Raw genomic sequence first — 288,358 nt, 5'->3', positions numbered from 1 at the left:
CAGCGTCTGTGAAATCTAGTGCACACTTGATAGAGTTGTTAGTAATTATCTTCCCCTTGCTGACAATTTCATAACTCTTTTTTATGTATTCCTCTAGGAGGCGCCAGAGGCGCTCCACCATTTTGTTCCAGTGTGCCCTGTCACAGTGTGCCAAAAGAGCTTGGCTGTTTGCGATACGCAAGTGATTAGCAGAGCGTGCCGCACCGGTTTTCCTGAGGCGTCAATACGCTTTGACTCCTCATCTGCATATATGCATCATCAGTTAATTGGGAATTTGCCCTTTTCCTAGAATTGGCTACTACTAAGGAGTGTGGTGTTAACTGCCATCTTATATATATAGGGTCAGATGGTGCTGCCTTATATTTTTTGTCAACCCTTGATGTGATGATGCATGCTTTAACAGGGCCTTTACAAATATTCTTAGCATGACGTAGGACTCCTTTGAGCATAGGTGAATACTGAGATCCTCGTTAAGTAGTAGTGAAGGTCAGAAAAAAGGAAGTCATCCTCCATAGGGTGATTATGCAGTGGAACCTGGTGGTATGCTGCAGGCCTGCCTATTAAGTCCTGATATGCTTGTCAGGAAAAAATCCTTTAAGCAGTGCAAATCATTTAATTACCACATCTGCAACAAAAGGGAGTACAAAAAGGTTTATTGTACATGCCAGGCTAGTTCAGCTGGGAGAGTGATGTGCTATGAGAGAAGCACAAGTCAGTCTCAACTTACATACACTTCGAGTCTACTCTTATAATGCTAATTTTGGCTTAGATACATATTTAATACAATTTTCACAATAGAAAAAGCTTTCTGCTTTTCCGTTATGTCCCACCCAGATTACATACATTTATTTCAAGAACAGTTCTATCCTGTGTTCGTGACTTCTCACACCAAACTTACAGACTACAATGGAAACATTCTTGCTGCTCTGAAGTTCCTGTTAAATATTCTAGTCAGGACGTTTCTCAGCCCAAATACAATGGAAAAACACTTAAACCAGACCGCATTTAGACCTTTTTTTTTAAAGCAGGCTGTAGGTTATTTCCAAATACAACTGTGCAACTTAACATGCAAGTTTAAACAGCATTATACTGTGTTTCTGTCTTTACATAATATTTCACAGTATGTGGGCAAGTGACAGAATAATTAGGGCCTAAATCTAAATTAGGGTTTTGATTCTTTTCATTCCCCTCTCTAGTCGATTCTTCGACTACTTCCTCACTACCCCTGTGCATTTCTTCCAATTCTGTATTTTGCAACTCTTTATTTCTTATTATAGGGAACATACCTCCTACTTTAGCTGTAACCCTCTTGCAACATGCTAAGATAACCTGAAATACTAGGCACATCAATAGCAACAGAACTATTATAGGCAATAAGGCCTTAGACAACCCCGACATCCAGGACAGCACCCAATCAAACCAACCAGTGAACCACTCATCTGAAGCACCCCCCTCTTTCTTCATCTGTGTATGCAAATTATGCAAAGTCAATATGGCCTGAGTTAGATTTCCTTCATCTTCATCATTCGCCGGTATGAAAGTAAAGCATACTGAATTAAGGTTTTTACATACTCCTCCTTTGATTGCTGTCATTAAGTTCAAAACATATCTGTTTTCCATCACCATAAGTCTGATTGAACGCAGCTCTTCTTTAATTGCATTAAAGCCATCTTCAGTAGCATTTATGGCTTTCATTAACTCCCACCGGGTGAGCAGTTGCTATTGCTTGAAACATAGGTATCAGACTTCCAAAAAATGTTAGGGCGTCATTCAACAACCTATACTCTTTGGGCACATCCTGCTACACTGAAGTTCCAAAGTACTCACCCATCCTTTTTCTCTGTGATGATGCAGCAAAGTTGACGCTTTACTCATGGAATGCAAATGCAAATCTTTTATTTCTTTTACTGGTATTACCATAGATGGAGTATGCAAAGTCATCAGAGATCAGATTCCGCTCCAGTCGGGGGGTAATTGAGTGTATATTCGAGCTCCACACTGCCAGAAAAAATCCATAAGGCTGGAGGTACCGCTCTGCATATCGGCATTGTAAATAGATGAAGTGCAATTCAGATTCCGTCCCACTTTAACAATCCCATTTCCCTAAAAGCAAAGAGAAAATCTGATTAGTTTCACAGCCAGCTTAGGATGACATTTAGTTCCAGCCCATGCATTTCTCTGTATGTTTTCACCCCATACTTTCTGACATGATGCTTTTATATAATCAAATCTCAAATGATTTTTTGTTTCTGTGCCATTCCATAAAGATATGGCCCTATATGAAAACCTGGCTCCAGTTAACCATTTATTATTGGCAAATACTGATGCTTCAATACTTAATATGTGAGCAATCTGGGGGCAGTGGTTTGGCAGAATAATTATTACAGGTGGATGGTGGATTAGATCTCCCTAGGATACCTTGTTCCAATACTGCTTCCTCCCAATTTGCATAACTATATTTATGTCCTGCTCCCTTCATTCTGGATATCTCTTTCATTATCTCGGTTTTATCTGTCTGTCAAAATTTGCAAAATTTCAGGGGTTGTATCAAATCTGGTTGTATTAACTCTGGCAGTCATAGGACTAACATGCATTGGCAGTAACTGTGCTTTTATCCTACACAAGAAAAGATGCAATAAACACTTTTTCATATTAACAGGCACCTCTTTAGGATACACTAAAGGTGGTGTTTCTATGGCATGGGGAATAAGAGAACATACATAACAACTATCATTTTGTGTATTGGTACCTATATCATGCATGCTTTTGTGCCACAAATGATCAAGTAAAGAATCATGCAAAGGATGTATATCTGTTTCATTGAAAACAGCTCTACAAAAGTGTAATATTCCTTTCCTATGAGTGGGATCTTTTGCATCTACATAACACATAATACAATAGCAAATTATCAGAGTAATAATCATAACCACTGAACTCATTATTATACTATGAAAAATATCATTAAACTGTCTCTTCATTGTACCTTTGTTCTTGGACCATTGCCTCCTCCCTTCTCTGCGGGAGCGAGGCCAAAAATGGAATGATGTCCGTTACGTGCACCCAGTTCCGCATCCCCTCCACTTTGACTGCTTTTGGCATGCTCTGTGTTACTTGGTAGGGGCCTAGAAACTTGGGGTCTTTCCAAGTTCTCACGAAGTTGCGCACGAAGACCCAGGAACCGATGCTGATGGCTGTAGACAAGGGCAGGGGTGGTGCAGTACTGTCAGCCTGTTGCAGCCGAACCTGTTTAGAATAAACCTGTAAAGCATTTGTTAAGGCAGACATGTATGGATTAATTTCTTGCCAAACACTTTCTGATGCAGACTTAGTATCAGAACGAATCATTTGATTTTGTTTAAAGGAAAAATTAGAATGCCTACCTGTTACGACTTGGTGATGGGTTAAATGATGATCCTTTGAAGGGGCATTTCTCAATGCATACAGAGCAAGGGGAAGGCAGTAAAGCCAATTCTTTTACAGTGTCTCACAAATTTGCGACACTTTGCTTTTCAATAAGCCATTCATTCTCTCAACAATTCCATTACTCTCTGGGTGGTAAACTGAGGTAAACTGGTGTTCCACTCCTAATAGTTTAGTAATTTGCTGAAATACTGTGTTAGCCAAGTGTTTGCCAGTATCGCTGAAATCCCCCACCTAGGTATGAGCTCTCTCACAAGGAATTTGGCTGCCTGATCAGCATCATACCTGGAGCAGGGTCCTGCTTCAATCCATTGTGAAAATGGACACACCACTAATGACAAATCCCTATATCCATTATATTTTTGTATCATATCTATGTGTAACTCTATGAAAGGGCCTAATGGTCTTGGAATGGAGGATGAAGGCATTTTTGGTGACCTCTTATTAGAGTACTGATAACACACATGACATGAAGCTAGAAATACATCAACTAATGGTCCTAGATTAAAGATAAACCAGCTTTTAATTAATTCATCCATCATTACTCTTTTAGAATTGTGTGTTGGTAAATGAAGTTGTCGAAGGGCTGTTATAAGTAGAGATTGAGGCATTATAACTTTACCTGAAGTTGCTGCTCTATAAAGAAGATCTGGAAATCCAGTCACTCCACCCCCCCCCCCTTGATTTCCAGAGATCTTTCTCATGTTGTGGTGCTGCATTTTGAATGTCTAATAATGCCTCTGTAGAAATATTCTCATAGTGTTGTATCTCAACCTCATCATCTGCATCTAAAGTGTGCATACTGCATGTTTTGATTGCATATAAACTAGCTTCCTTTGCTGCTGTATCAGCAGCTTCATTTCCCTTAGACACCAAATCTGTTCCTTTTGTGTGTGCCTGGCACTTAACCACTGCTACTTGATATGGTATTTGCAATGCAGCAATAAGGTCAGCTAAAAGATGTTGGTTTGCTACTGGTGTCCCATCAGATTTAAGAAATCCTCGCCTTTCCCATCTTTTCATCTCTGAGTGAACTGTGGAAGCTACATATGCTGAATCAGTGTATATTGTTATTGGCTGACCCTGATAAGCCTGTAGGGCCGTTATTAATGCTTTTAATTCAGCCAGTTGGGCTGAGTCTTGGGATGGCAAGGGTAAGAGGTGCAATGTGTGTAAGGTATAATCAGTAGGTGTACCAATAGCCTCAACAACAGCTGCACCTGTGTGTCTTTTACCTGTCTCCTCGTCTATCCATGAGGAACCATCAATAAGCAATTGTCGGCCATCAAACAAGGGGCCCTCGTGCCAAGTGATCGTCCTCGTCCAATGTTACACTACAGTCATGATCAGTGGGCTCTAGTGGGTGCACTGAAAAAGCTGCAGGATTGACTGAGTGTACTCGTACAATGCAAATAGAAAGGTTGGACAGTATTACTTCATAACCTTTCGCTCTTTGAGTGGTCAATATACTTTTACTTATCTGCAGCACAGCAAAAGGAGATTGCTCAACATACAATGTTACAGGGCATCCTGCTGTAATAGTACTACTCTTTTCTACTGCAAAAACTGCTGCTGCAAGCGCTCGCTCACAAGGAAAGTGACCTTTCATTACTGGATCCAATAGTCCACTAAAATAGGCGATGGGTTTGTGACCCATCGGGTATTTTGTGAGTAAGGACTGATTTCATGGAATCCTTTGTGGCAGCAGAAAACAGAAACAAGCATTGGCATAGCCAATAGGTCTTGCCTTTGGGACCTTATAAGTATTCAGCCATGCAGCACATTATCCCCACTCACATGCTCTAACACATAGCAGACTGGGACCAGTAGGGCCAATCTTATAAGAAGAAAAGTGAATAGACCAGGACTAACTGCTCTTGTTGGTTATAAATAACAAAACTGGAAGAAGCACATCATCAGGCATGGGTCAACTCAAAATCTAAGCAGTCTTCTAAAACTGTCAACAACCACAGACACTAATTGCCCTGTTGCTGCTAGTAAGGGGCAAAGATGTTTGAAGGGTGGTTAAATAGCAATTGTAGTGTCAGTAGATGAAGGTTCTCAGGCTAATCCAGGTTGTCATATCCCTAGAGAAGGTAGCATTCTAAGCCCTAGCTGGTTTGCAGCTGAGTCCATAGATGCAGCACAGTATAGCGCTACCCTGGAGAACATATCATGCACATACTCAAAAGAGAGCGTGTGTCAATCTAATGAACACATATGGCACTTGTGCGTGTGCGTTTGTGTGGAAATATTTCACATCTCCGGTGGTGGGATTGTAGGACGAATTGCAGGGCTGCTTTTTTCAGTGAAGGAGGAAGTCTCCCTCAACCTGGTAGAGAGCTTTATCTAATGCCCAGACTGGACTTTCATTTGTTGTATTTTCAGCTATGAGGCATGTCTGTGGCCTGCTCTGGTTTAAAATCTTGCTGCCAACTCCAATTCCGAGGAGAAGTGTACGCAATTTCTGTTGAAAAGTGGCGCCACCCTTTAAATCGGCTGCTCTGTGCTGTGGGCTGAGAGAAGAGTTGGATGTGCTGAGCAGGGAGTGAGGAGAGAGTGCTTCCAAGCGGCCAGAGAGACCGGGACTGGCCAGAAACATACCTGTTCTTGCAAGAGACTGACAAGAAAATTTCAGCAGAAAATCGATTTGCGTAAAATGTGTATTACATTACTACAGTCAGCAGTCACAACATTTTAATGCCTTACAAAAGTGCCTGGATAATTATTTATTTATACTAAAAATGGGCTCTTCTTGCATTAAACCAGCTAAAAAAAAACGTATCTGATTACATCGACCATATCTGGGATAACAGCGTGCCCCTGTGTAACAGGCGCCATGGAAACCAGAAGGGCACGTTTCACCTACTTTGATATCCCGTGCCAATAACCAGCGAATGAAAATAAGAGGTTAATTCGAGTGGAAACTCTATTGTGCACAGACGTTTGTGCAGCTGAAACTACATCCTGAGCAGCGTGTTCTAAGAGGAGCACGATAGGCTTCTAAGCCCAACGGGACTTTAAGGAGAGCGAGTAAGGAGGCCTGCAATTCAGAATACCCTTTCTGCACAAATATAGCACCTGGAGACCATTAGACAAAGCAGAAGGAGTGATACAAGTATAAAGGATTGATGAGCGCGTTTGGAGCATTTGAAGGATTGTATTTTACTTCAGTTGCTAATATAGCATACACTAGCTAAGCCAGTGAGTCTTAACAGAAGGATCTTCAACATAAAGCGCTTTTCTTAGGGCAGTTTATTTGATGGGCTCAGTTTCAGAGTGAATTTTAAAATAAAGTGTTCATGGGGAGCATGGAACACGGAAATTGGGACAGTACTAGCCAGCACCCAGCACAGATTAGTTTTACATGTTTGGGTCCAGCAAAACTATTTTATGGTCGTGGCGAAGGCAGGAATTGAACCCAGGTCCCCAAATTCCAATGCCAGTGACCTATTTATTCTGAAAGTTTGGTACAAGTTTTAATAATGTTAAATCACAGTAGAGGTTTATAATATTGAAGTGTATTAAAGTATAAACATGTAGGGTTCCGTTTGTGAATAAGCCTCTGTGGAGAGACAAGCATTTGCAGAGTTGTGCGATCATCGCACTACTGGAGCAGTTTGTGGGGGCTGGAGCTCTGCACTGAGGCGCGTGTGGGGGCGGCTCATGCAACACGACTGCTGGTGGTGCTAATAGGGCCGGACTGCAGCGGAAGATCGGCCCTGGCAAGAATGTTCAAATCAGACCTGAGAAGTAGAGCACTGCAGGCAGTGAGAAGAGGTCTCAGTCAGAGCAGCAGGGAGAAAGTGAATGCGAACGCGCTATAAACAGCACGCGTGACTTAGTCGACGAGGTGAGCCCGCAAGTGGCGCGCGCGCGCTTGGGAGAGCAGTCTGCTCATTTTCAAGCATTGCACTCGTGCTTGTGGCACGCCACTGCTCGCTCCCGCAAGGTGGATGCCGCCACAAGCACGAGTGTGTGCTTGAAAATGAGCAGAGCGACGGCTAAAGGCCCTTCTATTCAGCGCATGCGTGCTGCGTAGGCGAGACCTAAACATCTCTTTGTATAGTCTGGATTTGCTAGCACTGGGGCTGAAGCAATTGCTTCTTTCAATGTCTGAAATGCACTTACACTGTCATCACTCCACAGTATGCTTGTGTTGTCAGGTTTAGCTTGCTTCATTGTAAATAATAGTGGTTGTATGATGGTAGCATAATCAGATACCCACTGATGTACAAAATTACAAATGCCTAGAAATTTCTGCATGTCTTTTACTGTCTTGGGCTGAGGCTGATCACGTATAGTTTGTATTCTAGAACCTGCTATCCTTTTGCCTTCTGCAGATAACACTTGGCCCAAATACAGCACTTCTTTTTGCACAAACTGTATTTTTTTCCTGTTCACTTTTTTTCCCTTAGTAGCAAGTAGCGTTAGGAGATAGACAGTGTCCAAAACACATTCAGATTCTGTTTTACTACATATTAATAAATCATCCACATATTGCAAGACTGGGCTATCTGACTGGGAATTTAACAAATCATCTCTCAATACTCTATTAAACACAGATGGAGACTCACAATAGCCTTGTGGGAGTCTAGAGTACTGGATTTGTTCACCATCAAATAATGACTGTCAGGATGTAAAGGTATGCTAAAAAAAAGCATTCTTTAAATCCACCACAGAAAACCATTTGCTGTCACATGGTATATTAGTCAATATCACAGATGGGTCTGGCACTATGGGGTACTCTGCTAATACTATGGCATTAAGGGGACGAACATCCTGAACCATCCTCCAAGTATTACCTGTAGATTTCCTTTACAGGATAAATTGCGGTGTTACAAGGTGATGGACAGGAATACAGGACTCCCTGATCCTTCAGTCTTTGCATTGTCCCTCTAATACTTTATTTTGCTTCTTTAGACAGTGGATACTGTTTTACACGTGGCAATTGTGCACCTGGCTTCAACTTTATCTTAAATGGTTCTGTAGATAGTATCAGTCCTACCTCATCTGGAGCTGATGTCCAGAGACTAGGTGGGACTGCTGCGAATGCTTCAATATCATTGGAGGGGGATGGCACAACTGGTAATGTGGTCTGTGCACGGTAAACACGCACTAACAAGGGTGCAGTGTGTGTATAAACTATCTCAGTCCTGGTGGGATCGTCTGAAAAGCGTTCTGAATCAGAAATGTCCCGTGGTCTCAGACTAGGCATAAGAAAAATCAGGACCTTCCAAATTCCTCCATCATTATCTGATGCCACCCGAGCGCCCCACCTACTGGATATTTCCATGCACTCAAGATAAAGGGTATTCACCTGTGCCAGTTCATCACCACCAGCTTGTCTCCTGAAAATGTGTCTTGATGGTAATTCCATCCATCTCCCTAACAGTATTTCCTCTGTCTTCAGAACCGCAAGTACTGCATCTGCTAGCAATTTATAATGCACTGGCTCTGCTCTTCCAACCACATTTTCCTCTGGTATTCTTAGCAGATGTATCCCACATTTCACTTGCACTGGTATTTCACGTCATGGACCCATCAGAGGAAAACCTTATTGCCATGTTTAATTTAGACATGACATCCCTTCCTAATAAATTTGCTGGTGAATTTGGAGAATAAAGGAGACGCTCCTGCATTCGCACTCCTGCCACCTCTATGGGCACATGTGTTGTGTAAGAAATGCGCTGTACTTCACCAGAGAAGCCCTGCGTATCCATGGTGGCAGAGGACAATGGACATTTCCTTCTGAGAGGCAAGATTTTGTTGCCTCTGTATCAACCCAAAAAGCATACCTCCTTCCCATTATAATCATTTCTACCATTGGTTCTTCCTCTGGGTCTAGAGTCCTAGCTAACACAGAACTATTGGGATTCCCTGGTGCTTCCCATCAGGCTGTATGATAAAAGGGGTTTCCGCCTTGAACAATCACTACCCCTTGTCCTTGATTCCCTGTGCTCACCAATGCAGTAATCTGCACCTGATGCTGGCCTCCTGTCTGCACCACAACAGGTGCTGTTGCCCCTTGAACAGGTACATTAGCAAATTGCTGTTGTGGCATATAAACCTGTAGTAGTGGAGTTATTTGTTGTTGATGCTCGGAGGCATACTGATAAGGGCCATATTGAGGTGCTGGCCCTGACGTGTTCACATTTTGTCTTCCCCTTCCTCTCCCTATTCCTATCACTCCCTAAACTTCATCACTCTTCTTAAAGCGGCGTTCAGCAATAAAATGTCCAACATTACCGCAGTAATGGCATTTAAAATGTCTTCTTCCTTGCATCTGTCTCCCCTCTCTTTGACCCCTTCCTTGCTCCCGGTTTGCAAAAGGAACCTGCACAGTCATTTCTTTTCCTGTCTTTTCCTTCTCATTTTTCTGTATTTTTTGTGTCACCAGTTTGGCTTGGACTCTGTCACTTTGGTCTTTATTTCTCCTCTCCTTCCTTTTTTCTACAAAAACGTATAATATGTGCTTGTATTTCTGCCCAGGGTTTTACATCTAAGGCCATAACCTGATCTAAATGCTCTTGTATGTCTCCTGGTAGCTCCTGTTTTAAAACACTGTAGAATAATGTACAACTACCTCCCATGTCTATAGGTCCTACATCTACTTCCCAATTTGTCTTCATCATTATTATGTAGTCTGCACAGGAATGTCCTGGGGACATAGTTTGTGTAATCAATGCCCCAATATCTGGTTGGTCTGGGTACCTATTCTTTAATTTAGTCCACACCCTAGAGCACACAACTCCAAAAGCAGACCCATCATGTTTTCCTTTAGTAATTGTTACTCCTTGTATCCCTGCACTTCTCATTATACTGTCCACCTCATCCCCCACTATGGAGCTCAAAAGGCTCTTTACATCCCCAAGAGCTAAAGGTATCCCAGATGTTGCATTTTCAAATGCTTTTAACCATTTCCCTGCTCCTTCATGTAATGGAGGCAGGCCTTTTTTTTTTTTAGATTTTATTTATCCATGTGTTGCCATGGAACATAGACAGGCTGTGCTCTGTGTGTCTTATACACCAGTGGCATCTGCATTACAGCGGTATTCCTGTCACCATGTCCCTCATAAGGTATGTCAGACCTTAAAACATATTTCTTTCACACACACAGACTTTGTTGCATGTAATCATAGTCTCACTCCCGGGTCCCCATAACCTTGAAAAATACATAAATCAGCCATATTTATCAATTCAGGGCCAAAGGATCCTTCTCTTGGCCACACTTTCATCTATGGCACCATACCTGCTGTTCATCCTGCTAGGTTATTATTAAAGGGACAGCATTATACCAACTATTTTCTCCTTTTGCTACTATTTCATTGGGTGTCAAGTCACTGTTTCCTTTCCTTTCTTTTCTCTGTATACAACTTGTCATTCCCGGCATATTTCGTACATGAAGGGATCTTACTATAGCCGGAGGGGAACTTTGTCCTAACTCTATCATACCCTCTGCTCGAAATGGACACCCAGACCTTGTTGTACTACTGGGAAACACCTGCTCTCCTCCTATTTGTTCTCTAAAGGCACTTTGTTCCTCTAATCTTCTTCTATTTATTTCAGTATTTCTGTTCTCAGCCTCTTGCCACAATTCCATGCGTTTCCGGTCAAGAACCCTTCTAATTTCACTCTCCACTGAGTATATTTCTTCCTCTTCAATCATATCCTTTCTGGTCACATTCTTGAATTCTAGATCATATCCTATGTCCCTTACAACTGGCTTTTCATCTAGTTTAAATGGTATGGAATTACATATATTTGAACAGTCATCAGCAATAAGGCTTAATCTCTTAATTGTATTCTGTGTTCCCTTTATACTGGTAGTCATGTCACAATAACCCTTATCCTCTTCCTGATGTATTTTTGATTGTGCCCCTAAATCAAACTTCACCTGTGGGGTGCTAGTATAGTATCCATTTCCCTCACTTGAGTTGTGAGGAATGTTGCTAGCCCATTCTAATAGGTCTTTTGACTTTTGTTCCAGCAATTTTCCATTACCGTCTTGTCTTAATTTTACTGAAATGTCTCATAAGGACACTGTTCCCTCATATACTTTTTCAGGTTTAAGAAATCCTTATTAATTGTTTGAGCAAGATCATCAACCCCCGTTTTTAATAAAGTCATCAACCTTTGGTGTAACTTTGTTTATATCAGTCAGGGGGATTAATATTGGATCTTTATAGCCTAAAGCTGGAACATCAGTGTCCACTGAGTCTATTGAGGTAGTGGATTCCTTATCTTCCACTGACAATGATGGATACATACCCTGTCGGCATAAGGGCTCTTTATTTAATCTCAGAATATGTTGGGGGTAGTGCTGTGGCTTCTACATGGGAATCCTGACTGAATATCTACCACATGTCCAATGATGCTAATCTTTTTGTTCTCTTATCTCCTTTATTTGCTCCTAAGATATATGATATTACATGGGCTATCACTGTATTATCAAAAGAGCCATCTGGTGTCCATGGAACATGGGAAGTCTTTGTGCCTTCTGCCCGTTCCAGACATTGTATTTTTATTCTAACAGAGTCTTCTGGAACTCTGGAAATCATATGGCCTAAAGGAGTCCATTTCTCTACCCTGCCTCCCCTGCGAAGATTTCTTAAAGAAAGGCATGTCCTCAAAATGTTCCTTTTAATCTACCAAAAACTTTTACTATTCTTAAAGGCTCCTGTCCTAATGGAGTTAACACAAAAAAACACAGTTGGTACCTCTGATAATGCAAGAGAACTCACATAACATATTAATACAAAATGTCAACTTTTTCTCTTTCTCTGTCGTTTTCCTAATTCAAACTGTCAGGATAAACGTCTTATATAATTCATATTTCTCTAATAATTCCCCAAGGGAAAGAAAAACAGTCTGTCAAGTCTAACAAAATAAACATCTATTTCTCTGACGATTCCTAAACAAAAGGTCTGTCTGGATCAACAAAACACGTTTAATTCTCTCCCTTCCTTTCTGATGATTCCTAAACAAAGGTCTGCCAGGAATAACTAAATACACATCTCCGTTTGTAACGGTTGTGGATCAATACAAAAGGATTAGACGATCACCCTTTTTTCCTACCTTATCTGGCTGCTGCAGACGTCCCCCAGACCGGTACCCCTGTCGTCCAAAAAACAAATCTTTCGTCTCAACGGGCATCGGTCGTCCTCCTCAAATTGTGCACGGCTAAATTAGTTGTCCGAAGGGGGGAACCTCCCCAGCAGCAGGCCGGAGCAAGGGGATCTCCTGGCTGGCTCGCCACGATCTCGGGAAAAAATCCTTTAAGCAGTGCAAATCATTTAATCACCACATCTGCAACAAAAGGGAGTTCAAAAAGGTTTATTTACATGCCAGGCTAGTTCAGCTGGGAGAGCGATGTGCTATGAGAGAAGCACAAGTCAGTCTCAACTTACATACACTTCGAGTCTACTCTTATAATACTAACTTTGGCCTAGATCCATATTTAATACAATGTTCACAATAGAAAAAGCTTCCTGCTTTTCCGTTATGTCCCACCTAGATTACATACATTTATTTCAAGAACAGCTCTTTCCTGTGTTCGTGACTTTTCACGCCAAACTTACAGACTACAATAGAAACATTCTTGCTGCTCTGAATTTCCTGTTAAATATTCTAGACAGGACATTTCTCAGGCCGAATATAATGGGAAGGAAAAAACACTTAAACCAGACCACATTTAGACCTTTTTTTAAAAGCAGGCTGTAGGTTATTTCCAGATCAATTGCGCAACTTAACATGCACGTTTAAACAGCGTTATACTGTTTTTCTGTCCTTACATAATATTTCACAGTTTGTGTGCAAGTGACAGGTAAAACAGAATAATTAGGGCCTAAATCTAAATTAGGGTTTTGATTCCTTTCATGCTGAAACATCATCTGATTAGATGAGCGTTAAGGATAAAGGTCTGCATCTGTGTCCCCTTGTGGCTCTATATCATAGGTGTCCCATGGGTCCCCGGGGTATATATCCTCTCCTTTATTATCATTGTCATCTCATATGGGTGAATGTGGCGAGAAATCGCCCTCTTCAGATTGATGTGGTGAAGCAGGTGATGGAGTGGATGCGGGGGTGGTATTGGTGGAATTAGAGAGGTAGGTACAGGAATCTACTGGCAATGTACTTTTTCTTCTTTTTAGGATTAGGAACTGGAGACTCAATAGCCTCTTCAAAAGATAATGGTCTCTTTGAGGGTTGAGGTATTGCAGGTTGAAGAATAATCTATTTAGTTCCGGGCTGAATTTGTAAAGTTTTTGCCTTGGATTCAGCCATTCTTGCATGGTTTTGAGAATGGGCTCTGGTGGAGTATTCGGATCGAAGGTATAGCATTTTGATGCCGGGACATGTTTCGTTTTTGGCGCTGGTGTGGTAGGAGTAGAGTCAGTGTGCACTTTATTTTTCAGAACCGAACCTACGGTCCGATGTGTCGGTGCGGAGTACGATTTGGTGGAGGCCCCTGCTGTAGGCCGGTGTTTCAGAGCCAAGCCTGAGGGCAGAGCGTCTGAGTCTGTACTTTTGAGAAGTGGCAGCCCATGAGCAGTTTTATTGGTCGAAGACAATTTTTTGGACTTTGAATCGGGGACAGGTGTACTTCCAGTCCGATGCCTCTCAGAAAACTGCAGGATGACTGGATGTTGCTTGGCCTACGACTCACACTCGGTCTTATGGATGGAGAAGGATTCCTCTTGGGCTGCTGAGGCGTTCTCTTCTTCATCATCCTTTAAACCAAATATATCGGGTTTGTTGTCCGTTTGTCTGCGCTGCATTTCTAATTGCCGTGTGCGTCGACCCCAAAAGGTTTTCTGAGATCAGAACGATCTTCAGGGCTCACAAGTATCTTCTCGATGTTAAGGCCACAGACATAAATTACAGACCAAATGGAGGTTGGTGTGATGGAATTTAGAATGGCAATTGGGACAGAAACAGAACAGAGTGCGTTCCATCAGCAGCTCCTTTTTCGGATAGAGCTGTTAAAGTAGAAATGGCCCAACGTGCGAGGCCAGTAGACCATGGATGCGAGTCCAAGAACCCGATGTGAAAATGTGTTCTTTTTCTCGGAACACAAGGATTACGTGATCGAAACAATACTGTCAAGAAAGGAATCAACTGGTGAACCGAAGGGAGCCCGAAAGGACCTTGAACCGGAGCGTGAGAGAGTATACCTGAATCCGTAAGCAGAAAGAAACAATCTAAAAAGAGTCACACAGCCTTGTGACTCGCGAAACTTCTTCGAATAAAAACAAAATGTAATCATCCAAACCCAACACTAGATGGCGGACGTATGCAAAGCATGTGTATTTACAGCCACAAATGCCTTGAACATATAAGAATTTTAGCCCCGTTAAGCCGACCTTGGTATGGTGTATCTTTTTGGCTCATTCCCAGGTTTACAAGTTCTGGTAAATCTGGGAATGCATTAAAAACATGACAATTGTGTGGGAACATACATACAACACCTCCCTGGCGCAGAGTAAGGTAACAGCGATTTGTCCTGCATTGCTTTACTCAAGATTTATGAAGCCACTCAACCATGCAAGGTGGCCTTGTGTGGCATCATTAGTCTCATTTTTGACTTGTGTTGCTCTTGCATCACGTTGCGTATTGCAAGAGTGACGCAACTGGGCTCATAAATATGGACATTAGAATGTCATCTTGAGTTTGATTTTGTCCAAATCTCCTGCGCCTGTCTGAGGACTGGAGACCCTGGGACCTGGACAGGGGTTGGTGAGGGCTTAGAGTGTGCCAACAAAACATATATGTCCTCATTCTCCAGAACTTTGATGGGAAAATATGTCTCACAGAGAAAGTGGTAGGACCTGGCCAGGTATGTAGGCTTCTTGGCGTCTGTATCTGCACCTGGATCAGTGTCTAGGTTCCCCTAGTGTAGTTACTTGCAAAAAGGGGGCTTTAATCCAGGGGGAAAATCAACATTTTCAAACGTCCCTGCCGGAGCGGCCAAAATTGGTTCAAGGTTCTAGAAAGCTGGTAAAAACAGGAAATGCATACATTTTAACTGTACCAACCAGTATTGACGATAGCACCCAGTACTAAATCTATTTTAACTAAATGTGACAGCTTCTACTGTGCCAAGAACTAGGGGCTCTTTCGATACCATCCATTGTTGGACATTGAGAACGGTTTCTCAGTGTGTTCAGACAAATTTTACTCCAGAGAGAATTCACCATATACCAAGAGTCAAGCCTTGAAGATCTGTCTGCTGCATGCTATGGACTGCTTGAAGCTTTTTTGAACAGATGGAAATACACTATGAATATTAATGGTGTAATAATGAGTTGTTCTATAGGTTGACGTTATTTTTCATTTTTCCGCTGTTTCAGTTAGCGATGATTGCCTTTATGCACAATCGCCAAGAGCATGATTATCAAGTCTTTCGAATGAATGTTAACAAGAGGGACTGATGGGTCGCAGCTGCTTTAAATAATGTATTTTTCAGTTTTTTTTTACTCTCCTTTAAATATTGTCAAGCGTGGTGCACTTCTGCTCTAGTTTGCTTCCATCACGAGAATACTTCAAGGATATTTCAAGCATTTCAAAATGCACATTTTACGTATTAATAGTATAACACCACGTTCACCTCTATCTTTTATTACTTCAACCATTTAATACTAGTTGCACTTATTTTTATATCCTAATTTCTTCAATATATTTTCACCCATAAGGGTCCACGTCAGGTTGATATAGTAAAATAAGCATAATGATTAGGTCAATGAGAGACAGAAGTGCAGTCTCTTAATATCCAATTTCCAAGTGGAATAGGCCGTCCTTGATGTTAGTTGCTGCTTTGCCTGAGTTAGGCTTAAGGACCCAGTTATTCTGCAATTATTATATCTCTAAGCAACATTGGCACAATATACTTTGCATCTTTGATGCCGATGATTCACAACGATATAGTAGTGTAAGCTTCTTTAATGGTTCAAAAACAACTGCAGCAAATGTTATTCTCAGGCAATTGCAGCCGACACGTTTTGCATGAGTCAATTTATCCTTATGGGAAGTTAGATCATTATACGAATTCGAGATTAAAAACCACAAAGGTATGCTGGATATAGAAGACGCCCATAGAATTGAGCGTTCTCATCCAGTGAAGATAGCAGTGGAGAAAAAAAAAAAAGTTTATACTGGCATGGAACATGAATTATTGGCCTCAATTTTCTTAATTTAACCCTACCTTTAATAGACCTCCCTTTTTTATGGAAGGTCAGGAGATGGCCAACAGAAAGCAAAGAGGAAGGAGAAACGACCAGAAAGGCACAGGGGAATAACACATACTTCAAATGGACACCAGGGGCAAAGGGAAGACACAGGGACAGAATTCACTAGGAACATACTGGTCAACCTTTTCAGCAACTTATGCCATTAAAAGAACACAGGCTAAACAAAGGTCTGGGATTTGTACCAACTGCCATAAACACAGTAGACTTGATGTCATTGCTTGCAGATCCACCTCCTGTCACAAACTGCGTGTGTAGTCATCCACCAATGGGAGGTCAAGCCGGGGGCTCAAAGCACAACCCATGCGTCTACGTCCTTGGCAGACGTCATCGGATCCTGCCTACAATTAAGTGATCAATGTATCCCAAACTGCTATATTTTTTGCTTGTCTGGCCTGTCAGCACACACTGTGATTGATAGATGGCTCCACCAATGCAGACTTTTTCAAATCTATTAAACATTGTGTCACTAACAGTGGCTCTGGGCGCCTTCAGGACATCACAATGTGGCATTTGTAAAATACTAGTGCAAGGTTGACCAACCTATACTCCAGTTAATTCATTTTAGACCTGGACCTCCACCACAAGAGGCAGGGACAAGAATCTGGGCACATGTCTCTTCCCTCCAGATCAGACGACGTCAACAGTACCTCAAGCCAAGCCTCCACTGTCTCAGGGTACTCACACATCATGTGCCTCAGGAGCACCAAACCTGGGGCAGTGAGAGGATGCGTTTGGGAACATGCATCCAATGCACTTCAGGGAGAGGTAAGTTTGTTGCAAGTAATTGAACTGAATACATTTGAACTTGAAGTTGAGTGAGACATGCTTGTTATATGCCTTGGTCACAACCATTGTTTGTCTGAGATCACACAATTTTAAGATCTCGATCCTTTATCCCAGACGTCTTTGAAGAGATGCAATAGCTACGACTGGAGGGCGGTTGTGACAGCTTTAAGCCTGCTGCCATGCTTCACGGGAGTGCAGTCCATGCACCAGCACATGTATGCCATAAACTGATCTGGCCCAATACTGACTCCCTCAACCATATTTGGCAACACACACTGTATATATGGTTCATACATATGCCCTTCTTGGGAAATGCCAGCCTGAGCACTTGGTTGCCTGTCGAATGTTGCAGTCTACTTACATTCTGGCAGCACCCACAGCGGTAATTGTGCAACATACGGTCAGGTACCGCCTTTTGGCTGTACATATCTACCCCAGCAGTCCTTGGCAACTCTATGCAGCCTGGTCGTCCCTGGTGTCAGCAGCCCAGACAAGACCAACCATTCAAGGAGCCGGCTATGTCCTAAGTTGTGTACCAAAGCCTTCCCCTCTGGGCTATTACCACCATCAGCCAATCATGGGACACTGGATGTGCACTGCTGCATAACACCACTCATAGTTCGGACCACCCAGGCCACACTCTTCCATGGCAAGTGGCATCTTGTAAAGCACTACTTGTTTCAGCTTCCCGCCCCAAATGAGGTCTGAGAGCACAGTATACAATTCCACGAAGAAGGGCTTTTAAGCACCACAGGCATGACCAAGTACAGCAATAGTGGGAGAATCAACATTTTAGCTATAGCCACTAAGCCTGATGGGGATAACAGAAGAGTGCATCAAAAAGCCATTGACTCACCAGATCATCCTCCGTATGGTACACATTCAGCCTTAGATATTTTAAGTTATCTACTTCCCACACATGAGGGCCACCCTCCCTAGTGTCAGATGCTTTTTATGGGGAAATAAGCAGGATTTGGCCCAATTTATCTTTAGCCCAGAGGGCATGATCTGCCTGCTCAGTCATTAACTTGGCGAGGGACTGTCGGGGATTGTGGAAATACACTAGGACACAGTCCACATACAAGGAGATCACATGCCACTCTTCTGCAGAGTGAATCCTCAATTTCGGCCCTTTTTTGTGCAACAGACAACCAAAGGTTCCATTGCCACGGCGAATATAATGGGAGAAAGCAGGCAACCCAGCTGTGTGCCGCGGACGATCTTGAATCCCTTAGAGACAACCTGACCAATTCACACTGTGGCCAGAGGCCTTGTATACAAGAGCTGAACGCACTGCAGAATCTCAGTCCCCAGACTCATCCTCTTAAGTACCATATGGAGGTAGGGCCAGCCAAGCATATCAAATGCCTTTTCAATATCCAAAGGTGCTGCTAATGCAGTCTCCCCTTCCACTTCGTCTGTGTCCATCAGGGCGAATAGTCTTCTGACATTCATAAAGGTGTTGCAGGTAGGAATAAATCAATTTTGATCTGTACGGATCACCGTCAATAATAGTTGCAGGAGTCTGTTGGCCAGAGTACGACTCTGGATTTTCTAGTCCCGATTTAGGAAGTATAGGGGTTGGTAGGAACATACATCTAAAGGATCCTTCACCTGCCTGGGCAACACAAAAATCAGTGCATCCCTCATGTACAATAGAATTCCCCAACTCAGCTGCCCCCGCATAGAGCGGCTGAAATGTAGACATTAAGGCGAGGCCAGGAACGCTCTGTATACTACATAGAATTCCACCTGAAGCGTGTCCATGCCATGTCTTGTTCAGTGCCATATGCATGATGGCTGTGTGCACATCTTCACTATATAATTGAACCCTCCACCTTTTCATTAATTTTCTAATTTCTGGACCAGTGAGGTGTCTCCTGCAGACAAGCAAAATATATATGGCTCTGTTTCAAATAGTTTGTATCCCATATCTTTTTCAGGGGGTGGCTCTCCCCCAGACATTCCAAGTTAGGAAATTGCATTGCTCAGCCATGGGTCAACCAGTATCCAACCAGATCAAAAGTGTAATTTGTGATACTCTGAAGAAAATGAGAGATAAATGTGAAAATGTAGTGGGCAATTAGATGATTAAGACTGGTAAGTAGAATTGATGCACATGAGGGAGGAGGCAATAAAATCCAGGCTGAAGCTTATCCAGTTTAAAATCCTTCACCAGGCTTACTACGATTGGGCACTCCTGCACAGAATTGGCAGAGCAATATCTCCCGGATTGCCTGCAATGTAAGAGGCAGAGAGAGGACTTCCTCCATACCCTTTGGACCTGGCCGGCCACATAACCATATTGGCAAAAAATACTGCATGAGCTGGGTAAGATTGTACGGGCATCTCTGCCTGTTGAACCCAAATATATCCTCCTTGGTATGCCGACTGATATCCCACGTGCAAAGCTACTCTTCTGAAGCATGGTGGTAGCAGAGAGAGACTTAGAAGGAGGAAAATGCCCCTGAGGATTGTTTTTATGCAGGAAGGTGCTCCTTCTTGCACAAAAACAATCCTGTCTACAATGCAGGTATGCTCGTCCCATGGCGCGAGGGTTCCTGTGTTGGTGTTAGGCAGTCAGAAGGGCGCCAGCACAAGAAAAGAACAGGAATGTGCCGTATAATGTTAAATCTGTCCCTTATTTTCTAAGATACCCTCAGTTTCCCTTCTTGTATAAAGATTTTCATATAGATGTTCTATCACCGTCCAAAAGAAAATCTTTAATTAACTAGACAGCATTGGGAAGTACCATCAAGTTATACCAGTTTGTTGCATACAAAAGTTGATAACCTGCAGTGACTTTCCTTTAATATGGTCTAGTTGTTCCAACGATGTAAACGTAAGTATGTTACAAAACCCAAGCAAGCTCGTTGAATGTACTCCAATCAAGGGACACTGAGGTTGCTTGGATATGGCCTAGTTGCTCCAAGGATAGACACTCATTGACGTCACTACATCTGTATGTTCTCTGAGCATGAAGGCCAAACAGGTGATGTAATCCTTGTCATTTTAAATGACTGCCCACTGCCATAGGCCCAAACAAGACAAGCGGCGACCAACAGACAGGTGTAGCTGCACATAGCACGTTTTACTAAGAAATGCCTGACTATTCACACATTTGTTACAGTTGTGGTCCCCTACTCTATCTCTTGGCAGCATTCACCATAGAGACTGCTTTAGGAATCTTTTATGGTCTGGACCCTAATCACTCATGATCTTTTGGTCCAGCGTATATAGGTCTTTAATATGCAAGATTGTCCGATTTCAATAACCATTCAATTGCCCCCCCCAAATTTTGGGGAATTGACAGGCTCATCAAATTGCTGTGGCCACCTGTCTCTAGTTATTATCTTTCTGTAATGGCAACTTTGGTGGACACTATATACCTGAGCTTGGGCACCTTGACACAAGGGTCCTTTTTTAAAATAATAACATACAATTATAAGTTACATTTCAGTAAAGTTAAAGTGATAATGGTCCCCAGATTTACCCTCCTGACTTTGAATACATTATCAACTATTATTTTGATATGTATATTTATAATCTTTTTTTTTTTTTAACTTAAGCCATATTTTGAGCATTGTATTGCCTAAGTCTGGGTGCTATGCTAGCAAATTACAAAAAGAGAGGTCAAATACATATAATTATGAAGAATATTTTTTATTTATTTATTTTTATTTGAAAAGTTTTATATAGCGCTGGCTAGCCCGGCATATCAGAGCGCTTTACATGAGTTACAGCGGGGAGGGGGAGGGAGGGAATACACAACAGCAAAAACAAGGAAAACAATGTCAGATGTCAAGCTGGGTAGGTGACGGCCAAGAGGGTGAAACCAGGGCCAGACTCCTCTTTAGCTGCATGTGACAGCTCCATCGGGCATCGGCCGAGGTTGCTCGTGCATCAAGGTGAGTACAAGCAGTTATGAGGCCCATGGGGCGTCGTCAAAGGTCCAACAGAAGTTCAGAGGAACGTTATTTATGAGTTATATATAGTGCTGGCTAGACCCGTAAGTATCAGAGCACTTTACATTAGGCTACACAATGTTACAGAGAATGAAAACAAATAAACATTACGTCAGAAATTAAGCAACAAATTGGGAGAGGAAAGAAGGGTGAGACAAATAGAGAGGAGGGGGAAGTGTGAAGGGGGAGGATAAGGGAAAAGACGGCAGGAGAGATGGAAAGACGGCAGGAGAGACGAAAGGAAGTCTGCCCAAAGACCGACTGGATAGGTGACGTCTGAGGAGAATATACCTATTCCTTTCTGCAACTAACGATCCCTTTCGGACTGGAACAGCACCTACAAGGTACTGCATTAGCAAGTGCTGTACTCCATCTCCCAGTTTAACCACTAAAAAGTGAGAGCTAAATGGTTTAAGTGAGCATCAGATAGCAGTGTGTCACCTTTAGTGTGACCACACGAGAAGGGTGTTTTAATGGCAACTGAAATTAGATGTTTGTGACCAAACGTGGGTTAGGCGACTACCCAGGATGAGTATAACTTTATTTATGCTTTACTCAAACAAAATAGTTTGGTTATAGAAGAGAAAATAAAGTCACAGTCTGGTCCTTAATAGCGTCTTCTTCTCTTTTCCAGGTCCTCCGGAGTTCCGACCCCCCAGTACCCTCAATAGAAGTAAAGAAACCGATAAGTATTTATAATTATTTATGTTATCTTAATATGAGTGGATTAGTAAGGTGTTCTTTTTCTCTGCCTTTTGATGTAGAGTGCTTGTTATTAAAAGAAAGAATAAGGTTTATACTAAAAAGTTGATAGCTCAAAACAAGTGTTGAATGCACCTGCAGTCAAACGTTTAACTCATTAGAATTCTCGGTTCCTGAACTCCTACTTATCGTTTTTTGTTGTAGTTTTTTTTACCTTTACTTAGGTTCTTCCTCTCTCTTTTCCCTTGTTTGTAATATTTTTCCTCCCTCCCACCTCCTTTTCCGTTTTCTACACCTGTTTCCCCCCTGTACTCTACCGATTCTTTAAAGCTCCTTTGGTCCCTATCCAGGAACCGTACACCCACCTGGTGAAGCCAAGTCCCTCCTGGGACGCGGTGGGGTTCCAGAGACAGCAGACGGGTAGGAGACTCCACTCCTGCCAGTGCTTTTCACTCCTCACCTGGGACGTCAGCTTCCACAGGAACTGGCTCGTTGGTTTGTTCCGCTGCTCCTCTGGCTCCTCCGTTTTCTTCTCGTTGCCCTCTGTGGAGATGCGTTTTTAGGTCTCGGCTAGCGTTGCTGCGCACAGGCGCAGCTCGCTCGGCGAGATTTAATGATTTTGAGGAGTTTTGGTAAAGGGCTTTAAGCTCCGCCCCTCTTTTCCATTGGCTGGCATCACCGTTTATGCTAAATGGTGGCCAGCTAATGGAAAAGAGCTTTTTATGACGCGTACTTTTGGTTTTTTCAGACGGCCCACTTGAACGAGCTCGCCTGCTTCCCTTCTGCCGTGAAAGGTTTCTTATCTTTATGGGGCCATGTGTTTAAACACATGGCCCCATAAAGACAAGAGATGGAGGCTTGTTTTACCTGTGTCCCCCCTCACGCAGTCAGTGATTTTTCGCCAACCCTTAACCCCCCCACTCCCGTTCGTGCTTTTTTTCACGCCCGAACTTGCATTTTTAATGCAATACCTCTCGCGTAAATGTGAGTGGTATTGCATTGCAAATGCTTGTTTTAAAATAGTGCACAGGCTTCCCAGAAGTGACATCCTTGGGTGCACCTAAAAAAAAAAACCTTGGTTGCTCTGGAAGTCTTGTTATGGCCAAGCCGTTCTTCTGTGTACTTTTATTTGAATAGTTACACTTTCTATCTCTGTTCTATTTTTAAGTCCGACACACACGTGGATCCTCATTCAAGCACTGCATAATACGTTTGCAGGGTTAAGAGGCTGGCTGTGGCAATTTCGCTGTGCTTGCATCACAGCATGGTAAACAAACTTTTACAATCAGTGTTGAGCCCCGTGACTGCCGGACGGACCTGGACCCAATCCCAAGGACCACGGCTGCTGTGGAGCTCAGAACACGTGTAGCCATAGGACGTTTGTCGCGGGAGTCGCTGTGACCACTAGGCGGTCCATAACTGAAATGCCACTCTGCTCGCCTCAAAAAGTAAGTGTGCCGGTGCCCTGAATTGTGTATATTTTATCAATCTACTCTCCGCTAATAAAAATGTTTGGCTTATAATAATTTATGAAAGATAGGTTGTAGCATGGTCATCAGCTGCCTGCCCTATGTGTTACAGCTGAAGTTCACACACGGTCTCAGTCTAGTAGTCTGTGGTGTACAGTTACTTTTCAGGAGCTGCACGACATAGTTGAAGTCGCACTTACTACCAGTCGGCAGGGGTGGGGGGATGTTAACCCAACGCTCTGGGTATAATGATTTTAGCCATCAGTAAGTCCAGTCAAGGAGTACCTTTTTAAATAATTGCTGCCGGCTTTGGTAGTTCAATGTCGCTCATAAGTACACTGAAAACCTGGCAACAATGAGGGTTTAATGTTACAGGTTTTCCTCGTCTTCATTGCTTGATTTTGCTTGCAGGAAAGTGTCAGTTATAGTCCCCGAATATCACTCATAATTACACTAACATTACGGAAATGTCATACATAAGCACTCTGAACCCTTGGTAGCTATGCACTGAGAGGGTTCATTACTGCAGGTGGCAGGCTGAGGGTTAAAGTGCTTCTTTAGAAGAACTATAAAGAAAGGCACTGGAGAAATACGCTTTTCACATTTATTTAGAGGGAAATGGAATTGGCTCCGTAGCACTCTGATGGGAAGAGCCAGAATAGCAACGATTCAAATTGACACCCTTTTTATTGTCAGCATTACACTGTGCTGAAACTGACAGCTTATTAAACGAGGGTTGCTTCTCTGTAGTATTCGATAAATTGAATAACTCAGCAGAACAACAGACCTCTCTAGGGGAGCCCCATGCCACTGTACAAGCACACATTTGTTCTGTTGTACAGTTTGTTCCGCAAGTCCAGGCCTCACCTGTTTCTTTCAGTTAAGCAGGGCTATAACGGCTGTGCCAAAACAGAAACTAAAAATAATTCTGACCTTGCAACACATGCATACACGCCTTACTGCGCATGTTTTACATTCGAACTCTGCATGGTTTTTTAATGAATCGAAGGGACTGCCTCGTCGCTGTTTATAGTGTTGTTTGTATGTGTTTCTTTGTATATTTCAGGAAGTTCATGTAGTGAGTGGTGTCTGTTTCTATTGTATTTATGTTTTTGTTTGTGTGTGAAGAGCCTCTTCGTGTTTCCTTGCGGAATTCTCTTTATTTTGTGTGTCTGTGACTTAATAGTACATTTCAGTATGTCCGCGTTGCAGTCCATGTTTTTTTTATGTGTTTGTGTGAGATTCTGGACTTTTTGAGTTGTGTGCGTTAATCTGATGTTTTTGTGTTTTCTTGAATGTGTATCATTCTACGTTTGCATGTTTGTGCTTTTCTGTTTTGTGTGTGAACGTGTTTGCCCCTTTGCGCACAGCTGTCACTTTATAAAATAATACATGCTGGTGCCCAAAACTTTGTTCAAAGCCAGCAGACTGCACCCACGAATGTCATCATTGCCAGATAGCAAGAATGTGTCTGGATTCCACCACATGCGTCATTCTTCCACCGCCAGGCATTCTGCCCCTTTATTTTACACCTGTTTTTAGGTCTCGCCTAGCTATTGCGTTTACGCAATCGCTATGCGAGACTCTAGTGAGAGGGGCATTTCAAAGTGCTCCCAAAAGTGGATTGCATGGCGAGCACACGCACAATCACGTGCATCGTGCCGCCATGCAATCCGTTTGGGGAAGCGCTTCAGCCCACTGGCGCGTGCACGTGTAGCCACAGCCTTGGCATCATACTTCAAAGGGTCCGCTCCCCCGCCTGGAATGCGCTCCCCCGCTCCCGCCACAGCATGCCGAGAGATTGTTTCCTCATGGCGCCTCTCACAACTGTCCCTCCCCCACCACAGGGCTAGTTTCCAACTTGTTGCGTTTGGTGGTGAGCAGAGTGTGATGAGCAGATGTACCACCTTAAGCACTCTCGTCCATTAACTGGACACGGGCAGAAATGCTTGTTTCTTTATTTTTATTTTTTTTATAAGTTAAGCACTGAACCAGAGAGCGACCTGTTGGCCATTTTCCATCTCAGATTGCTAGTTTCCACCCACCCTTAGGGTTTTGTTTCGCTTTTTTAACTTAATTTTTCCAAAATCCTTGTTGACAATGGAAACTTTTTACTGTGCTTTTCGTACTTAGTTGGCGCTGTTGCATGTGTCACGACAGCTTTGATTGGCAAGGGGCGTGCCCTATCTTTTAGCGTCAGATGACTCCATCCGATGGGTTCGCGTCACTGCAGCAGAGGTGGGCAAAATCCTGGGTGGGTGCCTATGGACTCTGCTCTGCTGAAGCGAAATTAGTACTTCCCAGGCCCTGAGTGGTGGCAGGAGTGCACAGGGCCTTCCCAGTGCACAGCATGGCCAGTAGAGAAGTGATGTCACTCACTAGTGGGACAAAGATTTTACCTCACAGGTCAGTCATTCCTTCACTCTGCGCCTGCCCCTAGGCTCTTCCCAAATGCAGAACTCGCTGCCTAGGTTTCAACGGTATGTGACTGAAGCAAGTAAACATTGACCTCCTGCAGCCCAAGAGGTTCCTTAAACATGGTGTTGTCATCTTCAAACTTCTCACATGGAATACCCAGGTTATACTCGGAAGTACTAAAAAAAGCATTTGCAATGCAGTAGTTCTCGTATTACTGAAAGTTTAAGCTATTGGCATTACATTGTTATTAGCAACGCCAATAGCACAAACTTTCAGTAATGCGAGACCTTTTGCATTGCAAATGCTTGTTTTTTATTTTAGGTCGAGACTAGCAGCGCGCATGCGTTCCTCTGCAAGGCAAGGTGCTTCTCTGGTCCCAGTGGTAATTAGTCATTCTTAGTTCTCTAGCCAGTGCTGTTAGTTGCTTTTCTGGTCACAGTGGTAATTCCTCATTCTTAGTCCGCGCTGCTCTGGCGAAGGTCTGTTGTAGTCGGCACAAAGATGTCCCCCCCCCCAGTCAGCTATTCTGCCTATGCGAACTGTTGAAGAGCAAGAAACCGGACGGGTTCCTATAAAAAGTGCAGCAGCATCTTGAGGTGAAATATGCCTAGCATCACCCATACAGAACGAACTGCGTTACGGGACAAATAGTTTTTTACTGATCCTGGGTAACTTCACCAATGAAATTACACCATCTAAAATATTGTATTAATAAGGATAGCAAAGGTGCTATATTTGATCGATGTATTTTCTGAAACTGCTTTTAACATACCAGATATTACATGATTTGTTCACTATGTGGTTTCCTCACACATCCCCTTATATTTTGGTTAAAACATCTTGCATCTGTGAATGCCTGTTTAGCAGAGAGCTGCCAGCTTCTTCAGTGACACTATAGTTAATTTGAAGCCAGTCACTTCTGCTCATATAGATCTCAATACTCAAATTGCGATGCTAATATTTGCGTGCACGTTTTGTTTATTGGACTATACCACAATTCCCAAACACATTTCGTTGCAGAATCTGCTATAGCTGTCAAGTTCCAGATTGCCCAGCTCTCCCGTGTTGCTGCATTGCTCTCTCCTGCTTTTGCCTCGTTTTTAGCTGCACTACCAATTTCACCTTTCTCGTGCCCTCTCGCACACTCTTTCACACACACTTTCTCTTTCTCAGACACCACACTTTCCCAAACAGACCAATATATGAACTACTTCTTAAGTTGTTTATCAAACACATTCTCATGCACACGTTTTCTCTCAAACGGACGCACCCAATTTATACTCACACACACACATTTCTCTTGCACATGCTTTCAGACACCCCTCTCTTCTCTCACAGTTTCACCCTCACAGTTTCACCCTCACACGCACACACTCTCGCTAAAGCTCTCTCACGCACACTCTCAGCTTGCCCTATCTGATACATTCCATCACCGGTGACCCTCGACATTTTGAACAGGTAAGATAAAATACCTTTTTCATTCTTCATTCTCCCCTTAAATATGGTGCTTTAAGCAACCCCCAACTTTAGGAAGAACTCCATGTTAAAGAACAGTAGATGTTGCAGTGTCCAGTATAATGTACTGCATGGCTAAATAGTTATAAGGTCCCAAAGTCGAGACCAATTGCATTGCAAATGCTTTTTTTCCCTTTTTGATAGGCGTTCTCAGAGACGCCCTTCTTTTCCGTCTTCTTCTACCAGGTCGTGTGGAGAGACACGACTCCTCCCCTCTGCCTGACTTCCGGGACATGTAACAAAGAAGGGTACAAAGTTCCTCATGTACAGTGACGGAGAAGAGCAGGTAAGAGAATATCTCAGCTGGTTAATGCTAAGAAAGACCAACCAGAAGAAAGCAAGGGAAATTCCTTTAATTTGAACTAGTGCTCTCACACACCCAGCAAGCTAGGTGTCATGCTTCATCATATGAGCACTGCCCCTCGTCAAGTCGGCGCTGCAATCCTTGACGGGCTCCCGAAACCGGGGCTCTTTGTCGAAGATCTTTTGTTCCTGCCGAAGGTGCTTGGGGGTGAGGGGCCTAGTGGGAGTTGATGGGACCCAACTGTACCTCCACGAATGACTACAAACTAGAAGCCTCCTCTTTAGCCAACAACCTAAAGACAAGAGGCTACCCACAGAAGGTGATACAAAACTCAATGAAGAGAGCCTTAAATAGTCCTAGGGAGGCACTATTAGAAGTACATCAGAAACAACCTGAGGACATCATCACGTGTGTAACTTCGTTTACACCCAATTCCACGTCCACCAAAAAGATTATCTTGAAACATTGGGGCATTTTAAACACAGGCGACCTGCAGATACCTGCACCTAGGTTTGCCTATACCAGAACCAGTAGCCTGAGAGATATCTTGATCCAAACAAGACCCAAGAAGCACACTACCCCATCACAAACCACCCTGTGGGGCCTTCCACCGGTCAAAGGACACTTCCCCTGTGGTACATGTACAGTGTGTAAATTTACAACAGCCACTAAAGAAATTGCGTTAAGACCCAATTTTAAGTGGAACATACAAAAACACACTAATTGTAACACTAAACAGTGTATTTACCTGATTACTTGCCCCTGTGATCTACAGTACATAGGGATGACCATGCGTCCAGTTAAAATTCGCATAACTGAACACAGGAGTAACATACGTTGCCAACGAACAACTACAAGACTGTACAGACATTTCATGGAGACACAACATACTTCTGATTCATTACATTGGGTCATATTAGAATCCCATGCCCAGATATCTAAATCCTCCCTATTCAGACTCGAACAGAGATGGGTACATAGATTATCTAGTCATATCGAGGGCCTCAATGATGACATACCCTGGAGCACCCTATCTTAAACTGGGAACTGGATGCTCTAATTTCCTGATCCTACTCCACTCTGAACTCTGGCCCATTTTGTTGAATAGTTCATGAAATTAACTTTCTTTTGGGCAGGATACGAGGTTCCTTTTTGGTCCCTGTGTTCCCCTATTGCTTTATATGAACACACTGAGTACAGGACCACTCTTCCAATCTTGTTTCATATATTAATGGACCAGTCCACGTATTGTGTGATTACTGACACACCATCCATACACCTGGCCCTCAGGAAGTTGAACTATAATAGGACCACAACATTGGCACTCATATTATATGTCCATGTTGGAGAAACACACAGATTTACATGACATAGCCCTCAAGCTAATTGCTATCTCTACGTCATCAATAATGAGCTACATTTTTCCTGATCGATATACGACTGTTATGAATTTCACATGTGAAAATTGTGTTTCACATCTGACGCCATTCGGGAGTGATACATTCACCTGAGGCAGTATATACTGCACGTATATCACTATTGAAACGCCCCTTCGCCGGTTATGAGCGCTCCCGTCATAACCATTACTCTGGTCTCTCTCCCTCTAATCCTTGAGCCAGTAGCTTCACGTACCGCTTTATGCTTGGCTAATCCATTAGCGAGACACATCATCTGTCCTAGAGACGACGTCATGAGGTTGCTTAGCAACAACGACGCTTCTCTGTGCCTGGGATCAGTCACTTGTCCGGTCTCCTTTTACGTAACACGTCACACTATGGTGGGTCACGTACTATTTTACATCTCGTAATTCAACAGCGAGACACTTCATTTGGCCCAGAGACAACGTCACGAGGTTGCTTAGCAACTATAACGCTCCTCCAGGCCTGGGACCAATCATAGGAATGTATTTCCCTGAACGCATCTCGTCACGACACGCTACGCACTCGATGACGTACCCGGAAACGATGCATATCTTCTCACACTCCCCTTCGGAACCTACCACCCCGGTTCCTGGCGGTTTGGGTAGGTCGCTTTCCTGTACGTGGATTCACGTCGGTGAGTACAGATTTTGATTTTTCAAATTGTATTGTCCTCCTACACTCGAGGAGCCACATCTGCCTATTGTCCACCGGAACCCTCCGGGTCTATTCCTACGGACTCGTTGTACCGAGGCCAGCACTTTCTGACTCGACCTTTGTGTCCGTTACGGATGGATCGGTTCGGGGTCTGGTAACTGCGGCTCTGCCTGGCTGCCTTCTCGCACCTACACCTCATATTTGGTGAATCCGTCTTTTAAAATATACTTCTTTAAACATACAGATACTAATAAGATGGTGTTCTGGCAACTTTTTGTCCCCTTTAGGACCCAATTGGGTTCCTTTTTAACCGCCAGCACCGTTGCTAACAACAGTAGCAACCCTTGTAGGTGAGTCCCCTTTTCTTTCCGTAGAATTCTTTGGATATTAATCTATCCTCCCTACCCCGCACTCCCGAATGGCGTTCGAGACACCACTATATAATGATATTGCGTGTTGCACGCCCGAGCACGGTGATCACTTTTGACACAATATTCATAGCTATGTACAGTATGAAGATCTATTTTTATTTGTTATAAAGAGTTTCTTTTTTCCCCAACAGGAACAAACCATAAGAAGTGGTATGTAGAAATCACCTTACCACATATATTTTTGTAGACAGTATTATTTTGATCCTGATGAATTGCCCTGATCCTCCTGACTCCTGCGGCAAGAAACATGTTGATCATATAGAGTAGAGCTCTTGCCTAGATACCTAATTCCTAGCATTTAGCCACTCTACACATTTTTAACAGGGCAGTTGACCTTTGGAATAAAGTTGAAGTAGGACCAACTGACCCCTTTTAAATTTCACTTCTCTGCTACATCAACTCCCACTAGGCCCCTCACCCCCAAGCACCTTCGGCAGGAACAAAAGATCCCCGACAAAGAGCCCCGGTTTCGGGAGCCCGTCAAGGATTGCAGCGCCGACTTGACGAGGGGCAGTGCTCATATGATGAAGCATGACACCTAGCTTGCTGGGTGTGTGAGAGCACTAGTTCAAATTAAAGGAATTTCCCTTGCTTTCTTCTGGTTGGCCTTTCTTAGCATTAACCAGCTGAGATATTCTCTTACCTGCTCTTCTCCGTCACTGTACATGAGGAACTTTGTACCCTTCTTTGTTACTAGTCATATGGGGTATGTACACTGGACCTCTCTAAACAACAACACCCCTAGTCCCTACCTTTGATATATGACTTCCGGGACATGCAAGGAAGAATGAGCCGGCCTCGGTCTCCAGTACATTGGACTCATCAGGTTGGTGACAATGTGTTAATATGGACTTTTATATTCTAGATTGACATAATACTAGTCTTGTTTATGTGGTTTCCTCCCTAAGGAATCAGGACTCACACCAACTTCCAACAGATAAGATGTTTTTCCGATTCTGACTTAGATTTTCCAAACATTAGTCTTTTCCAAAAACTTTAAAAAATCTATTTTAAAAGTGCATAGTTAAAACTGCTACACTTTCCTACAGTACGTCATTTAAATAGAGAGAACTATAAAAGAAAATTATACTCTTAACGAATCAAACAACATTGTTGGAGATCATAAATACTCCACCTTTTTCAGGGATTTCAAACGATAAAAGGATGAATACATATGTATGAAAACAGCAATGTAGAAGTGAGTTCCCACTGAGCATGAAGTAAGTTCTAAAGAGCCAGTACTTATTTAGTTTGTCTCTTTGGCTGTGTTCTGAACATTTGACTGCACTCAATTTGCGGTCTTAAGTGAGAACAAGGTGGTCCATCATGCTTTGACCTTGGGTTCACTATCACAGCGATTTTGAGGTTTGCTCCATGATGGCCTTTACCCATGTGTTGGATGTTGTTAAAAACTTGGCCATCCATACATTTAGTTGGGTGTGCTTGGGATAAGTGATGTGATGAGAGCTTGTCTGCATGTTTGCATCATGGCTTGCTTCAAGACACCTCCTAGCATCTCTCTTTGTTCAGGCAGAATGACGGGGCAACAGCAGAGGATATGCATCATAGATGCTTTCCCCGAGCCACACAATAGTTTTTAGCCAGGTGGACATCGAGACCAGTGTTGGTTGAACACTTAGCCGGAGTCGCATAAACTTTAGCTTTATATGCTGCACAAAACCCTGGTCAAAATAGGGTTGGGGTTTAAGAGACCTGTAGGTATTAATAACTTGCCAGGCATGAGTCCTATTGATCAAAGTTGTTTCATCCTCTTGCAAACAGAGGAATTTGGTTATGATGTTGAGTTTTTTTTTTTTTTAATTAGTAACACCTGGGTATTCCACAAATTGGAGAATTGCATCGGTTGTTGTGCTTCTTCTGTTAACGTGCAGCTGAATATGGACCAAGAGTCCTGTTTATTTATTTCCAGACATATAGCATGCTTAAATCCATGATACATCTTGAGGAAAGAGTTTTTTAATGGCCAAGATTGTTTTTATCAGCTCAAACTCGAAACGCAGTTGAGCCTGTGAGGTGTCATTTGAAAGCTTATACCCTGTCCAGTAGTCTTTAGTCAGTTATAGATCTAACAGCCTGGGCCCCTTTCCCAGTAATATATTGCAGCCATACGTGACCTTTAGTAGAAATGTTGCTGCTATGGCTTTCTGCAGGGGTCCTAAAATGAGGTCTTGCAAAGATCTTGAGAGGGTGGGGGGGGCGCCAGGTGGCACACGACCAAGATGGCCGCACGCCTGTGAGGCTCTTGCTACTTGGCGGCATCATCCTTCAGTTATCAGTCATTCACGCAATATCATCGCAGAAAATGCCTGCTGATTGTTTATCGACCTGCCCCACAGCTCCGGTTTGAGGTTTTGCGGCTGCAGACACTACAGGGCACTTCTGCGTCGCTCTGCGCTGTGAGAGCGGGTCGGACATGGAACATCGCTGGAATCGGACCCGGCTGCTGCTGCCACGTGAGTCCCGGGGATTCCATGAGGTCCCTGGGCCTTGGTCGGCACGCACGCTTACTTGCGACATCTTGGACTTTCTGGCCTTAGTGAATCTGGACGTGTTGTCTCTCGCCTACACCCTCATACCGTGAATCTGATGCGGTAAGGTTAAATTCTACTTTAAAAAAAGAAACTGTTGGCATGTTGTGTCCCGTGCGGCCGGGCCACTTCCTATGCTCGCACCACCTTCGCAAAAAGCGGGAGAATCCCTGCCCCTCATAGAACTTTGCACAACTGTTTTTTCTGCAGCAACCTACCCACTCCTCGATGGGCAATCGCTTATCTCTGCCAACACCTGCCTCTTCTTCACGGAGGTCGTGCCTGGAGTCCGCTACATGGATCCAGAGGTGTGCTAAGTTGGGGCACTAGCGCCGGAGTTGCCACCCGGGAAGGATCCCAACATCTGTTGGGAATAACTTCACAGGCACGTACCCTCTGGCTTCCTCCCCCTGCGTGGAGTTGGACGTAGGGAGCGAATATCTTTGCAGCTGGAATTTAGCGCGGACGAAGAACAACCACAAATGCCACCGTCCACCCAAGAAGATGACATCAAAAGTTTACATCTGGCAATGAAACAATGTCTCACGGACATTTCATGCAAGATGGATTCCATGAAAATTCGCATGGATTTCATAGTCCAAAAGGTAGACAAGCACGATGGGCAGCTTAAAGAGGCGGATCTCGGACAATGAGGATGCTACAACACAAGTATGGCAACAGGTGGCACAAATGGACAAACTACTCAAAGTCATTGCTGCCAAAAATAAGGATCTCGAGGCAGGCAGCCGTCGAAACAACATTTGCGTCATCGGGATCCCTGAGGGCACCAACATTGGGCGAATGGAAGATTTTGTCGAACACCTGCTGCGGGATACCTTTGGTGCTGAGGCCTTTTCCTCTCAACTGATAGTAGAGAGGGCGCATCGATCATTAGGCCCAAACCACCCCCCAACCCCCCGGAAGCACTTCGCGCCCTATCATGGCCTGCCTCGATTGCGACACAGCATTAAAGATGGCTAGAGAGAAGAAGACACTCCGTTGCGAAGGAAACAACTTCACCATTTACCCGGACTTCACGACCGCGGTTCAGGAGGCGAGACGTAAATTTATACAGGCCAAACAAAAGCTGCGGAAGACGGAAATAGAATACCCGCTTATGTACCCAGCACACCTGCGGGTTACCTATCAGTGTAAGCAACACATCTTCACAAACCCGCAACAAGTGGATGATTTTCTTAAAAGCGTCAAGAAGAATTCACCATACCGGGAATCCGCAGAACGCTGCTCCAGATCTGCATCCCCTTCAGCAGACTGAACCTCACGTTTAAGGACTTCAACACTGGAGACAATTCCTCGTCACTCTGTCCTTTGTGTGCACCGCATCACTGATTTGTGTGGGACTTAGAGGTGATGTATGGATGCGGGCTGCTTCTAGTGAAAGGAACATGCCATGCCTCCCTGCTGTTTTGTCGTTTGAGCCGATGTCAAGAGACAGATAAGTGATAAGTGATGCACACTTACATTTAATTTGCTTTAGTTGACAGGCATGTTATTGTTTCCCCCTACCGTTTTTCTTTGTTGGGTTATTTGATTTGGACTGTAATGTCAAAGGTTAATAGGGAGGTGGGTGGGCAACAAAATGCCGGCACGATTGGGGTGCTGTTGTGGGTGGGGAAGGGATGGGTAAGGGTAATTCACGTTTATACCATTGTTATTTTACATAAGGTAGTCATGCGAACGCACATTGAGCAACAAATCCACAACTCTTAGTCCGAAATGCATAATGATAAACACAATCTGATCTTTTATGAACCCGCACAGTGAGGGACTTAAGTTAAATCTCCTTACTTGGAATGTCAGGGGATTGGGTAACCCCCAGAAGCGTAGGCAAATACTCACATACCTCGATAGACACCACGTTCACATTGTCATGCTGCAAGAGACACACTTTGATCTGCACCGCACTCCCAGGTTCGCCTGTAAATGGGCAGCGGTCTGAATCTTCTCATCATACTCTACCTATTCTAGAGGCAAAGAGATTCTTATAAAAAAAAACACCAAAAAAACCACCCCTTTCATGGGTGGAACATATCATGATTCAATAGGTAGGAGCTGTATTATTTGGGGAACATTGGCCACACAGTCTGTAGCACTAGTGTGTAGCTATGGACCGAACGTGGATGATCCAGACTATTTTACCACACTATGGGGGTAAATTCTGCAGATAAGCTAATGTCATCTGGGGGGGGAACTTTAACACAACACTGTGCCCGCTGTTGACAGATCTAATCCGCTCCCTCATCACTACACCAAAGCACAGGGTTTGTTTGCTAGTTTGGTCCCTGCTCACGGAATGACGGATGCATGGAGGCATGTTCACCCTAACAGGAGAGAGGGCACACACTACACAGCAGTGCACTTTGCGTGGGCTCGTTTAGATTACTGGGCTGTATTCTGAGGTGTTGCTCCATGGATAAATACTGTTGACCATTTAGCCAGAACCTATTCGGATCATGCCCCAGTCCTTATGACGATCTCACTTCCCAATTCGCTCGCCACCCCCAGATGCTGGATATTCATGCCGGAGGCTCTGCTAGATACTGCATTCAGAGCTGAACTTGGTGAAGAAATCAGACATTTGCCAGAGAAATTCAGGTTCTGTCACGCATGTCAGCACAGTTTGGGAAGCCTTCAAAGTGACGATGAGGGGGTCTTGCATATCCAAAAGCTTCGGAGTCTTAAGAGACATTCATCGCAGTCGGCAGATGCTTGAGGTAGACCTAAAGCAGTTAGAATGTGGCCTGTGGCAGAACAACTCCGGGTCACAACAGGCAACATTTAGAGAAAAACTCTCTGAATATAAATAAAGACACTGCTGTGTGCGAAACTCGGTTCCTGGGACAATACTTTACAGCGCGTAGGAGCAGGGAGGGAGAGAGGCCAGGCAGAGCTTTGGCAATGGAAATTCGTCAGCCCCGCTTCCCTAATTACATCCTGGAAATTGTAGATAGTGATGGCGCTCGGCACAGAGACAGTCTTGCTATCCTTAAGGTCTTCACGAAGTTCTATACAGACTTATATAGTACTCGTAGCATCAAACCTCCTGACCTATCCGCTTACCTCAAAGACATAGCCCTTGGCTGGCTGGCGAATGCCCAGAGAGAATTTCTGGCAGCACCACTGGAAAGCGATGAAATACAGGCTGCAATAATTCAGATGCAATCGGGGAAAGCACCGGGATCCGACGGCCTCCCCATCGATTTCTATAAAACCTATATTGATCAACTGCTCCCAATACTAAAATCAGTCTACGAAGAGTCTCAGAAACTGGAGATTCTTCCCGGTTCGATGAGGGAGGCCCTCATTACCTCGCTTCTAAAACCTGGTCTCATATCGTCCCCTTTCTTTAATAAGCACCGATGCAAAAATATTCGCTAAAGTACTTGCTAATAGACTCAGCCTCCTAATGGAGAAGTTAGTTCTTCCGGATCAGGCCGGTTTTATTCCTGGTAGGGCGACGTCTTATAATCTCCGCACTCTCTTCTCTATCTTGCAAAACGTGGATCCGCAGCTGGCATTAGTGGTGGTCGTTTTAGACGCCACTAAGGCCTTTGATTCAGTTGAATGGGACTACCTATTTGTCATTCTCTAATGTACATCTCTAATACACCGCTCCGGTAGCCAAGATTCTAATTAATGGACATACTTTCGCCTCCTTCTCCATCAGGGTTGCCCACTCTTCCCACTTCTCTTCCACTTCTCTTTGCGCTAGCAATAGAGCTTCTTGTGGCCAAAATTAGGCAGCACCATCAGGACAAGGTTTTATGCTGCTTCCTCCGCCCAATACTTATTTCCCTCTATGCTGATGATGTTACCCTATATGTCAGAGAACAACTTCAAAACCTCAACCCACTGCTCCGAGAATTTGTGCGATTCGGCGGTCTCTCCGGCATTAATATTAATTGGGTGAAATCACAGTTTTCCCCTCTCGCTACTTCAGTGACAGAGTTCACCCCTGATTTTCCCATCGAATGGTGCAATTCAGAAGGAAATACTTAGGAATACACATCACAGCTGACCATGAAGAACTGATGCGGCTCAACTACGATAGAGCTATGGATAATATAATATGTAGTATTACAAGGTGGATTGCTCTCCCGCTTTCCATGGCGGGACGCACCTCTCTCATAAAAATGGTCATCCTCCCCGAGTTACTATACCTTTTTCTAAATATTCTGTATAATCCTGGCAGGTATTTTTTCTCCACACTTCGCTTGGAGTTGACACGACGTACATGGGGTGAAATGGGAAACACTCACTAGACCTTATCCCCAGGGAGGGTTGGACATCCCTAATTTTGAACTATATTACCTATGTGCTCAGGCTCATTATGAACATTATTGGTTTGACCCCCCCTAGGTAAACACCTCACGTGGCCACTGAGCATTGGCTAGCGGATCCTGTTCCACTGGATGGTGCCATAATGACCACATGTATCCCCGGGCGGCTAACTCAACATTGGTTGATTGCACGGTGAGAGCATGGCAACACATTGCTAGATACCTACAAGTCTCCATGCTATACTCCCCTCTGCTTCCACTTGTCTATCATCCCAAAATGCCGGTCTTACAGGAAGAGGCCTTTAATACTTAAGCTGAATACGACATGACAAGTTGGGGAGACCTTTATTTAAATGGAAAATTCTGCATGCTCCAACAACTCTTTTCAAAGTAACCCCCCTCCCCCATGGCTACCTTCCTTTAAATCAGACTGAGACAAGGCGTCAAAGAGTATACCCCCTCATATCCACTGGAACCTCAAGAGGTCGCCCCATTGCGCACAATACTATGCATAGTCACGTCCTTACAGTTCGTTTCTACACTATATCACTGCCTATACCTCAGTCCGGTCCTGCCCCCATGCACCGCTAGAGACAGGTTGGCTGAGGAAATGGGACACAATATTACTAATAGGCAATGGGCGTATTGCTGCACTCAAACGAAACAGGTCTCTTCTAGTAGCCGCTTACGCATTACTCATTATATAGGTCTACACCGCACATACTACACCCGGTCAAAATGTGTAGATATAAACGGCGTGATTGCGACACTATCGACAGGTGCGGTGTGGGGGCGGCAGACTTCCTGCACTTGGCCTGGGAATGTCATGCTGTCCACATTTACTGGTGTCAAGTGATTACAGCGTTGAACAGATGACTTCTCTGAAGCTTTAGCTATCTACCATGCTGACCCTTCTAGGCTACATGAAAAATCTAGTCGCAGCACAATGCAAATTTGTCTCATTTGGTCTCCTATTAGCTAAAAGAGGAATAGCATGTAGATGGAGGCGAGGCAGGGCACCCACATTTAAGGAGTGGATTAAAGACATGCTATTCTGGCAGGAACATACACATATGCTGAACTCCTTCCCCTCACTTTGCATCCTCGTGATATTTGGGCTCCTCTACAGGCATATCTCCTGGAACACCCGGCTCCTGCTGCCGACAGTCCACGTGACTACTGCAGTTGATCATAATACTTGCTTACAGCCCCCTCTCTCTGAAGCATACACATTCTACACCACTACCTCGTACTATGTCCGCTCAGATAGAGTCTTGAACAACCTCTGTGTCTTTGCTGCTTATGGTTATTAGGTAAACAATGCCTACTGAGTTGTATGTAGTCCTGGGCACTGCTATGTAGCTCTATGCTATCAAATTCTAATGTCAAGCATGTTTCTACCCTTCACTATACATGTACTGCTGGTTATATGTTCCAAAACCTCAATAAAAAAAATTAAAAAAAGATCTTGAAAGGGTGGTAAAACCTGCCAAGAGAGGAGCGGTTTTGCATTTCATTTCATTGTACGATGAAGGTGCCCCTGGAATCGAATAATACCTTCACAACTTTGGTTTTTGTGGGATTGATTTCCAATTTGATTCAGCATGAAGGCAGAGAGGACCTCTAAGAATTGTTGCAGCCCAACAGGGTAATGCTCATAAAGAGCAGGTCATCGGCATACAAGACGTGAGTGAGGGCATGGTGCCCATGTTTTGGCGCATGGGCATTCGGTATGTCTAAACATTTAGATAGGCTTGAGATATAGATGTTGACTAGCAGGGGCACAAGAACCCAACCCCGTTTCAAGCCGACGTAGTGTATTTTTGGGAGAGCTTGGTGCTGTCTCCGATCTTCACTCAAAGCCATGTTTTGAAATTCAATAACTGAATGGCTTTCATAAGTTTTGATAGAATTCCAGCGTTTGCTGATTTCTGCCAAAGTAAATATCGGGAGACACCTGCAGCCTTAGAGTCTATAAAACTGGCATATAGGGTCGTTTTTGTGCAAAAGGCTTTTTCAATGCATATTGCAAGGGCAGTTGGGGTTGATGACTTGCCCTGGAATGCACAGAATCAAGTTTAATTACAAGAAAAGAGTTCCAGGCTGCCTTACCATTCAAAGCGATATTGTAATATCAAACCGGAATAGTGCTTAGAATCTATCAAGCAGAGCGAGCAGACGATAGTTGGCTGGGTTGCTCCTATAGCCTCTTTTAAAGCTTAGGGGTTATATTTAACACATTTTCAGGCAACGTAGCAAGCCACGTTGCTGTGCTGCATGAAACGGAGAGGGCAGGAAAGCCCTGTATTTAACATTATATGGCTCATCCCTGCTCTCTGCCTGCCCTGGCACACAAACTGCTTCCTACCACTAATGCAGACACCCCTGCACCATGGTGCAAGATTATTTTTGTGCAGGGACAACTTCCTGTACAAAAACAATCATCAGAGGAATTTTCTGCGTGTGCTGCACAAAGCAGCACACATAGAAAGAGGGAAAAACAAGGAGAAATACAGTTATTTCTCCTCATAACGTCTCCCCTGGGAAGGCATAGCTTTTGACACATTCCCAGGTATGCCAATAAAGGTAGATCTAGTAATGCGCAAAAATGTGAGGGAACACCCACGCTCCACCCATGGAACGCCTCCCTGGGGCAGATTAACACAAGGCAGCGATTTGCTATGTCTTGCGTTACTCCACATTTACCAAGCCACGGATGGTCACGCAAGGTGACCTTGCGTGGCCTGGAAAATATCATTCTAGGTTTTGCATTGTCCCTGTGACCCCTTACGAGGTGCAAGGGCGACGCAACCAGATGAAATTTAGGCCTGGATGTATTAAGGAGAAACATCAGGAGTGTGGAACAACCTGCTGTAGGCTAACTGCGCTATACAGGATATTGCGTTTTTCCGCCCAGAATTTGATGTTGGACCTAAAAGGAACTGATGGTAAACCGTTCATGCCAGGGGTCCCATCTGCTCTACTCTTCTTTATCTGGTTTCTGTGGGGGAATACCTTTTGATCTACTAACCCATGATTACCGCTGTATTCCAACTGCCCAGTCAAGATTGAGATTTCCATCATTTAGGTTTTGCTGGATGTGTGTGGTCAGTTGGTTTTCACATCCACCTGATCGTCTTTGCATCCACTTAAGCTGACTGGAAGCATTTTTCTAGCATCTAGTGAGATGTTTGTACACTTGTGCTCTCAGTTTTTTGGAGAGGTCGGCTGATGTGATGAAGTAATGATTAATCACATTGTCTATCCAGAACTCCTCAGCTACATTTGCCTTGTAAGAAACTGTTGGATTCTTGTCAATTTCTAGGTCTAGGGTCTAGACAGTGCATGCGCTGTTTCAAAGACATATTGTATATACTTTATGGGCTTCAGCCCACCAATAGTCTTCCCATTTGCTGGCTCCATCGTTGCTCTCCTATTCTTTCTCCCTATTTTCCATGGCATGCCTGCATCATTCCTCTTCCTATGTTTAGTCCTCCCCGAAAGCAGGGACCAATTACTAAAATTCATCCCCTGCTCTTATTTTGAAAATGTTTTTGGAATTCGTTTTTTCTTTTTTGAAGAGCACTTCACATGACCGGTTGTGTTTTCACTGGCTTTGACCTCCGATAAACAGGCCTGTAAATCTGTTTTTTATCTCGCTGCTGAGAGAAAATGTCAGACGCGGTTTCCCGAGAGTGCCTTTTCGATCTCTGACATCAAAGTGATTGCTTAAATTTTAGTGTCACCGGCACACGGGTTGCATGACTGCTTAGTTTACATTCTTTGAGCAACCCGGAAATCTCCTACCACTGCCCTTCTTGTCTAAACTCGTCAATCTTTTCGTGCACTGCTTTGCTCCTGGGTTACCTACTACTGGTTGATTTCAGTTTCTTCGCATTACAGAGCAGATGTTCTGAATTGCTAACTTGTAAAGAAAACTTAAGTACTTTTTAATAGAGGATCAGCAACTTTATTTTCTTATTATTTGGGGTATCAGTATTGTTATATTAACCCCACCCCACCGCTGCGAGTGTTGCGTCCATGGGTTTGAACAGAAGTACATGGTGGGTACCAAAATCCAGAACTGGGGATTTTGCGAAGTGGGCTTACCCTGCCGTGTTAAGCGCATAATCTGTTCATTCACAGCTGAGATATGCACTTGATGCTGTTCCATCGATTCGATGAAATAGTAAGTGGTTTGGGTTTGTTGTTTTTCTGTTGCCTGTTACTTTTCAAAAGCACAAACTTCGTGACGGCCCAGAGAGAAGCCGCCTTGCATACAAATAAGCCCCTTAACCCACCAAGGCTGTCGTTGTTTGCAACTCTTCCCTTTTACTTCGCTGTTTACCTCTCCTCCATCTCCCTCCCACCTCCTGTTCTCTCCAGGCAGCTTCATCGTATCTGCCACACCTAGATGTTACTTTGCATATGCTGCTGTGCGCATGGTTCTGCTTTTTGTAGTGTGCAGTTCTTGTTTATTATTTTTTAACAGTATATGCAGAGCTGAACTGTGTTGAGATGTTGCTGATAAGCCATCACTGCTGGAGGATCCGGGAGAGGCAGACTGTTTGTCCAAGAACCAAAGCCACGATGTATAATGCTGTAATGATTTAAGACTCAGAAGGAGAAACAAAATAACCTCAGCGTTCTTTATCAAACAATCCGTGACAAATGCGAGATCATGCTTTTTAATATTTAATTATCGGGACTATTATTTATTTATGAAAAACCGTTCCCCTACTTTTTATAAAAAGATAACCTCCCGGGACTGTTAATTCATATTGTTTCAATGCTTCAGCTAAGCTGTCATTCAGGAAGTCTCCTGTGCTGTGAAACCGAAGCCAGGCTAAACAAGCCTTCCTGCCAGGGTGCCTGCAAACCTAAAAGAAATGCAAAGGTGCTCAACAAGTTAATCTGCAAATGTAAAAGGTAATCGGTAAGGATTGCTTGGGAGCCGGTACTGGCTTTAATTGATCTATGCACTTGAAGATTTGTGGTGACACTGATGTATTCATTTTGAGTGGTTGTACAAAGAGTTAACAATTCAGCTGTGAAGTGTGTACTTTTAATAATTGTATTTATATAGCGTTTACTAACCCTGAAGCATTGCAAGGGACAGTTATGTAAAATAAATGCATTATGTACAGGCCGTGTATTACTAAAATATATATTTTGGAAGCAGCATTTTACCTTACACCTTTATGTGTATTTTGTAGCAGTCTATCCTAAACTATGTGTAATGCATGTTCACAGTTCTTTCTGTCACAGTTTGTGACCTTGCAGTACTAAAAATACACAAGTCACTATTTTCCACTTCACCAAGATTTAATTCCTTAACTCTCTGGTTACACACAGACGTATAAGGGGCATTAACTAATAGAAGTTTTATAATGTCTTATAGTGCATTTCCTACAGTAAAACGTTTAGAACTGTATTTTTCATTTAGGCTCTGCATTATTTTACATGTAGCTACCTAATGTGAAACACCTAAAAAAAAACCTTATAGGATATGTTGTTTTATAAGCCACACATGTCATCCCTCCCACATTGCTTCCAGCATCACAGTTCCCATACTTTTTTAATGCACTTCAACTGCTGTTTAAGAGTTGGCATTCTGAGGCCAGTAACTGGTCACATAGCCAGAAGTACGGTGCTCCTAAAATGATAGCCACAGAGAGAAGCTTCCATGGCCAAGTTTATACCGTCTTTACATTTTTCTTCTTGGGGTGTTTTATTGCTAGATTTTCAATGTAGTTTTCTTTTCCGCTCAATAGTTCATTATTCATTTTGTTACCACGTTTCCCTCTGTTATCACAACAACCGTTCTATATGTCCAGTAGTTCACTATGGCATATCATTTTCCAATGATTGATTTTCACCTGAGCACTTCACTTCTGTACTGTACTCCTTTCATCTCGTTTTGTCTTAAAATTTGAATTTCGATCTAAAAATAAACTACAAAATCAAAGAGGGATCATTCTTTCACACTGAAATACGGCTTCATTTGTCAACAGCTCTCCAATGGTTATAAAACCCGGAAGCAGTTTAGTAAAACCCAAACTATGCTGTGTGTGCTCAAAATATAATAAACACCGTTGACCGTGTCAAAAAACACATACATCACAATTCAGTGCAATGCACGTGCGTTATTGATTTTTAGATCTGATTTCTATCCAGAATTAGTGTGAAACAGAAAGAAAGTGTGCCCCTGATAGTTCTGTCACTTGACTGTATTGTTTAGTAGACTTGCCCCTAATTATAGTGCCATACACAAACGCATTAACATTGACAACGCCTATAGCTCTTGGATTGCTGAGACCGATTGGCTTTGCCATTGCTGGTTCTAGTTATTCTCCAGAAAGATATGCTTTTTCCAGTTTTGCTGGTGTGGAGCATTTTTGCCCGAAATGTATCCATGTGATCTTTTTTCGTGTGCCATACTGCCCTTTAATATTCTGAAGAGATACGAGATGTTTGTCCAGGCTGGGGACTGTCCCATGGAAGTTATCCATTTAATATGAGCAGGCCTGATGCTGTCAATAGGGGAACAAGGTGAATACCTTGGGAGTCTCTTCATCTTGAGGTCATGGAAACCGGAGACGGAATATTCCGCACTTCATTTTGAGCTATTTAAGTTTTCATTTGTCAAACACAGATGAAACAAGGTTAAGTTAAAATCCCCTGTAATTATCACGTAATATGTTTTGTGGGCATTCATCGTGCTATTGGGGACAGTTTCCAGTTTCGTTATGACTGCCAATTTTTCCCTGAATACGGGATTGGTGTAAACATTAAATAAGATAAATGACAGCATGGATCCACTTTTTCAGTTTTCAATCTTGACGACCTGGAGTAAATTAACTCCTCTACCTTTATTTTTAGCTATGCTGAAATATGTATCATGAAGCCGTCTTTTGGCCGGCCCTTATGGCTTGCTCTCAGGGCTATCTTGTTGTATTCCAGGTACACCATCAGGTCTTCTAGGAGGAGGATGTGAAATTTCCTCAGGTGCTCGACTGTTTCTGGGTCGGAGACCTTTTTTTTCGATGCCCGAGATGGTCTGAAAACAGATGTATATTGGAGCTGGGGGGTCACTTATAGCAGTAACATTTGATGCCTGGTTTATCGAGGCAAAGATCTAATGTTGCCTACGCATGAGATCTTATTTTCTGCCAGGGCTGAGGTGAGCCAGGACCAGTCTACTTTACCGCAGGTGGTCGTACTGCGCGGCCCTTCCACATTGGCACTGATCATCCCGGACTGTTCTGATTTGTTCTCTTTGACTTGTGTTCATTATGCCAATGGGCTTCCTGAAAATTGAGAACCGAGAATAAATTGGAATCTTCCTTTCGTCCTCTATGTCTTGTATTGTTGTTCTCTGTATTCTATGGTTGCCTGGGAGGGAATGTCGTATAGGTAGTAATGGTTGTTGCAAATGCTGCTAGGAGAAATGGACATTGCTGCTCTTGGTAGGGTGAGATTTTGATTCCCCAGTAACAATGTTTCTTTCCAAATACTTTTTGAACGAGTTCAGATGTTGCAAGAGATATCACGGTGGTGTCTGTAACTTGTGCTCCTCTTAATTTAAGCTCAACTTGCAGAGGTTCCTGGCTCGTTGCGTCTTATTTTGAGTTCTTGGTCAAGATCAGGCCTTACCTTGGGAGGGTACCCTTTGTTAAGGCCTCCACTGTCCCTCTGCTAGGCCATAATTATCTGGCCGCACTGTAGTACTTATTAGCCAAGTTACATGGGAGTAGCTGCACAAGCAACTATAGACCGCAAACTGGCACAATGGAACCCCTGGTTGTAGGTCCACACTCCTTGCTCTGCTGCTACCGACCTTGGTTTTGTTCCACCCCAAAACTCTCCAGGCCCGCTGTGTATCCTACCACAAGTGTTCTCCCCTGGTACCAACATCGTGGAATAAGGTGTCAGTGTCCAGCCCGGCGTGCCTGCTGGAAGGGAGTGGGAAGAGGGATCAGAGGCTTGGTTGTCTTGCCAGAGCACCTCGACTGCCAAACTGGCTTTAGGGGCTTAATAGTGGCTTGGCGGATGCCAGATTTCACTCTTCTCTTTGGGTTGCTGAGACAGGTGCAACGTATGGGGCAGGGCAGCAGGTGAGTGGGAGGAGAGCAAGCCACACTGGCTCTTAGACCAGCCGCATGGCACTCAACCCCTTCGCTCGGTGCCTATTGCACCAGGCTCTCTACTGAACTCGCCTCTTGTGACCTAAAGGCAGTGGCGACCACTCTTGTCCCAGATTCTTCTCTTGTGCCGCTCAAGGGCTCTGGCTTCAGGAACACTGGAGTCGCTCTCACCTGCTTGGAAATCCTCCTCCCTTCTGGATTGCCTCTGGATTGCAGTTAGACCCGCTATCTCATAAGGCCTGGAAAGAGTTGGTCGATTTTCTTGTTCCATCTCTCATAGATATCTGTAATTAGTCTTTAGAGTCTAGCATTAAACCACTTGCCTGGAAAAAAAGCCTTGGTATTTTCCATGTTAAAAATAAAATAAAAACAAAAGCCCACATACCCTATCGACCTACTTCCCAACTGCCCTTTCCAGCTAAGATTATGGTGAGATATGTTAACAAAAAGCTATCAGATTATTTGGAGACATATTCCTTCTTAGATGAGGCCCAAGCAAGATTTAGATCAGCTCTTGAAACGGATTCAGCGTTGGTCTCTGCCGTGGATGACTTGAGAAAGGAAGTTGATAAGGGTCATGTGGGACCGTGGTGCTGGTAGATCTATCAGCCTCCTTTGACACTGTGAATCATAAGATCTTATTTTCTAGGTTACCAGAGAAAGGAGTGTGTGGCAGGTCCATTGATTGGTTCAAATCATATCTGAAGGATAGATCCCAAGTCATACATCTGTCCCCTTTTGGATCAACCTTTAAGTTTAGTTTGCAGATTTATGTATTGCAGCTTATCACCCGTGAGGGTATCCAGGCACCATCCACGGGCAGATTAAGTGATTTGTCCAGAATCCCAGGATGTTGCTGCTGACGCCTAGACTCGAACCCAGATTGCCAGCTCCCAAGTTGGCAGCTCTGGCTGCTGCGTCACATCCTCTCAAGTCAGTTGACCATGGGGTCCCTCAGGGCTCAACTTTTTGGGCCAACACTGTTTAATGTATACTTGCGCCCTCTGGGCTCACCTATTAGATCTTCCAACATTAACTTTAAAAATTATACTGATGACTGTTTATTTTGATGTTAGACCACTACCAACAACAATCTTTGAACTCAATTTGTGGCCTTGGTCTGACTGCATAGCACCACTGACCATCTCATCAGTGCCAAATTTGGGTGTACATTTCGACAGTTACTTCTCTCTCGGCAGTTGTCAATAAGCTTCCTTCCACCTGTTTCACATGAATTAGACAACCTCATAATATCTTGCCTTACCCGCCAGGTTCATAACGCCAGTTAGGGGTTGAGTGCCATCTTGAGCTGCCTTGATTATTGCAACGCCTTATTTCCAGGAGCACCAGTTTATTTACTTAGGAGCACATTTATACAATTTTCAAGCAGTGCAACGCATCAAGTCACCTTGCTGCGCTCCATGAAAATGGCAGGGCATGGAGTAAGGGGGCCTGCATTATAGCCAGGATTGTTTTTGTGCAGGAAGAGACACCTTCATGCACAAACAATCCTCTGGGGCATTCTCCTCTTTCTACACGAATTGCAGAATGCAGCAAACACAGAAATAGGGGAAAAACTGGAAGAAGTAAAGATGTTTCTCCTAGTCACACCTCACATGGGGAGGAATAGCACTTTTATGCATTGCCAGATCTGGCAGTGATGGTAAATCTGAGAATTCTCCAAAATCCATGGCTGGACGCGTGGGAACATCCAGGGGCAGCTGGCAAGGTTAGGGGTAGCGCGGGGGGTGGGGGATATGAGGGGGAGGAAGAAAGGGAATGTTAAAAAAACAAACAAAAAAAACCCAAAAAACTTACCTTATCACCTCGTACATCTCTGCTCCATTTCTTCTCCGTGGACTCGGGCCGGAACAGCAACCAGGGAGCACACCCAGGCTACCTGCACCAATCACAATGCTGCAATGCAGCGTTGAGATTGGTCTTTAGCGCTGTGATTAGGCGCCCCGCCAGCATATTGCAGCCTCACACCGCTGTGCCACCTCCACGTGTTTGCGGCGGTGCAATGGCCATCCGACCGCCAAAGTTGTAATGCGGCGATGGCTGAACCATTACCACCGAAACCCTCGAGTCTTTCGGTCCTCGGACCACCAGACTCGTAAACAGTCCCTTGGAGTTGTCTATAAATTTACATGCAAAACATCTGAGTAGAGCGACCAGAGCCATCCATTACAGATGATGTAGGCAATGTGTATGAATGCCAGCCATCCCCAAAAGAATAAAAGCAGGATGTCTATTGAAGGCAGTAAGAAGACAGCCAGATCCAGTTACCTTTATGTTTGTCAGTCTTGGTCCGTAGACTCGTTCCTTCCAGCCTAGTGGCAGGACCAGAAACATTTTCATTGGCTATTTTAATGCTGAGTTTTTTAAACAGTTACCACGCAGGCATTCGTATGTCATGTGTTGCATACACACATTCCTACGCTTATGAGCACTCAAAACCATTTGCATCAGTTTTAAAAAGGAGCATATTAGTATGTGTCCAATGGTAAAGAGGTCTGAGAGAGAGCATTGATAATGGAAAACAGCCTACAGACAAACCTTCCAATTAAAAGTTCCTTGTTAACTCTGTGGTAAGATACCTGGGTTGGAATCAATGATTCTGAATGGTATTTCACCATAAATTAACAAATACTAGCAGATAAACTCCACAAAATAGGGAATAACCTGGATCTAGTATTAATGTGTCATTTGCACAGGTTTTTCTCGTTTCTAGGGAGTTTAAAGTTCTCATGTCCAACCTATTCAGAACTGGGGGCTAGTGTGGGCTAAGGCTGTAGATGCGTGATAAGGGGGCTGTATGTGGCCAAATCAGGCTTTGGCTGTAGCACTGTCTGCTGCCATGTGAGGCTGGTGGCCGGTCTGTGCCTCTGCCAACAGCATCTGCGTTACTGGATGCAGGTCCACACCCTCTAAAAAGCAAGCCAGTGTTTCAAGACAATTTGTGGTCCAGAAACCGTGAAACAGATGCCCGAGCGGTGTCCTGCTGGGTATACCACTCTGGGAAACCAGTAATGGGATCTTATTAGTAAAAGTCACCATCCTACTGGAATGTTTTGTTTTTCTAACTAGTTGGCAGGTTCCACAGCATCTGGAAACGAGAAGTGGTGGTGCGGGGTAGGGGGAAGGCAGCAGAAAAAGCAGCATAAGCTAAAAAAAAAAAAAAAAGCTTTCAAATAACTTTCTTTACAGATTTTATGTTGCTCAATGAAGAAGCCTGAAGAGCGTAGTGTGTTGGCAAAATGTTTTCAAGGTAGCTCATCTGCCTGCCTAGCATGCATCCTATGTAGGTAGAAGTCTGATGAATGACTAACGCCTTGGCAGTGTGGGCCCTAATACTGGAGGGCCGGGTTGCTCTCAGAATGTAGCAATGGGCAATGCACAATATTATCCAGTTACGGCCATGCAGCCGCTTGTTCACTGTAGTTGTTCCCAAAGATCACAAATAGTTGGTGTAGCAAACGCCTAATCATAGCTCGGCACAGATGGAGGTGCGGGGCACACTTCACAGTTTATACAGAATCTCCTCACTCAAGAATACAGTAAGACATAGTAAAGTTTGAATAATAACCTCCTTATTCAGATCTCCTATAGCATTCTTGGAAATTAAGGTGAGTGATGGCAGAAAATGCCATCTTCCTAAGGAGCATCCTGAAGGGTTCTGAGGTGCAAAAGGCTTGGCGTGCCCCTCAGTGTGTGGCAAACATTCAAGACACTATTAAGGTAGTTTTAGGTTTCAAGATGCCAATGTCTTGAAAGACGTGTGCCAAGTGGCAGCAGTTGACTATACCAGAGGTAACATTCACGTCAGGGCCATCAGTTTGCTCTTTGTGGCTTCTTTAACCATGGTGGAGGATTACTGATGCATGCTCCCATGGCCAAGCAACAAGACGTGCACACTGATGGTTTTCTCTAAAGCCATATGACAGAAACAGGGCCAATCGTTTTTCAACTGGGTTCTAGTTGAAGATTCTCTCGCTGCCGCCAGAACCTCATGCTCCTGAGGTGTGGCATTCATGTTGAAAAAAAACTCTTCAAGAAGCCATGCGCCCAATCTGAGCAATGGCAGCAAGGAGTGTAGCACTCTCCAACCCTCTACGGATTCTAGGTCTCTGTTCTAAGTAAGGCTGACCTGGTCTTACTGTAGAAGTTCGAGTACATTATAGTATGGACCCTAGTCTTTCTCTGACCATCTGGAGAGCTCTCGAATCAGAGAGTTTGGGAAATGCAGAGAAAAAAACACTGATGCCAAGCCTATCATCAAGCTACCCCCTAGGTAAACAGTTTCTCTGTCCATCCAAGTAGCAAGCTGCTTGCACCTGGGTGTTGAGGTTGGTCGCATCTGTGTCTACGGAGGTTAATCCCCTAGGCAGCACACGCCAGAATTGTTAAACACTGCAACATGAGAGATTGCCAGGCTCATAGCTTGTTGGAGAGCTTAATCGCAGAGAGCTACAGACATCTGGCAGAGCTGTAGGGACCGGGTGACCCGTTGTTTCTGGATTGAAAAGACAGGATTGGTGTTACTTGTGAGGGCCACCACCACCCTGAAGCTCTGAAGTGGTAGTAAAGCCTACAAATGCAACACCAACAAGACTACTTTCAGCTCGAACACATTTATTTGAATCAATATATCTGATTTGTCTCATAAGGCAGCATTTATTAACCTTCTGAGGAGCCCCCACTGATTCACTACTAGATTCCGAGAACCCCAAGCCAGTTGTATGACTTGAACCTTAAAACAATACACAGAAAATATATTTAAAAAAATAAACACACACCATCAGCGGTGGGTAAGCCACAGAAAGCTTGAGCAAGGCGAGCCAGAAATCTGGCTCCACTTTAGGTCCTCTCGAAACCTCGAGTCCAAATCGAGCAGAGTTTTCACAGGGGCCAAAGTGGCCTTGCGGCTTTAGCTGTGGATATCGGTCATAGAGAACAGAGTTCAAACCCTTACTTCAACTCAGACTCTCACTATGCCATAACAATAAAATGCATTTTGCAGTCTGTCTCTCTTGTGAAGAGCACTTCTGTCCTTAAGCAAGGGGTGTGCTGTATAAAACTGCACTAAATAAAGTGTGGATTTTGCCGGTCACCCATATTCTAATCTCATCCGGCAAGAATTGCAGACAAAGCATTAACCTTTGATTTAAACAAGATATGCAAGCTAGTGGTCAACTTGTAGTGTGATCAATCTCAGCTTCCATGCTTGACTAAATTCTGTGATCCTAGGCAAATACTTCATTTAACCAAACCTCCTTTTTGTTCATCAACACATAAGAGAGCTCCTCCAAATACCTGTGTTCCGGATGTGCCTTGTACAAAATCCTATCATTTTTAATTTAATAGTCATAATGTTGCTTCAGCTATAAGAATCTAGCAAACAAAGGGTACACATAACTGACCTGCCTCTTAGTTTCTAATAGCATTATCATCAGGGTTGGGGCAGGAATGTTAAAAACGTTCACCTTTAATACTTCTATCTAATGTCCTACGGTGTAACACTACCGAATGTTAAAGACATTCGCTTTTTGAATTTTAGAAACACATTATCGTACTCTAAAATGATATTTCTAGCATTATTCACAAGCCGTTTCTTTTCAGGGCTTGGCTTGTGCAGGGACTCTTAGAGCTACAGCCCACCCTCAGCTCGGCTCTTCCTGTTAATCTGTTGGCTCGCCCACCTCTGTTCAGAACTGGATACAAATTCCAACACTTGGATCCCTCTCAGTCTTTGAAGAATTCAAGTTGTGGTTCCACCAGCACCACAGCTGGAAAAACACAGTTTTAAAATGTTTCCAAAACACTTAGGTGGCGTCACCTATGATTGTCGTAAGCTTCGACTTTCTTCTGTTCCTATGAGTCTTCCTCCTCTCTCCCCCCCCCCCCCCAAGAGAGCAGCTTCTTGAGGCTGGATGCGGTGTGCTGTAATTCACACAGCACAGCCAAAAGTAACTATTCTATCCTGGACGCCATCTTGTGTCCTCTCCCACATTTCTGTATAGTTGACTCGTGATTTTATTGTTGGTGCTAATAAATCTGTTTTGTTTACGTTTAGATCTTATGTTTTCTCTGCTTTTTTTGATTCTTCAAAGCTGTGGATTCACCAGCACCCGCAGGCTCCTACACTACTCATGTCATAGCCCAAAGGCTGACCAGGTAAGTCACGTAAGCTACAGTATGCCTCCCTACTGCCTGAGTTCAAGGGGCAATAAATCATGCCAAGTGCTTATAATTGTGCCAAAGCACGGGCGGTGATGGGGGGCCTAGATGGGAGCAGGAAGCTCTAGCTTATTCACACAATGGCTATCGATCGGTACTCAGTGAGGACGTGGAACGTCAATGGACTAGGAAATAGAATCAAAAGGGGGTTAGTTTAGAAATATATTAAAAGACTTAAACCGGACATCATACTATTACAGGAAACTCATTTCATGGGGCCACACTGCGCTTTCCTGGGTAGGGGGCAATACATTACCTTGGCACACGCGGGATTCACTAGAGGGTCGAGGGGCAGTAGCGATTAGCGTCAGGAGGTCACCCCCCTTCCGGGTCACTTGACAGTGGGAGGACCAGGGTACTTGGAATCACAAATATTGGCTAATTGTCTGTGTTTATGCATCCCTACGTCTCCAGCAGCCTACGCTGGATAAACTGTCCGACCTGCTGCAGTCTGGCCCCGCGACACATCTCATAGGAGGCAACTTCAATGATGTGAGCGATCCCCCCTTGGATCGTACACTGATGCGACCGAAGCAACAGGAAGCCACCACATTGGCTAAGTTCCAGGCAGCCCTCTGGCTCACTGACCTTTGGAGGCGCCATCATTCATCCACATGTGCATACTCCTACTTTACTGGGGCCCACAGGGTGTTTTCTAGGTTAAACTATCTTTTTGCCCCAGCTGGTGAGATCGTCTAGGTCGAGTAGACGAACTACTTAGCCAGGGGAATCTCAGATCATTCACCGCTGAAACTGCGGGTGGGGGGGAAAGACGGAGAAGTCAGGGCACGACATGGAGGCTAAACTCTTGGGCACTGAGGGATGAAACAGTTGCTACAGAAATTGGGGTAGACACTGACCTCTATTTTAAAGAAAATGAGGGCTCCTTGCAATCGGCAGTCACTCTCTGGGAAGCTTTTAAGACCGGGATACGTATTGGAGCCCAAAATATTATAGCTAACAAAAAAAGACGGGAACTTCAGGAGACATTGGTGCTGGAAAGCAGGCTGATAGAACTTGAAAAAGGGAGTGGCCCTCCCTTGAATGCACATACCCTCCGTCAAAGAGATATTACTAAACTCGAATACCAAGGGCTCTTTACAAAAGAGACTCGGGCGCATCAACTCACAGTCCAACATAGACTGTATGAGACTGGAGACCGAGCGGGTAAATTGTTAGCGTGGTTGGGCAGGAAGGAGCAAGAGTCAAGGTGGGTCTCGTCTATCAAAGAACAGGGCAGTATTTATACCGCGCATCAGGACATTGTGGAGGGATTTGCTCGATACTACTCAAAGCTTTATGCAGCCCAGACACAAGCCACTGAGATACAAATAGCTCAATACCTTGAGAAGGTTGAGCTCCCCAGTTTGGCCCCCGATGACAGGGATAGGCTCGATGAGGATTTCACTCTGGCAGAGGTCACGGAGGCCATTGGTCGATTAAAAGCGGGGAAAACCTTGGGTCCTACTGGCCTTCCGGGGGAATTTTTTAAAGCATATAGTTCCCTGCTGGCTCTGCACTTACTTAAGCTGTTTCTGGCCTCTAAAGAGGAAGGGGTACTCCCGGCAGATCTTAGACTAGCGACGGTGGTGGTGATTCCTCAAGAGGGGAAACCACCAGATGATTGTGGAAAATATGGGCCCCATAGATTAAATATTATGGTCTGGAGGTAGAGGGAGACGAGGAGGGCGGGACTCCGTCGTCCAAAAGACCCGGGGCAGAGCCTTGACCGATGTACTGTTTGTTCCAAGTATGTGTAACCATGAGAACTGTATTACTGCCTCTGACTTCACTTTGCGCCTAGTCCGCTCGCACTTATGTCTAGCTTCAACCTATAGAAAGTCACTTTGTTATATGCTTACCCTACATGGCCAATGTGGAATGCTATGCAATGTGTATTGTGTATTCATGCTTTGTTTTAGGTTTTGTTTTATTTGGAAAACGCAATGATAATAAATAAAAAAAAATTATAATTGTGCCACAGACCCCCCTAAGCAAACGTTGCGAACTCCCAGGGATGTGCGGACCACAGGTTAAGAACCTCTGTCATGTCATGTTATGTTAATGTTATGGGGAACTTGTAAAGCGCACAGCTACTCCGGGGAGTGTCCCAGCGCTAAGAGGTCTCCCTTGCATAGAGAGGCAGTAAGCACTCACAATCCTGCACAACTTCATTACTGATGGAACAGCCAGGTCTTAAGTTGGCGTCTAAAGCTAAGGAGCTCACATTCTTGTCTGAGGCAACGAGTTCCATAGACTTCCCACTACCACCTGGAAGGAACGTCCCCCCTTCCTGGTCAGAATGAATTTTGGCACCACTAACAGATGTTGGGTTGATGACCTCAGAGTCCTGGCTGGGATGTAAGGTGTAATTCTCTTTCTGATGTACTGAGCCCCACTGTTATGAAGAGCGTTAAAGGCCAGCACAAAAGACTTAAAATAAATCCTATTTTTCACTGAGAGCCAGTGTAAGGTTTTCAAATGACTCGCCATGTGAGTCCTAGGTCCTACCAAAGAGATCGCTCTGGCCGCTGCATTTTGAACAACCTGTAGGCGGCTCAATAAATAATTTGGGATGCCCAGGTATAATACATTGGCATAATCCAGCCTTGACATAATCAAGGCTTGGACTACCGTCTTACTGTGGGACAGTTGCAGCAGTGGTAAGAAGTTCATCATTTTTAGGAGTCTAAAACATGTGCCGGCCACAGCTTGAACCTGCGACTTCATGGAAAGATCCGAATCAAGCATGACTCCAAGATTTTTCACAGTGGTGTCAGGGCTGGGTGGAGGAGGCTGATCCTGAGGCCACCAATTCCGCGATTCATCATCAGGGGCATGTCCAAAGAACATAATTTCAGTTTTGGCGGAATTGCATGACAGTTGGTTTTGTCGAAACCAATCAAACACTTTAGTCAGACATCGATTTATTAAGTTTTTGTTTAGCAGCTCGTCCTTTTCATATGTAAACAATAGTTGGGAATCATCGGCTTAAATTATAACTTGTGCCCCAAGTTTCTCCGCTAGGGGTGCCAATGGTGCCACATAAATATTAAAAAGAGTTGGACTCAAAACTGAGCCCTGAGGCACGCCAACATTCAGCAATGGAATATCCGCTGAAAAAGGTGGGGACCAGACAGGTGATTTTCTTCTTTTTTGGAAGGCCGTCAGCAATCTAAGGACCGTGCCTCCAAAGCCACAGTCCCTGAGTCTCTGTAAGAGTCGTCTGTGGGACACGGTATCGAAAGCCGCCAAGAGGTCCAGCAGTATTAATACTGCTTTACCTCCTCCATCAAGGGTGGATTTGATACTTTCAGTGACTTCCAATAAGGCCGTTTCAGTACTATAATTTGCTCTAAACCCCGATTGACTGGGATGAAGAGCATTTGTGGCATCAATGAAGTCAGTGATAACCACATTCACATACTTCTCCAACGCCTTGGCAAAGAAAGGAAGCAGTGTTATAGGTCTATAGTTGCTTATTACTGCAAGGTCAGCTAAGGGTTTCTTCAGAAGGGGGAGGATTTTACCCTGTTTCCACTTCGCTGGAACCTTTCCTTCAGACAAGGAAAGGTTCAGGACTTGATTGACAGCTGGATTCAAAACCTCAGCGACAGATGCTACTATTTACACCAGGTAGGTAGGGATCCGAAGGCGACCCAGATTTTAACGCCTTCATGATGGTGAGTGAGGTATCCAGAGAAACAGGAGGAAACTTCAAAAGTATTTCCTCCCTAGAGTATTCTTTAGGGTCTGGCACATCGCCCTGATTCATACAGGTGGGCATATCAAATGTGTCTTGGATGGACTTTATCTTATCAAAGAAAAATTTAGAAACCTGATTCGTCCATTCAAGAGTGAAAAGACTCTGGGTAACATTGGGGGATGCAAAATCCTTCAAAATCTTTTTCAGTTCTCTACTACTGTTTCTGGCTTGATCAATTTGTATAGCCAGGAAGCTTTTTTCTCATCACGCACTTTTAAGTAGTGCGCTTTAAGTGCCTGTTTATAGGTGTCTTTACTTAGTGGGTCAAAACTTTTCCTCCATAAGCGCTCCAGGCATTTACAAGCACTTTTACTTTTTCTCAAAGCCCCGGTAAACCAAGGAGCCGAAGTGTTACCTCATGCAGCCCTACACATCTTTGGAGGAGCAAGATGCAAGGCCCAATTCTGCAGCCAGCTTTCCAGAGCGTGTGTCACATCTTCTAGGGACCCCTCCACAGGAATAGGATGATGGCCTGGTATTTCTGCCAAAGAATCGGGCGTAATTAGTTTAAAGGATCTATATTCTTTTGTTTGACATAAGGCACTGAGTCTTCGACACCCCCCCCCCCCCCCCCCCCCAACCGATCAAGGAGTTTGTGTTGACTGGAAGCAGCAGATGGGAGGGACCAGACGGTCAGAGTTGCAGAGAGTGAATGCTGAACTTGACATGAGCTACCATTCTCAATGCAGTCCAAGAAGTCTCTACAACCCCCAAGCTGACATTGTCTTATTGGTCAGGCAATGTCCCACTGCAAGGTTGTTGGGTATCATCATCCCCTGGACTAGGGAAGGCATTTGCCAAACTGCAGTGCGGAATTAGCCCTATGACCTGAATACTTCTGCATTGGACCAGAGAGGGTTTGGGCAATTCACTATGGACGGATGCTTGCTCATAATCTCTAGTGCCAAGGTTGATGTGGGCTCTGAATTCTCTCTTGATGGGACTGTAACTGAGTAACAATGGACCTTTTGCTGTCAAAGGAAGGCTACTACCATCGCAAGCTTATTTGCCAAGACGCAAAGCACGGAGACCAACTTTATGTTCAAAGAAGCATCCTTGAAAGGGGTCAAAGAAAAGTCCCGAGGGCAGCATGGAGGTAAATCCTGCAGCTGAATCTCCAATGAGTAAGCAGGCAGGGCGTGGCATCACCTGCAGCTACTTCTGGTTTTTAAGGATCAGACAAATCTGATGGATCTGGCGTGGAATTAACCTCCACAGGAGGAACAGCTAAGGGAGAATCTGCTGGTAATAGAGTCCTACAGAGGTAGACTTTCAATAGTGGGGTCAACTCCTGCTAACACCGGATTCTCCAGCATAGCTGATGGCTAAGTATTGTCCCTGGAGGAAGTGGCTTGATAGAGCAGGCACTGAAATCACATCTTTCGTATGATGCACCACCAGTGTCAGAGTGACCTACTTAAAGGACTAGTGTAGGTGGGCTTTCATGGAGGCTTGCCGAGTAGGAACCAGTGCTCCCAGGTACTCCTGCTCCTTTGTCTGCCTCAAGTGCTTTGAAGGCAGGCCGTGCGAGAGAGACAGAGAGAGGGGGGTGAGAGCGAGAGTGAGTGAGAGATGGGGGGGGGGGGAGAGAGAGAGGTGGGGGGAGAGAGAGAAAGGAAAAAAAAGACAACTGGGAAACTTGCCTAATGGCCCTTTCCTTCTCAACATCAACTTGCACTGCACCGGAGCCAGGCTCAAATGCAGAGGAAGAGTCAGTACACGGTCCAATCCTATCAGGTTGGGACTGCAACACCTACCACCCAAAGAAGGAGCTCGGCTTGTCTGCATGTTCATTATCTCCAGACAGGAGAAAGACCTGGGCCCCAAGGCTGCAGAGTGAGAGTTAGATGGATTCCACCTCTCGATGCATGAGACCTGCTGTATTGAACCCTGAAGGAGAGACTGGGCCAGTCCTCCGGTGTAACAGCAGCTTGGGGTCTATGTGCCAAGATGAGGGTCTGGGCACTGCCCATTGGGACAACAGAGCCTCTGTAGCAGGGCATCTAGTTCTTGAAGAATCCTTTGCCTTATAGATGTTTCACCTTTCCCTTGGATCATGACAACTGGCTAGAACAAGTGGCCAGGTACTGATAGACAAAACTATCAAGCACGTACTTTCACCTTCCAGAGTTACATCAATGGCATAGGGCACATGAGGGTGACCTCCCCAAGGCATGGGGCAGCTAGGATGGGTGTTCAGTGCCACACTCTTCCTACTGGTGATGAAATTCAATATCTCTTGAGATCTGTTCCTTACTCTGATCCCAGATCTTACTCTGTTGGCAAGTTAGGTGGTGCCAGACTAACCTCATACCAAAGGCAGATTGCGTGCAGTTATACACTGGATTACTAATCCTAAACCACAAGAAGCTGAGCGTTTATGTGGGTCAGCTACTACAAACAGCCAACACAACAAAATGTTATGGCAAAAATGACAATATACCAGAACTGAAAAGAGGATGAGAAGATGCAGGGCATAAAATAAACCAAAAAAGCCCCCAAAAAGTAGATCTACTTGCTTTCTGACAAGCCTATTCTCTCGCTGAATGGTCCCCTTTGTTCTTTCACTTCCAATTATTTTTGCACGCAAGGAAGGAACTGTCCAGGTGCTTGTTTCACAGAGCGATAATGCAGGAAAACCAATAGACAGTTTGTCATTGCATGAGAATGGTTCAAGCCTAAGACACAGCCTCATCCATCAAGGTGCTGTGTATGGGGTCAAAAGTGAGAAAATCTCACACATTAAAGACACGGACACAAAACACGGTAATTGAAGTAGAACAAGAATTAGCTTCAGGTCTGCTTGGACTATTGGAGAAGCTAAACCCAAGTGCTCAAGTTGTAAATAAAAATTGGAAGTATAACTACTAAAGCTAAGAGGAATAGCTTGGTGATCACTCTAAACAGGCTTCTAAGTTTTAGAGTTGGTGCTTTTTTAAATATGGAACACCATGATGATGGTTCCAACAACCTCAGGCCTAAGTTAACACTGTTTGAATATACCAGCACCATTCCACTCTCACAGTGGACGGTGCTATATGTATTGTCATTTATAACTGCTCTAGTAATGCCTTCATTAATGCAGCTAGAGGAGCTACAAGGAGTCACTAAATTACTAAGGGATCAATTATGACTTTGGCAGTCAAAGTTGTGGTCAGACCACCCGTCAGATTAGGAGTTTCCTCCTGTCTGATTTTTGGCGTTCCCACAACAAGGTCTCTAAAAATGGACACTGCAATGGTAACACCAAAAACAGTTACTGCACGGCCTGGACTGAAATGTCCATGCCATGCAGGAAAATGGGCGCATGCACACAGGGGGTGCACAACATGTCCCCATGTGGAGGAGGCACAGGGGTCCTGAAGGGTCCCCTTTGTTTTCTCTCTGCCACGGTGTTCATGGAGGAGGAACCTCCATGACACCGCTAGCGGAGAGGAAACTCGTAATATGCTTGGCGGGAGTGCAGCAGTCCCGGCAAGTATATTGCAGCATCCTCACCACGCAACACCTAGGAACTGCAGTTCCCTGGAGGCTGCGGCAGGGCCATGGTGGTCCAACCTTTCTAGTAGTAATAGGGGAGTCGGGAGACCGCCACCACCGCAAGTCCATGGACCGTCAGACTCGTAATCAAGGTCTTAGTTACTTCCATAAGCCAAGACACAGAAGGATACCATAACTAAGTGCACCAGTTAGATTTGCAGTAAATGAAGTGGAAAACATGATATTAATCACCCTTTTGAGGGGCAAAAAGTTCTTGGCACACAAACCACCAGGATACCCTTCCAGATGAGTCGTGTGCTATACAAATACAATAACATATAGCTAGTATATACATATCAGTTAATTCTTTAATATGGTCCAATACTGCCATCAAGGGGCTTGGTGACATCGGGCCTCGTGGTTTGTACGTCACCAGACCCTCGAGATGGCAATATAGGACCATATTACAGAGGTTGACCTTTTTTTTTTTTTTTAATATTACAAGTTTATTTGGGATAATTTTCTTGAAAATGTGTTTTTCCCCCAAATTGCATCTAACAATGTGCAATAATTGTCATTTGAATATTTAGATTTACTTTTCCTGAGTAAGCGGTTTGTAAAACAATGGACAATAAGGAAGGTCAGAGGATGTATGCCATTCTTTGCTGCAGGATTATGAATTAACTGCATTTCACACGTTTTGTCAGATAATTTGCGAACATTGTAGATGTCATGAAAATGCTAGTCAAAAATGGCTGTAAATAATACTGCTAAAGACGATGCTACATAATCTGCATTTTTTGCTGCATAATTAAGAAAATTATTCTACAGAATTTAGTCCTTGATATTACATATCCTCGTAGCTCGGACAATGCTAAAGCTGTGCAGAACGGTTTGCGGACTGTCATTAATAGAACGAAATCTGTATTTCACACCATGAAAGGTTTTGATACCACTGCACTTTTTCAATAAATGCATCCAAACGTTTTCACATATGTAGACAGACCTTTTAAAAAACATAATGAAAGATACAAACTCTTTCTTGCCCAGTCCCTTAAAAAACCTTTACTCTCTTTTGAACGTAGTTTTAAAAAACATTTTTACAGCAACTTTCAGAGTCCTAGTTTTGCCTGATTAAAGGTGGCCATGCCTAAACCCATTTTAGATTTCTGTTTCGTGATGCAAGACCAGCTGCATAAAATGTTAAGTTACATGTGCCATACTGCCAGAGTCAATACCCTCAAACAACTTAAGCACGTGGTTCCTGATCCTGAACAAACACACAGCCAGAATACTTTTTGAAAGCATGGCATGCTGGGCAGCAAACCACACCAGTGTGCTGTGCTATGTGTTTATGTTCTTCCCCTTAAAATGTGTTCAGGGTGCATCCACGTCAAATAAATCACAATTTACAATGACTATATCAAATGCAATCAACATGATGCCTAAATCAAACAAGCAACATGAACGCCATGTAAAAATCACACAAAATCAATATCCAGATTAACCCAAAGTTGTGATGTAAGCATATGTTCGGAAAAACCCCCAATATATATGTGTATATATATTCCAGTGTAAAGGTGCAGCTTGAGGAACAAAATCCAGTCCCACGTTTTCTCGTCTCTGATTGTAGCGCCTGATATTGAGGAGGGGAACGGATAGGCCCTTGGTGTGAAATCAGTGCAAGCTTCCGTTCACTGCAATGGCAAAAGTGTGATCGAAAGGAAATGCAGATTTTGGCGGCATTCAGTCAGTGTCCTCTCCGCTGATTGTCACGTGCAATGACAGCAAACTCTGATAACCTACTGGCTTGCTCCAGTCAGTGAAACTACAAATTGTCTAATGCAAGACAGGGTAACCAAAACCAGATAAATGTCCTGTTTTTGAGAGACAGTCAGGTGAGCATGAACATTTATCGCTGTGCTTAGTAGGCTCATGTTCACACCGGCCCTCTCATGACACCTTGGACAGAGTTTAGCTTAAAAGCCGGTCTTGCTGTGCTGCCTGACTTAATTCAGGCAGCACAGCAGCTTTTAATGAGGGGGGAGGGGGGGGGGGGAGTTTAAATCAGAAACCTGCCGAGCCCATCACCTGAGACAAGAATCTCAAAGCTCCCCTAACAACACACCGCAGCATGGCAGAGGAAGCATTTAATTTTCAAGCTACAAAGCTGTGTGTTTCAGTAGCGAGAAAATGAGACTTCCTTGACCATGCTGTGATGTGTTCCATATGGATGTCCAGATGTTTATGTGCAACACCATTGATATAGAAACAGGAGTAAATGTTGACACTGGTCAGTGGTGTCAACATTTAGTCCTATTTCTATGTCCATGGCTGTCCGGGTTTTTTGTTCTGAAAATCTGGTCACCCATATGCAGTGCAAATGCCTCGTGTCGTGATGAAGACGTAGAGCCCCATGGCCTCAGACAAGACTGAACAGCTGATCTCGAACTGAAAGACCTCATAAAACTCAAGCAGATTCGACACATCCCTCATGTCAACGAATCAGGGTCAGATGTAGTGCAATGTACACATTAAGTATCATCTGTAAAGTGGGATGCCATCAATCTGGACAGAGATCCCGCCTCAGAATAACAGTTCCACGACTCAGAAAACTAGACAGTGCTGGTGGAAATAGAAGCTGATGGTACTGCACAGCTTCCTTCATACCTTCTTGAATCTGCCACAGTGAACCATTAGCTGCTGTGACCCAGCAGGTTCATTTGAAAAATACACAGCAAAGAGCATCCATCACACATCTAGTCATTTTTCTCTCTGTTGAGGAGCTCTTTCAGGGGAGAGCTGCCAGAAATCAAGGGAGACAATCTGACAGTCGAGTTCTTCACCACAGGCTGGCTTGCTACTTTTAAGGGGGACTCCACTGGGATAACCCGAGAAGTCTCTATCACTGAATTCCTGCTTGTGTCATTCATTTCGATCACCTCAAAGTCTACTTCATTCCAGTCTCGTGCATCGTCGTCGTCTTCGTGATGCCCTGGCCCCGACAGAAGCGCTTTCCTGTCCTCGCCGTCTCCCATGTGCTTTGCAGTCCTCTCAGGTGTGGTGGTTGCTATTTTGTATGCGACTGGGAATATAATAGTTGAAATCACAGCACATCCTAATATTGTGTACATGAGCACGGGAAGTTCCTCAAATTTGCCTTGTAGAAATCCTACAGTGACAGGAATGCCCATCTCTCCCAAGGATGCACCGATGACGAACAGAGAGGTCGATTTCCCGCCGATAGTGGTGTATTGCTTGGCCCAGGAAATGCCACTGGGGAAGGTGGCGGCCATGGAAGCACCATAAACTGCAGTGCCCGCCCAAAGCACAAAGAGGTTCTGATTGAATAGCACCATAAGAAGGGAGGACGCCGTGCAGCCTATCACGCTGAGGAGAATCATTGTGCCGGGATACATACAAACTGCAAAAATGATGGCAATGCCTCGGACTGCAGCAAAGGCGCCCCAAAAGAGGGAATTCAGCCCCGCTGCTTTTGTCTCCTCCATGTGGACGAAGGTAGTTGCATAAGTATAGACATAAGAACCGTAGGCAACCTCTGCACCTACGTAGAATAAAAAGAAGAGGAACAAGATGAATATGAGAGGGTTGTGGTGCACTGCAGTTTGCTGCTCATCCTCCGATTCGTCCATTTTCTCACGTTTCTGGATACTTCTTAAAAATAAAATAAACAAAACCAAAGATACCAACAAAATGTAAGTGCCTATTACAATATAGGGCAACATGGCAATTGAGATTTCGAGCCCGAACAGCTCCATGTTTCTGTTGTGAAGGAATCCGCTTGTATTCTTGCTTTCACTCTCTTGCAAAGGTATCAGGTCCAGAGCCATCTTGGAAAGCAAAGGGGAGACAACGGCACCCAAAGCAAAACTGAAGTGAAGGGCCTGAATATGGGGCCCAGAATTCTTGCCCCAGGCATCCAATATAACGACGTTTCCACCTGCCAAGAAAAAAAACATTTTCCATTAGTATAACCACCAAGACAGGCACTACTTAAAGTGTTCTAATCAAGCCATCATACTTTGAACCACAAAGTGGCCTATTGTTTTTGGAGGCCAAAAGACACAGACGTGCATCTCTCTATCTGTCCACAGAAAAAGATTTGCAAGTGTGTATTTGCCAACATACATTTTGCTTACTATTTAATCAGTCAGTAGAATAATGTTTAATAAATAGAACATTAGTATGAACTTGAAGTTACTTGCTCAAACAGTAACCTTGAAAGACAGAGTTTCAGGGCAGAGAGGTTGATGGTCAAGAGAAGGGGGTGGACCAAGACCTATAGTTAATTTTAGAGAGGAAAGCATTATCAGGAGGCAGCTGGCAGAGCATTTAATCTATTGAGATGTACTTCCTTGTGTCCTTTTGAGTCCTAACCTTTTCTTTGTGATTACAATAGAATGAATATATCTGAATAGAATTCATACTCCATTGCAATGATAAATCTGCATCATACAGAATAGTTGTGCTACTTGGGCTTTCAAGTGATTTGTTACAAACACACATATGCGTATCAATTGTATCAGTAAGTTCATGGTCCTTATTAAATACATTGATGGGGCATGACATCTAAGTTTTGGAGTACTCCCATTCTGATATCAACATGACGTAAAAAGCTTGTATAACTCAAAGAACATGCCAGCTGTAGTGTGATTTCAGATCCAACTACGCTTCATAATGGTTGGAACCATAATATATAACAGAGCTTCTTTTGAAGTTGTTATTCTATTAGTAATAAACATTGGACTTAATTTCTAGCAAATATATTTCATAGCTGGACAGTTAAATTCACGTTTTAAATCTCTTTTCCACAACTACACAACGGACAGTCATTGTTCTAGATTTGGCCTGCCAAATTCCCCTAAATGATATCAGTAGCAGGTGTCCAATCCACAATAAAAATGGAAACCTCCACATTTTATGATCATAGATCTTTCCGATATACTCTTGAGGTGTTTGGATCTTGCAGATTCACCCTTATAAAAGGCAATCTTTTGCAATGTGTACTGTCTGCTGAAAAACTTGCCTGCACAATCTTTTTCATCTGGATCAATGTTATCTCATTCTGAGAACTCTAGCATAAAATATCACATGAGAAAAAATGTAGTTGTTGAAGAGCATGGGCAAAATAATTCAGGGATCTGAAAAGGACACCAGAGTTTAGTATTAACTTCTCCGTCACTGGGGTGTGCAATGAATCATTTGGAATTATATGGAACATTTGGAACATCAAAAACCCACAAGAACCAGTGGCTGAAATCATAGCGGACGGTCTCTTGCTCCAAATCAACAGCTTCAAATTAGCACAGATTTCGCAACTGAGCCAAGTATTTTCAATACTTAACATTTTAATTTATTTAAAATTATAATCATTTTTGCAACAGCTATGTACTCAGTTGCATATTGAATGGAATCTATGAGCTGTAAATGTACAGTAAATGTAGGATATGTGTTTTACCCAAAGTTTTGGAAAATGCCAGAGAGCCCCCACAATGAGAAAACACTTTTATACTTAATTGTTCTGTGTGTGGAGAATCAGGCACATTTTGTCGCACCTAAATACACATAACTGTAAATAAAGGCTTTCCAAGGACTTCCCACAAGCTTTGAACTAAAAAGGTACATTACGGAGTCTTTAAAAAAAAAGTCAAAATTTTACTCTTTAATGTGTTTATCTTTAGAAAATGATGATCTGAAAGATGACAGAGCGTCAGGTCCCCACTGGAGGCCGACTGCCATAAGACCCAAAACTATCACATCGTCATTGTGTGTGAATTGGCTTGTTATCCAATATGGGAGTACATTTCCTTCAATTCTTGTAAAGAGGGAAATCAAAAATACAGAGAAAAAGATGAGGGCCAAGAGCTGCGCTTTATTTAACACATTGGGTGTTTAAAATTTAGCTGTTAACACCTTTTCAGTCCCCATTAACACTTTGCACCTCGCGTCAGAATGCAGAGTTATCAATAGTTTCAGGAGACTTAGTATATTCAGAGCAGCCAGCTAAACCCACTACCCAATCTAATGCAGAAGAGAAATCTATGAATGCAACAAAAACTTGGGAATTGGGAGAGTGAATTGAACTAACATACAGAGAGAGGACAGCAGCTATATTTTTCAACACTCAATAATTCTGTCTAAAAGTGGTTTGTTCGGGTGAAATGTTCTAGTCCTGAACACACAGTACAAGATGTTGTAAACTACACTTACTAAATATTTTGCCTGCGGAGTCTAGTAAAACAATCAACTGATAGAGCTGGGGAGAAAGTATTGAACTTTTTTTTTTATAGGAACGGACCAAAACATTACACTCCCATACACGAAAGTGGAAACAAACCAACTACACAACAAGATTGAACATAGCGACCAGGCATCCTGGAATTTTGGGGACCGTTCTGGTTTTTTCAGTCTCTGAAAACAATTTAACAAAGATAATACTGTGTAAATGTTGCATTCAGTTACTCGCTAGTGCTTCACTGTCAATGTTTTCTAGGTTGGTGTGTGCTGTCAATGAAGTCATCAGTGCCCATTGAGCACTAAAACATTGTAGTCCTACTTTCATGTTTGTGGAATGTTCCAGTTTATTGTTTTAAAAATCTGGTCACCCTATTAAAACAGGCATTAAAAATGACATAGGTCTCGCAATTGTTTTAGTTGGAGCTATTGGCATTGCAAATGACAATGTCTTTTACCTATGTGTTAACAGGAACATTTTGAGAAACTGGGTGGATACTTAGAGGTAAATTTGCCAGAGAAATTTACAAGATGCTTCCTTAGAAGCTAAAGTAAGAACATACAACAAAGTATTGTGGACAAATGTGGCATACACCATTAGAAAACAGTGTATGAAAACTCTTGGCTGACACAAGCCTTTAATAAGTTGTTGGGCGCAGGACATACATTTTAATATCAGAGGAGTGCTGCATTTGCGAGAGAAAGCTTGCTTGTCCATTTCAGAAGACTAGAAGAGCACCAGAATGTCAGAGAAGACGGAAAGCCCACGGGTTTTAAAATGTTTTCCCAGAGTAATGAGCCGGAGGGTGCTTTATTCTCAACCCACCCTGTTGGGACAGCGTCCAGAAGCAGCTGCATGCTGACACTACACAATGAACATACAGACGTCTTCAGTGTAGTATTAGAACGTGCAGCAGTTAATCAATACACTTCTGCAGAAGCCACAGATATGGTCTCCTAAAAATGAATGCCAGGATATCCATTGAGAGTTATTCAAATGGGGATCGAATTGCAAAAAATAACGTTTTAGAAAATGTTGTCAGTTGGAAAATATACGTAGCTCTGTCTGTTGCTGGTGGAAACCCCCGATAAATTTAAGGAAGGCCTTATCTCACAAATGCAATAAACAACTGCTTGTGTTCTCAGTTCGTCGCTTTCCAGGGCTGGTGCACTTCATCGATCTCCCGAAAACGATTCACACACTGCAGGCCTTCAACAGCATAGTGTGGTTGCTCAGCTTCCTTGCAACCAAAGCCTGGAACAAACTACCCAAATCCCTCAGACAACAAACCCAGGAAAAACCGTTTCGAAAACTGCTAAAGACCTGGATCTTTAATCTCCCGGACGATCACTCCAAAGCTTCCATCTAATCCTCTTGCACTGGCTCACTTAGGTTCCCTAGCGCCAAGATGCTCCCTCCGGAGCGAACGTCGCGCTCTATAAATACCCCACAAATATACAAATATATACAAGATATGAAAGCAGGCGGCAGCTGCGGGAGAGGTGTGACCAATTGTTTACTGCCCTGATGCACAGAAAGGCGAGGAGCCTTGCTGCTCCCTTGTGTCCACTAAAACTTCCACAACAGAGGAGATCCTGACAACATCTATAATGAAGGCCTGGCCTTCGCCTCGATCACGTATGACGCATAAATCCCTAGGCTGCTCAGTGTGCTGCTTGCAATGACAACCACCCCAGTTACCCATCGTTGTGCAAGGATTCTCAGACCCAAACAACATTCAATCATTTTATGGTTTGTTGTTAAAAGGGGAAAGCAATGCAACTCATGAAGGGCTTATTCTGTGTAAATTCACGCGACAGCAATATGGAGCAAGCTGCCGAGCTGCCTACCAGAAAAAAGCTTTCACCAATGCGCAAATGCAGCTGCGTATTTGCAAAAGCCGAATGAAAACAAAAAGTGCTCACAGACCTAATTGAAGGAGACAGTTTCACGCCGCAAGCACATGATCCAGTCCAGATGGGCTGGCCTGGAAGGAGACAGGGCGTTCACCAAGAAGCATCGTTTCCAATCGGAGGCGAGCGTTTAACATAAATAATAACGCCGGCCAATGGGAAGGATGGGCGGGGCTTCAAGTCCCTTTCCGAAGTCTCCTCGACGACAATAGATCTTGCAGAGCGAGCAGCGCATGCGCTGCAAGGCTAGGCGAGACCTAAAACGGAAGTGCAAATCCCGTCATAAGGCACAATTAATGTTCAAGATTGAAACCTGAATCTCATCAAGACTTGCTGTCCCAGAATATTGTGTTGTCTTTATGTAAGAAAGTAAAAGGTCAGATGCAAAAATTTAAAATAAACTTTGTATGACCAAACGTATCCGGTTCCTCAAATTTGACAGGAACATCCTTAACAACATAAACACAAAGTTAAGAACCCGATCCACTCTTTTTCAGGTATGGAGAATGTACTAGTTTTCCGATTTTGTTCCTGTACCTAATGCGATCAGAAGGCAGACATTATACTGTTCCCTTCTCTAGCCAAGTTTTGTAAAGTGACCTACCGCAGATCTTTTACCGTTTAACGTTTGATACAATAATTTAATAATGTTTTTTCTTTATTTATTGATTTTACTTGCTATCAATGGCAATATTTTCCTGTTGCGCACTCACATTGTAGCTTTCTGCCTAAATAAATGTTTTGCCTTTTCTTAATTCCTCGCCTAAAGAAATGTTAACTAAAGAAAACCAACTTGGAGATAGTAAATTAAAAAGTCTGAAAATTAAGCAACAGATGTGAGAAAGTGCCATCTTTCGTGCATGGTATGCCCTCACTTTTTACTGAATTGCTGATGTTCTTTTACTGAGTGTGCCCTGGGCTCCTGCCAATTAGGGGGCCCGGGGCCTGTGTTAACAACTGCATGACAGCATAAACCCAATTGGCATCTCTGGTCACAGGTCAGCCCCTGGTAAATAGTACCATAGGTACCCAGGGCACTGTGACCAGAGAAGGCCCCTAAGGGCTGCAGCCCTTAGAGGCCCTGTCCCCTTACACACACACTGCCTTTGCAGGCTGAGTGTAGAACTAAACAGAGTCGACAGGGCAAACATCCCTGTGTGCCCTGCCCACAACACACACTGCCCTGGCATACATCAGCCACCCCTCTAGCTGGGTGCTCTATGCCACTGGTGTGGGCACAGGTGCATGAGCCCTGTGCCCCTACAGTGCCCAGGTCCATTCCTGGGCACTAAGTGCAGTGCTGCCATTTAAGAGTATATGGTGCTGGGAGATCATCAACACGAACTCCACAGCACCATGATGGCTGCACTGAAGACTGGGAAGTTTGGTATCAAACTTCTCAGCACATTAAACCTGCACTGATGCCAGTGTGAGATTTAATGTACAATGCACGACAGAGGGCATCTTAGAGATGCCCCCTGAACCTAACCTACAATCCACGTCTGGTCTGAGGGGCTGCCTAGGCTGCCACACAGCAGACATATTGCTGAACCCCTGGGTAGAGAGCCAGTCGCTCTGCTGGGCCTTCAACAATGCACATTCTGGGTGAGGTGCTAGGTCTCCTCCCCCAGGATGGGCAGGGGAAGCTTCAAAGGCATTCTGCCTTTGTGGCATTCTGCCTTTGTGAGCTTCTCCAGGCCACTTGTTGTACTCAGCAACTGGCCCCTACCGGTTCTGACCCCCACTCTGGCAGGAAGACTGACCGGAAACCCCAAGGAAGCAAAGCGGGTGTGCCAGCCTCTGCCAACTCCACCCATCAGGTGGGGGAGGCGAGGTGAAGCACATCTCCGGGCTCTTGTCATCTTGAAGATGGGATGCCCTGCCCAATCGGGACTAGGCTCCTGCCCCCCCCTCCCACAGGAGAGTGGCAGGCTAGGGGGTGTAACCATCCCAGGGCAGGGACCCATTGGTCCCTGCCCTTTACCTACCTGTAATGCCCCTAAATCTAGTATTTAGGGGCCCCCTGAACAGTCCTTCCTTAGATTCCGGATTCCGAAACAGCAAAGAAGATCAAGAAGAAAGAAGACCTGCCGTGCAGCTGCTAGCAAGAGGAAGACATCAACTGCTTTGGCCCCAGCCCTACCGGCCTGTCGACCCTCGAACCTGCTAAATCCCGGCATCTCCCGTGGCGAGCAACCTCACAAACCCCAGAGGACCTGGCTACCTTCTGATTCTGAGCATCTGGGACTCCCACGAGCAGTGGCACTGCTCAAAGCAAGTAACTGACCCCTGGCATCAGCCCAGAGCCGCGAACCCTTCACACTCTGCACCTGCCAAGCCTGGCCTGTGCTGGAGTGGATAAAGACCCCGAGGATGTCCCCCCGGCGACTGTGACCTCGAATCCGGCACCCAAGGACCCACCTTGACGCTCCTGACGACGCCTGCAGCCTCAGAACCAGGGACTCCCCCACCCCCAAACCGCGATCAACAGAGGGTAAGATTTCCTGACACAAAAAGGCACCCCTGCACTCACCACCCTGCGGCCCCCGGTGCCCAACTCTTGGGTACCTACCTATCCTCCAACTACCCAACTTACCCCTCGAAATGGTGGTCGCACCTGAACAATCTTCGTCCCCGAGCTTGCAGCCTTTGTTCGTCCTTGAGCTTATCCATTGCAATCCATTGAGCGCCCGACGGCTGAAAAGCACCCTGCACCCAGCCACCTGAGTGCCCATGGCTGTGCAACCTCTACTCCTACCTACTTCCCATTTGCCCTGAGCAAGTTACCAGGAGCCCAGCTCCAACAGCCACGTGGTCTGCCAGCCAGCAGCCACCAACCAAGGCCCCCCTGCCTTCCATAGGATAATATTGGGCCTAACTCACTCTGCATCCAGCTGCTCCTGTGCCACTGATGATGTAACAACTGTACTTACCTGACCCTGGGAGACCCCCGAGTCTATGCCCAGAACCTTAACTCTGCCAGCCGAGTACTTACCCAAAAGCCGATGACTCACTTTTCTTCCATAGGGTAACATTGGCTGGTTTCCTCTGAAATTTCTTCTAAGTGTGGAGTTTCTGAACTTTAAAATATTCACCTAAAATCAACCGAGTAACGAAAACGGAAATAATCACCTGCTATTAGGAGAGATCCCAGTGCTGGATCTTGGTGCCTAGCACTGACCCTGAAAAGTAATCACAACCGTACTAACCACTAACTCAATTTTCTTCCATAGGAAACCATTGACTGTTTTTCCGTGAAATTTCTTCTAAGTGTCGAATTTTGCAAAATTATAAATATTCATTAAAAATCGCCTGTATAGCTTAAACGCAGTCTCTCAACTGCTTACAGGTGGTACACTAGTGCTGGATCCAGGATCCAACACTGACCTAGAAAAAGTAACGATAACCCCATAGGATAACATTGGTGATACTGAAAGTTTCTAAGTGTCAACTTTTAAAATAGCAAAATATTGCTTAAAAATCATAACAGTAACTAAAACGTATTTGCTCACTTGTTTCCAAGAACTGTCCCAGGACTGAATCGAGGATCCAGTCCTGGAGTTAGAAAAGTAATCAAGTGCATTTAACTTAAAATTCCCATTGAGCTCAATGTATTATTGTGTTTGAAATTGTGTTGCCTATTGCAACAAACTGTAACTATTACCTACAAAAGTCAATTGCATATTGGAAAGTATTTAACTAAAGCATCTCATTCTGAGAAAGTATATTTTTGATACCTATTGTTGGTTCTAAAATAAAACCCTATATTTTTATACAAACCATTGGCCTAGAGTTCAGTTCTTGAGTGTGTGAGACCGTTTGCTGACTGAGTGTGTACAACAAATGCTTTACACTGTCCTCTGATACTGCCTTACTGCTCGACCAAGCTACCACTTTGGAGAGTAAGGTTATATCTAACTTTAGCCTCTGCCAAACCTCTGGGGACTGTGGACTCTGTACACACTGTACCTATTGGGGAACAGTATATACAGAGCCACTTTCCTACACAGAGCACAGCACAGTAAACAGTTACAACTGACTATTACGTCAGTAGACAATTTAATCTCCAATTAGCAATCAAAGAACAAGCAATAGGGCGTAGTCTTGACCATAGGTGAATCAATTCTTGATAAGTTGACACGTTGATGAAGCAAACACACAGCCGACACGGGTTTCGTCATTAGATGACTTTCTCAAGGCGGTTTACAAAAATATATGGTGTACAGGTAAAATTTAACACAAACAGGGAAATGTTGTTCAGATTTCCCAGTGTTAACCATAACATGTGACTCATAGTATCTTAAAAGAGTGTCTCATGGTCCATGCACAATAAGATCCAATTAAGAGAAGAAAAGGTGCACGATAAAGACCTGACCCCATTTATAGCCATAAAACACATGCTCTAAATAATCTGTACCAACATTAGTATAAAAATCAATGAAAGTACCACGAAACCTTATACCCCACTTCGCGTTATTAAAGAAAAAACGCCAAAGACCAAGAGGAAAGTGAAATACAGGAAAGGTAAAGAATCTACTTGGGATAATCTTTTCTAACAATTATTTATTACAATTTTGCACTTGAACTGCTTTCCATTGCTAAAAAACAGTCTATACCTGTATTTATTTTTGTGACGCAATGCTAAACTTTGGCAGAGACAATTTCGTACTGCATGGATGATTATGGATTGGAGTAATATCTCTGAACCCCTCTTAAATTTAAGTAAAGGTTGTTCATTTTGATTACGTTTTCTTTATTTGGATACGGATTCTCAGGTAAATGTTGAAAGTATATATTTTTTCTTCCTCTTCTTCCTTCTTTCACTTTATTCTGTTTACCTTTCTTGTATTTCACTTTCCTCTTGGTCTATGGCATTTTTTCTTTTATAACGCGAAATGGGGTATAAGGTTTCGTGGTACTTTCACTGTTTTTTATACTAATGTTGGTACAGATTTTTTGAAGCATGTGTTTTATGGCTATAAATGGGGTCAGGTCTCTATCGTGCACCTTTTCTTCTCTTAATTGGATCTTATTGCGCATGGAACATGAGACACTCTTTTAAGATACTATGAGTCACATGTTATGGTTAACACTGGGAAATCTGAACAATATTTCCCTGTTCGTGTTAAATTTCAGCTGTACACCATATGTTTTTGCTAACAGCCTTGAGAAAGTCGCCTAACGACAAATCACGTGTTGGCTGTGTGCTTGCTTCATCAACGTGTCAACTTATCAAGAATTGATTCACCTATGGTCAAGACTGCGCCCTATTGCTTGTTCTTTCATTACTAATTGTGAGATTAAATGGTCTACTGACGTAACAGTTTACTGTGCTGCTTAATTTTCTAATTTGAGGTTTTGAAGCAAGTTTTCTCCTTATACTGGGTAACACTGTTGGTGGTACAGTGTTTACATTGAGCACACCATTTAGACTGTGTGAGATTATGTTTGCAAACCTAACAGAGGTGCTGGCTTCTTTTCTTTAAACCACTGCCATCATTTGTATATAAAAATTAAAAAAGTCTGTTGTACAATGAAACTCTCATAAAGTACAGAGTTATTTAGTACACTAGAAAACATCTCATGCAGATTCCTCTTATTTGAACCCAATAAATGCTTCTTTTCCAATTTAAACTAAGCACCCTCCCCCGATCTTCTTCTAAGTTACATTCTAAACTAGTCACACGCTTGACCTTAAGGGTGTAGCTTAATACATTATGATAACTTAAATCCGTAAACAAAACCTTTATTTTTATTTTTTCATGAGAGAAAATGGTACAACCATAATTAGAGAATCATTTTATATACAAGACATTTTAACAGAGAATTATTGACCTATTACTGTGTTGATCATGTACCAGGGAACCCCAGGGGAGGTGGTAGGATTCAAAGGCTGAGACGCCTGGAATCCCGATATATCATCGATCTACAAACGAAACACACGTGGGGTCTGAATAGTAGCGAGAAGTTAGCGGTGCATTTGGGTGACTAATAGTTTATCTGCTTTGAGAAATTAAGGTTATCATTTTCCTGTTCTTATAAGTAGCCTCATAATTCAGTTGACGGTATCAAATGAGTCACTATGAGTGTATTCAATCTTTACTGAGAATTTGAATTTTCATCTATGATGTGATAATGAATCGTTTGTAAGCAGAGTCTTATGTGGAGCTACATGCATAACATATGATATTAACATGCCGCCTTAGTAGGCCTTGATTTTAGAATTTGTACACATGTAAAATCCGGATGGGAGCAATACATTAGCTGCCCATTCAGGGCTCCATTGGATACAATGAGATATCCCATTAGCCCATTCAGGGCGGGATGATATAGGAGGATGCGCAATGGAAATGAGAGATGCCGTATAGGTATAATTTCCATGGTGCATTGCGCCCATACAGGGCTTTGTGACAGCAACGCATGATTCATATAATATAGAACATTGGAATCCGCAAGGGCTATGAATCAGTATGCTAAAGCAGGAATTGAGATACTCATTGATTGTACAATGATGGCGGAATTATTGCACTGGCGATATGGGTGATTTCAACATGTTGTCCTTTTACTATGTCTAACCACCGGAAATGCTCTGTGTATGGGACGTATACTTGCATAACTTAATGGCGGCCCCGGCGTTCTGGGTTAACATCGAGAAAGGTGGTTGCCAAAACACTTCTGTCAGCCCGTTGTGAATAAAATTACAGAATTCGCCCCGTGAGTGCAGTCTTCCTTTGGGTACGCTTACCCGGTGGAATTTGGAGCTGAAAATTTGTGCGGGAGCACCCCCGCCCTGGCAGGCACCCATACGCGTTTGCATTGGACTGGCGATTTGGAAGCTGGGAATATATATATATATATATATATATATATATATATATATATATATTCACTGAAAAAACCATAGGTTTCACACGTACAAAACCATTGAAATTCCCCCGTTATAGTTAGTTCAGCTAACTATAACTAAATCACCCGCAATCCACTGGTGATGACGTCACATATTACATCACTCATGACATGGTCAGTGACATCACTCATGACATCATCCATTGAGTATGTGTTTCTGAACAATTTTAATATGTTTCATATATATAGGGAAAGGCCTGTTGAAGAATAAGTGGGTGTACAAGTGTGTAAATGGATGATTTTCTGTGGTGCGTAACTGACTCTATTAAGTGAGTCATTAAATGTATCTTACTGCAGACTAGTGACTAAACTGTGTAAATGTTTGTATGTGTCTGTATGTTGGTGTATAAGTGGCTGCATGGTTTTGTGAATAGCTATATGAGTGTCTATATGAGTTATTGATTGCTTGTCACAGTATCTGTATGGGTTCCTGAGTGTTTGTGTGGGTAGGGTGTGTGTGACTCTATGCATAGATGTGTGAGTGGGTGATTCTATGGGTGCATGGTTTTAAGAGTGCATCTGTGATGGACTGTATGGTTGAGTGAGTGTATGTATGGGTGTGTTAGGGATTGAATGTATATCTCAGTGGTACATTTGTGACTAACTACATATGTGAAAGGCAGTATATATGCGTGTAAGAGTATATAAGTGGGTAGATGTGAGAGTGTGTGATTGTGAGAGTGACTGTATGGATGAGTGTGTGCTTGTATCAATGATTCTATAAGAGCGTAAGAATGTGGTACTATTTTTATGAGTAAGTGAACTTGAGTGTGTATAACCGCATAGGTGAGTAAATGGGAGTGTGATTATTTGCATGACTGACTAGGTGTGAGAGTACCTCTATGGATGATTGGTGGTGTGTGAGTGTCTATATAGGTGTATAAATGCATATGATAGTCTTGTATGGAGTGACTGCAAGTATGAGTGACTGTACAGGTGAATGAGTGGAGGTGTATGTAGACCTAAGAGTTAATAAGTGGGTATGTAGTTATTGGTATTGCAGTATGTATGGTTTTGAGAATGGAACTCTGAAATTTTGAGTCGGTGTATCAAAGGTTATATTAGGGTGTGAGAAGATGTGGTAATTTATCACATGGATGACGTCATCAGTGATGTCATCAGTGATGTCACTGACCATGTCATGAGTGATGTAATATGTGACGTCATCAGCAGTGGATTGCGGGCGCGCGAGTTATAGTTAGCTGAACTAACTATAACGGGGGAATTTCAATGGTTTTTTACGAGTGAAATGTCCAGCTAACTAGAACATGTGTGAAACCTATGGTTTTTTCAGTGAATTTGCAAGGTTTTTTAAATGCTAATTCCTAACTATAACGTGTGTGAAACCTATGGTTTTTCAGTGAATTTGCAAGGTTTTTTAAATGCTAATTCCCAACTATAACGTGTGTGAAACCTATGGTTTTTAAAGTGAATTTGCAAGGTTTTTTAAATGCTCATTTATAAATGTATTATATTTTTTAAATATTTATTTTACAACAAGCTACCTATGTATATAGTTATAGATTGACTTTATCCTGTAATATGGAATGGCTCAGAATTTGGATAAAGTTGAACAGCATAGTTAATATCTTCTATAAACTTATAAACACTTTAAAACATTTTTTTGTTTTTTTAAGGGTTTTTGACCGTGCGCGCATGCGTACGTGCTCCGTGTGCGCATGCGTAGGTGCTCCACGTGCGCATGCGTACGTCGTGCGTGCTCCGTAAGCGCATGCGCGCGTGCTCCGTACGCACATGCGCACGTGCTCCGTACGCACATGCGCACGTGCTCCGTACGCACATGCGCACGTGCTCTGTACGCACATGCGCACGTGCTCTGTACGCACATGCACACGTGCTCTGTACACGCGTGCTCCGTACGCGCATGCGTGCGTGCTCCGTACGCGCACGGCAAGTCATGTGATTTAGAAACAACACTTTACATTGGTTTATAGTAGTTTCAGTTCCAGAAACTTCCAACACCACACCCACTCCCCTCATTATTTCTTCTGATTCCCTGGGAGAAGGAGCTGAGCAGCTTTTCCAGTACTCCAGTACTTGAGAATGGCAGAGCAGCAGTCATCTTCTGGGAGTGAGCAGGAGACCCTTGTGAGAGAGGAAACAAACTCTTTTATCTGGCAATTTTTTAGATTTCCAGAGGGGCAGAAGAAGGTGAATGCTCCAAAAGTCACCTGCACTATTTGTGCTGTTGTCTTATCAAGAGGAGATCCTAAAAAGAAATACTCTTTTAGTATTATCACTATGATCAGGCACGTTAAAGGAGTACATCCTGTGGCTTTTGCTCGAGCTGCTAGAGACAACCCTCCAGCAGCTCAGCCGAGCACATCCGATCCAGCACAGCCGAGAACATCATCGGCAGCTCAGCCGAGCACTTCATCTGCGGCGGCAGCTTCACCTGCTTCTGTTCCTCTGGATATACACCCTCTGTTCAAGAGGGTGCATATACGGTGAAATGCGTGCAATGCTCTTCTCTCTTATGGGGACACCAGCATTCCCCTAATAGAGAGCAAGATACAGCAGCACACATGCGGCACTCCATAATTATTTTCATTCTTTTGTTCCTCTGTTCCTCAATTAACACAACGGCTCTTTTTAGAGCCAGCTAACATCTAAACACTTAAATTTGATTTTTAATTCTATTTTTTTTATTTTTTTTCCGCCGTGCGCACACTGTGAGCGCACCTCGCGACGGTGCGCAGCCCGCGATTTAAAAAAAAAAAAAAAGTTTTTCACCCTTCAGGGTCCTCCTGACAAAAGCTAGGGGGTCAGGAACTCTGTACCCTGCCCCCTTTTCACGTTCTCCACCTTTCTTTTTCACTGTCACACACAAAATGGCGGACAACACTTCCTGATTTCGACCGATTCGAATGTTGACTGACATGTAACCACCAATCACAATTACACTTGCGCACGTTACGGTGCACGCACGGTGCGCGCATATAGATATTTATGTACTTTTAACTGCAATTTTCTCAGGAACTACTGAACAGATTGACATCATATATGCAAAAGGCACATCCCTGACCTGAGGACTACCTCTTTGCCAAATTTCAAGTAATTCTGTTCTGCCGTTCGGGCTGTACCTTCGACTAAAGGTCCTATGGGAAAATGCATGGGGAAAACTCGTTTTGGGACCCCCCTTTTTCTTAGCCCCCCCTTGACGAATCACCCCGAGACTTCCAGGGTAGGAGCTGAGCGGAGCGCCCCATTAGTTTTGAAAATTTCGCAAGGATCCGTCAACCCGCGCCAAAGTTATTCAAAATTGAATTTTCAGATTTCCTATGGAAACACGGTCCTAACTATAACTATCTACTGGCGACCGCCAGTAGATTTTATATATATATATATATATTCACTGAAAAAACCATAGGTTTCACACATGTTATAGTTAGCGGAAATTTTACTGATAAAAAACCAATGAAATTCCCCCGTTATAGTTAGTGCAGGCAACTATAACTCACGCGACCGCAATCCTCTGCTGATGCTAATACTGTATTTAGACACTTATTTGCCCATGTCTTCTTCCATACATTTTTAGCTATACATATATTACAAATATTTTTTTTTCATAAAGACACATATGTCATCAGCAGAAGATTGCGGTCGCGTGAGTTATAGTTGCCTGCACTAACTATAACGGGGGAATTTCATTGGTTTTTTATCAGTAAAATTTCCGCTAACTATAACATGTGTGAAACCTATGGTTTTTTCAGTGAATTTGCAAGGTTTTTTAAATGCTAATTCCGAACTATAACGTGTGTGAAACCTATGGTTTTTTCAGTGAATTTGTACGGTTTTTTAAATGCTAAGTTACTTTACACCATTCGTGGAGTGCGCGCCCACTTAACGCAGTTCGTTCCATGCGCGCACGGTGCGCGCACGCACGCGGTGCGCACCGCGTGCCCACGTTACGCTAGATGGGCCATGTACGCACGATGCGCTTCGCGCACCGTGCGCACATGGAGGACATATGATGCACTTCGTTTTGAAAGGTAATATTTTAATTTTTCGTAATTTTTATAAGCCATGCACAAATGGTGCCCTTCGGGCACCATTTGCACACGGGGTGGACAGAGTGTGGATCATTTTTTTTTTTTTTTCTCTTTTTTTAAATATTATAGTTTATCTCATCTGTTATAAGCCATGCACAATTGGTGGCCTTCGGCCAGCAATTGCACACGGGGTGGGGAGAGTGTGGATAATTTTTTTTTTTATATCATTTTTTACCGTACGCGTACGGTAAGCGTAATCGGCGAAATTAGCGAAAAAAAAAAAATTCCGTTTTTGGCCTTGGGGGATCTTTGGGGACTCCCTCAACATGGCTATGTGTGTGGGAGCTGTCTAAACAGCCCCTTTACATGTTTTTGTGCTTTGTATTTTCATCATCACTCTCAGTGCGAGAGAGAAAATGGCGGCCGCCGCTTCCTGGTTTCGGCCGATTCGAATGTTTACTAAGATCTAAGAGCCAATCAGAATCGCGCTCGTACGCGTACGGTAAGCGTACCGTAAGCGCACCGTAAGCTGGCTCAGATATATATATTGATTTAAAGGCTATTTTCTCAGAATCTACTGAACAGATTTACACCAAACCTACAAAAGGCACTTCCTTGACCTGAGGACTACCTCTCTGCCAAATTTCAAGTAATTCTGTTCAGCCGTTCGGGCTGTAGCCCTGTCTAAAGGTCCTATGGAAAAATGCATGGGAAAAACGCGTTTTGGGACCCCCCTTTTATCTCAGCCCCCGCTTGACGAATCCCCCCCGAGACTTTCAGGGTAGGAGCGGAGCGTAGCGCCCCACCTATTTTGAAAAATTCGCGAGGATTCGTCGACCGGCGCCAAAGTTATTCAAAATAGAATGTTTATATTCACTGAAAAAAACACAGGTCACAGGGACGTTATAGTTAGGAAATAGAATTAAATAAACCTCCGAAATTCACAAAAAAACAAAGGTTACAGGGACGTTCTAGTTAGGTTCAGATTTAAGAAAACCATACAAACCCAGCAGGTATAGTTATCTCAGGTAAAAATACCTTGCGCCCTAAGTTAATTATCATGCGCGCCCATGTCATGCACAGCTTTCTCATCAATAATTTCACTGCAAATGTTTCAGTGATATTATCAACAATGTCACAGAAGATGTCATGAGTAAAGTAATATGTGGGGTAATTAGCAGTGCATGGCAAAAGGCGAAAATTATAGTTACCTTAGGGCACGAGTTATAGTAACTTGAGATAACTAGAAGTTGTGAATTTCTTTGGTTTTGTGTGTGTAAAATCTGAACCCAGCTATAACCTCTCTGTAACTTTTGTTTTTTGGGTGAATTTCTAAGGTTTTTTCAATTCTGTTTATTAACTAGAACGTCCATGAAACATTTGTTTTTTTCAGTGAATTTCTGTGGTTTCTAATGCTATTTCTTATCTATAACATCCCTGTAACCTAGGTGTGTCAGTGCATGTGTGTGGTGAGTTTGTGGATGCATGTGTGAGTGGGTAAAACTTATTTATGATCAACATAAAAAGACCTTGCAAGAAAATGAGATTCAAGTACTTGGTGCCATAATACACTTGATTGCCGACTAGAGGGCAGTGAATCAGTCTCCCCCTTTTTTCCTTTGTTAGACTAAGCAATAACATCTTGACTCTGAAGCCAGACAGCTACCCACTGGAGGGTAGAGACATAAAATGGGTTAGGAAAAATGATTGTAGAAACAAGGACTGTACCAGGAGCAAATATAATCTAGCAAACAGTAAAGCAAGCGTGCCTTCAGAGCCATTGCAATCCATACAAAAGCAACAAAGAAATTCTATAAAAAATACACAGCCCATTGCAAAGCTGGATGAACTAAAACAACAGCTAAATCAATAGTTTTGCCTCATAGTTTTGAAACAGATGGTTTAACAAGCTTTTAAACAATTGATATTGCAGGACAGCACTTTAAGCACTAAATCATATTTTATATTGCACTTGCACCTTACAATAGCAGAGTTACTATGATCAAATGGGACTACATGTCCCAGAAACCATGCATGAAACAAATTATGGAAATAAAAGATGTCCTGCTTGTAAGTGCTGTTCATCCTGTGATCAAGGTCTCAGGATGAGACCGAAATGCGTTGGGACCAATTCCGGGCACAATAAATAATTTTGCAGCAAGAATCCTGAGTGCACATTATCCTTCTTCGCACGGTGTGCGATAACTTGAGTGAACACCTATATACATATACATTTTTATTACATACATACATATACTACATTGTAAAAAAAAAAAAAAAAAAAAAAGCTGCAAGCATGAAGTACCTCCCCTCCCTTACTTCATCTAAAGCTCCAAGTCTGTTAAATCAAATGGAAAAAATTGTAACAATCTTTCTCATGGGCGGAAACATTTAACAAAGGCCTCTTGTGCCGGTAGGGGGCACTGGCTCCATCTCAGTGCTAGTAGATACACCACTATCACATAAATGGAGCATTCAAGCGACAACCCCAGTGCATCATTACCAGGTACCAGTCTATTTTAAGTTCTTGCGTAGGCAGCGCATGCGCTGTCTCTTCGAGACATTTTGGTTACTATTAGAAGAATTGGAGTCCTCCCATTGCTTACCACTGGTGGGCTTCAGAGCCACTTTCAATTGCTAGCTTCCTGTTGGTTGGTTCTGCAATCAGCACTTCTCTCTTCTTGCATGTGACCCTCGCCTGGAGCATGGCCCAAGTCCTTGTGTCCTTACACTGCTTGCAGTTTTGGGATCCATTTTTTTCATTTTGTTGAGCCACTCTACAGAGAGAATCTTTCCTTGCTGGCTTCGTTATTTGCTTGTTGTTTTATGCTGTCCAGCGCGAACTGCGAGTACTCGCTATCAGTGAACAGGCTTTTAAATCTTGTTCTTCTCTGTACATTAAAAGACAGAGGGTCAAATATCAGACTTTGCATTCCGAAGGAATTTGGTGTTCACTTTTCGTTCGTTGACTTCAAAGGGAGACAATTAATGTAAAAATCAATTTTGTTGAGTACCCATGCAAGAGGACAGGCTGTAGGATGTTATCTTTTCTAGCACACAACAAAAATTAACTGCGGTGATATTTCAGAATACATCAGAACAGTAGAAATTAAGCCTTTTTTTATTCTGAAGAGTGGTGTAAACAAATATTTTAATATATTTAAAACAAATCAATACACTTTGTGATGACATTTCCACACAATATCATTTGTGCGCAGTAAAACTGTATGCCTGTGCAAATGTAATTGCTATTTTCAATTGGAAATGTGTAGTGTGTAATGGCAGGGCGCAATCACACCATGCATACTGCACACTACGTCACTCAACTTAACACTACTTCCCCCTACAACACTTCCCCCTACAACACTTCCCCCTACAACACTTCCCCCTACAACACTTCCCCCTACAACACTTCCCCCTACAACACTTCCCCCTACAACACTCTGATCTACTCTAGGCCCTTTCACTGTGTGATGCTACTCCACACCATGCCATTCCACTCCACTGTAAGACACACTAAAACACGGCTCACCACTCTACGCCCCTCCACTCCATTCTACCTCACTCCATTTTACCCTACCCCAACCCAATCTACCCACGCCACCTCACTACAATCTACCTCACTCTTCTCCACTCTACCCCAGTCTTCTCCACTCCAATCCACCCCAGTCTTCTCCACTCCAATCCACCCCAGTCTTCTCCACTCCAATCCACCCCACTCTTCTCCACTCTTCTCCACCCCACTCTTCTCCACTCCAATCCACCCCACTCTTCTCCACTCCAATCCACCCCACTCTTCTCCACTCCAATCCACCCCACTCTTCTCCACTCCACTCCACTCTACCCCACTCTTCTCCACCCCACTCTTCTCCACTCCAATCCACCCCACTCTTCTCCACTCCAATCCACCCCACTCTTCTCCACTCCAATCCACCCCACTCTTCTCCACTCCAATCCACCCCACTCTACCCCACTCTTCTCCACCCCACTCTACCCCACTCTTCTCCACCCCACTCTTCTCCACTCCAATCTACCCCACTCTTCTCCACTCCAATCTACCCCACTCTTCTCCACTCCAATCTACCCCACTCTTCTCCACTCCAATCTACCCCACTCTTCTCCACTCCAATCTACCCCACTCTTCTCCACTCCACCCCACTCTTCTCCACTCCACCCCACTCTTCTCCACTCCACCCCACTCTTCTCCACTCCACCCCACTCTTCTCCACCCCACTCTTCTCCACTCCAATCTACCCCACTCTTCTCTAATCCAATCTACCCCACTCTTCTCCAATCCAATCTACCCCACTCTTCTCCAATCCAATCTACCCCACTCTTCTCCAATCCAATCTACTCCACTCTTCTACACTCCAATCTACCACATTCTATTCCACCCTACCTCGGTCTCCCCACTCCACTCTACCCTACCCTACCCTACTCCAATCCATCCTATCTACCCCACTCCCCTCCCCTCTACTCCACTCCACTCCACTCCAATCCACCCCACCGCCTCTATCCTACTGCAATCCACCCAATCAACTCGACTCTACTACACACCAATCTAGCCCACTCCACTCTACTCCAATCTACCATGCTCCCCTATACCCCAATCTATCCCACTCCAATCTACCACATTCCACTCCAATTGAACCCACTCCACCCCACCCCAATCTAGCCCTATCTACTCCAATCTACCCCACTCCATTCCAATCTATCCTACTCTAATCCACACAATTTACCCAACTCTAAGTACACTGCTCCACTCCAATCTGCCCCACTCCACTCTTCCCAAGTCTACCCCATTCCAGTCTACCCCAATATACCAGACTCCGCTCAACCCCAAGTTATCCCAATCCACACCACTACAATCTACTCACTCTACCCCAATCTACCCGACTACAATGTACCCCACTGCACTTTAAACCAATCTATCCCACTCCACGCTACCCCTAATCGACCCCATTTTACTGTAAGCCAATCTACCCCACTCCATGCTACCCCACTCTACTCTACACTACTCCAAACCAAACTACCCCACTCCACCCTACCCCAGTCTACTCCATTCGACTCTACCCCAATCTACCCCACACCACATCACTAAGGTTTAGCCATGCCGAACAGCAGCCACAATAGTGTACAACATAGCTAAAACACACTGCCAAAGTCAATAGCTCTTGCACAGATGAGACCTATTGACTTCACCAATGCTTGTTTATAAACCCTTCGGCAGAGACGAGGAAATGACATCAACTGTGACAGTACACTACAGCAAACTAGACTGAAAGGTTTTTCAAGTCACCATCCTTCACAATGGGGAGGTGGGCGGGATTGGTGCGGAGTCTGCAGGTAAGAGAGTATCCACCAGAAAGATCATTACGGAAGATAACTAACTTTTTGTTCTGATGGATACTTCTACCTGCAGGTTCCTCACCTGCTGGAATAGATACCAAAGCGGTACCCTCCCAGGTTTTGGGCCTAAAGGAAAGGCAAAAGTAGGTGATCCAGCATTTCTACTGGAGTGAAATGGACACACCTTTTGTAGCAGTCAAGAAGAAATTGACAGCTCTAACCTTTGAATCCAAACAGTAGTGTTTGCCGAATGTGTGAATGGAAGCCCAGGTGACTAGTCAAACAATAGATGTCAACCACTGCAACACCCCCTGGCCAGTGCTGAGGTGAAAAATGTTGCCCTGGTACAATGGGCTCGATTTTCCTGCGGTGGCTCCTTTGTTGCTCAGGTGTAGTGCGTCATTATACACAGGCAAATTCAACAAGAAAGTTTCCTTCTGAAATGTCTTGCCCTTTTTGTTGCCTAGGTTGGGACAAAGAAGTCCTCTGCATGGTTAAAGAATGTGTACCCCTGCCCTGAGTCCCCAAGTGTACTGTTGTCTGGGTCCCTAATGCGAATTGCTTTGTCATAGCCAAACACGGATCATGCATGTGCACTGTGACACAGGCCTGTCCCACAGATTGCAGTCTGGCTGGATGTGGAGGGGCGCCCAAAGCACTATTCTCATTGTGGTGGAAGGCTACCACCTTCACTAGGAGTTAAGCAGCACAAGCACAGTGGTGGCAGCATACTGTGTAGAGATCAATAGTAGTGAACAGAACCAGTTTACAATGTATCACTGGAGTGAAGCCTACAGGCTCCCTCACATTTTTAAAAGTTGAGCTGCTGTGTGACTAAGTCAGCATTGGCCTACATCAGGTAGATGTGGAGTGCTGCACAGTGCAGGAGTAGTAACTGCGCTGGATGTATGTGAGCCTAGGAAAGGGTACGATGATGTACAGGGATGGAGCAGTACAGTTTAGTGCAGTGGGATTCGTGCATGTGCTAAGTGTATGTATACCTGCTAGGAACACAACATGAAAGATATTTTGCTTTGCTTTGCTGTGCAGCGCGTGTGCAACAAAAGCACGTGTTGTATGTATGTGTGCTTGTGCGAAGTACTATACATTAAGGGTGAAGTGTTGTCCGCCATGCACATTGTGAGTGGGTGATAGTGTGTGTGTGTGTTTGCAAATAGCACACCCTGGTACAGTATGGAAAAGATTCAGTGCTGAACAGTGTGTGCAGGCTGAATGTATGTATTGAATATATGTGTAGTTGTAATAGATCAACACATGGAATCAACAGTGCTGAACCGTAAGTGTGCTGTGAATGTGTACTGATCAAGTGTGCCTGAAATGGTACAGTCTGTTTTGGGAAACCCAGGCCAACCTGGTGAAGAACACGAGGAGTAGAGGAATCCTACCCAGTCAGATGTGTGATCTGCTGCATTCCTGTGAGCTGGGTGGGACACGTTAGAGGAAGATTCCCCATTTACATTCCAAAAGGTTGCTCTCCGATTGAGTGATAGATTATGAGGAAAGGTCCTGGACATATCTCAGGAAGTGAGATGGGCTGATAAGGGTATCATGAAGAGCAGGGCTTGGATTAACCTTTCCTTTTGATGCAAATGTCACTGTGGCTGACATACAGGTGTGAACAGTCGCCCCCATGAACTGTGTTGTGGGTCAATCAGCATCGGAGTTCAGCCTGCAATGACAGACTTCCTTTCAAGGGGAAAGAACAAAAAAGGAGAAGTGGACACTTCAAAAGTAGCAGAACCCCACCATAAAACTTCAAAAAGACTCCGACCCTAAATCACATTTGGTGTCTGGAAAAGGACCATAAGAAGGGGAGTCTGAGATCCCAAAATTTGTGAGGAAGGGAAGCGCTGCAAGACTTATGCCTGTGACTAGGACTGGGGGCCAAGGCCTGCTAATCTCCCTACTAGGTAAGAGGGACGCCACCAAGGGAAAACCAGGATCATCTGCCCTGGAGCACCAGAGTCTACCTGCTTGCCAAGACCAGTGTGTCCTGTGAGGAAGCGGAGAGCATTGGAGGTAGCGAGGTCCAGTGAGGAGCCCTACTGAGAGCACAACCTGAACAAGGTGCGAGCAGAACGGCTGTGCACTGATCGAGTCGTTGCCACTGGGAAAAAACGGCCCGGCAGTCCCAATATGCCAGGAGAGGGCAGCCGTTATCCCAGCTGCGTGAAAAGTTCTGTGAAGGAAGTGCCAGGCCCACACCACCAATACTCCGTGGCCAGAAGGGACCACCGTTGAACTTATTTGGGCCAGGAGTGTGAGTTGTGCTCGCCGAAATAGGTGATTTCAGATGCAGGTGGTGTCTCCTTAGTGAGAGTGATTGCACTGGAAGAGTCTGAGCCCAAATGTAATGAAGCAACCCCATAATACCAGGAGGAGTTGCTGGTACCACTATGGCAAAGTAAAATAATTTCTCATCTGCAGGAGGGCAACAAAGTATTCTCGTTCCCATTTAACTTTTCAATTATAATTCCCTTGTAGCTGTATTCACTCTTGATTTCAATTATTTTCATATCACGTCTTTCAAAATAATCCTCAGACTTTGGTTTCTTGTTCATATAAAGTTCTTCTTATTAGGTATCCAATTTACAATAACACAAACAGACCCAGTAAATGTGTTTCCTTCCTTATAGGGACTTCATCAGGGAAATTTTAACTATCATTCTTCTCAAATTTCCATGGTCTCTATTCATTATCCTGATTATATTTCTGGTCTCATACTTTTGAACAGCCTTTCGGCATGTGTTCATTAGCCTAATCTGATCGATCTACTGCTGCCCTTTTGGAAATTGCACTATGGCCAAGTGTGCAGGTCGTAGCCCAGGTGAAGATTACTGCTGTGATAAAGTCAGCCAACTGCACCTGACTACTTACCGGAGGATCACAGGAGAACCCTGAAGACACTCCACCCTCACCGGAACTTTAGTCGGAAGCCAGAGAATAACCCTGCCACCCCCTCCCCTGCCACTCCCCCCCCCACCCCCCCCCCCCCCTCCCCCTTTACGGGAACAGTGATTACCTTTTGTTAGCCAAGCAGGAGCAACTCTGGTCATTGGACAAGTCGGCAGCGCTGCTTGGAGGAGACGGTCTGTGCCTGTCGGATACTTCTGCATGAACTGCATGCAGCCTGCCTTCGCTAAACAGGATCTGGACACGGGGGCGTCCATGGAGAGGGCACTTGTTGCACCGCTGAACACTTCAATACCGCTGGAGCGGGTAAGACCGGAACTGGGCCTGTGGGGGCCCAGGGGGACTCGCGGATCACAGTGCTGCGGCACTATATATATTTTTGACTAATAGCTAAGGAGTCAAAGGGGTAACTCCTAAGTACATACTGCTACTTGGCATTTCCAGGATGCGGCCACCAGTGAATGGAGAATAACCACAAACACATTACAAGGAAGAAGGTGTGTAGGAATCTGGCTCTATATACTACAATAAAAAGAGGTATAGTGTGCAGCGGGTCCAATGGTTACCCAGAGGCTTTACAGAGGCTAAAGTAGATAATACTAATGATCTCTTTTGTGCTAGTGTGGGCGAACAGTTAGGCTTATCAGAGGGCAGTGTTAAGCATTTGTTGTACACAGTGGCAATAAATGAGACACAATCAATGAATAAATCAGAGACCAATTTATAAAAATAATACTTGGTTATATTTATTTTTCAGAACCACAGAACTTCGTCTTAGGTAAATACATTTTGCAATAGAAAAACATTACAATATCAAAAGTGGACACTTAGAGCAATTTTCAGACTTTGAAATGTTCACCTAAACAAGGAAGAAAACATTAGCACATATATAGATAACATAATAGAGCTAATGTCAGTATTGGGGAAGGATCAGTTCAGTACCAACAGTACACCACCAGCGGCACAGGGGCAGCCAGGCGAAAATACGGTGTTGGGGCCCAATACAACTCAATGAAGAATGGGGCAATTGAGAAGCAGCTTGGGGAGCCAGTCTCCGGGGGCTGAAGCAAACACTGGGCAGGGCCCAAAGCAGCACCAACACTACACCACCAGCAGCACAGAGGTGGCCGGGTGCAGGGTGCCAACACAGCGTTGGGACCCAATGATAAGCAATGGAGAAAATGGGCTGCAGGTTCAGTTGCGATGCTCGTAGACGTTGAGACACCAATAGTCGTTTTCAGGAAGGCCCAGGGCAGACGTGTGCAGGGTTGTCTTTTGGCTTCTGTTATGGCTTACCAGAGCAAGTTGTGGTGTGGGGGGGGGGGGGGGGGGAGGATGTCCTCCGTGTAGGGGCTGCAGGCGACAGAGGAGTCCGGGAGTCAACCCACTATTAACTCACTCTCTGGAGCGCTGGGGAACCTAACTGGACTCGGGCCGGGGGCGTAGGGTGCAGAGGTGGAACCGGGAACAGGGTTTCGTGGTTCTTCAGGTCACAGAGTCTTTGCTTGAAGATAGTTGGTTTTGTACAGGTCTACTGTTACCGAGAGATATTGATCTTTGTCGGAGGCCAGCAGTGCTCCCAAGGTTTTGGAGGTTGCTTGGCTGCAGGACAAGTCATCTTTTGGCGCAGGATCGTCGAGGGCTGCAGACAGGCCGATAGGGCTGGGGCCAAGCCGGTAGTTCTATGCAGTCTTCTCTGCTTGTGTGACTCTATAATGTCCGGCTCTTCTTAGGTCATCAGGAAGATCAAGTTCTGGGGGATGCCACCTAATTAATAGATTTAGGGGTGTTACCAGGGAGTGATGGGTAGTGGCCAATGGGCTCCTTACCTGGGGTGTCTGCACCCTCCCTTTTACCTGCCTCCTGTGGGAGGGGAGCAAAAGACACACAATTGATAGACGGAATGCAGAACAAATCAAAACATTCACCCCCAGTAAAGAGATTTGGTTTAAATCCATCATTCTTTTGCTCACCATGCCACTCCAGTTTAGACCTGGCCATATGCAAATCAGTCTGGACTCTGAGCCTCATGGGAACAGTTCAGCCCGAACTGCCAAGCCAGGTCCTCCATGGACCGGAAACAAGCATCCTGGGACCGGTTTTGGGGTTTCACCCCTCTTCAGCCAGGATAGCTTGATTCCAGTGGCACAGTGAGCCCAGGACCCACGTCTGGGCCTACCTGGCGCACTTAGGGTGAGAAAGAAAAAGACACACAATTGATGGACAGAATGTAGAACAAATCAAAACATTCACCCCCAGTCAAGAGATCTGGGTTAAATCCATCCAATATGCCTATGGCTGGGTCCAAAATGGAATGGCTTGGTGAGCAAAAAAAACGATGGATTTAGGCCCAGATCTCTGTACTGGGGTGAATGAACGACATTGTTCTGCATTCTGTCCATCAATTATTCTTTTTGCCTCTGTGGGAGGGGGGACATAGACCTAGCCTAATTGGATACGTCCCACCATCTCCAAGATGGTGGAGACTGAAAAGTGTACTTCACCTCGCCTCCAGCACCCCAGAGGTGGAGTTGGCTAAAAGGGGCACACCTACTACTCTAGCTGAGTTTTCCCTAACAAGAGAGGCTGAGGTAGCATTACAAAAGCGGCAAGGCCTTTGAAGTTCTCCGCCACAAAAGGCTCTTTCTGACCAGGGAGAGGTGTGAACACCTCCACCCAGGAAAGGCTTTGCTCTCGACCTCCGAGCGTGTAGGCACTCACCCCATGAGGTCAGGACATTTAGGCTTAGGCCAGTTGGTGTCCACACTAAGGGTTGGTAGGTTTCGGGGGACTCCTCTAAGGGGTCCTCTGTGTACAATTTTTAATAAATCGGACACTGGAATCCCTGCAGGTCGATTATAACGATAGGTTTGTACCAAACAACCCATACTTCAGTTAGGCTATCATGGAGCTGGGGAACTCGTAATGACTAGTGTCCAGCTCATATACTTACTATGGCTTTCCTGATCACTTACAATATCCAGGAATCGACAAGGATACTGCAGAGGCATATGTGCTTATGCAGATATGCCTTCACAGGAGATATGGTGTACCCTGCCTTAGGGATAAGGCCTGCTAGAGGGTTGTCCTACCTATAGGGCATGGAGTATCTTTGGGCATGACACACAGGGATGTGTGCCATGCCAACCATTCAGTTTTGTCTGCACCAAAACACGCAGGCTACAGTGGCAGTGTGCATGTGCTTGGCGAGGGGTCCCTCAGAGTGGCACAATTCGCGTTGTAGGCCTGAGGGACCCTCTTTAACCACAAGTCCCTACTACAAGAGGTACAGGTATTCACAGATCCCTGAGCTCCTGAATAGGCCATTACAACGGCGAGCATCTTTGTGAAGAAAGTGCCCATTTAAGTCCAGATGGGAGGACTGCAATCTAGTAGTGTGTGGACCTGCTGTGCAAATGAAGGTTGGTATTAGGAAGTACAAGTCCTGCAAGTCGAAAGGCACCATCCAGTCTTCAGCTCGGAGTGCCCGAAGAACCTGAACCAGCATCTTTAACTTTTCTTTGCATCCTCGATCTCAAGAGCCTGAGATCTAGGATTGTTTGAAGACAAAGAACTCTGTCCATCTTGGGAACCAGGAAGTACATAGAGTAGTACCCTTGAACAATTTCTTGCTCTAGAACGAACCCTCCATTCCTCCTGCTGCTGGATCCGCAGATGGTCTTCTAAGTGAAGAGACGGGGAGGTAAAAATCAAGTGAGGGGCAGCCAGTGGAATGGTAGGATATACCCTCTTTCTACAATCTGAAGGACCCATTGGTCTAATGTTAATGCTCTCCAGACTGGAGGATACCAGTCCTCCCACAGGATGCTCTTCGGGTTTCATGGGGAAACTAAAACTGCCTTCCAGGTGGTGCTAAGAGGAGGAGAAGGGTTAGCAGGTCTGACAAACCCTACCTTTTCTTTTGACTCTGTACTGCCATAGCAGTGGTTTCTGTTTCTGACAGTGTGAGAAGCTCATGGACTTGAGCCAGGCATGGCGATGGCTCTCGCAACCGAGAGCTCTAAATGTGCCATCATGAGTCATGTACCTCAAGAACCATGACAAGACACTCTTTAAGGTGATCTGGTAAAGAGGTGACAACCATTGCTGCCATATCCCAAAAAGCAAGCATAGATCTGCCAAGGAGATGGGCAGCATTCAGGGAATGGAGGGCCTGATTACTTAACAGAAACATTTACCTACACCTTCTAACTTTTATTATTTTCTTCAGGAAGGTGATCCAGGAAAGCTGCTGGATTTTCTTTTGTCCTGGAAGATGCCTGCACCACTAGATTTCTGGAGAGGGCTGGACTGTCATGAATAGTGGATCACCTGGAGTTGGCCTTAATCTCCTTGCCACCTTGTGGTTCACTCTTGAGGCCGAGGTGTGCTTCTCACGCACCCCTCACTGGTTTCAATAGTGCCACATTAAAAGGCAGTAGAGGTTCCACAGAAGTGCAGGTAGGTTGAAGAACTTGTGGGAAAGTTTTATATGGATTCTATATTAAGAAGAGGTAATTCCAAAATGTCATCCGCCTTACTAAAGACAATATGAAAAGAGGTCACTTCTGTAGGGGTCAATGTCCAGTGAAGTGTCTAGCCCACCAGTGTTTTGGATTAGGTGGTCTACAATGTCTGAAGAATGGGATGGTAGCAAAGTAGCAGACTCATTGCAGTCACTGTGCCATACAACATCACTTCTGGCATCTTCTTGGGATCCGAATCGGACCCAATTAGGTTGTGCATGGTCTGCCAGTAGTACTGGTGGTTGGAGGCATGTTCCTGTCTGTATCTTTCTCAGTACTTAATTTGAGCCGATGGTTTCCGATGCTCAGCAACGGCACTTATTCATGAACATCGGCGCTTATAGCGCAAACTCGACCCAAAGGTAATGGAGCACGGACACATTAATTTTTGGTAGGCGCAGGAGTTCTGTTTTAGGCAGCGCTTACAGCAGAAATGAGCTGGTGCAAGCTGCCTCCTGACGAGATGCCCAGCACGTTTTTTGTTTACAAATTAACCACTGATCTTTCTTCTTCCAAAATTCTCTAGGCCTCGTTTCTGGACCTCAGTAGAATTTCTGCACAGCAGAGAGCTGGCTGTAGGAGACGACAGAAACGGCTATGGTGTTGGTAGCGATACCCACATCGGAAGCAATGCCAGACCCAGCATCGACACCAGCAAAGTACCTACTAGAGAGGTGCTCAGCACTGCAATGAATGAGGATGGAACCAAAGGTGTTTCTAATAGAACAAAGGTGAGCTTGTGTCATGGGAGGACCCACTGCCAGAACCCCAAGTGGAGCACCTAATGGTCCCATGGGGCTCTTTGCGCACCAGAAGGGGCAGATGCCAAAATATCTCCATCAATGCATGGTGGAAAAGTGCTCAATCTGCCCCCAGAACTAAGGACAGCTCTGTAATAGAGCAAAAGGAAGCAGCGATGGGACCCGTAAAGGCCCTGCAGTTAGCACTGGCAGCACTGCTGGGGAGTGGTTACTCGAAAGAGTTATATTCATCCTCTGAGGACGACTCTACTGGAATCACAGTGGGCGAGGGAGTTTGCACTTGGATCTCAATCAGCTTTGAACGGACCCACCACCAGGTCTTTTATTGTTCTTCAGTTTTACTCTGGAGGACCTGGTGGAAGGCAAAGAAAGAGAGGAGGACGTGGAATGCGAATGACGTTAAAGAGGACAATTGAGGCCCATAAAAAAGTTAGACTGGTGTTCCTGAAATGGCTTTGGCGTTCATACTGGGGCACTGCTCCTGTGACTTTGAGTCGTGCCTTTAACCCTAGCACCAGAGGCAAGTGACAAACATTTGGCCATCACAATCACAATAAGGCTTAAACCCTGACCTCCTTGGAGGGGATACCCTGAGGCACTGAACTGAAATCATTTTAGAGACAATTACCTACGTAGAAACACTGGGATTTGCGAGGACAGATCTGCATTTAAGGGTGCAGAAAAACAGGAAATTACACGATGTGCCGCTGATGGGTGTATTATTGCTCAAGTGACATCACAGTGTAATTGTTTTCGGGTGCTGAGAAGGAGCCAGCCAGCATCCCCCAACCCCCAGTTCGCCCCCACTCCCAGCTCAAGAGAGATATCAAAAGTCTTCAGATCCAGTCTTGCACCTAGGGACATTCAAGCAGGTGAGGAATTTGCAAGTAGAAGTATCCATCGGAAAAACCCTTCTTAAAGCAATGTTAAACAGCACTGCTGCAGCACAGAATTAGAGCATGTACTATGCTAAGCAGTGCTTAAAATAGACCTTGCACACAAAAGAAGGAGAGAGTAAAATATGTAAATCCATTTTAAAGCTACTTCGAATAAGTACTTCAAGCCAAATGCAAGCAGAGGCACTGTAAGGACACTGGGCTACTCCTTAAGCAAACAGGTCTGTTTTTAAATTTTCACATAGGTTGTGAAGTCAGTCAACCAAAAAAACGGACTCATGCCAGTTGGATATTCACAGTGTTTGTAATCCATTGCAAAATCAAATAAAACTATTTGTCCCTTCTGGACACTTCAGGCAACCCCAACAAGGGTACTCACCTCACCTTGCTCTGTTACTTCTCACACCTTTTACAGATTACCAATGCTGCACCAGACAGTCTGACAGGCCTGGTAAAGCTACTGAGCTATCGCTTTCTCCCCCAATGCTGCCTACCTACTCCGAAGGTAAATAGTATTACTTAACTATTTTGTAAATTTAACAATTGTTAACACAGTCTGGGCACTGGTTGCACCTCTATAGTACTAGTTTAACACCCCGATATAGCAATAAGCAACAGAAGGTTTACCAGTCAACCTTTGCAAAGGACCATCTCTACTGCGCAGCCACACAGGTTGCTCCGTTTTTAGTACTTTTTGAACTGTTAGAGCTGGAATCATTTGTTTTTGTTGAAATCTGTAGATTATGCAGAAGATAAGGGATTATGTTTATGTGCTAAATGCAGCAAATCTATAATTATGCAAAAACACTGCAGGCGCACAATTGCATGATTCCAGTGGCCCTGCCTATATGGTTCAGGATGTTATGCCTATTGTGGCAGAGCACATATCTCACCTGGGAAAGTATCCAGGCACTACCTAAGAAGGGGACTGAGTTCACCAACTTTTCAGTCTAGGTAAAGAGCCACATTTTCAGTTTCTTGCAGGATTCAAGAACTGAAGAAGTGGCTATGATGTGTAGGGGGAGGTCTTTCCAGGCCTAGGGTGTTCGTTACAAGAAGATGCAGCTGCCAATCCTGGCTCTACAGATACGAGGAGTGTAGGCGAGCAGGTGGCAAGTCAAACGTATGCTTCTTGTGGGGGTATGGCTGTTGCACGAGGAGCAAGAAGAGTGCATGTTTGTGGACAGGGAGCCAGTGAAGGTCTTTGAGGCATGAAGCGATATGTGTGCAGGGAGGGAACCAGAGTGAAAGTCTGGTCCCCGCGTTTTGTATGACCTGAAGTCTTCTGGTCAGTTGGGCGAAGGTGTCGACAGAGTCTCATGCCGAAACTCAATATGCTGGTGAGGAGGGTAGGGGTGGAAGTTCTGTGTGTGTTTTTTTGGAGCCATCTATAACTTTTCTGAGGAAGTTTAGGGTGAAGAAACAGGATGAGGTGGCAAAGTTGGCCAGGCTGGTTATCGGGAGATGGTTGTCCACTGCTATGCCCAGGTGCTTGGCTTGACTGACCAGGCAGGGTGTTGGTCTTGAGAAAGAGTCTGTGGTGAATTTCGGACATTTGGTCTTCATCCAGCTGGCGGCTTAAGATAAGCATTAAGTGAAGTTGGGTCGAGTTGGGGGGGGCCTCCACCCTTCTGGCATGATTTAGATGTTACTGATCTTGTGGCTGAAATAGTGGGAGACCTGGTTACAGAGGTCCTCAAGATGGGGTGATGACTGTTGATGCAGTGGGTGAGGTGAAATACTCTACGATGGCAAAGATTTCTTTGGAATAGTTTGTGCTGTTTACAATGCCTTCCGTCACTGCTGCCCACTTGGTAGTGGTAGAACCCGAGGACTCACTTGTATGTGCTGATGTGTGATGTCTGTTTCGGATGACGGGCCTGACCCTGGCTCATCGTTAGCAGCATTGGTACTGGTTTGAGCAGAACATGGGGTTGTCCTGGCAGAAGCAGTAGCTTCATAAAACAAAACTGTATGGGCCAATTTAGCGCAATGAGGGCTCCTCGGCAGGGCTCTCTCTTCATCTTCATGAGAAACCTTGGGATCAATGGAATCCGGGGAAAAGCGTAAGCATAGATTCCTGACCATCTAATCGACAACGCATTCCCCGATGATCCCTCCTGTTGATGCTAACTTGCGAAGAATTTGTTCTCCTTTGTTGCAAACCGTTCTAAGTTTGGCTTGCCCCAAATTTGGAATAGGTTGTATAGAATGTTTTGGTTGGGCTCCCACTCGTGGCAAGTCATACAGGTCCTGCTTACTGAGTCTGCAAGGCTGCTGAAAACTCCTGGAACATGCTCTGCTTTGAGCGTTAGATGATGTTGCAGAGCCCAGTTCCAGATTTCCTGTGCTTGATGAGACTGTGCTGGTGAGCGTTTGCATCCCTGCTTGTTGATGTAAAACAGGCTGGTGGTATTGTCTGTAAGAATGAGCACCGATGACTGCGCTACCTTGGGAGGAAAGATCTTAACGCCAAATCAATGGCTTTCAACTCCAGCAGAAGCACAATTTTGTTTCCGCTGGATCCCATTTTTCGCTGATAGTTAGGTCTTGTAGGTGAGTACCCCAACCTTCCAGCAATGCATCTGTTAAGACATATTCAGGAATTTGTGTTAGAAATGATAGACCCTTGGATAGATTTGATATCTGTGCCCACCAAAGCATGGCTCGTGCCATTGTTGGAATTATCTCAATGATGTCCTCGAACGAGCCTTGGGCCTGCAGCCATTACTTATTCAAATCCTCTTGGAGTGGCTCCTTTTGTAGGCAACAGTTAGGAGTGAGATGAGTGCAAGAGGAAAGCATTCCGAGGCGCGATTTGTATTTCCGGACAGAAACAGTATTTGGTGGCCAATCTTTCCGCTAGTTGTTTAAAGTTTATTTATCGGTCTTGCGAGGCCAAAGCTTTGTTATGGACCGTGTCCAAAAATGCTCCTAAAAGTGTTAAGGTTGTTGTCAGATTCAAGTGAGATTTCTGGTCGTTGACTGTGAGACCTAGTCTGTGGAATTGTGTTAGACAGGGTGCTGTGGTCTTTACTGTTTGCTGATGTGTGTGTTCCTTTATCAGCCAGTCGTCCAGGTATGGGAAAACCTGAACTCCACCCTGTCTGAGATAGGCCGCTACTGGAGCTAAGACTTTGGTGAAAATGCGCTGTACTGATTTGAGTCCGAATAGAAGGATTGTGAACTGGTAGTGGGTGCCAGCTGCCTTGAATCGCAGGAACTTGCGGTGCTTTGGGTGGATTGGTACATGGAAGTATGCGTCCTGAAGATCTAAGGCACACACATGATCTTCTGGATTGATTTTTCATTCAGGAATATGTTCAATATGTGGAGGTCTAATATGGAGGGGGCAATCTCCTAACTACTTCCGAATGAGGAAGAAAGGAGAGTAAAACGCCATGCATCTCTGTTCTTTTGGGACTAATTCTTCTGCTCCTTTTCTTATCATGGTGGATATCTGCAGGAGGAGTTGTTTCAGGTATAGATGGGGTGGTTCCTTTGGCGTGGTGTTTGGTGGCATTTTGAATAATTCCAGGGTATGAACCCAGGAGATCACATCGAGCACCCACCTGTCGAATGTTATTAGGGACCACTGGTGGAAATGATGTGAAATTCAACCACCAGTGGGGTGGGCGAGTTTTGTGGGGTAGATGGCATTATGCAGGGGGTCACTGTTTTGTACTGGAATCCCTGCTGCGAGGAGAGAACTTTCCTCTGGTTGAGTGTTTATATGCTGCAGTAATCTTGTAATCCTCTATATTTTCACAGTTCCTGTGAATTACAAGATTGAAGCTGGCACACTGGAAAAGAAACTTCAAGAAAGAGCATACCCTAAACGCATCATTGAAAAAGCGAAGAAAAGATCACGCAATACTCCCAGATCTGCCCTTCTGGAGACAAATGAAAAAGACATTAAGGACCCCATCATTTGTGTCACCACTTACAATACATCATCCAATACCGTTAAAAAGGTCATTAATAAAAAGTGGCAGATTCTCACATCTAACAAACTAAGTTTCGAGAAACCAATGTTCTCTTTTAAGAGGAATAAAAGTCTTAGAGACAGCTTGATACACTCAGACTTAAGGAGGAGTACTCCCAAACAACTTACGTTGTGGCAACAACCGTCTGTTAGTGGTCACTACCCATGCGGAAACTGCGTGGTATGTCCATTTACTAAACACACCAAAGAAATTGAATTGGGCATGCATCATGCATGGGAACAAAGATCCCACACAAATTGTAACAGCGAAAAAGTTATCTACATGATCAAATACCCATGCCAACTGATGTATATCGGGATGACTGGAAGAAAAGTGAAGGTTCGCCTCAGCGAACATAGAAGTACCATTAGAAGAGCCATAAACGCTACTAGATTGACATACCATTTTGTCGAAATGAAGCATACAGATATGGACATACAATGGACTGTCATTAAAAAAATCAAAGGTGAGGGAGATGTGACCAAAAAACTGCTTGAAAGGGAACAACGGTGGGTGTATCGATTGAAAACCCATATCCTTGGACTTATTCCATTCCTTGGAATCAGATTAACAAAAAGAGCTAGAGTATCTATATATCCCTATTGATATATTTGATCATTGGGAAAATATATACATTTCTAGCTTTTCCATTCAAGAGCGGAGATGTATATATAATCAATAAGTCTCTGTAGAAATATAACATTCTATTTTCACCAGTGTTTTTAATTCCACCATTGCCAATTTTGTGGATTACCAATACATACTATATTTTTAAGTTTATTGTTCCACAAGGGTATATACAACTCATTGTATAGCAGGGACATTCTAAATCTAGTACAAATCCGATTAGTTGTGGGTTATCTGAGATGAAATACGTTTTTGAAAATCTCAAGAAGTACACATAATATATGGATTCAACTACATGTCCCATCATCCATCTGAAACAAAAATCAGATACATTCAGCCTCCGTGATTCCAACAAGTAGGTTGAGGTTCTTCCGGGATATGCAAATGCATTTTTCCGTATCGCAATGTGAAAAGATAAACGATCCCCCTGTCGAATTCTCTTTCATTGAAAATCACCTTTGAAAATTGTTTTTATTAAAAGCGTTGGTCTCGTGAACATCTCGCGAGAATTCTAACTAACCCGGAAACGTCCAATGCGAGGTGTGCCTTTCATAACCAGACATACGCGCGAGTCCCAGTGTTCAAGCCGTTGGACTCCGCGCCACCTAGGAACTTCGAGAGGCGAGACCGGTAAATCCGTGAGTACTGCCCCACAAATTATGCGCAAACATTGTTCCGCTTTACGCACAGGCATACGATATTTTTTAGCATGAGATTTACAATGAGCTCTCGCTCTTTTTTTCGTCCCCTCATGTCTGTTTCGGTGTTTGTCTTGTTCACGTGTGTGTAAACAACCCGGAACAATGGCGTTCTTACATTGATGGATGAATATTCATGTACAACCTTATAAAAACACTGATATTAGGGATACGCCCGTGCAGGTGAGAGTCCACACGGACCATTACCATCCTTAAAAATGGGGTACGATCTCTTTTATTAGGGGTCAATTGACTGCTATGTGAATAACTTTATTGTTCAAAATAAGTGATTGGATGTTATTTTAATTTGGAAGAAGAGTGGGTGTGATGCACACAATTTGAAAACTTGATGTTTCCGTCATAATTGGTGTGGTAGACACATGGAATTATGACATGCTGCATACAAACCAATGCGCTTGGTAATAATCCAAGATTTATTTAATAGGAGATTGATATAAGCACGCCTAAGATAATATGCGAGTTAATCTCACATCGTGGCATCGGCTGGTGTCCTAAAATAATGGTACACCAACCTATTTTTTGTTTTTTTCTTCTGTCTTCTTTTTTCTTGTGTTTTTCAGATGGAATAACGCACCTTTAAAATATTAAGGTTACAAAGGAGCAGCTATCTGCCCTTTAATTTAAATAGGATAGTGAAGATCCCAATTCCTACACACACCAGGGGACGACATAGCCCTGAAGAAAGTCCCTGCACCATAATATCTGGGCACACGAGGACTGAAACATGTTGGCCCTAGGGTCCTAGGACCATAATAGTCTATGCGACCCTTCTGTCTGTAATTTAAACGTTCCTGTTGTACCCAAGAATAAAGGGAAACTGGGGTCCAACAGCGAATTTTTAATCTTTATCCCCTGGCCCATTATATGATTTAAGTGCTCCCTGGAACATTGGTCGAGCCCACAGCGACTTATAGGGGTCGCGGTGTCCCGATGATGAAGCATGACACCACTAGGGTGTGTGAGGGAAAATAAATAAAAACATAGGTTTTTCCTGTGTTATTTTCTATTAATAACAGCTTTGCATCTGAACGTTGTAATATCTATCTCCAAAATCATGAGGTGAAGTACTTTAATTGGTAATCGATTCAAAATCAGGAGGGTGTACTTCCTCTTGGCCCTTCCAATATACAAGACCATTTGGTTTTGTATAGTAAGTGTGTTACAAGGTTAGGGATAGGCCAAACAGATTTCTTTGGTGGGCTTTTTAAAATCATAAAGGAAACAATCTGCTTGTTTGGTGAGTATCGGAAGCTTAAACCTCTTGGCTGCCCTTTCCATATAATTATGCAATCAGCCGATATCCTCCGGTGGGGAATCTGTTGGTCCGGGTACTTACTGGAAGGGATGGAGTTCGGATTAGATAGTCCTCCCATTCATTAGGGATTGAGTCAGTGTCTCTTGTTTCCCCTTCCTCTCTCTGTTCGTTCGTGGAAGGTGGTCAACTATGGTAGAAGCCACATGTGGAAGTGGGGTGGCAGGAGCAGTAAGAGTCTTGGGAGTCGTAAAAGAGGAGTTTGAACCGGAGGAGATTGTATTGGCATTGGGGTCTGCGTTGATGGTGCTGTGCTCACCGGTTTAGGGAACCTGCAATAGAGGTCCTGGAGCATATTTTCTAAGTTGCTCGCCAGTATAAATGGAGGTCTCACACAGTCAAAAACAGGAGGTCAGAAGCATAAAGACAGGAAAAAACACGCCAAAGATGCCAGGTCTAACACTCACTAGAGACATAGGCATTTTAATGGAGAGTTATTGTTGCTTAGGTTGACCATTGGATGAGTATTTATTTCTCCTGGTATTACTTAGATTGTTCTCCAGCAGTATAACAACATTCATCATAATATTGCCCGTCACCTTCCTCGTCTTCCTGGCTCTTGGCGTGAAGCTCCTTTGGGCTACGAGCCACTCCAAAAGGGGCCATCTTCATCTGAATCATAATCTTCTAAAAGATGTGTTGCTGGAAGGGGAAAAACTTTACTCAGTGAGTGTGTGCAGTATGAATTTCCATTGGAGACCTATTTCTTGGAGTAACTGAGGACGTAGGCCAAAACAATGTTTTTGTCGACGAGGTGGATTTCAGAAGTAATGACAGCGTTGACCATTCTTTCGTCGACTGTTCCCTCGTCGTCGTATCTCTCGTAGCCGTATTTTTAGTCATAAGTGGTAGCCTCATCAACGCGTCCTTCGTCGACAGGTCCCTCGTCGACGGCTCCATCGTTGACTTGTCCCTCGTCGACAGTAACTCTGTCGATGGTAAGACTCTCGTTGTTGGGATTAAGGAATATGCTGCAAAAGACAGAGATTTGCCGATGGGACAGTCGTTAGCATCTGCCTATGGATTCTCGCCATTATAATAGTTGGGGACGACAACGATGATGATGAAATGATCATGGGCCTAGCAGCTGTAGTGAATGTTGACGCTGTGGTGGTCATCATATACGTCGTCATTGTTGCACAGAAATGGATTTAGAGACCGAGATCTTTGAGAATGATTTTGTAGTCAACAGCAATGATTGCGAGGCCTTCTTAGTATGCGCCTTGAGGGAAGGAGAGGTAGGCTCTAACAAATCTTTAATGAGGAAATATGTCCCTATTTTGAGAATGATGGATGTTACTCATGTGCTTTTAATTGTCCAGAAGAACTATCGTGGGATTTTTTTCATAGCTTTACGAGGTGATGCTGAAGATACATTTTAACTAGAGCTATCCCTTTTCTTGGATGCCAGTCTTTGAAGACTCATTGCTGTCATATTCAGGTACAGAGCATTCCTTAGTTTTAAGCTTCTGGAACCATAGCAAAAGTTTACCTTCCCCGTCCTTTAGCGTTTTCTTGGGAAAAAGTGCTGAAAATTCTGTAATCTCTCACCTTGTGCTCTGGATGGAAGCAATATATGTTCTATATGCATTCTTTAATTGGGTCATCAGAATGGAGCCTCTTTCTCCCACGAGTGTCGCAAGCTCTGAAAAGTCCTTTTTTAGATGGCTGTAACATGATGTCCAGTCAGAGGAAATTATATATGTTATAGTCAGGACCTATTTTCCATAGGAAATCAGCAACATTCTATTTGGAATAACGTTGGCGCCGATTGACGAATCTTCGTGAAATTTTCCAAACGTTTGGCCAGCTCCGGTCCGCTCCTATCCTGAAAATTTCACGGTGATTCGTCAAGCAGGGGCCGAGACAAAAAGGGGGGTCCCAAAATGCATTGGACCTGTTGAAGCAGCTACAGCCCTAACTGCTGAATTTACACCACATTTGGCAAAGAGGTAGTCCTCAGTTCAGACTCGTGCCTTTTGCTTAAATGGCGTAAATCCGTTCAGTAGTTCCTGAGAAAATTAGAGTTAAAAAGATAGAAGAAGCTCAATAACGGATAAAGAACAGCAGGCTGAATTCATGGACGGTCCATAACTCGATGGAGGAAGAGACTAAAGCTTTGCCATTGGAGAACGCATCAATTCTTTCAGAAGGTTCTTTACAGGAGGGCCATCGATTATGGATTGCCAATTTGGATCCCAAAATAACTGAACGACCGGTCACTGCATTTGCCAGCATCTTGATTCTGGGAGCACTGTTGCACGTACGAGGGAGCGGACCGAGCAGCCAGGAGGGGACTACACTTCCCAGGGGGCCCTGTGGCCGCGAGAGGAACCGCGCAATCAGCGCGTCCTCCGGTGCACAAATTACAGAGAGGCATCCCGCGGCGCGGGACGCGCGCGGGCTCGCCCAGGCCAAGAGCGGGCCCGTCCTTGGCCGGAAGAGGCTGGGTTGGGCCCTCCCCATGAGACTTGACGATTGGGAGTAGCTCTTAAGAACGGTCTGGGAGCGTGAGTGCTGTGTTTACAACCCTCAAACCCGCAAAATGTCTAAACGGAAAGGGAGTAGTGTAACATTGAAGCAAAAGGGGGCTGGCCAACAAACACTTCTTACCCCCCCTCAAAGCGTAGTAAGATATCTACACGCTTGGAGGGATGCCAGCAAACTGAAGTAGCCGATCTAGATTTGGATATTGGACATATTAACATGGGTGCTAAAAAGAGAAAGACACTAAGAAAAAAACGGTTCATAAAACTAATATGACAAAAACGCATCATAATGCGGGTAACAACTCTATCATGGCGGTATTGGAGGGTCAGAAAAGGATAATGGAACGCCTAGAGAATATCACGGCCACCCTTCAAACATATTTTATAGACGCTATAGGAGTATTATCTGATAGAGTGGCTGCTATTGAAACCAATACACGAGGTTCTACAGGAAAGTGTACAGAGGCGGTACATAATAATGTAGGGGCCTGCAGGATTGTATCATAAATACTCCCACAAATTTAACTACCACGGTAGGTGTGTCTAGAGACCCTAATAATATATTCCCAGCTCAAACCTTGAGAGGAGAGGGAGAACAAGGCAAGAGTGCTAAGGGACAGAAGGAATCTACCGATAGTACCATAGACACATGTAGGACCCGAGATCATTTTATGAGAGGATAGCTCTGCCTTGATTTACCTCCGGCAGCCGACCCTTACGTGGTCATACTAGCAAATGTCCCAGAATTGGTGCACCCTGTTCATGAAACATGGAGGGAGCTCCGCAATAAAGTGTTGCACTGGCTGGGTAATCGGATCACCCTGTGCGACCCACTATTTAAGCACTTCAAAATGGCCAGACGTGTTCCATGGGTTGGGAAAGGCAGAAAAGAACTAAAGGGGGATTGCATAGTCTTAACTTTTAGTGACCCTAGATTGATAAGGGAGATACTGTACAGGGCAGGGAATAACCGCTGTGTTCATTCAGATATTGTTATATTACCATTAGGATCCTTTTACCCATTAGCCAAGATAGGAACAAATAGTGTTATGATTATCACTGACAATGCACCCTTTGGGGGGAGAGTAACCAGAGACTCTTGTGACGTACAATCAATAACCACAAACTGGCTACATCCAAATCGTTTTGAAGCTCTGTCACGGTTGGACGATCAGGACTGACAGTTTGATATCCAGGAGAGGAAGAAAACCTATGTGAACTGTGTGATGCCAAGAGGGTGGGAGGCTCGCAGGGGTACGAGGGAATCGAACATTGGTAACAGCCTGGTCACTAAAGGGATACCGCTGGTGATTGATAGCAGGCAGTGTGACGATGCTTATACTGATCACCATCTATGTACTACCGATAAAATAGTTAATATTGGTCAGTTAAGAACACCTCAGAGAAATGGATAAAGAAAAAGAGAGGGAGGTGGAGGAAGTAAGTTCCTGTAACATTTTGAGTTGGAATATTGCAGGCTTAGCAGCCAAAGCACATGATCCTGAATGGATACTTTTTGTGGAAAAGTATGATACAATATGTTTTCAAGAAACATGGCTGGAGAGGGAAATTCTTATTCAAGGTTTTAGTACATTTCATACCCCAGCAATTACTACTAATTATGGCCGTAACAAGGGGGGGGGGTTGTGTATTTACATTTCAGTTGAGGCTGGGGCATCTAACGTTAGGATTAAGCACTGTTCTGAGTTTTTTCAGATTTTGAACGCGACGCTAAAGTGGAGTAAGGAGGTGGTTATAGTGAACTTTTATAATAATGTCCCAACAGACCGCAAAGAGACTGTCTTCAGGGAATTAAGTAACATTTTAAAAATTATAGAGGATACCATGACAGGTGATATGCCCCTACTATGGGTAGGGGATTTTAATTGTTCTCTTTGTGTGCATAGAGAACAGGGCATTTGCGGCCTAGGGGAAGACAAAGAGGATAATTCCTCGCACTTAATGCACAACAAAAGCGGGGAGATGTTTAATGATATTACACCAATTCGACCTAGGTTTTGCCAATGAGCTTTGTTCAAATTCTACACCCTTCTGTCCAACTTTCAATGGGAGAGGTTGCAGTTCTACCATTGATTTTGTTGTACTTTCCAAGCGATATGCTTCTAGTATCCTGGAGTGTACAACAGAGGATATCTCCATGAGTGATCACTATCCAATTAGCCTAAAGCTATTTGCTCAGAGAAACTACACAAAAAGTAAGAGCCAGGCACCTCATGACCTTGGGGTGCGATTGGCGACCAAAAATGGTTGTTCCCTAAAATGGGATAGAGTAGAACCTGAAGCATTTTTGCATAGTCTAATTATTAAAACACAGCCTGAATGGGAAATATGCCTTACCCAGGGGAGTGCTGCTGCTGATGTCTATTCTGCCTTCCTAAATATATCAGAGGAAGCCCATGGACTCCTAAGGAGGGGAATCAATTGTGGGAGATCGAAAGTAAAGGGTTGGTTTGATAATGATTGTTCTAGAGCCCATACCCATCTTAAAAGGATCCTGCATGTAGTACCAAAATGCAAGGTGGGCATTAAAAAGGCGAGGATTGCTTATCCCCTAGCCTGGAAAAAGCTTAAAAGCCAGTTAAAGAAAGAAGCTTGGGAACATTTACAACAGGCTTGTCTAAGGAGGGGCAATACTAGTTTTTGGAAAGCTGTAAACGCTCCTTTCTACCAAGATAGAGATGTAGATGTTATAGACGTGGCTATTTCGAGTGAAAGGTGGGTGGAATTTTTTGGGGATCTTTATAAATCTACGGGAGCAGTATCGGATAGCCGAATAGCTGATGTTGAGGGTGTTTTCCCTCTTGGTCTGAACTTTACTTTGGAGGCGGTGACAAGGGCAATTAGGGAGAGTGCGGCAGGGAAGGCACCTGGCCCGGACTGGGTACCTGTGGATGTCTACAGATCAAATATTGACCTGTGGGCACCACCGTTAACGATGGTATTAAACAGTAGTTCTACTTTTAAACTTATTCCTACGTCGTCAGATGCAATAGTGGTACCCATTTTAAAGAAGGGGAACAGGAACAAGCCTAGTTGCTATCGGCCTATTTCACTTCTGGATGCCCTATTGAAAATTGCTGGGAGAATAATCCTTAACAGACTTCAAACCTGGGCTAGTGAGGCAGGATTTTTAACAAACCTACAATATGGTTTTCGCTCAGGCATGGGAACTATGGAGCAGGGATTGAACCTAGCCTTGATCATAGATAAATATACTAAGGCAAAGAGGGGGAAACTTTTTCTTACCTTTGTAGATTTGAGCTCAGCCTTTGATGGAGTGGACCATGGTATGTTGTGGAACACCTTAGAAGATCTTAAGGTGGACCGGGTTTTAATATTGTTCATAAAGGAAATGTACAGGAATGCAGGGGCGAGGGTGCGATATGGGAATACGGGGGAGTGTTCGGCAAATTCCCAATTGTAAAGGGTGTCAGACAGGGGTGCATAGTGGCCCCTTTTCTTTTTACACTTTGGTCATTACCTCATTAGAGATCAAAACGATTACCCGACGATTGGGTGCATCCTCGTTCCTGTTTTACTCTACGCAGATGACGCGGTGATTATGTCAAGGACCCAACTAGGCCTCCAAAAAGCAGTTAATAGTTTTGTTATTTATATGAAATAGAGGGGCCTAAGAGTGAACATAAAAGCATTTACCATGGGTTGTGGTTAAAGTTGAGGTAACACATGTAACATCTTCATTGACAATAGGAAGGTAGAAAACACCGGCACCTTTTGTTATTTAGGCATTACTTTTGACAACAAGGGAACATGGAAATCATCTATTAAGGCCAGAAAATTGAATTTCAGTAGAGCTGTGGGGGCAGTTACTAATTTTGCTAAAAAAATAGGAGGAAGACCTGTTCAAGAACTCTTGGAGGTTTATAAGGCCAAATGTGTTTCCACCGGTTTGTATGGGGCCGGTTTATGGGGCATTGAAGAACCGGATATTATACAAACCTGTGAAAATGGTTTTATCCGCTATCTTCTGGGAGTCCCCGTTTCTTCTGCCACCTATCGTTGCCATCAGGAATTGGGACTCTCTTATATATCGGATACCATTAAGATAGCTCCGCTACTACTGTGGCATAAGGTGTGGGTCACTGATGAGACAGGCTTTAACAGAGATTTAATCTTGCACTGCCTTAAATTGGAGAGAGCTAAAGATATGGCGTGGCTTAATTATATAAAAACAATAACTAACGCCATTGGGCATCCTGCATATTTTACAGACCCAAGTAGCTTGGAGGATATTTCTAGGAAAGACTTGAAAGCACATTGCTTGAAATTACTTGAAGACCAAAGATGGTCCAAAGAGAGGGTAAAACATACTGTAATGGAAAATCATTTGATTTTGAGTGGTCTGGGACTTCAACGATATTTGCTGTCAGTACAAGATAGTTTTAGCCGTATGCTCTTGGCTCGTTTTCGACTTGGCTCTTTCTTCAGAATGGTTTTATTCCCGGTGGTAAATGTTTGGACATCTCATATATCTGTATGCCCCTGTGATGATGGGTCACTACAATCAACAATGCACTGCACTTTATTTTGTAAATATTTCTCCATACCCAGGCAGAGGTACCTTAGACCGATTCTTAAAAGTTGGAATATTAGATATTGCAGTGTAGCATTTCTTAGATTGCAGATGTTGGAAACACCGGCAACTATCCTGGCTGTTACAACTTATTTGAAGGCGAGTATTGGGTCACTGGGTTACAATGTAATCTTCACAATTTTATTATATTTCAATACCTTTTATAAACTTTTTAGCTTGTATTTTTAAATAGAGTCTATGGTATATTATCTATGAATAATTGTGATTAATTGTTCTTCCAATAGTAATATATTTTTGTATTTGATTGCTGACTACATGTTTATGTACACAACTGCTACTATGTACTTTTATCATTTCTTTGGTTATGAAATCGAATAAAGTAAATTTGATTTGAAGATAGATATATCTGGGCGGAGCCTAACCACGCATCTCATCGTGAGATCGGATTGGCTGTCAGTACTTCATCCAAGAAGTGTTGGCAGCCATCTTGGGACCAATACACATGATTGCACCTCATTAAAAAGCATTGCAGTTAATAGAAGGGTTTAAAACTTTATTTACATTATACATCATTTGTTGATGGTACCATACTCATTTTAGGAATTGTGGTGTGTTCTAAGGTGATTTTACCATGTGAAAAATCCTTCTGCTGTGATATCATGAATCATGTTTGAGAGAAAACTATTTTCTCATGCTTTTCCCACAGAGGTTTGGAAGCTGATCTATAAGCTACACTGAGCATATTTTCTGTAAATTCACATTATCTTTCTCAGTCATGTGAGAATGAAGTCTGACATTCTCAGTAAAACATGTACATCCAACAAGGACAGAGACTGTCAGTTGATTCCTTTGTGTTCTACTGCAGCTTCCCAGAGTGTTCTAAAGAACAACTAGAGCCCCCACAGTCCTACTTATGACAAACGTACGACACACCTGAAGCCATCTTGGTTGGAATAAAGTGGTAACTCTTAAAACATTTAATTTAAAAAGGAACAAAATGAGGGGGTTAATTTTGCCATAGAAAGTATGATTGGTGCCGCAGAAAGAAAAATTAGGGCACATTTTGAGTGACTTCTCAAATCCTCTTCAATTTCATTAAAAAATTCTGACATGCAGACTGAAACATGCACTTTTAATACCAGCAGCACACTTCCCTGGTGAGCAGTAGCTTTACTACAGTGATCTAATGAGCAACTAGAGTGCTAACATTCAGAATTTATGGCAAATGTGTGACACATCTGAATGCCTTCTTGATGGAACCAAAGTAAAAAACTGAAAGTATTTCCTACTGAGGAGACTGCAGTAAATTAGGAAATTAGGAAACTTCATAACAAATAAATCTCCCAAGATGGCCACCAGAGACAAAAGAGCCCAAATATCACCCAGATGTAGCCCAAGTATAGCCCAATGACAGAATGTCCCAGAGTGTTCTAACGAACAACTAGAGCGCTAACAGTCTTACTTATGACAAAAGTATGGCACACCTGAAGCCATCTTGATTGGAATAAAGTGGTAACTCTTAAAAGATTTAATTTACAAAGAAACAAAATGAGGGGATTCATTTTGCCATAGAAATTATGATTAGTGCTGCAGAAAGAAAAATTAGGGCACATTATGACTTCTCAAATTCTCTTCTATTACATAAAAAAACTTCTGACATGCAGAATGAAACATGCACTTTGAATACCAGCAGCAGACTTCCCTGGTGAGCAGTAGCTTTACTACAGTGATCTAATGAGCAACTAGAGTGCAAACATTCTGAATTTATGGCAAATGTGTGACACATCTGAATGCCTTCTTGATGGAACCAAAGTAAAAAACTAAAAGTATTTCCTACTGAGGACACTGCAGTAAATGAGGAAATTAGGAAACTTCATAACAAATACATCTCCCAAGATGGCCAAGAGAGACAAAAGAGCCCAAATATCACCCAGATGTAGCCCACATGTAGCGAAATGACAGAAGTGTGCAAAACACTTATTTTTTGTGTATTTGCAGTTTTATATAGTGCAGACTTGTCAGGTATTGGAGTGCTTTACATGAGCATTGGTTACATTACACAAGATCAAATTCATTTTGGTTGTAGACGGGGAGATCAAGTGATTTGACCAGAATCACAGAATGTTGAGCTGAAGCAGAAACTCCAACCTGGTTCCCCAGTTGCAAAGTCTGCAGCTCTGGAAGTAACACCACATCCTCTCCCCTAGGTGCAACATTTAATCAAGTGGTCAACTGGATAAAAAAACAAAGATTACAAATAATTTAAAAGTTCTTTGTCGCTATTTGAAAACTCAGAAAGTATGTCCTCATTTTAGTTTTTTAGAGCACTAACCATAATTTTGATGCAAATAAGACCCTCTCATATAAGTAATTTCTAAAGGAAATGCTCAAGGTATTACAGTTTTGATTACATCAAGAGGACGTCAGGCGTTCCACACTTTTGTAATAAATATAGAATGTTAGCAATCTAGTTGTTCATTGGGATACTGTTGAGAGGCAGAGGCCAGGGGCACGGAATCTGAAAATTGAAGGCAGGTAGGAGGGTGCAGAGGCAACAATTTGACCACACTGGGCAGGCAGGAAGGGCAGTGGCAGCACAACAGACTATGGAGGGCAGTGGAAAGGGGGCAGGGGCAACAAACCAACAATACAGGACTGGCCAGAGAGGCTGTGGAAATATAATAGACGTTGTGGGCAGACGGAAGAGTAGTACAACCATACATGCCAAGAGACCCGTTTCAGCCAGGAAACGTCCAATGTTTTTAAGCTCAAATGGGCTTTATACGATCTGTCTCCTGTCTACAATCTCCTCTTTTTCAATGCAACTCAAAGGGGAAAATCAATACCCCAGTTTTTTTTCAAAATATCCCTCTTACCAAGTTCAAAATGTTCGCAAGTATGGTACATTGGATCATGGTAGGCAGGAGGAATAGGGGAAGGGACATGGACTCTGATAACAGAGGACAGGAGGGACATGGAGAGGTGCACCAAACTGACCCTACAGGGCAGGCATCAGGGTTTGCAGCAGCACAATACACCACACAGGGCATGCGGGACGGGAGTGCAGCACAACAATCCTTAGAAAGCAATAGGGAGGGGACAGGACCATGCACATGGACAACAGAGAACAGAGGGGAAAGAGGCAATGGTAGCTAGCTGACCATAATGGACAGACAGGAGAGAAAGCTGCAGCATAACAGACCATAAAGGGCAGGAGGGACGGATCAGGGGCATTACAATGGACCAGACAAGCCAGGAGGGAGGGAATAGGGGTCTGCACATGGAAACAGAGGGCTGGGGGCAAGGGGGCAGGGCAGGAGCAGCAAGATGACCATGGAGGTCAGGCAGGATGGGCACTAGAAACAAGACACACCATGGAGAGCAACAATGAGACTATGATGGCATACACACAGACCATGGAGGGAAGGTGGGAGGGGGTCAGGGGCAGCTAGTTGACCACACAGGCAAGGTGGGAGGGGCCATGGCAGCACAGAAGATCATGCATGGCAAGCGGGAGGGTTAGTGGCAGCACAATGGCTATGATGGGCAAGAAGGAGAGTGCAGGGGCATGCACAAAGGACCATGGAGGATAGAAGGGAGGGTCAGGACCTGGGCACAGACAAGAGAGTTCAGGGGAAGGGGCCTCACAACAGACCGCGTGGGGCAGGCAGGAGGAGCAGTTGCAGTACAACAGACCAGTGAGGGCAGAAGGGTGTGGCAGTAACATGGACCATGGAGGACAGGAAGAAGGGGAGAGGGGCATGGCATGTGGACAGGCAGGGTGGAGGTGGCAGGGACAGGTTACAGTCATCTGACAATGCTAGGCAGGTGGGAGGGGAGTGGCAGCTCAACAGAACACTCAGAGTAGATAGGAGTGGCAGGTCCATGGAACATGGTGGGCAAAAAGGATGGAACAGGGGCATGCACAAAGACATCGGAGGGGAAGGAGAATAGGGGCAGCAAGCTAAGCACAGAGGCTAAGCAGGAGGTCAATTATGGGCCATAGAATTGGGCAATGGAGGGCAGGAGGAGTAGACTGGTACATCATGCTAAATGGAGGGCAGTGGCAGCACATCAGACCATGCATGGGAGGAGGGAGGAGGCTAGTCCATGGATTCAGACAACAGAGGATAGGGAGGAGGTGGATGGGGCAGCAAGCTAACTGTTCAGAGAAGGTGGGTATTGGGAACTTTATTGTTTTTAAAATGTGTGTCTGTGCGAACTACTTAAAATATGAACAAGTATGCAGCATAATCTCACTTTTATAAAATGAAGAAGAGGACGTTTGTGACTGTGACTCTGGGCTCACTTGGCAGAAACACCCCCTGACCCTCCACCCCCTCCCCGTCGCAAAATGTAATGCCCGTGAAAAGGGTAGGTGGACGCAGTGTTATATAGAACATAGTCCTGAGAGCACGATTGAATATGAAAACTAGATATAGTATATGGTATAAACTATGCACCAAAAAGTGTGATATAAGATGAACCGGGCGTGAAATATAATATGCAATACACTGTATGCAATGACAGATTCATTGGAGTGCGCGAGATAGCACAGGCACTAACGCGTGCTATGCGATATGCGCCTTGGAGTGTAATATGCACAGGGCAGTGTTGTGTAACCTAACTAGTCTCTAAAGTTGTAATATAAAATATGTGCTGGGGAGTGTAACGTTGCATATGCACTGTGACAAAGATATGGATCCCAGATTGTAATATGTATAGCATAGCGCTGTGCGTTATAACATAGGCATCGAGGAAGGCACGTTAGATGGGGCAATACAATCCGTGCGAAGGGAAGTGTGGCATGACATATTCACGGGGTGGTGTTACAGTGCACATGGGCTAGAGAGTGTCACAGAATACGCACTGGCTGGTGGAATACAACACAGAGGTGTGTGGCACTCGGCGGGCACTAGTGGGTGTAACACAGCATTGGGTTAAGCCAGGCGCACGCTGGGACTCAAGTGAGGTTTGTCTCCTTTCCAGAGAGTAAAATAAAAAGTATTAAACATCCGGCGGTGGATGTGTGTTTTATTAACTGTGAGGGGGGTTTCTTGCATAGTTTGGTCGGATTTTTGTCGAATCCCCTTTGAATGGCTTGGTGTGCGTGTGTATTAAATGTGCCCGTCAATAGCTACCCATGTTTGTATAAATAAACAACAAGGGTGTCTACCGGGATTAGGCACGGTAGGGCATCAGACATGTCAGAGCTTCACTAGTGGTGTGAATACATTCCACGTGGATTCATTGTATGCATAGTCGCCTTTTATTGAATATCACGCAAATCGTCATGGTGATAGGTACATACGGTTTGTCCAGCATGTCCTAGGCGTTTCTATAAATATATATTTTTTTAAAATAATAAAAAACAAAGTACGGCCCCGGGGGATGGCCTGAGGAGGGGGGACAACGCAGCCCCCCTCCCAAGGAATTAAAAAAAAAAAAAAATAAATAAAAAAAAAAGGCCATGACACGGGGGTTGGGGTCCCCGGGGCCGATTAAGGCCTTGGGAGGGCCAAATTAATTTTTTTGAACAAAACAAATTAGGGTGCAGGCCCTGGGGGATGGGGTCCCCAGAGCCAATAAATTAGAAAAAGAAGAGGGGCCACACAGCCCTCCTTCTTAAAAAAAATAAATAAATAAAAGACCGGCATCGCGCCGGAGGCCACACCCCTCCTTGCAGCACTCTGCAAACGCGCCCCCTGGCCAGTTGTAAATTGGGGAATTAATTCCCCTCCAATACTGAGGGTCCCTGAGGGCCAACTAGCCCAACGGGTATCTCCAGTATGCGCCAGGGAGCTGCGTTGCAGACAAGTGTTCTGAGGCCACGCCCCGTTTTACACCTCTATGCAACGCAGCTCTGTGGCGCTTACTGGAGGTACCTAGTGGGCTAGTTTGACCCTAGGGACCCTTAGGATTCAAGGGGAGTTAATCTCACAACTTAGAACGGCCACAGGGCGCGTTTACACAGTGGTGAAGGGAGGGGACGGGGCCTGAGGTGACATGTGCAAACACGCCGTGTGGCACGTTTTAAGTTGGGGAAATAATTCCCTTTCAATCCTGAGGGACCCTGGGGGCCAACTAGCCCACCAGGTGCTTCCAGTAAGCGCCACTGCTCTGCGTTGCAGAGAGGTGGTGCAGGCGGTGCCCCTTTTTACACCTCTCTGCAATGGCGCTTACTGGACGTACCTAGTGGGCTATTTTGCCCCTAGGGACCCTCAGGATTCAAGGGGATTTAATCTCCCAACTTAAAACGGCCACAGGGCGTGTTTACACAGTGGGGAAGGGAGGGGACGGGGCCTGAGGTGACGTGTGCAAACACGCCCTGTGGCGCATTTTAAGAGCTAGTTTTAATCCCCTGCCCTATTATATACTAGGGGCTGACAGAGGAGGTCATGCTAATCACAGGGGGACCCCAACGCATAGTGTTCCCTAGCGTATGTAGGGGTTTTCACTGTATTCTGAGTGTCTTTTAACATAGCACTGGCTCTAGGACTGGTTAGTCAGACTCAGTTACCACCAGTATCCGTCTGAAAAAGTTGAGGGTACAGGATTATTTTGCAACAAGGCTTCTTTCTGCTCTTCTGTTTGTTCTTTCTGCACGTTATTCTTCTTCCTGCACGTTTCTTAGTCTTTGAGGACTTCTGTTGCTTCTTTCTGCATTTCTTTTTTTTCCTTTCTGTGCATTTTTTCTTCTTTCTTCACATGTCCTATCTCTGTAGGCATAGTTAGGAATTCGCATTTAAAAAACCTAGGAAATTCACTGAAAAATCCATAGGTTTCAGGGGCGTTATAGTTAGCTGGACTTTGCACTCGTACAAAACCATTGAAATTCCCCAGTTATAGTTAGTTCAGCTAACTATAACTCGCGCGCCCGCAATGCACTGCTGATGACGTCACATATTACATCACTCATGACATGATCAGTGACGTCACTCATGACATCACTGATGACATCATCCTTGTGATAGAGCGGCAGACCTCCTCTCCCCCTAATATAACCTTTGATACACACATTCAAAAATAGAAACTAAAATTTTCAAAACAATGGACATACCAATACCAGTTACAACAACCTATTCAGTAATTCTAAGCTCCACATACACATACACTCATTCACCAACAGTCCTATACAGTCACTCATACATGTACTCACTCATCATATGTACTCATACACCTATACATCCTGTTACACAACGCCAGTCATCCATAGAGTTACTCACACACAGTCACTCATGCTAATAAAGAATCAAACATCCATTTACTTGCATATACAGTTATACACAGACCAACACACTTACTTCTACAGAAACTTACACATACTTAGTCTTTTAAACAATCACTTATAGAAACACATACTTATTCATACAGGAACTCTTTCAATCTCTCACTCTCACATATATACACCAATAGTCACATATACTAGTTTAAAACATATGTAATTACTCATAAAGACACTATTGAGGCAGTCATTCACTCACTAACTAACACACCCATGCACACACTCATCCACCCATACAGTCCTGCACACATGCTGTCTTCAACACATACAGTGAGTCACTCATTCATGCACCTATGCACTACGTAATACCCCCCCACCGAACCATACAGACACTCAGACACTCATACTGATACTCAAAAAACCAACTAATAACCTATATAGACACTCATGTAGCTACTCACCATCCCATGCAGCCACTTATACACAAAGTGAGAGACTGATACAGATATTTACATATTTAAACATTACTCACTAAGCCATGTATTCACTAAGATACACTTAATCAGTCAGTTATACAATCAATTTTTCAAAAACAAATCATCCATTTAGACACTTATATACCCATTTATTCTTCCATCGATCTTGAGATATACATATATAAAACATATGTAATTTTCAGAAAAACACACATTCACTGGATGTCATCAGTGATGTCATGAGTGATGTCACTGACCATGTCATGAGTGATGTAATATGTGACATCATCAGCAGTGCATTGCGGGTGCGCGAGTTATAGTTAGCTGAACTAACTATAACAGGGGAATTTCAATGGTTTTGTATGAGTGAAAAGTCCAGCTAACTAGAACGCCCCTGAAACCTATGGTTTTTTTCAATGAATTTCTAAGGTTTTTTAAATGCTAATTCCTAACTATAACGAGCCTGAAACCTAAGATTTTTTCAGTATATATATATATATATATATATATATATATATATATATATATATATATATATATATAATTCCGAAAAGATATCTTCTTAAGAATTAAGGATTGGAATCTGAGCAATGCTCAGGAAGACTCCCATCCCACGACGTGCGGTAGAAAATCTGAGTGACTCAGCCTTTCTTGGGAGTGTTCTAGATGGTGCCGTTGCCTGAGCAGGTAAAGTTTATAGTCTACTCCTTTTTAAAAAGGTCGCCTGATTGGCTAAAGTTCATAGTTTGGCCCTTTTTTTTTTTTTTTTTAAATGACTTAGATAGGCTATAGAATCAATGGCTCATTTCCATTATGATCGATTATAGTGATACACACTGCTTTATTATTGTACTGTTGGACTCCACTTCAACAAAGTGGAATGATTCAAGCATGTGAATCTATGAAATATACAATACTGGAGAAATAACAAATCCTTGTTAGATGGCCAGCATGCTATTCACTGTACGTTTTTGAACGAAAGGGCATACAAAGCATTTTGATTTCATGAGGAATGAGCATTTGTCCATCTTCCACATGCATTAATTTAAGTATTATTCTAGTTTGCAATCAAACGTTTACAACCAAGCATTAGTAGTTTTTTTCATCCCTATTTAGAGCCAGACCATCATTCGTGATCCAGCTCCCCAACATTTCAATAATCTCATTTAGTTTAAGGATGTCTTCGCTAGGTTGTTACAGAGTGGTATAAGTTATAATTGGTGTAGATGTGGAAGGTGGCTAATTTGAGCATGGTAGAATGATGAGCTAGAACACTACCCGAAAAACTGCCAGTGGTTAGACAAATGGCAAGTATTCCTCCCATAACCTTTTATGTGTTCTTGGGAATAAGAAAATATAAAAACAAAACAAAGAAGTACCCACTCTTTGGCTGTCGTTAATCAAAGATGAACTATGTGCCAAGGATTGGCAGAAACTGTGTGATAAGTTTAAACTGTTGAAGGTAAAATAAACTTTACATAGGATAAAATTTCCTCAAAAACACTAGTTATCAAATTGCCGTATCCCACACTTTAAAGTGGGTTAAATTGTAGCCTATTTCCTATGGGGATGACATTTTATTAGCAAGTTAACCACATCAAAATGATTTAATACAGATGCACTTTACACAGGTTGATCCACACAACTAAGTGGTTTGTCCACTGCCTCGCCATATTCAGAGCAACACCTTCCTCGTTGGTTCTAATGTCTCAGATGTGCAGTAAATCATCACAAATTAACGTTTTTTTATTACTGACAGAATCACTGGTTGCATTACTGCTACTATGCTGCGGTTGTGGCCTGAAAAAAAACCTACATTTCTGCAAGCGGTTATAACATTTGCAGTCTGTCTTTATCTACTGAAAGGTTCCATACACTTTAAACCCAAACAGTGGCCTGCAGCTGAAAGGCACATTAACGACACCTTTCTAAAGCATGCATGAAACAGCATGTACTGTATCCAGAGTGATGGTGCTGTATCATCTGGCAAGACACTGTATAGTGGAATGCCCATATGCATCCAAGACCGTTTCAATTAATTTAGTGAATGCTATAGGGAACAGCGTATGACTCCTGGATCTTTCTGTCAGGAAGAAGATTCATCAATACAGACATCTACATCGCGCCCCCAGTATGTGCCTGAACGTTTCTTTGACTTTTGCTGCAGCTGTGGCCATACTCAACACTGAGTGATACATTAAAGAGGGAGACTGAGATGCACACAAAGGTGAAAAGGAAGAAATAAGTTTGTTTGCAAACCTGTATCTAAGAAGCCCATGGTCAACCCAATAACGGACATCATAGCCGTCAGTTGTAAAGCTTTTGTACACCATGGAATGACATAAAGGCCAAGGGATGTTGTCAGCATTGCCAAACCTACAAGAAAACAAAATCAGTATGTATTAAAACAAAAGCAATTCTACATGTTGGCAATTCGGCAGGATGTTCTTTGTCTTAGCTGACGTTTTTTGGAATGTGTTGTGTCTAAATAATACACAGCTGACACCCAGCATGTATTCAAAACATTAATCTCTATTGAGCACACAACCTGACGTCGATCCTTCACGAGAGCCAGGAGTGAACTGACTCATGGACTTGCAAACAAAAACTTTGTAAGAATTAGAAGAAATCGTAGTCTTAGGAAAGCAAACAAAAACCAATCTGTATAAATAAATTAGAAACAAACAGTTGCTAATAACACATTTAAGGATCAACTGTTAAAAAAATAATCATTTTGAAAAAAGCCCAAACTACTGTAAACCTAGAAGGAAACCTTTATGAGAAGAAGACATGAGCAGCATTCTGGTTCAACCTCCACCAACAAACGTGGCCTTGGGCATGGCGTAACAAAACAAAGAAATTACATGGGGTACCCTGAAGGAAGACAAAGGTTTCAGAGGCTCCCTAAAACTTGGGAACACATTTTCCTTGTTCTGCATATGTCGTCCACAATTGTGAAGATGTTTGGAACAGGTATGAAGGTTGATCTGAGATTGTTGAAGGGATTCTGTTTGGAAACAGAACTACGCCTGGGATCACTGAACATCAGTATGTAGGGACTTGGTCACCATACATCAGTACCTATGGACCCAAATCAGACTAGCTTATAGCGCAATACCTGCCTCTTAACCTTCCCAGAGTGACAGGTAAATTGGCACCCCATAACACAATACTCTATCCCCTCCCAGGGAGCCCTAGTAACCGATCATCACATTTCATTCTCTCCCTCATGCATGTCTAAGATAAACAGAAAAGTGACACAAGGAAAGTTTACAATAGTTATTGAAACTATGGTGCTCTATTATGAAGCAACTGAGCTGCAATTAGAAAACATATACAACTGAGCAGTGTAATTAGCATTACTAATAAACTGTATACAATGAAAAGCACCATCATGGCATAGGATATAGCTGCCTAAGCCTACCCTCACTATGTGAGCACAGTAATATATCCGTGATCTCTGGGATTAGCACCGGCCCCATACCTGGCATTTGCAGTTAGCTGGTCTGCATCGCAGATTGCGCAGTGCTGGGGCACTCGTCTCAAGACCTTTCCACTGCAAGAAATTCTCCAGTTTTCAAAATGGCAAGTCTCGGGTTATAAGATAAGTAGTGCCATGCTAAAACACAACAGCTGTGTCTCTCGGTTAGGTCTTTATGTTAGAATGTGTTAGTGACTGACCACAGAGAAAAACAGGGCACAATGTTGTTCGACCTTGTAAAACAGGGCACAATGTTGTTCGACCTTTTATGAAATGTCCAGAACGAGTCCCAGAAAGAAGTACTGAATAACAGAAACATGTGTAGCTTATTTTTAGAATAATATTGTGGCACAAAACAAACGTGCTGTGTGTAACGTGTACAAAGAAAAGTAGCATCAACGAGTGCAGTTAGGCTAACATGGGGAGAACTGCAGTGGGATCTAAAGGGAACGCCTAACAAGATCCATCCTATTTATATCAAATTTAAATCATTCATGATGTGCACACACAATTAAAACAATATTAATCTCTTTAAGTGTTTGATGTATCATGGGATTGGTACCTTGGCATCACTTTGTAGTCCTCATAGGTTTGTGACTGCAAACAGCTTTGATAGACCTCCAAATGGGATATAGTAAGCAAGTGAATACACCAAGATATCAATTGCATATAATCTCTGGGTGATGATTATGTAGAGTCCCCAACCCGAGGGTTAACTAAGATCAAGCCTTTCAATATGGGGAGACGAAAGTGTTAAGAGTTTACGAGGTGTGCTGTCAAAGCCTTTAAGATGCTGTTCCGTTTCCTCAGATATGGGCTAAGGGCATTCAAAAGCTGCAAGTCCAGTAGTAGATGGTTCTACCACAACATGAAAAGGTATGGTAGCTCAAATTGAAAGAGGACATTTTCTCTTATTTGGGAATTCAAGTCCACGCCCTATTTGGACATTGCAGGAATACTGGTAGGACACATGGGAAGACCAATCATTTGGAGGAGGAAGCCTCACACAGAGTTTGTGTCATGCTTCATCATCTGTAACCTTTCCTCACCCCGGTAAGACAGTGGCACAAGGGCAGACTCGACCTCTTGGACTCAAATGAAGGAGAGAGTTCTTATATAAAGATCTACTGGACAACTCCCAGACAGAGGAGCTGGTCTCCCCTAAATTAGGGTAAGGAATAGTCCAATATTGAAAAAAATGTTTTACAATGCATGTGCTCTGTTTCTGTGCATGTGTGTCCTGTAGCACCGTGCTGTGCAGCGTCACTTGTGTTTCCACACTGAGACAACGGTGTCTCTGCATGCTAGCATCAGGAACTCCAATAGGTATTTTAATATTTATTTTCCAATATCTTTTTTACCTCTATAGGTGTAATGCACCTATACTATGCCCAAGAAGGATTCACCTGGGTTTATGGATTCGCCATATGTTGCATTTGGCAAGAAGGCCAGTCCACTAGGGATCCTTGGCCCTGAAGAATGCCCAATACCTATACAGTCTAACTATAGAGGGCAGAAACATGTTGACTTAGGGAAATGGTTGAGCCATTTCTCTCACTTGCCATCTTGTTGTTTTTAGATATACCGGACGTCCCCAAAATTAAAAATGATCTAGTCTGGTACCCCAAGGTATTTTCTATTTATCTGAATCCTGCTATTTGTCTAGTAGATCTTTATCTATGAACTCCCTCCTTCCTTCGAGTCCATCAGGAAGGTGGAGGGAGGTTGCTGATGATGAAGCATGACACAAACTGTGTGTAAGGCTACCTGTTCCCAAAAAATTGCCTTCCCATATGTCCTGACAGTATTCCTGCAACATTCAAATAGGGCTTGGTCCTAAATTCCCAAATAAAAGAAAGTCCTGTCTCAATTTGCGCTACCCGGCCCTTTTTGTGTTGTAGTATTTGGGATAGGGAGAACGTACGGTGGCCTCACCTCCCCATCTCTATTTGCGTGTTGGAAGCAGATGGTTCTACCTCTGTATCAAGATGGCTGCTGAGCAGGAGCTCCAAACTGAAGACCCTCGTTTAGGATATTTTATCTTTGACTGCACCCTGCCATCCACCCCTCTGCTACATACCATCACAAAGAGGATTTTATCACCACACTTTGTTTCAAGTCTAATTATTCTTACGAGACAGATTTTGCTTTTGTGCACGATCAGAGGTTCCAGGTGGTGTTCCCCCTCATTCTATCAATCAATCATTCAGTCATTTGTAAAGCGCACTACATACCCGCAAGGGTCTCAAGGCGCTGGGGGGGGGGGGGGGGGGGGGGGGGGGGGGGCTACTGATCGAACAGCCAGGTCTTTAGCATCCTCCTGAAGGTCAGCAGGTCTTGGGTCTGTCGTAGGCTCAGGGGAAGGGTGTTCCATGTCTTGGCGACGAGGTGGGAGAAGGATCGCCCGCCGGTGGTTGTTTTTCGGATGCGCGGGACGGTGGCGAGTGAGGTCGGCGGAGCATAGTTGGCGGTTGGGGATGTAGAAGGAGAGCAGTCTGTTGAGGTAGGCTGGGCCAGTCTTGTGGAGTGCCTTGTGTGCATGGATGAGGAGCTTGAAGGATATCCTCTTGCTGACTGGGAGCCAGTGCAGGTCCCTCAGGTGGGGGGTGATGTGGCCATGGCGTGGTATGTTCAGAATCAGTCGTGCCGAGGCGTTTTGGATGCGTTGTAGTCGTTTGATGAGCTTGGTCGGGGCTCCCGCGTATAGGGCATTTCCGTAGTCGAGTCTGCTGCTGACGAGTGCCTGGGTGACCGTCTTTCTTGTATCTGTCGGGATCCATCTGTAGATCTTGCGGAGCATGCGGAGGGTGTTGAAGCAGGAGGAGGAGACGGCTTGGTCATTGAGAGCGTTGAGTCGAGGATGATTCCCAGGCTGCATGCGTGGTCGGTGGGAGTCGGGGCTGCTCCCAGTGCCGTTGGCTACCAGGAGTCGTCCCAGGCTGAAGGGTTGGAGCCGAGGATGAGGACCTCAGTCTTGTTCGGCTTCAGACGGCTGGTCTTCATCCAGTCGGCGACGGCCTTCATTCCTTCGTGGAGGTTGGCTTTGGCGGTGATGGGGTCCTTGGTGAGGGAGAGGATCAGTGGAGTGTCATCGGCATAGGAGATATGTTGAGGTCGTGCTGTCGGGCGACGTGTGAGAGCGGGGCCATGTAAATGTTGAACAGTGTTGGGCTGAGGGAGGACCCCTGGGGTACGCCGCAGATGATTTCGAAGGCTTCGGACCGGAATGGGGGGAGGCGGACGCTCTGGGTTCTGCCGGAGAGGAAGGAGGTGGTCCATTCCAGTGCCTTGTCTCGGATCCCTGCAGCGTGGAGGCGTGCGCGTAGTGTGCGGTGGCAGACGGTGTCGAAGGTGGCGGAGAGGTCTAGGAGGATTAGTGCTTCGGTCTTGCCATTGTCCAGCAGGGTCCTGATGTCGTCGGTGTCAGTGATGAGGGCGGTCTCCGTGCTGTGGTTGCTGTGGAACCCTGACTGGGAAGGGTCCAGGATTCTGTTTTCTTCGAGGTATCGGGTTAGCTGTCTGTTGACGATTTTCTCGATGACCTTGGCAGGGAATGGGAGCAGAGAGATGGACTAAGTTCTTAAGGTCTCTTGGGTCAACCTTGTTTTTTTTCAGTAGGGCGTTGATCTCGGCGTGTTTCCAGCACTCTGGGAAGGTCGCGGTCTCGAGGGAGAGATTGAGGACGTTGCGCAGGTGGGGTGCGATGGAGCTGCTTGCTTTGTTGAAGACGTGGTGCGGGAAGGGATCTGACGGAGAGCCGGAGTGGATTGTGCTCATGGTCTTGATGGTGTCATTGATGCTCACGTTGGTCCAGGTTAGCAGGGGGGGGGTCGTAGTCTATGGTGTGCGGCGGGTCTGTTGTGTTGCTGTCCGTTGGGTCTGTCTGGGTGTTGAAGCCGTCGTGGATGTCTGCTATCTTGCGGTGGAAGAAGGTGGCGAGGGAGTCGCACATGGCTTGTGACGGCGTGATGTCGTTGGTGTTGGAGCTGGGGTTGGAGAATTCCTTCACGATGTTGAGGAGCTCCTTGTTATTGTGTGCGTTGTTGTCGTGGCAGTCTTTGAACGAGGTTCTCTTGGCGGCCCTGATGAGGTGGTGGTGGTTGCGGATGGTGTCCTTGTGTGCTGCGCGGTTGTCCGGAGTTTGTTTGCTGTGCCATTTCTTCTCTAGTTTCCGGCAGGCTTGCTTGGAGGCTAGGAGTTCTGGGGTGAACCAGCTGGTTCTCTTGCTGGTGTCTCTGTGGAGGAGGGGGGGGGGGGTTTCTTCAGCGGGGCGAGGGTGTTGGCACAGTCTTCAATCCAGCATCTAAGGCTGTGGGCAGCGTCGTTAGTGTTGGAGGGTTCGGTGGGTGGGCTGAGCGAGGTTTGCATGTAGTTGGTCTTCAGTGATTTTGCTCTAGCAGCGGCGGGGATCTGTTGGGTGCGTTGGTGTGTGGTGGGTTTCTGTAAGGTGAAGTGGATGCAGCGGTGGTCGGTCCAGAGGAGTTCAGTGGTGTGGCCGACTGACACATTGGATCTACTGCTGCTCCAGATGGACTGACCCGATAGATGCCTCCTGCCTTCCTCTCCTGCTGGGGAGCTACGTGGCACTGCATCGTTGATGCCTGCACAATCGGAAGACTGAGTGTGTTCCTCCTCGATAAACAGATTTTCCAGGAGGATGGTCCCGCTAGGATCTACTGTTGCTTACTGGTGGTTTGACCAGTCTGGGTGCCCTGTCCTTGTGCTGCCTGCCCTCATCTCTTACCAAGGAGCTGCATGTAGCCACATCGCTGAGGCCTGTGGGAGTTGCCCGGAGCCCACAGATTTTCCAGGTGGAATGACCCTATAGGATCTATTGCTGCTTTCAGGCGTTCTGACCCATTCGGGTACTCAGTTCTCTTGCTGAGGAGCTGCATAGCACCGCATAGCTGATGCCTGCGAGAGCTGCCCGGAGTACACAGATGCCTGTTTCCCCTTCATGCTGATGGTCTGTCTGAATGCCACTGTGCGTTTTTGGCCCCCCAGACGAATCTTGCTCCAGTCGTCCATCCTGATTCCTGTGGTGATGGAGATGCGACGCTTCTAGAAAAGGTAATGTGACGGGCCGATCTTTGGATGCAAGATTCTTACGAGGGAGTTCATGATTCGGTGGGTCTCAATCAGATTTGAGGTGGAGGGAGCTTGATGTCAGCTATGACTGCTTTTTTGATTTTTAAGGTTGTTGGGTCCCGGTTGGGTTCTTTGCTGGGCTTGGGCAGACAGTCCATTTTGTGGAACCTCTCCTCGCTCATCTACACGGCGGCCTCCTCCTAAGATGGCGCAGGGGTGTTGAATTTAATAAAATATCTACTTGTCCATGGGGCAGGTTGATTCATAAATCTACTTGTCCTGTAACAAAATTCACTTGTCCCTTTGGTGCCATGTATTGCAGCGACAAATTATAGCAGCAATCTCATTATATAAGAGCTCTGATATAGCCTCCTTGATTATGCCAGGGCTCATACCATAGTAGTGTTTGAATACTCGCAATCCCCTTATGTTGCCACGATTCCGCAGATCTACATATTTGGGCTGAAGGTAGTGGTAAGCAATAGTTCCCGGCTTAGAATGCCCTTTTGAGTCTGTGCAAACCTGCTAACTTGCATGTTTTAAGGGTTTTCAACAACTCTTTTCAATCTTTTCCCATACTGAGAAATGTTGGAAATGTATTCCTGACAATGGCAGACATAAACCTTCTTCCAGAGTTGGGGAAAAAAGTAGTTGGAGGGAAAGTGAACTTCCAAAGACTCAGATTTCTCATGAGCAAATCTACACATGGATATTTGCTCATGCTAAAATGCAGTTCACAAACATTTTCTAGGAGTACTATTTCTTGTCCTACTTCTGTAAATTCTTGGGAATTCACAAAAGCCAAATAGCTGCACTTAATACAAGGACATATACCATGGGTGCACTTTTAAGACTTTCTTTAATAATTGGGCCCCTAATTGTGTCTGGCGTGGACCATGACTTTTTGCATTTATTAAAATTCTGTTTCTCTCTCTGTATTGGCTGGCTTTACTGTGAGTGACAGCATTCTGCTCTTTCCCAAGGAGCATATCGGCACACAAAGTAGTTTTGTTCAGTGCCAGAAATTACTGTGGCAGTGTGTGCTTTTTGAGACCAAAAACTATTTTTGCTATTGCCAATGTTTGTTATAATGGTGAGGGTCTAGCAGCTCCCACACCAATAAGGTTTTACAAAAACCATGCCAAAACAAATCACACATTGACAAAACTAAAAAGCTGACCACCAATTTCAGACCTACTGGCTTTGCCAAGGCTTGTTTATTGTTTTGCATAATCGTATTGAAACTGGTTACACTGATTTTCCAATATAAATATTTTTGGGAAATACTAGCATGAATCAACACATGTTACTAAATGATGCTGCAAAGAAATGGTACCTGAAACTTTACAGTAGTTTAGCTAAATGTTTTTTTCCTGCTTTCATTTTTTTTATGAACATTTTATTTTGAAAGAAAATAATCATCAATCTTGCTTTCAAGCTTCTGCAAATATTTGCATCAAATCAGAGTGCATTATACATAGCCTCACATTGCTAAACTTTGAAAATGTGTGTATACATTTTTATACTGAAACCACTGTCAGTAATGCAGTCAGAGCTTACGACATTTACTTAAAGCGCTCATCCGAATACTAAAGGATTTTAATTAATGAGCCATAAATACAAACAGCATTAACATACAGTCAAAAATATTACCTTAAATGCAGACAGTGCCCTTCCCTGATCCATATCGTGGTACTGCTAACTGGCAGCCAAAGTGTTTGTTCTGCAGGGGGTTGGGAATACTTGTCTCAAGGACAAAATACACATAAAAAGTAGTTGCCCTGGACCCCAAACAATATGTCCTGGGCGTCGGGCTATAGGAATTCCACATTCCTGTGGCGATTCGCACAAAGCGGAAACAGACATAGGACCTTTACCCAGGCTCATTGAAAATGAAGGAGGAATTCTAGGACCTCAGTTTCTAGAGTTTGAAATAGATATAGGTCTTGTTTTACCAAGCATACTGAAACCAAAGAAGGACTCCAGGATCATCATCAATATACTAATTCCGGAGCCTAATGGAGCCGTCATATTTTAATGGTATTAGCGATCACCCCGCATTAACTAGGAATGTTCAGTCTGAATGCGTGCCCCATTCCTCGTTCCAATGGTTTCGGGATAATCATAATTCGGCTGATACAGTGTCCACACTTTTGTTGGCACTTGTTCCCCGTAACATCTCTTACTGTTATCTTTGACAGCTGAACTCCTCTATCCAGAATAACTTCTATACTACATTGAAGTGCATATATTATTCATTTGGATTGCATTAAGGAAAATATTTCTAGTAGATTTGGACAAAACTGTATCAGGCTAATTACATTTCCCCTTTATGTTGCATTGACATGGAACAAGTATAAGACGAGGCAGCCATTTCTAATATCACTCACGATCCTGCTCATCGCTACTCCCATGGCCTATCATGTTCCTACATCACTAGAATTAAAAAGAAAAAGAAAAAAAAAAAAAAAAAAAAAAAATCGAGCTCCCCTTTTTCTCTCCCTTCACCACTAAACCTCCCTCTGAATACACCTGAGATGTGAATATTCCATTAGCACTGGACACTTGCCCTTAACCTGATGCACTTTTCAATAGTTTATTTTCTGGCCTACACTGTCGTACCTGTCGCCACAATGGAGTTAAACATCCTAAATCCTAATGACAGCCTGATGTCACAGGTAGGCCACAAAGAGCTCAAGATTATATGCCCCCCAAACCTTTCAGAAAATGCAGCCAAAAACTTCGAACAAACTACTTAAAAGAAACCTTGAAAAGCTCAGCACTGATGCCTACTTTTGTTCTAATAAAGGTTCTGTGGTTACTGATTTAATTTTCTTCAACAAAAGAGAACAATAGAGGAGAGCCATAGCCTTAATGGTCAGGATTAACACATCTATGAAAACACCTCTGCCCAACTCCCTCACCGATCTTCATGGCCCAAGCCATCATCTCTTTACAACAATGGAAACTTTCTCATTCAATCGTCAGTCATCTATAGATGTTTGATGAAATATTCATGAGGATCAAAAAATGTATTTCGAGAAATCCCACCATCTCATCCAAAAGTATACATTTCCCCTCCTGTTCCTGGACTGAAACACAGTCCACTGGCAATCCCACCTCTACTATGTCACCTACGAATCCTCAGGAGCACTCTTTCTATCCCAATATTGAAACCATTGCCAACAGCTCCAGATCACCCATTCCAAGAGTGGACTCTAGCTCTTCCCTTTCATCCCACCTAGCTGGCATGTCCCAATGCTCTGCTCAATGAAGATCTAACACCCTTAACGTGTGAATGAACAACAGCCTTAGCCCAGAGACAGTCTCACATACTTTGTTACCTCTCTCGTTAACTGGTACATCCTCTCCTTCCTCCTCTGCTTCTCAAGGGCCCCCCGTTCAATCTTGCCGGTCTCCAACTGTGCTTTAGTGACCCCCCCGTTGCCCTTTGCTCCCGGGTGCTGGAACTATTTTGACCCCACCTCCTATTGCCACCCCGAGTAGACCCTCCCTCATCCTTCTATCATCTCCCCTAACACACTCATCACCTCCCTTCATCCTGATGATCTGCGGAACACTCCAAGTCACCAAGAGGGTTGTCTGTTTTCTTCTCCCAGGCCCAATGCCACTCCCACAGGCACGGACCACCTCCCCTCACTGCAGAACAAACTTGCTGATATTAGTCAAGACATTCAGCTACTGAAAATAAATCTACAGAATCCTATTGAAACCACCTCAAAGCCTGAGAAATTTATGAAGCTCAACCTGACCCCTTGGGTTAACAGAGCCTTACACATCCAAAAATCTTAACCCACCCCAACTCAGATGGTTGAAATACTCTGGGCATGGGACTTCTTAAACTCTCCGAATTTCAACTGGAAAACTCAACCCATCTCCAAACCTCAAAGAGTTACTGACCACCTATCTGATGATGAGGACATTCACTCCTCTCTGCTATCGCTTACCTCTACTAATTTGTTATCCGTGCCAATCACTATCCAACCTATTACCTCCAACCCTCTAAGACAACCTATTCGCAACTTCAGAACCGTGAACAAACAAAACCTATTGCAAGTCCCCATAACACACCTTGAATTTTCAGAAACCAAATCTCACCCCAGATCCAAGCTTCTCAATTGCAGACTGGCGGTAAAACACGCAGCAGACATTGCGGCTCTCATCCTCACTCATGACCTTGAACTCCTGATATTAACAGAAATGTGACTGAATGAGACCTCATCACCTATCCTAGACATTCGTGTCCTACCCAAACAGGACATCATCAGACAGGACGGGATGGGAAGAGCTGGGGTGGCTTAGCTTGCATTTGTTGCTCCTATGCTCACCTGAAACTATGCCAATGACATCCTGTGAATATCTAGGTATCGAAATATGGAGCAATGACAGGATGATATCCAAACTCCATACCATATACCACCCCCCTGAGAAATAATCTACCCTTCATTGAACAAAAAAAGGAGACCATCTCTTTCAACACTGGTCTACACATCAACCATATCTCCAACTGGTACTTTAACATATACTGGAATGATTCAAACAACCCTTTAATGAACTCTTTTTAAGGCCTTCCTCACAGACTTCAACCTTGCCCCATCTTGTAATGGACCTACTCATAATAATAAATTATTCACCCTCGACCTAATCATCTTGAAAGTCAATTTCCTTCAACTTTAAATCATAACCCCCTGTAACTGGTCAGATCGTCACCTAATCTTCTTCCTCATCCTGGAAAAAGTGATGACTAGAAAGGGCCAGTCGTTTAAACCAAAATGTGGTCCATAGACTTACGAATTATTAATCTATCAGCATTAACCTCTACCAGCAGCAACATCCCACAACCTCCCACAAACATGACAAATGTGAAGGATCTCAATCATTATTACATCCAATCCATGTCAAACATACCCGATACTTTTGCTCCAAAGCAGTTGAAAAGAATTCAGATCTGACACTCCAAACCCTGGTTCAATGGAAGCCTCAATGAGGAAAGACGTAAATTTAGGCTTGCAGAGATATCTTGCAGAAGCTCTCCCTCTATCGCACACCACAAGCACCTGAGGTCGACAAGAAACTCCTACAACAAACACATCCAAAACTCCAAAGTAGAATACTTCAGGGAGCAATTAGACAATGCCAAAAACCGTCCCAAAGATCAATTCAAATTCATCGAACAACAAGTAATTGTAACCAACATTCGGTAGACACCGGTCTCTTGTCAAGTGGCGATGAGTTCTCTGCCTTTTTCACTGAAAAGACAGAGGATTGAATCTGATTTGCATTGCACCTCACAGCTACGGTTTACTCGGGTCTAGCCCAGTCTCCTACTTGTTCAGCCCCTGGCCAGAAACCCTCACTCTGGCTATACTACTAAAAACAATGCAACCAGGAGCTGCTTCAAAATCTGGGATGAAGTCCCTTTATTCACAATCTAAACTACAATAAAACACTGCAACCACTTCAATGATCCCCTGCCTGCCATGCTCACCAAACGGCATAGCCCTTCCATTCTGCCTCTTTGGTCCAAGATTGGCAACGCCTCTCTCTCTCAGGGCATGTTTCCATATTGCTTAAAGATTAGTAGCTATCCTGGTCCTAGGATGCTTGTTTCCGGTCGAGAGAGGACCTGGCTTGGCAGTTCAGGCTGGACTGTTCCCATAAGGAAAAGGGCCAAGACTGATTTGCATATGGCTGGGTCCAAACTGGAGTGTTATGGTGAGTAAAAGAATGATGGATTAAACCCAGATCCTTGTGACTGGGGGTGAATGTTTGCACTGTCCAGCACTCCGTCCATCAATTGTTTCTTTTGCATATAGCACCAATGCAGGCACATTAGCAAGGATGCCTCTGCTGCATGCAGGATACTTTGTGCAGGAAAGGGCACCTTCCACCACAAAAACAATCCCCCTGAGGCACACTCCTGTATGTGTGCTGCAAAATGCAGCACACATAGAAAGAGGAAGTAACGAGAAGAGATATAAATATCCCTCCTTGTTAAGCCTTCCCTGGTAAGGCATATCACTTTGGCGCCTTCCCAGGTCTACCAGTAATGGTAAATGTGGGAATGCGTAAAAAAACCCATGGGAGTTGCGTGGGAACACCCACAAAAAGCCCATGGAATGCCTTCTGACGGCAGAGTAACATAACACAATGGTTTGCACTACGTTACTCCTGATTTATCAAGCCACTCAGGGCCACGCAAAGTGGCCTTACGTGACTTGATAAATCGTACTTTGGGTTTGCGTCTCTTATGTACAACATTGCATGGTGCAAATGCATAAATATGCCCCTTAATGCTCCATAAACTTAGTTTAGGAGAGACCTCAGATAATCCAAATTTATCAGCGAGGCAGGCAGCCAGGGAAGTATTAATAAGCTAGAGATCCAGTCAAAAAGGCTTATTGTAATGTTTGGGTGAATGAAGCAGCAGATCTAGAGCCAAAAACCATAAGATGGTTTTTTCAAATAGGACAGGGAATGCTATGCCCATCAACAAATGTACATGTGCATTTGGCGCTGGAATGCCACTAAGGGTTCCTTGTTTTATTCAGCATTGGTGTTTGATCAAGCTTCAGTTCTCTAGTACAGAGACAACCTAGTGAAGGAAGGAAGCCTCAAATGCCTGCTTGTATAAAGACAGTACGGCAAAGCGAAGCAGCCCATCAGATTTTATTATGCACTTGTTACAATCCAGATAATGTTAGCGCCTATCACACATTCAGACCGGATAACTATTGGTGCATTCCAGGAGGGAATCGGAAAAAGGAAAGATTAAACTGATGTTAATGAAACTCTCATACTACTTCGGGTACAACCTACTTTATTACAGTGGGAGAGTATGCAAGTCTCTTCAACATGCATGGATTGTGTTTTGCCTGGGGGCCACCTTATGCTATGGGTTGAAAAGCCCTGCAACCCAAAACAGATGAAACCAGATTTTCTTGCTAGTAGTAAAAAGCGCATGCTGCAGCTAACTTTTATAGTTCGATCATCACACATCACTCCATCATCGCATTCAGGGGTTTAGCATGTTGCCATAACAGTCTGTCCCTCATAGATAGTAAAAACCTAAGGTAGACACACACACACACACACATACAGATATCAAAATCAGGCACTTTATGGTTATTTTAATCCCCAATTTTTCCCCTGTCTCCGCAAGTTCTAGCAAGGTAAAAATATTAACAGGAGCACCAATACCAGCCAATATAAAGACACCATGACACCGGATGCAGCCAACTGGGAAACAAACAACAGATCATCATCCAGATAGGAGGACAAGTGTTTGGTTTTCCAAAGAGGAAATAATAGTATGACTGACTTTAAAGTACAAGAAAACAGAACAAACTGTTCAAGCTGAGAAATACTCAACACAATACTTAGATAGCTCCTAAAAAGAAATGAAACTGAAAAGGAGGGTTTTATGAATTACCTTATTATTTGGCGGAAATGATTTGAATTTATTTCATATTTCAAAAATAATTTTGCGCAGAGACATTTCTTTTGTTGCGCTAAGGTCTTATATACAAAATTTTACAAGACATATATTACAATGACACCAAACTGATGATCCCCTGGAAACAAAGAGAAAATATATACAAACATTCATCTAACACTCATGGCCATTATACTCCTGCATACACGGCAAACATACAAAAACTGTCAAGAACTGGGTCCTTGTGGCGACCTTTCTTCCCTTGTACAATTAATTACATCTCAATTCAAATGTCAAAAACATCTCATTATTGCATTGCCCAAATGAATATAACAAATTGTTTTAGACTTCACATGGAGATAGAATTTTTTGAAAGCGGTGCGACACAAGGAAATGAGAACTGGTCGACGCGTTTCGAACCCCAGAATTATGGGTTCTCCTCAGGACCAACCAATTTCTTAGAACATGGAAATCTATCTGCCTGAAATGGATGCGAGTCGTTTCCAATGCAGAGGAACTGGAGAAAGAGAACGTGTCCTCTTTTCCGGCTGCCAATGTTTGAATACTTGTGTATTTAGATCAGTTTCTCAATCAAATTCAAGATGCTTTTCCCGCGCCGGAAGCGGGAGTACATTTTCCATCCGTCCACAACCTTGTCAACCCACGAGTGGGTCGCATCCATTTCAGGCAGATAGATTTCCATGTTCTAAGAAATTGGTTGGTCCTGAGGAGAACCCATAATTCTGGGGTTCGAAACGCGTCGACCAGTTCTCATTTCCTTGTGTCGCACCGCTTTCAAAAAATTCTATCTCCATGTGAAGTCTAAAACAATTTGTTATATTCATTTGGGCAATGCAATAATGAGATGTTTTTGACATTTGAATTGAGATGTAATTAATTGTACAAGGGAAGAAAGGTCGCCACAAGGACCCAGTTCTTGACAGTTTTTGTATGTTTGCCGTGTATGCATGAGTATAATGGCCATGAGTGTTAGATGAATGTTTGTATATATTTTCTCTTTGTTTCCAGGGGATCATCAGTTTGGTGTCATTGTAATATATGTCTTGTAAAATTTTGTATATAAGACCTTAGCGCAACAAAAGAAATGTCTCTGCGCAAAATTATTTTTGAAATATGAAATAAATTCAAATCATTTCCGCCAAATAATAAGGTAATTCATAAAACCCTCCTTTTCAGTTTCATTTCTTTTTAGGAGCTATCTAAGTATTGTGTTGAGTATTTCTCAGCTTGAACAGTTTGTTCTGTTTTCTTGTATTTTCGGCTCAGTTCAGCTGAGTTTTTTGAGCCACAACCCGGTGTTGTTTTCGGACTTTAAAGTACAGCATATGACACAATGTTATCTCTTGGCACGAAGATAAACGAAACATCACCAGAGACGTGAGACAAACAACTGCTAGTAAAAGTTACATCAGTGGGTTTTGGGGAGATCGTAAAAGCGCAGCTTTAGTGATTCTTCTGTTGGTCTAACAGCAGAGCCTTTTTAACATGGTAGTTTGGATGAAGAAAGTCCCACCCGAGTCTGTTTTTTGTTTTGGGATGGTAACTACCCATAAAAGCTCTCATACAAAGGATCATAAGGACTGGTAACTTGTCCCTTTCTTGCAAGGGTATTTTGTGGAGGGATCTCTAAGCCTAGAATACGCCCTCAATTCGATAGGCACCAACATTTGGTTGCAGCTTTCTACAGACACTTTAAATTTTGCAAAAGGTAATGAGAAATACCTGGTCAAGCACTATTGTCATAAACAACTAAAGTTTGATGTTCCTTGATTATCTTACTGGCAAGATCGGCTGAACAGCGTTGAGAAGCTCAAATGAGACTACTATTTTTCAATTGTTCTCAGATCACCTTGTTTAAGTTTGAACTCTGAGGTGCCACTGCATGCTCCCCATCCCTTACAACCCTAGCTCTTCACTTTAGTGAAGGGCGGAGGAATTTAGGATCCAGTGACAAAATCATCATCACGTCTTTTATAAGAGGCAGGTGGAGAGACTCCTGGCACCTTTGAATATTTTCAGAGTGTAGTACCCAAATACCCTTAGGACAGGTGTTCAGATAGCACCCTTCCAACGCCTGTATGCTATTGTTGATAAAACGTCATGGGTATATGTCGTGCCATAAGAATGTTTCAATTAAAATTCCCTTTCAGGCAGCATAAAAGTAGGAGTTTCCTTGTTAGGAGGTTCCTTGTATGGTTAGGAGGCGATTCATTTTTCCAGAGTGGTACCTGTGGGCTGGTCGAAAATAAAAACAATTTACTATCAGCAGGAAACCATTCTGATGGCTGATGTGTAACTAAGACACTTGATTTCCCTGTACTCTGAGTTTAGAAGTTAAATCTTTAACCTATAAACAGCAGCGAAATGGTTCCTTTTGTGTTCTTAGCCACAGGTGTAAATCAAAAGTGGACTTCAGATAAGCATCATCCTTGGGCCCCTTTTCTACAAGTCAAGGATGTGTACCTATATGTCGTGGATCAGCAAGGTGTACAGTTCCTAACTGGACGTTTGGGGAAGGGGAAAGCGAGGTCTTTCTTCGTGATGCCCTCACACACCCCGGAGGATGTCCTGCTTCATCATTGGGACTTGATCCTCGTCGGGCCGTTGCTGCAATGCCTGACTGGCTCCCGTAAACAGGGCTCTTTGTCTGAGATCTTTTGAAGAAGCCGTAGGGTGCGTGCGGGTGGGAGGGCTGGGTAGTGCACAGGTAGGTGAGATAAAAAAAGGTCAGGAGCAGCCCTACTCTGGTCAAGTTTATTGGTTTAGGTAGCTCGAGCCTTATTAAAAAGGTGGTGTATGTTATGTTAGTGAGACTTTTATAGCGCACGGCTACCCTAGGGTGTCCCGGCGCTTGCTGCAGTACTCCCAACACCCAAAACGATAGGAGAATCAGAAAAGCCATGTTTTAAGCGCTTTCCTAAAGGATAAAAGATCCTTAGAGTTTCTCAGACTAAAAGGAAGCTCATTCCAGGCCCTAGCCGCCCCTGCGACAAAACATCTACCACCCCATCTAGCTTTCCTTATGATGGGGAGAACAATCAGTTTCGCTCCCAAGGAGCGCAAAGATCTTGCCGGTACATACCAACAAAATTGTTGTCTCAGATGTAATGAGCGTGTATTCTGAAGAGCGCGAATAACTAAACAAAGGGATTTAAAAAGAATTTGCTTTTTTACAGGCATCCAGTGCAGTTTTTTTTATTGAGCCGGCAATCGGGACAAACCTCGATGTTCCCGTAAGCAACCTGGCTGCTGAATTCTGGAGCATTTGAAGTTTTAGTAAGTTGCCCTCCTACATGTTCAAATAGAGACCATTACAGTAGTCAAGTCGTGACATAATCAAGGCCGTAACCACGGTAAATTTACAGTCTGTCGGCAAAAGCGGAAGCACCTTCCTCAGACTCCTAAGAATTTAAGAGGTGGTGGAGACTACGGCATTCATTTGATCTTGCATAGAAAGGCACTCATCCAGCACTACACCCAAGTTTTTGACTTTTCTTGAAGGAACTGGAAGAGTACCCATAGTTTCAGGCCACCAATTGGGAGTCCGAAGATTGACATTATAGCATCACCTCTGTCTTATTCGCGTTAAGCTATAAGCAATTTTGCGACATCCAACCTCCCACTGCTCCCATCCAGTCATGTAACCTCTCCCCCTCTCCTGGCCTGGTTGCATAGAAATTACTATTTGAGTATAGTCAGCATATGATGTTAAACAAAAGCCAAACGACTCAATCAAAGGGGCCAAAGGAGATACATAAACATTAAAGAGCGTGGGGCTAAGGGAAGAACCCTGTGGCACCCCACAGGGGAGAGAGAGAAAGAATTGGAGACAAAGTCACTCAAAGCCACTGACTGTCGTCTATCGGAAAGGAAGGACTTTATAAGAGACCATGCTTTATTCTGTATTCCGCACGCCGACAACCGGTCCATCAACACTCCATGATGGACCGTGTCAAAGGCCGCGGAGAGGTCGAGCAGAATCAGCACCGCCTTACCACCCTGGTCCAACCCTCTCCTAATCTCATCCGTAGATTTGAGAAGGGCGGTCTCAGTGCTATGCCCTTCTCTAAAACCAAATTGGGTGGAATCCAGAACATTAGCGTCACGCAGAAAGGCACTCAGCTTATTATTCATATGCTTTTCCACCAATTTGGCCGGCAAAGGAAGGCGCGAAATAGGGCGAAAACTGCTTCGATCATTAGTATCCAGGTTAGGTTTCTTCAACAATGGAAGCACCAAGGCTACCTTCCATCGATTAGGAAACTGCCCATGAGAGAACATAGCATTGAAGAGAGATGTCAATGTCATAGCTATGGGTTCAGATGCCAACTTTGCTATTGCAACTGGGCAAGGATCATGAGGGGACCCAGATTTAGCAGATAACAAAAGATTGAGGGTATCTAGATGCGCTATTGGTGGAAAAATATCCAAAGTGTAATTTAAATCCGGGCAGGCCTTAGGGCCTGGATTAATGCTCGCCGGATCTTTAAAAGTATTAAAAATGGTTTCTTCTAGTCTGAAAAAATGTAGCGATTTCCTCACAGAAATCCTGAGTGGAAGTCAAAATGAATATGCAGTGGCTGCGCTAGCCTAGTAACTATTTTATAGAGTTCCTTAGTAGAGTTGCTCGCGAGTTTAATCTGTTTTGTAAAAAACTCCCGCTTAGTTTCTATCAACAAATGTTTATAACACAGAATGCTTTGTTTATAAATCTCTTTTACAGATGGAAGATAGCCCTTCCTCCAGGCCCGTTCCAGTTGTTTACATTTCAGTTTTTGAGATTTCAATTCTGGCGAGTACCAAGGAGCCGTAGGCTGTAACCTTTTGGGGATAATTACTTTTTTAGGTGCTAGAGTAAGGCAAGCATCCTCAATCCATGCTGTATATTCAGAGGAGGCTTCTTCAACCTCTGTAGGGAGGGGTCTTTGTGTGGAAAGTAATAGATCCGCAAGATCGTTACCTCCACCTTGTTCCATGTTCTGATTTCCTTAAACTTCCCCACAGAAAGGTCTCTGCCCTGATCTTTCAGGCCAGTTACCTCAAACCTAATGGCATAGTGGTCAGACCAGGCAAGAGGAAAAACATCAGTGACCGAAAGATGTGGGAAATTTGAAAAAATCTCGTCCAGAGTGTGCCCTGCCTGGTGAGTAGGAACCCGTACCAATTGTTTTAGCTCTACACTAATCATGAGGTTCAGAAATTTTTCTGTGTCTTTATCCCCATCCATTTCCAAGTGGAAATTAAAATCACCCAAGATGGTAAGTGAATCCAGGGTCAAACCTTCCTCGAGTACCACTCCCACTTCTGCTAATAACGGGTTCCTAGGACCCGGTGGTCTGTAAATTTAAAAAACCCTGAACATGAGACAATGGTGGAGAATAAAAGAAAAGGACACGGCTTCAAAATACGAATTGACAATTATGTCAAAAGTCGCTTTAATAGAGCGGTCGTAGATCACTGCCAGTCCTCCACCTTTCTTAAGAGGTCTACTTGCAGTATAGCAAGAAAAACCAGGGGGTGTAGCTTTCACAAGGTCTGGCCCGAAGCTTCATCCATCCAGGTTTCCGTTATAAACGCTATTTTAATGTTATTGTCCTCTATCAGTTTTGCACATTCAACACTGTGTTTAACTAATGAACGTGCATTCACCAATAAACATTTGAACGCAGCCGTTGTCCTGTCTTTATTTATATTTAAACCATTCTCGTGAGCTTCCCCTAGCGTTTTGCTGATACCCAAGTCTGGCAAGATTGTAGAACATGCCGAGCATAGCAGTGGTGTGGAACCCAACACAGTCCCGGGTGTAACACAAACACATTCAGGCAGCCTTATAACATTATTCATTGCTCGTAGTTGCCCACTCGAATAACTAAAAGGAGGTGATTCACCCCAAAAATAATTGACCAGGGGTTTTGGCGTCTGGCGCGGTCCGAGCGCAGACGGGCTTGCCTTAGGCGCGCCCACTGCGCGCGTCCGATGCGTGTCCGCGTCATGCGTCCTAAAATACCGATATGCCCCCGGAAGCTGAACCGCCGACCACCACTCCCCCTGTGTGCCCTTACGTGGATCTGATGTTCCTCAAGGGCTGCTAAGGTGCAAATAGGTCAACATGTTTCATGCCTCTTAAGCCCCTAACAGGTCTAATGGCACTTTGTCAGGACCAAAAAACTAAAATGCGAGTGGTGCACTACCGTCTGGTTCTGCTAAATTGGTGGCTAGTAACCAGATCTGGCAGGGAATACCCTAGTAGACTTGTACTGGGGTGATAAATAGACCCCTAGAGTCCAAGCTTAGGGCCGACGGGGGAGGCAGAGCACATCGTTGCTCTGTAGAGTGGGATGCTGGAGACTTGCTGTTCTCCTACCCTGTGCTCCGGGCCCTAGCCACCAATTTAGGGGAACCAGACGGTAGTGCACCACTCACATTTTAGTTTTTTGGTCCTGACGAAGTGCCATTAGACCCGTTAGGGGCTTAAGGACCTTTTTTATCTCACCTATCTGTGCACTACCCAACCCTCACACCCACACGCACCCTACGGCTTCTTCAAAAGATCTCCGACAAAGAGCCCCGTTTACGGGAGCCCGTCAGGCATTGCAGCGCCGGCCCAACGAGGAGCAAGGTCCAATGATGAAGCATGACATCCTCCGGGGTGTGCGAGGGCATCACGAAGAAGGACCTCCCTTTCCCCTTCCCCACACGTCCAGTTAGGAACTGTACACCTTGCTGATCCACAGTCCCACTCGGGAGCCTGTGTACAGGACCTCTTTCTAACCTAGCTCCCAGTCCCTCTCAATTTTCGATACCTATATATGTGGTGCCTTTGCTGGACAGATGGCAACCAACTGATTTCTAAAGTTGCAGGAAACGGAGGGTTTCTGATAGCAAATGAAGAATACAATTGCTGATTATTCAGTAAACATTTAAGAAACAAGTCCCTCATGCACGTAAAGAGGTCAGTCACAAATCTCAATTTGCGACCACAAGAAATGTCTCTAAGATTATCTAAAAGGACCAAACAGTTTGAATCGGTAAGTCTAGTAAGAGCAGATCTTTTTCCCTATAAATTCATTGCAGTTTTGGCTTATGTCAACTCAAGTCATGATTACGATGTCCTCCATCTTGTTTAAACGTCAGCAAGATCATGTGTACTTTGTTTGTTTTTTCTTTGTTACATGTAGAGCTACAAGATTCACACTAACAAACTGATAACTGTTCTCAGAGACCTCTTTAGAATATTCCAAGGATGCCTCAATTGACCCAGGCTATGGGCATACAGTGTATCCATTGGACTGCTGAACTAACTGTGAGAATGTCTGCACAGCACATTCAATGTAATGCTCAAATGTATTGTGTATTAAATTGTTTCTTATTGCTTATTCTCCATTGGTGCATATCCTTAGAAACCTGTACCCATGACAAATGTATGACTTGTTTAAAGTCCTATAAAAGGGCGAGATTTCTAGGGGTAACACCCCTCTACTTTCCCCGCTCTTAGAAGGTGGATCTACATCAGATTTCACTTCGAAAAGTCCGGAGTTCTTTATACTTATGACTTGTATGCTTTGCTGCTAAATTCCTTAATGATATATTTTGTTACCTGCCTAAACATTTTCTAAATAAAGCTTTAAACTTACAACCCTTGGTCTGCCTTTTTTAATAAAATGTTTATCACCTGCTACTAAACCAAAGAGAGGTATGGCTCCAGTTGTGGAGCACTAAAGTCTGTACTGGGACTACAGCGCTCCTGGTCTTAGTTGTTGGTGTGCTCCATGCAGAGTATTTAAGGTAGAGAAAAAGAACCGACATCTGGTATAAGAGGATGGTTCAGATTGGAGCTGACCTGAATTAACTGGCTACAGAACCGGGTGCTATATCTTCACGGTCCAGATGGTTGCGCTGAGATCTAAACTGACCCAGTCCCAACCTGATCCTGGTTCCGGAGTGACGAGGTGACTGAAGAAGAGCAATGACAATAATATCAATAGGGATTGCAGCCAAAATGTGAAAATAAAATAGCTGTGGAATAGTGTATGCAAGGCGGTATAGTAGATGCATAGTGGTGGAATGCAGTGGACAGGATTTGAGAGCAATTATTATGTGGCCCTGATTGTCTGAGCAATAGCTGTTGTGTTTCTGATATTTGTTTTTTACATTTAAAGGAAGTACCCGAGATCAGAATACTGAATTGTAGAACTTGCCTGCTAGGTGAGGTGTGCTGTGAGGCGCTATCAGTTACACCACATTAGAGATTTAATCCTTTCTAGCACGGGTGTCCTTTGACAGACACGTTGGTATTGGTGGACAGACCGTGAGCTTGTTGGTGCAGAAAGGGTGAGAGATCAAACAAAGGAGTGAGCGAGAAATCGTTAGAATGGGCAATCCCTTGTCAAAGAAGGAAAGTGAAGTAAATAGAGAGGAAAGGTTTACTCCTGAAAGCACTTCAGCCAGAGAAATAGCAGCAAAGAATGGGTTACACCCGTGAATGTTGCATAACCAGTGGCATAAATATACATGAGACAATGGGGAACTCAGATTCCCACTGAGTGACATCTTCCACATACGCCGAATAGAGAACTTGGGGAGAAAAATGCATGACCTGAAACCACAACCTGCGCCCATGCAATCTGAAGCCCTAAACCTATGGTAACAGATGGCAAGCAAAAAGAAAAGAAAAAATGTTCAACTCAGAATCCACAGTAGGAGTCATTTTTGGAGAAGCAGCGCGCAGGGCGAGGAAAGGAAGAGGAAGTGGAGACAGGAAATTATAGACTGTTGGGGCCTATCCACTGGATAGAGAAGGAAAGGTAAAACCCAAAGAAGGTAAAGGAAACAGAGAGCAAGAAGGAAGACGCTTTCATCGATTAGCACCTAAGCAGAAGACTGCCCCCATAGAATGTGGCAACTGACACACTGAGTACTACTGGCCTGGAGTAGACGGAATCAGAAATAGCTTTGGAACCCTCAACAGAGGCCCGCGCACCTCTAAGTTATACTGAGACTGCTGCTTTGCCCGTTGCTCAGACCAGTGTGTCTATTGCAATAAGCACCTTAGCTTCAGTGACTATCCTGATCATTGCCCCGGCTGAGGCATTGGTTAGTACAATCCCATATCAACCAATACCAAATATACCTCAGTACTCCACTTCGAGTCCTGGAGGGATGGCGCTAGTTCCTTTACAACGGGGAGAACTCAGGCAGTGGTAGATTGGGGGGGGGGGGGGGGTTCAAACTACTTACATAGAACTATCAGGAAATTTGTCAGGTGCAGGGCAGACCAACCAAAAAGTACATCTTGCACAACTGAAAAGACAGTTTGCTGAAATGGTAATGGGAAATGTGGGAATGTACTTTCTAGGATATTATGGGGAGAAGGAACTGCTTTGTTTGAGAAAGGAAGCTGCAAGAGAAGTGCATTGACAGATTAGAAAGATAGCAGATGAATGTGGAGTTGACATAACACAACAAAACAAGTTACGGAAGAATGCTAGGATGGCGATGACTGAAAAGGGGCTATAGTTGTTAAAACTTGGGGGGTGGGAGGTTGAGGACCCATGTGAGGGAAACGATAGAGAGCACCAGACAATGGAGTGAAATCAAGAAATTTACGGAGCTGTGCTCGAAGAAAGAGGAGGTTGAGCTAAAGCAAAAAGGAGGAGGACTGAAAGAGGATGAGGAAAGAAAATGGGAGGAAATGGTAAAAGAATTTCCCTTGCGAGTGGTACAGAGAGAGGACTATGTACAAGTCTCATGGTTTCGACTGGACCTTTTCCATTTTACCAATACTCTTCCAAATTTTAGAGAAAATCCAGATAAATGTTACACTCACATGGAACAGATTTTGACTATTTCAAAGGCTTTGTGGGAGGACTTGGACATGTTTGAGGTGGCAATTCCAAAGGATCTATGAGCAGAGTGTAAGAGGACATTTGATTGGCCTACACAAGAACCGCTTTGGATAGCAGGGACAAATGCTCCCTAGCCCATTGTTCAAACATAGTACAATGAGGTTATCTAAAAACAAAGGTTCCTCAAAAGGAGATGAATTGGCGTAAGACTTTTCCCAACCTCCCAAGAGTCGAAAGAGTCAATGCACGCTTACTTTGAGAGACTGATGCAGTAGATCGAGAGCACAGTGGGATTATTGGCCCACAGAGAAAACATGGAAGGGTTTTAGCAACCTTTGTGTGTGGTCTGCAGTCAAAAAATAATAACCAAATCTTAGGCAGAGCAAACCAGTTTAAGAGATTTTAAATTAAGCAAAACACTGCAGTGACACGTTAGAAGCAAAGCGCTTAAAGAAAAGCTTATGATTGCCTGTTGGAAACGGCCCTTTTTGCAGGGTTACCCCAAACGTTTTGCCTTTCTCCATTTTTTCTTACCCTCTGTTTGTTGACCTCTTTGCCACTGCTGACCAGTGCTAAAGTGCATGCGTGTCTCCCCTAAAACATGGTGACATTGGTATATACCTGAATGCCATTTTAGTTTATCTGTAAGTTCCTTGTGAAGTGGTATACCATATACCTAGGGCCAGGACTACTAGTGGGCCTGCGGCACATACTGTGCCCCCACCCCCACGAGTAGTCTTTCAAACCTGTCTCTGGCCTGCCATTGCAGGACCTGTGTGTGCAGTTAACTGTCACTTTGATTAGGCATTTAAACCACCTGTCAAGCCTTAATCTCTCCCTTTTTTCATCATCCCTAAGGTAGGCTCTAGGTAGCCCTAAGAACAAGGTGCTGTGTAACTAAAAGACAGGACATGTACTTCTAAGTTTAACATCCCCTGGTAGGGACAAACAGCTAGATCCATATTTCACTACTGTGAGCATGGGGAATTCCTTAAAACACTTTAAAGCTGTAATTATTGATCAGAAAGCAGTAGGCATATCATGTTTCATATCTTTGTAATGGTGGTGATAAATCCTCCTTAGTGGTAAAGTTGGATTTAACATTACCATTTTAGTAATGCCACTTTTAGAAAGCGGACATTTCTCTGCTCTTTACTTTGCTCTGTGTGCCTGCAGCCTGTTTGCAATACATGTCTGGGTTGGGTGAAAGATGAATTTTGTGCATTCCCACTATACAGCCACAAACACAAAAGGGCTGGGTATGACGGAGGACTCCTATTCTGACAGCCTTCCTGGGCAGGAAGGGGAGAGGTGGCTCACACCGAATAGGCTATATTGTGTCCTCACACAAAGGGTAGATTACCCCCCACAGATATCCTGTCAGACTAGGCTAGGTTGAAAGGTATTCTTGTGCACTTCAGAGAGTTGCTTTGAAGACACCCTCTACATCAAAGGCACTTTTGGGTACAAGTACCAGGGCTCTGACCCCACCAAAGGAGTACACAGCACCCTGCTGAAGTAAAGACTACTGTGCTTTAAGGATTGGCACTTTGCTGTGACTGACTGTTCTGAGGAACTGCTTCTCTGCTTTGCTAAGCTGCCTGCTGATCTCTGCCCTGCTGAGGACAAGAACTGGACCCATCTTACTTGAACCCTAGAGTGACTCCAAGGGATTGCCTCCTGTTTCCTGAAGCCACAGCAACACAAAAGATATCTTGCTGGTCTCTGCCATTGCCTGAGGTGCCCCCTCTAATCCTGGGCCTCAGAAGTGGGTTTTGCAGCCGATTTCTCCAAACACCGACGCATTACAACGAGTGCATGAGAATTTCTGTAGCATCATCCTTCGACATAGACGTAGAAGCTGGTTGGTGAAGGCTCGACAACGACGCACTGCACGGCTCAACAACAATGCATTGCATTCACTTCAACGGAGCTCGACAATGGCGCAGGACTCCCTTTGCAAAGCTCCACGATGACGCAGTAGACTTCCAACTTTGACAAAAGCTTCATCCAAGGTATTTCTTCAGCGGGACCTGTGTGGGTCCTGTAGCCGGCCTGCCCTCCATCGCTATCGGCCTAAAATTTTACTTTGCACCAGTCACTCGCGACCTCAAGTAATCTTTTGAACGCTGGTGACTTTTAAGCACTGTTTTCACATGTAATCTTTAAAAATGTGTATTTCAGCTTCTACTTATTGGATTTTTGTGGCTGTGGTCTTGTTTTACTCAGATAAATATTCTCAATTTTACTAAACCTGTGTGGAGGCTTTGTGGTGTTTTCATTAAGGTACTGTAATTTAAGTGTTGCATAAATACTTTACACACTGCCTCTTAAGCTAAGCCTGAATGCTATGTGCCAAGTTACCAGATGGTGAACACAGGTTAATTTAGGGTGTACACCAGACTTACCCTGACTAGAGTGGTGGTCCCTACTTGGTCAGGGTGCAAACCTCTGCTCACTAGAGACCCCATTTATAACACTGTCCAAACACAGTTTGTACAAAATGGAGGAGGCAAGAAGTTTCCGTTACAAGGACCAGAGTTAGACTCCAGTTTGGGAACAGTTACCAAGGAGTTTCTTTGAATTATAATGGAAATATGAAAGGAACAAGCATAAGTACCCTAGAGAAGGTTATGCAGTGTCACATCTTTAACAAGGTGGGCCACTGGAAGCGAGAATGCTGCTACAATCTAGACTGGATTGTGGCAGACTCCCAGGGGACGAGTCCAGCAGGACAGAGAAAGCTTCCTGCAATACCTTGACCTCCCATGACAACCCAAAGGTACCAAAATCTGGAGTTTCGACAAATTCCTTTAACCCGATATGAATGCAAGGAAGTATTCATCACCCCCTACCAAACCACATAATACCCCAGAACTTGATAACTGCTCCAGGAGGTCTCGCCCCTATGATGTTCAAGACTTCCTTAGATTTCAATTAAGGCCAATGACTGTTCCTGAGGGAGAAGGAGTGTGCACTTGGCACAGTTCTGGAAGTGGATTAGAGTGGACCTAATGTGGATGGGAAGGTTAACAAGCTTTCTGTATGCTTCCTGATAGACACTGGAGCAACTTGTTCAACATTTTGCACAGTTAAGGTCCATAGCCTACCCCACTCAGAAGAAGTCGTCAAGCTGTAGGCATCATGAATCAGCAGTGCACCAATCAAATCACCGTCCCTGTACTAGTGACATTAGGCGATATTAGAGGACAGCATCAATTTGTTATCTGTGATTCTACTCCTGTAAACTTGCTAAACGATATCTCCTTTACAAACTCAATTGCGCCATCTATTGTAGCCTGGATGGGGACAGAATTGAAACACAGGCAGCTGATGCAGAGTTTAAGTTGCAGTCGCTAGCGCCTGTTGGCAGGTTATACTAGTTGTTACACCAGAAGATTCGCCAGTAGATCTGAGACAGATGGTTAAGGAGAAGTTTGGGATTTTACAGGAAGAGAGATCAGGCTAAATAAAGATAACAAGTCCCTTAAGATCAGTCCTCGACCTAATGCTGTTTTCCCACAAACTCGCCCTTACAAAATATGCCCAGTAGCCATTGCAGGGATCACCCCGGTCATTGAGAGCATGATGGAACAGGGCATCTTCAAGGAACTTATAGGGAGTCCCTGTAACTCCCCAATCATGGAATGACAGAAGTCCAACATGAAATGGAGGATTATAGAAGACCTCAGAAAGATTAATCAAATTGTCATTCCATGCTATCCTGTGGTACTGTTGTGTAGTTCCTATAAAACCTATATAGGATATGCACGTTTAGACAACATACACTGTAGGATTGGTGTCAGACTGATTCTAGGCAACCCCACCAGGTATGTTGGCCCGTGTACCAGCTAGCTCACAGTGCCACTAGAAACTCCTCTTACCAAGGAGAGAATAGTTCTTGGCAACTATCAAACATGACAACCCTGATCCCTCAGGACCGTGGAAACAGTGTACTACTTTTCACTCAGTTACTCGTGCTCACTTAGTCTCAGAGAGATACACAGAATAAACGGTGTGGACGTTTTTCAATAAGCATTTATTGAACAGTCGTTATTCTATTGTAAAATAGGTGTGCTGAAACAACGATAAGACAGCAACAGATATAAATGATTAGAAGCACTAAGAAAGTAAAAGGATGGTACATTTCTACCATTTTGCGATAACCATGAATACAGTCAAGTATATAAAATACATGACAAGATGAGTACTTCTACGATGCTACCCTAACTAGATGTACCTAAATGCACCTAGCATGTATGTAGGTGTTAAGCCAAGAATCCCTCTAGGATAAAGTCATCCCCATTACCTGAAGTAAGAGACTGTGGGACCCTGTCTTTGGCTTGAGCTGGACACCCCGCAAGGGATGTTAGACCACTGCAAGCTGGAGTATCTGCTGCAGGAACGTCAGCGTTTGTCTCAGCAAGATGTGATGTTCATATACCCAAAGGTCTCCCTGGGGGTTCTAACCTGCTGTGCCACTTGTCGGACTTAGGATGGCGTCAGGAATGAACTTCATACATAGTTATTATACAGGAGATGGTAGTCCTGCTGAGTTTCCAAGAATCCTCATGCATAATGTACGAGGCCTTTACCAGGGAAAATCTTGCGTTCTGTGTGCAGTGTTGAATCTAGGTAAAAAGGTCAGTCATTAAGAACCGTTATGTATGTAATGTAGGGAAGAATACAGGTGAAGGGTTAGAATGTTACCTGAGCCGATATTGGGGTACCTCTATGGAATATAACAGTACCGAACCCTGCTGTAATCTTATTCCAAATTCCCCAGAAGCTTAGTGGTTCATGGTCACTGACCTTTGTCAAGCTTTCTTCTCGTTAAACGAAGAGAGACAGTTTCTCTTCCGTTCCGGTTCTAAGTAGATACTCGTGTGGTGTCATGCCCCACAAGGGTATACTGAAAGTCATTCATATTTCAATCAGATACCTAAAGAGAACTTAGAGTCTCTGCAGCTACCATGTAGATCAACACTAATCCAATACATTGACAATCTCCTGATTGCCTCGATGACTAAAGAAGCTTCCAAACAAGACAAGAGTTGCCTTACTGAACGATTTGGCAGAAGACGGTCATAAGGTCTCACCCGAGAAATAACAATACTGTCAGAGGGAGGTCATGTACTTGGGACATCATATAGAAAGGGGAGCAAGGAGAGTGTCCCATGAGCGCATACAGACTGTCCTTAAGATGAAGTTTTCAACCACCCAGAGAGGAGCGAGGATGTTTTTTGGGCATGGTTGCCAACTGTCGACAATGGATCCCAAACTTTTCCTTTGTGCAAAGCCTTTGATAAGGTTGATGCACAATGATTTCAATGACCTTGTACCAAAGGATGACAAAAGCATGGACGCCTTGCAGGAGCTCAAAAATCTACATTATAGCGCACCCGCTCTTGGAATGCCAAACTATACAAACTAATTTGAGCTCTTTTTCAACAAAATATATGGGTGTGCTTTGGCTGTAGTAATGGAAGCCAGTGGGGAGATTAAGCCCCCCCATTGGGTATTTCTCACCTGCTCTTGATCCGGTTTCCGCAGCATTACCTGGTTGTCTTAAAGTGGTTGCAGCGGTGAGCCTTAACATACAACAGACAGAAGGAATTGTGATGGGCTACCCTTTAATTGTAATGGTGCCCCACTCCATTGAAATTCTCATACCCTTTTTTTTTTTAAACTGTTTTATTGGTTTTAAGCATATGTGACAATATTCAACAATACCCAATACCACTTAGCAATATAGAGTCACAGTTTGACCAAACATGCATTATACCCATGTCCTGACCTACACATAGCATCTGAACTAAACTTCACAAGCTCGACCAATGATCTGTAGTCCCCGTAGACTGGTGGGGGCATTTATGAATCGCCCTGAGTGGTATTCGTTGGCCCTTTCAGTTACCAGGGTGGGGCTCTGTGGCAGAGTCAGCAGCAGTTATTTGTTCCAGGAGATATGACTGTAGAGGGGTCCATATATCTCTAGGGCGGGAAGAGGGCGGTAGGAGTTCAGCATAAGTGTGCAATTGTTCTTGGCATTAAGTAAGGTCATTTAAACAATCTTTAAATTTGGGGGCACTTACCCTGCCCCATCTGCAGGCCACTTGTCATTTGGCAAACAGGAGTGCTAGGGAGATGTACTCCCGCAGTGATGCGGTCAATGCTTCAGTGTAGCCTAACAGAGTGACAAGGGGGGGGGGGGGGGGGGGGGGGGGGGGGGAGATCTTCTGGGATATGCAGTCCAGTCATTTTGTCAAGTGCCCCAGCACCTTCGCCCATTATCTCCGTATAGGGGGACAGTCCCAGGCCAGGTGTCGGAAGTCAGCTCCCTTCCTCCCACAGCGGTCACAGCGATCAATGTCGTGGAGATGAAGTCGCATGAGGGGAGCAGGTGTATAGTATAGACAGTGTAGGTACCTATAATGGATAATGCGCAGCCGGCTGCTAGCAGAGATTTTCCCGGTTTGCTGACAGCAAAATGCCCACTGGTCATCAGTGATAGGGGATAGGGGATTCAGACTCCTCCTCCCACCGGGTTCTGGCCGCAGGGGGGTCGTGAATACTGTCTTTTTGGGTGGTACGATAGAGAAGTCAGATCATATGTGCAGGGGTGTGTTTTTGCAGGGGGTCATGCAATGGTGACAGTGTAGGGGGTTCCTGTGGGAAGCATGGGGTTGTAGTTTTGACATCTTGTCTCAGGCGGATATAATAGAATTGCTCTAAGGGAGTGGGCACTGGCGTGCCGAAGAAATGTTCGCTGAAACGAAATGTGTTGTTTGCGTGGAGCTGCGCCAATGTTGTGAAAGAAAGCTTTCGAAAGAGTTGCTGCAGCCTCCTTGGCACATGACCGGAAGGTCTAGATGGCCTCGGAGAGGCAGCACGGGGGAATATAGCGTGGCGAGATGTAGGCGATAGGCCAGGTCGTGCCAGGCACTAACGGTGCATTCTACTGTGGAGGAAGAGTCACAGCGGTGTGGCAGGTGCACTTAGATATGCAGAGCAGGGGGTAGGAGCCATGTAGCCATCTTCAATTGCTAGGTGAGGCATATATGGGGGGGGGGGGGGGGGGGGGGGGGAGGGGGTATCCAGTACGCTGCAAAACTGGCTTGGGCACAGCTGAAGTACAGCTCCAGATCAGGGATCTTGTAACCTCCCGCACTGAAGGGGCGAGTTAGCATGTCCCAGCGTAGCCTAGCTTGCTTCCCTTCCCAAGTGAGGCGGATTAGTTGAGTTTAAGGCTTGGAAGGAGTGTCTGCTGGGGGCGTAAGGGATGTTGATAAAAAGGTAGAGCAGCTTGGGGAGAATTACCATCTTTATTAGGGAAGCTCTCCCGGCCATTGATATGTGCATGGCGATCCACCTGGTTATTTTATCAGTGAGAAGGTCTAACACACGCCCGTAGTTTGCCGTCATCATATCAGTGCGGCATCGGGTAACGACTATTTCTAGGTATTTATTAGTGTCTTCACACCATGCAAGAGGGTAATCTGGGGCGAACCGCGGTGTAGTTGCAGTGAGGAAATATCGGAGATTTTCCCCAGTTAATGTTAACGCCAGAGAGATGACTGAATAGGGTGAGCAGCCATAAAATGGGATTAAGGCTTTCCTCTGGGTTACGCAAATAAAGAGTGAGATCATCGGCGTATAGAGAGATCAGGATCTGTCTTTTGGGATAAATGAGGGCATGGTCGCAGTAATGTTGATATACCTTGGCGGCCAGGGGTTCAATAGCCAAGGCAAAGAGGAGAGGGGATCATGGGCATCCTTGCCTGGTGCCTCTGGCTATATTGAAAGGGGGGGGATCTAGTTCCATTAATCAGAACGCTAGCATGTAGGTCGGTATAGAGTAAGTTAATCCATGCCAGAAAGGGGGCGAGAAGACCCATGCGTTGAAGTACGAATGCCAGGTAGTCCCATTCGAGGGAATCAAACGCCTTGGTGGCGTCCAAAAAGACAACCACCACATTCATATCGGGATCTATTTCTTGTAGAACTGCAAATAGCGTCCGGAGATTATAGCAGGTGCCTCTGCTGGGCACGAACCCCGATTGGTCAGGGAGGACCAGGACAGTCATGAGGGGGCTGATGCGGTTCGCAATTAATTTAGCTAATATTTTAGCGTCAACATTGATAAGGGAGAGGGGTCTATAGGAGTCGCATTGCGTGGGTGGTTGGTCAGGTTTCGTTAAGGAGATTATGAGCGCTTCTCGCATAGTTTGGGGGAGTATACCCATCTCTCTAACCTCCTCGAAGTTATGCCGCAGGAGCGGAATTAGGATATAACAATAGGTTTTATAAAATACAGCCGGGAGGCCGTCCGGGCCGGGGGTATTGCCTGACTACAACAGCATGTTATGTTATGTTATTGTGATTTATATAGCGCGCGATTACCAAATAGGTGTCCTGGCGCTGTCCATTACTCCCTGATCCAAGAACCGGAATTATTTATCAAATAGCCAAGTCTTCAGCTCTTTCCTAAATTGCAGTAAATTTTCCATGCATCTCAAGCGAAGAGGCAATCCGTTCCACAACTTGGCTGCCCCTTATGAAAAGCTACGGCCTCCCAAACTAGCTTTTTTTATGATGGGGACCGTGATCAGACTGGCGTCTGAAGAACGGAGACGCCGGGCCGGGACATACCTCTTGAATTGCTTTATGAGGAAGTCTGGGCCTTCTCCGTGTAGGGCCTTAAAGACCAGACAAAGGGACTTAAACTGGACCCTACACTTTATTGGAAGCCAGTGTAGGTCTCGAATGGCCTTTGATATAGGAAAGAATTTGGGGATGCCAGTTAAGAGTCTGGCCGCCGCGTTCTGCAGAAGCTGCAATCTGTGCAACAGGTTTTCCTGAATGTTGAGGTATAGACTGTTGCAGTAGTCCAATCTGGATGTTATCAGGGCCACTACAACAGTCTGCCGATGCTCCTGAGGAAGTAGGAACAAAATCTTTTTCAACATTCTCAGGATGTAGCCGGTTTTAGAGGCTACCGCCTTTACCTGTAAAGCCATGGATAGTTTGGCGTCTACCACCATTCCAAGGTTCTTTACTTTATTTACCGGGGTGGGAAGGGCCCCCAGTTCCTGCGGCCACCATGCAGGGGTCCAGAAACTAGGGTTGTTACCAAACAGCATAACATCTGTTTTGTTAGAATTCAACCCGAGGCAGTTGCTTGCCATCCATTGGGCCACTTCAGACATGCAAGATTGAAAATTCAGGTCCATCCCTAGTTCGCGGCCAGGATGTAAAGACACACGATTTGCGTATCATAATAATAGGCGCAAGGGAGGAGACGTAGATATTGAACAAGGTGGGACTCAGCGAGGATCCCTGTGGGACCCCGCAAGGCAGCGAAAAAGGTTGGGAAGAAAATTTTTCCAAAGATACTATTTGGCTCCGATCAGAAAGAAAGGAGTTTAGTAGATCCCATGCCTTTTGCTGAATTCCTGCTTTCCTAACTTGGTCCATCAACAAACCGTGATGGACCGTGTCGAAAGCAGCGGATAGATCCAAAAGGATCAAGGCTGCGCTACCTCCCTGATCCACCACGGACCTGATCTATTCCGTAGCCGTGATCAGAGCGGATTCGGTGCTGTGACCATCCCGGAATCCGTGCTGAGAGGCGTCCAATAATAATGTGTTCTTCACAAAGGCTGTGGGTTGTTGGTTTATTGCCCTCTCTACTAGTTTAGCCGGAAATGGGAGCAGAGAGATGGGCCGGAAATTATTTGGATCGGAGGGATCTAAACTAGGTTTTTTGATGGCGGCAATGATCTCCTCGTCCTCATGGTGGGGCAGGAAGACTGCCCTCTGATTATCTCCAAGCCAGGCAATCGCAGTGTTGTCAAAGAAGGGTGTGAAGTCAGCTGGGTGCGTTCTGTGCGATTTGTACAGCGTGCTGTAAAAGTGTTTAAAAATAGCTGCGATTTCCGATGTGTCTCTATGCGTGTTCCCTTCTTCAGCCGTGATTTCTAATATAGTGTTGGAGAATCTAGGGGGACTAATAAAGGCCGCAAGGGCCTTTCCTGGTCTCTCACCCTCTCCATATCGACGGGTTTTGGAAATATTTCCCTCTAAATTTACATTCCCGCTCAGCAGTTTCTTGGTAGTCATTTAATAGATCCTGTATGCGTTTACGTAGCTCGGGGTGGGAGGAACCTGTATTTGGGTCTTGGTGTGTTTGAGGTCGCCTTCTATTTTACGGAGGGTGGAGCGAATATCCCTCCACTTTTAGCAATGCAGAACCCGCGCACCGTGACTCTGAAAGCTTCCCACACCGTGGAGCATTGTTCAACTGAGTTGTCGTTACGAGGTAAGAAATCTTTAATTCTTGCTCTAGCTTCGCTTTACAAACTGCATCAAGCAGAGCTTGTACGGGCAGGCGCCAGAAAAGGTATGGGGATTGTACATGAGGGGGTGCAAGTATGAGAAGTACTGGGGAACAGTCGGAGTAGGTGCGTGGAAGATGGGAAGAGTGGGGCAGCCAGGGGGTGAGCCCTCTTGAGATGAGCCAGCTGTCTATGCGGAACCAGGAGGAGTGTGCAGTGGAAAAACAAGTCCCCTCTTTGGCCAATGGGTGAAGGTTGTGCTATGCATCTAGAATGCAGTGGTCAGCCACGATCTGGTTAAAGGTATGGTGAGATGCGGAAAAATGGTGGGGTTTTGGATGTGAGCGATCTAGCGTTGGGTCGAGAGTAACATTAAAGTCCCCTCCCCATGCTAGGTGTGTGGATCCAGAGTATGATTTTCCCCCAGAGGACTCAGAAGAATTCAGGGTCATTTGTGTTTGGGCCGTAGCAGGAGACAAGTGTGATAGAGTGAGTCGTCAGTCTGCCCCATAGGATGCTGCATCTCCCCTGCGGGTTGGCATACGTTCCAATGAGAGTAAAGGGGAATGTATGCCTGATCAGAACCACAGTGCCTCGTGCATAAGTGGAATATGAAGAGAGGCATCTGCTGGCCGCCCAGCGGGAGGCAAACATGGGTAAGGCCGTAGGGCTGAGATGTGTTTCCTGGAGCAGGGCGCAATGTATAGTGTGTCGGTCCAGATAGGAAAGAATGTGTCGGCGCTTGTGAGAGTCACCCAGACCTCTCACATTCCAGGTCAGAAAGTTGTATTTGGGGGGGGGGGATTAGGTCGAGCTTCCATGGTGGTGTATCATGATTCTTCTAACGTGCAGTAGGTAGTGGTCACGTAGGTCGATTGCGTTAGGTTCGTCTAGTCATAGTGGGTTAACTGTAAGTGGCAGTAAACATATTCCCCTCCCTCCCCCACCCACATCAGCAGCCCAAACCTGCCGTGCCATGACTTCCTCCCACCCGTCCCCAACGTGCCATGCACCATGCTCCCAACAGGGGAGGGAGTATACAGGGCAGTAACTTTAGGTAACCAAAACATAATAGGTGTTCCCTGAGTGGGTATCGGCCAGAGGGCGGACCAAATTCTCCTCGCATCTGCGAGGGTGCTCTTTGGAGGATGATTAAAAGTCTCATCTGGCTCTGTGTGTTGCCGAGTAGACTGCGTGTGGGGTAGCGTCCATTGCAGTAGTAGAATGGGACCACCAGGTGTTCGCGTGTTTTGATATGGATGAAGAGTGCTGCGTGTCCCGTGGGTGACAGTACAATTCAATATCAATTAGAAGTGCTACACGAAGTCAAGGACTTGTTCGCAGTAGAGAGGTGGGTTCGTTACTCAACATCTGAAGTGCCGCCAGTGTCAGGTGAGTGAATGGAGGGGGAAGACGCGATACGCTGCCCTTTTAGGCTAGGTTTTTATAAAGACTTGGACATGCTGTGGGTTGGTAAATATGTGGTGCTTCCCCTGGTGCGCGATTTTGAGGCGTGCCGGGAAAAGCATGGCATAGGCGATGCCCATTTGTTGAAGTTTCTTTTTCATAGGTAGGAATTTCCTTTGCGACTCTTGATCAGCCATGGTGAAATCTGGGGATAGGGATAGGGATACCGCAACGCCGTCAAAGCATATCTGACCATTCTCCCTGGCGAGCCTCAGTGTGGTGTCTCAATCTGGCGGGGGGCCAGGGACCGGTGCGCTCTTTCTACAATGAAGACCAATGAGAAGGCCGCTCTGCCAAAGGACGAGGTGAGTATACGCTCCACATAGTCTTCCATTTTTCCTGTGGAGGTTGACTCTGGCACACCTAAGGTCCGCAGGTTGTTGAGTCTTAAGCGAGATTCTAAATCTTCATTCTTGGCAGCTATGATTCTCAAGACTTTTTCCATGTCCAGGGTTTTGTCTATGGTCGTGGTAGAGGTGTCCTCCAGGTCGGAGATGCCGTGCTCCGTTTCTTTGATTCTTTCTTCGTGTTGCTCGCTCCTGTGCATGAGGATCTCCATGCGGGCGTTCATCACATCCGTTTTGGAGTCCATGGAGGCCAGGCCGGACTGTATAATCAGAAGGAGCTCCTTCAAATCCTCCGTTGTGGTGGGTGGGTCAGGGGTGGCAGCTCCAAGTTGGTCACCTTCCACCTCTGCCTGCATTCGCGTCGATTTGCGGGCCTCAAAAGTGAGTTTGGGCTGCTTGCCGTCTGCTTTGCCCACGGCGGCAGCAACCAGAGATAGGAGGACAGACAGCGGGGTGGCTGCTAGGGTATTGTGTACTTCTGAAGGGCACGATTGCCACAGGGTTCTCTAGATAGGCGTGAGTGCCAGGGAAGTCGCAGCCGTCCGCGCCCCACCGCAGGTCCCAGAGTCAATTCGGTGTAGGATGCTGCCGGTGATGGGTCCTACTGAGTGCACTGACAGGGTGTACTCAGCATGAAGTGGTGGCTGGTATGGGCCGCCTTAGTTTGGCAGCCTATCTAGAATCACAAGTGAGGGAAGGCAGGCAGGATTCTCACACACAAGAGGAGGCATCAAAGTGTGGACAGGCAGGGCGGTCGTCGCTTCAGAGGGACTGCAATGCAGAGGTCACAAGCGATCACCTTGGAGCAGATGGGCAGGCGCAGAGGGTCCAGGCGCAACCGGGCTCCCCCAATAAGGGCGGCGCGGGGACCAGCAGGGAGGAGATGCAGGGCTCAGCAGAGCTACAGGCCTTAATAGAGCAGGCTGATCCGGGGGCGGCGGTGAAGCGGTCGTAGACGTCGATGGAGTCTGGGCCTTAGTAGAGGAGGCATGTCTCGCCAGCAAGTCTGCACCTGTATTGATGGGCCCAATGGCAGCTGCCCATGTCAGCAGGGGAGGCAGTAGGCGCATAGGAGCAGCTAGGAGGAGGAGACCCAGAGGAATGGCGCACCCCCGGTGAGCTAAGCAGGGCACTGCGGTAGAGGAAAACAGCCGCCACTGCATGCACACTCACCAGGGGAGTCACAGCAGAGGGAGGTCGTCAGCTGGTCCAGAGAGGCCCGTGCCGGGGCCGGGCCAGGTCACTCGCCGTCAGGTCCGTCGGTTCCACGGAGGCAGGAGCTGTGCCAGGCGCACCTCCGGAATGGCGGCCCCACGTCGCCGCGCGCAGAGCCCAAGCCCAGGCGACTCCTCAGATGTAGCTTGGTGAGCGGGGTCGGGACCAGCTCCGAGGGGACCAAGCCGTGTCCCTCCGGCCCGTACGGCGTAGTCATTCCCCGCCGCCGGGAGGGAGGCCCCCGGCTGTTGTGCCACAGAGAGGGGCGCAGGATCTTGGGGCTCAAAGCAGCAGGCAGAGCAATTAAGTCCACCAGGCAGAAAAGCCACAGCACCTCGAATGATAGTGTGGTCGCGGAGTTGGCTATGTGTTCAGTCGCAGTGGCAGGATCAGAGGGCCGCAGGCGCAGCGGCGGCCATTTTCTGAAGCCGCAGGGCCGAGGAGGATGAAAGTAGTCCTCATGGTCGGCGGCTCTGCGTGTGGCGATAATTTCGCTGCGGTGGCACTCAGCGGGTGTCCGCTATCCCATCCACGATGTTTGCAGCGTTGCAGGGCAGGAGACGAGGAGGATAACAGTCGGATGGTGCCCCGAGCTGCAGGAGTCTCACATAAGTGAGGTCATCTTGCTTGGCGCCCTCTAACGCCTCCCGAAATTCTCATACTCTGCACTAGAAATCAGCATTTGATAAATAGCCACATAACCTGCTACGAGAGAATCATTCTGGCAGCAAAGAATGCTTCCATCTGCAGAAGTAACACACTAAACCCTGCTTCTGTTACCCAGCCGAGAGAGGGATGCTGAGAGCGAGTTCAACCACCACTGGATCAGTGTCACTGAATTGTGCACAAAGTCAAGACCCAACATACTGGATGTCCCCGACTAAATTTGGCCATATTTGTTTTGTTGATGGATCTTGTTTAAGAGATCAACGCTGCATTCTAAGGGCCACTTACGCTGTGCGTACTTTAAGTGAGGTTGTGGAAGCATCTTGGTCGGTCGCTGCAGGGATTTTATTTTATCAGCCAGCAACCCCCATCAACAAGGGGTTATATGTTTCAAATCTGCTAGACGCCTGACAACTGCCCAGAGAGATGGCTGTAGTGAAGTGTGCTGTGCACAAGAGCGTCAATTATATTTTCACCAGAGGCAATCATTATATGCAAGCGAGATTGCCCAATACTGCGTTCTTGAGACCATCACCTTCCATTTGGATGAACCAAGTAATGCAGAGGGAGAAACTGTATTCAACATGTTGTTGAATACTGTTCATACCTTTAATGAGTGGCGGGAACTACAACATACTGTCCCAGAGTTAGAAGAGGCTAATTGGGAAAGGATGGGTTGTCTAAGAGATGCAAGTGACATTTGTGTATCCCTTTTGACTGCAACAGGACGGTATATGCATAGTCCGACTCATGCAGCCCTACCGGCATAACCCCCATTTCCATGGCAGAGAGTTTTTGTCAGAGATGCACCATATGCCAGAAGCAGAATGTGGGCAAGTGAATTACGTGGCCAGGAGTCACATTAGGATATCTGAGGGTTCCTTAAACTGTGTCTAAATTGATTTTGTGAGGTGCCCGATGTAACCAATTGAGGTATATCCTCTTCATCATGTGTCTGCTCTCATGATGGGTCGAGGCATATCCCACTAGGAGATGTGACAGCCTATCGGTCACCTGCTTATTCATGCAGGAGTTGATACCGTGATTCAAGATTCCAGTTCATCTTGAATCGGATCAAGGAACCCAATTCAAGAGCAAGATAATGCAGTTATTATGTACAACTTTAGGGATTGACCAGAGATTCCACTGAAGCTATAGACCTGAGGCATCAAGCGTGTTGAAAGACTGAATGGGACCAGAGCTTGTGCCTCCAAATCATTGATGTGGTCTGATGCTCTTCCTTTGGTGCTCATGAGTATCTGAAGTAAACCCTGTAAAAAATAAAAAGTTGGGTTATCAACCCACGAGGTGTTGATTGGGAGAGCCATGCACATACCCTCTGTCCCGGCAGTCACCCTTGTGAATATCACAGATGACCCGATCCTAGAGTACTGCAAGGGATCGTCTGATGTGGTGCGTTCTATCTCTCATGAGGTTAATGCTCCTAATCCAGCTGACCAAGGGTCCTCAGGGCATGATTTGATCCCTGGCGACTTTATTCATGTCAAGAAGCATGACTGAAAGTCCTGCCTGGAGGAATGTTGGAGAGGACCCTACCAGGTGTATCTGGTCACCTACACCACTGTCAAGTGTGCTAGTTTGCCAAATTGGACTCCAGTCTCTCATACCAAGAGGAAGAGGGAGGAAGTGGCGGGGCCAACATCCACTAATTCCTTGAGTCATCTATGGTGTGAGGTGTCTGAGACTTCTGAAGAAGAAGGGCACTAGACCAAGGGTTCACAGTCCCCCATCAGAGGAACATCATTCGGAGCCAGAGGTCAACAAGAATGCTGTTGTCCCAGCAACCAGTGTAATACCCACGACTGAATAAAGAATGAACATTTCACCAGGACAGCAAAAACTCATAGAAGGAAGTGACAAATTGTAGGAAGCTGGCTCTGTATATACTATACCAAAATGAGGTATAGTGTGCACAGAGTCCAGTGGAACACCAAAGGTAGGTAGAGGTAAAAGTAGATAGCATCTTACCCTCTAATTGTGGTAGTGTGGGTAAGCAGTAAGACTTTATCAGAGGGTAGTGTTAAGCATTTGTTGTACACAATCAACAAATTATATCACACACTCAAAGACCAAATTGATTTGTATAAAAATATTATTTAGTTGTACTTATTTCCTAGAACCAAGCAGGCCTGGCATAGGTACAGGTAAGTGTATTTGATCATTTTCAAGGCAGGTTGAACAATAAAATCAAGCTGAATGAAAATGACTGTTACAGGCTTGCAAATGCTTTCAATACAGTGGAAATTACTATTAGATTACTTTGAATTACTTTGCAGATTACTTGTTCTACTCCGTGTGATACACCTGGATATCACACTGGGACATTTCCTAGAGAAAAGGTAAGTAAGCAATTTTTAGCTCTTTGCAGTTTTTCAAAGTTCAATACAAAACCAACTCCATACAGAAATTTTTTCAAAGAAAAACAGTCTATGTATTGCTATGGAGAGAAATAAAGTTATTGGTTAACAGATAAGTACTTTGTTGTGGGGGTTGGTATTCTGGGGTTAGAATCAGGGTTCCTCCAGGGTCAAGGATGTACTCTCAAACCACCCTCAGAGGCACTAGGGTGGCCGGGTGCTGAGGCCCAATGTTATCCAATGGGGGGTAGGGGGTCTCCGGTTGGTGGCTGCTCATAAGCAGGCCACAAGGCTTTAGGAGCAAAGTTCCTGGGGTTAAGCTCAGGGCAAAGGAGATCCGTTTTAGCACCCAAAGTACACCTGCAGTGGTTAAAGGGGCGGCTGAGTAAAGGGTGCTGGTTTGGTGTCGGGTGCCCTGTTGATTTCAATGGGGATTCTTCGGTTTCAACAACGACTGCAGGCTTGGGGACAGAAATCTTCTGGAGGTGACCTCCGGTTGGAGAGATAAGTTAGGATGCTTGGGGATGCTGGGATACCTTCGGTTGGGCCACCCAAGATTTTGGGTGCAGGGGTGTCTCTAGGCATCTGGTTCCGGTCGCAGGGATCCTCCAGCTAGAGGCTGCAGGCTTCGCTGGAAGAGTTGAGGCAGGTCAGAGATCACCAGATCTCAGGTCAGGATCCCCGGGGAGACCTCCTCGTGGTGTTGGGCCATTCGAACTCGGGCCGTGGGTGTCGGGTGCAGAGTGGTGCAGACTAGCGGATTTGACCAGAGCCAGAGTCTGTGAGTGAGCAAATCTGGTGCTCACGGGATTTTCTGTGGAAGGCAGGGCAGGTCCTCGGGGTTCTTGAGGCTGCTGGCTGCAGGACACACCAGGATTTGGCTTCTGCAGGTTCAAGGTGGGGACAGACCAGTAGGGCTGGGGCCAAGTCAGTGGGCGTCCTCCTCTTCTTAGTTTTGGCACGGCTTCTTCGGTCCTTCTTCTTTTCTTCTTAGTCGGCTCTTGTCTGAGGAGGCAAGGTTCAGGGGTGCCCCTAAATACTAGATTTAGGGGCTTTACAGGTAGGTAACGGTCCCTTCCTTGGGGTGGGTACACCCCCTATTATGCCATCCTCCAGTGGGAGGGGGGCATATGCCTCAGCCTTTGAAGCTTCCCCCCTCGTGGACCCTGTTCATCCTGGGGGAGGAGGCTTGGCACCTCATCCCAGGATGTGCATTCTTTCAGAGCCCCGACAGCAGCTGGCTCTCGACCCTGGGGTCCAGAAATATTTCTGGTGGTGGCAGTTGGCGAGCAGCCACCCATCCTGGCCACATCTGTAACGCTTTCTCTGGTAGAGCCTATCTAGCCGCAGATACCTTACATTAGAATAATTCCCAGGCATCAGAATGGATCCAGGAAATGTTCGTGATCAGTACCCCTGCGTGCCTGTAGGTGGCGTCATCCAGCTCCGCATGGCATCATTGGCGCCGTCTGCGCCGGAAGTGACATGCGTGGTGCCTATATAGGCACCACCCCATTACGTTTAAGTTAGTGTCTTTCTGCAGTTTTCCACGCCAGGAGAACAAAGCCATGAAGAACACTGACCACTAGTGTGGAATATTAGGACCCCGAAATGGGAAACCTCTGACTCTAGAAATCCATTCGCAAAGCAGGGAGGATGGGTGGGTCGGAAAGCATTCTGCGGCTAGAGAAGAGTTTACCAGATAAAGCATTAATGAAGGTAAGTAACTTGCTTATCTGATAGAGACTTCTAGCCACAGATTCCTTACCTTAGAATAGATACCCAAGCAAAACCTCCCCAAGGGTAGGTCTGGGAAACAATTTCACATCAACGTGCATGTTCCGAAGGACTTGACTGTCGGTGCAGTTTTGCAAATGTGTACAGAGGCCCACGTTGCTGCCTGGCATATGTCCAGAACCGGGAAGCCGCGTTCTAACGCAGTGGTTACAGCCTTGGCTCTGGTGGGCTGAGCATTCAATCCCTCAGGGGAGTGTTTCTTGGCCAATGCGTGGTAGATCTTAATGCAGAGCACGATCTATTGGGAGATGGTCCACTTCTGCACAGTCCTTCCCTTCTTCCCTCCAACCTACCTTGATCGCACAAAAGAGTTACAGGTGGGCAACTAACTTTTCGTGGGTTATAACGACAATGCACTTTTTGAGTCCAGATGGTGAAGTTGATCCTCTTCCTTGGAGGGATGTGGTGGAGCATAAAAGGTAGGCAGGGTGAAGGATTGGCCTACATGAAAGGAAGCGGCATCTTTTGGCGGAAAGGAAGCTCTAGTGCACAGAACCATCTTGTCTGGGTAGATGTTCAGTTAAGGAGGCTTGGATTACAAACCTGAAGTTCACTGACAGGGCAGATATTACTGTCACCAAGAAAGCGGTCTTGAGGGTAAGGAGCCTGAGAGAACAATTGTGTAATTGCTTAAGACCAGTTTAAAGTCCCACTGAGGAAGGATGAAGGTGGAAACATGTGTTGCAACCCTTTTAAGAACCTATTTACAACAGGGGATTCGAAGAGGGATGGCTGATCAGGCAACCGCAAAAAAGGCTGAGATGGCATAAAGATATTCCTTTAGGGGGCCCAGGGCAAAGCCCAGCTGGGCAAGAAAAAGGATAAAGAGAAGGACTTTAGAGAGGGGAGCAGAAAGAGGGTCAACCGGTTTCTCTGCACACCATGCCACAAGCTTGCCCACAAAAGTGGGCTTATACAGACTTGGTGGAGGGACGCCTGGCTGCCAAGATAACAGTGGAGACTTCATGCACAAGGTCCAAAACTGTCAACTGTCGTTGCTCAATCTCCACTCATGAAGGTGGAGCGTTGATTGGTTCAGGTGGAGAGCCCTCCCCTGCTGCTGTGACAGAACAGCCTCCCGAAGAGGCAGGCTGATCAGAGGACCAATGGCCATGCTGAAAAGCTTGGGGTACCAAACTCGCTGAGCCCTGTCCAGAACCCAAATGATGACTTGGGCCCGGGCATTCCCAATCTTTTTGAGAACTCTGGGCAGGAGTGATATCAGCAGAAAGGCATACAGGAGGCCCTTCGCTCCACTTGAGAAGAAAAGCATTTCCGAACGAGAGCCGCCTTAGAAACTCCAGCACACAGAAATGCTAACATTGCGCGTTCTCGGTGGTGGTGAACGGATCTAAACAAGGCTCTCTCCACAGCTGAAAAAGACCTTGAACTACCTCCGGATGGAGATGTCATTCATGATCCGCTAGGAATCTTCTGCGGAGTTTGTCCGCCCTGATGTTTAGAGACCCCACCAGGTGGTGAACCACCAGGGATATGCCTGGATGTTCCAGCAATGTTCAGAGATAGAGGGCCTCTTGACACAGGGTCCATGACCACCACCTGCTTGTTGCAGGACCACATGGAGGTGGTGGTGTCCTTCAACACCTGCACTAGTCTTCCCTTGATAGGGGGCAGAAAAGCTTTTAATGCTAGCTGGATCACCCACAGCTCCAGTAGGTTGATGTGGACCCAGGTTTCTACCGGACGCCTCTGATCTCCACCACTCCCAGATGGCCACCCCATTCCAGGAGCGATGCATCTATCATAACTGTGAGATCTGGTTAGGAAAGGGAGAGGGATCTGCCGCTGACCCAATGGAGGATCATCAACCATCACTGCAGATATTTTGTAGTTCCCTCCGAGATCTGGACCATGTCGGAGAGATTACCCCGATGCTGCGTCCATTAGAACTTCAGGTCTCACTGCAGAGTCCGTATATGCCAGCAGGCAAGTGTTATAAGCAGGAGGCCATGAGGCCCAGCAGCCTCAGAGTCAGTCTCACAGAAATTCAGAAAAGAGACTGAAACATCGGTATCATAGCCTGAATATCCTGGACTTGCCATTTGGGAGAATATGCCCGAAATTGCAGTGTCCAGAACAGCTTTGATGAAAGGGAGCGTCAGAGGGAGTCAGGTGTGACTTTGGCAACTTGATATTGAACTCCAGCAAGTGCAGTAGGTTTGCCGTAGACTAGAGGTGAGAGATGACAGCCTGGGGTGAGCTCAACTTCAGCCGCCACTCGTCGAGATAGGGGAATTCTGGCACCCCTGATCTCCGTAGATGAGCTGCAATTACAGCCATCACCTTGGTGAGCACCTGAGGACCGCTGGTAAGGCCAAAAGGATGGAAGGCAAACTGAAAGTGCGCATGGCCCACAGTGAACTGCAGGTAATACCTGTAGGCAGGCAGGTCAGAAATGTGGAAGTATGCGTCCTGCAAGTCCAATGCTACCATCCAGTCTCTCGGGTCCAAGCAGGCAGGACTTGAGCCAGAGGCTGGGAAGCTCGCACACCTCGGTGTCTGGGCAGGTAAAGATAGGGCTGGAGTGGGGTTGGCGAGGGGCCATGGAAAGGGCCAAGAACCTGGCTGTAGCTCTGCTATCCATGAACAGCTCCAGCGCTGAATCAGCCTGGTCTCCAAAGAGACGAGAGCCATCAAAGGGCATGTCCATAAGCGGCGCTTGGACATCCCTGGAAGAGTCAGTTTGTTCTCAGCCAGGTGTGGCGCTGTAAGGAAACTGACGAATAAACCGCTCTGCCCAGCATGTCAGTCATATCCAGCCCACAGCGAATCATGAACTTAGCTGCATCTCTCTTATCAGTCATAGCCTGAGAGAGTATGGCCCAGGACTCCCCCCTGAACCATAGGCAGCACCTGCGGAACCAAATCCCACAGGGAATGGAAGTAACAGCCTAAAAGGCAGGTGGTGTTCACAGCCCACAATGTCAGGCGTGGTGTAAGAAAACATTTTCGGTCCGAAGGTGTCCAGCCTCCTGGATTTCCTATCCAGTGGTGGCGGTGGGGAAGGCGTCAGGATTTACACAGGGGGTGGAGGCTTGGACCACCAAGTTCTCCGGTGCGTAAGGAAATTTGGGTCCTCTGGGGAAGGGCAGTGTTAGCGGGCAATTGTCCTGTTCACAGGAGGCCCTGTGCAGGATTGGACCAAGTCTTCAGCAGGACGGTTGCGAGTGCTTCATTGAAGGGGAGAAGTAGTTCTGAGGTGGTCACTCCCGGTTAAAGCACCTCCATCAAGATGTTAGTCTTGACTGCCAATTAGAGTAGGCTAAGGTCCAGGACCTCCGCTGCCCTTTTCACCACCATAGCAAAAGAAGTCCCCTTCCTCCATAGCTACGGTAGGGGGAAGAGAGCATACCAATATCTGGAGAGGTGTCCAGTCCGCCAGCGTACGCCAATTCCTCACACCTGTCCATGTTGGGGTTTAGGCTGGTATTTTTCAGGGTCCAGCAAACTCTCCCAATCCTCCCCGAGTTCCAGCCCATAATAGGGTGTGGGCCGCAGCCTGGAAAGCATGGTTCCAATCTGTGCCATACGACACCCCTCAGACCCCATGGCAGAGTCAGGGAAGAGAATGGGGATGGCGCCGCCGGGAGCGTTGGCATCGGGTACAGCACCGCGGAAAGTTGAGGTGGTACAATCGTTGCTGGTCTGGATCCATCCATGGATCCAAGGTGCCCGACTGGAGCAGGGGCGGAGATGTCGAAAAACAACCAGTGGGGGTTCAACCAGAACCCACAGGGCCCAAAAGGCGCACCAGCGGGAACTGGGTGGCCCAAATATGAGGTGCAAGGTCTCAGTGCTCATGGAGTTGGGCAGGGGTCGCTTCAGCTCCTGGAAACTCAGGGAGGTATTGATCCGGCCCAGGGTCAATCAACGAGCCAAGCCTCGAAAGACGAAGCTCTCTCATCTCGTTGGATGACTGAGACGGACAGGTGATGTGGAAGAGCTCTTTGACTTCTTACTCTTATTGCGCTTCTTGGTCTTACCCAATGACTGAGTCAGACTTTTATAATCTACTCACCCACTCGCTATGGTGAGTGAGATTTTATCAGAGCCGGCTATTTTTAGGGCCTACTGCCCGTTCTGATGAGCTGACACGGCTATGACTTGGATCTAGGCTTCCTTATGGCCAAATATGCAATTACTTTGAGCTCGAAGGCCACACTCCCATCTCCTGGCATTGTACTGCTCTGAAGTGGGCCCAGGCAGAAAGCATGGCATTAAACCGAGAAGAACCTCCATAAACTCTCAATAGCCAGAGTGGGACAACATTTGTAAATGCCCTGGGATGATATTTTACACCCATAAGCATGGAGAAATGCCACCCTATCAGCTACCACCATAAATATTCATATCAGACTACTCATAATATTCTAGCTGCTGTTCACCCCCATACTGAATATACAACTGAGAGCTATTGAGATGAGATTTAGTGTCATCACCTCCCTCACATCGCCCAGTAAGTCCATTGTCTACTAGCCCCTCCTAATATTATGCAGAGTGCTGGATGTCCTCCTTCCATATATGTTCAGTCTCCCTGTAATATAGTCTATTACAAGAGTGTGCCCCACTCATGAGGGACTCCAAGTGCTAAACACGACAGCCCTTCCTGTTACTTCAATCAGGTCAACTACAGTTGTCTTGTTATCTCTTTCTATACTTACTTAGATCAGAGTAAAGGTAAACAGAAATCTCTCCACTGCTCATATCTGCTATAGCATACGCAAATGTCTATAGCTTTGTAATGGTCGATGTCTGCTACATGTAGTTCAATAAAGAGAAATAACACAATCTGCTCCACTAATGATTTTACAAGCAGAATATGGTCTCATATGTACTAGAAATTTCAGAACAAATAGTTACAAGAATAACAATTCACTATGTAACTTCAAGGTACGTTAGCATCAATCAATCAATCATCATTTGTATAACGCAGCACTGTCGTCCCTAGAGGTATGTGGGCGCTGAGGGTGCTGTGTCTCTGTCAAAGAGCCAGGTCTTGAGCCTCTTCCTCACGAAGTTTGCCAGGGAGGGTGCTGTTCAGACCAGGTCGCTCCAGGTCTCGGTGGAGAAGTAGGAGAAGGAGCACCCCTGCTGCACCAGCAATGGATGCGAGGGGTGTGCGCGAGGACAAGTGGGAAGGAGCGCATGGGTCTTGAGGGTAGGTGGAAGTTTAGTCGATGGTTGATGTAGGCCCGGCCTTGATCATGTAGAGCATTGTAGGAGAGCGTGGGGATCTTGAACTGGCATCTCTTTTGGATGGGGATCCAGTGAAGGTTTCTGAGGTGGGGGTGATGTGGGTCAGTTTGGGGAAGTCTAGGATTAGTCTGCCAGTGGCATTCTGTATGGTATGTAGTCTTTTGAGGATCTGGGAGATGCCATGGTAGAGGGCATTGCCATAATGGAGGCAGCTGGATACAAGAGCCTGAGTGATGGTCTTTCTGGTGTTGACTGGGGTCCATTTGAAGATTCTGTGGCGCATGCGAAGGGTGTGGAAGCAGGAGGAGGTGACACATTTGACTAGTCTTCATGGTCAGTTCGCTGTAGAGGATCATGCCTAGGTCATCTGCGTGGTCTGTTGGTGTGGGTGTTGATACGTATTCCCCTGGCTACCAGCTGTGGTTTCAAATGGAAGTGATCATTACTTCTGTATTGTCGGAGTGGAGTTTGAGACCGTTGGCACTCATCCATTAGGCTATGTTGGTCATGGCATTGCAGAAGTTTGTTTTGGCATTGGAGGGGTTCTTGTGAGCGAGAGGATAAGTGGAGTGTTGTCAGCGTAGGAGAGTATGTTGAGTTTGTGTGATCTGATGACGTTTGTGAGGTGGATCATGTAGGTGTTGAACAGGGTGTGGCTGGGGGTTGATTCTTGGGGTACACCGCATATGATGTCTTTGGGTTTGGAAGTGATGGAAGGCAGCTGGACGATCGGTGTTTAACCTGTGAGGAAAGAGGTGATCCACCCGAGTACTTTTGTTGTATGCCGATATTCTGGAGTCTGTCGATATGAGTGTGGTGGGAGAAGGTGTTGAACGCAGCAGAGTGGCCGTGAAGGATCAGGGCCACAGTTTCTTCATGGTCAAGGAGGTATTCTGATGTAGTCTATGGCGGCGATCGGCGATCTCAGTGCTGCGGTTGGCACGGAATCCTGATTGGGAGGTGTCTAGTAGGTGGTTTTGTTCCAGTTATTCGGTCAATAAATCAATCAATCAGGAGTTTGTACAGCATGGCTACGCACCAGTGAGGATCTTAAGGTGCTGGGGGAGGGGGGGGCTACTGATCCGTCTAGGAGTGAAGGTTCAGTCGAAGAGCCAGGTCTTGAGATTCTCCCTGAATTGGTTCAGCGGAAGGGATTACCTGAGGTCGAGGGTGTTCCAGGTCTTTGCGATGAGGTAGGAGCAGGATCTTCCTCCAGTTCTGGTCCTGTAAATCCGCGGGCCGGTGGCCAGGGCAAGTTGGGCGGAGCAAAGTTGTCTGGCGGGTACGTGGAATGTGAGGCTGTGGTTCAGATATGCTGGTCCTGCATTGTGGAGAGCTTGTAGGCATGTGTGAAGAGCTTGAGGGCGATTCACTTGTTGCCTGGATGCTAGTGGAGTTGTCGGAGGTGCTGTGTGATGTAGTTGCAGCGTTCTGTAGTTTCCCAAGGTTTTTCTGGATGACAACGGCGTAGAGTGGGTTGCAGTAGTCGAGTCAGCTGGTGATGAGGGCATAGGTGACAGTCTTTCTGGATTCTGTGGAGATCCATCTGAGTTGGTGATTGATGTCTTTCTCAAGTTCTTTGGCAAGGTAGGGGAGCATGGAGACTGGACGATAATTTTTTAGATTGTTGGGAGTCGGCAGAGGTTTTAGTAGGGGTCTGACCTTTGCGTGTTTCCATCGGTCCGGAAAGGATGCTGTTGAGATGGAGGTATTGGTAATGCTACTGAGTTCCATGCTGATTAGGTTGGTTCTAAAGTTGAAAAGATGGTGGGGGCATGGGTCGGTGGGTGCCCCAGAGTAGATGGAAGACATGATGTCCATGGTGGTCTAAGTGTTGAGCGGAGACCAGGTGGTGATAATTTGGCAGGTGTGTGTGCTGGTTGGTAGAGGTTGGGAGCTGTAGATTCAGGGTCGAAATATTTTTATAAGGAGGCAATCTTGCTATGGAAGTTGCCTGCAAGTGTATCGCTGAGATCTTGGGAGGGGTGGATGTGTTCTCTGTAGCTGCCGGGTTGGAGAATTCCTTGACTCTTTTGAACAGTTCCTTCATGTGGTTGGCCGCAGTGTCGATGCGGGCTGTGATGGCGGCTTTCTAGGATTCCTTCATGCGCAGGTAATAGTTGCTGAGGGCTTCTTTGTTGGCGGTTCTGTAGGAGGAGTTCCTTGTGGCGCGCCAACGTTTATCGAGGAGGTAGCCATTGCGCGCTTGATGGATCTGAGCTCTGGAGTAAACCAGCTGGAGTGTTTTGTTGGCGTTTGCTGGTTTTAACGGGGCAATTCAGTTGGTGTCTTTGTTGACCATGGGGAGAAGTTCTGGACGGCTTGGTCAATGTCTGAAGAGGCTTCAGGTTGGGTGGTGCTCAGGACCTGCGTCCACTGAAACCCTTGCTTCAGCATCGTTGAGGTCCTCAATGTGGAAATTGAGATCGCAGAGTAGGATGTAGTGGTAGGAGTCGATGGCTAAAATGGTGATTAGGTTAGGGACGGCGTCGCAGAAGGCAGCTCAAGGGGCAGGGGATCTGTATAAGAGGGTGCCCCCTATTGTGGTCTTGGAGTCTGTCTGTAGTTGGAAGTTGGTGTTCCATGAAGTGCATGGGGTCATTGTTGGTGATGGTGCATTGGATGGTTTCCTTTAAGATGATGGCAATGCACCCGCCGAGTTAATCAGAGCAGTTTCAGTGTGTCATCTTGTAGCCATCTGGGGTTGTGGTGATGTACGGGTTCAAGGAGGGGTTGAGCCATGTTTTGGTGATGAAGGCGATGTCAGGGAAGAGGGTGGTGATGGTATCCTAGAATTCCGTGGTGTGTCTACAGAGAGACCAGGGGTCGAGTAGGATTCAGTGGAGCAGTTCCGGGTTGTATGTGGTCCTCTGAGCAGAAGCGGCACGGGGTCCGGTGCGGACGGACGGTCCTGTGTTGCATGAGAAGTGGCAATAGAGGCAGGTGAAGGGTCCCCTTGGTTGAGCGTGGGGAGGAAGTGTAGCAGCAGTTGCTCTGTTTCCCAAGGCCCAGGACCAGGAGCTCCGTGGCAGTGTAGTGGTGGATGGTGGATGGTGGCAGGACCTGGGTTCCTGGCGCTGGGCGCGGTCCAGGCATGGACAGACGCAGACCGGCTTGCCTTTGACAAGCCTTCAGATAGCCGGCAGTGCGCCTGCTGAGCGAATCCGCCTTGGAGGTGCGCATGGGAATTGGAAAGAACAGGAAAAGCAGCGCTGGAGAAGCGGGAAAATGGTGACTAGCTGGTGTGGGACTAGGCCACAGAAACCTTGGGGCTAAGCCTAGGGTAGTACTGTACCCAGGCAGGTGGTCAAGGCAGGCCGTCAAGAGAGGCTGGCTACAGGCAGGAGCAGACTGGCAGTCGTGGAGTGGACAGGCGGCGGGGAGAGCGGGTGGTTGATCCATGTTGAGAATCTTTATTTTTTGCCAACTGTGATTCTTAAATTCAGATGGAGCGCAGACACGTTTCGTTACTTAGGAATACGAGTCTATCGGCAACCGCAGGACCTCTTTGACGGCAATCTAGGCAGGGCACTAGCAGGGCACTAACAGCCATTCGCTCTCAGATGCGATTCTGGAGCAAACTCCCCCTGGCAGTTACGGGCAGAGTGGCACTGATGAAAATGGTGGCAATACCAAGGCTCCTGAACTACTTTGTCAACCTGCCTAACTATGTACCAGCCTCCTTCTTTACTCAGCTAAAACAGACTTTATCTGGGGCCCCAACCGGCACAGGGTAGCGATCAAAAAACTATATTTGCCCACAGATCAGGGGTGTCTAGCGGCTCCTTGCTTTGAACACTACTACCTCGCGGCTCAACTCCAATGGATCGCAAGATGGTTTGCAGACCGACAACGCAGCGACACTGCATCCACCCGTCCACCATACACTGCTACAGATCCTTACGCTCTTCCATCCTGGTACACGCACACACCCTGCGGAACTCTTATATTGGAATGTGGCCTATAGGTGTTATCGACAGAGCCTCTACCTAACACGACATGCCACACCTTATGCCCCCGCCCGCCCTTTGGAAGGCACCCCCAGAGGTCCGGTGGTGTGCACAGCCGCTGACTTGCACTATTGGAATGAAGCTGGGATACGGACCTTAGGTGATCTCTATCACGAGGGCTCACTGATTCCTTCTGCGACACTAGCAGCAAACGAGGAACTTCCCACAGGACAATTACTCCTACATTGCTCACTGGTGGCCACCCTTACAGAGAAATGGGGAGATCTAGGCACTGAACCTCAAATGCACCAACTATTCAATATATCCATGTCATGGGATGAGGCAGACACCTGGTACGTTGGTTTGCCGCTTCACTGCGTCATCACGCAGCAGTCAACCTAGATCCCCTCAGACACAAGTGGGAGCATGACTTGGGACGCCAACTCCCAGATAAAACCTGGACACAGATATTGCCAGCCCGACACTTATCCCACGAAATATGCAACTCAGGCAAATACAATACTTCATTACGCAACGTGCATACTTAACGCCAGCTAACATTAATAGATACTTCCATCGAGCCTGTCCCTGCTGCGCGACTCTTGATACAGACTTAATGCACATACTCTGGGGCTGCCCCAACCGCAGCACCTACTGGAGAGAAGTGGCAGACGCACTCTGTGCCTGTACGGAAAGAGAGCTACCCTTTGAGTGGCAAACATATCTGCTACATGTCTTCCGTAGGACACGCAATACTAAGGTCACCTCCCGGTTCCTAGATCTGGGCATAGCCACGGCCAAACAACTAATTACAAAACGATGGAAAGCGTCAGATCTCCCACATGTACAGGCTTGGAAATGTTCCACCATTGCGTGGGCCAGAGCAGAAGGTATAGCGATCAAGCGGGAAGAAATAGTGGGTCTCAGGAAAGTACCTATAGCTGAAAACTGGGATGTGATCCTGGCAACAGCAATCCACAGACCAGCCAACCCAGTCCCTTCAGGCACCTGACCTAAACAGCCAACACCGCGCATGCGACCCTCACTCATAGACCACATTTCCGCAACTGATCATGCGCCACAAGCTAAACTATACTACTTTGATGCACTTGCGCATCATAAACCTTATGGCATTGGCATTGCTAAGGGGCACCCTCAGGAGCATAAATACAGCATTCTACATACTCCAACCTACGTGAGCATTCCAACCCTACTCCAAGTTCAACACCCCATGTACACAGTTATTGCCACATGAACAGCTTAACCAATCTATCTGCATCGAATTGACTATTTAAACATAACCAGCTCCGCAACATGTGCATATACACTACATGTATTGGTTGTGGGAAAATAATGTATTACAAGTAACCGTATGTTAAAATACGGTGTCGAAAACAGCTTTTGAAACCTCACTTGTATTAAATGTATATTGATGTCCAGTGACGCACATCATCTAATGTCGCTACACACTGCAGAAAAGATGAAAACTGCTCATGTACTTGTTTACTAAATGCCAATAAAAACAGATTTAAAATAAAACTGCGATTCTTAAATTCAGATGTTCATATATTAGAGCCTAAGGGCCCTATTACGATGTGGTCAGTAACGGTTTCGACCATCTGTCGGAGCCTTTCTGACCGCTTTGTAATATTCCGGTCGGATTCCTTTCCTTTCTGACCGCCTCATAACAATGGAGATGGTCGGAAAGAAATCCGAGTAGTCACTTCAACTGGCTACCAACGGGCACAGAGAGCCCGTCTGCTAGTCGGAATTCAGCCAGTAAACCCAAGGGTGGCCTTTTCCTGCCCGCGGGATTACGATGTGGGTTTCAACAGCCTTTCCGTGCCGGCCTTTCTGACACAGAAAGGCTGACGGTACTCGACTTTGGGGGGCCCCAGCAGGGCCCCCTTGGGTGCACGGCCTCAGGTTGCATGCTGAGGGCGCACCTATGGTGACCCACTGTTGATCCCTGCACCCCTAGGCAGGTACCTTGAAGTGCCTGCCACAAGTTGCAGTTCATCTGCATCGCCTATTTTACAATGGGAGCATGCATTACGGCCAGAATACATGCTCCCATTGTAAAGTAAAGGAATGAGACCGAAAAGTGTTCAGTCGCATCCTAATTAGTCGGGGGGGAGAACGCCGAGCGGATGTAGGTCGGTCCCATGACTGAGACTATGTCGGATGGAGTTTCCTCTGCGCAACATCGTAATAGGGCCCATAAGTGTTGACTAACCTTAACAAATGAAAGAGGTATTAGAGTTGCCTCCAGTTAATGTTGAGGGGCTGGTGGAAGTGAAGCGGAGGTAAAACTGAAGAACTCCCCTAACAGCAGAACATACTCAGCACATAATGAGATGCTGGGCTGCAATCAAAATCTGGAAGTCACCTGGAAAGCCACACCCAGACTACCGCAAGTGCCACAATACTGTACTAATGGTAGTCTGTGCGCTGTATTGATGTGAATAATGTAAGACCACTATTCAAAAGTGGACATTTACTAACTCTCAATGTGAAGAAAGAGTAGAGATTTGGTAGTCGGCCACTAGTATTAGATTTTGCTATAAACTTGAAAAATCTTTAAGCACGGAAGGAGGAGAAGAATGTTGGACATGTGGCTTTAATCAGCATCTACACCTGGGGCAGAGTCAAAATCAAAATAAAGTAAAAGTTATAAAGGAAATGAATAATGGAGAACATAAATGTTCAACTTCAATAACAGCAATGTAAGCAGCAAGTGTAATCTGAATTAAGAATGTAAAAATGAGATGAAAATAAAAGTCTAACACTATTCAGGTCGACTGCACAGAGAAGAAATATAAAATCAATGTTGTAGTTGCATATATAGCAACTTACAATAAATGACATAGCCATGAATTAATATTAAAAATATTTTAACCACATTACAGTTTTTGAACCACTTTTTCAACCAACAGTGCCTAGGAGTATATGTATATGTACCCATTACGTTTGAGTGGGACTATATAATACAACCGAAGTCAAAGGCTTTTTCCTGTTTTATTACAGGAGTGAAGGCCCCGATTAAGTCATTGAAATATATTTTCATTATCTGGCCGATTAGCAACTGAAATATTTCCCAGGGAATAAGGAACCAGGTGGCCTTTTTCCCTATGGATGTAGCAAAATGGCTAGCTCTACCTTACCTAAGATGCACTAGAACATGGACTGCTTACACTCTAAAATAAGACAACAGAGGTAAGCCATTGGAGGGGTCTCATGAGACAGGCCCATTTACTATGGTGTCCGGGGACCAGAATGAGAATTTACAATGAACACGCTGAGAGAGCTTTTTGCGTAAACTGAGTCTTTGGCTCAACTCTACACACTTTTCACATCCACGGGTGAAACAAGTAAACTTAGTACAATGCACAAGCATTGAATGTGAAAAACAGGTTATTGTTGCCCTGCAGAACCACAACCAGTACATAAATGAGTGGTGGCAAGGCTTTTGGATTCCTAACAGGGAGCAGTGGTAATCGATATTGTTCATTAATGAGTCACACACTCAAGATAACATAATTGAATATGTTTTTCTACATATTTATTTTACAATAGTTATCTTAAAATGCTGGGATCTAGGGCACATAATATGGTAACATCACAGAAGATAATAAAAAGCGGCTAAGCTTTTAAAGAAGAGTCAAAACAGGTAAAATCGTAACATAAAATTTATAGCCCTTACACCTTCAAAGTGCTATCTATAAGCACTATGCTAGCTCTAGCAAATGAATAAATAATAAGCCTGAGTTTCGAAGGTGGTATGCATACCTTGACAACATGATTTCTTGTCTGTTTGAAGTAGCTTGTTAGCCATTTCAAGCATGAGGCCAAAAGCTAGGAGATTGTGACTATGCAAGAACACAATCCTGGCACCAGTCAGTGAAGGCAGAATTGAATGCTTCACAGAGCCTCACAAAGTCTTTATGGAGGTTTCTTAAGTTGAGATGGAATCTGGTGCTGTGCTCATCTGGATTGGTCTGTGACCAGAGTATATCTTGTATCTTATCTAGGACAGAATTTGCAATGTCATATTTGGAATGTTTTGACATAATCATGTATATTAGTAGATGCACTAATACGGTAAAAATACATCAGTATATACTACATTGTTTGGGTTATGGTTGTTTTTTTACCTTGAAAATGGCACCTGTCCAAGACTGATGTCACTGGGGGTTTAGTTGAGGTCCTTATCTGAATGACGTGACACTTTCACTGTTCTTGTAAAGACAAACACAGACAACATCTGCGTCAATGGCAGACATGTTAATGATTCTGCAAAAATAGAGGAAAAGGACGACTCCAGTTACCTAAAATTGAGACGATAGCAACTTCCATTACCTAAGATGGATTCTTGGCCTACTTAAAAATGGAGTTAGACCTTAGGACTTTACGTCATAATGACATGCAATATCTGGTCCAAACGTAAAGAAGCTTGACAGGGTAACAAAAATGGAGACTACAGTTAAAACTGAACCTGCCCTTTAGGTGTTTAAGAAACCAAAACTAAAGTGATCTACAAGGCCAGAGGATGTCCCAAAAAATTGGAAAAAATATGGTCCCCATGGAGGAATTACAGAGGAGCAATACTGGGGCTATGAGGTGGCGGCCGGAATCAGGGTGGAGTACACTTTAAAATAGAGGCACATGGCTAGCTTAGACCTAATGTGAAAGGGAGGGACAATGTTGGAATTGTCAGATTTTATTTATGGTATGTTAGGCCACTCCCGGGGACAGTTAATGTACAATAGTATGAGGATGTTCGCACTGTACGACCAATATGCAAAATGTATCATGAGCATGTTTAGAACAATACATTTTTTTTTTTTTTTAAAGAACCAAAAACTAATAGAAAGAAGCTTAAAAGCAAGTGATTAAAATAAATAAAATAATAGAATTAAGGAGGGAAACAGTCATAAGATTTATGACATTCCTGGAATATATTCTAAGCTAAATAGTCACTAAATTATCACTGAATGTGTTTTTGATTGATCTTGCATATCAGACATAATTATACATTTGCAGAATAAAAGCACATGCCAGAAGCGTGCATTTGATGAAATAGCAATTCATCACTTGCTACATGTTCAAAAACACGTGTCTTCAAACTGAAATGGAAAAGGGGACTCCATGCTAAAAGATATGATCCTTACAATAAGCTAGAGACCGAGTGTCACATATTTCCTGATGAAGATCATGGCCGTGGTGAGAACTTCAACCACCAGTATCCGACTGATGTGAAGGAAAGAATGAAAGGTTACCTAATATTGTTTTTCTACTTGATAAGGCACATCTGGGACTGCAAGGCTTCCAAAGACCAAGGGTCAAAGATCCTCAGCAAATCCATACTTATTCTGCATCTCCAATCTAAGCAGTAGGTGGCGACGCATTATTCAAAAGGTTAGAGAATAGAACATTGATCAAAATGGAGCCCTTCTGATCAGAGTAGGCAATCTCCAAAAGCTCTAGACTGTTAATGGACAAGAGATTTGAAGGAGAACCTCATACACTTAATCATACCCACTGCTAATCTAGAATCACAATGAAATTATGTTGTGGAAGTCCTTACCTGGATCCTTCTTTGTGATGCACAAGACCAGGCCTCCCTGTCAAGGGGAATTGCTTTGCCCTGGGCTGTACCAAGAAACATTTTTATCAACTGGAGGTTCAGAGAGGGATTGAGAATTTAGCTGGCCATGGTAAACAAAAGCCAAGATTTCAACATTTAATGCTCGACCATGTGAAAAGAAAGAAAGGCTCCCCGTTACAAAGATTCCTGGTTGGCTAGTCTAACTGGTAGGGGTATACATGGGCTTCTCGCAGGTGCATCTTAGCAATGGTTTGGAGTGTGAACTCAGGCTATAAGGCAACACCATATTTAACGAAGTGAGAAGGCCACACAGATTACTCATCTGAGGGTGGCCAGTATTCAGCGTGCAGATTATAGTTTGCTATAGACAACAAGAGAAGCTTGTCCTACATCTTAGTCACCACTTGCATAACATTCTCCTAGAGAGGAATGACGGATCTCTTGCCTGAGCTGGATGGAAGGGAGAAACTCTACCCCATGAGGAACATATAGATTCTGGCTCATCCACACAATCTTGGAGCAGTAATAACATATATATATTTTTTAAAGTGCACGAAGTGGCCTGCAAGCAAGTAGTGGCTACCGTGTGCAAAAGAAAGAAAAATATAAATAGATCAAGCAAGAAACTGAAGGAGTACCGTAAAAGGGAGCAACAGAATGCTGCAGAGCCTTCTGGAGAAACGTTAAACAGGGAGGTGGGCAGGGGAGTAACAGAAGTGCTGGGGTGTATGACATTAGGAGGCATGCTTTTATCACACACACATTTTTATCACACATATACCTTTACCACGTAAGACAAGTATATACAACGTAAGTGAAACACACACACCAGATTTTCTTTTTTATGGGAGATAGGATCCACAACACCCTCTCATTTAATAAAAAAAAAAAAAAATTATAAAAATAAATATTTTATTTTGGGGAGGTAACCCCCCCCCCAAACCCCATTTTTGTAACTTTACCACCCCGTTACTTTACCCATCCCTAAACACATCCTTAATACCCTATTCCCTTATCCACCTCTAAACCCTAAAAATACCCTTACAACCAAACTCTGACCCATCACACCCTTACAACCCAAGTCCCGTATCCATCCCTAAAAACACCTATACCACCCTATTCCCTAGCCCACCCATAAACCCTAAAACACACTTACCACTCTATTCCCTTAATCACCCATAAACCCTAAAAACACTTACTACCCAACTTTCTTACCGACACAAACCCTAAAGACACCCTTACCACCCAATTCCCTTAGCCACCTTAAAAACACCCTTGCCACCCCATACCCTTATCCACCCCTAAACCGGGTGGGAGATTTTCAAATACCTTTTAGTTTCCCTGTTTGGTGAGATCAACTGCTGAGATCTCATGTCGGCTTTGTAACTATCCAAAGGAAGACATTTGCCATATTGTCTGTACCTGTTAAGCTCTAATGGGGAAAGGGAAAGGGTGACTGAGACAGTACTTTATAGGAACAGCATACGTACACGTCAGCAAGCAGTTGTAGCCAGTCTTAAAGGAGATGACGCAATGTCCTCCAGGAAATTCCTTAAGTTTATGCAGAATCAAAATGAGCAAAGCCAGGGTTATAAAAGGAGCTCCTTTAGCTGCATTAACATTTGCTATGGTAACTCCTTACGACTAGTTATCTTCATTCCAGAACCGGATGATGGCAGACCCAAAGTGAACAACTAAACATTATTCCCTTGGCTCTAACACATTAGGACAATAATTATGTTTTAAGCTTTGCAGTTTTTATTTTTGCGAATGTTATTTTTGTGGTTTTAGCATGATGGTTTGAAATCTGGGTCAAGCACTGAGCACTTTCCTGGTGTATTTTGCACCAACATGTATTTGATTGGTAGACTGCTGTTTCCAGCAGGACTAGAGTGGTGAATTTTGAAATTAGGCCAAGCATATTGTCTTGTCTCCTTGAGGATTTTAATCATTGTTCCAATAATGAATTTATTGTATTGTTCACTCCTTTCAATCTTAAACGGACAAAGCACCTCAATCCAGTATATTTGCATATGTTAAACTAATATGTTTTATATTCTTAATTTGGTAGTTTTAGAACCAGGAATAAGCCAAGCATTAAGCACTTTATTAAGAGTATATTTTGTACTATTTACCAAAGCTATTCTATTGCAAGTCTGTTGACTCTTCTTAATGGCCATGTACACTTGAGTGTTGAGTTTCAAAACTAAGCCAAGGAACCATCTGGCCTTTTTAGAGTATTCGCATTAGCAATGATACCATGTGACACATAAATTGCATATTCCTTTTGAATATATTTTATTTCATTTGGAATTTGGTTTACCAGAGTACTTGCACTAGAAATGCTAGCATGTATAATTGAGGCCGTAAAGATCTTTTTCTTTTAAGTGCGTCCTGGTTGGGGTGCCAAGGTGCACCAAAAACATTTTATAACAAAGGTTGGAAGACAGTACAGATATATGTAAATGATGGATTTCATTGGATGATGTTTTCAATTTGTGATTATATTGAAAAAATTTTAAGTTTTAATTAACTGAAAAATAAAGATTATTCTCATCTTACCCACCCCTAAACACGCCCTTACACTAAGTATATATATAATTTTTTTCCTTTCTGGCGTCCTCCTTGCGGATGTCAGTTTCAGAAGCACACAGATCCACACAGATCCAAACAGCGACAACGTTCTTGGTGAGTCTAATTATTTTATTGCTGATTGCATATATTCAAGGCGTTTTTCCTCACACAGTCCTCATTTCCCCTTCAGTAAGGACCGACGCGTTTCGGCGAATCACCTTCCACTGTATACACACATATAAACATACTTGACCTTATATATACTTACTATTTCGTTGTAAAGGCGTGCGTGGTACAGGCATACACGTCGTAAAAACACATGAGGCAAAGGCAATACGTGGTAAAGGCATTGCGTGGCAACAGATGCATTGTAAAGGCATTATGCTGCAATGCCTGCATGATAAAGACTGTTTCCCACCCGCTGGTAGAAAAGGAATGAAAAGAAAACAGAAAAAGCACTCAAAACAAATTAAGTAGTTCCTTGAATGAATAAAAAGGATGGCAAAGAAGCTGTGGTCCAGGGCACAGACAAACATAAGAAGAAGAAGGAAAAGCTTTTAACCCCTTGAGTGCCCCGCCCTTTCCACGCCCTGTGCCGGGCGTTTCATTAGCGGGCGGGGCTCATGACGAGATAGTCTCGTCATGGGCACAGCGCAACCGCGGCCCATGACGAGACCATCTCGTCATGGGCACTCAAGAGGTTAATAAGTACTAAGGAAACGGGACGGACAACAAGCAAACCGATGATAAACAAATGGCAGACCCATCAAGCTGTTCATTGTAAATATTTCAGCTTGTACTGAGTAATTCTTTAGTGTTTTTATCGATGGTGAATCAAATTTGGATGTAAAAAAAAAAAAAAAAAAAAAAAAAAAAAAAAGGAAATTGGGGGAATTCCATTGAGGCGCAGAAATAAGAAAAGTTCCACCTCGACACGGGCATTTAAGCAGGACAACAGAACATTGATGTCCAAACTGTGGAGCTTGCACAAGCACACACTGCAATCTATGTTGTCTCAAATTTTGACACTCTAAGAACTCAGAAGAATAACACATATATTCACTATCAAACCCTTTTAACCAAGAAACCTATTGCTTAGGCACAGAAAAATGGGTCCCAAATTAGTTCTCTTGTGACACTGACAAATGCTCTAAACATGAGAGGGTTAGGAGTACCTTGTTTTGCCCATTTTGTCATAGGGAGGCTTAAAGTTGCCATCCTAGCCATCACTCTTTTCAATACCTACATGGAGCTGCTATTTTGAGCTTATGATCAAATTGGGATTTGGCTATCACCAATATGTGGATGATACAGAGCCATATTTATAAATATCCACTAAATTGGACATCCTTCAACTCTACTAAGGCCTTACACTGACACAAATATGAAATACTTATAACTACATGGGTCTACAGCATTGGAAAATAGAGTTCCTGCTTATCCCTGCAACATCGAGTCTACATTCCAATCCCACCTCAGCTCTCTCTGGGCTCGAAACTGTTATCACCTACGCTGTAACTGTGACATCCTTTGATTTCATGCTGGATGATAAACTTCATTTTAGAAATCATGGGGAAAAGGCATTACAATTGATACATTCAAACTGGCAGTCGAAGCACTGGTCTCGTCAAGGTTAGACTAAGTGAATCTACTCATTCTAGTATTTCTAAAGCTTGTGAATTTCACCTCAAAGCAACAGTCCATGATCAGTTCTCAGTGCTTTGATCACATTACTTTAGTCTGGCATCCCCTGCAAGAATTTCGTATCAAGACCGGATGCATCTTAGCATTTGTGTGTATGTTACACACTATTCAATGCAGTGGCTTCCTGCATTAGCTAGCTAAGAAGCGGATGGTCACAGGCAGCCAATGTTGCCTCTCCAATATGACATTACTGTCATTTGAATCTCAGGACCTTAAGAACACACAAGACCTTGTCCCAATTCTTTTATGGATGAGTCCTCAAAACATGGAACTTTCTCCCACTGAGCTCCATCGGATTTTATTTCAAATGCCTTTTAAAAAGGGCCTGAAATATCTTCCGTTCAATTGTAACTTCTCTACATTAGGGACCTGTACCAACACCACCTTTTATTTAATTACACAGAGGAGCTGGAGGAATTACAGTGGATTTGCTCCTTGTTCTGAAATTACTCTTTTCAAGAGTTTGCTCCAGTTCTCTTCCCTCCATGCTGCCCTTTTCATAAGTATTTGAATTTCTCTCATTTTAATACTCAAATAATATTAACTCAAAATATATGCTTTGCACCAAGTGTTTATTCTTATATTGTTCATGTTTCACTTGGTCTACATAATTGTACAATTGTCTATGTACAATTTAACCCTCTTTACAATAAACTGAAGATGTAGTCACACTTAACAAAATCTTAAAAAGAAATAAATACATCTCCAGCAAGTACAGAAAATAGATTTGAACCTCTTGAAAAACATTTAACTTTTTTATGCTGGCTATGAAAGCTAGTGGCCAGCACACTGGATAGTTTTGTGCTCCAACCATAGATCTTTTGGACAAGTGTATATAGTTCTTCAGAAAACACATTAACCAACCCTATATATACACGGACAATGCTTCCATTAGTTAGAATCATATCTCTAAAAAGGTATCCAGACAAGTGTTATTTTCTTTTTTGCCTTCTTCTGTTCTGTAAAAGTGCAAATCACTCAACACCAACGGCATCCCACACAGTCACAGCCAATAAATTGAAAGTGTGGGGTGAGCATCTGCATCAACATGGGCCTCTTGAATACTGCTATCTGCAGAGAACATTGTTACCAGACTCTTTCCGACTTCCATCAGCTCTTCCGTGACCTGAAATCCTAACAGATCATCTCCTTTTTCGCATGTTGGGTGGTGAGGATACAAGCATCTGTACTTTGGCATATCCAGTGCTGCCACATTATTTCAGAACTGTGTTTAGGTGGTGTTAATGGCCATTCTCGGACTGAAAAGTATTAGCAATGACAACCTGTTTTATGTCACCACTACCACTGAGCACAACACAAAGCTATGGGTCATAATCCTAGTGCTCATCGCAAAGCATCTGATACTCAACTGAAATAAATTTGAGTTCCTTAAATCCAGCATTAACTTCTTTGGGGACCAATTCTATTCTTGGCAATGTTGCACCTGAACACATGCAAGTTGAAAATGTGAAGGCTGATAACCTTTCTTCCCCTGAGATTTAAGTGTGAAGTATCCTAGGCATATTAGCCTACTGTGGGAGGCTCCTCCACAACATGATAACTCTCACAGGTCTCCTGCGTCTCATCCTTAAGTTGTCATTGGCGTGGAATTGGCAAGAGGAGCATGAGCAGGCTGGGGAAACAAAGATGTCCTCTCTGTAAACACCACTCTTGAATATAAAAACTAAACCAAAGAGCGAATTGGCGGTGGATGCCAGCACAACAGGTCAAGGAGCGATCCTACTACAGAAACAAGGAAGGAAGCAGCTGCCATTTCATGGGAGTGTTGCTGCTTCCATATGTATAAATAAACCATAAGGGCAGATCCTTCTCCCAGTTCACCCCTCACTTGCTGAACCTAAGAAAAGAGTGTAAAAGGCTAGAAAGAAAATGGTGCAAGTCACATGATGAGCAGGGTAAAAAGAACTAACCGCCTGGCCATTAGAAACTTTCATCTAGAAATTAAATCTGCCCAAGCATCTTACTTTAAATCCAAGATTAACAGGGCATCCAATTCGCCTTGGAAACTATTCCGAATTGTTAAATATTTTATTATATTGAAATCAGATAGTCTACTACCAGAGCCCATAGTAGCCCACTGCAAATGACTTGGCACTGTTCTTTCAAAAGAAAATTTCCAATATCAATCTGCTTTACATAGTAAGAAAAGTACATCTGACGCTATCCCAGGGGGGATGAGGGTGGGCACTTCAATGACATGCCTAACAACCTTTCCTTTCATCACCTTTGAGCTACTCCCAAAGCTATTTAATAAAGTGTAGTCCAGGTCCCCCCCTTAACCCTGCAACCCCTCCCCCCATATCCTCCTTCAAGGAGCAGAATGTATTTTTCCAGCTCTGCTGGATCTTCTCAACCTCTAACTAGACCCTGGTTTCTTTTATCTTGTTCCCAAGCTGTGGAACTCTATGCCCATTAGCCTATGAATAATGGAGAATAAACTCATGTATAGGAAGCATTTAAGAGCAGGGTTCTACTTAGCTTAGTCCTTATCTTGAGAAGGGTCACTGAGAAGCAAAGGTGCCAATAATGTTGTGGATGCTAGCGCTAGGAAGCCTTCTGGTAGCCATGTGCTCTATAAATCCGGATAGAATGAAAAAGAATAATATCTGCACAGACATCTATTTCAACTCACCACTGGCCACCAGCCACTTTTCCACTTTTCAGTGGTCATCAATGAAACCACAGAAGGATAGAGAAATTAATGTAAGAGCAGCTGAAGTATTCCTAATATGATGTACAAGCTTGTCTCCCACTCACTAGTCTGCTGTCATGGCAGGAACTGCTGTGACGGCAGTTCCTGTCAATGCAAAGGATGCCCGCTGGACTGTCGGAGGGTGGATACTGCTTTGGGGAGTTGTAATTCTTTACCCTGGAGCCTTGACAGAGAAAATCCCATCCGCCAAAGTGTACAACAGACCCTTAATATTTAAAAGTAGGTTTCTCCCTGGTCAAAAGGGTTATTTTGACATGTGTGCCTACATGTTTAAAAGCGGCAGCGGGCAGGCTACTTATGTAGGCCTGAAGTCATGCTCTCCTTGTTTGCTTAGTGGATTGCACAATATGTGCTGTTGTCCACAGGTGAGAAAGCAAAAGACACACAGTTGATGGACTGAATGCAGAACAAATCAAAACATTCAACCCCAATCAAGAGATCTGGGTTAAATCCATCATTCTTTTGCTCACCATGTCACCCCAGTTTAGACCTGGTTATATGCAAATCAGTCTTGACCCTGTGCCTCATGAGAACAATCCAGCCCGAACTGCCAAGCCAGGTCCTCCCTGGACCGGAAACAAACATCCTATGACCGGTTTCGAGGTTTCACCCCTCACCAGCCAAGATAGCTTGAATCCAGCGCCATAGTGAGCCCGGGACTCCCGTCTGGGCATACCCAGTGCACTTACGGCGAGAAAGCAAAAGACACACAGTTGATGGACAGAATGCAGAACAAATCAAAACATGTACCCCCAGTCAAGATATCTGGGTTAAATCCATCATTCCTTTGCTCACCATGACACCCCAGTTTAGACCTGTGTTACATCCCCGCATGCTCCTGCATGCGACTCTCACGCTCATGGTTATGTAGCATCACACAGCTGTGCATGATATGAATTAGATTCTAACTCCATTATGGAACAGAGGACTGCTGTCATGTAGAAAGCCAGCTGCACTGGTCTTGCCTGCTGATCAGGCCTGCCTAGGTTGCTGTGCTGCAGATTAAACACATGGAAATACTTATATATGTTTCTGGAAGCTTTTATTTGCAATAACCTAGCCATGTGCAAATCAGTCTTGATCCTGTGCCTCATGGTCAGTCCGAACTGCCAGGCTAGGTCCTCACTGGACTGGAAACAAGCATCCTAAGACCGGTTAAGGGGTTTCACCCCTCATCAGCCAGGATAGCTTGAATCCAGTGGGACAGTGAGCCCGGGACCCACGTCTGGGCATACCCGGCGCACTTAGGGCAAGAAAGCAAAGGTGACATTTAATGTTCATGTCATGGGTGTATTTCCTGCACCACATACTATGGCTCTACCGGAAAGTTAAACAGACTGGACAGTAGTACTCCAGAGTTAAAAAATCTACAGTATCAGTCCGCAAAAAATAAGGGTGACCACACAAAAACATGCATTTTCTCACATTTGTTTAAGCAACCATTGCAACTCTGCCCCATAATCTGCCTGTCTGCTGGCTCTAGCAAGAGGCACCATGACGTCACAATTCAACTCTAAGTTGTTACAGTTGAGCAGCTACAGATGACCAATAATGTAATAATAAGACAGTAATAATAAAGTTAGAGAAGGTTTTATGAATATATCACAAGTTTGCACATATTATTTAGTTATTATTAAGAATCTGAATTTCTTCTCAGCATCCACAGCGCCCCCAACATTCCATTTTTCAGAAGATAACTAAAGCCCACTTATTACGGGCCTTGCTTCCTCCCCACCACCTCCCACCTCTTTAAGCCCCTACTTTCTATGAAACGTACACCATCGTACACTTGCAGCTTCCTATTATGATGCACCTTTTCAATAGGTGTTTAGAGTTGACATTGCATCAATTCATTCATCATTTCCACTACTTCACTTGCACTGGAAGTAGGGGCCAACACTGTATAGACCATCTCCTTGTCGCATTTATGAGTGGCAAGATGCAATTAGGTTCTACAGTAGGTAGCATAAGAAAGAAATAAGCATAGAAATCCTTGATAGACGTTCTTGTTTCTCTCAAAACCCATTTCTCAAAACAATCAGACAACCACCTTTATAAAGTTTCAAAAGCGAACGTCTAGCCTGTGGGAGGGTAGGATTAGATTTCAGGGGTGGGACAGAGGGGCAATTTTATTTTTTTGTTTGAATTGGTCAGAAGCATCAAGAAAATTTGGCCATTCAATGTCTAAATATATCTGCACTCCAACACCGATAAGTAGTGGAAGTCTTTACCATAATTTCTAGCACAACCATCATCATGCCAAATACTAGCAAGACAACTGGCAATATACAATCCAAGCATAGGTGTGGCTTATTTTGGACATGGATGCACAAGTAATACATTACCACATACAATATAAAAACACATACAGTTTGTGGTAGCATTTACCTAGCAGAAGTTGCTGATTCATGCAATCAAAAAGAATCCCTCCAATCACCGAACCGCCAAGATAACCCAATGATCGGCCAACAATAATGTAGGATATATTGGCCACATTGGAATTCACATTCTCAGACAATTGTTTAAAAGTGGGGCCCAAGACAGCAATGGCCATTCCCTAGAAGAGAGAAAAAGGATAAAAAATTAAATGAAACAATTTAAAATCCAAGATCAATTACATTAAGCAGTATGTTATATGTTAATACTGTAAATGTGTAACAGACAGAAATCACATACACCTCTAAAAGCTGCTCAATTCATGTTTAAGTAATGCAGGTATAAAACTGCCCTGTGCGGTAATTTACATGGAATAAATTGTGCATTTCTATCTTGTAGCTATTAAAATCTAACAGCTAGTAGCTTTTACTGGAAACTATTAAACTTGAAACAGTGAGGCCAACGAACAAGTTACTTACCTTCGGTAACGATGTATCTGTAAGAAACATTAGTTAGATTCATCACCTTAGAATATCCCCAGGCGTCAGACTGGATCCGGAAGATTTTTCGTCAGTAATACCCCTTGCGCGTCGCTAGGCGTCGTCTGCGGCTCCGCGTCCGTCGTCGGCGTCGTGCGCCGGAATGACGTCGGAGTACTTAGACGCCGCCCTTGAGCGCGGACGTCAGTTCTTGTACATAGCTTTCCGCGCCAGGAACTCAGAGCCATGCAAAGACCGACACTGGTGCCAAAAATAAAATCTAGGGGCCTGAAAAGGATAACCTTAACCCTAGATGTCAGTTCGCAGAACGGGGAGGATGGGTGGGTCGGTGAGGAATCTAACTAACTAATGTTTCTTACAGATACATCGTTACAGAAGGTAAGTAACTTGTTCATCTGAAAGAAACACGTTAGTTAGATTCCTTACCTTAGAATAGATACCCAAGCAATACCATCCCCGGTGGTGGGTCTGCGAACCAAGATCACACCAGAAAGTCCTGGGGACAGAACGGCCAAAGAAGCCATCCCTCCGGACTTGGCTGTCAAGGCAATAATGTCTGGCAAACGTGTGTAGCGAAGCCCATGTCGCCGCCTGACAGATATCCTGCAAAGGGACACCCCGTCCCAAAGCAGTAGTAGCCGCTGTGGCCCGAGTAGAATGGGCGCGCAGCCCAACAGGAGGGTCCTTTTTTGCCAAGGAGTAACAAATTTTGATGCACAAAACGACCCACCGAGAGATGGTCCGTTTGTGCACAGCTTTCCCCTTCTTAGCACCCACGTATCCAACGAAAAGTTGGTCGTCCACCCGGAACTGCTTTGTGCGGTCCAAATAAAAGGAGAGCGCACGTTTTGGGTCCAGACGGTGGAGCCTCTCTTCCTCTTTGGAAGGATGCGGAGGCGGAAAGAAGGTGGGCAAGGTGACAGACTGCCCCAGATGAAATGGAGTCACCACTTTCGGAAGAAAGGAGGGACGAGGCCGAAGGACAACCTTGTCCGGATGAACAGAGAGAAAAGGAGGCTTTGAAGATAAAGCCTGGAGCTCACTCACCCGTCTAGCCGAGGTGAAGGCTACCAGAAAAGCAGTCTTAAGCGTCAGCAGACGAAGAGGACAATTATGAAGAGGCTCAAAGGGAGCACACATGAGAAATGTGAGAACAAGATTCAAGTCCCACTGAGGCATTACAAAAAGGGACAGGAGGGAACGTGTGAGTAATGCCTTTTAGAAAGCGTGTAACTACAGGGGACTTGAAAAGAGAAGGCTGATCAGGAAGCCGCAAGAAGGCAGAGATGGCAGCAAGATAACCTTTCAGGGTGCCCAGGGCAGAGCCCTGCCGGGCCAAAGAAAGAAGAAACAGTAGAACCTCAGAAAGAGTGGCGGAAAGGGGATCCACAGCCTTTGCTGTGCACCATGCCACAAACTTGTTCCACCGGCAGGCGTATACCGTCTTTGTGGAGGGACGCCTGGCTGCCAGAATGATATCACAGACTTCAGGAGGCAAGTCAAATGGCATCAACTGCCGCCGCTCAATCTCCACGCATGGAGGTGGAGGCTGGACAGGTTCAGGTGGAGGACCGTCCCCTGCTGCTGCGACAGAAGATCCTCCCAAAGGGGCAGACGCATCGGAGGATCGGTCAACATACTGAGTAGCTCGGGATACCAGTACCTTCGTGCCCAATCCGGAGCCACCAAGATGACTTGGGCCCGGTCGTGCCTGATCTTCTTCAGCACTCTGGGCAGAAGTGGTATAGGCGGAAAGGCGTACAACAGACCGCAACTCCACTCGTGACGAAAAGCGTCGCCGAGCGAGTGCCGCCTTGGAAATTCCAACGCGCAGAACTGCTGACATTGCGCGTTCTCTTCGGTGGCGAATAGATCTAACCAAGGCTCTCCCCACTGCTGAAAGAGACCATGCGCCACTTCGGAGTTCAGACGCCATTCGTGATCCATCATGCACCGGCGGCTGAGTTCGTCTGCTCTGGCATTCAGAGAGCCCGCCAGATGTTGAACCACTAGGGTGACGCCCTGGTGTTCCAGCCACGTCCAGAGGCGCAGAGCCTCCTGACAAAGGGTCCACGACCCCACCCCGCCCTGTTTGTTGCAATACCACATGGCGGTGGTGTTGTCCGTGAACACCTGCACGACACTTCCCCTGACAGAGGGAAGGAAGGCTTTCAGTGCAAGTCGGATCGCTCTCAACTCCAACAGGTTGATGTGGAGACGAGACTCCGCCGGAGACCAGAGGCCTCTGATCTCCGCCTCTCCCATATGGCCACCCCATCCCAGGAGGGACGCATCCGTCACTACGACATGCTCCGGTTGGGGAAGGGAGAGGCTCTTGCCCTTGACCCAATCGCGGTCCGTGAGCCACCACTGCAACTGCTGTGCAGTGCCCTCCGAGATCAAGACATGGTCGGACAGGTTGCCGTGATGCTGGGCCCACTGAAACTTCAGGTCCCACTGCAGAGCCCGCATGCGCCGCCTGGCGTGATGCACTAGTAGGAGGCAGGAGGCCATCAGCCCCAGAAGCCGCAACACTACCCTGACCGAAACCCAGGATAGAGGCCGAAAGATGGGAGGTCCAAGATAGGGCGTAGGCCCCCTTTGCCCTTCTTGGGAACCAGAAAGTAGTGGGAATAACAACCACGACCTACTTCTGGGCTCGGAACGCGCTCGACGGCCCCCTTGGCCAAGAGGACCGAAACTTCCTCGTGGAGAAGATTCAAATGATCCCCCGAGATACGGTGGTGCTGCGGTGGCATGGCTGGAGGGGTTGTCTCGAAGGGGAGGGAGTAGCCCCTTCGGACGATTTGCAGCACCCACCTGTCCGATGTGATGGACCGCCAGTGGAGCTGGTGATGGCGAACTCTGCCGCCCACTGGCGTGGAATGGGCCTCAAAGCTCGGACTAGGAAGGCTTTGAGGCGGATGCTGCCGGGGTGGATGTGGGTTGACCTAGTCGTCCTCCAGAACCGCCTCGGCGGAAACCACGTCCGCGACCGCGCGCAGGTTGGTTCTGCGGCTGATGGCTAGGCGTACGTGAGGAGGCACCACTTCCTTGACCACAAAAGGGGCGAAAAGCGGAAGTTTGCGACCGCGGGGCCAAGAGGCCCAAGGACTTGGCCGTAGCCCGGGAGTCCTGAAAGCGATTCAGCGCACTGTCCGCTTTCTCGCCGAAAAGGCGAGTGCCATCAAAGGGCCTGTCCAGGAGGGTGCTCTGGACATCGCCCGAAAAGGACGTGGACCGCAGCCAGGCGTGACGTCTAAGCGCCACTGAGGTAGAAATCGCCCTACCCAGCGAGTCCGTAGTGTCAAGCCCACATCGGATAGCATGTCGCGCTGCATCCCTCCCATCGGCCAGAGCCTGGGTAAGTCGTGTCTGGACCTCCTCCGGACACAGGGGCAGCACGTCCTCCACCGTATCCCACAGAGAGTGGGAATAACGGTCCAAGAGGCAGGCGGTGTTCAAAGACCGCAGGCCCAAACTAAGGGAAGAGAACAGCTTTTTGCCAAACTGTTCCAGCCTCTTGGAATCCCGGTCCGGCGGAGCGGTCGGGAAGGAGGATTGGGAGGTAGAGGCCTGGATAACCAGGCTCTCGGGGGTAGGGTGTTGGGTCAGAAAACTGGGGTCGCCCGGAGCAGGGCGGTGGCGCCTGGCGACGTTCCCGTCCACAGGAGGAACTGTGGAGGGCTTGGACCAGGTGCCCTGCAGAACGTCAGTGAGGGCCTCATTGAATGGAAGCAGAGGCTCAGTGGAGCTTGCTGCAGACTGAAGCACCTCAGTGAGGACGTTCGTCCTCACAGCCACGGCAGGCAGCTCGAGCCCAAGGGCTGCGGCCGCCTTGCGCAGCACCACAGAGAAAGCAGCACCCTCCTCCGAAGCCACAGTCGGAGGAGAGATGAATCCAGTGTCTGGAGAGGTATCCAGGCCACTGGCCTCCCCCAGTTCATCTGCCCAGTCCTGTGACAGTTGAGCCTGAACGGCCATAGGATCCTCGGATCCCTCCCAGTTGTCCCCATCATCCGATTCCTGGTATGCAGGACGAAGGATCGGAGCCGGGCGATAGACAAAATGTGTCTCCAGCGACGCCGAACGCGGCGTCCATCGACGCCGTATCGGCGCCGGGCCCGGAGTGGGACTGGACCGGGGCTCGACGCCGAGCGGAGTCGGCGTCGGAGGTGGTACGGGTGTCGACGCCGGCGGAGGAGGCGTGACGAGGTCGACCGGCGTCGGCGGGGAGTCGGGAATGGGTCCCTCGGGCGCTTGCGGCGTCGAGGCCGGAGCCACCGGCAGGCAAGGTTGCCCAGTCGGGTCCGCGGGGCCCGAAGGCGCGCCAGCGGGCGTCGACGGCGGAGCCAGGTTCCTCATGGCCGAGAGGAAGGCACTGACTTCCGCCGGCGTCGCGTCAGTCCCAGGGACCGGTGGGCATGGGGACTTGCGCGGCACCTGCGGCTCCGCCGGAGCCGCGGGGGTAGAACCACCCTGACCCTCGGCCGAGTCGCGCGACTGGCGAGGGGAGTCCGAAGAGCGGTGTCGCCTCTTGGACTTCTTGGAGTGCTTCGACTTACCCGAAGACTTGGATCCCGACGACCGATGATGACGTCGGCTGCGGCTCCGCGACCGATCCTTGGACCTCCTCCTGGACCGGGATCGAGAGGGGCGCGGAGCCGAGTGGCGAATCTCGAGAAGCTTACGGGACCGCTCCCGTCTAGCCTTCGAGGTCAGGGCCTTGCAGTCCGAACACGACTCCGCGTCGTGGTCGAGGCCCAAGCAGTAAAGGCACCGGCGGTGATGGTCCGTAACCGACATCAAGCGGCTACAGTCAGCACAGGCTTTAAAACCAGGCATCCTACCGGCACCGGAGTCGAGACAAGATCAAAAAGGATCGAAAAAGTTAGTCAAAAAGTGACTAAAGGGGTAGCTCTCCCGGATCTGCACTTACTGGCGCAGAAAAAAGAAGAACTGACGTCAGCGCGCGAGGGCGGCGTCTAAGTACTCCGACGACGTCATTCCGGCGCACGACGCCGACGACGGACGCGGAGCCGCAGACGACGCCGAAGCGACGCGCAAGGGGTATTGCTGACGAAAAATCTTCCGGATCCAGTCTGACGCCTGGGGATATTCTAAGGTGAGGAATCTAACTAACGTGTTTCTTTCAGATACACATTTTTAGGTCTCACTTCTACACTACTGTCGCCTTCTCCCAGCGACCTCATATTACCAGTGCACTACTACATGCAACATACACTTACAATACACCAAGAGTTGGCTTTTGGTCGGATGCAGCCATCGTTTGCTGGCATTTTATAAGAGCAGTCATTGGTTGGGTGGGCTTTAAGTAGTACCCTGTTATGACCTCTACACTTGTTTCCAACAAACCCTCTGTGTCGGTACACCCCTGCAGAATGTAGCCCTGCTGCTCTTATGCTTTTGGCTTTGCCAGTGCTTGGTGATTTTCACCACAAGCATTAACAAAGTCAATAATGTCATATCGCCATCAGGGCTGGAAAAATAAAAACATTCGAAGGTGGCCACCGAGCATGTATATACTGCAACCTTCTTGTAACTTTAAAAAAAAAAAAACATGAAAACCTTTACAAGATGGTTGTCCTGTATACTTGTGCATAGTCGGTGGCCCCGTACAGGTAAAAATGGCACATTATACTAAAGGAAAGACCAGTTAGTTTTTCGAAAGCTTGCTGAACTTCTGCTGCACAGTATGTCTTGACCACTGTGCCTCTTTGAAACATTAGATCCAATAGGTAGACTGTATCTCAATACCATTATATCGGTCAAGGTGAGCAGAGATTGCTTAGCACTGTAGGCAAGTTACCTTTGGCAGCGGTCTTTCGAGTGGCTACTCTAACTGCAGATTTCTCACCTCTGGAATTTCCCACAGGCGGAAGATTTAATACAGAAATGTATTAAATCAAATGCTCCTACACTCCAATAGGTGGCTCCGTGGCTACCTCACGCTGTCCCAGGGAGTGACAAAACAGAGCTGTATAAAGAAGAAACCCTGTCTACTGAAGTCAGTTTTCCTTGGATCTCTTCTGCAACCTCAGGTGTGGATGGACCATGACAGCCTTAAGGGCGATAGTGCGCAATATCGACCTTGGGACCTTTTTAAAATCTTCACAGAATGAGTTCGGGCAAGTGGTGAGGAATCTGCGGGTAGATAAAGTATTTATCACCAGAAAGGGCACTAAAGTTGGTAAGAAACTTGTTCTTTTGACGGATACTTATAACCACAGATTCCTCAACTTTTTTTCTTTTATTCTGTTTTATTTCGTTTTTCCCATGAAACACCAATAAACAGTTCACCGCATAATGTGCATGAAAGTCCAACTTCAACACAGGATTACAATCACAATACACAGTTATATAGTATGTCCCGGTTCGGCAAGTGCGGATGAGGCCAAGTGTCCGACTCACGGGTGTAGCTCCTGGAGGAGGGATATTCTTGTGGGCCTTGAGGCAGTTCAAGTTATTTGGAAGTAATCCCACCATTTCTCTCCCAGTGTTTCTTAGCACAGCCTCTGTTATTGTAAACTAGCTTCTCTGCCATTGTGCAGTGATCCATTCCCCGAATCCATTCCAATATGGGACCTCCGGTGATGAGCCACGTCTCGTTTGCCCACTAAGTGGACCAAGACAATCTCTATCTGGTCTCCCTTGCTACCATCCCATTCTTTGGCGTTTCATCCACTGTAACACCCACAATCTCGCCAAGAGGCTTGTTAATTTGTGTCCAGTATGTCTGGAAGATGAGGCATGCCCATATTATGTGTATGAATGAGCCAGGTGTCTGGCCTCATCGTGTGCAATCAGGGGATTAGGATCTTCCCATGTGGTATGATCTGAGAGTAATAGACTGACAGAATTTGAATTGTATACGTCCCAGTCAGGTAGTAATTGCTAATTTCTGTGCAGCCATCTTCACATCTTGCCTCACTTATGTGAATTATCCATTTGGACCGGAGCCCTTGGACCTGTCCATTTGGTCAGTTGTCTATTTGGATCTAATATTGACTAGCTATTAGTATACACTGGAAATGCCCTTGTTTTCAATCTTTGTCATGGTCAATACGGCTTTAAGAGGGTTGAAGTCTAGCAGGGTAGTCAGTCTGTGCTTGTAGGTGTCTAAGGCGTGTCACAGCTATATAAATTGGAATTTGGGCAGGTCATATTCAGTGGTTAAGTCCAAGTAAGATTTCATGTGGGTTGTGGCCCATACATCACCGATTTTAGACAGACCAATGGCGAGCCATAGTGGGAAGCCCTTGAGCCCGCTAACATCTGGGATCCAGGTGCCAGCCAATGGGCAGGCACTCAAATTAATTTTTGATATCATGGTTTTGACCACATGGCCCTGTACCAACAGGTTTGCATAATTTTGGTAGGGAGGGGGAGGAGGTCAGTTGGGCCCTTGCTGTATTGGTGGGCCAGGAATCCTAGACTCTCCAGTACACTCAGCTTGAGCTGAAAGGTCGGATCATTTCGAACCCTGAATAGTGAGTCTTTGGTAGGAAGAAGCTGGGCTGCCCAATCGTTAAGTTGGAGATCAGGAATGCCCTGCCCTCCTTTGCATGCTAAATGTATACATTTATTAACGGCTACCATGGAAGGGGAAACGAGGGGGGGGGGGGGCGGCTCCATTCCATAAATAGGAAGAAAGGGTGGACTTTAATGATATAAAGAATGGGCAGGTAGTCGGGAAGGATTGTGTTGTATTATATACAGTATTTCAGGAAAGGAGATCATTTTGAAGAGACACCTCTGCTCTTTATGGAAAGTGGTAGTTTGCCCCAGGCCTTGGGGCAGGCTTTTAGTTTTGCCAATAGGGGTGCTCTGTTCAGATTCCAGCTTTCTTCGGGGTCTTGGGAGATGCACAATCTCAGATACTTAAAAGGGCCCCGGTTTCAGCTGTAAAGCGGCTGGGGCTAAGGGTGGGAAGCAAGCTGCATCAGTGATGGGAACGATTCTCGATATGTACCAATTTACCCTTCGACCTGATGCCGTGCCATAGAAATGCATTAGTCGCTAGATAGAGCTTTGCGGTCTCTGTACAGACCGTAGGTGTTAGCACAGAGCACGATTCTATCCTCAACCCCCCTCACCCCAGTTGAGATCACGTAGCTGCACATCTAACCTTAGCCATTGGGCCAGCGGCTCAACCATGAGGGTGAAGAGCAGGGGTGAGAGGGGGCATTACTCTCAAGTACCCTGTGAAACCAGACTCTGGCCAGGGCTTTAGAGTATAGATGCAAGTATGCCCAAAATGGCTGTCCGAAATTCATACGTTCGATCACTTGTAATAGGAAGACCAGGATAAGGAGTCAAAGGCCTTTTTGAAGTCCATTACAATCTGGGCTGATGGCTCTGTTAATTTGTCAATGTTAGCAAAAGCCACGTTAAGTTGCCTAATGCAGTGTTTGGTTCCTCCATGTGGGAGGAATCTGTCCTGGTTCTAACCTATATGTGCTTGGACTACGCCAGATACTCTGGATGCCAGCACTCTAGCTAGTATTTTGACTTCGGTGTCAGTGAAATGGGTCTATAAGAGGCAGAGTCTGTGGTGGGTTTCTCAGATTTTAGAATACCCTCTATGGTGGTCTCTCTTAGGTCTGCTGGCCATTCGTTGTGTTGGAGTGCCTCCTTCAAGATTTCGTTTAATGGGGATGCCGGTTTACTTGCGTTCCTTTTGAAGAATTCAATGGACAAGCAGTTAGGGCCAGGGGTCTTCCTTGGGGTCAATGATTGAATTGCCATCAATTTCTCAGTTACATCAATTGGGGTATCCAGGGCCTCTATGTCCTTAAGTGCGGTAATGGGCAAATCAGATACAAGTGTTATTTTTTGCCTCTACCATGGGAACTTCAAATGCCTCGTATAAGGGTTCATAGTATTTGGAGAAGGCATCTAAATTTACTTCTGATGTGGTACATGGGCCTTTGCTCGGATCGATAATCTCAGCTACTAGTTTAAGTTCTATATCCCAGTTTGCCAACCAATTCACCAGTCAGCCCGTTTTGTCACCTTGTTCATATATTCTAGGTTGTGTTGCTGTCAGTTTGCATCTAGCCATGTCCAGTAGTTTCTCCTAGAGGGTCGTACGTAGTCTCAATTTTCCTACGTATGTCTCGGTCATTGTCTGCAACTAAGTGTTTTTTTAGGTCATCTAGTGAGGTCTCTAAGTTGAAGATCACCTTTTTTCTGTCCCTGCATTTGGCCGCCATGTAGAACATCAAGGTGCCACTGACTGTGGCCTTCTTGACCTCCTACATGGTGAGAGAAGAGGCAAATGAGTATTTGTTCAACTGGGAATATTTGTCTATGTCCTGGCTGACCCTATCTGAGAACTGGCCATCCTGGAGCCACCAGAGATTTAGTCTCCCCAGCACTTGTGACTTTTCTTGAGTACCTTTAAATGTGAGTAGTTCAATAGGGGAATGGTTTAACAAGCAACAGGGTAGCATTGTGGAGGCAGAAACCTCTCCCAAGTCAGCAGCCAGGACTAGGAGATAGTCTAGCCTTGAGTGTGAGCCGAGAGCCCCAGAGTAGTTTGGGAATATACAGTCTGAGGGGTGAAGGATTTTCCCGGCATCACTCAGCCCAAGTGTGGTTGCCCGTGTAGTGAGAGGTGTATGACGGGTGGTGGCCGATATACCCAAGGTGTCGATTTATGGGTGCATCACAGTGTTCAATTCCACACCGACCACCAGTCTTTCCATGGATAGATCAAGGAATAAGTCTAAGAGAGCCCCTAGGTGATTTACCGCCAGAGTTGGGGGATCTTGTACACGTACCAAGGACCTAAAACCACCCTCCAACACACACAGTACTGCAACATTCCTGCACGCACAGAGGCATCGGGGGAAGAGGAAAGAAATTCTCCTCTACCCTGATGTCTCTGTGAAGGGCTTCTCTGCTTCACGGTTGTGCACACCGTTAAGATCATGGAGCAGAAATGTCCCCACTAGGCACCAAGGATTTTATTTTATATTTAATGGAAGCGACCCCTTGGGCAAGGGTTGCTTCCAAGGGCTCTAAATGCTCTGCATGTTTTTTTCTGCCGCCCCCCCCCCCCGCACCCACCACCACCACTGATCAGCCCTTTTTTTGGCCTAGAAAACCCAACTAGACACCTTGGATTTTATTTTATATGTACTAGAAGAGACCCGTTGGGCAAGGGTCGCTTCCAAGACCGACTCATAGGGCATGTGTTTTTCGGCCCGTTGTTTTGGCCTTCTTATTTATGTAATGGAAGCGACCCCTTGAGCAAGGGTCGCTTCCAAGGGGGTAACTTTTTTAAATGTTTGGCCGGTTCTTGTGGTCTTTCTGCCCCCAGGGGCACCAGGGTTTATTTTTTTTATTGCAGATGAAGCGACCCCTTGGCCAAGGATCTCTTTCAAGGTGGTTAAATTATGTTTATGTATTTTCTGCCCGCCCTGGTGACAAATCTGCCCCTTTGTTTGGCCTTTTTGCCCCTAGGTAGGAGGGGGAGGCAGAAAACCATACTAGGCACCAGGGATCTATTTATTTTGCAAGGGGGGAATTTTTGTCTACTGTTTTCTGTCCCACTTGGGGGACAGATCGGCCTGGCAGAAAACCCCACCCGATCCCTTGGGCAAGTTCACCCTCATTTCACTCGGCCCTATTTGAAGGCCCATCTGTCAGATTGACCGTTTGGGTAGTGACATAGCGCGTCATAATGTTAATGGTTTTATTTCTTGTGAATTGCAATCGTAATGTTTTGTTTCTCCTTTTTATACTAGTTCAAGGCTATTGCTCTTTAGACTGTTCCAGGTGGCGGTTTCGTTACTGGTGGTTATGCAGTTTGTGTAGTTGCATGTGTTTGGTAAGCGAATTGTTTTTGTACTATTTACTCCAAATCAGTTTCATTTCCCTGCATGAATCTGTTTTTTGCAAATGGTGTAATAATAGCAGAATGTTTTTCAAATGTCAAAATCTTTTTGTTTTAGTGCTCGATGTGTATTTTGTTGTCTTGTGAGTAATTTGTTTTGTCTTTTCTCTCTATTGGGATATCGTTGCTTTTGGCTGTGTCTCTGCAGAGTTGGTGCAGGTGAGCGTAGCTATCTTTGGCAAGTGAGTCATATTGTTTTTGAGTACATAGATCTTTGTTCTAAAGCCACACTTTGTTTATTACTTATTTTGCACAGTGTTTGTTGTTGTTGACTTGTTTGTGAAGTCTCCTTTCTTTGTAAGGACTACGGCTAGCTGCAGAATTACTGCTCAGCAGGTTGTTGGTATGCTTTTTGAGTCTTCCTCTGGGCATGGTTCAGAGACTGACTCTGCATCTGAGGAAGAGGATGATGTGGAAGATTCTCGAAGTGAGTTTCTGTCCACCAGGAATAATTGGATGATGAAGCCACTCTTAGTGCAGATGAAGTGCCTGTCTTAGAGGAAGACATTGATATGCCAATAGCGCAGCAAGAGGCATCTGGGTTGCGGCCTGGGGCTGCAAGGCCTCCCGTTGGAAGTGCTGACCTCTGGGTTGCCCCAGGCATGGTGCAGACGGCATTGACAGACTTTACTGGTATTCCATGGTGTACAGTGGATACTGAAAACTTTTTGCCTATACATGTTTTTCAATTGTTTATGGACAATGTATTTTTGGCAGAGATGGTTGAGCAGACTCATTTGTATGCTGAAAAGTTTTTGAGGGACAACAGTGCCAGCCTTACACCCCACTCTAGAGCTGCCCGGTGGACTCCCACAAATCTGGGAGATGAAAAAGTTCTTGGGTTTAACTTTTTTGATGGGCTTGCTAAGGAAGCCATCAATGTCTTCATATTGGTCTACTAGTCCCTTGATGGCAACAGCTATATTTCCAGCAGTCATGAGTCGTGATCGGTATTTGCTTCTGCTTCGGATGCTGCATTTTGTCGATAATTGTTTACAGTTGCCACGAGATCACCCTGATTGAGACCGTGTTTTTAAGATTCGGCCTGTCATTGATCACTTAGTAGATCGATTTTCTGAGATCTGTGCTCCAGGGAAAGAAACAGCTGTGGATGAGTCTTTGATCTTGTACAAGGGCCACTTGGAATTAAGATGTATATGCTGTGTGACAGTAGGACTGGATATGTCTACGTTTAGGGTGTACACCGGTAGGGATTGCAGGATTGACCCCCTGGTTGTCCATCTACTTTTGGAGTGACTGAGAAAGTTGTGTGGGAACTTGGTGGAGGACTTTTTAACAAAGGTCACCATTTATATGTAGATAACTTCTACACTGGTGTGCAGTTGTTCAGGGAATTGGCCAAAGTGGACACTGTTGCTTGTACCACAAGCCGCTCTAACCGTAAAGGTTTCCCAAAATAACTTGTTTGTCAAAAGCTTGTGCTGGGACAGTGCAGTGCGTTGCATCGCAAAGGAATTTCTAGCTGTGAAGTCTGCAGACAGGACAGATGTCTACATGCGGACTACCATCCATGATGAAAGCACTTCACCTGTGACTGTTTGGTGTCAGATTGCTGAAGTGCACAAACCTGTGTGCATTTTAGACTATGATAAGCACATGGGTGGTGTTGATAGAGTAGATCAGAGGTTGGAACCTTACAATGCTCTTCGTAAGGTTTACATTTGGTATAAGAAGTTGGCTATCCATCTTTTCCACTTGGAAAACTTTAAGGCTTTTGTTGTATTTAAGGATTGTTGTCCTGAGTCAAAGATGAATTTTGCTAAGTTTCAGGAGTCTGTAATAGGCAGCCTGGTTGTAGTGGAACAGGCAAGTGTTCCTAGAGTTGGAGTGGTGGGGGGGATGTGGCTAGATTGAAAGATCGCCACTTTTCTGATCACATTCCTCCCACACCCTCTTAAACTTTCCCAGTAGGAGATATAGTGTGTGTTGGCGTAGAGGTACGCAGAAGGAGACTCGTATGTACTGCCCAGAGTGTCCTTCTAACCCTGCACTGTGTGCCTGCTTGTTTTAGAATGTACTACACGCAAAATAATTTTTGGAAGCATCCATGAGTGGTAAAGTGAACTGCCTTGTCTGTATTGTTGAAAAATGTTGGGTCAGTTTCAAGGTTGGCATTAGTGCAATGTATTTAGTTTCAGATTTTGTGTTAGTAGATTTGTATCCATTTACAATATGTTTGTGTTCTCTTTTTTGTATAAAAAAAACCCCTAAATGTGATGGTGGTGTGTGTGTAGGCTGGCGCTTGGCTGGCAGTGTGGGTAGGCTGGTGCTTGGCTGGCAGTGTGCATGGACTGGCGCTTGGCAGGCAGTGTGCATGGACTGGCGCTTGGCAGGCAGTGTGCATGGACTGGCGCTTGGCAGGCAGTGTGCATGGACTGGCGCTTGGCAGGCAGTGTGCATGGACTGGCGCTTGGCTGGTGGTGTATGATTAGTGACTTGCTGCTGGTCACTACACACACTGGTAGCCAAACGCCAGTCCACGCAATCCGTCAGCTGGTGTGTTTGCTGTGTAAGGCATGTGAAAGTGATGGGCCCTTGAATGGCGCTGTCTGCTGATGTGAGTGTTGTAATGAGATGGGCCAGTGGCTGACAATGGGAATGGGTTTGTATGTGTCACACAAATGAAAGGTGTATGAAAGGCCTGTAAAGAGGTTGGTGCCTTATTGTGGCTTTACAGCTCATGAGCTCTGAGTCACTGGTTCAGTTTTTTTTCCTTTCGATTGACAGTGCATTTCATTTTTGTGAAATCTCTGGTTAATAACATTTTATACACTGAACCATCATTCACCCTCGTGCCAAATTCAACCAGTATGTGTGTGTGCTTGAGGAATAGATGGTTGAGCAGTGATTTGTGTTTTTGTCTTTCACTGCTGAGGTGTACATTCCATCTAAGATAAACCTACCAACTCTAGATATTCTCGTAAACTAAACATCCAGGGGAGTACATGGTGATGTCTCTTGTGGATCCCAACAAGTTTTCTTGCCCACGATGTCCTGGAAACCTCAAAATGTGGCCGTCACATTTTCTTTGCATTACTGTAACATAATTTTCACGCTTCAGAAAGAAATCAAGAATTTCCTACCACCCAGCATTTCCACAAGTCTCCCGATAAAAATGGTACCTCACTTGTGTGAGTGGGTCAAGTCCCTGCAACAGGCAAGGGCCCTAAAAGTATTGTGGAGACTTCAAAATTACCCATCATAAAACATGGTTTTGCAGGGGGGGCACCAGGGTTTTTGGCCCCGGGTTCAGCGGCGACCTAGGGAAATCTACCAAACCCACACATTTCTGAAAACTAGACACCCTGGTGAGTCCAGTGAGGAATGACTTGCGTGGCTCCCCCAACGTTTCCCTACCCAGAAGCCCCTGCAAACTGCAGATTTTGCTGAAAAAGAACACATTTTTCTCAGATTTTTGTGTGGGAAAGTTGTAGGATCACCGGACTGACACAAAGTTCCTACCACCCAGCGTTCCCCCAGGTCTCCCGATAAAAATGGTACCTCACTTGATTGGTTAGGCATAGTGGTGGCAATAGAAAATAGACCAAATCATACTGTGGAGACTTCAAAATTACATATCATAAAACAACCTGGTTTTTGGGGAGGAGGGGCACTTGGTTTTTTGGCCCGGGCTCACGGCCATCTAGGGAAACCTACCAAACCAACACATTTCTGAAAACTAGACACCCTGGGGTTTCCAGTGAGGTATGGCTTGCGTGGGGATCCCCCAACATTTTCCTACCCAGAATCCCCAGCACACCTCAAATTTAGCTGAAAAAACCCAAATTCTCTCAAATTTTTGTGTAGCATCATCGTTGCGGCACAAATGCGTTTTTAGAGGATTCTGAATTATACAGCCACACAAGTGAGGTATTATTTTACTCGGGAGACCAAGGGGAACGCTAGGTGATACGACTTGTGCGCCAGTACGGCGATCCCACACAAAAATGTTTGAAAAGTGATTTATTTCAGCTAAATTTGAGGTTTGCTGGTGATTCTGGGTAGGAAAACGTAGGGGATCTACACAAGCCATACCTCACTGGACTTCCCAGGGTGTCTATTTTTCAGAAATGTGTGGGTTTGGTTTGTTTCCCTAGATGGCTGCGAGCCCGGGGCCAAGAACAAGGTGCCCTCCCCTCCAAAACCAGATCTGTTTAGGATAGGTAATTTTGAAGTCTCCAGAGCACGATTTGGTCCATTTTCTGTTGCGGCCACTATGCCTACTCACACAAGTGAGGTACCATTTTTATTGGGAGACCTAGGGGAACGCTGAGTGGTAGGAAATTTGCATCAGCCTGGTAATCCTACAACTTTCCCACACAAGAGATTTCTTCAGCAAAATGTGAGGTTTGCAAGGGATTCTTGGTAACAGAACCTGGTGAGAGCCAGACAAGTCACACCATCCTGGATTCTCCCGAGTGTCTAGTTTTCAAAAATGTATAGGTGTGCTAGGTTTACCCTGGTGCCTGCAGAGCTAGGGTTCAAAATCTACAGCTAGGCACTTTGCAAAAAAAAGGGGTTCATTTTCACTGTAAAAATGTGGTGTGTCCACATTGCATTTTGGGCCATTTCCTTTCTCGGGCACTAGATCTACCCACACAAGTGAGGTACCATTTTTATTAGGTGACTTCGGGGAACACAGAATTATAGAACAACTGTTATTACATATTGACTGCCTTCCAAATGTAAGACAATGTGTAAAAAAATAAGTCATTTTGAAAAATGTCCTATAATTCACATGCTAGTATGGGTACCCACAATTTCAGAGATGTGCAAATAGCTACTGTTTCTAAACTTTATTTTTTGTTCCCTTTTCTGAAATACATAGGTGTCATTCATACCGATTTTTCACTATTTATATTTTCCCAGAAGAATTTCTATTTACCCGGTACGCAATAAAAAACCATTGCAAGATGCTGCTCAGTTATTGGCCCTCGGTTCCTGGGGTTTTGGCTGAACCTATATGTCCTAAATATTCCCACAACCAGAAGGGTCCAGCGGATGTAGGTATATTGCTTTCAAATAACGGTCATACTTAGAAGTTACATGTGAAAACGTTGGCACAAATGGCTGTTTTTTTCAACTCATTTTAAATCCGTCCATCAAAGCTAAATTTACTACCTTCGATATTAAACATCTTTATGAATGCAGTGGGAGACCTAGTTAGTAATATTTAGAAATATTTTTCTAGCTATACTTCAATAATTGAACTTGCCCAACTCTAAAAGCCTCATCTGTAGAGATAGGAAGACAAATCAGCCAATGACAGCGGCGATTGCCCCATATTGGCTAATGAGCGTCTCCCTGCCCCTGATGAATGTGCAGCCAAAGTGAAAAATAAACTGGTAATAAACTGTGTTTACTACCATTTAATTTAATTTTTTCCTCTGGCAGCCCGAGCTGTGAGGGCAGGGCAGGGCTATTAATGGAGATTGGCAGAAGAGACTGAGAGGAGTGGTGACAGCAGTTTAAAGTGCCATGCCACTCTGCCGGCTGTCTTGCAACTGCCAGCCTGACATGCGCATTTTAAACCTCTCCAACCCGAGGTGTCTAGGACAGCCGGGTGGAGAAAAGGCACAAGTCCCCAGTGCCTAAAGAACGTCAAGCGAGCCCACTCCAAACAATCCTGATGCTTTTCTCATGCTGCTAATGATGGAGCAGGTAAAACAAAATTTGTATACCTCCTCTATTTGCATGAGACTAATTACGTAATTATTCTAATAATAAAACATGTACTAACTGGTTTGCAGTGAAAAGAAATTAAGAAATTATTGCACCTTGATAAACACATGACACACGTGGGATTAAATGCTAATTGCATGGCAACAGTATTAATAATATTAACAATTGTACGTAAATTAACTCGAGTGCGATAAAATAGAGATTTGCATGATATATGTTGCTTTTGTGATGTATATGCCTAAAGAGGTGGGAGACGGGTGAGTATTATGGCTTTAAATGTCGCTACTGGCTAGGAAACTACTAATATATTGGGAATAGAGTGAGTGGGTTTAAACATTAGAACCTTTATTTCTATATTTTAATTGTCTTTATGTCGGTTTTTGCTTAAGTTGGCATTCGGGCCTACTAGGCTGCAGTACTTAAGATGGAGCTCCGGAAAGGCCGCCATCATGTGAGCGCGATGACTACTGCGCAGAATTGGACGGCTATGGCGATTTATTTTATTTATTTATTTTTTTGCATTTGTAATGCGCACAGATACCCACAAAGGGTTTCCCGGCGCCAGGGCTAAGAGGTCAAAACATAGAGGCAGTAACTGTCAAGGACCACAATTATTTATTAAAAAGCCAAGTTTTAACGTTTTTCTTAAAACTGGCAAAATTCTCCTCCTTCCGTAAGGCTAAGGGGAGGGAATTCCAAAGAACTGGTCCCAGATGGGAGAAAGATTTCCCCCCCATTCGGGCCAGTTTGAACCTGGGAACCACGAAATTTGCTCCATTTAAAGAACGGAGATTGCGTGTAGGAACATGGGGCCTAACCAATTTTTGCAGGTATTTTGGTGCAGTTCCTGCCCTGATCTTGAACATGTATGTCAAGGCTTTGAACCGAACTCGGTTCTCTACCCTCAACCAATGCAGGTTCCTCAGATGCTTCGAGATCCTTGCTGTCCTAGGAATCTTGCACAGCAACCTGGCTGCGGAGTTCTGGACCAGCTGCAATCTCCTGATCACGGCTAGATTGGAACCCAGGTATAAGATGTTACCGTAGTCAAGCCTAGATGTAATTAATGCATTGACTACGGTCTTCTGGGTATCCACAGGCAGCATCCAGATAATCTTCCGCAGCCATTTAAGGATCGTGAAGCAGACACCAGCCACTTTGTTGGCCTGCTGTTTCATTGATAATGAATCATCAATGCACACCCCCAAATTTCTAGCTTGGGTAGCCGGGGTGGGGAAGGCGCCCAAAGATGGTGGCCAATGGGTATCCTGCCACAGATCTTTATTTTTCCCCAGGAGAAGAATCTCTGTCTTCTCCCCATTGAGCTTTAGCTGGTTCGTAGACATCCAGCTGAAAATTTCCTGAAGGCCTAGTTTCAGCACAGAGGGGGATGAAGATTCTGAGTTAGTAAGGGAAAAAATAATCTGCGAATCGTCCGCATAGGTCATAAGTTCTAGACCTACCCGCTCTGCCAAATCGGCGAGGGGGCGGAGATACAGATTGAAAAATAGCGGGCTCAAAATTGAGCCCTGAGGCACACCGTGGGGTGACAGAAAAATGTCCGACTGGGCCTGTGAGGACGAGATCTGAAACGTCCTGTTGCTCAAGTAAGATCTAATCCAGTCCAGCGCTGCCCCTCCGACACCATCCTCACTCAGCCTGACAAGCAGTCTGTTGTGTGAGATCTCCAAGTGACCTTTACCTCCTGTGTGCATCATGTCCCTGGTCAAGGATAGGAGCATGGAGGACTGCCAAGAGCACAGAACTAACTTTTAATGAACAAAGAAGCAATGTAACTCCGGAACTTTTGGCCTGTGAACCATGTATGAATAGAGACAGTTACTCTTGACCATGCCCGGTCCCATGAAAACAGTGCAACGATGGGAACCGTCAGAACACGTCTATCCTAAAAATTGTTGCATATTGACCTGCGGTAATGGGGAAAAAGGGTATAAAACACATCAATAATCCGGGGGGGGGGGGGGGGGAGGGGGAGGGAGGGGTCGGGGGAGATGTGCTTATATTGAGAACGGGTGGAATTGGGCAGATTGTCTATGGCGATGAACCTGCGCTGAAGAAGATCTTGGTTTGCCTTGGGTTTATTGCTGCTTTGGACAATTCATGCTGAAGATTGTAGCAGAGACATTATGAGATTGGGTAACTATGAAATGATATAAATGTACCTTTATGTTCTAGGGTTCATTGTTCCCAGGAGTTCGAAAATTCTAAATAAAATTCCGCAATCCTTAATACTAATGTTGAAGAAATTAATTAATGCAAGATAAAGAAGACCTGAATTAATAAGAAATGAGTTTGTTATTCTTTATTCCGAATAGAAATAATTAAAGGTTTCCTTCCTAGGCTTTAATTGTGTTTAAGCTGGTTCTAAATCACCATCAACCAGTCCAACTATATGGTCCATTGACCAACTGGTGGAGTGTCTTGATGTTAAGGTCAGGAGTCTATAGGTGCAGATGCATATAATGTATACAAGTTAATCCTGATAGGTAATAAGGTACCCACCACTATTGTCCAGCACTTTTTCTCCTGTGTGCGGATTAGAGTGTGACGAGAGTGTGTTGGTGTTATGGGCCCCACCAATGAATGAGTGTATGAATCAGTGGTTTGTGATGACGAGTCTGTGACACAGGGAGAATATGTAAATTTGCCTTTCCCGCTGGAGCAATATTCTTGGTAGTTGAGTAATGGTTTCTATTGCATTGGTTTGGTGATTAATGGTTTATGTTTAACACTTTATGTAGAGTCCGCGTTGCGTTTTATGTTGTCGAATGTTTGAAGACTTCCGGGGAGTAGGAAGTTGGTTGCCCTGTATGCAGGCAGGGAGAAACGTGTGGCAAGTGAAGTCGCACAGCATATTCCATTTCAGTCTTTATTTCGACATATTGTCATAAAAGACAAATTAAAAACACACATTTCATCATCTTATACATAAGAAAAGAGAAAAGAGAAGCACGGTACAACATCAAATACAACCATTAGAGCTACACATTTAAGTTGGACACGGAAGCATATCACGTAAACCAGGAACCATGGGAGTTCACTACATAATTGATATTCCTGCTCGGCCATTTAAAAAAATAAATATCTGTCTTCCATAAAAACATACTAAAACTTTAGTAATTAAAAATAAGAATACCACAATTATACTGGAATTAATTTTAGGGCGACTGGAGAGCTTTCAGTTTCCCAGCTCTTATTATCCACATCCATTTCAAGAATTTAGCTATCGCTATCACCATTATTTCAGAACAATCAGTTTGAAATATTCTCAATGCAGTGATCCCTGTCACAATACCCTTTTGAATGCAGACTGCTCTTATCCATTTATAACGGGGGACCTTGTATTCTGGGCAAATAAACAAAACGTGAGCTATGGTTTCCCGAAGTGTTATACAGAAAGGACACATTTGGTCATTTTTACTAGATGCCCATTTACAGGTAACCGTATTCAGCGGAAGGGTACCTACCCTAAACTGGTGGAATAGTTTCCTGTCATAGGGCATTGTAATCAAATCCCAATACATCTCATACCTGGGAGTATGTTTCAGCTCCATAAAAACTTTTGTATACGATGGAGCAGTATGTGACTGAAACTCCTCCTGGGATATAAATGACCAATAAACCTCTTTTAACTGTTGTTTTGTTGGAAATAATGTCTCCTGAGGGTTATCCCAAAGATCTCCCAAACCTAGAGACTTAAGGAGGGTTTTAACCTTTCTAAACCATATAATTTGTCCCCCAGTATCCATATCACGCGTTTCCAGAAGTGCTAAGGCATATTGATGCAATTCTGGGGTCACCCACAGTCTTCTCCAGTATGCAACTGGTCTGAATCTGCAAATATTTTCTAGACTCTGACAGCCCAGATCCATACGCAGGGGTACGAGTGGTGTGGAAGGTGGAAGCCCAGTTATGCAGCGAAGGAATTTGTTATGCGCTTTTTGTAAACCTACAATGTTGGACGACCCCCACAGTTCCACTCCATATAACATGGAGGATCTTACTTTAGAATCATAAATTCTTAATACTGGGGCTACAGGTTTAGTGGCTGTCATCTTGAATTCTCTTAATAGGGCACCGGATAATTGTGCGTGCTTAGAGATTAGATGGGCCACATGCGACTTCCACTGTAACCTAGAGCCCAGTATGATACCCAGGTAGCTGAAGCTATCTGTCTGCTCTAATGATTCCCCGTTCATAAAGACTCTGCCCCTGATGTTCCTATACCTATGCATAGTCATAAATTTAGTTTTAGAAACATTAACAGAGAGGCCGTAGTCATTACAAAATTTTTCAAAACGATCTATTGCCTTCTGAAGCCCTTCCTGGGTCTTTGACAATAGGAGGGTATCATCTGCAAACATTAACAGGGGGACGGGGATACCATTCTGTTTAGGTGGATCAGTTGTAGAGTCCCTGTGATAATCCATGACTCTGTTTATATATAGTGTAAATAATGTGGGAGCCAGCACACACCCTTGCCGCACACCCTTTCCGTTGGAAAACTGGCGGTCACCTGGCTCTGGTTACCCCATCTGACCGGCGCGTAGTTATTTTCATGGAATTTTATCAAGACCACAAGCAGTTCCGGTGGGATACCCTGCTCGTGGAGCGCACTCCACAGCCTATCTCTTGGGACTAAGTCAAATGCAGCCTTTAGATCAACAAAGGCTGCATAAAGTGTACCACCCCCCAGAACCACCCATTTCCAGTATATGGTGGAAAATCTAAAAACTTGGTCTACCGTGCTGGTCATGGGTCGAAAGCCAGCCTGGAAGGTAGACATGACTCCCGAGTCCTCGATCCAATTCTGGACCCTGAGAAGTACCATTCTTGCCACGACCTTCTGAATACAGGCTATTAAACTAATTGGCCTGTAGTTTCCCGGGTCCGCTCGGTCACCCTTCTTAAAAATTGGTATAATTTCTGCTCCCCGCCAAGTATCCGGCACAGTGTTACCTTTGGCAATAGTGTTTGCCAATAATTTGATGTAAGGGACCCAGACTGATTTGCTATGCAGAAACAAATCTGCAGGGATTTTGTCTAAGCCCGGGGCCCTGCCCTTGGGTATTAAATTGAGGGCATCTTCAACATCTTTCTTGGTAAACACTAGCGTGGTTCCTGATAAGGGACGGCATAAGAAGGCTGGGGCAGGTGTTGGGACAATATTTGTATTAGCAAACTGGGACTTAAAGTGCTTGACCCAGTGTTCTGGCGGGACATAATTAACCGGGATTGGTTTTTGATTCCCCGAGCCCCACCTCACAAGATGCCAGAAGTCCGTCGAATCTCTGGACTTACTGGCTGCCAATAACTCCTCCCAGTGTTTAGTGTCCCACGCTTTTTTCGCGGTGTTTTGTGTCCTTTTATAATGGTTCCTTGCCACCCGAATAGCCTCCCTGTCAGTAGATCGCACTGCGTCAGCTAATAATTTATATGCGGTCCTGCAGTTTTTATCATACCATGAAACCGGTTTTCTTTTCCCCTTACCGGGGTTCCTCTTACTCTGAATACTAAAATATTTGCTTAATTTAAGAAAAAGGGTCGAGTGAATAAGGACTAACCTACTACAGTAATCCTCATGATCTGACTCCCCCTGTATTTCGGTGATTGCTTCTTTTACCAAGTCATTCATTTCACTAATGGTTTCAGGTTTGCCCAGGCACTCGGCCCATCTAACCCGCCGAGTGTCATTTGCCATGACGATATCATCTATTACATCCATCATCTAATGCTAGCCCCAGCCAGTTATAAAGCTGTAGCTTAAGACTGAGAGGATTATGGTCACTTTCAATACGATGAATGACAGTCATATCTCGTATTGGAAGTCCAAAATTCAAGATTGACCAGAATATAGTCAATTCTGCTAGTACTCAGTCCATTATTAAAAGTTGGATTACCCAACTCATCTCCTCGTGTCCTACCATTCACTGCACGCAGCCCATTTTCTAAACTAAAGGTCTTGAGTTGGAGGGCTGCCTGGGTCCACCGTTTGATAGGGGGTATACTAAGGGGGGGAATTTGCCAACAGATATCCTCAGCCTCCGTGAGCTCTAGATCCATATGGTCCAGAGGCTCATAGGAGCAATTAAAATCACCACAGATTAATATATTGGCACCTCCCCTCCAGATACTTAGATAATGTCCCAATGCCACTTCTGACGGTTTCCCTCCCGGCTTGCCCCTGGCGTAAACATTAAAAATAATGAGTTCACCAAATGAGGGAGATTTTAACTTAACCCCCAGAATATCCCTTGAATTAATTGCTAGTTGTGTAATTGAGAATCTATCATCCTGTTTTATCCAAGTGGTCAATCCCCCCTTAGGTCTACCTTTATTTGTTTTAGTTGCAGCTACTGCAAAGTGAAGATACCCAGATCTATATTGGGGTTCTAATGCCCATGTTTCTTGCATATTGACAACCATATAGTTATCAATAAAGGAGGCCCAATCCCTAGATGCCATCTTATTTTTAAGACCTGCCACATACCACGAAACCAAAAACTGGCTCTCCACAATTCTATTTTGAGGATTGTGAACATTTGTAGTATCTTCCATGCCATTGGTGGCCTGAATTCCCACTGACTCCGATCCACTAATCTCCATTGGACAACCAGTTTCATTGGCCATTCCTGAACAGTCACCAGGTGTAAAATATCCTGTAACTCCAGGGAGAGCCTCATGGTTAATTAAACCGTGAGTTGTTACACCACCTAGACGACTACCTTGGTTATCTATTTGTGTACAATTATCATGGTTATTAGGTACATTGACACGGACACTGATCGGATCAGAATCTCCATCAGATAAACTTGGAACAATGGGTACAATCCCCTCCAAAACCTCGTCCGAAGCACCTCTAACCAAGAGGTGTACACCCACGATCTCCTCCCCGCCTAACTGCAGACTTCAATCACAGGCATCCAGACCGCTGAAGATGTCAAATCTGTTTGACAGCTCCAGCGGGGTGAATGGCACTGCATAGTCCATACTCCTATGTACAGCAACGTTTGGCCTGGTAGGTACTTTTTTCCACCCAGGAGTTTCTACAGCTGAAGCTACATACTGTACAAAGGCCGTGTTCCTATCAATCGGCATAGGAGGTAGGTTGGTAGTAGGAAGAGAGTAATCATGGGCAGGTTGGAAGGGAAATACCACAGATCTCGGATAGAAGTAAGTTAAAGCGCGTGGAAAGATACTACTATTAAGATTTGCCTGAGGCCAATTCAGGATATATCGTACAGCATTGTGGTCTCTAAAATTGACCACAACCACATCCCCCCCAATATCTTTAGGTCTTCCACCCAACCATTGAAGACGGCGTACATGTATTATTTTGCCATCTATATTGCTGCCAATTGGCCTGTGTAATGTCAGCCAGTGAGTTATTTTGTTCTTTAGTTGGGAAAAACTCTCTCTCCTATTCACTGGAAGCTCTGGTACCCCTGTAAGAATCACTACATATGGTACGGCCTCTGGGGAAAGATCCGGTAGTGGTCTCCTAAACTGTTCCCCCCCGTGTCTGCATGGGGCCCCCCTCCTAATATCTCATTAATCCATTCGGGCAACTGGCCAGATCTTTAAAAGATTTGTTGTCATTAATTATTGAATGGCAATTAGATTTAACTATTGCAGTGCACACAGGGGCATTTACCCGATTAATTGTGCCATTAGTGGGAGTTAAATTAGAGGCAGGAGCTATCCCATTCAGAGGACGACTACTGGAAGACGGGACATCTAGTGTGGGATTGTTTGGAATTGTGTTTAATACTGACACAATTTCTATAGACGATGGTCGGGAGTTATTGGCAGGGTTATCTACTAGGGAAGGGACTGACGCCAATTTAAACTCTGGATTAACTTTTTGACTTGATGGACTTCTCTTCCTACCCAGCTCTGCTTCTATATTCCCTAGTCTATTCTCCATATTTTTCAATCTTTCTACTATAGCTAGAGTGTAGGTTCGCATAATAATCTCAATACTATCCAAGAGGTTGCTTGTATGTATGGAGTTAGACCTATTATCCTCCAAGCTGTGTTTAATACTAGATTCCCCCTCAGTAGATGCAGAAGTTAACAGGGATATAGGAGCATTAATCATTCCAGTCACATCCGTAAGAACAGTGTCAGTCGTTGCATTAGTACTGGAGGGAATGGCCTTTTTCCCCAAAGTCAGTAAAACTCTGCTTCAACTTATTGGGTTCCATCCTTTTGCGTCTCCTCTTGGTAGGAGGTGGGCCGTGCTTAATAGTTTGTACTGGTTTCTTCAATCTTTGTCGTGCTGTCTTGGGGGGAGTAGGTGACAACAATCAGAACTCCAGAAGTACTAGAAGTACAGAGAGTATTATGTGGTGAGGTAGGAGTGACTGTTCCAGCAGAGCTATTGCTAGGCACTTCACAGTCTCTCAGCAAATACGGGACACCATCTGTGGATAAGGTATTATTTGCAGGATCTAGGGCTAGCTCATCATTATAAATGGCAGCGGGGTTAGGCTCAGACAGTGCCCTCTTCTTAATATTTTCTATTGAGCGTCGGCGTTCTGCTCGGCGCTCTACAAGTGAGCGATCTGTCAAGCCTCCAGATGGAGTTCTAACAATGTAATTATCCAGGGTGCCATTCAATGGGGTCCCCACTCTGTTAACCACCGTAATTATCGGACTCAGCACATCCAAGGGCATGTTATGGACTTGGCAACCAGAAGACATAGCAGTAGGGTGAAATTGTGACTTACTGTGCACTCGTTTTGTTTCGATCACTATTTGCCCAGGGGGACGGGTCCGGTCCAGTCTCCTCAGGCCTCTGAGGGCCACAGAGGGCCCGCCCTTTGTCCGGGCTTCGTCCGGCGCCCGCCCGCGCGCGTCCCACGACGCGGAAGGAGCGGCGTTCTTTTGAGCGCCTCCGGGCGCTTCGGTGACGTCGAGGGGCGCTAGGGCGCCTGGGAGCTGTGGTCTCCCCTCACCAGGGCCGCGAGATGGTATGGCGGCAACAGCAACGGCAGGGAAACACACAGCGGAGCACCAGCCGGACCCAAGGTGAGCGAGTGAGGGCAGGGCACCAGCGGCTTCCCCCCCGCAAATTCAGGCTCTCGGCAGTGTCAGGGCTCCAAACTCGAACTTCCACAGCATATTGTTTAATTGCCCTGTATGCAGGCAGGGAGAAATGTGTGACAAGTGAAGTCGCACAGCGCATTGTCTGGTTTCAAGGTGGTAACATCGTCGTGTGTTATAGGTAGGGACGTTTTCCGTATGAATGTGTGTGAGTGAAATAGCAACAGGTTTTCTCGTGAAACTCTGGCCTTACTTCTCAGGAGCATTGTAGTCTCCACATGTGTTTTATCCCAGAGAAACGGTTAGCCTTTTTGCTTGTAAGAAGGGTAAGGTAGAGGGAAGGGATACTTTGTCGGTGAGACAAATAATTTTGTGGTAGGGAAGAGGTAAGCGCTACCTACTAGAAATACAGAATTCTTGTGTAAATGAATAGAGCTATCTCTTTGGTTTAGCGAAACAGGCAATGGAGATGTTGTACGTTGTTACTAACAGATTTTAATAAAGAAAATTGTATAGAAAAGGTTTGCTGAAATTTTTTGTAAAGGAGGGGTCAGCAGAAGCAGGAGTAGCGAGAAAAGCTGACGTCAGAAAGACCACGCTGGGATTGGCCAGCTGCAGAGAAGAAAGGCTTCACTGATTGGTGTGTCAGTGTGAGTCGTGCTAGGAGTGGGGAATTACTGGTGTGACGTAGACGCCCAGGATTAGTGCGTGTGAGTCGCGCTGGGATTGGACAAAATACGGAAAAAATTTAAAGGAAGTCATTTGCAAAGTCTGAGTTGATTAAGGAGCTTGAAAAATGAAAATGATGCATTACGATCCCCCTGAGAAGGAGAAAAAAAATCATGGTTTGGGAAAATTAAAAGACTATTTAAGAAAGATAAGCAGATTGTGGCTAGGGAAGGACAGATGCTTCCTCCACCAAAATCGCCTGCGTCTTTTATGGTAACGAAATATGGTTATCATACGTGTATCTGGTTGGAAAATTGAATGAAGTATATCAAGCATTTCCAGAAAGTGGTTCATTTAGTATGGCTGTACTACGGAATCTTAGGGAAAGGATGATGAGGTTAGAACCGAAACCTAGACCTACCCAATTTGAGGTTTTGACAGAATGGGAAGAAGAGATGTACGAAAGAGAAAAGCATCAGAGTGGGAGAAGGTATGAGTACATGTTTGGTAGATATAGTGGTCATGAAAGTCATGATGATAAAATGAGACGATGGCGGAATGCGAATATGACTGATGGTATGTTTCCTCTGAGAAATGCTGAAGAGACAAGTGGTAGGAAATGTACTGAGAAAAGAAATAACACAAGATCAGAAGGTTGTAGATAAGGAGTGAGTGAATCAGAAGACGAAGTGCTGGAGGATATGTTCTATAAAAATCCACCCCTATATCAACTGAATTCTACGATATTGACGCCAAGTGCGCCGGTAAAAGAAACTGTGATGAATCAAAATGTTAAGCAAACGTTACCTAATTTGGGAAAAAAGAATCCATTTAATGATTCTGAAATGCCACAACCTTGGAAATTGGAAGTGAAAATTCTGCTGAATTAGCTAAAACCACATTGGAACTAACTGAGAAAATCAGAAAGTTAACTAAGAAAATGGAAGCAGTGACTGTACCCGTAACTATAGGTCCAGTGATGCCTGTCTATGATAAACAAAAAGAAGATGAGCATTGTTGAAGAGTTCCGTACATTGGTAATAGGCAGCAGGAGACAGAAAGAAATGGGTTAGGAGCAGATGAGTGGAAAATTATGGCAGGAACGTCAGGCTATAGTACTCCTAAAAATGTGACTATTAATCAAAGTTCAGCAAATAAAACAATTAAGATGACAGAATCAGCAACTGGAACTGTCAGGTGCCAAAGCCACCTTTTCCATAGAATGTAAATCCTCAAAGATACAGTAATGAGACAGGATTCTACAACGAAGAACAGGTAACATAGCTACCGCGCGGTAGTGCTGCTTCGCAGTATTGGCTGCAGCGTGATGAGCGAGTCAGAAGAGAATTACTCACGGTGCCAAGGAGAGGAAGAAGAGTGCGTACTTGGCACAACTCTAGAGGTAGACCAGACAGGACCCTTTGTAGATGGAAAAGTGAATGAAGAGAACATCACTTTCCTAGTAGATACTGGTGCTACTCGCTCAACTGTAAGATCAGCAGATGTTAAAAATCTTCCTCTCTCTGCTGACACAATCCAAGTAGTCGGAGTTTCAAACAGACAAATAAAAGCATATCTTACAGATCCTATTGAGGTTAAAATAGGGAAGTTCACCGACATGCATCGATTTGTTGTGTGCGATACTAGCCCTGTAAATCTGTTGGGAAGGGATTTGTTATGTAAAATGAACTGCACTATTTTCTGTACTCCAGAGGGCATAGCCTTTGAAACCCCTGATGAAGATGTATTGTATAGAATGACCATGGCCAATCTAGAATCGGAAACAACTGAGGCATTTATTGTATTTGATCTGGAAGGGTTGCCTCAGGAATTGAAGAAATCTGTAAAACCTGAAGTGTGGGATTTCACAGGAGAGGATATTGGATTAATGCGAGGAGTAGATCCTGTGAAAATAGTTGTAAAAGAGGGAGTAAATTACCCAAATGTCCCTCAGTACAAACTGACGCCAGAAATAATTGAGGGAGTGATGCTTATAATTGACAGGATGATTGAACAAGGGATTCTGAGAGAAATAATGAGTAGTCCATGTAACTGTCCGATCATGGGTTTGAAGAAAACAAATGGTACTTTTAGGATAGTACAGGATTTGAGAAAAGTGAATAAAATTGTTGTCCCATGCTGTCCCATTGTACCGAATCCTTTGGTAATCCTATATCAGATTCATCATGATGCAGAATGTACACAGTCATTTACTTGTGTCATGCTTTCTTCTCTCTCCCACTGCACCCTGATAGCCAACAAATGTTTGCGTTCCGTTTCGGCAAGCGTATTTTGGCATGGTGCCGTATTCCCCAGGGGTATACAGAAAGTCCATCTATCTTTAATCAGATTCTAAAGAAGTCACTGGAAGACTTAAAAATGCCCGAGAGTTCAGTACTCGTGCAATACATCGATGACCTATTGGTGGCATCGAAGACGCGAGAAGCATGTGTCGTGGACACAGTGGCACTGTTAAATCATTTGGCGGAAGGAGGACTCAAAGTTTCCCCTTCAAAATTACAATTTTGTCAGAAAGAAGTACAATACTTGGGCCATAAGATTGAAAAGGGCCTGAGAAAAGTGACGACGGACAGGATTAAAATAATAAAAGGAATGAGAGCACCAATGACAGAGAGAAGTCAGAATGTTTCTTGGAATGGTGATATATTGTCGACAGTGGATCAGCAATTTCTCGCTGATTGCAAAACCATTGGTAGGATTGACAAAGAGTGATGTGAAAGATCTCCTTGAGCTGAACAATGAAGAGATTAAATCCTATAGACAATTAAGAGACAGCTTGTGTGAAGCACCAGCTCTTGGAATGCCCGATTATGAAAAAGAATTTGAACTTTACTGTAGCGAAAGAAATGGATGTGCACTTTCCGTGTTGGCCCAGAAGCATGGAAGAATGAGACGGCCGCTTGCTTATTTTTCAGCGATATTGGATCCCGTAGCTGTAGCTTTGCCTGGTAGTCTGAAAGCTGTGGCAGCCACATGTAAAAGTCTTGAACAAAGTGAAGGAATTGTGATGGGGTATCCTGTGAGAGTTTTTGTGCCCCATGACGTTGCAATCCTCTTGACAAGAAGTTGGACCCAATTTATGACGTATTGTCGGCTGACAAAATATGAGAAAGTCATTTTGGGTGCTACAAATGTAAGTCTTGTAAGTTGTCTGAATGTGAATCCATCGACATTACTGCCTGATAATGCAAATGTGGAAGTGAAGGATGATGTTGATCATGACTGTTTGGAAGTACTTTAGTTTTGCACTAAACCACGTCCGGACATAAAAGATGTGCGCTGAAAGAGAGTGACTATGTAATGTTTGTGGATGTATTATGCCTGTGAACGGAAGAAGGAATTCTGAGTGCTGCATATGCTGTGTGTACGGTATCGGCTGTGTTAGCATCTTGTTTGAAAGGAGTACGATCTGCTCAAGTGGCTGAGTGGCTGAGTTGTTTGCACTGATGAGAGCATGCAAATGTCAGAATGGACTTGGAGTGGTGCATGACTTTGGGCAAATTTGGTCCCAGAGAGGTATCTTGACGTCGAGTGGAACTCCAATTAGAAATGCTGAAATTGTTGGAAAATTGCTTGAGGCGATACAGCTGTCTAAGCAAATTGCTGTGATAAAATGCGCAGCAAAACACAAGATGATGGACGGACGGTTGCACATTGGCAAAACATTCACCCCCAGTCACAGATCTGGGTTAAATTCATTGTTATTTTGCTCACCACGCCACCCCAGTTCAGACATGGCCATATGCAAATGAGTTGACCCTGTGCCTCATGGGAACAGTCCAGACCGAACTGCCAAGCCATGTCTTCCCCGGACCGGAATCAAGTATCCTAGGACCGGTTTCAGGGTTTCACCCCTCTTCAGCCAGGATAGCTTGACTCCAGTGGCGTACTGAGCAGGGGACCCACGTCTGGGCATAGCCTTCCCACATAGGGCGAACAGCAAAACACACAAGATGATGGACGGAATGTTGCACATAGGCAAAACATTCACCCCCAGTCACAGATCTGGGTTAAATTCATTGTTATTTTGCTCACCACGCCACCCCAGTTCAGACTTGGCCATATGCAAAATTATAAAATGCGCAGCGCACGTGAGGGGTACGGATTATGTGTCAGCTGGCAATGAATTTGCTAACGACATTGCGCAGTATTGTGCGCGGAACCAAAATTCACTAAATCGTAATTGGGAGCGAGAAATGGAGTCATGTCCCTTTCTTTTTACTAAAACTGTGAGTACATAGGATGAGGTGAGGCAGTTACAAGAAGAGGCAGGAGAAGAGGAAAGGAAACCGTGGATAAAGTCAGGATGCACACAATGAGAGGTAGACAGAGTTTGGGTTTATCGTGATGGAAGACCAGTAATGCCTGATAGCATGATCTCTACCATAGCACGAATGCATCATGGACAAGCTCACTTAGGTAGGGATGCTATGATCAGACTTTTCAAACAGACTTGGTATAATGCAAAATGTAGGGTTATAGCTGAAAGCCTTTGTCAGAGATGCCTAATATGCCAACAATACAAACCAGGAAGGAAACCCGTGGTGAGTTTGGGAACAATAGGACGGGAAGGAGGTCCTTTTACCAGAATGCCACTTGATTTCATTGAAATGCCTCCATGTAACAGACTAAGATATGTACTACTGATTGTTTGTCTGTTCTCCCGTTGAGTAGAGGCTTACCTGACCAGGAGAAATGATGGAGTTACTGTAGCAAAACTTCTATTGAGAGTTCATTCCTAGGTTTGGTTTCCCAGTAATGATTGAATCAGACAGAAAAACATTTCCAAAATGAGATTATAAAATTGATTTGTGAAGCATTGAATGTACAAAAGAAACTGCATTGTGCCTACCGACCAGAGGCTTCTGGAGTAGTGGAACAAATTAATGGCACTATAAAGAACCGACCGGGGAAAATGTGTGTGGCCACAGGTCTTATATGGCCAGATGTCTAGCCTCTTGTGTTCATGACCATTAGGTCAATTCCTGATAGGAGCACTGGTTTGAACCCTCATGAAATTATAATGGGTAAAGCAATAAGACACGTTTTCATTCCGGTCAACAGACTACTGCCTATATCTGATGACTTTGTCTTGGATTATTGTAAGGGGTTGGCTGACACGGTTCATTCTGTGTTTCATCAGGTTGGACCAGATGCGACCACCCTCGAAAAGAAGCCAGCTCATGATTTGAGTCCTGGAGACTGGGTACGCATCAAAGTACACAGAAGGAGAAATTGTCTGGTTCCAAGCTGGGGGAAACCACATCAAGTGATTCTGACCACAACCACTGCTGTGAAGTGTGCCAAGGTAAAGAACTAGATTCATGCTAGTCACACACTTCGAGTTCCTGGTCCTGCAAGTCAAGCAGAAGAGGAGCAGCTGGAAGAGTCAGATATCAGTTCTGAGTTGGAATCAGAAGAACCCAGATCAAGACATTCAACAAGAGCAGGAGAAGCAGAAGTGAGCCCAGTTGTGGGAAAAGAGAATGTACCACTGAGGAGACGATTGGAAATTTCTGATACCAGTTCTGAATCAGAGACTGAACGAGAGGGATAACAGGAAAGGATAAATGAGGATACAGGAGAGACTGAACAAGAAATCCTTGGTAAGGAAATCCCGAGTACCAGTGCAAGAGAAATCCCGCCTGAACCCATAGAAATAGAAGGTGAGAAATTACATATAGAGAGTGAGTAAGAGAATTGCGGAAGATCCCAGAGGAGGAGTAGGGACAACACACACCCAGGTAGAGAAAGGGAAAGTTAGTCAGCAGGAAGATTGCGTGGAAGAAACACGAGGAGGGACAAATGTAGATAGTGAACCTGAGGTTCTGAGAACAGAATCAAAAGAAGATAAAAACCAGACTGATACTGAATCAGAAGAAAGTGAAGAAGGAATTCCAGGAGTTAAGAACCTTAAGGAAAAGAGCTTGGAAAACAGAGCAAGAAGGAAAGGGAGCAAAACTAAAAAGGATTGTCAAAAGAAGAAATTTGGCCCAATAAAATAAGGTTAACATATAGAATAACCAGACGGAATTCTTCTAATGCTGAACAAGTGAACGAAGAGTCAAGTCAAGAGAAATCTAAAGAGACTGAGCAGAAACATTTGCAAGGAACGAAAAGAACAAAGAAACCAAACCAGAAGTACAAGTCACCGGAATGGACGTATGTGGCACTTCCTGATATACAAGAGGAAGCGGATAGCCAAGAGAATCCAGAAGTGACTGTGCAGGAAGTGGTTGAAGAAGAGACAGATTTGGAGATCCTGAGAGTTATCTTGTCTGACATCAGAGAAGAGACGGATGATCAGGAAATTCTGAACCAAGATTTTAAAACTATGGACAAAGACGATCAAGACATGAAGTGAAGGGATGAAGAAAATCATCTGAATTTCAAACTTTGGACGTGACGCATGAACCATAAGAAACCGAAAAAGGCAAACAAAGCCTTGAAGGTTTAATGGCAGAGAAAAGTTGTTGACAAAACGAGGCTAAGTCAAAAGACACTGATCATTACCGAAATGGCAAACAGAGAAGATAGAAAACCTACATGTGGGTTTCTTAAGAAATGGTGCAGAAAGTGTTTGTGCTGTACAGGATTACTAATGCTTGCCTGGATCATATTAGCAATAATACTTTCATTTAGGATAACATTTGAGGAGATAGATAAAAACACTGAGAACAACACTAATAAAGGAAAGGTAGACGAAAGTCCTATTACAAAATTGATAGATAGAACAGAATTGCATAAAGATAAATCTATAAATAACTTTTCTAATAATGTTTTTTCAAAATTGTTGTACGAATATTTAAAGACTATGGAGGTTAGGGATTGTTATGTTTGCATGCAGTTACCTGCATCTGTATCGGAAGGTGTTACCTATCATCACCTTCCTTTGACTTATGGAATGACTTGTAGTGTTTTAGCTAGTTTATTTTATAAAATAGGGAATTTAGAATATTATTACACTTATGTAGATAATGTCTTCTCACAATTACCTGTAGTTCCTGAATTAAACAAGGTAATTCCTGGTAAAACTTTAGGTGATTTTTTTCTGGAACAAAAGAAGTTAACTTTAGAAGAAGTGTTTAAGAATAATCTTACTTGTAGTTTAAGAAAAGAAGAAAAGACTTTCCTGAACATGGTAGAAGGAAGGAGAGTTAGAATGCAAAAGAAAGTGTCTGGGGAAAAGATGGAAACAACATTTTGGGATGTTAGAAAGGAAAATCATCTAAAAGGAGAAACAAACCCTGGAATGGCTTTAGATTGGCCCCAGAAAGGGAAATTGTGCATCCGTAGAGAGAATACTGTTTATGACAATTATTTTGTAGGTGCAAGTGAATGCCATGACTTATATAGAATCATGGGAGGATGGGGATTTAAAGGAGGAAATGATCCAGTATTTCCTGGAATATATTACATCTGTGGGAACAAAGCCAATTACAGGTTACCAGACCATTGGTATGGATCTGCTATCTAGGTATCATCTTCCCAAAAATATTTCATGTTGAAAGAGGAGAGGATAGTTTGCACGAAAAAGGTAGACCACTAACACGCAGAAGGAGGGAGAGCTGGTCAGAAATTGTAGGGGATATTTTCGGAGCACTGATCCCAGCAGTTGGAATATCTCTGAATAAAATTATCTACAGTAGTGGATCGGTTATCATCCAGTACAGCTGGAGGGTTCTTAATGGTGAATACCGAAATGGTTGCCATGAGAGCCATGGTAATGCAACATAGACTTGCCCTTGACATTATATTGGCAAAAGAGGGAGGAGTCTGTGGAATGTTGAAGGTACAACATTGTTGCACTTACATTCCTGACGAAAGTCAAAACCTAAATAAGTACATTAAGAATATAACTGATTTGCATGAGGAAATTGTTCCACTGGAGGTTGAAAGAGTTTGGGAAACACTTGGTAAAGGGTTTTCTACTGTTAAGAATTTATTAACGAAATTAGGTAGCTCCTTTATAGGTAAAATACGGATACCTGTGACATGTATGATAGTATTAATATTGATATTAAGATTAGGATGTATGTGCATAAAAAGAAGAAAATTACAATACAAGATAAAAAGACAAGTTAAGAAAAGAGAAGAACGAGATAAGAAAAAGAGAAATAGAGATAGAATTAGAAGAAGGGAAGGAAAATATGCATGAGAGAACAAGAAACGATGATAGGGAAGATACTAGGTTGTAAACTAACAAATACAAGGGAACTGAGTAGTGAAATTTAAAAAAAAAATATTGTGATTTGTGGTGATATTTAAAAATCACCAGAGGGGGGGATTAATGGACCAGGTCAAACAGAATTTTGTATACCTCCTCTATTTGCATGAGACTAATTACGTAATCATTCTAATGTAAAACATGTACTAACTGGTTTGCAGTGAAAAGAAATTAATAAATTATTGCACCTTGATAAACACATGATACACGTGGGATTAAATGCTAATTGCATGGCAACAGTATTAATAATATTAACAATTGTACGCAAATTAACTCTAGAGTGCGATAAAATAGAGATTTGCATGATATATGTTGCTTTTGTGATGTATATGCCTAAAGAGGTGGAAGGCAGGTGAGTATTATGGCTTTAAATGTCGCTACTGGCTAGGAAACTACTAATATATATTGGGAATAGAGTGGGTTTAAACATTAGAACCTTTATTTCTATGTTTTAATTGTCTTTATGTCTGTTCTTGCTTAAGTTGGCATTCGGACCTACTAGGCTGCAGTACTTAAGATGGAGCTCCGGAAAGGCCGCTGTCATTTGAGCGTGATGACTACTGCGCAGAATCGGACGGCTATGGAGATCTCCAAGTGACCTTTACCTCCTGTGCGCATCATGTCCTGGTCAAGGATAGGAGCATGGAGGACTGCCAAGAGCACCAAACTAACTTTTAATGAACAATGAAGCAATGTAACTACGGAACTTTTGGCCTGTGAACCATGGATGAATAGACACAATTACTCTTGACCATGCCCGGGCCCATGAAAAGTGTGCAACAATGGGAACCGTCCGAAACTTGCAAAGTAGATTATATTGGCCAATCAGAACACGTCCATCCTAAGAATTTTTGCATATTGACCTGAGGTAATGGGGAAAAATTTATAAAAACACATCAATAATCCAGAGAGCATATTATGGAGATGCGCTTATATTGAGAACGTGTGGAATTGGGCAGATTGTCTATGGCGATGAACCTGCACTGAACGGAAGAAGATCTTGGTTTGTCTTGGGTTTATTGCTGCTTTGGACAATTCATGCTGAAGATTGTAGCAGAGACATTATGAGATTGGGTAATTATGAAATTAAATAAATTTACCTTTAGGTTCTAGGGTTCATTGTTCCCAGGAGTTCGAAAATTCTAAATAAAATACCGCAATGCTTGATACTAATGTAGAAGAAATTAATTAATGCAAGATAAATAAGACCTGAATTAATAAGAAATGAGTTTGTGATTCTTTTTCCGAACAGAAATAATTAAAGGTTTCCTAGGCTTTAATTGTGTTTTAGCTGGTTCTAAATCACCATCAACCAGTCCAACTATATGGCCCATTAACCAAATGGTGGAGTGTCCTGATGTTAAGGTCAGGACTCTATAGGTGCAGATGTATATAATGTACACAAGTTAATCCGGATAGGTAATAAGGTATCCAGCACTATTGGCCAGTGCTTTTTCTCCTGTGTGCGGATTAGAGTGTGACGAGAGTGTGTTGGTGTTATGGGCCCCACCAATGAATGAGTTTGAATCAGTGGTTTGTGTTGACGAGTCTGACACAGGGAGAATATGTAAATTTATTTCCCGCTGGAGCACTAACATTATCAGCAGCATGAGAAAAAGCATCTTGAGTGATACAGGAGAGCTGGCTAAGACTCCAAGACTCCAGCTGGAACTGCAGAAGAACACGGATGACGCGCATGGGTAAGCAAACATTTTGATTATGCTTTACTTTTTTGACCCACTGACAGGCACTATGAGAAACTTGCACTGCTTTGAGCCTCAAGTCCAGAGATATCGGTGTTGGCTTGTTATGGCATGGAGTCTAAAGGCAGTTCTGGTAGCTCTCAATGAATGTTTGCTCGCCCCCACCACTTAATATTGTTGCCAGCCACGGATCACATTGACACAAGAACTCAATATTCCTCTAGCAACCTCTACTGATGTAATAAGCCTCCGAGAGATCATGGCCTCAAGCGAACCAAGTCAAGAGATGCACTTTCTACACCTTCTCACACCAAAGCTCCCCCAGAGGTTCCAGGCTAACATCACCCTAGTCTTATGAAACCTAGACTACGCAACCTGGGATTACCTAGGAGCATTGATTTATCTACTCAGAAAACTTACCATGAAAGAGATCGTACAATATGCTGTGGTCTGGCATATAGGTCTAGCTTTTGTAGCAAACCCCAATACTTTTCTGGAGGTTTTAGAAAAATGCTTAAACTATGACAATCTGGTGGTGAATGGAGAAACAAGCGTCACACTAAACTATAAAAAAGATGTACGCACCCACAAAATCTCAATGAGGCCAGCTACATTACTCTCAGAGTCCACACACAATTGTTTGCTTGTGTTTGTTTTTTAGTAACATGCAAGGTGTCAGCAATGCTGTTTAGAGATGGAAGACTGGAGCTCTTTTAAATGAGATTGCCTGACTATCAAGGAGTACACCTACCTCACGATGAAGGTGTTTTAAGATGTTCAAGCTCCTTGGAAGCTGCACTGGTTTGGGGGTGTGAGAGCAATAAAAAGTGTACCTGAGACGTGACAGTATCGGGCGTACCTTCTTTGGAAAAATCTTGTTATCAAGATTACAGACGCTGAAATAGTTGGCAGCTTATAGAGAATATTCACATCAGACTTTTCATAACTGCTCCAGATGCTGAAATTACAATTGAAGGATGACTACACTCCACTATAGGTTCACCGTTTCTCTGTAGCATTCTGCTTTTCTGTTTCACTATCTGTCTGTTTTTCTTCTCTCTTGCATTTCCATTTGACCCTTTTTCTACTTCTCACTCTCTCATATTGCATGTTCTACATACCTTCTTTATGTTCTCACCTCTTATTGCATCATCTAGAATAGACTGGTGAATAAAGAACAGAACATAAAATAAAAATATGTAAGTGCACAGTACAGCTTAACAGAAGAATTTGACAATTTGTAAGTAGTTACTGGGACGACAGACAACAGCAAATGATGCAAAAAGTAGAGAAATTAATTTGAAATATTAAGAGAGGGAAGATTGGTAAGTGCCCCAATTAACAAACACATAAGGTGGGAGCAACATAAGAAAACAAAAAAGTATTATTCTCCTCCGCTTTTCTCTCCACAAAGGTAAGTGGAGGAATTCAAAAACAAAACCGTTAGGACATGCGTCTAAACAAATTCCACGTCTCAGATTTCAGTCAAGGAAATAAAAGGAGCATGTCAAGATATATTGTTTGAACACCACTGGTGCTCTAAAGAAAAAAGCATTCTCCGTTGTTAAGTTGTTCAAAATTGCATCATTGGATTGGAGACGTGGCCCTCAACCGATAGGCGAACACTTAGCCTGAGAACTCTTCACTACCAACACTTTGGCCTCAAAGAGATACATTTTGCGGAGATGAAACTAAAAGCACAGTCAGGGAAGTTGATAAAAATGCTACATCCGTTCAAATCGGTATAAACGAGTGAAAAATAATATCAATAAAATCCCTGGAATAAGACATTGACCTTCTAGAGTCTTAAACGGCAATGTTCACTTGAGACCAATGAAATACCTAAATACCTGCTGCTGAAGAAAGTAGTACTCTTTTCCTACAGACTTGTGGCTGAAGAGAAACAAGCTCTGAAAAAACAACCCTTTATTGCAACACCTGGTAAAGAATGTAGACTCCAATTGACACACGTGTCGTTGGGTGGCCACTATGACCCAAGCAAAAAACGAGATTTCTTCACTCAAAAGGTCCCCCTTTTATAGTACGCTGTACCCCCCTGCCCATTTCTTTTATGCTATCAGTGTCTTGGTGTCTTTGACCCCACTGCGGTTGCAAGAGATACTGGTATTAACATTTGTTGTTGCACTTATGTGGTATGCCCATAATGTACCCCCTCCTCTACCACCCTTCCTCTGACAGTCAAGAAGGGTGTCACCTTGTTATACAGCAGTGGAAGTGTGTCTGGACGTGGAAGTAACTGACAGTCATAGGTACATGTCTATCTCAGTAAAATCTTTTCAATCCCACATAACTGGAGCCATTTAGGAGACACAGTAATAAAGAGAGAGAAAGATACATAGAAGTTGGAAAAAAAAAAAAAAACGGCTCCCAACACAAGTCTCAGTTTGGAAGATTTTATATTTGGGAGGCAGCATATCTTGGTAGAGGTTTTGCAACTGCAGGGCTTGTGATATCCAATGGTTTAAAGGAGATAGCCTGGGAAGAAGTCCATACTGTTACTGTTCTGGTTTCTCGAAAGGATGTAATTTAAACATGGCAAGACCAAGTACTGGTCCTCGGGGCCAATATGCTGTAAACTTCTGGATGTCAAGTCGAGCTTCACATGACAGCTGGGAGAGAATGCTGACAAGACCTGGACTCTGTTGCCAATCTCCAGAGGCTTGGACAAGCTTGACTGACTTCATGCATGCCTGAACTGCTAGGATCTGATGAGATAAAAGAACAAGCATTGAAAATGCAATAGGTCTCGCCTTTGATTAAGTTAAAGCCATTTGCTTTGCTAATGGTATTGTATAGCAAAGCAAATGGCTTTAAATTAATGAAAGGCGAGACTTATTGCATTTTTAATGCTTGTTTATATTGTGACTAAAATATGCTATAGTCTTTCCTATATGATCCTTTTTCTTCTCCTCAAAACAAAGCATTCACTACAATGCAAGTGTATAGGACAATCATGGCAGAGCCTCATCACAACCAAAACAAATCCAACAGGTGTTCCTCTTGTAATCTTCCAGCTAATAAGTAGTACCATGCATGTGAGAGTACCCATGTCGATACATTATATCTAGGAGCTCAAGTGTGTCAGATTCGCAATTCTATATCAAGCACCAAGAATTCACACGGGTCCACAAGCAACGAGACCAAAGTTGCAGTCCCCACAAAAGAAGCAAGAGTTGTGAACGTGACCCACATCTAACAATTTTGTGAATTTCAACCTAAATTGTAAGGATCTGATTTACTGTTGCAATATTATCGAAGTGGGAGGACACTCATAGGTAGTTAACCGGGTTGTACATCCTGGTCACTAACCGCCAGAGGTGCCCTTCACCTTGAATAATAATGCTTAGTTAGAACATTGGAATGTTGGCAGTTGCATTGAAGATAGTGGAGTGACAGAGGGCCAATGATGGCTCTTACAGACCTTTTGCTCCAACATTCAAAAGCTTGTCTTTGTTTTGCCAATTTTTAGGTTTTGCCTACAGTGCGCATGCGCTCAGTTAAAACTATTGTAAATTAAAAAGATAAAGCTTAAAAACAGGATTAGAGCCCAACCATTACTTACTATTGGTTGGCTTCCCTGTCACGCTTGTTTGCGTACTTCACAATGGTCACTCTTCCTGCCGGCTGATCACCTCCTCCTGCATTCTTTTGTGGCTTCTGTCCCTGCCTTGGACCATGACCGACCACAGTTTCCGGTTTGTGGCCATTGTCAATCCACTGGTCTCATTCTGCACCATTTACTTTGAAAAAAATCATCGTGAATGTCTCTGTACATTCTCCCCACCCCCTGCCCTAGTTGTGTTTCCTGTACTCCCTGCCCTCCTCTCGTTCTTGTCACGTTGCCCCCGCCCTCTTTCCGCTCTCCTTGCATTTCCCCCACCTTCCTTGTGTTTCCCACGCTCCCTAGTGTTGCTTTTCTTAAATCTTCTCTCCTCCAGGGTCAATTAACAATGTTTTATTCTATTGCTGCTAGAATGTCGATTTCCCCACTTGTGGATGCAGTAATTTGTTAACCCATTCAAATCTTCTTGTTAGTAATACCTGGATCATACTGAGTAGTAAACTAACCACTCAGAAAATTGGGAAGGGCCCTAGTGCGCCAAGACAAACACCTGTACAGTTCATGGGAAAAGCACTGGCTTTCTGTCCTGGACCCTTCTTGCTGGCACATACGCACGCTCTACCTCACCCTAGAGGACCTTTGGTGGTCAGAGATGATCCTAGCGCATTGAAACTAAATCTCCTGTAGCACAAAGTGTACTCGGAAATGTTCCTGTTGCCTCTGGGAACAAACATACTGCTGTTGCAGTTTCTGCTAATAAACTAACTTCATGTTGCAACCCACGGCTGCTCAAATAATGTTCTCAGGCATGCAGGCACGACTCTCAGGCCTAGTGCATTCTGTTACTACCCACTGCTGCTCAGGCTTACAACGAAGAGTCTCCAGGCCTTGTCTGATGTTTAGAGGCACAAGTAATGTTTTCATGGACTTAGGGTCATATGTCAAGGATGCACAGAATGTTGTTAGGCATGCAGGAGACATAGCTAGGATTCACAGTGAACATGTTATATTCTTAGAAACTAGGAACACAGTTCGTGTTCTCAGGAGGACAGGAAATATATAATGTTATCAATGTGAGGGGAAGGGTGCTCATGTAAAGCTCTGCAATACCTTTGGGTCGGGTTTGCGCAATATGTAAAAAATAAATAAATAAATAAAATAAAAAATAAAAAAAACACAGAAGAGGTGCCTGTATTCCTCAGATCATCACGGTCATAGCGCTTTTTTCCCCTTTACATTTAGTCATTTTGCACAGCAGACCTCACTCCTATGCAACATGTCTTCAAGTTAAAAACACTATGATGCGGTCAACGCTGGCCGTTTCATATTTGATTTTTTTCATTTACTTTAAGGCACGTTGCGCAGCATGTACTAATATAAAACTATATCCCAGATGCCTCGTGTAATAGTCGTCTTTGAGACCCTAACTCGGGAGAGGGGTTTTGTCATGTGATAATAGCACCACCCCAGTGTTTCAAGTGTGTGAGCTTTTGTTTGCAGTTTGAGGTAAGACTGAGGGAGCGTATCTGGTACTTCCTGGATAGGATGTCCGCAGTAGAGTAGTTCGCAGTTGAAATGTGTGCCCTATGCCTTGTGTGAATTGGAAGTTCTTAATTATGTACCTGTGTTAACGTGGAAAAGTGAGCAGTCACATCCTGTGTAGGCGGACCTTTAAAAAACATGCAGCTTTCTTACTAAAGAGTAAATTATGTGGAGAGAAATCGGAACTAATGTAAAGTGCTCTTGCCTCGTGCAAAACAAACACTACTCACATTCTCTTCTTTCTCGGACAGCTGGTGTAAGCGGCCTCTTGCACCTGTTTGCAGTCCCAGTATGAGTAACAAGGGAACCCGATGAAGGTAGCTTTGGACCTCGGGTAATTACGTATTTTTAAAGAACAAAGGTCCTTAGCTTAAACAAAAATAATGTAACTGTCTACACAGAGACTTAAATAAGACCTCTGTATATTCTTCCAGTGTCCAGCCGGACGAAGGAACATTTATTTTGAAAATAGCAAAAATATTTTAAACGAGATAAAGGTGCACGGAGGCAGTGAAACAAGGGCACAGTCCTGTACCGAGTTTACAACAAGGAAATGGGAAGAGGAAAGGAATGACAGGCAAAGACTTTGGGAGCAAACAAGGAGGCTTACAATACAATAAAGAACTCAAGTAAGCTCAAACCAACAGAGACCACAATACATTTTTCACAGTGGATAAATTGTGGTACTGTTATGAATAACTAGCCAAACCCTCAGTGTCCTTCCGCGCCTTGCACAGACCATCCTAACAAACCACTTGTAAATTTGGCATGTCACTCGTGATTCCTGCCCGGTTTCCTAACTTCAGGAATGTAGAAGTAGCAGATGTCTGATGTGTTGTAACTAACCCCTGGCTGTGCTGAAAGAGAAGCTTCTGAGGGAGCGCCGCCTTTCTCCAGGCATTTCTAGCATCACGTTGTTGTCTCGCGCGCTAACCTCCTCTTCACCTCGCCACAACCCGCGGCCGGAATCGTGTTTACTCTGTGGGGCTGACGTGGTTTCAGTGGCTGCTGAAAGTGAGATTTGGTTTGAGTTGCATCAGACATAACCGGTGAAACCGGTTCCTGCTCTTTTTTTGTCGCGCTACAGCACACCAGGGCATATGTATTCCTCTTCATGCTTGCAGGACGCGTACAAAGGCCCCGAAGAGGTGGTGGAGCGGGAAGGGCTGGGGCTACGCTGCTTGCAAGCTGATACGATAGAGCAGCTGCATTATTCAGTACGGCTAGTGTCATGGTACAGACAAGCGCTCGCCATGACTTTCGTTTGACATTTTCTGCCGTCCCACTTGGACGGTCTCGCCTGCTAAAAGGTTTCTTATCTTTATGGGGCCATGTGTTTGGCCCCATAAAGATAATAAACCTTTTGCGACGCAAGGAAGGCAGACGAGCCCGTCCAAATGGAACGGATCAAAAAGCCGAACGAAAACATAACTACCAACTCTTTTCCAATGACTGGCCACCGTTTAGCATATATGGTGACGCCGGCCAATGGAAAAGAGGGGCGGGGCTTAATGCCCTTTTCACAAAATACCCAAAATCATTCAATCTCGCCAGCTAGACTGCGCAGGTGCGCAGCCTACGCCAGGCGAGATCTAAAAAGGCCAACAGCAACTGAAGTTGCCCTGAAGCTCCATATGTGCTATATATTCATTGAACACAAAGTATCCTTCGAGTGAAATCTAACACAAGAAGCCACAAGGACCTCTACGCTCATCTGACATGAACCAATGATCTCTAAATTAATAGACTGCATCATGAGAGGTCCAAAGAGAAGCAGATGACATGCCTGGTGAGTCTGTCCATCTCTATCATTCCTTGGAATGACCTTTCCAGGACTGTCTTATCTGAGAAGCATTATAACAGCTGGCCGGTCACGCAGAGCGGACCGACAGCATAACCGATAGGACACTAATCAACTTCACAATTTTAATAGGTCCTTCACCGACTTCCAAAGCACCCATATCCTACTCCTATTAGTTCAGGAGGAGCGCCAGGAGCCTCCCATTTCCAGTATGTAGGGTTGTTATTATGCCATTCACTGGGAAACTCTGGCCATGCATTCTAAAAAGTATTATTATTTTTGCATATTTTTAAAGGGCTTACCTATAAACCGCTCTAAGCTGTCTTTTGTCGAAGGCCTATTGTAGAAAACAGAATACTTAAAGTGGGCTTTGAAACAGGACATTGCTTATTCACAGTTTGTTTACTTGTCAACATGTGCTTGCTTCTTATTTTATGGCTTTCCTTTGTGTATTTGTCCCTCTATTGGAGCACAACTTCTTTACCATAATTTTGGCTGGATGACTTGTGTTCTTCCGTAGTTTACATCGGTGGAACAACTTATTTTTCTGTGACCACTTCATGGGAGTGCATGCGTTTTCTTGTTGTTTCCCATTAACGCTGCATCCCCTTCTCAAATTCCCACCCCTTCCAGCTCATCCATAAAAGTACAGCACCAAAAGATAATATTCCCGGGGTTTGACGACACAGCATAAATTATAAGATTGATTAGCTTTATCTCCTGCATTCCACATGCTGCAAAAAAGCCTAGATCTTGGTACACAAAGGCAGCGTTTTTAGGGCTGGGAAAGAGGCGGGCTGCGACAAATCTGCTCCCCAGGCTACTGCAAAGCACCAAATGGCTGAAACATTTGTTTAAGTTCTGAGACATGTGGAAAGTAAATATGGTCTCGGCAGGTTAATCTAGAAATTGGGACTCTCCTATTCTTTTTAAATAGAGCTGCTCCTGAAAATGATGTAGCCTAGAGAGAGCTAGTGCAGTTCCCTCAAAGTCAGGGTGATGTGGTCAAAGTTCTGTAGGCCGATAGGGAGACTAGCTGCTTTGTGCAGAATGCCTTTCATAGATACTAAAGTGGAGTCATGGAAACTGTTGGAGAGGTTGGTCTTTGTCCAGGTGTTAGAGGAGCAGTGTTTCCACTGAAAACTGAAGTCTTCTTCAGCTTCAAAGAGTAAGAGTCTCACCTTTATCAGGAGGGCGAGTTGGTACCAAGTAATCTTTTCATAACTTTTTCTTAAAAGGGAGTCTCGTATAGCGAGTCAAAGTGATTTTGCCTGGGTCATAAGGTTGCAATGAACCCGCTGACGATCCACACTGCTCACGGAGGATGAATTCGATCTATCAGTGTTTGGATAAAATAGTGAATAAAAAAAATACCATGTCAACAATATTGGGATGTCAAAAATATTGTCGACATAAATATCGATGCAAGAACATAGTTTGAGTATCTTTGATATTGTAGTAAAAGAATTATCGAATTAGAAAATATCACTGTATATAATATAGTGTCATTTTGTAAGTATTTAATTGTGTGTTTGATTTTATGTGTTTTGTAAGAAATTATTAATTAAGACATTTTTTGAAATTTCCATTTTTAGTTCTATTAACATGTAAAAACAATGTACATATAATTTTGTTTTGTAGTGGGATGTTGGGTTTTTAGGCTAGAAGGTTGGAGGGAATTTTTTCATGAGAATATTTTAATTTTAATGTTAATTATTTTAATGGTATGTAAATTAACAGTGTAAAATGTATAGATTTATTTTGTTTAGTAATTTTCCTAAATAGTGTACAATTAACTTGAATGTATATATTATATTAAATGTAAAAAAAAAAAAAAAAAAAAACTTTTATTTTAAGTAGCAAAAATAATTATCCAAAATTTCATAACATTTAAAATTCATCAAAAATAAATATAACAATGTAGAAAAAAAAATGTTTTTTTATTACAAATGTTTATATTTAATATTTTGTAAAAATGTTTTATAATTATTTTGAAAGATTTTTTATGCATGTTGAAAATAATGTCATAGTAAATAAATTGTTTACATTTTTATATTTATATTTTTAAAAGTTTTTAAAGTGTCTAAATTATGAAAATAGAATAAATATGTATTATTTACGATGTATTAAATTCTATGTATATTTATAGGTTATGCATTTTTTGGGGGATAATCAATTTAATTGGTCTTTGAGAACAGCACGAGAAAACATTACACTGACATGTAATATAATCTCAATCTTTCCCGGTTTGTTGCCCTGTGTTTAAACATCTGGAGTGACCACCTCTTAAGTACTGAGGGTTACCCATGCTCGGCTGGGGTCCCTTTAGTTCACCAGTCCCAGCATTTGCCCCATACACGATCGTATTTGGCTGGACATCCTCTCGCTTTATACACTGTTTTTTCTTGCATGGCACACCAATCCAGTCCTTTGCGCCAGGACTCTGCTATCTTGTCTCCTCATGGTCAGGGCTGGCTTCAGCAGCCGCCTCTGCCGTGTATTGGAGTGCATTTCGGCCTCAGGTGGAATCTCAACAAGTCGCCCTTTCACTTGCGATCTGCTGGCAACGTTTCTTGCTCCTGGAGGAAGAGATGCGAGCGGATGACGGAGGGGTCACGGGCACCCCTAGGAGTGAAGTTCGCAGCCACGCCCCTTCCGGGGTTCAGTGGCCATCTAGGGGAACCTACAAAAATCAAACATTTCTGAAAACTAGAAACCCAGGGAAGTCCAGGGATGTGTGGCTTGTGTGGATCTTCCAACGTTTTATTACCCAGAATCCCCTGCAAACCTCAAATTTAGCTAAAAAATCATATTTTCTCACATTTCTGTGTGGAATGGTTATGAGATCGTCAAACATTTCCCACCACCTAGCGTTCCCCTCAGACTTCCCAACAAAAAATGATACATCACTTACGTGGGTGCCCAAAGCAGTGTCAGCCTGAAAACGTATGAAAAAAATCCTACCCTTTTGGACCCACTTAGATTCCCCCTCAGTTTTTTCATTTTATAAATTTTTAGGTTCTCTGCTTTGGGCACCACACAGGGATGGGCGGACCATAGAGAGTAATGGGAGACAAACCCGTAGGGTCTTCGGCATAAAAAGCACAGAGGCAGCACACTGGCTTGCAAGAACCGGGCGTACCAGAAGAACTGTATGCAAGAATTTGACACTAACAAGAACATGTCCTTCACACCAACATCAGGCCGAAGAACCACCCCAGGTGCAAGGATGATTCTGCATTAACTGCCACACCGGTGGTAATTGATTATCAGGTCCGAGAAGATTACAGATCACAAAGAAAATGTGCTGTCTAGCATGTGAACCTCACATGACACCAGACCACTAGGCTTCTCTGTGCGGCAAAAGAATCTCTCACACAGTAGCTGAGCCACTCACAGCAGAGATTCAGTTAGGACAAGCCACTGACTGTAGGCTCCTGGATTCTGCAGGTTTTGACTCTCGGATCTCTTCACACCAAGGTTCTCTTATGCTGGATCTTCAGCTATGAGCTGAAAAGTGCAGGGTTCACACTCCAGGGCAGACAGCCTTGTCTCTTTCGGCAGCAAAGTTACTCAGTCTGGGGATATAGCCCTTACCCATTAAAAGAAGGCAGTACAAAATTATGCATCTGGTCCTAAGCCTTTTTCTATATAGGACTGAGCTCCTCCAGTATAAGGAGAACACTTTATATGAAACAGTGGTCAGCTTTTATCCATTCTTGTGGCAGCTGGTCTGAATGCCAACTGTCCATTTGGATTCAAAGTGAGTCCCAAATGTCTGGGGAGACCCAATCCTGACAATGCACATTTTCTTTTCAGGTACTCCATAGCTCCATGCTTACCAGCCAAGACTGAGTGAAGTTGTCACTAATTTGTGTAACAGTTTCCAGACAACTCACTGACCAATGAGGTTGATGGGGTTTTCTCTCAAGCGCACACAAATAACAGGATGGAAGGTCCGCAAGCAGTCCAACTCTTTTGTATGACCATGTCCTGCCATGAGCTGACCAGTTGGACATGCTTTGCTTATTGGTGATTGCTGTGTAAGACTTTAATGTACATAGTTTCCATATAAATTGTGACTTAAACAAGATTCCAATGACAAATGTTTTTTCGTTCCTTACATAAAAGATAAGTGAATATCAAACAGTTTGATCTTAGGTTGTTCACAATGTTATTCCTCCATTGCAATGGAGCAAAGCCACCTGGAGGATGGTAAAATAGATCACATAATGAGATTTGCAGTCTCAGTAACAAGGAGTGAAAGAAGTGAATTGATTAAGGAAAGAAACAGACCAGCTAGTTATCAAGGATTTTTTTCCCCAGACAAGGTATGGATTTACATTATCACAGAAAAAAAAAAATCAAAGCTGCAAAAGACAGATGTAAGAGAAGAGAAACAGTGAGTCAAAAAAAAGAAGCATGAGAACAACCAATAAATGCAAGTAATATATATAGCACTGAACTGATGGAAATTTGGACTATCATCAAGAGGCAAGTAATGGAGACAGACCTTTAATTTCTTTACATGCACGTTTAATATTCTTCCCCCAAACTGACCGAGGATCAGGTTGGCACCCTGATATTAAACATAAAATCAGGATCACCCCTAGACCCAGCACCCCCACACATTCTTGCGCAAGGGGGGGGAAAGTATTCTTACCCAACTCTCCCACCTCATCTCCTTATCCCTCGGAAGTGGCATAGTACCCAGAGAGTGGAAACATGCCATTGTGAAACCCCTTCTTAAAAAACCCCAACTCAACCCCGCCTCACTGGCAAACTACCGTCCGATCTCACTGCTACCCCTCCTGAGCAAAATCACGGAAAAACATGTGAATAAGACAGTTTCACAATTCCTGGAGGACAATATAATCATACACCAAACACAGATGGGATTCTGGCCAAGTCACAGCACGGAATCAGCCCTGCTTGTTGTCACCGAAAAACTAAAAGCCACCCTAGATCAGAGAAGAGCCGCAGCACTCGTGCTCCTGGATCTCAGCACCGCCTTCGATACCGTTGACCACACGGTACAGATAAGCAGACTCACGGACATTGGAATCAAAGGCACAGCCAACAAGTGGCTAGCCTCCTTCCTGAGCGGGAGAACGTTCCAATGCATGGAGGCTGGAATCTTCTCAGACGCCCTCTCAGCCCCATGGGGGGGTTCCTCGAGGATCCTCCCTGAGCCCAACCCTCTTTAATATTTACTTGAGCCCACTGGCCCATATAGTACAGGAGTTCGGCCTCTCCATTGTGTCATACGCCGATGACACACAACTAGTGGTATCATCTCAGAATCCATCTACTCTGACTACAGGCATCTTGCCCTTTGCCTGGGAAAAAAAATTGCGTCCTGGATGGCAGAGTGCAGCCTTAAACTACATGGGGATAAAACAGAGCTCATTATCCTAGGCAGTAACTTCAGCCCATGCTCAGATATCCGCTGGCCATCAAAATGGGCCCCCCCCCCCCCATCCAAATCCTGTATAAAAAAATAAAAAAAACTTAGGAATGTGGCTGGACCAGAATCGAACAATGGAGACCCAAGCAAAAAAACTGGCGAACATCTGCTTTGGGATGCGTTGAATGATTAGAAAAATATTGACCTGCTCCCAGAAAAATCAAGGAAGACAGTGATTCAAGCCTTAGTGGTGTCAAGGCTTGACTACGGGAACTCATATCATGGTTCCCCCAAATATGTCACAGACAGGCTGCAAACAGTTCAGAACCTGGCAGCCCGACTGCTCCTCAAAATACCCAAACGCCAGTCGGTAAGGGCCTCCCTCAGGGAGATACACTGGCTTCCTGTCAGTGCCAGGATTAAATTCCAATCCCTCTGTCTGGTGCACAGAGCTATGCACGGGAAAGGCCCCGCGCTAGCACGAGACCTGATCTCCCAGTACTCTCCACGCCGGCATCTCAGGTCAGGATCAAAGTTCCTGATGAACACCTCAAGAATCAAGAAATCCAGATGGGGTGGAAGGTCATTCAAACACCTGGTTTCTAAGCTATGGAACAGTATGGACCAAGAACTGCGGATGACCGATTCTCTTCTTCAAAAAGAGACTAAAAACATGGCTGTTCCCATAAAATATCTGATGAAACCCCCTATCTTGCTTTATACTTAGTACTGGGATGCCCATGGGTAGCCATGCGCTCTATAAATCCCCAAACCTAAACCCAAACCTTAATAGCCTTGTTTCATATTTAGGACATACTCGCCACACATCCAGTTACCTACAGGCACATAAAGCCAACATAGGAGATGCACATGAAGAGAGCCACCAGAGTATCACTAGCGGAAAAGAAAGGTTTTTGCTGCTTTTCAGAAAGGAAGCAGAGTGTGCATTCCTCAAATGTCTATTGGAAAAGAGACTTCTGTAACTTAGGACTATGTGACAAAAACGCTGGTCATCTTTGTGGTCGCAAATGGGCATAGGGGAAACAGAAGCTGCTAAATCTCTAATGATGGGAGTGTAAGCATGAAGCTTTTTCTGAGAGTACAGCATACATGCACGCAAATGTCAGACAGAGCAGCTTGATATTCACATGATAGATAGGTTAGTCAAAGAGGCTGGTAAATACCCAGGGAGACGCTACCATTATTGTTACTTTTACGGCACGTTAGATCTGAGACACTAGACCAGGTGTCTCCAACCAGTCGATCCTGAGCTACTAGTAGCTCGCAGACAGCTTAAGAACGGCTTGCAGCCTTGAGTTCATATTTAAAAAAAGCACTGGGTCACATTTTGCTTTTAAAGTTAAGGGTAGGCTGCATTTATTTTACATTAATATCAGGCTGCAGATAGCAGGGCCGGATAATGAGCAGTGCTCAGTCAGATTCATGACCCTGGCTGAAGCACAGAGGTGATAAACTGAAGCACTGAGGTATTTTACTCTTAAATAAAAGTCCTTGTTAACTCAAAATTGGAGCACGAGAACAAAATATTGTTTCTGAATGTTTTTCAATGAGAGAAAATTCACATTTAAAGTTACCATAATGATTAAGTTAACTCTTCATTTTAATTTTCTCTCATTATAAAATGTTGCATTTACAAACAGCAGGCTTCTTGCTCCCAGTGGTCAGTAGACACTGTGCCATATTTATAACTAAAAAAATAGTCGGACCGGTCTGTTAATTTTACCAAGTCATATGTATTAGTTGCAGTCGTCGGGGGTTTCCATGTAAAAACTTTTAAAGCTTGTCTCCACACACTCGCTAGGGTCCCGGTCTTTCATTAACTAGGAGTGTTATTTGATGATAGATTACAGTCGAGAGCCCTCTTAGATGGGAAGCTTTGTGAGCTGATCAAATCTGCAGGGGCTATTACCAGCTTTGCTAGTAGACTGCGTTCATGGGCACCGGAGGTCATCTGAAAACTGTACAAATCCAAGGCCACTGCAAAAGTGTTATACAGCTGTGAGGTTTGGGGTTATGTCACCTCTCAGCTTACAGGTGGCAGAAAACAAGTTTGAGCCAGATGCTGCCCATCCCCCAAGGCACGCCTGCTTGGTCTGCACATGAAGAGTTAGGGGTTGGTTATTTGGTGGACCAAGTGGCAATTAAACCCTTACTTTGCTGGTTAAAGATATGGACATGCAAAGATAGGGGGTTTAAACCGCCTGATCTTAGCGGACTGGCTGACTTTGGATCACGGTAATGAAATCCCCTAGAAACGCTATATAAAGGAATCCTTTCAGGCTATGCCTAGGCCTGACCTTTTTTTTTGCCCATGTCACTTCAAGCCTCAAGGATGTTAACATTACAAAATATTACACCATAAATTTGCCACTGCCCAGGGTGACAATATTGAGTTCAACAAACCTACAGTGAGGGCTTATGTAATGTTAAAATCTGTGGTGGGTACAGAGCCATATCTTCTCGCACTATATACATTTTTAATTACAAGTTCAGATTTAATCAACTTCCCCATCTTTTAGCTTTTCTGTTAGCGTGGGGGGGGGGGGGGGGGGTGGAGGCTAATGTCCTAAAATTATGTGGCTCCACTGTCTTGTCTTTTTTATTAAGTCGCTATGTTTAATAGGTATTTCATATTTTTTTACACTGTATGGCCGTTTTACTGTGCCTTTTATGGATGTTTCTTTTCATCCGAATAAACAATGAATTATTATTATTAATAACTGAAAAATACAGTCGTTTTTTGAAAAGGGAGAAATTTAAAGTGAAGAAAAAAAGTTTCAATGATAGATGTATTTCTCTACTTTCAATTAAGCCTTAGGGCTACATTAAGAGTTGACCGACCGACTATATGTCGGCATTTCCACCTGCCCGATTACAATGCAACGGGCGTGCAGACAGTCTGAAAACCGCCTTTTCCATTGCGGCTTGTACTGCATCCCTAGAAAAGGGACGCAGCACAAGCCACAGTGGAAAAGGGCAGTTCTCAAAACATCCATGCACAGTGTGCCAAGCACCATTGGTGCACAGATGTTTGGGAGGCACCACATGTGCCCCCCCCTGGGCCACTGCTAGGGGCCCCCAAAGACCCATTCAGTCTGCCTTTACATGGTGGTCGGTCTGCTATGTAAAGGCAAAGGGAAAAGGGACATTGTAATCCCTATGCCGGTGCCTCTGCATGGACTACTCCCATTTTAGGGATTATCCTCAGACAGGTTCCTTGACCCTGTCGGAGATATCGGTTGGTCCCTCTGCCCACTGCACTCTGACTGACCGCATTATTATACGGCGGTCAGCCGAGGAGTCACTGATGGCCTGTCGGAGGGGATCCGTCCATCATAATCAGGCCAGCCTTTGTTTCATTAAGCACGTTTCTTCACATTAAATTTCTCCCATTTAAACAAATGGCTGTATTTTTCTGTTAGAAATATGGCACAGTGTCCACAGACCACTAAGAGCAAGATGCATGTGGTTTGTAAATGCAACACTTGGAAATGGGGGAAATTTGTATGATGAGTTTTATGGAATCCATGTAAACAAAGTTCTCTCTTCAGTTTAATTCTCTTCTATTCCAAAGTTTAACTTGTACACACAGCAGGCATCTTTCTCCCAGTGATTGGTAGGCACAGTGCCATATTTTTAACTGAAAAATACAGCGATTATTTTAAGTGGGATACATTTAAAGTGCAGAAAATTTTTCCATGTTATGAACATTTTTGCAGAACATTTTCTGCCCTCAAAATTTCTCCCATTTAAAAAAATGGTTGTATGTTAGTGTTATACATGCAACGATGCACATATGGCAGAAAGATGTCCCGTGTCACAAGTACATGATACAGGCTCTCAGTCACCCATACACATATTTCTCATCCACACGCACACATTTTCATACATCCCCAAAAAACACGCTCTCACTGAGACATGGCAGACCGGTCACTGTGCCTCTAGTAGTCAAAGTTTTTTGTTCAAACCATAGCATCTGGCTCTATGGACATCGGGCTTAAAGTCAATGGAGCTAGGTGTGGGGGTGTTGGTAGCAATTTGTAGGTTGCTTAGCCTTCAGTAGCTCACAATGATTTTCACTGATCAGAAGTAACTCTCACTACAGAAAAGGTTGTAGCCCTTGCACTAGAGCCACCGACAGCCAAGTAAGCTTGGCATGGGCAAAATCAAGGTTGATCCTTATCAGCATACCCATCACGTTTTGATGGCGATCGTCACTTTTGAAAATAGTGCATGTTTCAGCATGCAAAGACAGTGGATTTTGGCCCGAACTTCAGACCCTACAGAGGCATTACAGCTTTTCTGGATGAGCTCAGTAACAATAAGATTGCACACATTTCTGGTAATGAAGTACGAAAACCAAAGAAGATGGGGAAAGATTACCAGAGCCTCAATACTGCCTCGGAAGTATGGCCATTCAATAGGAGACCAAATGAACTCAAAGCAGCCACCTCCTTCAACCCCTCTATCACAAAGGGGAAGATAGTGTGTAGATCACCACAACTCCCCTAATAAATATGCTTGAAGTAAGCATATTGAAAGGTTTGAACAGGATGAATAGCAGTTTGAGAAACTATTGTGGACAATGAAATTTATTTCCAGACAAATCACAAGCCAACAAAGGTCAGACAGACAATATTATAATAATGAGAATTACATAGGAAAACGCAATAACTGTATTGAGGCGGATTGTCTTGGAACTGTACAGTTCCTTTAGTGTAAAAACGGGATGAAACTACGATCAAAATGTGTGTCAGCAAGTTTCAATTGAGTTGACAAAGAAATTGCAAGATAATTTAACATTCTTTGAATGGCAAGCATTAACATTCCTACAAGAAGGCAGAACGATAGTTAGAAAGCTTATGAATAAAAGGAGTCATTGCGATTTAAACAAAAAATGTAAGCAAAACGTATAGAATGACTAGAATTAGTAATGCTAACAAAGGGCAAGTGTATTGTGGCAAGTACTGTTTTCTCTTTAGGAATTCTAATCTAGGAACCCCTAAAATTTAAGTAAATAGATACTGAAAAAGTTCTAAAGGAAATTTTGTTACCACACTACCTTATTTTATCAGGGAACTGAAAGGTACACTAGCCTAAAGGGTCTAAACTGAGAGGCACACAGCTGGCTGGTTAATTTACATGTGGTATATCGGTACACAAGCATAATGCATAAACCAAACTTGGACACCCAAATATTGTTTTTTACTGTGCAAGAGTGTATTACCATGATTTATAAAATGCTTGCCATTAGTTCCTCATGCACACCACAAGGGACAATCACCAATAAGGTCTGAATAGTAATTCAGGAATATACTGTGTTACTCAAATGGAATACCATTATCTTATGGAGCGACTCATTCTGCAGTGTTTGTAATGTGAGGGATATTTGACCCAAACTTTTAAATTTGTTCTTGCACAATAGGAGGTTGTAAACAAATACATTTGCATAGTAAAATTGGTCAAATGGGGTGAATTCTCAACATTTCTCATTTACCTTAAAAAGTCACGTCCATGAAATGGATGACTTATTCAGACACCCACCAAAACTTTGGAAGTCCTGACTAACACACTTAACCTCCAAACACTGTCCTTAACGTTCTACGACGTCTTGTCACTCACTTCAAGACCTTCACGTTAAACCGGTCATGCTACATTATCTTCCCATACATCCTGTTCTGTAACATACATGGAGCATTTTTGTAAAAAAAATATATATATCCAAACTGGCAAACCATGGCATAAAATGCTGAGAAAATCTTTTCTATTTTCATTTGAACTGTTGCTGCTTTTAGCTTGTCGATCCAACGTAATTTTAAATGCTGACATTGCATCCAATGTTGTACAACTGCTCAAGTAGTGGCTTTATATGCTTGAGTATTGAAGCCATGTATTTTTTATTAAGGGTAACGGATAAGTACCTGTAAACACCACTGAGAAGACAAGAAACCTCCTGAAACAGAATTACTAAATAGATTTACAAAACAATCTTGTCAATAAAATCCGAAAAAACACAACGACATCCCTAGGCACGCTGGGCAACTGGGAAATAATGTAACAAAAGTAATGTTGAAAATCCTACATTTGTAACAAGTAAAAGCTTGACTTCCCGGCACAATAGGGTGCTAGATAAGTACAAATTAAAGCTGTTAATGAAGCGAAACCCATCTCAGGACACAGAAGTTTATCTTGGTACTCTATAAAGAAAGGAGTATCATGTCTGGATCAGTTGTGCCTTGAAAATTGTATAATTTACATTCAGGAGATATTTCACAACTACAGTTCCGTTTAACTTATTTCGTGTTGTGCCGTTAATTCACACATTAATACACACCAAGTTGGCTTTATAGGAACTTGGTGGAATTGAGGACAAATGGTTATGGGGTGCATGGTCTGAATGGTATTCACTCACAAATGATGGTAGGCTGCGCAGCAAATTCAGAACCGTGTCATAAAGGTAGCTTCATAACTGCTTATTACAAATTCAAAGGGAAAAAATAAAAACAATTTTTTGGGTTTACCGAAATGAGGGGTGGGAAAAAACAGTTTTGCCTACATTTCTACTAAGGCAATTGGAGGATTCATAAATCTCTTCAAGAGGTGACAATGTTTTACACAGTGACAACGAAACATCTGAAATGTAAACTATTACTCAGAACCCTCTTTAAAGTGGGCTCTATTGAAGAAACGAAGTGAAAACGGGTAAAAAACTGGATCAATTTGTGCATGATATTTTACTGGCTTGACACAGCAAAGACTATATGCTACAATCGCCCTTTGTTGTGCCGTGTTGACAGGTGAGAGCTCATTATCATGCAGGCTTCAGAGAGCACCATCACAACTTACACAATTGCTCTGCAAATCGAAAATGGACTCATAAGCGAATACATTCGAATTGATAAAATAATGTGCTTGGAGTGCGCCAGAATCTATAGCACTCTTTGCACCAGACTGACGTGTCTAGCTAAAACTTATTTAACAGCAAATATATTTATAAAGCTTTTTCCATACCACAAAGCCCATCCGGAAATCTGTGAAACTGCACTCATCACAGCCCACAAGTTGGAGCTGCTTGTAAAACGTAGGCGGATGCCACAGCATTTCAGTTTTTTAATACCAGTCATGTTTATCAGTGAATTCATTCCTTAAGACAATGTTTTCTGAGCTGAATTGCAAGTCTTTAAACTCTGTCACTGACGTAACTTCCTTTAGTTTGCACCAGGGATGCACTCAGAGAACCAGCAGTGACCACCAGCAGTACCCCCTCCCACCTCCACCAAGATTTCTCTTGTCTCAAGCATTCAGCTGGACAGAAACTGCTAGTAATCTTCACCAAGCAGAACGCCGTAACAATCACCCTATCTGCATGCCAAGACATACCACTATTTCGGGCCTTCCTCTACCAAGACAACTTCCAGGAAGACACCACTGACCAATGTCACCACTGGTTGCCTGACCTGCCACTGGAGTACAGTGTACTACAATAGATTTGAGGCCTCTCAAAAATTGTTGAAGCATCTCTGCTAGACCTTACCTCAACAAAGCATTCTATGTGATGCACACCATTGACTCCTTAATACCACTCAACCTTCTGCTGAACTTTCTCTACTACCAATATGGTTCACAAAATATATGACTGCACTTTAATCAAGTACAGTATTTTAAAAGTGTGAACTAACGAACAGCACTTTAGAACAATGTTAATTTTTTTTTTTAAAACAGACAAATGACACAAGACAGAACCACCATCAAGAACACAAAAAAGAACACTTTGCCACCGAGTTAAATGTGATTTTGGTGAAAATCAACCCAAACTAATTTGGTTATCATTAATCTTGAATAATAGTGGCAGATTGGAGGGAGAGGACTGCCACACACTGTGGTCAATATCCTGCTTAAGTATTCAAAATCGTCCTGCACATCTTGGAATTGGATGACGTCCTCCCTTGCCAGTTTCTTCAGAATGGCAAGTTATCAATCAACCACAAGTTATCAATCAACCAGCCAATCAACTTTGATTTGTAGAGCGTGGCTAATCACCCAAAAGGGTATCCAAGCAGTAGGTTCTTGTTGGGATCAGCCGAGAAGCCATGTCTTGAGTACCTTTCTAGATTCCAGGAGAGAGGATAATGTTCGGATGTGAAGGGGAAGGTCGTTCCGGGACTTGGCGGCGAGGTAGGAGACGGATCTGCCTTCACTGTAGCTTCAGTGGATGCGGGTTGTGTGTGAGGGAAGTGGAGTACAGTGTCTGGAGGGTTGGTGGCTGGTGGCTGGTGGTTGATGCGTGCTGGTCCTTGGTCGGGGAGGGCCTTGTGTTGTGCGTCAGCATCATGAATTAGCAATCCATTCTGGATGGGGAGCCAGTGGAGGTTCCGTGGTGGGGGGTGATGTGGATCCCTTTGGGGAGGTCAAGTATGAGTCGAGCAGATGAGTTCTGTATATCTGGAGTCTCTTCAGGAGTTGGATGGTGAATCCTGCGTAGAGAGTGTTGCTGTAGTTCAGCCGACTGGTGACTAGGGCTTGAGTGAAGGTTTTGCTGGTGCTGACGGGAGCTATCTGAAGATATTTTGGAGCATGCAGTGGGTGTGGAAGCAGTAGGAGGAGACTGCGTTGATCTGGCATTTCATGGTGATGTTGCTGCCCAGGATGGTGCTAAGGTTGCGGGCGAAGTCTGTCAGTGTGGGTCCGAGTTTGGCAGGCCACCATGTGCCATTCCAAGGAGAGGTGTGATTTCCAAAAATCAGCATTTCCGTCTCGTCAATGTTGCGCTCCAGGCAGTTAGTCTTCATCCAATTGGAGATGCTAATCATGCAGTTGTGGAAGTAGATTATAGTGGTGGAGGACTCTTCGGAGAGCGAGAAGAGGAGCTGGGTGTCTTATCCAGATAGACTTGGACTGTCTTTCTGGTTATGCCTGCCCAATCTGTACCCTCAAAGTATTCCTGCAGGTGGGCTCTGGAGGGTATCCCATATCCCAAACTTATAAAACACTAAGCAGATAGGAAAAAGCCCCCCAATGAAAAAACAGACTAACTCAGGAAAATAAAGCCCAAGAACAGGTTAACTACAGGGTATGGAGGGAGGTCACGACATCGTAAAGGGGGATCGCTCATAATTCCAGATTCAAACTCATCATGCTTCCACCCTACAGCTCTTTGCACCCACATCCCATCTATTAGTGATAGGTTTTTGTACTTAAGGAGGATGCAACGGCCATGTCTAGGCATCTGTCTGCACCATGCATGTAGGACCTGCAGTAAAGAGGCCATCTAGTGATACCCATTCCAAAAAGAGCTCGCCGCCTAGGGCCGCACAGAGAAAAGCTATTGCGATGAACAGCGCAGATGGAAGTTGCAACCGCCTCCACACAAGATCTGCAACAACCATTGAGTAGGTAAAGAAGGTATTACCCAGTGAACAGAACAAGAGCCTAAAGCGAGCACAGAGAAATCTGGTGCAAAGACTCAAGTTCTTTGGCCCGCTTGTACATTTGGGGAGAGAACTGTTGAACCTAGTTGCACATGTGAACAGTTGGATTCGATGAAGTGAACTGCACCTTGGCCTAATTGATGCCAATGTCTGCATCATCCTTGGGAACCGCAGATGGAGATCTCCTACAATAGGGAGCGGGTACTAAGCGGGGATGTAGCACCTTCGTGACAATCGTAACTGAGATTACAACCATGTAACTGCTATTCCTATTGAACTGTATTATATTTTGCTGAAAAATGAACATACTTTCCTTTATAAAAAGATGAGCACTGTGCAGGACATTACTTCATTGTGCCTGTTGGTTTGTTGTAGGTAATGTGAAAAATGAACAACACACCATAGATAATATAAAACACAAGAATTTAGTGTAACAACAAACCGAAATAGAAAATACACAGCTATTCATGGTTAAAAAACAGTTTAGGCCCAAATCCGGCACAGACACAAGTAAGACAGAAAGTTCACTTGAGACCATAATGGAATAGGAAACTTGCAAGTGTATTTAGTTAATGGTCAACTCAGGTTTAGCAGGCTTGAAAGCATTTACGATTCTTACACACAGGTTCACCGGCACGCACTTCGTGCCTCCAAAGATATTGTGGCTTGATTAGACAAGGAGAGCAGGAAATCACATAAGCTCAGAGCACACAGAAGTCTTAGGTGCTGCTGGAATTGGCCCTTTTGGCAGGTTCATCCTCAAACTTTTTGCCTTTTGCCTCCTATTTTTTTTTCATACCCGTTTTTGTTGGCTTTAGGACTCTGGACACTTTACCACTGCTAATCAGTGCTAAAGTGCATATGCTCCATGTATAAATTACAATTCTGTTTTGTTCTCCATGATTGGCATATTTAATTTACTGGTATGTCCCTAGTAAAGTGCACTATGTGTGCCCAGGGGGTGTAAATCAAATGCTACTAGTGGGCCTGCAGCACTGGTTGTCCAACTCACACGAGTAGCCCTGTAAACTGGTCTCAGGCCTGCCATTGCAGTGTCTGTGAGTGCAGTTTTAAACGGACATGTCGACCTCTTCCCTTTTACTACACGTAAGGCACCCCTAAGATAGGCCCAAGGTACACCCATGGGCAGGGTGCAGTGTATGTTAAAGGTAGTACATGTAATGCTGTGTTTTCCTGTCCGGATAGTGAAATACTGCCAATCTCATTTTTCACCATTGCAAGGACTAACTTTCTCATAGGTTATCATTAGAGATGCCTTGTAACATTGTACAAATGACTTAACTTGCAAGCCCCTCTGCAAAGGCTGAAACGCAACATCAAGCATTGTAGAGCACTACCACTCACCCTACTGGGTAGAGCGGCTCTTTTTAAAATGATGGTCCCTGCCCAGATTTCTATATGCCCTACACAACACACCCTATCCAGTTCCCAACTCGTACTTTAAAGCAGTAAATTCGGAGGTCGTTGCTCTCCTATGGGACAGCAAACCGGCAAGAGTGGCGGCGAATAAACTAGTACGAAGTTGGTATGATGGCGGGATTGCCCTACCTGATATCAAGGTGTACTACTGGGCTTCACAACTCACAGTCATCAATCAATGGCTTCATGTACCCGACACAGACCCTGCCCATTGCCTAGACTAAATGGCCCTGGGGACGGGGGGTGTCAATGGGGCGCTCTACAACAAACGGAAAGCCTGTGACCTCATGGGCCCAATGGCACACTCAGTCCGTATATGGCACACGGTAAAAAAGCACCTGGGCTGGTCAGACAGACTGACACAACACACTCCACTGTGTGACACAGGCAAATTAGGGACATTGGGAAAAAGTAAAGGTTTTCAAAAATGGGATCTGATAGGCATCTCCCAGATGGGGGACCTCTAGCACAATGGAGAGGTCGTCAGCTTTGCATATCTACAAGAACAATTCACGATGGCTCCGGGCGAACAATTCCAATATATGCAAATTAAACATGCGATAGCTGCAGCCCTCCCAACAGCAGGAACACTCCCTGAATCGTCCCCTTTAGAGGACCGACTGCTTACAGACTATCTACACAAAAAGCGACCTCACTAACCTATAAAAAAAGTCATTAATAACCGGACAGACCCACTTGACCGACTTAGGGAGCTCTGGCAGTCAGCGGTTGGGGACATGGATGACCTCGACTGGCGAGAGGCGATCGCATCGCCTAAAGAGGTGGGAATCTCCTCTAGACTGCGATTGGTACAGTTTAAAATATTATACAGGACCTACTACACACGGGTAATACTGTACAAGATGGGAAGAACTCCTGACCCATGCTGCCTATACCTCTGTGGCGCCGTAGGTACCTTTTACTTAACCCTGTGGGAATGCACAAAGCTTACACCATACTGGAAGGCAGTGATGGGAACCATCACGGAGTTTAACGAGAAACATGTCCCGACTGAGCCTAAATGCTGCCTCCTCAACGTCTGGGGTCCAACAGACCTTAACCAAGCTGAACGGGCAACGACAGGCATGATGATAGCCAAACGAAACATAGCGCAAAAATGGGGAGTAGGAAGTGTACCGACTGTAATGAACTGGTGTAGAGATATGGATATCGTCATGGTAGCGGTGAAGGCCCCATCTGTCAACAGGAAATGCCCAAATAAATGGGGAAAGGTATGGGGTAAATGAAATGTATATAGAGGGAACATCTGTACACCTCCGGAGTTGGGTCGTGACTCGGACGAGGACATGTGATACTACCGAAGTCATATATATGTTGTGGACCATGTGGGAAATGTATAGTGATTGACTGTAAGTGATTGACATCATTATAAAAAAAAAAAAACTGTGTACACAGATCATTGTTTCAATAAAAAAATGTTTTTTTTTTAAACGTTGTACAAATGTAACTTTTAATTGGGAACAGTTATAGATGGAGTTTGGGCTCTCAGAGCTCAGAATTTAAAAATACTTCTTTTAGCGAAGGTGGTTTTTAAATTGTGTGCTTGAAATGCCACTTTTAGAAAGTGAGCATTTTCTTGCGTTACCATTCTGTGTCTCTGCCTGCCTGTGCAATCAATGTCTGGTTTAGACTAACAGGGTCTGTTTGCATTCACTCTATACAGTCACACAAAGGGAGTTGAGGTGTGTCCTAAATATCCTGATGGCTCTTCCTGAGCTATAGTGGTGTGAGGTGCCGTCATCTGCACCTGAATGGGGCTGTGTCTGCTTTTCACAATGCTGTCTCCACCCCCTGTATGTAGTATGGCTAGAACAGGGAGGACAGAACCGGTTCTACTAAGCAAGAGAGACTTTCTATGAAGCCTGCATACTTCAAAGAATGAAAGTAGTATAAGTAGTGGGGCTCTACCCCAAAACTTTGGAGCACTTCTGGATCAAGAGGAGCCTCTGCCAAGGAGAAGAGCTGAAGAGGAGTACTGCTCCCTTTGCTGTGTGTTGCTTTACTGGGTTGGCTTGCAGTTGCTGCTTCGGAGAGGAAAAGGACTAGACCTTTGCTGTATATCCTGATTGTGAAGTTTCTCCAAGGTCTTGTGTGTGCTTGCCTCCTGTTGGACGTCTCCGGCCCATCAAAGGCTTCATCTGCAGCATCTGTGAACTCCACTGCTGGAAGTTCTGACCTGCCTTGTGGTGCCAATTCTAGTTCTGGGCCCTGGAGGTGTTTGCTGGGCTGCAAACCTCAAGAAAAGGATCCCCGACGCAGTCTCCCACGCCACTGTCTGCACCAACGCCGTGGTGACGACTCCCTCGGTGAGCGCAGCACTGACCGCCTGTGCTTAATGTGAGCCGGTGATTTCCAGTGCTCGGTACCTGCGCTTAATTGTCAAAAACGGCACTTATGATAGTCTTCACATGGTGGCACTGTCAGTCGAATTTAGAGATAAGTACAACAGCTGTTTATTAATTCAAACAACAAACAAAAAATGACTAATACTTACCATCCAGGCCGTTTTTATAGCTTTAGGGGTCTGGAATTGTCACAGCTTTAAGAGTGATGTTTAGTAGTGTGTTGGTGCTGTCACTGGCACCTCTGTCACCGAAAACGGGTGGTGCAAGCTGCAGTGACCACCTGACGAGGGCCTTGGCACTTCCTTTACAAATTAAGCACTGTTGAGCGTAATGATACCTCTAGCTCAGCATCGACTAGAACTTCTTCACCGAGTCAGCTAACTGAACTCGAGCGGAGGGCACCGCTCGTGGAGCACACAAAGCCCTGACGCCAGAGCATCCCTCGCACCGTTGCGGACAAGTAACCAATGTGGGTCACTGCCCAATGCTGCACTGTCGTAAGGAACCGATGCACCACCGCCGACGCAGCGCCACCTCCCCTGCACAGTAAGGAACGGACGTCTCATCTCCCCTTTGGAGCAGTAAGGAACAGAAACCTCACCTCCCCTGTGGCAGTGAGGAACGGACGCTTCAACTCTCATGTGGCAATAAGGAACAGACGCTGCCCGAAACAGGCACTGCGTCACCTCCCCAACTCTGTGCAACGCCACTGTTTGTATCGTCACAAAATTTACTGTTTCTCTGGGGTCAGTGTGACTCCGTGGCCGGCCCACGTTCCTCTTTGTCAGCACAGTACTTTGGATTTGTACCAATCACAACGTCGAGAGCCCCAGTTGGAGCTATTGTTTACTGGGAACTGTATTTTTGCAACAATCTTGCTAAAAGTGATATTCTTGATATATGTACGTTTGATTTTTGTAGTTTTGATCTTGTTTTGATTAGATAAATATTGGCTATTTATCTAAAACTGGTCCGATTTCTATTTTGTAGTGTTTTCACTGTGTTACTGTGCGTTTAAGGGCAAGTACTCTACACATTGCCTCGGAGATAGCCTGACTGCTCGTGCCAAGCTAGCAAGGGAGTTAGCAGGCGGTTTCTTAGCTGTGCAATCCCCTTAACCTGACTAGAAGGAAGGGTTCCTACCTGGGCAAGGTGCCTACCACTGCCAACTAGATTCCCTCTAACAGATGAACAATGCTGAAACCACACACTTCACTTACATTACATTTACCATGAACTCATATGTATTCACATGCAGAAGAAGGTTTCACTTACGAAGCATTGTTGGGAATGCAATAAAGAATGTGTAATGGATTAGGTCAGAATCTGGGGTTATGTGCGGGGCACATGTTTGAGAGTTTTTCCTGTCTTATATCTGTAACTTGCAAGTCACTTATTATTTACGGTTTGTAATAATCCATTGTACGATCATGCATGAAAAGCGCTGCCTGTGAGTAGCAATTTGAGAGAAAATTCAAGGAAGACTGAAGTGCAGTCTGTCTTATGTATGTTGAAGTGGTTTCCTGGCTGTCGCAACAGTAAATACCTGTCTTTGCATTGCCAAGAGGAGTCTGTGACTTCCTTTATTTTTGAAGGTTTGTGTAACACCGAAAAAGGTCCGCACTTGATTTCTGAGTTCTTGTCCCCACACCACCTCCCTGAGAAGCCTCTGATGGTTTGTGTTCGCTACCATGAGAGTCAAGTTTGGAAAGGGCTTTACTTGGCCCAGTTTGAGGAGTCATAGTAGGATGGACTACAGGACCACTGTTGCAAACTACCTCAACCACCACAGTACGGGTCCAGTAGCTACTTTCTGCCCTGTGCCACTCCCCCAACCCCCACCCCCGGGTCCGTCACAAACTGAAATAAAATTGTGCAACAAGCATGGTAACCACTTTGACAAGATTTTCCACCATGATTTTCACAATGTCAAAGACACTGGAAAGACTGGACATCGACAAACAACATTTCTGGCTTCCTTCATGGTTTTAGCCTTCACCCTATTTAGTTCCTTTTCCTAGCAAACAAATTATCTCCTTCCTAATACTTGCTAACTCTAGTTCCAAATCAGGATCCCCAACTAACCTCTGCATAATAGCCATTTTCAAGTAGCTCTTCTCACTTCACTTTCCCATTGCCTCAGCAGCACATGCCATCGTCAATGAAGCTTTCCTTGAAGGAACATAACAGAAGAGGTGGAGGCCTTCTGCCTCAACCCACGTTGGAAAGGCTCACACTTGATCTAAACAACCAGGGCAGACATATTGCAGATGGACCATTCCAGATTAAACCCATTGAAAGAAAGAACTGCATACATCCTATTCAACAACTGCATTGAGGATCAGGAAATCCTGGCTGAATTGTTTTCCATACATGCTTTGGGAGAGAATGCTTAATCTGTGCAAAATGGGGTCCAAACAGACAAGAACAATGCAGGTACCCTTATTGTTCAGGATCTCACTGCAGCATTTGAAAGTTCATAACTCCACGCTACTTGAACATCTCCATAACAAATCATCTCAACCACTGACTTATTTTGCTTATCCACATACACCTATGCAGAGTACTCGGTCATGCTGAAACAAAATTAATTCAGCTACAGGCTGCCTGCCACTCAGATCCAACATCTTTAATTGGAAAACCATAAACCATCCGAGATCGGAGACCCTGAAGATTACATTTCCCCGACTTTCACTTAACCAACTCAAATGATGCCCACAGTTATGAGTCCCACGGAACTCAGAAAACCACTCGCTCAAGCACCCAATGAAATGTCTTGAAGTGAACATGGGCTCTAAATTCACCCTCAGACACCAAAGTAATCTCATTTTCGAAAATTAAAACTTCCTTTCTTCAAATAAGAACCTCAAGGAAAAGCCTAAATCCTAGGCTTTCCTCACTAGGGCCAGGTGATTGATGCCCTTGTGCTCCCCCAGCTGGAATAAGAAAATCTACTGAACCTTGATGGGCCCCAAATTGTTCTTTATAAGATGCAACAGATCAAAAACAATAGACGAGACCCTCTCCTCCATGAGGTCACACCATACACCAGCTTTCATCTGCAGGAGTCTTATTTTAGACCCCCTGTAGGACCCATCTTGACCTAGAGAAATAGTACCCTTGTTTCTCACAAGATAAATCTGCCCAGACGAAGTCTCAAGTCTAAAATGCACCTTGGAATTTAAATCCCAATGTACGACACATCTCCAATTGGAGGTGCTTAACATTTTCAGCCACAAATGTTAAACTTTGGAACACGCTATCTACTCGGAAAAGAAATCTTCACAAACACTCAGCTTTTCACTAAAGACATGACTGTTTCTATTCACTTACAACGCTACTGCATAAGTGGAGCGCATCTTAGATCTACTCGCTTGTCACAGACACACCAATTGCAGACATCACTGCACTCGCAAACATATTTCAAACAGCAAAGCAAAAATTAAAACTACATCTCTGAGAAATCCCCATCTTCAAGAGTTTTCACTGGTAAACATACTCGACAGCTTGCTTCTTTTGGAGCAAGACAATTAACTTTCATTGAGGCCACTTTATGTACAGGCTTTCCAAAAGCATCAGGTCTCCTTTTCTCTCTTCTCCTCCTATAAATTGCTGACTTTTTGGTGAGCACTGAAAAAAATAAAACGTGATGGGTGGATTACTTGGATAAATCCTAGCTATTGGTAACTATTCTGTGCGCCAAAAGTGATGTGGCTCTACATAGTGAGAAAAATACATGCCAGGCTGCCTTTCACTGTACAGAGTACAAAAGCTACAGATTCTCCCATCTGCATGGATCCATGCCCAAGTCGAATGAGGAAATTCAGTTTTGGGATTTTTAATAATATCAAGCGCCCCAAGGGTGCACATCTTTAAACCAGACACCCGTTGTGCCCCCAGGGCACTTACTATAATATGGCTTCAGGTGCTGGATGGCCATCCATCAGGCTTCTGCCATTAGCACAGGATGAGGATAGCTTTAGAATGAAATTAACATCATGCAGATAATAGACGAGACACATGATACTTCTAAACATGTTGAACTCGTCCGTCATGCACGATGCTGGTACACTATCCTTTCATGCTAGACACATTGGTATCAGCTGCGTGGGTCACTACAGATGCCCTGAAATGGTACCAATCTAATTTTTTCTTTAAGATCACAGTACCTCATTTAAGTTTCTCTTCTACAACTTCAACTCCTAACTGTGGTTTCTTTTGAGGATTTACACCTTTGCCATTGCTTTCTTGACTGTAATTATCAGTCCACGGCCTGTGTTATCAAAATTACATGTATGACACTCAGAATCTATAGATTTCCATGGGTCAGAGTAACAGTTTGCTACATAACAAGCCTATCAAGTGGATATTAGCAACTGCAAGCCTTCATATACTACTAACATCCCAGAAACAGCTAGAGCAGCATATTCTACTGACCTAATTTCCACTTTTGCTGCATCTTCCCTTTCAAACATCAAGTACAGCGAAGACTTTGGAGTCAATTATAGGTGGTGTTAACCTTCCAATGCCCTCCAGGTAATTCCTTCAAGGCGTATCGAAGGCCACATGCCCAATTATCTGTACATTTACATAACACGGCGGCTGTTTTTAATCATTTCTCTGTTGTAATTTTGTGAGTGACCAGCACAATAAGCAAGCAGCAGGAGTGTGTTGCATGACATGCAGAACAGGTGCACAAATAATTCTCTGCAGATCACTATGACCACTATCACAATAAAGCAGACCAAGTTAGCCATATGCTACTGTGAGATTTACTTTAATTATTACTACAGATTTTTTTACCTAGACTCCACATTTCTGAAAGACTACATGCGAGTTTCAATTTGGGCTTGTAGATCAGAAGATCTTTGGTTTGCATTGACACCTCAGCATGATCGGAACCTGCACTATATTTTACATTACATTACAAGTCTGACCCTGTTTAGATTAGGGGATATAAACCTGGTCCTGATGAATGCCACAGACCCTATGGGGCCCAACACAGGAAAGAAACATGTCAACTTTCTTTTAACAATTCACTGGATAATTATGTCCTCAAGAGTCCTCTATTGTTTTTAATCCTATCATGGATTCCAACAATAAAAACATTAAAATCTCAGCCTAGGATATCGAGAGATAATGTTAAAGTGTATTTCGCAAATCCAGACCTTATTTAGCGGGCCCACAGAAAATGGAGTCTTCAAAAGGGAAGCTCGGCACATACCTCTGACTGATGAGCACATGATACAAGATCTCCACAAAGTACTCTGAAAGGTGCCGGTTGAGCATTGCACCCCCAAGAACAAGCCTACTACTACGACTTCTCTGACATAATTTTGCGCTTGTGGAATGTCATACTTAATTTGTTTGGCGATTCTAGATGCACAAAAACTCAGCATCTAAATGTTGCCGTGCGAGGTCATAGCCCCTCTGCCAATATTTGCTATCTTGGCATTTGGCTGGACAGTAAAAGGAATTGGGATCCTTTGCTTAATACCCATGTCCAGTCCTTTAACATGGTTGGCCAAAGTATTAACGCTTTTTCCAGGCAACTCGACCACAAAGTGCGTCCCAACTGTATCATTTGGTGCGGAGATCTGAGGGAGGGGGGAGAAGGGGTTTACAAGCTTGTCATCCTATTCAAGTTCATTTTTAAGAGGCTTCTGGGGGTACCGCAGTGTATACCAATGGAGATTTTGCATGAAGAATTGGGTGAAGGATTTCTTTCTGATTATATACAAATTCACCCCATATTAGTGTGTTCTCTATTAGGCTGAAAAATGACCTGGAATGTAATAGAAAGATTCTGAAAGACTGTCTGGGACTGGATTTTAGTCACCATATTTAATGGCTGCATTATGTCAAAAGTATTTTGTGTGATCTTGGTAGACGGAAACTTTTTTCTGACCCTAAGCAAAATTACTAAATCAGATGTTCTGTGGGCCAAGGCAGCATCATGTGCTAAGGTGAATGAAAAAAGGGCTGAATGTATGTTGTCCAAAAAGTCTTGTACCCATTATGCTATCGTAAAATCAATGAGCAAAATAGAGTTGTTTTTGACACTGGAGATGCCAGTCTTGCACAGATGACTACGGTCTAATTTTTATTTGAATATGTTCCCTCTGCTCTTAGTAGGGCGTCATAGACCCTCGGAACTACCAATTTGCACATTTGGAATGGCTGCTGCACTGGACACTTTACATATAATTTTTATTTGCCCTAAATTTGCTAATCTACGTAACAAGTACATACATACCCTTCTCTTGTCTAAAGAGTTTGCACAAGTACAGGCTGCCTTATGTCTCCAATGTTTATCTAGTCGCAATGTTTGCCTTTATGTACCATTGTTTTTATCAGGGGTGTTTCACTACGCTTTGTGATATCGGATGTACTGTTTTAAGGTGATTTTACTGATCCGTTGTGTTTTATGACTTCTATAATTCACAGAGTTAAAACAAATAAAGTATTTTGATGGTTAATATTTACTGAAACCCGATTTCCACACATTATTGTTCGTACACTAGATATGTTTAGGAGTTAAACTGCACGTCTCTGGGAAATTTGTCACCATTTCAAGTGAAAATTTGTTAAAAGTAAGAGTTTTTACACATGAACTGAGAAAGATTCCTGCCCGCCCTGATGACAATGCTATTAGTGATCCAAGAGGCAAGTCAGAGGTCACGTGTGCCATATATGATGGCGATGTTCATTTTACACCTGGAGCAAATGTTTAGTCTGTTAAATCAAACAGAATGTTTTTTTTTGTACAGCAGACATGCTCAACTCACATATTTAAAGGTGTTTTCTTATGGGCAATTGAAAATAAGCATTTGCAATGCAATACGTCTCGCATTTGCGAGAGGTAGAGCTATTGTCGTCATAATGACAAAGTCTTTTTCCCATTTGGTTTGGTTTAGAGGCTAGGGCGGTGCAATCGGTGCCACCTCACTTAGCACTGACTTGGGGTGGGGGCGTCATTTTTTGAGCACCTGCTGCCACGTTCCTTACCTTCAGCAATTTTCAGGCATCAATTAAAATGTCAAGAGAACTCCGGTGATTAATCCTCTTCCACAAAAGAGACCGGAGGTTTGTCTAGTGAAAGTTTTGACTTATCCTAAGGTAGTGCAGCGGGATGAAATGCCTGCTGCTAGGAACGTGTACCAGGCAGATCACAAAGTACCCATAATGTAAAAATAGGTCAGTGGGTTACTGCTTCTGTAAGAGAGCGCCTTTTGTTACTTGTCGTTTAGAAGTCAAAATTCTAATATAGAAAATAGAGCTATTAACTGTCATCAAAGAGCTGCATGCAAACTGAAAGGTATATGTTGGAGCGATATGTTTTTTGCTCATCTTTTATTATCCTAATCTTGCCAAAAAGGGTTCATTTGGGTAGAAACCCCTTATTATTAAAGAGTACCCCTAACAATGAATGTTTTTCCAGAATATGGACTCTTAAACTATATTGCCTACCAGTATCGATGACATGTCACTCCTACACTACACCGTGTAGTCCTGTCTGATGTAACATTTCCCATACACTGATTTACACACGATTGTCTCTGCACAAAGTGTTTGATGTAAAGTGCTCTGACACCCCTACACTAATATGAGTGGTGCTATAAAAGTAAATTAATCTGAGAGACAGTGGTTTAGGTGACTTGAAGGGCACTGTTAAAGGGTGCTAGTTAGGGAATCCGTGGCAGAGGTGGTCAACAAACATTGTCGCACAGGGCGCCACGAGTGTTAAAGCCGGCCCTGGACCAAAAGCACACAGTTCTCTGGTCTAATCGGTGATGCAACATGCAGGGTGGTGGGATTAGTAATTTTAGACACCAACGCCCTTTATTGGCCAGAGCCTTAAGAAAAGATGAATTCCCCAAGCAAAACTGAAACCGTTTCCTACTAATCCAGTTTGCGCTGTGGAGAGTTACGTTACTTGAGAAATGTTGCAGTATTTTTCTCAGATTGTGTGACAAACACTCAAGAGAAGCAACTGTGCCGCTCTAGATGTAAAATTATGTGCCATCAGACATGGAAGCCTGGAGGTTGTTGAACACAGGGGAGTTGTACATAAACGCAGGCTTTGAATTTGCGACCAATATCGCGCTGCACAAATGTTTGCTGCCCACCTTCGATAAGCAAGGAATGTGAAAGGACGCTTTATGAACTGAATATTAGTAGTCCATGCAAGTTCTGCAATGAAAATAACATGCATTTGCAATGCAATAGGTCTCGCATTTGCGAGAGTTGGAGCTATTGGCATTGTAAATGACAATGCCTTTTATTAATTTGTTTTGAAAACCTGCAAGCGGTGCATAAACACGCAGTTTGTACGTATAGTCCTTGCTTACGAGAAGCAAGGCTGGCAATAAAAGAGACTGTAAAAGACTGCCAGCCTTGCTTCTCTTAAGCAAGGACTAGAAGTACAAAGTACTTGTTTATGTACAGCTTGCATGTTTTCAAATGCCTAAATGAAAGGCATCGTCATTTATGTTAGGTTATGTGTTATGTTAAATATTTTTATAACGCGCAATAGTTACTCAGAGGAGTGTCCCAGCGCGAAGCCAAGGGAGGAGAGCCAAAGTAGAGAACTTATGGAAACAGATGGGTTTTAAGGAGACGCTTAAAACAGAGTGGGTCCTGAGTATTACGCAGGAAAAATGGGAGAGCATTCCAGGCCACGGCAGCTTTAACAGCAAGCGAGCTGCCCCCAATCCTGGACCGGGAGAAGCGCGGAACCTTGGCCAATAAAAGAGCTGACGAGCGAAGTGCTCTAGTCGGAACGTAAAAGGCAAACCGCCTCTGCAAATAGATAGGACCCAAATTATGTAGGGCTTTGTGGGCGATGACCAAAGCTTTAAACTTAACCCTCTCAATCATGGGCAGCCAGTGCAAGGCATGAAGATGAGCGCCAACACTACTACTTCTAGCGATACCAAGAAGGAGCCTTGTGGCCGCATTCTGGATCACTTGTAGTTTGTTCATGGAATAGCCGGGAAGGCCAAGATATAGGGCATTGGCATAGTCCAGGCGGGACAAAACCAGTGCCCGAACAACCGTTTCCTTAGCAGATCTAGGGAGAAGAGGGAGAAAACTCCTAAGAACCTTAAGAAGACCAAAGCAGCCGCCCGAGATCTTCTTCACCTGGACCGAAAATGACAGATTATCCTCGAACCAAACTCCAAGGTTTTTAGCGGAGCTCCCATTAGAAGAGGGAGGGGGGAAATCCGGGGGCCAGATCTTACATCTAAAGTCCAAGGGGAAGTTACCATAGAGAAGGATCTCCGATTTGTCTTCATTGCACTTGAGTTGAGCTCTAGCAAGCTAGCCAAATACCGGAGACAAACACTTCTGCACAGGCAGGACGGAATCATCCCCCTTGCCCCAGGTGAAAAGAAGCTGGGTGTCATCGGCATAGGCTATCACCTTAGCCCCCAACCTCTCGGCCAGAAAGACCAGAGGGGTAACATAGATGTTAAAGAGGAGGGGGCTAAGGGACGAGCCCTGGGGGACACCTGTGGAGACCTCCTGCAGGGACAAGGCTGCGGATGGCAACCAAATCTGTTGGGTACGACCCTCCAGAAAGGACCTCAGCCAGGCCAGAGCCAAGCCAGAGACCCCAATCTCGGAGAGGCGGGAAAGCAGTCTGGCATGCGGCACCGTGTCAAATGCAGCTGACAAATCAAGCATCACCAAAGCTGCTCTGCCACCTACATCTAAACAGTCCCGAATAGCTTCTGAGATCTCAACTAGCGCTGACTCCGTGCTATAAGATGCCCGAAACCCAGACTGGGCTGGGTGCAAAGCCTCAGATCTTTCCACAAATTCGGAGAGGTGTCTAGTCACTGCCTTCTCACATACCTTAGCTAGGCTGGGGAGGAGGGAGATAGGGCGGTAATTACCGGGCAGTGCGGGGTCAAGGGACGGTTTCTTCAGTAAAGGAGGAATTTTGGCCTGTTTCCAATCCGGCGGAACCCAAGCCTCCCCAAGGGAGAGGTTAATAATAGCATTGATCTCAGGATTAATGGTCTCTGCGACTGCTGCCAGCAGTCTGGCTGGGCAGAAATCTGAGGGCGAGCCGGACTTAAGGGCCTTAAGTAATTTGAGAGTGCTAGCAAGATCGACAGGAGTGAAGACCGACAAGGCGTGATTCAATGATTACAATGCCAAAAGCTCAAACTCTCGCAAATGCGAGCCCTATTACATCGCAAATGCTTGTTCTACATGTAAGGCACCCCTAGGCCCAAGGTACTCCCCAGGGCAGGGTGCAGTATATGTGAAAGGTGAGACATGTACTGGTATGTTTGACCTCTCCTGATAGTGAAATAGTGCGACTTTCGTTGTTCACTATTGAAAGACTATCTTGCCCAATGGGATAGAATAGGAGTTTTTTTAATAATATCTTAGAAATATAACTCCCCATTGGGACAAGATGGAAAATTAAAGTTTAGGCTCTCTGAATACAGAATTTAATAACACATCTTTTAGTAAAGATGGTTTTTAAATTGTGTTTCAAAATGCCACTTTTAGAAAGTAAAACGCAAATATACAGCTGAAATGCACTTGCATTAACAAATAATCAACATAATCACTATTTTGAACACTAATCAAAATGAAGAGTGCACCTAGTGGGTGTCTCGGACAGCCACCTAATCCAAAAGGAAAAAAGAAACCCGGAAGTATGTCCTGGGTACTAAACACACTACTGTAATGTACTGTAGAAGTATACACAATATTCAACACTTTTTGATGAGTCAGTCAGTTCATGAATGAGACAACAGATGAATCTCTGCTTTCTATCATGAATCCAAATGGTGACATGAAGAATATAGGTCAATCTGCTTTATTTCCAAATTGTTGCAGATGCTGTGAAGTACATTCAAAAGTGAATAACAACAAAGATGCTGCAGTATAAACAACTCCTCCCAATGCATTTTTGGCTCTACTATTGCCCTTAGTCAGGGGTAATCTGAAAACATCAATATCATACAATAAGCTATAGCATATGACTGATGACACACTGGCAAAGCTACTGGGAAGAACACCGAGTAGGGGGCAGCACGAGGGTCCAGAGCTGCTGTGATGAGCATGAAAATGGGTCGCCCCAATTCAGTGCCAAATCAGCAAGGAACTCTGCTAAACGTCAAAATTGGGCAAATAGTTTCTGGTTAAATTATTCAAACTAATCAGTCTACAAGATAAATGTGATTGTTACTGTACAGTTGTAGTGAAGGAAGTAAGTTGTTCGAAAGAGTAACAATATGCCACCAAAAAAGCCAAACCACGTCAGAGGGCCCCTTTGCTCTTTTTCGTTATTACATATTTTTACGCCCTAGGTTTTCAACTGACAACCTTATACTTTCTGGCAGTTGTCATGTGTTCTTTCTGTTGAACCAGCTGGACTAGCATGCCGGATAAAGTACTTGAACTGACACACCGGATAACAAGGCCCATATTAAAAACATGATGTCCTAACAACATGGAGTAACACGAAAGCAAGGTAGCAACCCTAGATTATATTTATAGGAGAGTAGTCTTTGCAATGCGTTCGGTTTACAACTCTAGTTACTCACGTGAACTTATATGAGAATAACTGTTAGGACAGTACGGGGCAGATGAAAAGGTAAAAAGTGAAAAACATAAGGATAACTGTTAGGACAGTGCGGGACGGACAAATGGGCACGATGAGTGAAGAACATTAGGGTAAGTGGCAAAACAGAGTGTGGAGCAGAGGGACAGGGCACAAGAGAGAATAACAGGAGTATAAGTGACAGAGTGCAAGGCAGAGGGACAGGCACAAGGAGTGAAAAATATAGGGAGGGTTGAAGTGAGCATGGAAGCAATGGGCGAACTGTATTTCGTAGCAGGAAAAAGTACGGAGTTGTCATGTTTTCTTTTATTGAACCAGCTGGACTAGCATGCCGGATAAAGTAATTGAACTGACACACCGGATAACAAGCCCCGTACTAGAAACATGATGTCTTACCAACATGGAGCAACGCACAAGCAAGGTAGCTGCAGAAAGGGCGCAGCAAGTGTAGAAACTAAGTTTAACTGTGAGGAGAGAGTACAAAGCAGACAAACAGCCATGGGGAGTGAAAAGCATGAAGGTAAGTGGTAGGAGAGAGTGCAGGACAGAGGGACATGGACGGTAATTGAAAAACGTAAGAATAACTGTTAGGATAGAGTGCGGGGCAGATGAAAAGCACGGCGAGGCAAGAACATATTAGGTGGCAGGACCTATGGCGGGGCAGAGAGATGGGTATAGCGAGCTAAAAAAATGAGGAAAAGTGGCAGGGCAGAGTGTGGGCGAGAGTGGAAAGCAAGGTGAAGCAACAATACAAGTATAAGTAGGAGTACAGTGCGCGGGGTAAAGTAAAAAGCACAGTAAAGCAATAACAAAGGATAGGTGACCAGATAGTGTGTGGCACAGGGACAGGCACAGCGAGGAAATAACATATGGATAAATGGCAGGGGCAGATAAATCTGAATACGGCAGTGGCGAGTGAAGAACATAAGGATAACTGTTAAGAGAGAGTGCAGAACACAGTGAAAGGCAGGATAAAGCAAAATATAAGTATAGATGGCAGGACAGAGCGCGGGGCAAGTAAAAGTTACGGCAGGCAATAACATGAGAATACTTGGCAAGAGAGTGCGGAGCAGAGGGACTGGGCACGGCAAGAGAATAACATGAGGGTAAGTTGCAGAGAGAGTGCAAGGCAGAGGGACAGGCACAGGGAGTGAAAAACATACGGATAATTGGCAGGACACACTGTGGGGCAAAGAGACAGGGACGGCTAGGCTGGAGGGGGGCGGGGAGGGTGAAGCGAGCATGGACGCAATGGGCGAACTGTATTTCGTAGCAGGAGAAAGTGTGAAGAGTTGTAATGTTTTCTTTTATTGAACCAGCTGGACTAGCATGCCGGATAAAGTAATTGAACTCACACACTGGATAACAAGCCCCGTACTAGAAACATGATGTCCTAACAACATGGAGCAACGCGCAAACAGGGTAGCTGCAGAAAGGGCGCAGCGAGTGTGGAAAATAAGTCTAGCTGTGAGGAGAGAGTACAAAGCAAAGCAACAGCCACTGGGAGTGAAAAGCATGAGGCTAAGTGGTAGGAGAGTGCAGGACAGAGGGACAGGGGCGGTATATGAAAAACGTAAAAATAACTGTTAGGAGAGAGTGCGGGGCATATCAAAAGCACTGCTAGGCAAGAACATAATATTAGGTGGCAGGACTTATTGTGGGGCAGAGAGATGGGTATAGCGAGCTAAAAACATGAGGAAAAGTGGCAGGACAGAGTGTGGGCGAGAGTGGAAAGCAAGGTGAAGCAACAATACAAGTATAAGGACAGTGCGCGGGGCAAAGTAAGAGAGTGCGGAGCAGAGGGACTGGGCACGGCAAGAGAATAACATGAGGATAAGTTGCAGAGAGTGTGCAAGGCAGAGGGACAGGCACGGGGAGTGAAAAACATAAGAATAATTGTCAGGACAGATTGCGGGGCAAAGAGCCAGGGACGGCTGGGCTGGAGGAGGGAGGGTGAAGTGAGCATGGAAGCAATGGGTGAACTGTATTTTGTAGCAGGAGAAAGTGCGAGGAGTTGTTATTTTTTCTGTCTATTGAACCAGCATGTCGGATAAAGTAATTGAACTGACACAGTGGATAACAAGCCCCATACTAGAAACATGATGTCCTAACATGGAGCAAGGCGCAGCTGGGCAAAGACACAGGGACGGCTAGGCTGGAGGGGGAGGATGAATAGAGCATGGAAGCAATGGGCGAACTGTATTTCGTGACAGGAGAAAGTGCGAGGAGTTGTCATGTTTTCTTTCTATTGAACCAGCTAAACACACCCAGCCTTAGGAAAAGTGAAAGTGCGCCATGCGGGCACTGTGTTCATATGGGGACAGGAGATGTGCACGCGTACGGAGTGCTCATCTCCTGTCCCCCTTCAGAGAAGACGCCATGCGCGCACACATCACGCGTACGGAGTACACATCTCCTTTCCCCCTTCAGAGGAGACGGCAGAGAGGAGACACCATGCGCGCGCACATCGCTTGTCCGTGCACGCACATGGTTGGTCTCCCTTCGCTAGCAAAACCCACAACAATAGTCTCGCCAAGGTGACGCAGCGACAGTTCAGCGCCGAGTTACAGGGTTTAAGTCACACCCAGCAGCGGGGAGAGGGAAAGTATCATGTATACATGGGAGGGGAGTAAATCAGTGCTTGTCTCTGAAACCACTGTCTGGGCGGTCAAGTTTTAGCTGCAGATGCACCGCAGTTTCATCACTTTTAGAAGTTAGTGAAAGAATCACGTGGGAATCACATGATGGGTGATTACTGCGGTACACTATTGTAAATCATTGTAATTGCATTTATATAGTGCTTTCTACCCATGACGAGGCAAAGCGCTTAGAGCAATGCCCAACAGAACACATTAGACAACAGATATCACATCGTCCAAGGCAGCTCCGATTTGCCACATAATCAGCTAATGCCTTTCACAACGGAATGACACCAGTGGCTTTGCAAGGGTGCAATTTCCTCTAAAGTATTCAAGAAAAATTAAAATGCTCTGGCCTCCTGAAGCTGCTGTTGAGTAATGCAGCATGGGGGGGGGGGCGGGGGTCATTTCAGGAGCTTAATTTTTATTTATGCACCACAGCAGAACAGAATTTAAATAAACAAACCATATGAAAGCAGCCCTCCCGCATAATATATTTTTTTTAACGGTCTTTGTTATTGCGGATATGTATTTCAAAATAAATTGATAAATCAAAGTGCACATGCAAATGAATCTCTTACCTGACTCCAAGACGAGCCGTGCACGTTCTCTGACTCTTACGCTCCTTGTTTTACAAGTTGCGGGCACCGTGCTGCAACATAACGTGCAGCACCCAGGGGGCGGGGAGGAGGGGCTGCAAGCCGCAGGTGCCATTGTTGATTGATTTGGGTGAGGCACGCATAACAAAAGAAATGTGTGCCTGCCATTCTGGGACATAAAGCGTGCCTCGCGCTTGGAAAAACACCACAAAGAGCATCTTAAAACCACGGGTCTTTCTTTAAAGAAAATATATTTTGCCCTGATCAGCTTTAATAGCGCGGCCGCCATTCTAGATGTAAAAAACATACGTTAAAGCGCAGCCACGCTGCTTTAAAAAGAGCTGCAGATGATACAATTACATACACGAACATTCACATGTGCCTAGCTCTGCTGCGCTGCTATCGGGCAACAGCAACAAAATAATAGGAAAACGTGTGGAAAAGAGACAGCAATAAACGGGATCACAAGTTACAAAAAAAATACCATTACGGCTGAGCCTGCCGCAATGTTTGACAAGCTGTCATTTCGCGAAAAAGGAAAAAAAAGTGCTTACCCACCAATTAAAGGAGACCGTGTAACACCGCAAGTAAACGATTGAGTCCGGATGGGCGGTCCCGAAAGGAGACAGGGCAGTAACAAAGAAGCCCCATTTTTAAATCACAAGCCAGCGTTTACCATAGACGATGACGCCAGGCAATAAAAAAAGATAGGCAGGGCTGCAACTCTACTTCTGAAATCTCCGCTAACACAATATGCCTCGCAGAGCGAGCAGCACATGCGCGCTGCAACGCTAGGCAAGACCTAAAAATAATGCAGCCCCGTTAAATAAAATATTTACTTAGGATGAGAAAATTTAAAGGATCAAGAGCTGAGCCAGACGTTCGACTCAACTACAACAACGTAAGTTTATTTATTGATGATTAATTAAAACCATTACAATATAAAATGTAATTAAAAAAGAGACCAAGCTTTAACCTCTTCAGTGCCCATGACGAGATAGTCTCGTCATGGGCACAGCGCAACCGTGCTCAATGACGAGACTATCTCGTCATGAACCCCACCCACTAGTGCAACGCCCGGCACAGGAGGGGGAAAGGGCGTGGCACTGAAGGGGTTAACATGATTGTGCAACTGATATTTTGTCATCTAGTACAATGAAACACCCACGATATGGGGAACAAAAGTGCAAGTGCATTGTGATTCATTGATTATCTATCCAGTGTCTACAAAGAGTACTTGGGTCCATTGCCCCTGGTGCGAAGAAGCGCCAAGCTTTTTATTCACCAGGAAAAGGAACTTAGCTATCTGGCACACCAGGAGAGTTGAGGCTCCACTTTGCCAACAGATAACGGACTACCCACAGGGGCACATGTGCAATTGCAAAAAGTGTGATCCAAGTAGCGTCCTTCTTAATTACAAGAGGGCTAGGCATTTGCACAAACATAAGTGCCAGCTTGCGTTTGTCAGCCGACTCTTTCATGACGGAATAAGGTCTTTTGTTTCAAATTGCCCTAAGCGAATTAACATGAACTGATGTTTTAATGCAAGTGAAAAATTAGTTGTCAGATATGCTGGGGTTTTAAAAGCTGGTATGATGCAATAACAGTCTAGGCATGGAGTTTCATTGAGAGCACCTTTTTGTCTTGCAGTTGTGACCGGCTTTGCCGGAGTGTTGCTTAACCGGAAGAAGGATGTTCTTTCCATTGAGAAAGCCCATGCCTCCTTGTTGCCTAGTGAGTATTGCCAACAGATATGCTCGCTAAGATTTATTTAGATTTTTACAATCTGGGATTGTATTTCCTGCCAACACAAATTATTCAGAGAGCTGCTTTGACGCATAAAGGGTCCAGCATAGCTTTACAAAAGCATTATTTCTTTCCTGCTCCCGAGTAATCAGGCCAATTTCCAGCCGTACTTTAGCTTGAGATGTCGACCGGGCAAATGTAAGCAGGATTTATTCACGTTTGATTGTAATATGTTTAGGACGGCTACTTCTTTTCTGTGGATAATTTCCGAGCCATATGCTACCGACTGAAGGAGTTGTACTACCATGATTGAATTCAGGTGCTGGTAAGATCACACAATTTGAGACCAGTTTATGGGTCAAGAGCATTATAGTTAGATCAAGTAAATTAGTCAGGTCAGTAGACCAGCAGGTCTGATAACGTTTATGATTTTTGAAGGCCTGGGCAAACATTTTAATGAGCTGTTGCCCATGCTGAATTCAGTCACCCTTGCTACCACTTAAAGAAGACTTTCGGAGGCCAGTCAACATTTAGCATGCCCCACCTTTAACCATTTCCCTAAAACAGCAAGTGAAGGCGTTTGCTTTGCCCGGTGCCAGAGGAAGCTTTCCCATATTTAAAATCGTCAACAGACATATGAAGGCAAAGTAAAATCTAGTGCCTTCTTCTCCCCATCCCTCCCCCCACCATTTTTTGTGAGAACTAAATAGCCTTTAATCGTTAGCAGATGGATGCAAAACTTAAGAGTAAACTTACTTTTAAATAAAGTTACCACACAACATTTAATGATTTCATAAATTGTTTCAGTATAGAATTTCATCCTCACTAATCCCAACTTTCTATTATCACAATAGTCTCAATTCAGAACTTGCACTTGAGAAACGTAATACTGAGCAATGAACAAGGTAGCCCATGTCTCAAAACACACTAATGATCAGACTCAAAACAACCAGCTGTAGCAAGTACAATATTACAGAGAAGCACTGCTCCAGCCACAACTGTGTGGCAAACAAGTACAGTTATGTGCAACAATAACATGACTCATCTGAATCCTCATTTAACACCACAGGGAAGACATATTCAAGCTTATTTAATTTGCAGCGGGGAGCTTATGGTTAAGTATGAATAATCAAACTATTAACCATTGTTGCGTATTTGAGAAGGAAAATCGTTCTGTTGTGCCTGTTGAAAACAAAAATTACCACTGGATTTTGTGTCAAAATGACCCAGTCATTGCTTTATGTTACTCATGTTTTCATACTCCTAAAAACAGAAAAGATGACTGATATTTGCTATCAAAATAACATTTTACCTAATAACGAAAATACCATAATTTTCGTACAAAATTATGTTCGCTCTTTTGAACACAAATTAGAACACAAAGCCTCACTATTATTTAAAAAGACACTACCCTATTATGCCTCTAAAAACAATATAACTAAGAATAAACTGTAGCGACATTACAGCTTTAACATGGCACGGTTTTGAGCATAGCCTTGCAACTTTAGGAACAGAAATCTCAAGACCACCAGAGATTTGGACCCGCCAATTCTTTTTCACAAAACACACAACATCTCTGCTGATCTGTCACCAGTCATCACTTTGCCAACTTGACCAGATGTAAAAAAAGAATTTCAAACATGACATAGTATACCTAGCAGCAAGAGATTTCGTTTGATGAAGTGTTAGATTGAAAATCACTATGAAAGACATTCCAAAAACCTGGGAGCAGTAGGAGGTGGAGGGTGAGTGGGGCAGTAGCATAAGTCGTCAACCTTAGTAAAGTATTTGTCCGAGCTGTCTGAAGATGCTTCATCCCATCCTCATTTAGATTTCAGAAATGTCCTTGCATCGCCTCAAGCACCCGAAATTTGACACTCCCGATGTGATCAATCTTGCAGTGCGATACCCATCCTGTCCTGATTATTTCTCTAGCTTTGAGGGACTTCCAAGTCAGTGCGGCTGCTTCTTAAGGCCATTGCAGAAGTGCCTGGTCTCCAGTGCTGACAGAGCGAATGTCATGTGCAAACTCTTATTAGCGTTTAGTTTGCTTATAGATGCTCTGTAAAAGGGCAGAACTGTCTTCCTGTAATCCTCTTTGCAAGAACCGATTGGTTAAATCAGAGCCAAGGCTAACCACACTTGCACTACAGAGGCCAGTTTGCCCTTGTATAAAGTTAGAGCCGTCTTGTGAGGAAAACTACAGAGCAGGTGTAGTGCGGCCCTGGTCTAAGGAACATGAGCTATCGACGGGACAGAGAAAGGACTCCTGTGCAATGATCAGTCTTCAGCAAATCATAAACAGTAAGGATAATAAATACTGCCACTCTACCCGGCACAGTCAGGATGATGATAGCAAGTAGTTACTCTGATGCTGGTTGAGGGATCAGAGATATATTTAAAGGGGATCTGGTGCACACAATCCCAGTTCAATGCTAAAGTGTGCTGTGTCATAGGTACCGCTTAGCGCTGTATCATACCATTGTACAGTAGCAATGAGAAGCAGGCCAAGAGCGCACGAAGATCTGTTTGCACTTGTCCCTTCCTTTGCTGCATACTGCCAGCAGCTTCACATCCCCATGGCAGTGCTGTGCACCAAATGCAGCAACGTGTCACCAACAACTAGAGATACAGCGCCACAGTGTAAAGTGCACTGATAGGGATGTGGTGAATTCAAGCGCAAAGACTAGCGCTTGCTTGTGTGAGAGTCGCTGTCTTCGTTCTCCGTGGAGATGCTGCCCTACCAAAAAAAGATGGGTGCTTGCACATGTGTGGCCTGGGCATGGTGAAACTGACTGTGGTACATTATGTGGTTGGCTCATGGCGGGCACCATATCTGTACCTCCCAAATTACACTTTGCCCATTAAGTATAGATAAACAATAGCTTTGTCAAATGAAGGAGAAAGCATATCTGAATTGCTGTCCTTCCACATATCCTAATGAAAGAAGAATACACTACTAGGAAACAGACAGCCAAAATCCAGGAGACCATCTTAATGAATTTGCGTAGAGATACTGCAGTTAATATACAAATTAAACATGTGGGCAGTCCCCAACTTAAGGGACAATTCATGGCGACAAACATACCCGACAGAAGCGGGGCAATAGTCTACCATTTGCAATTGTGGTGGTCAAATGGCTTTTATCTCTATGCAAATTTAATGGTGCAAAATTAGATTTGCAGATTTAAAGTAAGTCACATTGGACGTATTGTCTTCAAGGAAGTCCCTATTGATCAGATTGCCTTCTAAACAAATATAGCCGGGAAGATGGTCTCATGGGTTTTTACTGTCCATAGACCTAAACATTGAAAAATGTACGCATATCAGCCCATATAAAGTAGAACTATTTGAATTATAATCCTTTGTACCCTTAATTTTTAGATTATGGTTGTTAAACTGGAGTTATATCATTCACCACATAGTACTTTCTGCGAATTCAAATATATCAGACACTTGTAAGTCTTAACTGGTGGATTTTTGTAAACATGGGACCTTTCATTTATATGTTTGCACTTCCTTGTCTTGTATAGAGTGTATATGTACATGTCTTCCGGTTATTATTAAAACTATTGATTTTTCATACGAAAACACAAAATACTTATAAATCTTTTGTCTATGCTCTGAACAGATTCTTTCTATATAAATGCTATTCACCAATTGAGTTGGTTTGATTGGGTCCTGAATGACCAATGTAAAGTTATAACATAAATTAATTTAATATAATTCTTTCAGGAGTTACTTGTTATTCAGAGAAAAGATGTTCACAAATAAAATGGGAATCCGCTGCCACAGAGTGTGGCAATCTTCATTCTGAGTGGCGATACGCCACAAGCTGCGGATTCCCTTCTTTCAGGGCACTTCACCACATCTCCCACCCTTACTGAGAACTGGACACTTCAGCTACAAAATACAAATTCTCAACCACATACAGATCTGCCTCTGACAACATAGCAGGCTACTTATTACAGCACACAGTGGTTGTGAGTGACCTTGCAAACTGTCAGACCTGTGACACCTAACATGTCAGGTTTCTCACTCGAGAGTCTTCCTGGAAGCAGTTCTTGGCAGCACACAAGAAACAAGCATTGGCATAGCCAATAGGTCTCGTCTTTGGTACCTTATAAGTGTTTAGTTATCCAGCACAATATCCTTGGTGCAACAACATCAAGTGTTAAATGGCTAAACACTTATAAGGTCCCAAAGCCGAGACCTATTGGCTATGCCAATGCTTGTTTCAGGTGCTCCGGCTAGTTCTCAAACAAGTCTTACATCTGTGTCATAGTAAAGATTTTGGAGGCCCCATGATAGAAATATTTGGAGCATCATTTGGACTAACTTTGAACTTTACTACCGATTTTATACTAATTCAAGCCTATTATGCCAAACAATATTGATAGTTAGATTGCGATAGGGAAATAGAAGCGAGAGAAAAGGTTCACTTTTCGAGTGCCCCGTTGGAAGATCGAGACACTGCATAATTGTCTACTTGCTCCATGCCTTAAAAAGTCTCCGAGTTAAATAAATGACAAAGAGAAAAACTATAGGTATTTCAAAAACGCATGCGTCATGAATGGAAGATTTCTGGAAATTAGAACACAATTAGCTAACACGCACTTTGTCGTCTTTCCTTTTCCTGTCTGACAGAACAGATGCTGCGTCACACGGCTGGCAAACGCTCGGAGCATACAACTGTTTACAGACTTAACATTTGATGTTATCTGTAGGGAAGTATGCAAATGCTACAGATACCTCATAATACATACAACCCAAGGCACACTAAAACAAGATGATCTGGGCACTGAAATATTAATTATATCAGGGGTGTGTGCATCATTAGTAATTGTATAGTGTGGTTTCTTGAAATGTCTTTTTCCCTGGACGTGTACCAAAACACAGCCATAAGGTTTTGTTTTGGTGGGGAGGAGAGGGAGGACGGTCCGCGGCCACCCATACCATTGATGCAAATCACACTGTAGCTGCTGCACTAATCGTGTTTCCTGAACCTACTTCACCTAAGTAAACAGAGTATTACATATGTAATGCGTGAAGCCGAATAGAAATCGAAACACCCAAAAGTGTGAGTGTGGCTGCCTGGCCGCGCACATGAACAGTGCTCCCACCCCCGAGCTCACAAAAACAATAATGTAATTCACGTTCGTAAGTAATATTTCACTCTAGTAAGTACTTAAACGGTACCATTGGTGGTGGCAGAGAAAGCAGCTTTGGTCTGGAAGTGATGTGACTGCGATCTCAACTGCTGCGTGCCCTTTCGTGTAGCTCCTACACAAATTAGGCAGAGTCTAAAATGAAACTTCTTTCTGCGGATAAACTGTCTATGTTATGGGAATGGGGAGGGGGCAAAACTATGGGCATGAAAAACAGGGAGGGGGTGAGGAAAAAGGAGTGAAAGCAAGAGACAGATGGAAAGAGAAAGATAAAAGTAGAGAGGGAAAGCAAGTAAAAGAGTAATAAAGAAGGGGGAGAGAAAGTGGAAGCAGGGAAGAAAAGATAGAGTGAACGACAGACAGAAAGAGCAAAGGAAGGGAAGACAAAGTAAGAAAGAAAGTGGGACAAAAGGAAGTATAAGGAGACGAAAAGAACAAGCATTGGCCGCACGACCGTGAAAGTGATGCGGCAGCGAAAGTGATTGCAATCGCGCGCTGTAAGTGTGCCCGCGAGCGATGCGCTTAATGAGCCATGACGTGGGAGAAAAGCCAGATGGCGCCTGTGCGCGTAACTGCAAGCTTTAGGCCACAGGCGAAAAGCGTGTGTTCGGATTTTTAAAGCCCACTTACTAAAAGTCTCGCCAGAGCAGCACATGCGCTGGCTCAGGCGAGACCTAAAAAAGACTGAGTCAGCCACTGCAGGTTAATGGCCCTCCCAAGAGCGCGCAAAAATCTGAGCAGTACAGCAGGGAGGATACAATTGGGGTGACAAAATTGTTAAATTCTTTAAATTTGAGGGAATTATTGTTCAATTATATCATCAATAGCATCAAGGAATGCCTTAGGGCAAAAAACAGGTTTCCCAGGAAAGGCTGAGATTGTGGAAGAGACAACTGACACCTTCCAGCTATGCTGGGCAATTAGTGAAGAAGATGAAGACCTGGCTTTTGAATTAACAACCTACCAAAGGCGTGGCTAGGCACACGCACCTCTTCAGCACCAGTGTGGCCCCTAGGGGAAACATCGGTATGCAAGTCCACCCTCTGGGTTCCATGGCCAGGTTGTGCAGTCCAGAACCAGGGTGGTCGAGTATTTGGGCACAGGTGAGGGACTATTATGGCAATTGGTTGGGGACACATGTCACGCTGCGCGCCTGATAGGCAGAGAAAGTTTTTGAGGGTACAATAGGGGAAATCTAAGTCCAAACAGAAGCATGTGGACTCGACACTATCAAAATGGAGGCTGGATTACCTGAGAACAAGATCAAAGAGTTGTTTCAGCTTTTGGATGAAGCTATTGAATTGAAAAGGCATTTCTAGAGCGCATGGCTACCCGGAGGCATCCCAGCGCTAGTGTAGACCACTTCGAGTTTGAAGGAGTTAAGGAAATAAGAAGGTCTTTAGAAGCTTGCGGATGGTAAGGTAGTTCGGTTCACAGCAAATCTACAAAGGTAAGTTGTTCCACAGTTTTGCAGCATTGTACGCAAAGCGGCGACTGCCGCTTCGCGCTTTCTTTATTATTGGAACTGCTGCTAACTGCTTGTTGTCAGATCTAAGTGACCTAGTAGGGCGGTAAGACTGAATGAGGGATCTGATAATGGGTGGTCCTTTGCCTGATAAGGCCTTGTGAGTAATACACATCGCCTTAAAATGGTCTCTTTCATGAATCGGCAGCCAATGGAGCACAGTAAGCGAGGGTTTGGCCGAAGCACGTTTTGGAGGAATTAGTGAGTAGCGGTGCTATTGAGGCACATACATTACAGCTTGAGCAAATACAGAGGTTACCAGGTCATCCTAACTTTGTTTGTGAGGTAGTCAGAGCTGGCAGGTCATTCAGTAGGAGGATTGGTTTTGTTATGGCAGGGGCTAAGTTACCTCAGCACAGAATCAGAATCTCAGCTTCAGTATGGGCAAATTTGGAAGTCTGGAGAATGTTTAACATAGGCTTCAATGGAGTAACCATGTGGTTAGCAGATGAGGATTTTCACTTGCAGGTTGAGACTTTTTCTGATGTGACAGGTGCGGATGGTTATGGCTTTTTTTGGGAAGGCAAGAAGTGCTCAGACCAATTTTTCCACTATTGGTTGCCCTGGCTCTGTGAGGAAAGGATTTGACTCACAATACAGTGACATTTACTTTGAAAAACACCACAGTGGTAGCCCTGGTGAACGGATAAAAAGCAAAAGAAAAAATGCTGCTGAAGCAACGTTTCACGCTCTGTGTTCTAATGTTCAATATCGTATTTACAGACAAATGTGCCAGGTGTGTATAATAAAGGAGCAAACAAATGGTCTCCTTCACAGCATCAGATTCCATGGTTTGGTGCCCAGAGCAGATTTGAGGAAGACAGATGCCAACAGAGATACGGGAACTGGGAGGGTGAAAATACAGTTTGATTGTAAACTCACTAGCACAGAGTACTAGGACAGCTTATATGCAGGTATAGGAGGAATTTCTAAGCAGGGGGGCAGAAGAGGTCAGAGCACTATGAAGTTAACAGAAAGAAGAAAGGATGTAGTGATGTTCATAATGCTCAATAGCAATAAAGACGTGTCACAGACAGTGGGCAATCAGCACGTAAAATAGGTTGAAGTATCCTTAAAGGATGGGAAAAAGAAAGAGGATAACAAAAAGAGGAAACCTGTAACTGTGGCTTACCACCTCCTTCACAGACTCAGTAAATATGAATATTCTACAACTGTATTCCGGTTGCAAAACATTCATACATGCCCCTGCAACTCACTTTTAGGAAGGGACGCCCTTGGCACACTCCCTCCTAATACCGACTCCCAAACCTTATTATGTGAGTCGGCAATAGGATACAGACTCACTAAAAAGGGTTGGTACGTGCTAAAAGCCGTTTTAATAGTCGCAAACGGCCTAATTCTCCATTTGCGACCTCTAAAAACCGTCACACATCTGGCTCAAAATCCGATGGAATTTGGAACCCATTCATGTAGGACTGGTGCAGCATCAGAAACAAGTAGAATGGGCTTTTCACCTAGCAAAGGTATGGAATTGGGCAGATTATCTTTTGCATTTTGTAAATGTTATATTAGGGATAGTGAAATGCATTTTTTAGTTGATTGATTGTAATATGTTTTCTTTGTTTGTAGGTTGTGCAGCGGGACCCTTAGTGCATGGTTCTACGTGTGGAATATCGGCCAGTCTTTAGTAAAATGGGCAGCAAAACAGGTGGAAACCAGTGCTTTCAGAACAATTTTGGGTTTTCAATTTACAGAAGAAAAGATTGAATGGTGTGGTGGGTGGGGGGGGGGGGGTGAAATGGAGTCAGTTATTACCACGGCTATCTGCTCTAGTGGACGGGAGACCATGTTCTGACATCTTGTTCATTCACCTTGGGGGAAAATGATTTTGCGCAGTTATCTGGTTTGTGGCTATTGAAGAGCGATTTAGATGTGTTTATCAGACTGTGGTCAGGCACATGCATGTTTTGGATGGCTTTGTAGCTAAGGAGGGTTTTGAGGAGAGCTGTAAAATAGACTGCGTCAGAAGGGCCAGAAAGAAAGTTAAATGAGGCGTTTTTCCAATGGGCGGGGCATAGGCGTGGTAGAACATGTAGATATCAAAAAGTGAGGATTTTATGCTTTATAGACAATATGGGGAGCACATGCCATTCATGGCAAATGAGCGGTACTTGTTGGGTCAGAGAGAAAGTTTGGCAACAAAACTGATGGTTTCACGTTTCATAATTGTATTTAAGCTATTGGATGCGACAGTCTACTGTCCCTCAGGTTTAGTTTAAGCTGTAAGAGTGCCAGACTAAACAGTTTTTTCATTACTAACCTCGTGGTGTGCCCCAAGGAGTACAGGAAATACGCCTTTGCAGGGGTTTTTCCTGGATAGCAGGGAAGCATAAGGATCATGAAATGGGACGGAAGAGTTAGGGCAGGGCAGACCTAGGCACAGGGCGCACAGAAAAGATGGTTGGGGCAGCTCTGAGTGTATGGTGAAATAAGTGATAGGGGTATGGTGAGAAAGGTTTGTATGGTTTGTTTGAAGTTGCTTCACGTTGGGGGGCTTCAAGGTGTGGAGAGAGAGTTGAACTCTGTATTAGTGCGACGGGGATGTGTACAAATGTGTTATGTAATTAAGTTTCGATTGTTCACCTGTCCTAATAAAGCGGCCTTTTGCTCTTTAATCTGGCATGGTCTTTATACGCCGTCCTCGCCCGATATACCTTAGCGGGTGACAGTGCACTTTATAAATACACATGGCATGACAACATTGTTGCACTTAGGTGCCATGTCACACAGTGCACCTGCTACAGCACTGCACCGCGCAGTGCACCTCTGGGAGTATTCCGCCGCTGCGAATAGTTCCTATTACACCACGTCTAACCCTGACCTGTCAGAGCCAGTGGGCCTTCCCTACTAAGCCACAATGCATGTAACTTCCTTCTTCAAGAGGCATGCCCGGTCTTTTGAAAGGCAGCCTTCTACATCACAGCACCATCTTACAGCACCTCAGTGCACGTCCATTCTTCCCAACTGCCTCCCACCCCAAAACCTCTCCATTCGACCCCAGCGGCTCACACGCCTCTCTTACCAGTCCCAAGAAGGCTGCACATATGACTGCGGTTAGACACCATCGCTCAGCATTGCGCCGTCTCCGGGTTCGGCTGACCACCCTCCCCCTGTCCGCCGTCGCCTTGTCGAATACAGTGTCCTCGTCCAGGTCGGGCAGCAGTGTTTCCGCGTCGCCATCCTCACCGTGCGCCTCTTTCTTAGCGAACCGTACCTGCTTCTTACTTCCCGTCGGCATGACACCCCCCAGAGGAGCCACTCCTCCAACCGCGGGGGGTCGCCAACCCTGGTGAGGCGGGCCGAAACCCCTCTGGAAGTCGCTCAACAGTCAAATCTGGGCTGGCTGGACCGAACCAACTGCGCGCCACCCCCTCAGCGCTACCACTGCTCTGTGTGCGACCCGCCCCTGCTGTTCCGATGCTCTAGAGCTGTCACTGGGTGCCTGTCACCAGAATCAGAACTTACAGCTACGCCCACAGGGGAAGGGCCACTTGTGGCTCGAGGCGTCCAGCCTATCACGCTATTGCACATTGTTCCTAAATGTTGTAAACACAGAAGAAATACAATTCACGACACTCAAGTTTCCCAGGACCCGCCCCCCTCGGACACGCTGACGAGACGGCCATGTTGCAGTGGTACAGTTAACTTGATAGAGTTAGTACCTATTTGTTGTCCTTCTTTTGTTTTGATGCTGTATTCTACCTTTGTAAGTCTGTCATAGTGTTCTCTTTTAGGATTCTCAAAAGTGTCAATTTATACTTTCTGAAGCTGTACAGCATTCTGCTTGAGATACGTCACTGCTCTATGTATCAAGTCAAGTCAAAGGCTTTATTTCGATAAAAACATATCATAAAAGCTTTACAATTAAAAAAGAGTTTAAATTCATGTAAGTTAAAATCCAAATATCACATTAAGAGAAAGACATATCATAAATAGATGTTAAGAACGTATTAAACAATTTCTTTAAGCCTTTTGCTTCTGAGGCGCCATGCCCAAGATAGGAATTTTGATAGGGCGCAAGCATACAGAGGGCGGGAGTCAGACATTAAATACGTAACGCCTCAATGTAGTGCCTAGTGCCTAAGGAACGGCACAATTGCTTAAGCCATCTTCTTCTTGGGTATGCATACTGTGGGCATTCACACATGTATCTGATTATCAAGCCTTTGTATCGAACTAATCAATATATATTTCTAAAGATACCTGTGCTGGAGCGTGTAGTACAACATTTTGTATACCCCCCATTCTGCATGTTTATATTAATCTGAATAATTGACTAATAGTAATTTATTAATTGGTTTGCAGTGAAATACTTTTCAATCATACTAACAAAAGAATTACACGTGGGAATTGCACTTTGCATGGCTATACTAATTGTAAACTAACTTGAGTACCCATACTAATAGTAGAAAAATAGAATATTGCATGTTATATGTTGCTTTGGTGATGTATTTGTGATTTGTGCTTTATTAAGTGAGTATAAATCGCTCTGAGTGTTGCTTCTGCTACATAAATACACACACATATGGGTATTAGCGAAAGGATAACATTTTATTAGCCATTTCTATGTTTTTAATTACGTTTTTGTGTTTCTTTTGCTTAAGTTGACCATTTCGGCCTAGACAAGATGGCTGAACGAGACGTTGAACGTGACTGCCCTGACAACACAAGGTTCTGGGTGAAGTGCGCAGGCGTCACCGCCAGCAGCAGTGGCCTGGACCTGACCCCGGGATAACATGTACCCTTCAAGGTCGCTCCGGGAACGTCGCCAGTACCAAAGACAATGACCGATTTAAAAACCGGAACCAGCAAGTGCGATGAGTTCATCACACGGACACCCTGAGAACTTCACCTTGCGACCCCAAGTCGACCAATCAGGACTTTCTAAACCCCGATCTTGATACAGTTTGACATTATTTTCATTATAAAAGTAGGTAGGGAATTGAACTAAAAAACTCGCTCTTCTTTGACGAACTCGATTTCCTGACGTTATGCTGACGGAGAGGACGGTGACACTGCTGGACAGCTGTTATCCTGAATCTTTGAGAGACTGAATTGCGGCCTAACTTTGCTGAATAAAAAATTCTTCCCTGACCTGACTGACTTAGAGGACGACTTTTAGCCAGAATAGGTAAATATGATGCTCTGAAATGCTGATGATGATTTCTAACGATTCTTGCAATATTTCTTAGATAAAGAATACTTGATTAATTGACAAATGTGTTGTGTCGATTATTTAAAGAAGAGAATTTAGTTTAGTATTTAAAGAGTAGATAAATGATTGTGACACTAAACCTACAAACAACTAAATGATTCATTGCCTTATGAGGGGAATATCTTAGAATTGAAAGTCAACGTATTTAGGGTAAGGTAAAGGTATTCCTTTCATGTCAGCGTTTGGAAGCTTATTTCCCTAGGAAGGCAGATCAACGGAGTGTAAGTATTGGTGTTATAGACCCCACCAATGGATATATATGAGTGAATTTGATGTTGAGGTATTTGGTCTGTGATGAAGGGGGAATTTGATGTTCCACGCTGCAGCACCTGCCTGCGACCATTCTACACATTGTATTTATTTATTTATTTAATGCAGTTTTATATACCGCAAACTTTACCCAAAGGTGTCAGAGCGCTTTACAAAAGAACCAGGAATATGACTTCAGCTTTGAAAATGTTAATAATAGAATTGCATTTATATAGAGCTTACTACACTGGTGAGGCGTTGGCGCATTTAATGCTGGACAGCACTCTGCTCCGTAACCCAAGGTTAGTTGTTAGTCCAGTGGTAACTGTTAGTGTTGTTTTTTGGGATTAGCCTTGTGTGCTCAAGTAAAACATCCAATAAATTCATAGCGATTAAGGCAAATATGCAAATGACTTAGAGAAGGTTGTGTCCAGAGATAAAAGCCAAGCAGAGGATGGGAAAGGAAGAAGAGGTTCATTTGAAGGATAAAGAAGTGGCGAAAATTTTAAGTTTTAATTAAAAGTAAAATATCAGTTTTTCTAGCCAGATTCTATGAATGAAGAGGATGCTTTTTGAAGTTCAAGACTCTAGATCGAATCAACATATTAGCATGTGAAGATTTAGCGCTAGAATCAGGCGAACAGTATGTGAAGTGCTAGGCTACCACTAGATCAACAGCTTCAGCAACCACAGTTGATCAACTCAAGGGAAGCTTAAAATGATGGCTGGGTGCAAACCTTGAAAGGAGATTCTGCAAATGCTGGAGTGGATGTCTTCTTGAGTTTGGCTCATAGTATTGATTGTAGAGTGATCTGAGATCCATTTTGGCGCTGCCCCTTTGGCATGGGTAGGTATGATGGTAGGGGCAAAATGCAAGCTCAAATTCTGTTGTGCAAGACGAAGGGGACGTTTCAGAGTGGTCCAGCCTTTAGTCTTCCTTGATCGCATTTTCAGTTGGGCTGATGTCAGCCAGTCCAAAACTTCACACCTCTTTGCATTTTTTTTGTGGGTACTCCAGGTTGGGGACCACCCTGCAGTGAGGGGCGTCACTACACAAAGACTTGAAAAGGTTACTTGAAAAACAGCCTTGGAGACTGGAATATAGAAGCATTTACAATACAAAATGTACTCTTATGGAAACAAAAGATGCTCATCTAGGCACAGTCTGTAAAAATTGAAGGTATTCAACGGAGACTGTCACAGTTTATGCCATCCTGCATGATAGGAACAGGGGGCAGTGCAATGCAACAGAGATAAGATCACCACTTCATCAAGGACACATATACACACTTGAAAAAGCCAACAACAGCATAACAATTTGGGCTGGATTTGCTTGTTTATATCTGTATGGTATATATCAATCAGGGGGAGGGAAATAGAAGAGGCTGTGATCCATTTGGCTTCCAGCAATCTAGTAATAATCAAAGGGAATGGATCACTTGTAGCTGGCACCAGGGTTCGGATAGTTGTTTCCGATATTGGTAAAAAACCCTCATTCACGTAAGATAGTTCGTGGGCGGTATATCTTAGTTCTCCGCCTTGATATTTAGATACGTGACAGCATCATCATAGGGTTTTTCCCATGCTTCCTCCAACCCGGAGGGAACCACTGGCCGTTTCAGTAGTGATCAGGGAATAAAGGGGAGAATACAAAAAAGTGAGAAGTGCTCAGGTGTTGTGATAGGTTAAAAAGTTCCTCTGGCTACCTATATTCAATTTTATTCCATTAGGTGCAGGGAAATAAAGATAAAAAACAGCTAGTTGGAAAAAGGTCAGGTGAAGTGGAATTGGATGGTATCCAATGTCAAGTGGAAGTTCCAAAGTTAATTACTTGGACTTCTGAATGGTTAATACCTTGGGGGTTCCGATTTAGAACTCCGTGGAGCGGAACAGGCAGCGATATTGCGCGGCTCTGGTGCAGTCACGACTTGTGCTGGCACTGGTTTCCTGACTTTGGAACTTTCACTTGACATTGGATACCATCCAATTCCACTTCACCTGAGGTCCTGAAGAAAGCCCCCGACCCCCCTGGGCACTTTAGGGGCTGAAACATGTCGACCGACCACTCAGACTAAAACTGCAGCGGATACATCACCTGTCCTTTCTGCAACTAGCTGTTTTTTATCTTTATTTCCCTGCACCTAATGGAATAAAATTGAATATAGGTAGCCAGAGGAACTTTTTAACCTATCACAACACCTGAGCACTTCTCACTTTTTTGTATTGTCCCCTTTTTTCCCTGATCACTACTGGAACGGCCAGTGGTTCCCTCCGAGTTGGAGGAAGCATGGGAAAAACCCTATGATGATGCTGTCACGTATCTAAATATCAAGGCGGAGAACCAAGATATACCGCCCACGAACTATCTTACGTGAATGAGGGTTTTTTACCAATATCGGAAACAACTATCCGAACCCTGGTGCCAGCTACAAGTGATCTATATCTGTATGGTAGTCAAAAAAGAAGCAGAATTTTTGACTCAATGGCGCAGTGACCATGTCTCCGTCCAAGGTTCCTTTTCAGGTCTCGCCTACGCAGCGCGCATGTGGTGCATAGGAGGAGACCTTTAGCCATCGGCTCCCTTTTTCGCCCAAAAACATGCACGCGTTCCACTGCCTTCAATGGCAACCCGTGCATGTGTGGCGATTCCCTTGCGGGAGCGAGCGGCAGTGCCATATGGTATCAATTATCGCACCTTGCCGCTCGCTCTCGCAAGGGAATCGCGCACGCCCCCTCCTGTCTCCCTGCTGTCGCGCGAGGCGCGCGCGCGCTTGTTTCCTTTGGCGCAAAGCGCGTGACTTGTCTACACATATTTTGATGATAGAGCCACCTGCAGGAAATTAAAAAAACTGCATCTTCTGGCTTTCGGTGTGAGAAGAAACGTGTGAACGGTGCTTGGGCATCGGGAAACCCTCAGTTTGTTTGCTAAATAGTATTTGCCCATTTTGTGTAACTTGCCAATAGTGCCAATTTTAACACTGTGTATGGTATTGCCAAAGTGTAATAGGGAGAGATACGATGTGATTTTCCGGTAATCACTGTAGGTTGTGGAACAGAGACTTGAACCGGGATCTCCCGCTCTCGAGTCAGCAGCGCAGCGCCATAGCCTCTCCACTAAACCCCGCCCTCCCTTCCGTTGTCCCTTGTTTACCCCCACCCTCCCTCCCATTGTCATGGTAATTTGTTAACCCCCTCCTCCCCTCTCGTTGTCCGTGGTCACTTGTTTACCCCCCCTTGTCTGTGGTCACTTGTTGAAGTTCCCTTGTTTTCATTGGTGAATAGGTTACATTTGTGCCTCCTTTTGCTGTTTTTGTCATGGCCTGGAGACTGGCCCTGTTACGTAGATCATCTCACGATCGGCCACATACTTTGTTTCGGCACACTACTATTTGTTTTGCCTCAGCTTGTGGTTTAGGATTGTTGTGTTTATTGGTGGCATCAAGCCCCTCGGACATGCCATTGTTAAAGTGCTCCCCATGTGGGTTTCCCCACACCTCACTACGTGATATGCGCCCATCTGCACTCCAGTCTTCATTTAGACATATTTTCTTTTGAATCCAATTTGCGGCTTGTGGACAGTACTTCATATAGTTTCAATGTGCTTCCTTTGTGGACTTCCACACACCACACTTCCTATCTTATTTTCTGGAACCCTGTGGGTCTCCTGATGAAGCCACTGTTACATGCATCAGCCGATGGGTCGCATTGGTTTTGCCTACATCACTCGGTCGGACACAGCACTCCATTCAGTAGTCTAGTTCTAACTCTCCTGTTTGGCACTAGTACAGATCATTCACTTTTATAAGTGCTTATGTGTACAGCAAGCAGTAGTGTCCAAACAATCCCTGCAACTTGTTTTTCTTTGTTAAGCACAAGTAATTTGCCTTGAACCACAGGCTAAATATTAATACAGGCCCACTGTAAACCAACCGGGTATGGTTTAAACACTGGGCAAGTGAGTGGCAATTTCCATCTACCTCTGTTACCGGATAGCCCACCTCCTGTCGATTGCTCACCGTGACATCCAGCCACATGGCCCTGTGCCTGCCCCCTCCCACCCATATCATCTTTTAGTGAACCCAATCATTTGACTGCTCTCGCTATCCCTATCCCTCTTATCTGATTCCCCCCCAGCAATGCTGCGAATTATAAGTTAATGCCCCGCAGGATGCGCAGTTGCCTCTTCTCACACCCTGGCAGCTGAAAGGGTCTGAGGAATGGCAAACATTCAGGGCACCCAAATCCGCTCCTTGGTGGTATTAGCGCTGCTGTCTTGTAGTACAGTGGAGTTAACTCAGGCTGTTACCAATGCTAGTTGCAGATTTAATACTATCATCAAGTGATTTTATATGGATAAAAATCTCTGAACCAGCCACTAGCCCTTTGAAATCTTTGAATATGAAAGGAGAGCCGGACGTCTTGTAGTCCCCTTACCAACCACGGCCTTTTTCTGATTTAACAGATACACAGGGTAAGAGAGAGTGTGGCCATGAAAGTTATTAGGGAGATTTAAAATGGCATCTTAAGGCACAAGGGCACCTTCGGAACTTTAACCAAACCCCGGAAACTGTGCTATGAAGTGCATACTACGCCCCCCAGTAACACAGTCTGGGGGAAACCAGTGTGGAGCACAGCTCTGCCAGCAACAGCCTGATCTCCAAGAAAAGGCTTGACGTTCAACAAAGAAACTCAGAAAACGTGGGCCAGAACAATTCCAGACAGAGGAATTTCATGCGACAAATGTCATTGAAACAAACTGTATTGACAACATTAACTAAATATAATTAAAGCTTTACGCAACACAAATATTTTTGTAAACAGCTTTGATATGTAAGGTCTAATATGCTGTCAAACGGTACACCGACAATCCAATGAAAATTACATGTTTGTTGATAGTTACCATTTCATTTCTTACCCCACCCTTTACTTAGAAAGCCACCTGCCATGCTGTGCTTTGCAATTTCTTTGAAAGGCCTGTTAACACATCGCTAGACAACATATTTTGTTCCATCAATACACCTTCATATGTTTTTGCATGGAAGTTCTAGAAGATCTAGATGCTTTGGGCGCACATCAATTTAATAGGAAAAAAAGAGTCTTCCTAATTTAGTTTACTCAACCCATCTTGTAAATCAATGGCCATTGAGCTCTCATTTATTTCAAACATCACACATCACCTCAGTGCATGCATTTGTGCATCAATTTGCATAAGGCCTACTGCATGGTTCAAGTCACCACCTCCCACTCGATGGACCAGGTTCCTACCTTGGCTGGCACCCCTTCCCTGTCCCCTTCGAACCCACCAGAGCTCGTTCGTTAATGCTCTTGCTTAATCCTGCTCACAGGGCGTGCAGGGTGGGATTATTCAGGTCATGCTGTTGTCGGATAAAATGTGACCGGCTGCGCTATCTAATTTCTGATGATTGTAAACTTGAAGCTTGTGTGCCTCATGGCTAAACACTTAGAAGATCCTGAAGGCGAGACCTATTGGCTATGCCAATGCTTGTTCTGCCTACAATCATAAATGCTCTGCAGTTTTTCTGGTGCCTTAAAGCTGATTGAGCGTCTTACTAAATATTTCTATCTTGAGTTGAATGTGCTATTATACACAATATTTTGGAGTGTAGCACTTACTGAATAGCAGTTTAAAAATTAATCCTCAATATACCTCACATTGTGTGCCTACTCCCTTCAATATACATGCACAGCCTCGTGCATGCTTTCTCCTTGCACTTCACATGCAGTGTCAATAGTTTTTCACTGTACCTTACATGCACAGCTAGTTGCCTGTTTGTTCTCTGCGCCTCACATTCACAGCTGTATCTGCTTTTTCTCTGCACCTCAAAAGCAGTGTCATGCCAATTTGTCCTTGTACCTCACATGCACAGCCTCATATATGTCTGCTAACTGCATCTCACATGCAGCATCATATGTGCCTTCTCCCCGCACTGCACATGCACAGCCTGAACACATGCATCTCACATTTATTGTCATGTGAGTTTGTTCCTTGCTTTCAACAACTCAAGAATGTAGGAAGAGACCTTAATATAATGACTATATTGATGCGCTGAAGAACAAATAGCAGGAAACTTACTGATAGGTAAATGCCCCACATTTGCCGTTTGCTATTTGGTGTTCCATAGAAGAGAATTAGTCTGCACTTAAAAGATGGCCAGGCTGACTAAGGTGCAGTGTAAATGTGGCATGGCAAGTTTTAGCCATGTGAAAAGTGGATCACAGTCAGGCTGTGTAAAACCAAGAAGAGGTAAAAACCTGTGGATGCTCCATTTGCTCTTGGGTTCATGTACTGCATACATGCCAACAACTGGAAGCTGGAAGGAGAAAGATTTCGAAACATTAATTGGTAATGTATCTGCTCTGTTGACTTGCATTGAAGTGGAGGCAAATTAAGGTGAATGAAAAGCTAAAGTAAGCCAATTTCTGACTTTAAAAATCAGGAATCTCTTGCCTGTATTAGGGGTGTCGGCATGTATGGTACTGTAATATGCTGCAGTATAGACGAAATGAGAAATGACACAGGAATAGCCTCTTGAACTGAGCAGGAGTGCGCTTCGCTACAGTCTTCAAAGAAATGTTGCAGTAATTACTGGTAACTACAGTACGTTCCACTTAACCACCTGACCAGCCCTGCTACCTGGCTGAAAGGAGCAGTCACAAGTTGCAGCCATGCCAAGTGCCACGCATCACAAGTCAGGCTAACCGAAATTATTTGTACAGGAGGGAAGGTGCACCAAAACAAAGTCAATTAACTCCAAATGTAAACGAAAATATCTTTATTGTCGTGGAAGGTAAGAATTGGACATCAGCCAACGCATTTCGTTCCACAGCTGGAACTTCATCAGGGCTGAAAACACATATACAAAAACAACACTTAAATCACACTGAACACAAACAAGAACGCTAATATACATACAAAGTATATATATACATTAAAAATACAAACATAATTGATGACATTGACTGAACGGCACAAGAATAAAGACTTCACAACGCATATATAAAAACATCAAAAGATACAGAACAATACTTTAATCATTTAGACATTTAAAAGTGTCACAATGATTTTAACTTAAGGCACAACATATTTTTGTATATAAAAAACCCGACATTGGTTGTCCATCAAAATGTACAGTAAAGATCTAGTATAAGGTGCACTATGCATATAAACATGTTAAGGTTTAATTAAGAGAAGCACACAAAAAGAAAAGTAAAAGAGAGAGAAAAGGGAAGAGAAAGTGCAGGGTTGGAGGGACATACGTCCAGGAGGTACGCGGTGACAACCAACAATAACAGACAACTTCGGTCCCCAATTAGACATGCATATAAATATGTGACTTTGCACTGTAATAGGATAACCATTCAAAAACAGAAAATGTCAACCCAGACAGACTATGATTCTCACATTAGCTATTTCGATCAAAGTACGGTCTGCCTGTGTATTCAAACCAAGGATGTCTTAAGAGGTATAACTGGAAGACATCCTGAGATCTAGTGAGGTGAGCACCCAAAAATGACACCCAAAAGACCTCAGCCCCAAGCAACTCTCAGGACGGCGTCTTACCTCAAGTAATAATTATAATGCACTTATAAATTCTGCAGCTTCATTCAATACCCCACAATCATGGTAACCTTTGTAGCGGCCCAAATCCTAATAGGGGGGACATATGATTTCATTAGACGCTTCTCACACTACTTAAATCATGAGTCAATCAATAAATAAATGCTCAGTCTCATTAAATAAACATCAAAAAACCATAATTCAAAAAAAGCCGTCCCAAAGAGCCACACGTGCTCAAAGGCAATACCTCCAATGAAAAGTTATGCTGATACGTTTGACAAGGCTTACAAAACCTCGCAACCAAGGAATCTCAGAACGTCGTCTTACCTCAACACCAATTGTAATACAGTTGTGAGTTGAACAACATCATTCAACACCCCACAATTCTGGTGACCTCTGTAGCGGCCAGTATCCTAATGGGAAGGGAACATATGTTCTTGATTAGACGCTTATAATACAGAGTCAACCATAAATAAATGTTACAGCGCGGAACATCAAATTCCCCCTTCGTCACAGACCAAATACCTCAGCATCAAATTCACTCATATACATTCATTGGTGGTGCCCATAACACCAATACTTACACTCTGTTTTCCTAGGGAAATAAGCTTCCAAACACTGACATGAAAGGAATACCTTTACCTTACACTAAACACATTGACTTCAGACCTAAGATATCCCTCTCATAAGGAGATGGATCATTTAGTTGTTGTCTATGATTTTAGTGACTACTGTCATCTATCTACACATTGCTTCTTTATCCTAATGCTCTTCTTCAAATAATCGACACAACACATTTGTCAATTAATCAAGTATTCTTTATCTAAGAAATATTGCATGAAACGTTAGATATCATCATCAGCATTTCAGAGCATCATATTTACCTATTCTGGCTAAAAGTCGTCCTCGAAGTCAGTCAGTCAAAGAAGATTTTATTCAGCAAAGTTAGGCCGCAATTCAGTCTCTCAAAGATTCAGGATAACAGCTGTCCAGCAGTGTCACCATCCTCTCCATCAGCATAACGTCAGGAAATCGAGCTCGTCAAAGAAGAGCAAGCGATAATAGTTCAATTCCCTACCTACTTTTATAATGAAAATAATGTCAAAAAGTATCAAGATCGGGGTTTAGAAAGTCCTGATTGGTCGACTTGGGGTTAGGAGATGCAGTTCTCAGGGTGTCAAACGATGAACTCATCGCACTTGCTGGTTCCGGTTTTTAAATCAAGCATTGTCTTTGGTATTGGCTAGGTTCCCTGAGTGTCCTTGAAGGGTACATGTTCTACCGGGGTCAGGTCCAGGCCACTGCTGCTGGCGGTGACGCCTGCGCACTTCACCCAGAACCTCGTATTGTCAGGGCAGTCACGTTTAACGTCTCGTTCAGCCATCTTGTCTAGGCAGAAATGGTCAACTTAAGCAAAAGAAACACAAAAACGGAATTAAAACATAGAAATGACTAATAAAATGTTATCCCCTTTCTAATACCCATATGTGTGTGTATTTATCTAGCAGAAGCAACACTCAGAGCGGTTTATACTTACTGAATAAAGCACAAATCACAAATACATCACCAAAGTAACATATAACATGCAATATTCTAATTTCCTACTATTAGTATGCGTACTCGAGTTAGTTTACAATTAGTATAGCCATGCAAGGTGCAATTCCCACGTATAATTCTTTTGTTAGTATGATTGGTGAGTTATCACTTCAAACGGATTAATAATATTACAATTAATAGATTATTCGAATTAATATAAACATACAGATTGGGGGGGTATACAAAATGTTGTACTACTGTTATAGAGATGCATTACTGTGTTTCATTGATATGTGTATTATGAGTCGTGTGGTATCACGCGACTCTTGCTGTTCTATGTCATGTCATTGTGTGCATTCCAGAGCGTTGCTTTCCAGTCGTGAAGATTCCTTCTTAACGTCACTCTGGACGTTGGTTTCTTCGCGTTTGGATGGCTCCGGTCGTGGGTGCATTATTTATGCAATAAACCACGCTGTCAACTCTACTCACCTTGTCCGGCATTTAATAACTTGGCGACGAGCGGGATCCTTCTCCGCACCCACCACCTAGAGCCCAATCTTCAAAGAAATTCATCTGATCGTGATTCATCTGAGCAGCTGATTGTTTCCCCCGCTCACCTCCGAGCGGCTCTTCCAGATGAAGCGACTCTGCTCACCATCGTCTGTCATGACCTCGCATTCCTGCAAAAGGTCGTATTAATTTGACTTTCACCATTTTCTCATGTACGGCAGTTCGAACCCAGCCGGCTTCTCGCACTTCACTGCGTGTCCCTTCAAGTTCGTTTCACGCACGTCCGTGCACGCTTTACGTCACGTTGCTAAACAAGGCCAATCTCCTTAAGAAATCACGCTCAACCGTAACTATGGTTACAGCATCAAGCAGCCATTTTTAACTCCAGCGGAGCCGTCTCCTGCCTACAGCGATAGGCACGCTTCACCAAACGAAGCTGTCTCCTGCTTACAGCGATAGGCACGCTTCACCAAACGAAGCCGTCTCCTGCCTATAGCGATAGGCACGCTTCTGCTAACACTTTATTCATTGATCGCTACACCTTTAACTGATCGCTACACCTTTAACTGTGTTGTCTCTGCTTTCAGCTTTAATGGTCAAATTTTTAAGTTCACGCAGTGATAGGCACGCTTTCATCATTGCCTATTTCTACTTGCTACTTATGTACTTAGCGATATGCACGCTTTCACCTGCATGTTATTACAGTGCATGTCCTAACTAATTGTTGTTCACTAACTCAGCGATATGCACGCTTTCATCTGTAATTACAGTTACTGAAACATTGTTGCAATTGATCAGTGTTGTTCATATTTATCTATTTATTTATTTGCTTTCTCCTGTCATGGCTTCTTCACAACAATTTCAAACACCAGCTCCATTTTTACAAACTCCTGGCGAACCACCTTTGGCGTGGCGTAATTGGCTAAAAGGTTTCGAAAACTATTTGATTGCCATTGATGCTGTTAAATACCCTCCTGCTCGCAAGGTTGCCATTTTATATGGTTGTCTAGGAGTTGCAGCATATCAAGTCTTTGAAAATCTTCCACCGATTTCTCCTCCTCCAGATTCAGGTGACAGTTGGAATACATACCAAGAAGCTCTTTGTCGTTTAAAAAAACAATATGACGATGAACCCAGTATTGTTTTGGAACGTCATAACTTCTTCAAACGTAAGCAAAGTGCAGATGAAAGCGTGGAAGACTACATTGCTCAACTCAGAATCCTTGCTTCCACGTGTGAATTTGGTCCAAGTACAGATACTTCAATTAGAGACCAATCCATCTTTTCTTGTTCGTCTAAAAAAATCCAAGAACGCCTATTAAGTTGCAAAAATCCCACACTAGCAGAAATAGTGGATATAGCTAAGGGCATTGAACGTGAAACAATATCGTCAAGAATTTTACAAGAAAGCCAAGCTGGTCAAGTTAGTGTTTACACGGTTGATGGAGAGTCTTCTTCTCCCTCTGCTACCTGCTCTGTGAATCTTGTCAATAAGCCTTTCAGACAATCATCAAAGAAAACCACCATTTGCTATAGGTGTGGGTCAAGAAGTTATCTTGGCAATTCCCCTAGTTGTCCTGCATCTGGAAAAAAATGTTCTTTGTGCAAAAAAAATGGTCATTTTCCATCTGTTTGCAGAGGTGGCAAAAGATTCACCAGAGTGAATAACCTTGAACTTGATGAGAATCTAGAGTTGTGTTCTACTAGACTTAATGATGTATCATTGTCTATTGAATGTGATTCTATTGATTTTTCCAAAGTCAAGGGTCCATTGTGTGAATTAATTGTTGGTACTATTCCTTTACAGGTCAAAGCAGACTCTGGTTCACCGATCACTATCTTATCAGACCTAACATTTCATAGAAATTGGGGTAGCAGTGTGTCTCTTTTTGTATCCGATGTCAATCCCAAAGTTTATGGCGAAAAAGATATTGACATGTTAGGGTACTTCCATTCAAAGATTGAATGCCTTGGTAGAAAAACTTTCACAAAAGTATACGTCGCCCTCAAGGGTAGAAATATTTTGGGTTGGTTGGATCAAGCTAAAATGGGTTTAATTCTCAAACCCGGGTCGGATCAACCCATTGCTTTGGGTGATATTCCAGATGATTATTACTCTAATCTTGAACTTGAGAACATTCATGTGGCTGACTTGTCTGTGTCTAATCATACAGTTGATCATATACTCAATCAATTTCCCAATGTTTTTAAAAATAAGGTTGGCACAGTTTTCGGTTTCAAGCATGAAATTCGCCTCAAGTCCAATGCCTAACCAATAGTCCACAAAGTCCGATCTCTTCCTTTGAGCGCAAGGGATGAATTGAAAAAAGTTTTGAAAAATTTGTGTGATGAGGAGGTTATCACACCTTGTGATTAATCCGAATGGGTCTCCCCCATAGTTTTAGTTCGCAAAAAGTCTGGCGAGGTCAGATTATGTGCTGACTTGCGCTCCTTGAACAACAATATCATCGTGGATTGTCATCCCTTACCCAAAATTCACGATCTACTTGCTAATCTGGGTGGAGCAAAGTTCTTTTCCCTTTTGGATCTCAAGTCGGCATATCATCAAATTCCCTTGGCTCCAAAGTCTCAAGAATTAACAACTTTTGTAACACCATTTGGGGCATACAAATATTTGAGACTTCCCTTTGGCCTAGCCTTAGCTGGTAGCATTTTTCAGAAACTAATGGATAATTTATTACGTGACATTCTTGGGGTACATGCTTACCAAGATGACATCTTGATTTTTGCCAGCAATATTTCGAAACATGATCTGATTCTAGCTAGAGTGTTAGGAGTTTTAGAGAGAGCTGGGATGACGGTTAGGCATGATAAATGCAAATTTGCTGTCCAAGAATTGGACTATTTGGGTCATACACTTTCTCCTAATGGCATAAAACCCAAATTTTCATTGATAAAAGCTATTAGAGATGCCACCCCTCCCAACGATAGGGATTCCCTTCGTTCATTCCTTGGCCTGGCAGAGTACTATGCCAGATTTGTTCATGGCTATGCTCAAATTGTTGAACCTTTAAGGAATCTTTTGAGAAAGGGAGTGAAGTTCGTTTGGTCACACGACCTACAAAAAGTTTTTGAGCATGTTAAGAAGCTCATTGAAGACTGACCAGCTCTACATCCTTTTTCTGATGGCTCAAAATGTTTTATTACCGTAGATGCAAGTCTCACTGCTTTGGTGGCTGACTTAGGACAATGGGTGGATGGTATAGAACACACTGTCGCTTTCGCCTCTAGAACTCTTTTACCAGCTGAAACTAGATATAGTACAATTGAAAGAGAAGCTCTAGCTTGTGTTTGGGCCATACAAAAATTCAAACCATATATTTGGGGTCGTGAGTTCGAAATCTATACGGATCACAAACCACTCATGCACATGCTTTCAAGCAGCACGTCAAACAGAGCTTCTGCAAGGCTTGTTTGACTGCTGTCAAAACTTCATGAATTTCACTTTGTCATCAAACACATTTCTGGAGGAATTTTTTTTAGAGCGGATTGTCTTTCAAGAATGTCTTTAAAGGAAAATTCTGTTTTTGATGATGATGTTGAATGTGTTGTTGCTGCAATTGATGCTATTGCGGAATGTTCACCCATTTCTGAAGCTGAGTGGAATTCAGCTTATAATGATGATGTCACACTTTCCAAGGTTAAAAGCTTTATTGTGAACAAATGGCCTGAGCGCAGGAATCTATCTCCAGACTTAAAAGCTTTTGCGAATGTTTCTGAAGAACTTTCTTTAGTTAATAATATGATTATGCTTCATGAGTTGTTTGTTCCACCTGAATCCTTACGAAATACAATCATTCGCTCGGCTCATCAAGGACATCTTGGTGTTGTCAAAACATGTCAACGCATAAAACAATTTTATTGGTGGCCTTCCATGGATGCACATGTCAGGAGAATGATTGACAATTGCACTCAATGTCTTCTTTCTGACAAACATTGGAAGACTCTTTCCACTTCGTTGCATCCTGTACCTCTTCCTGTAGGTCCATGGGACAAAGTAGGGTTAGATTTTTCTGGACCTTATGATATTTTACCAACTGAAAACAAATTTCTGATTGTCTTGATTGACTATTATACTAAATGGCTATACTATTCTTTCTGTAATGCAGCGTCAACTGATAATGCTATGCCATTTTTGCAAACAGTATTTGATGTTGAAGGTTTTCCTAAAACCATTGTCACTGACAATGGTGTCACAAAAGATGTGTTCTTTTCTCAAATCCCATGACATTTCTCATTTTAAGGTTGCCTTATATTCTCCTTCATCTAACGGTTTGGTTGAGAGGTGCAATCGAATAATTAAGGAGGGCATTCAGACTGCAATATCTGCTAGATTAGATCCTTTATCTTTTATACATGATAAAGTCTGGGCATATAACACCACGCCACATTCCACCACTGGCATTGCACCTTTTACGTTGCTTAGGAGAAGGAAAGTGCATATTCATCTCAATCCCACTTGGTTACATAAAGATGATAGTGTCTCACTTAAGTCTGCTTCCATCCAAGAATATGTTAAAGTAAAACAGAACGCTATGAAAGCACGCTTTGATGCTGGCTGGCAAACATTCTGTAGATCAACCTTTAAAAAGAGGAGATTGGGTACTCATCAAAAATCCTAAAAAGATACCGAAAGGGCAATCAAAATTCTCTTCTCCAACGTTAGTCTTTCACTTTTAACTTTATTTCGATTGAATTTACAATCATAAAAAGTACATTTAAAACATTACAACATTATAAAAATTCAGTTTGCTCATTGACTGCTAAGGAAGGCAGGCATTTTACATGTAAACACTAACACTCTAAATACAAGAATAATAACACAGTAGTCAGTAAAAATTCGGTTTGCTCATTGGCTGCTAAGGAAGGCAGGCATTTTACAAGTAAACACTAACACTCTATATACAAGAATAATAGCACAGTAGTCAGTAAAATCTTAGGAAACAGTTGCCAATAGTTGGGAATGAGTTTTCAAGCAGGCTTTGAGAAAGCAGGCTACGGTTTTGGCAACGTACGGGGTGTCTAGGTATTGAAGTGCCAAAAGGGCCGGTCTGCATCTTCTCAGTCCTAAGTGTCGGAGCAATGGAACCAGCCATCGTTTCCGCGGGGATTTATAGAAACCGCAGAAAAAGGTTACGTGCAGAGTTGACTGGCGAGTAAGACCGTCACAGGGACAGTTTGTTAGTTCCCGTGACCAGTCTAAGGGCACAGGCAGTGAGACAAGGCGATAAAATACATCAAACCGAAATCTGGTTAAAACATACCTCACATAATTTGACAGAAAAAATGACAAATAAGGTTGAATGCCATAAGAAGATTGGACCATCGTTAAATGAACATTTGGCTTTTTGACAAGTTCAGAACACAAACGAAGATCGCTTAAGTGGTCAGCATATAGCTTTTTCAAAGATTTTCTGGATATGTCCAATAGAGATTCAGGGTCAGTGAAATATGCAGGGTGATTCAAATCTGTCAAAAATTTTGAAACATATAACAGCCAAGGAATCTTTTTCCAA

General features: G+C 44.3%; 1 protein-coding gene across 1 annotated transcript; it reads right to left on the bottom strand.

Annotated features, from left to right (window-relative positions):
• Window positions 1-59,856: 59,856 nt before the first annotated feature.
• Window positions 59,857-271,207, bottom strand: LOC146821199 (solute carrier family 60 member 1-like). The gene is made up of 4 exons (XM_085612136.1): window positions 270,755-271,207; window positions 182,053-182,221; window positions 116,042-116,158; window positions 59,857-62,779 (listed from the first exon to the last, which is right to left on the bottom strand). The coding sequence occupies exons 1-4, from the start codon at window positions 270,968-270,970 to the stop codon at window positions 61,578-61,580; spliced, it is 1,704 nt and encodes a 567-aa protein (XP_085468262.1). The 5' UTR covers window positions 270,971-271,207; the 3' UTR covers window positions 59,857-61,577.
• Between the last annotated feature and the right edge of the window lie 17,151 nt (window positions 271,208-288,358).

This window comes from Triturus cristatus, chromosome 6, assembly GCF_964204655.1.
Source record: "Triturus cristatus chromosome 6, aTriCri1.1, whole genome shotgun sequence".
In the NCBI taxonomy this organism is placed as follows: domain Eukaryota; kingdom Metazoa; phylum Chordata; class Amphibia; order Caudata; family Salamandridae; genus Triturus; species Triturus cristatus.
Note: the sequence above shows the minus strand (reverse complement) of the source record. Positions and strands in the feature narration are given on the sequence as shown.

Excerpts from the sequence above, each read along its gene's own strand:
- LOC146821199 (XM_085612136.1), bottom strand. The coding sequence starts at position 270,970 with ATGCCGACGGGAAGTAAGAAGCAGGTACGGTTCGCTAAGAAAGAGGCG. Across the intron at positions 182,222-270,754 it reads GTGCAGCCTTCTTGGGACTG|GGAATGGCCATTGCTGTCTT; the intron begins GTAAGAGAGGCG and ends TCTCTCTTCTAG. Across the intron at positions 62,780-116,041 it reads CATGGGCTTCTTAGATACAG|GTGGAAACGTCGTTATATTG; the intron begins GTTTGCAAACAA and ends TTTTCTTGGCAG.